The following is a 260,215-nucleotide window of genomic DNA, read 5'->3' as shown; positions in this document are numbered from 1 at the left end:
ACAAACCACTAATTCAGATTTGCATATTGATATCATCAATAGAATAGACAGAGAATAAGATTTTTCTAATGGTGGAACAAACAAGAATATTGCATGATATTATATATATATATATATATATATATATATATATATATATATATATATATATATATATATATATATATATATATGAATCAAAGCGATTTACGTTGTTAATACTTATCCTTGTTATGAATTGCCAAACATTACAACAAGTTCATTGCATGAGCTTTTATCTAGGTTTTCATTTGTTATTGTGTACATTTAGAAATCTCCATTAACTGGAATAAAAAACCCTATTTAAATATGTTATTTAATTAAGCGAAGCTGCCTGTTCTGTGAGGTCTGTGTTGCTGCAAGGGAAATGAGGCGCAGGTGGGTCTCTGATCTGACGTCAGTGGGCAGCTTTTAAGCGACTCCCAGCCATTGTGCTTCTCCCCTCCAGGCTAACATGCTGCATGTGTCCCACCATTAACCTTTATCAAAGACGGGCTCTGTGATCTCTCTCAAGGGCACACTGTTTCCGAGGCATAGTTTGAGCAGACGCATGCAATAACAGCCATTGCATACCAAGGCAAATTGATTCTTAGTGACTCCTGTGTTTGTCGAATTCTGTATGTTTGCCCCCTTGCAGTGCTGCATTTCTTTCATTCATGTTTATTGAATCAATCTTCCTTTATGAAGCATTGCTATAAACTGTCGCTTTGTGGATATTCCGGGGGGGGGGCTACAGTACATGTTGAAATTATATTATAAGCCTTGTAAAATGTGTCATGGTTTGAATTAACATTTAAAGAGCCTTTAAAATGCATTGTGTGTGTGTGTGTGTGTTTTAGCAGAAGGATTGCCCTTGATTAGCTGCTGTAATGAACTGTGAGCCGTACAACAGCAGGCAAACATCCTCAGATCTGTCTTTCCCTCGCTTCCCAGTTCTGCAAGGTCAAGGGGCTGAAAAAGAAAAAAGATTAGCACTCCCCCAGTGCAAAGACTATGCAGCCCATTGTAGCGCTTGCAAACAGCTGGAATCATATGCTGTGCTCATTGCAGCATAATTGCTTAACTGTGTTTAAACTGTGAATAGTAGCATTATCCAGTATTTCAAACAGAGATCACTTTTATATAATGATGCCCCCCCCCGCCCAATCACACAGTAGATTTCTACACAACAGAGTTCTACACGATAGAGTTCTACACAACAGAGTTCTACACGATAGAGTTCTACACAACAGAGTTCTACACAGCAGAGTTCTACACAATAGAGTTCTACACAGCAGAGTTCTACACAGTACAGTTCTACACAACAGAGTTCTACACACAGCAGAGTTCTACACACAATAGAGTTCAGAGTTCTACACAGTACAGTTCTACACAACAGAGTTCTACACAATAGAGTTCTACACAGCAGAGTTCTACACAGCAGAGTTCTACACAATAGAGTTCTACACAATAGAGTTCTACACAGCAGAGTTCTACACAGTACAGTTCTACACAGCAGAGTTCTACACAATAGAGTTCTACACAACAGAGTTCTACACAATAGAGTTCTACACAGCAGAGTTCCACACAGCAGAGTTCTACACAATAGAGTTCTACACAGCAGAGTTCTACACAGTACAGTTCTACACAACAGAGTTCTACACAACAGAGTTCTACACAGCAGAGTTCTACACAACAGAGTTCTACACAATAGTGTTCTACACAGTAGAGTTCTCTATGTGTGTGGCTTCCCTATGGACACTTTGGGTTTGACATTTTTAGATACCCTAATGTCATTATTTAAACAGCTGACTATTTAAGTATCCACTTGCCAGGTTTGTGAATTTTCAATCCATTCATTTACACAGTAAAATAATCATGTTTAACATACTGGGAAGCTATATTAATTATTCTATCTATAATGTAATAACAATCGATTTTATTTCATGTTGTGTGATAAACCAATTTGGTAACACCTTACATTCACGATACTGTAATTACACTGTAATTACATAGGTAGTTACACAGTAATCACATTGTAAAATACGCAACCATGTGTAGATACTGTGTGATTTCAAAATGTATGTGTAATTACTGTGCCATTGCAACACTCCAATAGTCATGCTTGGTCTATAATTAAAGAACAATGCTGACAGTGAACTTTGTGAAAAGGCTGTGCATGAACTTGGGGGAGATAATAAAGGATTGATCCCGAGCTGTCTCGCTGGCCACTGCTCATGATCATCCAAGATCCAATTCTCACAGTTTAAAACTTGCCAGAGAAGCTGGAGCTCACATTAGGGTTGTGGATCAGAATCCTGATGTGATGGCTCAGCAGTGTGTGCTGGATGGGCCTGGTGTTCACCTGCACTGTTTCTGTCACTGGGGAGATAGCAACACTAGCCCAAGCCAATAGGACTGCTAGTCATGGTAAACACTCAGCTGTCACTCAGTGCATGGTGTGGGAATAAAGAAGACGTCACATATTAATGTGTTGTTTAAAAACATAATGAAAGGGCTGACAGACTAAAGAAAAGGATTAAACACCTCAAGCTACACAGTAAAAGGCAGCCTTCTATAGAACACAAAGCCTGTCATCTCTGACACATTGCATAAACTCCCAGTGGGTTGCTGGAATCACACTGGCTGCGGAGGCTTGACTGAGGCTGCAGTTTCATCTCTGACTGAAGAAAGGCTTCTGTAGAAGAACAGGGAGACAGCATGCATCTTTTGATTACCCCTGTGTCGATGAATGAAAGGAGGTGGAGTTCATGGTGGGAAATGACGTTATGAAGAATCTACAACCAGGCAATCTTGCCATGTTGTGGTATCAGTGTGTGTTCATCACACCTGCTGCTGGGTCAAGAAATGTCCTCTCAAATTAGCATGAGGTAACGCTTTACATTAAGGGCCAATAACTACCATGAATTGACGTTGTACATTACACTGTCAATACAGCAGCCAGCAATCTCAACTGTATAATGAAGCATGTTGCTGCACTGTAAGTACACAATGGCATTTGCAATGTTATTACAACATGAATACAGTGTAGTTAGAAACACTTACTAGAAATAGCTATTAGTTATCATTAGAGTCACTGATACAGTAAGAAGTGGAATGCCATCAAGTTCATGTTTATGGTTGTTCTTGTGTGCAAGTCCATATTCTGGCATTCTAGGCAGAGCCCTGGTAATTAAACCATTGTTCTGAGGGATAGAAAAGCACAAATCATCTTTAATCTTTTGCAGCTGTTCTACATGAGATTCAGCTCCCCAGGGCAAAGCTAAGAGATCTGTGCAGGATTCATACACTGCTGTTCTATAACATAGTCATGCGTGACCCCTGGGTTACCTCTTGCTCATTTTCTTTACCACCTAGTGCAGCAATGATATCCTGCTCAGCCCATGTATCCATGTAAGATCATACTGGGATTTCTAATCAAATCAATAACCCTCAGACCTTGAGTATGTTAGATTGTAGTCATCAGGTTCTAGGACTCGGCTAAATTCCAAATGAATACCCCAAAGTCCATTTAAATGAATGAAGTGACTGAGGAGAGGTTCCTTTATATCAACATTGTACGTAGTTTCTTTCCCCTGTCCTGTGTCACTCTACTCAGAAGCATGCTTGAATACATGCTTTTGTATTTGTCGAGTGCAAATCTCATTGATTCCCTTATTCAAAAAAGCCATCAAGCAAAGTGACAGCAGTACGTTAGCAGTTCCTGCGAGTGTTTGGTCTAATAACTGGAAATGAAGCCCTCTAACAAGCTCTGTGTTTGTACGACATGACACTGAGAAAATTCAGCTCATAATAGCTTGAATCCATCAGGCAATTAGCTAACAAGAGTCATTTTCTCTGGCAAGTAAGCGGCACAAATTGCAGAAACAAAGAGGAGAGGTTCTGATAACGTGCCAGATTTTAATGCTTGATTGCTATGTGCTGGATTGCAGGGGGAGCATCTTCCTTTGAATTGAGTGAAGTATCCTTAGGCCAAGTGTAAATATATTATATATTATTTGTATTTTTTTTTTCAGAACTCCATTTAGTCCAACTCCCTCTGGCACAGAAATGTCAAAGATTTTCCAGAAAATTGAGGGGTCAAAATGGAACATAAACTATGTGCCCAGAACACTTGCCCAATGTGCCAACACCCCCCCCCCGCCCCCCATATCTGAAGACAGACACTAAGAGAAAAGGTCCACAGGTCCGTATTGCTGAAATGTGGAACATTTCTACACATGGACACACGATTAACAAAGTTGTTAAATATGGAATTTGAAGGATCTGGATTCTAATGTCTGTGACAGCCTTGTGCCAAAGAGTGAGAGACATTCTGAAGACATCGTTACTGTGCTGCGTTGAATTCGACAGAGCGAGAGCCCTGCTGAAGACATCGTTTCTGTGCAGCGTTCAATTCGACAGAGCGAGAGCCCTGCTGAAGACATCGTTTCTGTGCTGCGTTCAATTCGACAGAGCGAGAGCCCTGCTGAAGACATCGTTTCTGTGCTGCGTTCAATTCGACAGAGCGAGAGCCCTGCTGAAGACATCGTTTCTGTGCTGCGTTCAATTCGACAGAGCGAGAGCCCTGCTGAAGACATCGTTTCTGTGCTGCGTTCAATTCGACAGAGCGAGAGCCCTGCTGAAGACATCGTTTCTGTGCTGCGTTCAATTCGACAGAGCGAGAGCCCTGCTGAAGACATCGTTTCTGTGCTGCGTTCAATTCGACAGAGCGAGAGCCCTGCTGAAGACATCGTTTCTGTGCTGCGTTCAATTCGACAGAGCGAGAGCCCTGCTGAAGACATCGTTTCTGTGCTGCGTTCAATTCGACAGAGCGAGAGCCCTGCTGAAGACATCGTTTCTGTGCTGCGTTCAATTCGACAGAGCGAGAGCCCTGCTGAAGACATCGTTTCTGTGCTGCGTTCAATTCGACAGAGCGAGAGCCCTGCTGAAGACATCGTTTCTGTGCTGCGTTCAATTCGACAGAGCGAGAGCCCTGCTGAAGACATCGTTTCTGTGCTGCGTTCAATTCGACAGAGCGAGAGCCCTGCTGAAGACATCGTTTCTGTGCTGCGTTCAATTCGACAGAGCGAGAGCCCTGCTGAAGACATCGTTTCTGTGCTGCGTTCAATTCGACAGAGCGAGAGCCCTGCTGAAGACATCGTTTCTGTGCTGCGTTCAATTCGACAGAGCGAGAGCCCTGCTGAAGACATCGTTTCTGTGCTGCGTTCAATTCGACAGAGCGAGAGCCCTGCTGAAGACATCGTTTCTGTGCTGCGTTCAATTCGACAGAGCGAGAGCCCTGCTGAAGACATCGTTTCTGTGCTGCGTTCAATTCGACAGAGCGAGAGCCCTGCTGAAGACATCGTTTCTGTGCTGCGTTCAATTCGACAGAGCGAGAGCCCTGCTGAAGACATCGTTTCTGTGCTGCGTTCAATTCGACAGAGCGAGAGCCCTGCTGAAGACATCGTTTCTGTGCTGCGTTCAATTCGACAGAGCGAGAGCCCTGCTGAAGACATCGTTTCTGTGCTGCGTTCAATTCGACAGAGCGAGAGCCCTGCTGAAGACATCGTTTCTGTGCTGCGTTCAATTCGACAGAGCGAGAGCCCTGCTGAAGACATCGTTTCTGTGCTGCGTTCAATTCGACAGAGCGAGAGCCCTGCTGAAGACATCGTTTCTGTGCTGCGTTCAATTCGACAGAGCGAGAGCCCTGCTGAAGACATCGTTTCTGTGCTGCGTTCAATTCGACAGAGCGAGAGCCCTGCTGAAGACATCGTTTCTGTGCTGCGTTCAATTCGACAGAGCGAGAGCCCTGCTGAAGACATCGTTTCTGTGCTGCGTTCAATTCGACAGAGCGAGAGCCCTGCTGAAGACATCGTTTCTGTGCTGCGTTCAATTCGACAGAGCGAGAGCCCTGCTGAAGACATCGTTTCTGTGCTGCGTTCAATTCGACAGAGCGAGAGCCCTGCTGAAGACATCGTTTCTGTGCTGCGTTCAATTCGACAGAGCGAGAGCCCTGCTGAAGACATCGTTTCTGTGCTGCGTTCAATTCGACAGAGCGAGAGCCCTGCTGAAGACATCGTTTCTGTGCTGCGTTCAATTCGACAGAGCGAGAGCCCTGCTGAAGACATCGTTTCTGTGCTGCGTTCAATTCGACAGAGCGAGAGCCCTGCTGAAGACATCGTTTCTGTGCTGCGTTCAATTCGACAGAGCGAGAGCCCTGCTGAAGACATCGTTTCTGTGCTGCGTTCAATTTGACAGAGCGAGAGCCCTGCTGAAGACATAGTTTCTGTGCTGCGTTCAATTCGACAGAGCGAGAGCCCTGCTGAAGACATCGTTTCTGTGCAGCGTTCAATTCGACAGAGCGAGAGCCCTGCTGAAGACATCGTTTCTGTGCAGCGTTCAATTCGACAGAGCGAGGGCCCTGCTGAAGACATCGTTTCTGTGCAGCGTTCAATTCGACAGAGCGAGAGCCCTGCTGAAGACATCGTTTCTGTGCAGCGTTCAATTCGACAGAGCGAGAGCCCTGCTGAAGACATCGTTTCTGTGCTGCGTTCAATTCGACAGAGCGAGATTATACAGACAGAAAATAAGATTGGTTTGTAATGGTGCATGTCGGTTCAGGTGGCATTATAATGGGCAAGTTCTCAGGAGGGAGTACCATGCATTACACCTCAACCTCCGTGCCACACTGACACATTTCACCTATTTGATTCCTATGTGTGATAATTCAGCTTGCTGTCTGTCATTGACTTCCACTTCCCATGTGTTTCACACATGCCTGTATTAGCATAATAGAAAAGGCACACACATTTCTGTTTAGCTTGCAATGCTATTTGCATAACAAGAGTGACTGGTGTTGAAAGGCACTATTCAGTAAGGGCTGGCTGCTCCTACTGGTGCAGTTTGCTATTCATCAAAGCATTGAGACCGTGATAAGACAGTGAAGAGTTTATGCCCAGTTAAGACTAACTGATTTTACAGGCTCCTAACTTTGCATCTTTAATCTGATGTACATTCTTTTTTTCTTAGTCTAAAGGCAGTCACTGCTTGCTTTAACACTAATGAAAAGTGCTTTTTTTCTATTACAACTACTACAAAGAAGAAGAAGCAGAAGAAGAAGAAGAAGAAGAAGAAGAAGAAGAAGAAGAAGAAGAAGGAGAAGAAGAAGAAGAAGAAGAAGAAGATATCATACAATAATAATAAGATACACATTCGGCTGAGAGTTGTTAGCTCATAGGATGGCAGTAGAAAGAATCTGATCTTTTGGAATTTGTGATGTTTAATAAAAGACAGCTTACATCAATACAGGCTGCTTGCAGACATTTTTCATGCAGATGAATAATACTGAAATGACACATGGGCAGCTGCTTACAATAGAACACTTCTTTCTTTGAAAATAGAGCTCTGCTTTGCTGGTTTTTTGTGTTGCATCTCATATGAATGTTTTTTTTTTTCTATTCAGCACCACTTGCCTCAAGAGCTCATTACAGCTAAATTGAAGAGGCCCTTTAATATGTCAAGATGTTCTTGCAAGGAGATTTGCGCTATTCCCTGCCTGAGTAGTAATGGAGAGGCTAGCGGCAGAAGTACACATCCATTGTTAAAGCTGATCTTCTATAAACCAAACAGACATTTAGTATGCAGCCTGCTAAGACATGTCACCTCATTTACTTCTGCCTTGGCTGTGCTGGCAGAAGATTGTTACTTTTTTTCTGTCATCAGCTCTGTTGTGGGTAACTCCCTGTGCCAGCTTGCTCTTCATTCAACACTATGCAGTTTCCTCTGTTTTTACTGTGCAATCACTGCATCTGTGATTTACAACGTGTGTCTGTACCTTCAATAGCTTTCATTATGCTTCACTGCACTGTGCAAGGCTTTTACGTTGGTATACCACAGCAAACCTTAATAAGGGCTGGGCTGTGCATATTGCATATTGTTAGCTTGGGCTCATACAGAGGATCTGGACCATATGTGCACCATCTAACACTGCCTGCTGACATGCCTGCTTTCTTATACTTCCAAAAAAAGTGGGCACATCCATATAGAAATAAATATATATTTGTATAGTTGTTTTTGTGGTAGGTAAGTTTGTTCAAGTGCACTGAGAAGCCCTTCTGATTACCCCTACTAGAAAATCAATAATGCAAGTTGAAGATGTATTGATCTTCTGGTATCTCTATGGAATTACATGACATCTCCTGGTAAGAAGAAAACGTGTTGTTACTGTAGCGTTTATCGGAGGAACAGTCCCAAACGGAATAAATAAAAGCCATTACCGCACTTCCACAGCGGAGCAGTGCTGTGGAAAATGCAGGAAACCTTTCTTTCTCTCTAGACTAAGAAGACATTTCATCTGCTTTTGTGGTGTCTACACCCAAAAAAAAAGCCCTATCGTCAACCTTCCCATGGCAGAAAAGCAGGCTTCATATTGTCTATATGGGATCCGTTTCCTTCCCCCCAGAATAATTACACACTTACACAAGCGAATGTATGTTTCCCATGCTACATTACCAGTAAATATCACCTTATAGACTTGACCTGTCGTTATTTACACATTTCACTGGTTTTGCTTAGTAATGCTAATAAAAGTTATGTTATAAACAATCAATAATGCATCTATAAAGGGTGTTATAATCATGTGACTGGTATTGATAATACTTATAGGCTAAAGCAAGACATTGTTACAAGAACATGTAACTAATGTCTGTTTACAAAACCTTAGAGTAGCTTAAACCTTTGAGTTAATAATGATCAATGCCTTCTAAACAAAACAGACCTATAAACTGAATCATAACTAATTTAAATAGCCCCATCGACCCATTCCAACAAGAATTATTCCTCATATATCTGCAATAAAACTTCCATTAGTTTTCAGACCACTTTGGGTACTAACAGCTACCCAAAATACACTCAAATTTACAACCTGCTCGTACAATTAATGACAGCTGGCAGCTCTCCTGCTTCCTCTGTGTGAAGAGAAGCAGAGCACCCCCCCCCCCCCCCCCCCCCGGGAGCCAACAAAAACAATGCCAAAAGCAACTGGTTTGTTTCATTTAAGATAACGTCACTCTAGACTGCAGGTTTCTGTCACAACCACAAGCTAGCGCACAGCTTTAAAACAAAGAATCTAATAACTGCTACAGTATATCAGCGTGATCTGGAAAACCTGCATTATACAGTTTATTACATTTCCCTCAAGCTTATTTTGTACACTCTGCATATACTAATACAATAATTGGACTGAAATAGGGTAATGGCATTGTTTAATGGATTTCTAAATATAAAGCACCCATCTTTCCAACTGACCTAAACACAGGGCTTTCCTGCAAGCAGCTTGAATAACGCAGGACTCATGATTCATGCTGTAATGTATGTGCTGTTTCATTAGTATTAGTCACAGAGAGCAGCCACAGCTCCAGTCTCTTCCCTGTAGAGACCGGACAATTATAATGACTACCGGTGCTCCTTTAGGCCCTTTATGGCCAATCAGTCAATGGTTAACTCAACAACAACAATAATAATAATAATAATAATAATAATAATAATAATAATAATAATAATAATAATAATAATTGTCAATGTTTTGGTTTGCATAGAGCTAATCTAATCAAAACCTAAATGAGATGACCTTGCAGTTTCTAAGCATAAAATAGTTTACTTGACAAATCAGCATTCCCAGCACAGTTTGCTACTTGCCTGTGTTTTCATACCCAAGAGCTATTACTGGAGTTAGTACCATAAAAACCCTGTCAAAGGCTGCTTCCTCACAAGATGAACAGCAGTCCTGCTCTGCTGATCCTTACATTTCTCACAGGGATGATAAAGAATAGACAATATATTGCTTTAAATCAGATATCTTTGGCCGGCAAACATACCCTGCCTTGCATTCTGATGCTCGGGGTCTTATTCAGAAAGCATTTGGTAACAGATGAACACACTTACTGTACAGATGTTGTCTTTGCTTGAGATAACTTATGTCTCTAAAGGATGTGAACCTTGGTGCAATCTTTAATTGCATCATTTTGAAACAGTCATGCATCACAGCATCATTTTTACAACCCAGCATGTTACTTTAATTGTCTACATTGCTGACACCAAGCGCACACAAGATGCCTCAAAGGGAATCTTAAAGGGAATCTGAATTGACCAAAGATCAGCCTAGTTTCTAGGTGGTATTGAGATTACATTGCAGGCAGGCATACTGTGTACAGGCTGTCAGAGCGGTTCAGGGCCCACCAGTGTATAGTTGACCCAGCACAGAATGCTGTATGGAAAAGCAGAGCAGCACTGAGTAGATGGGATAAGTCCTACACTATTACTGTATACTATAGCTGACCTGACAAGCTACTGTGATCCTGCACTGTATTACTGCACCTTAATAAACCTTTTAACACGTTTTATAGATTGAGGAAAGCAAAGTATTGCATTTCAATCTAATACGAGTCCCCACGGGCAGATTAAAGAACTGCATCATTACAAACACACCTTTGAAAGAGAGATAGCTCTCTCTGCGGCTGCTAAACATTTCAAAGACGGCTTTGTTTAAATATGACTGTGCGCTTCCCTCAGCCTGCGCTTGTGGGTTATTATCAGCATTAATCTCTGAACTCATGTATACAGTGACGCAGCCATACCTGTCTCTCTATAATCTGCTTATGTGCAATTCACGGCATTAAAAAAAACCGATCCCGTTAAAAAGCTATTGGAAGTAAATACAGTGTGCTTGCATAGTAGATAGCACATGGGAGAGAGACACAACTGCCTTTCTGTAAAATTGATACAGGACCTGTGTTCATTATGACATCACTGATTTCATCGCATTCTTTGTTATAAAGAAAAACTCAAAAACTATTCAGAATGCTATTGTCAAATCACATACAGCATGCTCTCTTCTGCCATATTTCTGGAGTATTAAAAAATATGCAGAATTATTCCCGTATATTTTAAGGATCTGTTGTAAAACTTGCAACATATTCTTTTAAATAAAGAAATGCAGCAGTTAAGGAGGACCAATACATTCAAACTAAATCCATTTGTCCAACAGCATTCTGCACTAGCGAGTTGAATTACCGGAAGAAATGCCTGAGGTGGTGTCCAACATTCATAGTTTCTAATCTAGTAGTATAGATTGACACTAGCTGGGCTTTACTAAGTGGCTTCACTGTGTGATACAAATGTATTTTAAACCAGAGACATTTAAATCAGCTGATATCCAGTGCATGCGCAGCTGATAAAGGTCACAGTACTGCAGCACAGTCTCCTGGATGAATACGCACTGCAAGAATCTGTTTTGCATGAACTTTTATCAGCTCCCGAAATGAAAGCGCAGTTTCACAGCTGGATGCTAAGCTTTGTGCCTTTTTAACCAGACAAGTTACAGTGTTAATATTGCAGAGATATCATGGAAATATCTATCAAGCCTGCAGCTTTTCTTTGTACTCTTCTGGGACTCTTAGTGGCATGTTTCACTTGCTAAGACACTGTGCTTGTAGCTAATAAAATAATTCCAGAAATCGTATCAATTTAACACTTAGTTACACGGGTCTCAGATGTGCAGTTTTAAAAGAAACACATGGTCTAGCACTCATGAACTTGAATTCTAAAACAGGATACTCTCCGTTCCTAAGCCTTATTCTTGGATTATCTTAGGGTTATCTTTTGGAAATATTTGATACTTTCGTTTGCAATAGGCAGATATTTCAAAGACACAATGCTACAGATGGAGAAGTTGCTGCTCCACCCAGTGTTGTATCAGAATATGTATTGCTGTATTTTGAAAATGTGCACATCCTGAGTTAACATAAAGCAAACTGTTCTCGGCACAATGAAAGGTAACCCAGTAATGGGGTCAATCCATCTGAAGAGAGATAAGAAAGCATTGGTTTGAGCTTGTTATTGAGTCAAAGGGACAGACATGTGATCCACGGCCCTGTGCTGCCTTTATAAATGATCACACTAACGACTATTTCTCTGGAACAAAAAAAGTACATCCGTCTGGCCCACAATGACAGGTGCAATGCACTTCTTTCCATGCATTTTTAATGTTGTCTGGGGCACAGGATGCATTAACGCTCTACTTTCCTGCCCCAGGATTTGCTGCATCCTGACAACAGAAGGTTATCTGGAACCAATGTCAACTTAGTCACAGCAACCAAAACTTTCTCCTTTCTGTATTAGAGACAACCTTCTTAATGAAGTATCCCTCAGACCAGCACCGGCACATGGGCAGGGTCTCTGCAAAACCATCAGAACTAACACCAGCAGCAATCTCACCACAATTTGAATGTGATCAAATATGCAGTAAGGGTGAGCAAGTTTTGAATTCACCCTTAGTGACATGCATTCTCTGCCCAGAATCAAATGACTAGCAACATCGATATCATCACTTTATAAGGCAGGAAAGAAAGCAATTTCTTGCTGCTTGAACAGATATAATCACCGCTTTCTCCAAGTTTTGAACAAAAAGACAATACCAACGTCAAAGCTCCAGGCTAATGCCAGCAATCTTTTAACATTCAACAACAGATGTCTGTACAAGAACATAACATATTTTGACACCATAGTGACTGAATTGCAGCAGAAGCGGAAGCAGGTTTGAACCTAATTAAACACAAATGAATGATTCTATATGCCAGGGATTCCTATACCTGTTTATTAACTCATGATGGATTTTAAACAGCTGGGATGAATTCTTTGGATTCCTTCCTAAGGGACAGTAGAATAATACCTGCTTGATATATATATATATATATATGTATGTATGTATGTATGTATATATCTCCAGGCTAGGTCTGCTCTGCAGAGCAGAATGTGCAGCTCTACCATTATTCTTCACATTGAAAACCTTCCCAAGTCAGGCTGAATAAAGATAACACAGAAAATGTATCTCCCAAAGTCAATTACTGTAGACAATTGAGAGGACCCCAGTGTCTCTAATGATGTATTACTGAAAGAAGCATATTCAATCAGTTCTGATTCCTGCACAGTCCCATCACTTGACTAACTGCGAAGGGACCTCAGCTAATTGCAATGCACTAAGATATGAGGAGATGTCAGTATATCTTTATTCTGTTTCAGCTCTTCTTTCTTCTACGATGAAAAGGAGGTTTAACAAAACACATTTGCAGAAGAAACCTCCAGCTCAGGGCGACTGCCTTGTTATTATCGAGGGGCTCCGAACCTGAGCCAACATTTCTGCCGAACTTCATCAGATATACTGCAGATGGTGAAATTGCTTCCAGATTGCCAGGGCTGCTGTTATTTCAAGCCTGTAATAGGGTTGGAATCAGCTTTGGGAATGTGAGATGTGGGGCTCCATCTTAGGTAAACAAACAGATCCAAATCTGGGATCTCTTTGAATAACTGTGCTAGAGTAATCCTAACCGCAGATATTCATAACATCTATTAAATCCCAGCTGAATAATTCAGGCTAACACAAACCACTTCACAAAGCAAATGGAAAAATAACTGAACTTGCATCTTCAGGCTGCCATGCCCATAGTTTTATATTTTGTTTATTTTAATTTTTTAAACTAGTTGAACTCTCTACTGCTAAGATAGAAAGATATTCAAAAATACCATGTGAAAATCGAACATTTCTACTAGTGAAACTATGTGTGGGACTGTGTTCCTTGATTATGTGTTGTCTAGTGTTTTGAATTTATTTTACTACCTGTGGGAAAAATCCTGAAATTTTGATATTCACAGAAAACTAATGCAAATTACCAGCCACTTATTTATTAAACCGAACCTCTTCAGAGTGGTTAGGGGAAGCTTGTCCATAATAAAGAGGTCTGTCCCCTTTCAGAGAGCTGCTCATTCCATACAAAGAGGTTTGAGAGGACCGTGGTGAAGCCTGTGTGCTCGTTGACTTATATTTGGCTCAGGACCCAGCCTCTAAAGGTGAGGCCTGAGCATCGCGTAGTCTGAAGAGTGGCAGGGTTGAAAAGGTGGACGAGGGGGGCTGCATTTAAACGCAGTAAAGGAAGGAATGCCTGGAAACTTCTAGATCCCCTCAGTCACTCTGTGCAAACTTAACCACGTTAAGTTTCCTGTCTGTGTATCTATTTTATAATGTATATATATATATATATATATATATATATATATATATATATATATATATATATATATATATATATGTGTGTGTTTTTTTTTCCCCCCAGAGTTTTTTCAGGGCAACTTTTCAAGCTACATAGAGTTTACACAAACTGTTTTAAAATTTCTAAAAATGTAATAAAAAATTGTGACGAAGGGGATTATAGAGGTTGTGTTTTGCAGGGGTTTTTTAAATTTCATGAACGCCTGGAAATTCTGTGATATGTTAAACCTTGTTTCATGTGCATTGTATTTTTGTTTCGCTCTGTTTTTCGTGTGCATTTTCTTAAGTGTAGGGAAATGATATACGGTAATGACTAAAGCAACGATGCATTATATAAGTTTAAGAGACAGCAGCTCTGATACACGTTTCTCTGTTTTAATGACTGTTGTTCGTATTTTCAGGGATATTTTGAGATGAATCGAATAAATACAAATCAATCAAATGCTTATCAAATGGAAAGCACTGTGAAAACTGGAAAAGTTGAGTAAGGAGGCTTAAGACCTCATTTATTTTTCCACAGAAACGATTGCAGCTGTGACATTTGACACACTGCAGGCTGCAGTGCCAGTCAGAGATTTGCACAAGCAAAATATAAAGCTTGTGTGCTGCATGTCCAAATATATAAAAAAATGACTTAGCCCTTCAGCTAACTATAAAGCGCCTGTTCATTTTCACTCAAGGGAGCATGGTAAACAAAACCATATCACTGGGTGCAGAGCATGTCAATCATTAGAGGAAGCAGCTGTTCTTGAAAGGAAAGACAGGTGCTGAAGGCGTGACGTGGAGACAATTTCACTCTCCAGTAAGGGCAAGTATAACAGACTACCTGAAAGTAAGTCATGCAAAGTGATAGCTCTCTTTAATCTACAGCATATCATGTTTTAAAATGAAAATGAAAACTGCATGCGGGCCCTGCATGGAAGAGCGCAGCAGCAGTGAGATATGAAATGATTTCTTTAACTACAACCATTTTCATGACATTGAATTCAAATGTTAAAGTCCTCTGTCATTCGCTTGTTTTCTTCTAGTGTTTTGACAGACTATAGATCCTTTAACTAGAGGATTGCGTTTGGTGCTCAAATTCCAGCGCTGGTCTGCAAGAGATTGCCCATGCATGTAAACCAGCAGCTCTCCACAGTGTAACGCCGAGATGGGCAATGCAGTGACGTCACTGAAACTGCTGATCCGTGGTGTTATACACGTGACAGGTAAAAGAAAACTCCAGCTTCACAGTTATTGCAAGAGGAATGAAAATGGTGCGAAAAGTTTTATGGGGATCAAAAACTCGGTTATTACGCACGTACTTTATATATGCAATTTGAAAATAAAGAAAACACAATATATTGCAGAACGACGGTATGAAAGTACAGTATGTTCATATCTATGTATAAGACATGTTGACTACTAAAGAAAGCCCGAACTAGATCAATCGCCTCTCATTAACTTCGATATCAACTAACAGTGCTGCGACAAATCTGATTGCATCTTTTTCAATTTTCAGTCAAGCATATTCATACGAAATGGCAGTGATTATTCAAGGATGAACACTGTGTTGGATAATTGTAGACACGATGTATCTTTAGCTGTTGACACGCACAGTACCATGTTTCCAAACGATGGGTCAGTCACCCAACCATTGCTCATAATAATGCTGCGGTATCAAAACTATGCAATATACATTTTATTACCACTGCAGTTGAATACACATATGTGCATGTGGTGACCAGTGCGCCTGAACACAAGTGTTTTCGTTAAAAAGCAGGACATAAATGCATGACTAGGGTACAGCATTCCAGGTTCTTTCCCAGCACTGCCCCCCCCGATAATGGTAATATAAAGATGAGCGAGTCTCTTTGACAGCGGATCAATCGACTTTCTCAGAAATAAACTACACGAGCGTGGTGTAAGGCAGCTCGAACGGGTTTCATTTCAATATTTATAAAACACCCCTCCAGACGCCAGCGACACCTGTCTAATCAGCGCATCGCGTGTAACACTTTCTCTGCAAGTCCAAAGTTTGCAGTTTTTTAAGAAGTCTGCAATCAAGCTCACTTCCTCTTTGCAGAGGTGGCGGAAGTACGTCAGTTACATCAGCACTGAGGGGTTTGCTGAGCCGAGTCGCCAGGTTCAGCATATAGGAGACAGTGAAGAGAGCGGATTTTAATCACCTCTGTCTCTTTAAGAAAATTCATGAAACCTTTAGAATTAAAGGCAAAGGAGACAATCTACCGATAATACGAGCAGACTGACAACCACGGACCGATTGAGAGGATGGATTTATAAAACTTCCAGGCCGGGAATAAGCGCTTGTTTCAGGGGAGAGAGAGAGCATTGATGGGGTTTAATAGTAATCGAGTGGATTTAAATAAATGCATAACATGAAACGTGAGTAATATGCAAAAGACTCGGGAGATTCCAGCGTGTGTGTGAGTGTGGTTTTTTTTTTTTAATTATTTTTTATTTTTTTGGTTTGAAATTGACTGTGCAACTTGGAGCGGTTAGAAATGATTAACAGCTGAAACTTGCAGATCATGTAAAGAATTGGACGTTGACGGAACATCAATCTTGAATCTCTGTAAAACAAATCGAATCCGCACGGATAATTTCTGTTTTCAATGGATCGGGATCTGTACTGAAAAATAAGGCGCAGCAATGTGATTTTCTTTTTTTTTTTTTTTTTTTTTTCTTTTTTTTTTTTTTTTTTTTTTTACGTTCTCCGTAACATGCATCTGTTTTAATTGTGTGTTTTGCCATTGCACGAAGTTGCAAAGCGAGTGATATTTTGTTTCAATTTGGCACCTGCCAGGTGGCAGAAAGCATCTCTGGTTTTATTTGGGTTCCAGGAGTATTTGGATCGCCGAAGCGTCTGCTTTGGTGGATTATTTGGAATTTTGTTTGCTTAATATTTTCGGGAGGTTCGGATTCAAGGTCATTCTGTGGAATTCTGCGTGTTTGTGTTTTTTTTCTTTCGTGGAATTTGCGAGGGGTTATTTTCTTCGAAGGGTAAACCAACCACGATTTTACCAATCGTCTTATTTTTTAGTAAATCCATTTATAAATGGATGGTAAAATGAAGCAGAGCCGGAGATCCAGGTCACAAAGGGACCAGGTAAGGAGAAGGGAGTCTGCCAGCACGGATGCCCGCAATCAGAGTCCTTCCTCCGGCTCTGACAGGGACAAGAGTCCCGGCAGGGAACACGCTTCACAAAATGGGAAAAAAACTCAAAACGTGTCTGCCTCTGTCCGTGCCCCCCGGCCCCCGAGGAGAAAGAGAAGGGAATCCGGCTCTCAAGAAGAGGTTATTATTGATGGGTTTGCCATATCCAGCTTTATCACGCTGGATTTCTTGGAGGTAAGAGATTAGAATTAAATTGTGTTCACTCTAAAAACACGGTGGTTTAAACAGTAGATTTAGGTGAGACACAGAAAAAAAAGTTTTTGTTTTGTTTTAGACCTAGTATTGTTGTTGACATTTGTATTTTAAAATATATAAATACAATACAAGCAAGTAAATATACTGTAGTACATACTGCCTGTGTATTGTGATGTAGAGGTGGACATATTTATCCAAGCTCATTTTAAACAAAGAAACATGCACAATGTGTTGATTGTGATCTTGGTTTGGTTGTATAACCAAACCATGTGACCTTTTCAGGCGTGACAATAAGATTCCTGTTGCTTAGCAGTTACACCCATTCCAGGTTTTGAGAAGAATGTGATCAGCCTGAGTGTATAGGTAGCTCACGTGGTAAAACCAGGAGTTGATCAAACTGCTATGCAGTTGGTGGTAGTATAATCCACTCTTTATTTGACTGGGTAACTGCGTTTGTTTAGTGAGCCTGACGGTTTGCATTGGGTTAGGGTTAGGGGTCTGTTTAAAGGCATGCTGGAATGACCAGGTGAATGACTGATGTGGATTCTGCAGTCAGGTGTAAAAGATGAAGCTCTCCAGCAGTCTTGTCATTCCTTCGTGCTGGGTGACATTTTGTCAGTTTCATTCTGGCGGTTGTCTTCAGATGGACTGGCAAAGTTTCTGAGGAGAAACTGTGGTAAATATTGTGTTACCTGCCTTGAGAGTGACAAGCTCCAATTCTTCTTGTTAAGAACGTCACGTAGGAAGCTTGAGTCTGCTCTGTAGACTCGAGTCAATTCCACCTCCTGAGAAACCTTTATTAGTACCAAAAACTCTATCTGTGTATTTATCTATCGAGTTTTATTTTATTTCATCAAACATTTAAGCTAGGTTCACGTCTGTCTTCTGCCACCTGGGAAAGGGTGTGCTGTTTCTCTCCGCCCGTCACTTTGTTTGCCCTGGGGGTTGGGGGGGGGGCAGAGGTGGTTTTGTTGTTTTCTCCATGTTGTGGTATTTCCTTCATGTTATTTCTCAGAGGTGTAGCTCCTAATGTTTTGTTAGCAACAGAAATGACAAACAGTCGTTTCTGAAAGCCTGTCATCAATTTGTCGCAACCCCTCTGGTTATGAGAGGAAGCTGTCAAGCCCTCGATAATTACTGGAAGATCCCATTAACTGTTTCGCCGCACACTTGCAGGTACTTCAGTAGCATGACACAATGTTAAAATAGCTGCATTTTATAACGCTGACATTTTGGCTTGTCTTGGTGCCTGTTTGTGCATGTCCATTTACATATGTATGGAAATAGACAAAGCAAACTGTACTTTGTAAGAGAACCTGGGTCTCATTTGACTGGAAAATTACTGACAACGGCCACCCAACAAGAATGTCTTTCCCAAACACCCGAAAACATTCAGCTTGATACTGTGCATATAGTTACACAGTAGCACTCTTCTGTCTAACATGTCAACTTCGCTATAGAGGTGCTGTTGTGTATTCAGCAAAAAATAAAGGGAAAAAAAACCCTGTAATTTTCTTAAGTACAGATCATAAGTGTGCCTTGGCTACAGTAGTATAAGCTTTTTAATGAAACACCTTTTCCATAGCTCTACTATGAAACATTGACACTTGTTTGAAAGCTATCCGTTCACTATGAGGTCTTTCTTGGAAAGCATAAACCTGCTTCTACGCTCTATAGTAATGTAAAAGGGTCCCGTTAGAATAAAGCAAATTTCATGACAGCAGATCGATCAATATAATGTAAAGGCTGGTGATAACCAGCCTGTCATCGATTTACAATATGAATGTGCAATTAATGGAAAGGATAAAAGACCCTCCATATGTGTGGTTATTCCCACCCCTTGACCTCTAGCATGAGAACACACTTGCATGTGTAGAGGCAAAGCAGTGCAAAGTGTCTTTCACACTGGGAGCACGATGACTACAGAGAAACCGATTAAGCAGAACTGTATGTTCCCTCAAAGCTTTCGAGTGTTCAGTTCTTTTATATCAGCTGAGTAATATGGCTGGGAGAATCCCTGCTGCCACTGTAGCTGTTCCTGTTTTCTGGGATTGGCGACACCTCCTTTTGGGTGCGGATCATTTTCTGTGTTGGGAATTGTTTGGTGATCTGGGAAGGGCCGTGCTCAAATTGGAATATGACGACTAAGAACACCTCCTGGCTCAATGTCAGCCCTGTACAGAAACCATGATTTGCATTCATTTAAATGAGGCTTGTTTATTTAAACGTTTCTCCGCTGAAACGGTTGTGATGGATGAGCTTCAAATCCAAGGTTGCCTGCCTTGTCTCCCAAAGCTGAGCACAGCACTCGAGTGTGTGTGCATTAGCAAGGGCTGCTCCCGTGCTCGGACTTTAACATCCAGTCCTTCAAAGTCACACTGTCTGGTACAGTGATCACAATCCCGTCAAATATAGAAGGATGCCTGGACATCCTCTTTTTATTCATGTTTTTTTAAAAGCACTGTTTATTAAGCATCAGCATTCATTTGCACAATTCAGCAGGTTCATTGAAACAGATTTCTGTGTTCAGTTGCATAATTCAGAAGACACTTTGTCTCCACGCCCCCACTTGTTTTCAGATATGCAGCCTTCTTTTTCTTTGCACTGCAGATTGAGTTTAAAATATCACCTATACAGAGAAACCTTGTCTTCCTGGCTGAAAGGAAAGCTACAGTGTAATTGCATATCAATTATATAACTGTGCAACAATACTATTAGCCTGTATTTACATAATCACTCACTAATAGCCCTTGTGTTGAAGAGTTAAAGGAGTATTTTCATTGGTGCATTAGCAATGGTCAATGTGCCTGTCTTGTATCATCGCAGGTCATTAATCTAAACTTTCAGCAGAAGGCATAGCTACTGCCTACATTACTTTAATAGTTCTCAAGCAATCAGTCGCTTCATCAGTTAGGTATGGTTGGTAAGGATTTTATTATAGCGTGTGTATGTGGGTGAGTCAGTGTGAACAAATCTCTCATTCAGGGGCAGCAAGTAGGAACAGGAGGTAACTTGCTACCTTGCTTTAGGAAGGAATCTACTCCGCTATCAGTCATCTATTTGGACAGGTGAGCCAACGCAGTTGTTGGTCTCAACACTGAAGAGAACATAATCTCTTGAACATGAAGCATCTCAGGTATACCACAAGTGCTTGGGAAAGGTGTGTCTTTATTTCTGGTCTAAATGTCCTCATTTTAGTTCAGTTTAGCACCAGCAAACCCAACACTCAGGACTTCTTTATTTTGCAAGTCTTGTGATTGATTAATAAATATATAAGCTGTAAAACATGAACTGCTTGCTGGCAAGAAACAATTATGACTAATTGTGTTTTTGTAAAAAATTTGCAAAATGTTCATGTCGCAAAACTTGTGTAATTACTCCGTTCAGTTTACATGCAGTATATAGTTTACAGGCATTAACATTTGTTTCTTTAAATATGTCCATAGTGAGACATCCTCAAAATGAAGTGATATTTCCTGTTTTAACTCCTGTATATGTTAACCCACAAAATGCAACACATGACGCCCTACACAGAGCCCCCGGTCCAGATGATTCTCGTGTTCAACGTGCAGGGAAGGCAGACGGTGCATTGCTGGCTCAGCAGGGACTGTCTCATGCTGGCCTCTGTGCTGAGCGGAAGCAGGGAAGATCACCTGCTCACACTCCATCTATCAGCTGTACAGAACACAGATGTGCTTCTTTAACCCAGGTTACAGCTGCTGTTCTTATACCGAGAACCCGACTGAGGCACAGGGTGCACCGCACGCAGCCAGACAAGCAAAACACCAGCGACAGCTCCCTTTTTCTAATGGCAGAGTGCAAGCTGCTTAGTCAGGTTTCCTGCACTTAGTCACGCTTTGGGTTCTCATTAACTTGCTGTTTTAAGATTCGCTGGGCTGCTCACCAGCCTCACTCGGAGCCTCTCTATTATCCTGACTGCTCACTTCTCATCAGGCCTGATTGCTGTGTATTGCTTAGCTCAGAGGTGCTCAGAAGTTTGCTTTGGCAGCAGAATGCATCAGTAAGGTAAAAAGCTTCATGCTTTCACAGCGCATCGAGTACTGGCCCCAATTCACAGCACTTTAAAGGACTGCTAAGGAGTGTGTGTTATTTTAATGTTTTTAGTCGTTCTGTGTGGTTAGGTAGTGCTTTGAAAAATGATTAAAAAAAAAAAAAAGAGTTGGAAAGGGTTTAATTTACACCAAACAATTGAACTAATCAAAACATTGCTTTTAAAAATACAGTCATCTTGTAAATAAGTCCCGCTGATTCTGCACTGAACCTAGATGGGGAGGGGTGATCTGTTTCTGTTCCAGCGTAGTGTAATGAATGATTCCAGCATCTTATCAAATTCTGTGCTTCTGGGGGAGTTTATATGAAGGATGGTCGGGTGTGAGGTTGAATTGTATTGCATACAATACTGGCTATACAGCCTCCATTCTTTGCTATACATTAAGAAGGCCTTTTCATACAGTACTTCAATATTGCGATCAACTGGGCGCAACCAGCTAGAATCGAGAGAATCAGCTGTGGTTACCACTGTCCGTGGATCACCCTCTAGAGATATTTGAACCGTCCTCCGTGATCGTATGGCGATGTCTGAACCAGCCTGTACATGTATGTGTTGGTCACTGTAGAGTTCTACTGGATTGTTCTTGTCACTGTAGAGTTCTGTTGGACTTTGTGCTGGTCACTGTAGAGTTCTATTGGATTGTTCTTGTCACTGTATAGTTCTGTTGGACTTTGTGTTGGTCACTGTAGAGTTCTATTGGATTGTTCTTGTCACTGTATAGTTCTGTTGGACTTTGTGTTGGTCACTGTAGAGTTCTATTGGATTGTTCTTGTCACTGTAGAGTTATGTTGGACTTTGTGCTGGTCACTGTAGAGTTCTATTGGATTGTTCTTGTCACTGTAGAGTTCTGTTGGACTTTGTGCTGGTCACTGTAGAGTTCTACTGGATTGTTTTTGTCACTGTAGAGTTCTGTTGGACTTTGTGCTGGTCACTGTAGAGTTCTATTGGATTGTTCTTGTCACTGTAGAGTCCTATTGGATTGTTCTTGTCACTGTAGAGTTCTATTGGATTGTTCTTGTCACTGTAGAGTTCTGTTGGACTTTGTGCTGGTCACTGTAGAGTTCTACTGGATTGTTCTTGTCACTGTAGAGTTCTGTTGGACTTTGTGCTGGTCACTGTAGAGTTCTATTGGATTGTTCTTGTCACTGTAGAGTCCTATTGGATTGTTCTTGTCACTGTAGAGTTCTATTGGACTTCACTGCCCTCATGAAGTAACAAGTGGAGAGATTGTTTTTAACCCCTCCAAGTTATTTAGAAGTCAGCCAGACCTTGATGAAACCTTGGAGTGTGTAGAAGAACAACACAGCAAGTGATACACCGACAGCAGGAGTCCATAACTAGTGAGGGCAAGTGCAAGTCAGAATTTCACTGCGGGTATCTTGAAATGTATGGATAAATTAGGTGCAGTTCAATTTGAGGTTTATTTTTAGTGTTATTCATACTGTTTGGCATTGTTACTTCGCGCAGAAGATGATTGGCATACCAATTATTGGCATTCCTTTTCTTGGTAAGTGAAACGTTCAAATGAATAATGATCACCAGCGTGAATAGTCTGTTATTTAAAGAGTTACTTATAAAGTGATTGTCAAGAGTCAGAAAATACGATGGTGGTTGATTTATTTATCACTTGCCATCAGCAGTATGCATTTGGGTCTCGTGCTGTAATGTAGATTTAGAAGGCAGTAGGGTCATGTGTAAAATGTTATCAATAACAAAAGTGGTGTTTTATAAAAATATATATAGCTGGAGGGAGGGAGAACCAAGATTCCTCCATCTCTTCAAACCTCTTAAGCCAAAAAGGAAAAAATAAAAAAATAATGTATGTGTGTGTGTGTGTGTGTGTGTGTGTGTGTGTGTGTGTATATATATGTAAATGTGTGTGTGTGTGTGTGTGTGTGTGTGTGTGTGTGTGATATATATATATATATATATATATTTTTTTTTTTTTTTTTTTTTTGGCTTAAGAGGTTTAAAGAGATGGAGGAATCTTGGTTCTCCCTCCCTCCAGCTATATATATTTTTTTTTTCTTTTTGGCTTAAGAGGTTTAAAGAGATGGAGGAATCTTGGTTCTCCCTCCCTCCAGCTATATATATTTTTTTTTTCTTTTTGGCTTAAGAGGTTTAAAGAGATGGAGGAATCTTGGTTCTCCCTCCCTCCAGCTAAAACTAGCATTCTGGAATGTAAATAAGTTGGTAAACAGTCGTCTTGTAAAAAATAAAATACAAAAAAATACAATAAGAATGGCTGAAGCTATGTAGGAGAGAAATGACTGAGATCAGCAGATTGTGACTTCCAGCTCTTTTTAGCAATGTAAGTGACAGAGTGCCATGTGCCCCAGGATCCAGTAACATGACGTTGACAATGTCACACATCTACTGTGCGTGCCTATTGAGGGAAAGCATAATCTTACACACAGTCCCTTGGCTTCTCAAAGCTCAGAGCTCCTGCAGTCCCCAGGCTCCTCCAGGCAGATGTAAATGAAGCGGACGAAGGCAAGCTGCAGGAGGGATATGAAAGTGACCCAACGCACAGAGCAAATAGCCATTGTTTCTGTCATTTTATCACTGGCTTCCTCAGTGTCGCAGCGTAATCTTTAGTACCAGGTCTCTCCATATGCAGGGAAGGGAACTACAGGAGTAGAGTAATCGTATTCATTTACCTACAGTCGATAGAATGATCAGATTATACTGAATCTGTTTAGGTTGGTTTTCACCAAGGCATCCTGGTGGCCCGTGTGGTGTGGTGGGAATGGTCCTGGTAGTCTCAGCCCATCAGCACAGCACATTTACTGCAGCATGTTGGTCCACTGCTGAGCACGCAGTGGCTGCATTTTGTAATCCACTGTACCTGTAAAGTGCTTTTTATTAGTTAAGTGCTTGGGAAACTGTTTATAGCCTACATTTAATGGTTTAGCAGGATTATGACAAAAACATGACAAGAATAATAAAGTAACTGCATGTACAAAGCCGTCCCCTCTGAAATATTGTACAGCAGCAGGAACCTCCTCCCCCACAAGCAGTAGGGGTTTCCTGCAAAGTGTGTTTTTATTTATTTATTTATTTTTGTTCTGCCCTGTCCTGTGGTTTTTCTGATAATGCAGCACTTTGCTCTCAACAGCCTGGCTGACTCGCGTATTCTGCAAAAATTAAAGAGTTCCTAGAACACATACTGCTACTAAGAAATTGTAGGAAGCATTCCTGCTTATGCTTGGCAATGATTACTGATCAATGATTACCCAGGGGTTGGCATGATTACTGATGGAAAGTGTTGTTTTCTGATAAGAAAGCAGAAGGTAACCTTGTCTTTATGCAGCTAAGCTGTTTCCAAGCAGCAGCTGAATGGTGAAGGTGTTTGGCTCATGATAGTCTTCACAGTGGGCAATGCCTGTCCACTTTCATGTATTCTACTTTCCTTCAGAGAAGCAGCTTGTGATTTCTGAGCACGTTTCCTGGTGTTGTGCAGCTGAAACGTTCTCGCCTTTGATTGCTTTTGTTCTGCTTGATTCCCAAGGAAGTAGACTCCAGTCTCCCCTGACTTGCTCTGAAGGCTTGTTAGTCCACTTCCCTGCCATGGAAGATGAAAAGGAGACACTTCCACTTTCTGCCAAGACCAGGGAAGACCTCATTAGTTAGTAAAGGCAGCTTCATTAAAGGCTTCCTAGAAGCATACATCAAATCTTTTTAAATCAATTGTATCTGTTTTTCAGAAAATGTTGGGGGGGGTATTTATTATTATTATTATTTCTGTTGCTTGTGTATTAATGCACCAAGCCCACTTTCTGCCTAATCGAAGTGGCTGTTGGCACCCAGATTGCGGAGCAGTGATTTCTTTAACTGGGAATGTTATGCCCCGTTTAAAAAGGTGCCCTGTAATTTCATCATGTTTTATTTATAAGCTAAGCCATTGGTCCAAGCAAGAGGACTGAGCCTCACAATCTGTCTCTGTCAAACAGCTTCCCTCTGCTTGTGATACTGTAGGTACCAGCATGGGTTTTTGTCTGTAAAATGAAGTGCATTGATAACGTCCAGCAAGCCAGCACACATACCTGCATGGTCGGGTATCTTAAGGAATGTTTCTAGAAGCTGTGGTTGTGTTGAACAGCGTATTGTATCATCTCCCAGATAACATGAGAGACTGTATCTGTACAGTAGCTAGATCTGGCATCCGGAGCCTGCAGCTAGATCAGGCACCCGGAGCCCGCAGCTAGATCAGGCACCCGGAGCCCGCAGCTAGATCCGGCACCCGGAGCCCGCAGCTAGATCCGGCACCCGGAGCCCGCAGCTAGATCCGGCACCCGGAGCCCGCAGCTAGATCCGGCACCCGGAGCCCGCAGCTAGATCCGGCACCCGGAGCCCGCAGCTAGATCCGGCAGCCTGATTTGTCTCTGCTTGATGTTCAGGATGAGCTAGCGGCACCTTCACTGGAGCTCCAGAGGTTTTTCTAGAATACATGAAACCACCTGACTCATTGCTCCTTGGTTTGGTAAACAGAGCCAGGGATTCCTGCCAGAGAGAGAGAGAGAGAGAGAGAGAGAGTGAGCTAATGCATGTTTGGGCTCTGATGGCAGAATGGAGTTCATTGTTCATGGGAGAATGCACAGTGGGTTTTCTGTGTTATGCTTCAGCATATAAGTTGAGAGATGTTTGAGAGGGAGTGGGAGGGGAGTAAGCTATACATTTAAGTGTCAAAATTACCTGTGACGTTGAAAATTGGCACCGTGTGGGTACATTTCATTGTTTTGAGGTTGTCAGTAATAATAATAATAAACACCTTTTCCAATACAGATGCTGTCTTTTATACAATCACTTTAGCCCGGGACCCCCTGTTTTGGCTCCTCCATTGCCACAATTAGATTGCCTTGCTGCTTTGGAAACCGTGGCTGTAGACCCCATGTTATCTGCTGTAGCACATGCCACTGTGCATGTTTATGCCAGGCCACAGGCACGTGGGTGCCAACAAAACAAACCTGCAATCACCACCATGACGTTAAGAGGGCTGCTGTGTGTTCATCCATTACAGCAGCTCTGTATGTGTACCAGCACGGACTTGTGTTCCGTGTGAGAGTAAGGGCTCGGTTAAAACAGGATATATTGACACTTCTGATATTTGTTGATAGAAATCTGTGTTTTACTAGGGTTGAAATAGTACCCTATGAATGATCCTAAAACACAACCCTGGAGATATCCCAGTATACATCCCACATTAAATAAAATACTCACTTTGGTGTTTTTTGCTGACTTGGCTTTGCATTCAGTCACCCCCCCCTAAGCTTGTGGCAATCAAAAAGCAATAACAAATTCCACACTTCATAATTCAGGGGTAAGCATGTACTGAACGGAACAGCACATCGACTGTTCCACCAGTGGCTAGCCTAGTGCTGTCAGCCTAAAATTCAATTCAAAATGATTCTGAAGTTTAATTTAAAATATGTATTTTTTGTTTTGCTTTGCACTTGTAACAGCGTAGCCCCCCCCCGCTTTGAAATTGAGAGCACTGCTCGAGTCTGATTGCTCCCACCAGGGTAACAGACGACCAGTAAACTGGGTTAATCAGCTGGCAATCGTGCTGCACACCGATTGCAGGGCCTGTTAGGCAGCAGTATCAGTTCTTGAAAGGAGCTGAATCTCAGGAGCACAGGGATGATGAGCTAGGCAGTCATTTCAGACAGGGGATTGCCTCCAGCAGGTACGCTGCCTCTCTGACTAAAGATTAAAGAGTGTGCATTTGTTATTTTCTGAATAACTACAAATTAAGAGAAGCTGGCAAAGCCTGCAAACATGACTGGAAGAATTACTGTTAAAATACTGAACTGTGCTGGTAACATAAAGCAGGGGTTGGGAATCTTCACGCACGCAATGGGTACGGTTGCTGGAAAACTTGGAAGTCTGACGTGTTAATCGTCACTGTTCTAACAGGTAGAGCAGGTCTCAAAACAACAGAAGGGCCCTTTCTCAGTCTGACTGTGTTTTCTGTTCTGAAGAGACACAGATACAGCATGTCAGGGGCAGTGCATTGGGTTGGGTCGCATTTAAGCAGAAAGGAAACAAGTAGGATCATTGTTTGTTTTTCCCAGCCTTGTGAGTCAGGTTTTCCAAGGAGCTGGAGGACTTCCCTGGTAAACCAGTTGGTTTTTGTGGCACACCTGACTCCACCGTTTCAAACATGGAGTTGGAACATTCCGTGCATTGCCAGTAATGGGCTCTATTCACACATCTTTCACTCCTGAGTTATTCTAGTAGTGTTTCTTCAAAGTCTGTTTCATGATGAAAATCAGGTTTGATATTCCTGAAACTCTTCTGGACAATTGATGGTTTCATTAACAATAGTAAAGAACAGTTTCATGAATAACAAACATCATTTTATACATAAGAGACTTAGGAAAAAAAAAAAACACATGAATTAAACAACTGAGTTAAAGCTTTTTAAATGGATCCCAATGATTCAAATCTTCCAACCACTTTAGCGGTTTTCTTAAAATTGACCTAATTGATAGTCTTTTTGCATGTTATAACAAGCATGTCCATTGCTACAGTTTATTTCATTCTGCATCAAATAAGAATCAACGAATCCCTGTTTTCAATAGATATACAAAAAGTCACACTTCATAACGCACTTTTTTTTTTTTTTAAAGGAATTACTAGCAAGATGTTAAGTTGCACTAAGTTTTCTTTAGCACCAGGAACACAAATATACATCACACCCTGGTGTATAAGTTATATAGGAGTGTGTGTGATGCTTGTGTTGGCATTTAGATAAGTTATTGCTTTTCCTGGCTCTGCATTGACATTGGAAAGCTGGCAAGCACAATGAAAGCTGCTCCGTTGATGCGAAGCCAGTTCAACACTGTGCTGGAGTGAGACATCCACGCAGCAGGCAGGGTTAGGGAGAGAATAAGTGTTGGGTTACAGCTTAGAGCTTTAGCACCAGCCTGCTCATGAGCTCTTTCTGCAGGCCAGCATCAGCATAGCTATCCTTCCTAGGATTGCTTTCCTGCTGGGTAGCACTATGAACAGAATGCAAGGGTACAACCTTTCTGACAGCAAACCCTGCTGGAACGGACTCCTGCTTCGGGATTCGCTGGTATAGTTAGCAGCAGTATACCCTTGCTGTGGACCCTAAGAGCTTTTTAGTATGGATCAACAGTTAATATGTACTATGGTATAGAGCTGAATGGAACATGTTTGAATGTTCTTTAATGAGTGCTCTTTCATTTAGAGTGAGCTGATACCCCTGCAAATGACCTGGTAAAAGAGTGCTGTTCTGTACTGTAGAATGGGTGTTACTTACTTCAGACCTCGTTTTATGTTTTTAGTTTTCTTTATAAATACTGTAAAGATTCTGTTAGCATATATATATATATATATATATATATATATATATATATATATATATATATATATATATAATATATATATATGAATACCAAATCGAACGTCACACAAACTGTACCAGTGCATTCCCCTCCTATCAATTGAGTGCTTGACTATACGTTATGCTAATACGAACATGGTCACACTTGGCTTTGCGTGACAGGATCGTAAGAGATACACACCTGGTATGAAAAGACTATAATATTGGTTTCATATCTTGTAGCACTCGAGTGAAGAGGTTGAGTAACACTCTGTCATAGTGAACAATTGCAGCGATGCATTACTGCAAACCTGTGTAGCTCAGTGATTTCTGCTGCAAGGACAGGCTGCAGGAATATGGCTGGATGTTGAGATGAGATGAGTTTTTGATTTAGATCCAGCTGTCATAATGCAGAACAAGCTTCTCTGACAGGTCAGGATATTAACTCAAAAAAACAGTTTGCTTTTATTCAACATCACCTTCCCAATAAACCCTTTGATTTCTAATACAATTATTGATCTTGGACTGAAACTGGGCTACAGGAGCTGAACTAACCCTGGTTTAAATTAGTGTTTTATTGCTAGGTTTTTTTGTTTTTTGTTTTTTTTTGTTCTCATTCTGGTAGGACTATTTTTTTGTCATTGTTTTAGCCAGTGCCCCTTCAGAACTGGAAATGAGAGAAAACTAGCAATCTTCAAAATGCAGGCATCATCAATTCCAAGGAAAGCAGAACGTTTATTGTGCAAACGACTGTACTTCAGAGGAATAGCCCTCCGTACACATGGGGACAATACAAAGAATATGGTACTGTCGTGTGCATCGTGTGGTAATTAAACTGCATGTGTCTTTTTTACCCAAATCATCTGCAGTCATTCAGGTGGAAAATGAGTAGATGTTTTTGAGTAGATTGTGTTTCCAAGACCTCCGGGGGTGGCTGCGCTCCCACAATTTATAGTTTTCTTACACGACCGCAGTAGCGTGAAATTCTGCTGCTGAATCATTACGAAACAAACCATTCTGTTTGCCTTCACTTTGCTGAAACAGAACAGACATTTTAATACTTCAGGTGATGCGACTGTCTCTTTCTTTGGGTGCTGCGCAAACAGATGACTGGTATTGTGTTACAGTATTGAACTGGTTTGTGAGGAAGACGCACGGAGGGGAGAGAACATTACATTGGTGATAAACAATGTTTCAAGATCTGTTCATTTACCTTTTATTAGTATATCTGGTCCCTCTAGTAATATGATAAATAAAAAAAACCCACAGGAACCAGATGATTTACAACAAAATAAAGTGTTGTTGCTAGTTCTAATAAGAGATGGGAAAATGGATTTTAAAATCTCACTCCTTTAATGCCGCTGAAGGGCACTCCTCATGTTTCTTTGTATCATCTTTGAGAGAGAGCCATGTTGAAAGTGCAGTTCTAGTGTAGGTATTCAAGCGGTGTGTTTTTTCAGATGAAGTATTCTGCCTAGGGCCACAGCCCTGGAGTGTGCAGCAGTTACTGGCACTGGCCCCATGACTTGCTGTGTAGCATTTTCCAGCAAGGTTCAGATCGCATGTGCTGTGTGCCTTCAAGTTTTAATAGGGAGTCTCGTGCTCTTTACTTCAGGGTGTTTGCGTGTCTGTCTAAAACGCTGGCTTTGAATATGCTTGCTCTTTCTGAACCACTCGTCCAATTGTGTTGAAATGTGCTTGGGTCATTTTGTTTAGTGAGTTTATTGATGGCATCACAATGTAACTTATTTAACAGCTTGTCAGGTCCAGACAGGGTTGATTTGCCTGTCCACTGAATTCCTGCCCATCCCAATTTACTGTGCTTCAAATGCTGGGGACCTGTTTTGACAGGCAAATAAAGCATGCCTGTGTCTGTGTAACATTCATACACCAAAGCAGAGCAAAGCTCTGCCTTTTTAAATTGGCAGGGATGTGGTTAACTTCCCCTGCCTGCCTGGGTTTATTATGTTCTGGTGGCTGGGGTTGATTAGTTGATTACCACTAAATGCTAGTTTAGTCGCGGGTCGTGGGACTATAGTTCGCTAGCATCTGCTTCTTATTTGAGAGGAGGGAGCTGAGGAAGCAGGTTGGTGTTTTTTGTTTGGTTTGTGATTTTTCAATTTTCTAAATCCAGTGAAGGCATTGCCCAGCCTGGAAACTTTATTTTTTGTGAGTTTTGTTTTTTTTCTTTATTTGTGTTTGAGTATCTGTTATTTTTGGCCTTGTGCACTTTATTTTTGTTTATTTATAATAAAAGTTTTTTTTTTTTTTGAACTGCAGTCTGTCTCTGCAGTCTATCTTTTTCCACTTGTCAGCCTGCCACATTTGGTGTCAGCAGAGGGATAGCGCCACCTAGAGGCTCAGAGCAGTATTTATTTATTTTTTTTTTTTTTTGAAAAAAAAAATGGGAAAAAAGAGCAGAAAGTGGAAAAGGCAGGAAAAGCAGCAGCAGCTGAAGAAATGTAAGCTGCTGCAGCCACCGCTGGAGGACCCGGCCAGCCTCTTCCCCTGGTGTTCCTGGTGTGGGAAGGAGGACCATCGTTGGCGGTCCTGCCCAGATGTGCCACCGGCAAACTGGTGTGGCCGGTGTGAGGATGGTGGCCACAACTGGGCAGGATGCCCCTACAACCAGGCCCAGGAAGAGGTGCCGTGTTCACCCCGGGCATCAGGGGCCACCCCACTACCTCCAGCACCACCACCTTCACCACCGTCCCAGGAGATCTGGGACTGGTTGATGCACCCTGAGGCAGACCTCGTCCACGATCTCCCCATAGTTTTCAACACGCTGTGGCGTCGAGATGGGGGAGAGGTGGGAACAGTGGGAGGAACAACACCACCCACCGTCCTTCCCAGAGGTTGCCCTCATGGTGGTTAATTACCTGGCGGTAGACATGGGAGATCCACCGGTCACTCCAATAAAGAGGGGTGAGCCGCCTTCCCGGGAGCCAGAGAGGGGCGAGGAGCTGCCGCCTTCCCGAGATCCAGAGAGGGCGGAGGAGCCGCCGTCGCTCCCGTGGGCAAGAGAGGGGCGAGGAGCCTCCATCGGTCCCAGAGCCAGAAAGGGGCGAGGAGATGCCGTCTGCTAACAGAGCCAGAGAGGGGTGAGGAGCGGCCGGTCGTCCCCAGAGCCAGAGAGGGAAGGGGGGAAGAGGAGTGGCTGCTGTCGTTCCGCCCCCAGAGAGCTCAGGACGGGGCAGGGAGGGAGATGCGGTCACTACCAGAGCCAGAGGAGGGAGACAAGGAGCTGCAGGAGTCCGGCTCCAGACCGAGAAGAGAGGGAGGGAGAGAGCTGCCGTCGTTGAGGCCAGGAAGGGTGAGGGCTTGTGGATGCTGCCGTCGTAGAGAGGGGTGAGGAGATGCCGTCGCTCCCAGAGCCAGAGAGGGGTGAGGAGCTGCCGTCGCTCCCAGAGCCAGAGAGGGGTGAGGATCTGCCGTCGCTCACCAGAGCCAGAGAGGGAGGAGGATCCACCGTCGCTCCCAGAGCCAGAGAGGGGGATGATCTGCTGTCGCTCCCAGAGAGAGAGGGGGAGGGGGATCTGCTGTCGCTTCCCGAGTCAGAGAGGGGGGAGGATCTGCTGTCGTTCCCAGAGCGAGAGGGGGGTGAGGATATGCCGTCGCTCCCAGTGCCAGAGAGGGGGTGAGGGTTCCAAGAGCCAAGAGAGGGGGCTGAGGAGCCTCCACTAATCCCAGCCGCCGTTCCCGGGTGCCAGAGAGGGGTGAGGATCTGCCGTCGCTCCCAGAGCCAGAGAGGGAGGAGGAGCTGCCGTCGCTCCCAGAGCCAGAGAGGGGGGAGGATCTGCCGTCGCTCCCAGAGCCAGAGAGGGAGGAGGATCTGCTGTCTCGCCCAGAGCCAGAGAGGGAGGAGGAACTGCCGGGGCCCCCATAGGTCCAGAGTCCTCCTACTCTTGTCGCTCCCGGCGCCAGAGAGGGAGGAGGATCTGTTGTCGCGCCCAGAGAGAGAGAGGGAGGAAGATCTGCTGTGGCTCCCAGAAAGCGAGAGGAGGGAGGGAGGATGCCGTCGCTCCCAGGGCCAGAGAACAAGAGTCAGGAGGGGAGGCGGAGAAGCAGGGAGAGTAGAGGGAATCTCCGTCGCTCCCAGAGCCAGAGAGGCAGAAGGGAGGAGGAGCTGGAGTTGTCGTCCCAAACGAAGACAAGAGAGGGGAGAGGGAGGAGGGAGGGCGGAGGATTTTGCTGTTCAGGATCCGCTGTCGCTCCCAGAGCCAGCGAGGGAGGGGGAGGAGGATCTGCCGCCGCTCGCAGCTAATTCGCCACCAGGAGCCAGAGGGGGGCAGGAGGAGGCGTGGGATCTAGCTTCATGCCTCACAGAGCCACGAGGAGGGAGGCGGAGAAGGAGGATTGGTGTCGCTCCCAGAGCCAGAGAGGGAGGAGGAGGATTCTGCCGTCGCTCCCAGAGCCAGAGAGGGAGGAGGATCTGCTGGTGCTCCCAGACCCAGAGAGGGAGGGGAATTTCTGCCGTCGATCCCAGAGACTCAGCCAACGAGAGGGAGCAGGGCGCCGCCGAGCCTCAGCACAAGAGGGAGAGGGCCGCCGCCGCGCCTCCGCCACAGAGGGAGCGGGAAGTCGCGCCGCCTCCGACACAGAGGGGCCGGGCCGACAGTCTTTTTTTACGCCACAGAGGGAAGTTGGGACGCGCATCCGGCCACAGATGGCGAGCCCTGCTTGACTTTCCATCACTCTGCTCCGCCACCAGAGGGACGCCGGCCGCCCGCTCCGCCACCAGAGGGAGCCGGGCCGCTGTTTCCGCCTCCGCCACCAGAGGGAGCCTGGCCACCGCAGTCGCCGCCTCCGCCACCAGATGGAGCCGGGCCGCCGCCTCCGCCTCCAGAGGGAGCGGGCCCGCCGCCGCCGCACACGCAACAAAGAGGGAGCCGGGACACCGCCGTCGCCGCCTCCGCTACTAGAAGGAGTCAGGCCGCCGTCGCCGCCTCCGCCACAAGAGGGAGCCGGGTCGCCGTCCCAGCCTCTGCCACCAGAGGGAGACAAGCCGCCGTCCCAGCCTCTGCCACCAGAGGTCGGCCGGGCCGGCAGGGCGGCGGGGAGGCGGTGGTCTCCCTCGGCACCGGGCGGCGGCGGTGCGGTGAGCACAGGCGGTGTTTACCGCGGCCCGGCGGCGGCGGCCCCCCGGAGGGGGGCGGTGGCTACCTCGCCCGGCGGCCAGCAGGCGGAGGCTAGGGGAGGCGGTCGTTCCACGGCCAGGCGGGGAGGCGGTGGTCTCCCTCGGCCATGGGCGGAGCAGCGGCGGAAGGCGGTGGCCACCTCGGGCCAGGCGGCAACCCGGCCTCCGCCACCAGAGGGAGCCGGCCGCACCGGAGCCGGTGGTCCTGACCACCCTCGGCCGGGCGGCAGCCACAAGGAATTTCATTGGCATCTTGGAGCCGGGCCGCCGTCGTCGCTCTCAGAGCCCCAGAGGGAGCCGGTCCGCCGTCGCCATGCTACCTTGGACATTTGGGGCCCCCTCAACCAAAGAAGGCTTCGGGGGTCTCCGACATCAACCCCGGCCACCACCACCCACCATAACAGCCCACCCAAGAGACATAATTGGACGTCTTGGCCGATGAGAGGCGGCTGTCCGTTTAATGGGGGCGAGGGGGGAGGTTGTGTGGCCGGTGTACGTTGTACATGGGGGGAGGTGTTTGGCAGAGCAAAGCTCTGCCCTTTTTACATTGGTAAGGATGGTGTTAATTTCCCTTACCTGCATGGGTTTTTTATGTTCGGGTGGCTGGGTTTGATTAGTTGGTCAGGTTGATTAACAATCAATCAGCGCCCCGCCGCCTGACATGAAAGGAGGCCTCTGCTTTTCATTTGGGTGAGAAGGAGCTGAGGAAGCATGTTGGTGTTTGTTTTTGTGGTTTTTTTAATTTTCTAAATACAGTGAAGGCATCGCCCAGCCTGGAAAACTTTATTTTTGTGAGTTTTGTTTTTGCTTTATTTGTGTTTGAGTATCTGTTATTTTTCCCTTGTGCACTTTATTTTTGTGTTTATTTATAATAACAATAGTTATTTGTTTGAACTGCAGTCTGTCTCTGGCCCTCTATCCACTCACCAGCCTGCCACACACCATTACAATCAGTTCAGTCTCTCTCTTAATCGTTTAGCGTTAATGGGATCCTAATGTGTTTTATTTAATGATACCCAATTGAAAACTATCAGTAACCTGAAACAAATTACAACCTTGCATGAACTTGATGATTCTTTTAATGTTGTCATTTTGTATCTTGTCAACCTGATTGTTAAGAAAAACAGCTGAATACGGCTTTATTTAAGATTTGTATTTGAATTCTCGCTGCGCATTTACTCTGTTCCAAGACCCAAGCTAAAGCCTGTGGTTTTTTTTTGTTAGTTTTTTTGTTTTTTTTAAGCCATGCAAATAAAAAGCTTTCAAAAGGCTTCCCTGATAACTTGTGTCAACATGGACTAATCGGGTTGTTTATATTGCATTCGAGGACATTGTACCCAACTTTATTCACCAAGCCGCATTCTGTTCATTGGCTGCTCCTTCTTCTGCTCATTCTTGACTTATGTAGCCTCTCTCTCTCTCTCTCTTCTCTCTCTCCTCTCTCTCCTCCTCTCTCTCTCTCTCCCTCCTCTCTCTCTCTCTCTCTCTCTCCCCTCTCTCTCTCTCTCCAGTCCAGAGAGAGAGGCGGAGAGTTTAGCCTCTCCTCATCCTCTCTCCTCTCTCCTCTCCGCTCTCTTCCTCTCTCTCTCCTCCTATCTCTAGGGGGGAGAGCGAGGAGAGAGGGACGGGGGGTTCTCTCCTCTCTCCTCTCTCCTCTCTCTCTCTTCTCTCTCTCTCTCTCTCTCTCTCTATCTCTCTCTCTCTCTCTCTCTCTCTCTCTCTCTCCTCTCTCTCTCTCTCTCTCTCTCTCTCTCTCTCTCTCTCTCTTGACTCCCATAAATGTGTTACAGTGCAGTTTGCTTGGTCAGCATTCTGCCCCAGGGCTCTGGCACAAACAGGAACTTGTTGTTGGTAAGAGACAGGCTTAGCTGAGGAGGAGCTGCCAGCGGCTATGAGGCAGTGCAAAAACAAATAAACAAAGCTGAAGAGGCAGCAGTAAAGCTGTGTCATGCACTGTGTGTTTCGAAGCACAAAAGAATCCTGTATCAACCTGATTGTACAGCTTATATTTCTACATTAGTAACAATTTACACATACCATTTGTAATTGTATTCAAGTAATTCACATCCCACGAGAGAGAATGAGACTAGTTGGTGGGGAGTGATCCTGGGGGTCCTGACATTTCACAGTTGAGTTTAGCACACATCTGAAGGAAAATACACCACTTCCTCCACCTGAGTGAATTCGGAGGACGAATAGAAACAACGTGACCTGTTGAGCCAGTGGAGTGGTAGAGAATGACCTGGATACTCCTCCACGCACACCGGCATGGTGCACAGTGCAACCTACACTAGCCAGCAGATCGTCTTCCTCCCTCATACGCAGTGGACTCTGCCCAGCTTAAAAAGGATTGTGAATTATTGAAAGGTTTCAGTGTGATTGCTGCCAGTGTACAGTAACTATGAGTGTGCCTCATCCTTGCAGTACCTTCAGTAAAACCAGGTGATCGCACCTCTTTGAAGAGCCAGCACAGATCCTGTGTTCCTTTTCTTTATCATCTGTCCCTCCCTCAGAGATTAGGAGGTAAAGCTATAAAGCGCTAATCAAGCAGACGCCTATAATACATTGTTGGTGTTTCTTCCGGTTTATGATGCGCACAGATTTGTCCCATTTGAAAGTTAGATACAGTGACATGTGAAGCTACTGTACTTGCTCTTTTAAAATAGCAAAAATAATGACCGTACTTGAGTCTGCAGTGTGCAGTCGTTTTCTCCCCTGGTATTGTCATGTTTACCAACAAGCATTAAGGGTGTTAACCAGACATCTGAAAAGTGCATTTCAAGTTCAGCCCTGCCTGGGTCGTGCACAGAATAACTTCCAGCAACATTCAAAGACTGAACCCCTGATCTCCCTCGCTGTGGAGTGATGTTAGACTCCATTATACCCCGCTGAGTAGAACCACATGTCTAGCTGGAAGAAGCCTGCTTCTCACAATGTCATGTGTTTAACTAATCACCCTGCTAACACTCGCCCATTGTCTGAAAACATTTCATGTGTTTAACTGATCACCCTGCTAGCTAACGCTTGCAATTCTACTGTTTTGCATTGCGCTCCCAGGGGTAGACTTTGTATTGTTCCCTTCAAGAAAAATATAACTTCCAGCTTCTAGTCTGGGAACATATTGGAACTGTCATGGAAATGCATTTTGCACCATGTCTGATGCGCCAAAGCTACTGTATAAATGTGCATCTTTCAACGGTACGGCAGTTATGAGAAGGTCGTGTCTCTCGCATTACTCTCCCCCTCACAGGATGCCTAGTTGATCTTTTAGAATATACAGCCTCTGTGTGTTCTCTAAATGTCTGCAGATTGCTCCGTTCTTTTCTCAAACACAGCTGTTATGGCTGCAGTACATATAGAGTGCAGAATTAGCACATACATTACTGCTAGATAGATACCAGCTATTAACATAATGTTTCTGACTCCTCAGAGGTGTGCCAGTATTGGAATAAAAAAGATGAATGTTGCCTCTGCAAAGAATAGTGTTTGGAAGCTTATGACGTTTGCTTTGAGGGGGGTATAAAAGCACTGTGGTGAATAACCTGTCAACAATGCCCCTCTTGAGAAAGTGACTTAAGATGTGGTACAAGCTCCAGTTTTATGTTTAAAAAGAGAGCAGGATTCATGAACTGTAACAAGCGATTTAGTCCTAGAAATGACATGGCGCTCTCCAGCTTCCAGCCTGACTGTTTTGAGTGACAGCTGAAATGAATGGATCAAGGAAGGGTCAAACTTTAACTGCAAATATGCTTTAGCTCTGAAACTGTTTCCATGCAAACCTTGTACATCTGACAAGGTGTTATGATTGCACTTTGCGCGACGTTGCTTGTTAAAATGCCTGGTGTTTCAGAGAAGGGCAGAGTTATAATGGGTAACGTGGAGTCATAGAGCCACTGTAAGTGGTAAGAGGAGGTGCTGACACATGCCAAACCAGGCTGATCGCACCACTGTTTTTAGCTGCAGCAAGTCAGGTTTTAAATAAGGTTACTCGGTATATTGGCACTACATGCAATATGTCCCAGGTTCAAATACAAACTGCAACAAAGGGAGTAAAGTGATGGATCGGGGCATATGTGCTAAACAGAGGTAAGCAGAGGCTGTTAAACGTGCAGATCTATCCCTGTACCCTTTGAGAGCACTGCTGCTGAACAGCATGGGCTGGAAACACTCGGGAATTTCCATGTGGCAATCACAATGAAGAGGAAGTAACCCAAGGGCACAGGAGATTGTGAAGCGCAGAGGAATGCAGTCTATAGTAAGAGCTGCTAAAGGATAGGACTGTGTAAATATGCAGACTTTGTCTTCTGGGAAATGTGCATGTTAGACATTCAGTTTAGCATCGGGCTTTTAAATCCATTTTCTTACTTCTTATTAGATTTATTAACATTTTTCTAGCCTCCGCTGAGAATCTTTTGGTTTGCTTGTTTTAAAAGAAAGTCAGATCATGAAAGCATTTTATTTGCTGCTGCTGCTACTGTACATGCCACTGAAACATCAGCTTTGCATGCATGAAAGATCTGCCCAGGACATGCATGGCAGAGATGCCTTTTTTATTTTTCAGTGTGTTTTCTAGTTCCCAACACTGAATGCAATGATAGGAACCTGTAACATGTTGTGTGCCTTTGGGATGAGCATTGTTAGTACACAGCTACCCCCTGACAAATTACTCCTTCAGGAGGAAAATAAATCGGTTGCAAATCAGATTTTACCGGGTCATCCACCATCTCCTTCGCATCCTTCTTCTAGGAGAAGAGAGGGCAGGAGCGATTCCCTTAGCCTGCCCGTGCCTGGAAAATCAGCGTGAAATCAACTGCCACTAATCTTCCCACAGCTTCCCGAACCTTCAAGACCAAGCTCCCACTGCTGTGCTAATTTCATCCTCCCCTGTGCTGAAACGGGTTTAATCAAATAAGCAGCTGAGGTTTAAGGTGGAGCCGGCACACTCTGTGTTTCTGCGTTGCCACGTGACAGCAGAGATAAGCGCACAAGCTTGTGTGTGTGGCGTTGTTGTCTAGCTGTGTAATTCCATAGCATAGCAAACGTAATGTCTCAGATCTGGAGATGGATGTCTTTCTATTGAGTTACCAGCTGAAGCGCTCACAGAGTCATGCCGCACCAAATTTATTTAGTCCCAGACCGTATATCAGCTGGGAAGAGAAGCGTCAAACATCACTTTCAATTTCGGTGACTGATTGTGTCCTAAATCATATTTAATGTCAAGAGGTGACATTTCTGACTTCACTGCCTTTTAATTTTTGCCTGATGCCCAGTCAGGAGTACATCTAAACTATCTTAAGTGTTAACTTTGAGGAGCTGTAATTCAAGGCGTCAGGGCAGCTCTTGTTTTGAGTATTGTGGTTCATTGCTGAACAGGAAGGGCTTGTCCGAATCGGATTTCTTTATGACACTGTATGGCGTGACGTGGCCCTCCTTGTTTCTTCTCATTCGTTTTTCACCATTTCCCTCACCCTCCCTTCCTCTACTGTATATCAGTGTTTCTCGTTCTTTCATTTTCTCCCCTCCTCCTCCTGTAGGATTTTCTCTGCATCATTAAACATCTTCATATCGTTCCCTTTTGTTCCAAAGCACTTTTATCTTGTACAGTTACAAAAGTTATTGTCAAATCAATCTGACAGCCGTGCTTTTATCCTAATGGCTGCTGAACACAGAAAGCCTGATCGTTTCTTCTCTTCTAACAGTAAGATCAAAGGGAGAGATTTGCTCTGTATGTCAGAAATTTCAGAAATAAGGATCTTCGGGTATCAGTACAATGGGAAAGCTTGTGCATGATTAACCCTAAAAGTAACCCAAACACCCACGTATATCAGTGAGTATTTTACAATGAATGCTTGGTTATTTATTTTACAGTTGTTATATGAGCAAACTTGTGGGTGTTGTAGCTTTATCTGGAACTTACAAGAAGCACACAGTTATATGTATTTGCTACATATATGTTTTTATATGAATATATTTTCCTGCACATTCCGAATAGGAGACATTCCTTCAGACAGTGGAAGGTACCAGCTAATGTAGAATTTGAAGTAACAGAATTCCACCACAGTGTCTGTAACCTGCTTTATAAACACATGGAGAAATCTCAGCAGGTGCCAATGAATTCTGTGTGCTGTTCGTTGTCATGCCGCTGTGTTCGGTGTCTTTTGCAGTTCAGGAGTAAGGGTATTGAAACCCCTTGTAAAACGGGCATATGCGCTGCTGCAGGTCTGGTACTGTGGATCCTCACTGGCTAACTGTACTCAAGTGTTGACAGTCATCAGTGTCTGCAACAGACAGCATTAGCAAACACGCTTCAGAAAAAGGTGCAAATGTGCAGCCGAACGGCTGATGAAATAAGGAGAAGCTTTTTTGTTTCTGCCTTCAGTGCTAGTTTCAGGCAGCTCTGGAGGGCTGTCTTATGTTCCGATCTCACCCTTTGTGGTAAACCACATTTTCACAGTTAATCTTGGGGCTTTAAGTGTGTTTCTGAAGTGCCAGCACTGCTTGTGTTTAAGTCAATGCAAAACGGGATATCACAGAAAAGGGGGAACCTTAAGTATGGACTTATGGGGTTGGTTGGGAAGGCATCAGTCCTGTAAGCAGTGGAGCCATGTTCCAGAGGGCCATTAGTATGCAAATAGCACCACATCTGACATTTCACAGAGCGTTCCTCTCATAATTAATAGGCAGTGTGCTCTAGTTATTTGAGCTACATGCTTACTAATTGTGCTACACCCTAGCTCTTCTGGTGTTGCTTTCCACCCAACTATAAAACTAGGAACTGAATATGCAGAACTTTCTAATGCAGTGCTTGGTATTTGGTAGTTAAAATTTGTGATGCGTGGCTTTCCTCAATTTTAGTTGTGTTTAAATCGTGCTGTAACTTCTAGATTTTTCTCAGTTGCAGAATCAAGCTATTCAGCTTGGGCCTCACTGGCACTAGACAAAATCACAGGTTACCCCTCCACTGCTGATGTGAACTTGTCTTTGGGTGCAGCTTCTGCTTTGCAGCCTGACCATCATATTTTGCTCCATGAGACAGTTTTTAGTTCTGATCAAATGCAAATTGATTAGGTTAAATGTAGAAGATCTCACGTCTCCGAATTTTAAACAACTTTATTCAGAGGGTAAAAAAAAAAAACAGTTTCCATTTTTGTAAGACAAGTCTGCTGGCCGATGGCCATGATGAGCTGGTGTCTGTGTCCCCTACCAAAAAAAACTGTTGCCCTGGTTCGAGCCCAAGCTTTAATATGAATAATGGGGGATTCAGTTCTGATGCAGGATCTTCTGAGACGGGTGGGAATCGGGTGCAGCTGTGAGGCTGAATGCTAACGGCCACACCTGGCTTTGGTTGCTGAATCTCTAGCTTCACTGAATGCAGAAACCTATTGCAAAGTGTTGCAATCATCTTAATTTACAGTCTAGATTGATTTTAAACCAGAACAATTCTGATATAGAGACAGAACAGATTAGTAGATCATGTTTAGTCCCAACAGACATGTAAAAGGGGGCATCCAATGATGTGTTAAGTAAACATGAGAACTGAAATATACTAATATTGATATTACTTTAGTTTAAGGATCTTTTATAATCAGTAATGTATCTGTAAAGGTTCCTATACAATGTGTTATACAGGTATTATTAACAGGCTACAGCATATCAGTAAAGTGTTAGAATAACATGTAACTTAGAGATCTATTAAAAACTATCAGTACTTTCTAACATGACACCAAAGTGTTGTGTCATTAAAATACAACGTTTGCAATAAACACTTATCCCGTGTTAATAATGACCAAAACCTACCCCAGCATCTGACAGCTACACTGAAGTGTGAAGCAGATATGATCAATCAAGAATAGTCAGAAGCAGGTTAGTGTGAAAATGAATGGCTTAGCCTGTTCATTGACAGTGTATAATGAATGTCCTGAAGTATGTTTGCATATGAGCTTGATGTCTGAGATTACTTTGATTAAGTGGTCTAATGTGTTGCTTTGATTAATCTGTGTAGCTGTTATCGTGATATCAATATAGTTAGTGTGCGTGAATAATGAAGTTAATAGGATGAGTGAAGGATTCAGGACTGTGTAAAGCTGGAGGCTCATTATCTCAAACATGATATCGGGAGGAAGCAATAAGCTTACAACAACACATGTAAAAAAACACTTCAACCCAAATCCCTTTGTGGCTGTAATAATCTTGATATGCAGAGCACTGCACTCCCTTTTACAGTTTGTAGCCAGTCCAGTTCCATTCCCTTAAGAAATACAAAGGCCATTTCACCTGAGGTCACAAACTGTATTTCAGTGGGATTTCAATATGCAGCCAAGCTCTGTCAATATCGCTTCAAAACTGTTGATGACAAAAAGTTGTCTTTATTAGGGGTTCATCATTTTGGAGGTGGGATTATGCATTTTTAAACAGCTAACAAAATGATTTCTGCTTTTAAAGATAGTTATTGTAGCAAAGCAAAGACTGTGGAATTTCTGGCCTCAGAAGCAACAGTTGTGTTCTGTTGTGGTAGAGCTTGCTACTTTCAAATGCATTCCTAATTGCTTGAATAGGATGAGAGCCCATTAAGATCGTCATGTAATTTTCAAGGGAGCCGTAGAAGACAGCAGTCGGACACAATCAAACCTTTCGGGCCCTTTTTCTGCAGCATGTGTGCATTTAAAAACAACCAGCTGACAATCTGTGCTGCATTCTTATTCCACAGAATGTCTTCATTGTAGTTTAAGCTTGTAATTAGTCCTTCAGTTTTACTGTAAAAAAGATGTAGCAATTATCAGCCTAGTGTTTTGTTTAATAGGCGGTGGAGAGCATGCTGTGTTGATGTACTGAACACATCTGATGGTCAAAGCAGGTTATATACATATTGAAATGAATGAAGTGGACAGTCCAGTGTTACTAGAAGACAGCAGCAGTGCATGACTGTTTCTTAATAACAATGCCAGACACTGGTGTCCATTTAAAGTTGGATAAAATATCTGCTTTGGTTCAAGTAAATCCTTTCGATCTAAGCAGTCAAGGTCAGGGGTTACAATGAAAGCATTTATAAATGCGTTGCTGCATGTGCTGTTGATAACGGTTTATTCTTCTTCTTCTTGTTCAGTGACAGTGAGATGGTAGAGGTGGCCGTTCAGACACAGTATCCTAGGTGTACCTCAGGACATGCAGAACTCCACATGGTCCTTTCCACCCAGGAACAATCTAGTTCAATAAGGAAATTATTGCATTCAGCTTAGCAGTGAAAAAAGACTAGACTGTTTGTTTGTTTTTTGACAGCTGACCGACAGTATGTGATTACCTTGAAAAGCATAGGTAGTAGTTTCTTGTAAAAGCTGCCAGGAGTTTGTTGCAGTGTGTGTTTATCTGATAGTACTCTATCTTACTGGCTGACAGAATAGCTGCAACTAAATCTCATCCTATTGATCTGCAGATAGTAAAACAAAAGAAAGGACATGAAAACCAAACTCAAAACCCAGCTACACCTCCCCCCTTTTCTTAAGCGCAGAGTATTGTTGGTCAATGCCCATAGACTCCGGAAGGAGGTGGAGAGATGTGTGGGGGGTCTCAGACTTGCATTCAGCTGGCATTCATGCTCACTTACTGATTTAGCAGCTGTCTGCAATGCATAGCATACAGCTGGAGGACAGTGTATCGACTGCTGCTAAAAACACATGTTTTATAGAAGGCATTGAAATATTGTTGTATTTTATTTCCAACAGAACATAAATAATTCATTTCCTTGAGATCCCTGTTGTTATCAAAACCTTTTATTTTAGTTAGAAAGAAAACAAGAATTCCAGAATTTCCAGATGTTCAGAGTCTGTAAAACTGCAATCCTTTTTGAATTGATATTGTGTGCAGGACATCGTGCAGAATGCACTTTCCTTGTACAAGGTTCTGTATTTTAATTTATCTTGTCCAGTTCACCCTCTGATCTGGACTTGCATGGGTTATCTATTTTCAGTTCTTTAGAATACACATTTTAGATTATAATTTCTAACTGTAATTAGCAGCATACTGTAGCTTTATCCCATGCACATTCCTGGTGTAGCTGAACTGAAGCCAGTAAATCTATGGTGGTGAAAGACATCATGAGAACACCTTCCTACACTAAAGAAAAACACACCTAGACAGATACAATACAGTACTTAGCATATCGTATAGATGTGATTAGGCATGTCTGTGTGCCTGAATAACTGGAACAGTGAGGCTGAAAGCGCAGGGATGACTGGTATAATATTGTGTTCATTGCTATGGGGCATGAGTGCCAAACGCCTGTGTTTTAGTCTAACCCTGCAGAAAGACATTCACGTGCTGTGAGGGAGCTCAGATACAGCAGTATTCAGATGTTCTTTTCCGTTTGGCTTTAAATATTTTAAAACTGACTTTCAGATCCGCATTTAGCGACTCAATGTCACAGACCTTGCTAATTGAGGTCCTTTGCAGAAATTTTTAAATGGTGTAAGCATACAAGTCTATACATAGAAGTCATACAAATCTGTACATAGAGATCATACAAGTCTATACATACAAGTGATAACACTGAATTCCGTACTGTGTTCATGCTCGAGGTGCTCGAGCCCTGCTCTGCACCGCACAGCAGATTGGATGAGATCCCTCAAATGAAGTTTATTTACTGTGTAGGAATTACAAAACAGAAGTAACTTACTATTGTTTTTTCGCATGCTCATTTATTTGGAGACAAATGTATCTTTTTTTTTTTTTATATATATTTAAAAATACGTACTTTATGAGGGTGTTCAACTTTAAGAAAATGGTGTAGCTGTCAGCTTTCTGCCTGCCTGCCTGCCTCTCCTAATCGCCTCCTAATCACATATTTCACATTCCTCAGATTGCTGAAATACTTGGAATCGTTTCCTCTTCCTAGCTCAGCCAGTTTCTTCCTCTTCACTATTTTGAACGTTGATCCATTCATATTTAATCCGGGACCTCTTCTACCGCTCAAGATGCAAGCAAAGGGGTGAATCCTCTGATAGCACACCAGCTGCACTGAGCAGGGGGAGTGCTGATTGCAGCTACACTGTGGATGACCCAGTCGCAGTCCATGTTGACACACCCAGTGGGTTACAGTTCCTTGAATTCCTTGATCGGATCATTATCAGCCCTGTTTAAAGCTACTTCTCCCAGGTTAATGTGATTTTAATGACAGGTGCTGAGCCATGGGTGCTCAGTAGCAAACGAAACCACTCCTCAGAACCTGGCAATCCCAGTCCCTCAGTTGATTCCAGACCCTCACAATTCTCTGTGTAAAAAAGTGTCTCCTATTTTCTGTTCTGAATGCCCCTTTTTCTAAACTCCATTTGTGACCCCTGGTCCTTGTTTCTTTTTTCAGGCTGAAAAAGTCCCTTGGGTCGACACTGTCAATACCTTTTAGAATTTTGAATGCTTGAATTAGGTCGCCACGTAGTCTTCTTTGTTCAAGACTGAACAGATTCAATTCTTTTAGCCTGTCTGCATATGACATGCCTTTTAAGCCCGGAATAATTCTGGTCGCTCTTCTTTGCACTCTTTCTAGAGCAGCAATATCTTTTTTATAGCGAGGTGACCAGAACTGCACACAATATTCAAGATGAGGTCTTACAAGTGCATTGTACAGTTTTAACATTACTTCCCTTGATTTAAATTCAACACTTTTCACAATGTATCCGAGCATCTTGTTAGCCTTTTTTATAGCTTCCCCACATTGCCTAGATGAAGACATTTCTGAGTCAACAAAAACTCCTAGGTCTTTTTCATAGATTCCTTCTCCAATTTCAATATCTCCCATATGATATTTATAATGTACATTTTTATTTCCTGCGTGCAGTACCTTACACTTTTCTCTATTAAATGTCATTTGCCATGTGTCTGCCCAGTTCTGAATCTTGTTTAGATCATTTTGAATGACCTTTGCTGCTGCAACAGTGTTTGCCACTCCTCCTACTTTTGTGTCGTCTGCAAATTTAACAAGTTTGCTTACTATACCAGAATCTGACATGCTGTTGTATTTTCAATAAAGTGTGAATGAGTGTGCTGTTGTATTTTCAATAAAGACGCTTTCTTTGTCACGGAATGATTTTCTCTTAGTTTATAAATATTTCATTCTTTTAGAAGTGACAGAGCAGACTTTGCCAGGAGATTGCATCCCGTTTAGCCCCCAAAAGGACACAAGGCTCGGGTCTTTCTACATGTTTCGTGGAATGGATAACAGAAGGCTGCAGAGAATCCCTAATTGGCATCCCTTTCAACCCTACCCAGAGGAAAGTCTTTAGGGAGAGGTTAGCTCAGTGAGAAGAGTGCTACTTGTGCTACCTCACTGTGCAACCGACGGGAGCATGCAATCACAGCCGTGCGATCTCTACAGCAGCCTGTGGTGCTCTGGCAGCACCTTTCTAATCTCTGTTGGATAAACATATCATTTCAAAAGGAAATTCAAGAAGCCATGGTTAACATAACAGGGCATTATTCATCAGTATCAGACAATGTAGTAAACAGCCCTTCCCGATTGCAGTGTTTGCTAATCAAGTAATTCACCCTTTGCAAAAAGTGCAGTCAGTAACTCTGCTGTCAAAGCATGCCACTGTATCCAGTGATGGGGGCCCAGGGGGGGTTGCAGATCATGTGTCACATTATTAATGTATCAAAATGCAAACACTCTAGATAGCAGAGACGTCACGAGCAGTGTTTCATCGCTGGGAAAACGGATCCATTGTTAAGGCTCTCTTAAAGGAAAGCATTGCCTTGAATCAGCTGTCTTTGATGACTGGAAACAATGTCCCATTCTTCACTGGCACAGAGCTAGAGATGAACCCGTTGTGAGGGAGGGGTAGTTCACTTTATCTGTGCTGTTTAAACTCTCCTCTACCACCTGAATGAGAGATTGCAAATACTGCACTGTATACAGCAATGTATTAAAACAATGTAGAGGATAAGGCCACAGTTTTCTCTGAAGTTTCTTCCAAAAATGCCTTTGTCTATATGGATTGTGCCGTTACAAGAGACGATGGAGCCCATCATCGTTAAACAAGGTCCTCACAGTCAAGTGCACGCGTGCCACTGCAAGAGACGATGGAGCCCGTTGTCGTCAAGCAAGGTCCTCACAGTCAAGTGCACGCATGCCATTGCAAGAGACGATGGAGCCCGTTGTCGTCAAGCAAGGTCCTCACAGTCAAGTGCACGCGTGCCACTGCAAGAGACGATGGAGCCCATCATCGTTAAACAAGGTCCTCACAGTCAAGTGCACGCGTGCCACTGCAAGAGACGATGGAGCCCGTCATCGTTAAACAAGGTCCTCACAGTCAAGTGCACGCGTGCCACTGCAAGAGACGATGGAGCCCGTCATCGTTAAACAAGGTCCTCACAGTCAAGTGCACGCGTGCCATTGCAAGAGACGATGGAGCCCGTCATCGTTAAACAAGGTCCTCACAGTCAAGTGCACACGTGCCATTGCAAGAGACGATGGAGCCCATCATCGTTAAACAAGGTCCTCACAGTCAAGTGCATGCGTGCCATTGCAAGAGACGATGGAGCCCGTCATCGTTAAACAAGGTCCTCACAGTCAAGTGCACGCGTGCCACTGCAAGAGACGATGGAGCCCATCGTCGTCAAGCAAGGTCCTCACAGTCAAGTGCACGCGTGCCATTACAAGAGACGATGGAGCCCGTCGTCGTCAAGCAAGGTCCTCACATTTTTGTTTAGTTGTCAGCATAAGCAAGTGGTCTGCAATTGGGAACCTCAACAACAATTGTACTGTGTTTAGTTTGAGAAGTATGCCTGTACAATGATATGAATTGATCAGCTGTTCATCTATTGCATCAGCAAGCTGTGATCAGATTATTTATTTATTTATTTATTTATTTATTTATTTATTTTTAACCATAGCTCCTGTGATTTGTTTTCTCTGGCCTACTTATAAGCTGAGATTGTATCTCCATGCACAGTGCAGCACCCAGAGAAATGTTTTCATTGGTGTCAAGGCAGGAGTGATATATATATATATATATATATATATATATATATATATATATATATATATATATATATATATATATATATTATATATATATATAATCATGCAGAAACTAGTGTCATACAATACAGGACAAACAGAAACATGGAGCTGCACTTTCTCCCTAATGCCTGACAAAGACTGCATTATTTATTTACACAATACAATCAGCCTGGGCATTTCCTAGGCTCCCCTTGAAACAGAGAAGCATGGTAAATATGCACAGTTGTTTTGCATTTAAACATACTTGTACAATGTTTGCAATATACATGCAACTTGCTTTACCACGGTTGACCTTTTTATAATCCTTTTGCGTGAGTTATCTGACTTGCCATGCATGCCCGTTTTCTTTATTACGATGTGTAACCCAGACTAACCTGTTTTCAAACTTGTTCCTGAGGACCAAAGCAGAGTGTAGCACAGGGCTACACCACCCACCGTAGAACATGAAATACAGTATGGGATTAATACACTGGATATTTTTAAATGGCGGCCAGCTATCGCTGCACTTTTCGATTTTTGTACTCAAACTGAAGGATCCAGCCATAGTAACTATAAACATTTTAAGACATTTCCTCAAATGACATTTGCTCAGAGACCAGAGAAATAGTTTTCAGGGTATATAAACAGCACTACAAAGCAGTGTTTCTAAAACCACTAGCTGCTGTTCCCCACAGTGTGCAAGGCCCTTTCATTTCCTTTTACACAATGGGCCTCATTCACAAGACGTTTAACTAGCGAGTTGCTTAGAGATTTCAATAGAATAGGGCTTGATGTTCATGAAACTGTTGTGGACTGCTGTGGGGTCCTGCAACAACAGTGCAGAGCAGTTTCATGAACGTGAATCTCGTTACGCAGACTCTGATAGACACGTTCTTTTAAAGCATCCTGCTTATTAACCAGTAGAGATTCTTGAGAGTCTCCTTCATTGAAATGAGCCCTCTTGTCCAGCAGAATTCCAGTGGTTTATGTATCCTGTGCAGTGTGTAAAGAGAGGTCTGGACTTGAAGAGAACCCACTGTCCATTGAGAGCTGTTTAAACTGTTCTGTTAAATGTGTTATGCTTTACTGGAACCACTTGTTAAAGTTTGAAGAAGATTATGTTTTAAATAGTTTATTTAAACCTTAAAAGCAGCTGCTGGGATTCATGAAATCTGTCAAGAGCGTTTCGCTGGCCAGGTTTTTTTTTTTTCTTCCTCTTCTTTATTTCCTGTTAGTACAGTACACACTAAATAGACTCGGTGAAACAGTACAGAGCCTGTTTCATGTTAATCGAACCTGAAAATGTGTAAGTACTTGAGCTTTTACAAGTGCTGTGTACTTCCTTTTTGGAAATGTACCTGCACCGCATTGAAGGCTGTTCTGCCAGCCCGATAATAATCAGCGGTGTGTGCATTTTGACTGGCAGGAGTGCTGTTGTGTTGGTATGTAAAACACACAAGTTACACGACCCTAGCACAGGTTATGGAATACCTTCCATCGGGTAAACAGCAAGTAAAATAACTTAGGAGGACAATGGATTGACAATAAGGGCACTTTAAATGGGCAGGTTTGTTTTTAAACCAGCTTAAGAAGTTCTTCCACTTTCATGAAGTCTCTGGAACAAGCGTGACCAGTTGAGAGCCAGCACAGTACCACCTGTGTTAGGGACTGAGCAGTGCTGGCTCTTACTGGAATCACCAGCACTGCTTGTTGTTCGGATCTGTTTTATTTGTGTGCTTTCTGCTTTCCCCTCCAGTTGTTTACTGTAATTCTGTCCTCAGGTGAATTTGGTGTTACATTCATGATACAGAGCTTAACCCTTAGATTCTGGAGTGGCTGAATGATTTCCCACACCTGTGTGCTTTAGTGATTTATTACACTTACACTTCAAGTTGGAGATAAAGAACAGCGGTTTCTTCCTCGTCAGCCTTTGTTTCAGCTCTGCCAGCCGTTCAATCTTGTGACACGACTAGGGGATGATCGGCCAAACTCCTGTCTCCAAATTGGAAGTGAAGTCTCAGATTAATCACGTTAAACTGCTGCCTGTGCTTTTAAGAAAAAAGGCATCATGACTTTATTAACCACACTACTGCCATTTGGAAGTGCACAATGTTCTGTGAGCGGTAAGTACTTTTTCATTGTAATGGTTCAACATTTAGAAATCTTTCAAAATGAAACTTTAGTCATTGCTGTATTAGATTTTATCAATAAATAATACTAAAACATTTGAAGGAGTGCTAACCAGTGCTTCAAAACCAAAGTCTACTCTATGAGTAACACTGTTACCAGACCTCTATGAGTAACACTGTTATCAGACCTCTATGAGTAACACTGTTACCAGACCTCTATGAGTAACACTGTTACCAGACCTCTATGAGTAACACTGTTACCAGTCCTCTATGAGTAACACTGTTACCAGTCCTCTATGAGTAACACTGTTACCAGTCCTCTATGAGTAACACTGTTACCAGTCCTCTATGAGTAACACTGTTACCAGTCCTCTATGAGTAACACTGTTACCAGTCCTCTATGAGTAACACTGTTACCAGTCCTCTATGAGTAACACTGTTACCAGTCCTCTATGAGTAACACTGTTACCAGTCCTCTATGAGTAACACTGTTACCAGTCCTCTATGAGTAACACTGTTACCAGTCCTCTATGAGTAACACTGTTACCAGTCCTCTATGAGTAACACTGTTACCAGTCCTCTATGAGTAACACTGTTACCAGTCCTCTATGAGTAACACTGTTACCAGTCCTCTATGAGTAACACTGTTACCAGTCCTCCTATGAGTAACACTGTTACCAGTCCTCTATGAGTAACACTGTTACCAGTCCTCTATGAGTAACACTGTTACCAGTCCTCTTGTGGTTGTGCAGCGGATCTTTTTGGTCGTTCAGGTCAACAACTGTATCCTCTGACCTGTGCTGTAGGTCACATGGTCTGATTGCATCAAGACCATTGGAGTGTGTTTGAACTACAGCACTGGTAGTGACCGAGTACCAGGAAGCAGGAGCATGTTTTCATCTATAGTGGTGTTGCATATCAAAAAGTATACAAAACAAGCAAAGAAATAAAAGAAAAGGCTGGGCAGGGATAGTGTCTCTAGTGCTGATAAAGGGTAAAAAAATGGGATTGAAAACATTGGTTAGCGTTACATTAACAGTCCTGGTGTGCTAGTTTAAAACATCAGTGCTAATGAAATCTGCAGCACAGTTGTCGTTTGCCCGTGCACTGTTGCCCTGCAGGTCTGTAGTGTTGTTTTTAAACATGGTTAGTCAGCCGAGCTCATGACTAAGTGATACATCATTTTTTTATTTATTTAGGAATTTTTGTATAGTGCCACCAGGCATCGGAGCTGCTGTACAAAACATTAAGATTTAAAAACTCTGGACCAATAATGCAATCAAAAAGAAAACATCATAGTAGAAATGAAACATACAAATACAATACATGTCACTGTTACACATGATTGTCCAGTCATGAGTCTGCTAGAGTTCTGTTTTAGCTTATTCAAGTGCTCTTTTAAATAGCCAGGCTTTGAGTTGCTTCCCGAATTTCAAGAGGCTAAAGGAGGCTCTAATTTCTACAGGCAACAAATTCCATGAAAAAGCTGCTCCAACCTCAATCACACGGCCTCCAAAATGAACTCTCGAAAATCCAGGAGATGAAACACGGAAAGAATCGTTTGAGAGCAGCAGCCTGATACTATTTCTGACATGAAGAACAGCTTTCAGATAGGGCTTTATACCATAAAGGCGAGATGCCGTATTTTGTATTCTCTGAAGTCTATTCAGCTGACAAGCTGGAAGGCCTGAATAATGAGAGTATGTCCCGTTTGGGTTCTTAAGAGTTTGCACAAGAGACTTTCCAACAGAAACGATTTTAATAACTTTTAGATTGCTTAAAAGACATGTGACCAATCTCATCCCCATATTAATTTGGGGATTAAAAGAAAGATTATTATCTATAATAAAACCCAGATTTCCAGCTTTATTTACTACAATTGGTGTGGTTCCATTTATGTATAGAGGGATAAAACTGTTACCCAGCTTCTTGAGAGTGGAGGTTGAACCCACCACTAAAACCTCAGTCTCAGTCAGTGTGTCATATAGCTTCTATTGTAGACCCACCAGCTACAGTGAAAGATCCTGCTCATGCATTCACAATTTGATAATTGTTTGATCCAGTATTTGCGTTTTTATTTTACAACCTAAATTCAAAACTTCAACAGAAAAGATCAGGTGGGTGTTCTGTGGACCCTTCTAAGGGATTTTTAATTATTTATTTATTTTTTTTAATTTTCAAGGACTGATTCTGTAATGGGACCACAAAGGACTGTAACACAGTAAGAAGCCTGTGTGCAGTACAGCGTACAAGAGTTTGGTGCAGTGTGGAAGCAGTAGTGACACTGTAAGGGGTAACACGGAGCAGTGGGTTGGAAATGGGCAGCATTGGTGATTGGTTTATTGACGAGTTCATGCATGATTTCTTCCATTAATATAATTGAACAGATTATAGCCACTTAGTTGTATTTCTAGCTTAGCTATTTTAAACACTGATGTTATTTGTCCCAGCTGACCTGCTTCAGCAACCTCCTGCTGATAGCTATTGTCTTGCATGATCCACATGCTTTACAGCCACATGACAGGGCCCAAAGACAGAGCTTTTAAACTGTCCTTACAAGTGAACATGAATCTCACAAGTGACCTTTTATGGTGCTTTCTAAACTTCCAATCAGAGCACTCAGGCATGGGATACCTTCCTATACACCTATAATGTATATCAACCCACCCATCTGGCACTCGGAGGCCTCCACCCTCCCAAGTAGACGCAAGCAAAATGTATGAGGTTCAAACATAGGTGCTGTACACTCACCAGCACTGTACAGGAGCCTGGAAGCATCCTGTGCATGTGCACAAACACTGTACAGGAGCCTGGAAGCATCCTGTGCATGTGCACAAACACTGTACAGGAGCCTGGAAGCATCCTGTGCATGTGCACAAACACTGTACAGGAGCCTGGAAGCATCCTGTGTCTGTGAAGCTTTTGCTGTCACTGTGACTCATTCACAGATCAGCTTGTGAAATGATTGTGTTCATCCACTCCCTCGAAGGATCTTTTATGAACACTGGTGTCTTTCTACTGTGACTGCATTAACTCAGTGATACTGCATTGTGACTGCATTAACTCAGTGATACTGCATTAACTCAGTGTTACTGCATTGTGACTGCATTAACTCAGTGGTACTGGGACTATGCTGACTCTTAAGGAGGTTGTCAAACAAGATCTCACTGGAAGGCGGTTACAGTTAAATGTGCATGAAGAGGAAACCGATGACTCTGCTTTCTGTCTCGTTCCTTCTAACTCCACACATGCAAGCAGTTTTGTAACTCACAAGGATGACGGAGACCCTTGAAATTTACAGGCTCTCCTGAATTTCTGAAGTGTTAACCGTGTAACTTCATCTCTGTTTTTTGCACAGTCAACTGTGCCAGCCAATTAAGGTATTAGGTGACAAATGATGCGGGTTAATTTGAACAATCCCCCCAGCTCCATTAAAATGTGCTTCCCGCTGACCCTCTGCGTAGCGCTGACCCTCTGCGTTTCTGAGCACTCTTTCATTAGCCTGGTTAATGAGTTGAGAAGTGCTGGAAGAGGAGTCCAGGCAGATCAGTAGGGAATGGCAGGCCCTGCTTTCCTCGCGTGAGCTGAGAGCACGCTGGAATTTCTCCTCATTACAGTCCCCTCAGGAGTGTTGGGGTCTTTTGAATTAGTTTAATCAGAAATGTCCAAGGTAGGTGAATGTATTGCTAGATAAAGACTAGAGGGCTAGATTCACAAATCATTTACTAGGCTGTTGCATGAGCACCACGTGGGGAAAACTAACTGGCACAGATTTAACAAGAAATAACAAATGTGTGCACAGGATCCCTTGAATTAACATGCACTAAATATTTGCTTCAGCACATTCTTTCAACATGACCAGTCTGTTTTTCCGCTTTGGAATTTAATTTGGCTAAGACTAAGAGTCAGCATGAGTTACTGTAAGATTTAAAACCAGCGCACACGCTTACAGTCTTTTGCACTAGACGAATCTAATAAGAAATGAAATATTTGCATCGACATATTTAGAGATTCTTATCCAAACTGAATCCTCTGATGGCTGAGAGTGTGTCAGGGTCGATGGGCATATAAAGGACAGGAATCGGAGTGATCTCAATACGCAGTTGAAGGTCACAACTTCAGTTCACAGCAAATGTCAAAGTAATGTCAGCAGCATTGGAAGAGGAGGGACCCTCAAAGGACAGCTGGCTTTCTGTTCTTTAAAGTGCAGAATGGGGAATTGAACCTGACATTTCATTCGGTTTGATTTTGAGTTGCTTTGTCTCTATGAATCCTTTTAAATGTTTTACATTTTTATATGTGTACAGAACGTTTTTTGATGGAAGCCCTTCAGCTGTGTACAAAGAAAAGTAAACACCTTGCAGTTAACTTTTTGTACAGCCTCCCCATTTCATTGAGGGGGTGCTGCACAATGTAGAGGAAGGCAGTTGGATCGCACAGGGTTGTTTACTGGATAAGAAAGCACTGGTGAGAATACGGTCTTTCTTCTGTACATTTTTTACTCTGCATACTGTTACGCAGAAGGGGAGGCCAATATAAAATGCAGCGTCATCCTTCCCCTCGGGCAAAGACAAAGGCGCCCATTAGCATCTGACTGGAAAATTGATTCTTGTTCCAGCCCGGGCATAATAAAACCCCTTTAATGTTTAAGCATGTTTTAAAACAGGGAATGGATCCTCTTAAAGGGAGTTCTAAAGCTCTATTAACAAGGCTGAGGGGAACACTATCTCGAGATATGAGGGAAGAGTTTGAATACTTCCAAGAGCAAACAGAGATGCTATTAAATCTTTATACTTTCACAGGGCACAATGATTACACTAGCGATTAGCCTAATGACTGCTTTACTCTTGGCAGAAGGAGACCACCCTTAAATAGCCACCAAAGGATTCCCTTTTCCAAAGTAATGTCTTACAAACGGCAGAATCACATTGCTGTTGTGTTCTGCTACACACTGCAGTGTTCGCCTGTGTTAAGGACTCTCTTTATAGCACCTATACAGTTATAAGGCGGTATGACCCTGGCTCCCATTTGCTCCAAAATGGGACCAGTAGCGCAGCCTCTTACCTATGAGTCCCGGCAGCATCATTATAACAAGGTATCCTGCGTGTGTGTGTGTGTGTGTGTGTGTGTGTACATGGATACGTTCTTCCATCTGGGTACTGAAGGAATATGTGTAAAAAAAAATAAAAAATAGTGCTTTTAGTGTGATGTGATGGAGCACAGGCAATCTCCTTCAGGGCCATGTACAGTAATCCAGTGGGAATCTGCACCATTTCATTCCAGACGTTATACCAGGTACTTCACCAGAGGGCAGGAGCTGTTTGTCGTTGACAGGAAGGCCTGCCCAACTGATGGCAGAAAGGCCTAGGATTTGAAACCAGATCCCAACCCGCTCTTTAAGAGCGAGACACATCGGCTTTGTTCTTCTACTTCTTAACATCCCTTAAGGGTTTATCACTGTCCAGTTGAAAAGTTGTCTGGGGGGGTGTTGGCAGGTTTACCGTGTCTAAAGGCTTATCCCATCAGCCAGTTGCACACTTAATAGGTCTTTTTCAGTGGCTGCCATAAGGCAATGCTTCTTTGGCTGGTACTGAGAGCACTGGATGGCTTCCAGGAGAGCGAGGGTTGACTATTGTGAGGAGGTTACCACACATCTGCTCTGTGGGACAACTGTTGTTGGCAAGCAGCTGCCTCCTCAAACTTTGAGAGAGGGGAGGAGAGGGAGGGTGTCTTAATGGTCCTGTGTGAGGTCCGGTGGTGGAGTGTGCAGTCTGGGACACCAGGCCTTGATTCACAGTCAGTGCTGCTGCTGATCTGTTTCTTGTCTTGATGTCAGATGTTTCTCCTCTATAAATCTTACCCAGGCAAACCCCTTTTCATTCCAAAGTGCCCTCCTCTCGGTCTGTGCTTGGAACTACCAGCTTCCAAACAGCAAGCTGTAATTCCAATTCCTGGATTTATTTTCCTCTTGCTGTTTCTGGTTTTTTTTTTTTTTATATTTATTTATACCTTACCACAATCCCATTCTTTTCCTGGTAGAAATCTACTGCACGTGCTGAGTGCCTTCCACCGCTATCACTGCAAACTGTGTAGTGATATCATTCTCGGGCTATCTGTTTCAACTCTGTACTTTCAGCCTAAAGCGTATCTCCGATAAAACCTGCTTTCACGTGCAGTATTGTGACACTGCTTTAAACATTACATTTCTGATCCAGTTTTATTGATCTTTAAAATGCCTTTTGAATGTGATAAGGTTCTTGTGAAAAGTTTAAGAATGTATCAGCAAGTGCCTTAATATGTGTGTTTAGGTGCACCGCAGGCCAAAACTGACATGGAATGAAGTCAAACAAAAACAATGTTTCCAGTCGTCCTTCATGAAAGTTATCTGCGTTTATCAAAAACAGTGTTTCCAGTCGTTCTTCGTGAAAGTGATCTGCGTTTATCAAAAACAGTGTTTCCAGTCGTTCTTCATGAAAGTGATCTGCGTTTATCAAAAACAGTGTTTCCAGTCGTCCTTCATGAAAGTGATCTGCGTTTATCAAAAACAGTGTTTCCAGTCGTCCTTCATGAAAGTGATCTGCGTTTATCAAAAACAGTGTTTCCAGTCATCCTTCATGAAAGTGATCTGCGTTTATCAAAAACAGTGTTTCCAGTCATCCTTCATGAAAGTGATCTGCGTTTATCAAAAACAGTGTTCAGGGGAAAAAAAGAAATAGACTGAGACCATCTAAAATTAGTTTTGAACATCACGTTGCCGGCTTGATGGAACGCACACTGGAGCAGTCTTGTGAGGCCCTGAGATGAATGACTCCTGCCCTTCTTTGGAAGTATTTGCTGGACCACCTCGTCTCTGCTGACCATCCATGGGAACAGATGCTCCGCAGCAGCGGGAGATGGATTTGTCTGCATGCCCAGTTCGCCTGCAACATGCGCACATTCCAACCACTGTCATTCGCTGTGATGTTGTTTTTTTCTTTCCTCCCACACCTCCACCGTGGGTTGGAGTGGTCTGACACATGATGCGTCATTGGCAGAGAGAGAGAGAGAGAGAGAGAGAGAGAGAGAGAGAGAGAGAGAGAGAGAGAGAGAGAGAGAGAGAGGAGAGAGAGAGAGAGAGAGAGAGAGAGAGAGAGAGAGAGAGAGAGAGAGAGAGAGAGAGAGAGAGAGAGAGAGAGAGAGAGATCTGGACAAGCACTCTGACTGTCCATAGTGGGCATTTAACCTCAGTAACGTCCATCTGGCTCCAGTGCTAACCTCTGCTCCAGACAGAGTCTGGATTACCACGTGTAGTACTGTAGCTCTCTTTAGGGGATGATCTCTTAGAGCAGACTTGGTGAGCACAGCCACTCTTTCTGCTACACATTGGAATGAAAGCCAATAAATGAAAGAAAGAAAAACAGTTGTCACCAGTGAATAGACTGTGTAAAACCACAGCATGAGCGCACAGCAATCTTTCAGCTTACGTCCTTTGCTTAGCAACTGTGATCGAAAGCCTTTGTTAGCAGAAGGTCTGTTTTTTGTCTCTTTATTCAATCCAGACACTCCACAGCCTTGGGTCTCCAGCAGGTGGCTTAAAAATGTCTGTCTCAATGCCTGCGTTCGCTGTCCAATTAATACTGGCTGCTCTGAGCACAAAGGAGCTCTATTGCTGCAGCAGGCTGAAGAGTCCATTCAACACAATTATCTTGCCGTTCTAGCCTGCAAGCAGGAGCGCTTGAAACGGAACGGGTGAGAGTCTTGCTGGGAGTCCCATGCTTCTCCGTCTAGTTTTTTGTAGTGGGATATTTGCAGCACGTGTGATTGCAGTCTGTGACGGGCACAGGGTGTTGACAGCTGTCTAAGGGTGCTTGGGATACTGGCTGTTGAGTAGCTTCTGTGTTTCTTTACAAGTGTCGACCTCGCGTTATCTACTTTTTCTCTCCTTACAGAATAATAGTTTTTCCCTGTTAGAACTGTGATCTTACAGTAATTACTCGGATTCAGGGAATGTGACCTACAGAACCAGAGTGAAAAAACAACCAGCTTGGATTTGATTGGAGGAAGCTGTATTTCTAGCTTCAGATTGTAATGTTATAGTTTTATAATGGTGACAATCCATCTTTTTACTGAGCCCTCTTGCTGTACAACAAAATGAGTTATTTACACCTGGTTCAGTGTTTACAAATCATGCTAAAAAGCACCTTCTATGGCTGCAACATCGCATTTCATTTTGAATTTACAGACTTTTCTTGATGGAAACTAATCTGGAAGGTTACTAGACGTCCTCTTCTTTTGAACAACGCTGATTTTTAGTCCTGTGCGAATCCTGCTTATCACTGCTATTGCTTATTGTAAATTCTAGCCTGTCTGCTCCTTCTGATTCTGTGAGAGCATGTTGCTCTCATCTCATTAACTGTGCCATGATACGATTGGGAGCTGTAACCTACATCTCTAATCCTTTCACTCTTAGAACCCACTGCAGCAAAAACAGAAAAATGTACCAGAAGTAACGGCTTTTTGCATTTGCAATAAAGCAAGAAATAGACAGCAGTGCCAGACTTTGCAATCAGCTCTCTTGTATTTACTGCTTTCTTCTTTATTTAGTACTTAATGAGAATCCTTTTGTTAAGGACTTTCCTGTTTTTTCTTTTAAACAAATAATATGTTTTTTGCCTGCCAGACCAATGCAGCAAGCGGATTCTCAACAGCAGATCATATTGACCCGCTGCAATTTCAAACAAATTTGAATTGATGAGAATTTTATTTCTCTTTGCATAGATTTTCCTCTTTTATAATTCTTTTGGATAACTCTTCTCCTTGGGACCTGCACTCTCAAGCTAATGGAAGTAACCCAATGCCTGCGTGCAGATCATCCTGCTCAAGTTCTTTCACTATGCACCTCGAACATGCCTGCCTCCCACGCTGCTCGTTACATTTCCGATTGCTGGTGCTAGATCATGGATGAGAGTAACCGCATGTCTGGCAGGTCCAGGAACCGTTTGGATGACATTGGAATTTGACAGCCTGTCTTGATTCATACATGGAGATGCTGCCTGTGTTGTATTTCCATCTTTTGACTTGACTCTTTCGTCCACATTAGAAGCAATGGGGAGTCAAATGGACCTTAAACATAACAGGAGTTACTGTCTCCTGGTGAGGCATTCCGTATGGGTGCATGGCAGCCAAATGTCCTAGAACCAAAAGATTGGAAGTCTTCAGCAAACCAGGCTGAGGGAACATTCTTAAAATCCATATCCAGCAGCAATTCCAAGGAAAAGGTTTCCCGACTTCCCGCTGCCTGGGAGTTTGTCAGAAAGTCATGGGTGTTGGAATGCATTTCCAGGCACCCCGCAATCATTAAGCTGAGATTTTGGCCTCATTTTTCCTTTCTTTTTGTTCTGAAAATGAATACCGTATGATTTTTTGTTTTATAATTGTTATGTGTTAAGAGACTTGACTGGATATTTTTGAAATTGTGTATCTATTGCGTGTGATGTGGTTACTGTGTTACAGTACACTTTGTAGCACATTATCACGATTCTGATAGAACAGGGGGCTTGCTTTGTTACTTACTTGATAATGGCTTAATGATGTCATCCTTTGCTTAAGTTGATATAACTGCACTGTTATTACACAAGTTATTCAGTGTAATCTATTACAGAGCAATTACAAAATGCTTCTCCATTTGAACACAAGCCGTGTAAATAATCAGCTTTTCCCATTCTCTTTATCTGTTAAGCTTCATGCTGTTTGGCTTCCTGTGAAAAATCTACATTAAATGGCTAATGTGCATCTTGGGAGTAATAAAATCCTGCAATTCTATTCTAACATTATATTTGGTTTTGGAGGAGTTACAGAGTGTGCTCTTGGTTTTATGAATATGAAGGGACTCTGCCTTGCTAATTGATATTTACAAGTGCAAGTAAAGACAGTGCTGTAATGCCAGAAGGCTGTATTATCATGTGACATCCCCCTGAGACTGTGTGCTTGTTTATATCATCCTGATGTGCTGTTCCGATATATTCACTTCCTCTGGGTGAAGCAGGCTGCTGCATGAATGCTGAGTTTTCAACAGCGCTGTTCTTGGGAGTGGGACTCGCTCCTGATGATTACTGAGTGTCTTCTGACCTTCCTGAGTGACCTTGCCCCGAGCACAGTGCCACTGCATGACCCACCAGGGGAGGTTTGGTGTTTCGTGTAGCAAAGTTGCCTCAATCTATGTGGCCCAGTTTCCTGGAACCAGGTTGCAAGCCACTGCTCCTGAAAACATGTCTTTGTGTTCCATCAGCTTTAGGCTCCCCATACAGAGATGTTTCAGCTGGGAAGTTCTACACACGGGTCATGGTGGCACTACACTGTTTTTTTTTATTTTATTTTTTTTATTGACCAATTTGGTGGTGATCTTGGAAGTGAAAGGAAATCCATTTGTTTTTGTTCTTTATACATGGTGGAGATAATGTGTGCATTACTAAAAATCAATAAAGTAACATATTGGACTGGCAGGGTTTCCATCGAGGGTAGAGGAAAGTGAGTGTTGAATCAAGGATCTATGATTAAAAAGCCTTCCTGAATCTCTTATACTCTGAACCAAAAAAGTCTAAAACAGAGTTTTATCAGTAGTTTTCTGATCTTAACCTTTATCTAAGAGGTTAGGCTTATTCTTGAAAGGTGTAATTATCGATCGGCGGTGACATTTGTAGCATCATTCCTCCTGGGTTTCTGAGCCTGACACGAAGATAACGGACTCTCTGCAGAAGCAGCAGAGCCTTTGATGTGAATGAGTGCAGGTCGGCAGACCTGAAGTATTAGTTCAGAGAGCCAATTAAATTCTGTGTTTCTTAGGGTTGGAAAATAGGACCTCTGAATGATGAAGTGGCCAAATGCCAAAGCCTTCGTAGGATGTAATGGGTAGTGCCTCTTTTAAGTGACGTGCTGGGCCTGTTTAAGAGCAGATTAATCAGCGCTCAGCTGCACACAGTTATATGTAAGATACCAGTGAGGGCTTCCAAGCTCCAGATAAAACAAACTGTATGTCTAACACACTGGCCCTAGGGTAAGACATTTACTATGAGGTTAGTTAATATGCTCATTTTAATCATTTGTAAGATTAGTTCCAGGGTCATGCATGCATGCATACATATCTTTAATATGATGTTAATGGGGCTACAAATCCATTTAAAAATGCCTTCCACAAAATTGGCTTCACCAAGACTGAACTGTACTACAGTTCAGAATGAGGGAGCAATGGGGCTCCTGAAAATTAAAAGAGAACATCAGCTGTCTGTCTTGAAGGCAATAACTAAGATATTAAAAATAGAATTCCTCAAGGCAGCTCCACGCAGTCTGACACAAACAGCGTAGACTATAACGTCGTTTTCCAACTGCGGTGTGTATGAGGGAAAGGGGAAGAGCGAGAGAATGAGAGAGAGAGAGAAAGGGGAGAAAAGCTAGAGAGAGGGAGAGAATACTGTGACAGACACTGACATCCAGATCTGCTGAACGACAGGCTGAACCTGATTACAGCTTCAACAGGCACAGGGTGTATTTACAGACAGGGTTGCTTTAACTGCAGACGCACAGTTCCGGGATTGATTGTGGAATTCCGTTTCAGGCAGACACTGCAGAGCACTGCTATTCATTTCCACTGGCTTGGCAAAACTTAGTGTTTGATTACAGGAGATACAGGGCTATAAAACACATTTAGACGCTATCTGGAGTTGTACCGCAACAGTGAATAAAATATCTTGGAGAGAACAGTTCAGTCTTTCATAGAGGAGTCGATCTCGCTGTAGTTTGATGCACAGCCCCCGACTGTTGGATGGGGGCCAGATATTGTAAAGTACTTCTGAATGTCTGAATGCTGAACACCATGGTGGAGAACAATGAAGCTCTGTGCTTCCTGGATAGAGTCTGTATACCACTGAAAATACTATACAACATGTACATTATTATAACTGACAACAACTGGTGTGTGCTGGTAGACAAAGCAACACTCTCCAAACCACTTGGCTAACTTGCTGAGCAAAGATGCCTGTTGTTATTGCCGTTGTTTTAGCATGTGTTTGAACAATGTACAGTAGCTCTCGACAGACTCGAAGGCTCATCAGACGAGGGATTCAGTGCTCTGTGTGCGTGTTGTGTCAGGACACAGGGGGGCGGGGGGGGGACTGCAGTGGCTATTAAGTGGAAAAGCAAGCAGCCAGAAACGGCTGACAGAGGCTCTGTAAAGCGTCAAGCTTGCACTTTCCCAGGAGAGGGTGAGCGAGGGAGCGAGGTGCAACAGCAAGTTTAGATCAGGTTTCAGATACAGGTTTCTCCGTTTCCTTTTGTGCGAGAGTTACATTCTGAAGCTTGACGGTGACTGAACGGAAACATTTTGTGTTTCACGGCCTGCTTTGTTTCATTCTGCTTCACCTGGAGAACCCAGAAACACAAAGCTAACTTGGCATCATGAAAGGGGAAGCCTGACTGCGCTGTGGTCCTCGTGATTTGGCTGATGTACATCGAAGAGGCCTGTACGCCTGTTGGTGACTGAGTCCCTCAGGGTTGCACTATCTGTGCTGTGTGGGGGGACTCCATTCATTTGAAAAGATATCAGAGTGCGTGTGGCTGTGAACCTGGGACAGAAGTCTGTTAGTCCCCCTTGTTTCTGTGTGAATTCTGTCTGATTAAACCTGATCTCTAGAGCTGAAACCACAGATCCACACAGTTCCTGTGTGTTTTTGTAATGCAAATGTGTGACGTGTTACATTTGACCGCACTAACCATGCAGTTTCTTCTGTTTCCTCTTAATACAAGCGCAATTGTATTTGTTCATTCCATTGTCTCCCTTTAGAAAATGTGACCTGAAGTGTGCTACCAGTGTGGTCTTTGTTTTTAGAATCTGTTTTTGACTTGAGTCTGTAAAACAGCATTATTACTTCAAGCTTCTGAAGAGCTGTCAGTGTCATTTGCAGAAACCAAAGTGGCAATAATATAACACACTCTAGTGGAAAAGATTTTACAGTGTTGTTGGGTAGCCTTGTGATTCCAACATCCAGCAGACTGGTTCTGTCTTGCACTCGAAGCTTGCTTTTTGGGTGGCCCTTGTATGTGTTTTGCAATGCAATAAAAAAAAGAAATGCATTAAAGATTCTGGAATGAATTTGCATTACAATTTCACAAAATGCTGGTCCCTGAATCACAACCTAATAGCCGAATGCAAAGAGCAGTGTGACATTTGCGTAGCAGATGCTCAGTGTTGTAGAGAGACCTCCCAGCCATAGTACAGAAACCTTGATTTGGAAACTCCACCAGGATAACAGAATGCCATGTTCACTGTAGAATCTGCAGGAGTTCTTCACAATTCCAGTGGCCAGGGTTACTGTAGAATCTCCAGGAGTTCTTTACAATTCCAGTTGTCCAGGGTTTGCAACTGAACTGAACATCATTAAAAGTGAATGGAAGCTTTGGCATGAGCTTGTGATCCCCCCCCTCCTGTTTGACAGCCAATCTTTAAAACCTCTCAAACTGCCTGCTGCTGTTTGTCTTCTTTCATGGTCCCTTTCATCTTTTGTTTATGAAGCCAAGTCTCTCTTTTTAGATCCAGATCGGTTGGACCAGGGGGCTGTGGGCACATGGCTTGCCGTTTCAGATTTCCTGGGTACTTGTCACAGCCATTAAAGAGATGGAGAGTGTGCTTTGTTGTTGTGCTGTGCTGCTTCATTGTCACTGTGCTCCTTTAGTGTTTCCCCAGAGTCTCGACTGCCCAGATGGTGTCGAGCTGGGATCTCTTCCAAACCTCACACGCTCGATAACAAATCAAGAAGTAACCGTTAACTTAGATTAGCTAGCAAGCCCCTGAGCGGGGGTGAAAATCCTGCCTTGGAAACATCACTATAGTTTAGCTAACTACAGTAGTCATTTTGTTGTTTTGTTTGTTGTTTTGTTTTGTTTTTAGAAGATATATTCTTAGAAACCTTCAAAAGCATCTGGAGACTCAGGTTTTAATGAGGGCGCAGCAGCACATTTTAAAACTTGATTGTGAAAAAAAGTGAAAACCAGGTGGTCTGCTGAAGAGACGCCTGTTAGACATTTAGAACAGCAAGGAGGGTGTCAGTGTGAGGAATACAGTGACAGTGAGTGAGGAACCTTCCTTGAAATATGACACAATCAAACTTGGATGTAGAAAGGTAGTCTGGGTGTGATTTAAGAGATCATTTAAGAAACACAGAGGGTGTGTACTTACAAAGCATTTTCAAAACTGATTGGCTAGTAGTCAGTATGGAACCAGCAAATCAGATGCTAGTTAAGACTTAAGCAGAAGAAGAAGAACAAGCCCACTGAGTCTTTGGCAGAAATACTGTAACTAGCAAGGCAGGGTTTACGGTGCAGTTCCCTTGATAAACTTAAATAATATTAACTATGCATGTTACAAAAATGTAATAATGTAATCTATTGTTCGGTATTTATCTTGATGTATATAATGAGGAGTGGAATCGATTGAACAATCGATTTACTGTTTAATCGTAGCAACACTAAATGGTTAATGCAAGGTTAATGCAAGGGCCAGTATTAACAAAACCATGCGCAAGCTGCAGATTTGGGCGAATATTACTCATGATAATTTACATACAAATAAGGCTACTTGACATCTGCCGGTCAAGGGAGCAGAGCTTTTATGAAATATTAATACCGTGGTATTACACGCCGCTCCAAGCAGCTCTTTTGAGCATCTCGCAAACTTTGACAGATCTGAAGAAAGATGAAATGCAAGCTGTAGACATGGAGAGAACGCGTTTCAGCTTTCACAGAGATTCTGTGACAGAGCCCTCACCACGGAGAGATGAATTTGAGGTGCATTCAAACTGAGGGAAATGAGTGGCTGTTTCATTCAGGCTGCTGTAAACCGCTGTCACTGCAAGGATGGGTTGAAAGCAGGATTTATAAAGATTTAGAGCAACATGATAATAAAAAAGACAATAAAGACAACTTAAGAAACAGTTTAAGACTACTTAGAAGCCCCTAAAACAAGAGGATGAGTCATGCAAGAGGAAAGCCCGCTGGGTTGGTTCCCTTCCCAGCACTTCAACAACCCCTAATAATAAAGTCTATTCAGAGACTCCCGCAAGTACTGTAAATGAAAACAAATCACAGACAAACAGGGCGCCTGAAATCTCTTAAATAATTACTGCAGACAGAAAGAAAGATGAGACTGCCTGCAAATGGGCTACACTGTCTTACTGTCTTGCAATTCAGAGCCTGGGTGCAGTGCAAATGCAATTGAGGATCAGTTGGGAGCTTGCTAAAAAACTGGCCATCTTTAGTCCATAAATCTTTGTCCTGGTACTGTTTTTAGAATGGCTCCTTTTTTAGCCTACAGCAGTGCGATTGTCCCTTTAGTGACAGGCTGTTTCAGTTTGAGAGACGGTGCTTGTTATCTGTTGCGAGGAATGTGTGCTTTATGTGCCATATGCATGGGGTAGTGTTTTTTTTCCCACCTCCCTTCAGAATAGCAAATGTATTTTACAGTGTAGTCTGGAATGGTAACAAAGTGCTCCCTGCTGTTACCATGGCAATGAACATAAGTTAGACCAGATGAAACATTTCAGCTGCTATAGCCTGTACCTGCAGACTCAAAATTCTCTTTCTTGAATGGGCTAAATATAACTATTGAAATATCTTACTGTACAGCCATTGAATTTGTGTAGACAAAATGAGGTTGAGATTACAGTCTGGGAACGCTAGCTGGAAGGTACGCTCCTAATGTGCCTGCTGGGGCCTGTGGCCCTTGTATGATTTGTGAAGATAATGCCATGTGTTGATAAGGCATGGTTGCTAACAAGCAGAGGGAGGAGGGTGTGTAACTGACACTCCTGCCTGTTCGTCAGGGTTATGCATATTAACATTGTCATGGTAACGTGACCTACGAACCCTCCCAGGGAGCCGGCACCCTTGTTGGTAGTTTTCTTGTCGTTGGAGGTTCATTTATCTTCTATTGGTCTCATTCAGTTTTGTGAAGAAGTGCTTAAAAGGGTTTGCAGAGAGGGATTAAATTGAGTAACAAAACAGGTCATGGTGGAGGTTTTCCTTCTCCAGGGAGAAATGCTACAATTTCTTGTTCTCTACTGCATGCTTGTCTTTTGAAGAGTTAGACAATTCTTACAGTATTGGCCTTTAATGAAATGTGTTTAAAACCATATGATGAAACAGGTGCTTGAACTAGAGTATTTGTTACAAGCATTAAACATCAACCAGATGGGTAAAATCACTGTCCAGCATTTACAGCAGCCGAACAAAGCTGAACACGATCATAGATTCGAAAGTGATCATTAAGTTAACTATGATATAAAACCACCAGCTTTCAAGATCTCAGAAAGCATGTAAAATTGAACGTGTGATGCGAGTAAACGAAGTTCTGCTCGGTGGTTAATTCCTTTGTGTGTTTTGTTTTTCATTAATAAAAGAAGGACCTCGCTCTCAAGGCCCAGGAGCGGCTGGCTGGGAAGAAGCGGAGGGGGCTGGAGAACGGGGTGACTGCGGAGCCAGCGCAGAACGGACACCTCGACGGATACAGGAGCTCGGAGAGAGAGCAGGACCGGGGCAAGAAGAAAGTGCCGCTGAAGAAATCCAAGCAGGTAGGTCACCCCTCTGTTTATCTGTGTATGCAAGTGAGTGAGATACGGTTTGATATTCATCTTTATACCAGTCTGGATATTGGAACTCCCAATGGCTTTCTCTAGTGTGAGGGGTGTGTCATGACACATTGCTGCGGTGGATACCGTAGGCCCCCCCCCCCCATGGACGAGACAGGCTCATGGAAAATTAACTGTAAACGAAACCTGTCAGATGGTTTTCTACAGCAGTTAAAACTCTTACTTGGGAACTCTTACATGTCTCTTGTTTTATCATCTTCCTACAGCACTGCATGTGTACAGAGAATAGAGGAAGACAAGGAATAAACCATCGTCGCTACCACAGTGCATGTGTACAGAGAACAGAGGAGGACAGTTAAAAAACAAATGTTTATCTTTTGCATTTTTTTTATTCAGTAGAAACGTTTTACGTTTTTTGATGAGATGAGACGACGCATTGCTGTTTTTTGTAAATAGGAACAGTTTATATGTCCCCAGAACTTTGTTGAAGTGATGTAGTGTGTTCCAACACTTATTTGTTTGGGACTCGAGCACTGCTCAGGACCCTGATGCATCTCAATTCAGATGATTCGGGGCTTGTGTCTGCTGTAGCACATCTCTGTGCAGCAGACTGTGTGTGGAAACCACACAGGAAGTGAGCGACAAACAAGAAAAGATAAGCCGCTTTTATTTTTGTTGGCCTATCAGTGTGGGAATTTTTATGTTCCACTTTCACGTTGTCCATTAAAGCAGTTTAAGGAAGTCTTTAAACGTAATGATTCTAGCAAGAGCACCCTTTTCACTGATTTCCTATTTTCTTCGCAATGGAATTCTGTTGGTTCTTTGCTTGCTTTATTTCTAATGTCGAGATTTACAGATTTTGACATCAATTACTGTCCAGTGTTGCTTCCTTCTATTTATTCGCTTTGTGTGCTGTAGGTCCCATCTTTTATATAAAAAAAACAAACAAGCAAAAGTATTCAATATAAATGTTCCAGTGAATGGGGATCTCAAGTATCTGGCAGCTGCAATTGGATTTCTTGTTTAGTTCTCTCGCGGTAGCTGATGAAATGGAGATGGTTTAATTCAGTTGATGTAAGCATTAACTTACAGGCTGGGCTTCCCTATGCCAGGTTCTCTTCCCCCTGCAATGCTTTTACGGGAAAGATGAGACCATGAGAAGGAACACCAGTGCCTCTGCAGCAGCGTGAGAGAGAGAGGTTGCAGGATAACTGTGTCATTGTTAGAGCTCCAGCTGCACTGTGCCTCCAATCAGAGCTCTACAGCACTGTCAACCTGAACCCTAATGAGCTGCAATGCACAGCTATCTTTTCCTTTTGTTCTCCCCCCCCCCCCTTTAAAACAAGACCCGTCCAGCTTCATTATTCTGGGTCTTACTGACATGACAGGGGCCCTGTCTGAATCAGATGCCAGCAGAGGTGATGACAGTTGAAAAGGGCCATTCTTCACCATTCCTCATTGCACAGCTCAAGCTGCAAGGATCTGTGGCTGTTGATGTGTAGCAGCCCTAGTGTGGACTCATTGACTGTAGCCAATTACAGCTCTAGAGAAGGAGACACTTCTGCAGGCTTGCTGTAGTCAGGCTATTTTTGGAAGTATCCTGGGTGCAGCGTTCAGTCACTAAACTCAGATCTTTTTGTCACAACAATGGCTAGTGTAGATTTGTGATAACCTGTATGATGTATGAGTCCCGTGATGTGTACTGGAAGGTGGAGGAGCGGGACAGCTATCCCTGTGCTAAGATTCATTCCTGCTTGCTGAAGTGTGCTACCAAAGCCATTCCGGAATGCTTCATTCAAACACATTCTCCTGGTCTCAGCTGAGCCCCTCATAGCAACAGGAGGAATGTGTTTTTCAAATGTGGAAACTCCAGGAATTCCTGGAATGTATAATTATACAGCGTTAGCAAGAGACATCCCTTGTGTGTGTCCATTAGCATCGTTGCACGGACGTGAATAAAATGTAGTTTTTTCCACTCACCCTGCAAAACCAAGGTCTCCTGGGACCCCCTGTTTATACAGCAGCGTCGTGTAGAACATTGCAGGGATTGATGCTGCATGGCTGGAAATGTTTTAAGGGGCTGAGCGGGGAGGGAAATCAGATTAGATCATGCTAGCTGTGTTGGTGGACCTGAGTTCTGTCATGGAGCTGTTATAAAATACAAAGGTACTGATAAACCCAAGCTTAGGTTTATACTGTATCAGCAGGGAAAACATTTGCACCTGACAGAAGGGCCACCCTGACTCGGATGAGATCTACCAGTTACTGTGCAGCATCCATAAGTGTTTCATTTACAGGGTCTGCTTTCATGATCTTGTCAGCCGGGATCTCCAGTAAATACTGCGGCTCTTTAACTGTATTCATCCTGCTGGTGTATCTCCCTAGAGGCGCTTTATTGCTCTCCTGTATTCGCGTGACTAAATGTAATAATAATACAGTGGGAATAGATGCAGTGTAAAGCAGGGTTGTGAGATTTATGCTGCTTGTTAAGCTCCCAGGTGTTTTCTGATGTTTCATTGCTGACGGTCACTTCTGAGAGCTAATAAAAAGTGCTGGTTAATTGTGGACAGCTGAACAGTGCTCTCCACGGACACATCTATCTGCCTCCTGCATTCACCCTGGCTGGCTTAATACGCTTGCCCCTCCTTCAATTGCACAAGCCCCTCGAGATGAACTGTGTTGCATTGACTTGCAGTGTGTTGTATTGCATGCAAACCTCAGCGCACAGACACGAGAGATGTAATGCTTCCATTCATCCGAGTCCCCGAGCCTTGTCCTCAGGGGCCTCTCTGGGCACATTAAGGCAATGCTTATTTCACCATTACTGTGCCGCAGAAGGCAGCTCTCTTGGGCTCTACAGCAATATTCGCAGAACGGTTTCCTTCTCTTTTCAGCACAGTGTAAGCCCTGAGGGTGTGGGTAACCCAGGCTGGTCTTCACATATTATGAGAAAGTACCAATGAATAATTACAGTGCGTGTCAGGAGCAGTTCAGAGACAAGGCACTTAACATCTATCCACATGCACGCATTATAGAGATAGCTTTTTCATTTTCTAACCTTGTCATAGGGAACGCTTCATGAAAATGAACATTGAGTTCGAGAGGTGATGGGTTTTGTTTAATTCACTAAGCAGGTCATTCGGGGCTTCAGTCAGAGCAGCGGGACTGTGTCTGGAGACAGAGCGACTAATTGAGATTTCAATAACTGATTCAGTATTGACCTAGACACACACAACTGGATTAAAGTGACATTATGACAGAGGAAAGTCGCACAGCACATACTGGGACAATTAGCTGAACTGCCACGGATGTTCTCTGTTTCAGGTAAAAGTTCCAGCTGACAGAGGTAATTCACTTACTGTGGATAAAAGATGCTTCTGATACGATTACGAAGCAAAGATTGTAGAACCAAATCCAATCGCGCCTTTAAAAAGCTGCCTGTTTTCAGCTTTGAGGGAGATTCAGGGTTTTATTGTCTGCTTGATGTCTTCTCTACAGAACTACAACTACCACCATTCCCTTCAGGCTTAAGATTATCTGCTAATCACCTTTTATATGAATCTAAAAGCAGGTATCAAAGGTAAAGCAGGGAAGTGTTTGAGGTTGCATAACTAATCCACAAATAGCAATTCAACAGAAACATGATGCAGTACAAGCCGGTGATCTTTGGCTTGTGTGTAATGCCTGGTGACAGAGTGGATTGCAGATTGAACTGGCTCCAGTCCCAGTTTGATATCTCAACAAAGACGAGACTGAGTTTCACTGACTGGTTTTATGGTTCTGATAGAAACATGGCTGTAAGCGCGTAGTCTGGCCCAAGCTTCACTTTCTGGAGGTGGCTTTCAAAGACCTGACATAAACACTTTGGCCAGGGCCTGTTTCTGTTTCCATAGCTGGAAGGGATGGGCAAACATTGCTGACACCTTAAGCTTTGAAGTGGCAGGAAGAGTAGCAGAGGCTGGGGTGTCTGTTAAAACAGTAGTGTGGCTTGGACTCATTTCAAACCTTCCTGTTTTATCTCTGTGTCTCTGTCAGGTTCTGCTTGTATAAGTAAACGGCACACAAACACAATGCTCTACAGGCTAAATAGGCGGCCAATTCCATGAAATATTTTGGCTGCCTGCAGTCTAGGGCTAGATGTCTATGTTGTGTGTTGCAAATGGCAAACAATAAAACATAGCTAACCTCACAGGCTTCTGTTGTAGTCCAGGCTGGTAAAGTAGTTTGCATAAATTGAGTTTTGACTTGATGAAATGATTGAAAGCTGGAGTCCTTTCATTTACTCAACTCTTTTGATCCTCTCTTGTTGTCCTTGTGTGGGGTGAATGTAGCGGACACCCCTGTATATATTTATGTCTCCAGGTCAAAATTTTCTATTAATCAAATGTAAGTGAAACTCCTATGTTGTGGGTCTGTATCTAAGGGCAGGGATTTATCTTGGGAACTGTCTGCACTGCTTTTTTTCCCCAATACTGTCACTAGTCTAGCTGCTTTATTGAGAGATATTCCTAGGCATATGAAAAAAAGCTTGGATAGCGGGAGTCCCAGTGAGGCGGTGGAGGTACTGAAGCAGACATGAGTGGAACAGGAGCCTGGAATGACTACCTGAGCTCTTTTGTGCTTGGCCTGTCTATTTTGACAGCCCCCCAACAATGAGTAAACAGTTAGGCATTCTTTCACACCCCAGATGAAAGGCCCATACACACACACACACACACACACACACACACACACACACACACACACACACACACACGCACATGCACACACACACACACACACACACACACACACACACACACACTTACATAAACAGACAGACAGGCACACACGCTGTGTAATCTTTGAAAATCAGAATCCAAGGATTGCTGCTACTTGCTGCTCTGCTAAGTTTGCAGCAATATTGATAACATGAATGAACCCTGGTGATGCAGTGTATCGGAATACTCCAAACCTTCAAGTCTATTCGAAGTCAGTCAAAAGCACGCTAAAATTCAAATCCAGCACTTTGTTGTATTTCTCGGGCGGACAGCTTTAGCAGAGCCACATTTGACACTACCTAGGTAATTGTTTAAAATATGACATTAAAAAAATAACAAGGTCTGATCTTATCAGACTACCTCACTGCTGCTTCTGCTGTTCAGAAATTCTGTGGTATGAGAGTGCCCCCTGCTGCATGAATGTGTCAGTGCACTGGAAAGGGGGGGGGGGGGGGGGGTCATGCAGGCCCTGCAGGCCCTGCAATGGTGTGAATGCATCACAAATTAACTCTTTGTTTCTGCTCACTGTCCACAGGGTGTCACTGTTTCATTGAACAGAGGAAGCACAGGTTGCAAGATTCAGAAATAGATGCTACAAAACAGTGATTTTCTTTTCCTTAATGACAACAGATGCGTAGAAGACATGCTCTGATTTCCTGATTTATGGATTGTGTAACACACAGATAGTGCATTGAGGATTGTGTAACACACAGATAGTGCATTGAGGATTGTGTAACACACAGAGCATTGAGGTGACAGGATTTCAGAAAAGGAACTGGTCAGGGAAGTGCAGAGATTTGGTTTGAAGGTGCGCCCCGCCTTTTTGTTATAACAGTCTTGAGGAAACTCTAGCAAGGTCAATGCAGAGCAACAGGAATTTTTTTAATTAATTTTTTACTACATAATCAAAGTCCAGTGTAAACTTATGTATAGAACTTTGTTTCTTCTCAGATTTGTATGTGATGAAGAGACATATGCAGGTACGAAGCAAGCAGTAAAAAGTGGACAGACAATGTGATGTTCTGTATATTGGCTTATGTATATTCAGTGTCAATGAAATGTTTAGCTGACCAAATGCTTGACTAATATAATGCAATGTGTTTGTTTGTTTGTTTTTTGCATATATGACAGTAAGTAAATAAACATCCCAAGAAACTTTTTTGCTTCTATAGGCTTTTCGCAATGGATTTACAAGTCACTCATCAAGTTGAAAAACTACTGTGGGCCTTTTTTTTTAATTAATACCTCTTTTGTACAGAAGTGTAAGGATGGAAGACATACCCGGCAGAACATTGCATTTCTTACATCCTAGGAGAAGTGTGTCCACTTTCCTAGCACATGCATTAGTCTGACAGACTTCCCTGTCTGTATAAAATACCAGCCTTATGGCTCTGTATCAGTGTGAGCCCTGCAGGGCTGTGTGCTGATGATAATTATTCATGAAGGGTTTGGAGTGTGGGGAGCGGAGGGAAGGAGCGCTGCTTAACTGACAAGTGCCAGATTGAATGAGTGTAACTCCAGCCCCATCGCTGTGACTCCTGTCCAGTCAAACAACTCTCCCAAGCCGCTAGGCCCTGGGTAAGAGTGCTGTGGTCTGGGGAGCAGGTTTGAGATACATGTGTGCATGTGTGTCTGTAAAGAGAACACAGTGGCTTTGGAGAGCGCAAAGGTTTTGGACAAACAGTAGATTCTGCCAGCGCTCTGCCTGTCTGGATCCTGCAGTGAGCGCGATAAGGCCGAGCTGTTTTTCTGTTCATATCCAGGTGGTGGAAGAGGTAGGGATGTGTAGGGTTCTGTATCTGCTCAGTTCAGAGCTTGGTAGTAATTTGTAGTTCACTGAGGTTATAAGTTCTTATTGGTGATTTTCATTTTCAAAAAAATCCCTGGCCTGGTGTGGCCTGGTCGTAATCAAGGGAAGGTGTGTTGGAATTGAAAGGTTTGACTGGCTGGGAAGTGACTCAGAGAGAATACCCAGCTATTGTGTTTCTGCTGTGCTTTGCTGAGCAGAATATAATTCATAAGGCTTTTTCATTTATTTAAATGGATTAATTGACGTCAGCCGCTGACTAACCAGTGTTTTATTATGCGCTTGCAGGCAGTACCTAAAAATATGTCTAAATACAAAGACAGCAAATCCATTATTGTGCTTAATTGTTATTGTGCTACGCTGGGCCTTTGGAATAATTTATGACCTAGCCAGTGGCTGGAAAAGAGGGACCTTGGAATGGAATTTACTGAGGGAGCCCTTTCATTGCCACCACTAGTTTAGCTTTCAGGGTTGTATTGTTATTAACCCTTTAACATCCAACTGTTCAACACTAACTGGTCTGAATAACTGATGATATTTAATATTTTGGGGAGGGGGAGCCAACAGATTGGTCTGGTCATACAGGGATGGAAATAAGACTCCCAGTGCATAGCAGTTTGATTCATTCCTGGAGTTCAATAAGACACACCTGAGCTTATTGATCATGGTGTGGTTTGTTTCCCCTTGTGTCTCATGCTAAAGCTGGTGCTCGAATCACATACAGTCACCACACCGTTTCCTTACCTACAAAATCAAAAGAACCGCTTTTCCCCTTCCTTTAAATAATATCTTTAAAATGCGAATGCTTTGGTTCTTTTCTCAGCTTGATTTAATGAATTGCATTCCTTGCTGATGGCGTTTTGCTCAATGTCAGCTCAAGCTGTACCATTTAAAGGCTGCTGCTGCTGCTGAAGTGAAAGCAATTGAGTCGAATGCTTTGTACTGAAAGATGACTTTCCCGGCAGCTACAGTCACCTGGAGACCTGCATAAAACAGGCTGAGAAGTGCGTCTGCATTTCATTGCTGGAGATTTTGAAATGCAGCCCCATGAGGTCCTATGTTTCCACCGGCGTTTATTTCAAGAAGTGCCAATAACACATAAAACCCATTGAGAGCCAACTCAATTTTGAATGCCCATCAACTCTCGCAGTCCTTTCCAGACTGAAATGGGTTCAACTTCTAGAAAAAGATTTAATGCGTTCCCCCAGTATAAAATACCCATTCGCAAGTTCCAGACGGCAGACCCCTCTGTGCTAGCTGGATTTAATAAAGCTCATGCACCACTGGGCTCGGGTGGATAAGGAGCTTTAAGAGTGGCCGAGCAGATCTCTCAGGATGCAGATTCGTTTTGTTACGGGTCAGCTGGGTCTACTCCACAGACGCCACAGCAGGGCTTTCCTCCTCCTCGAAGCTGTTGGTGAGGCTTGAAATATCCGTGGTGTTTACACTGCGCTGTAATGCTGTTATTCCGGTCAGCGGCTGGCCTCTTGTTCACACACAAGACAAGTTTCTGGAGAAGCCTTAAATACCCGACTATCAGAGACATGGGAGGTGAAGAGAGCCAAGAGGAGAAAAGGCCGAATGTAGCGTGACCTGCTCATAGCCAATCACAAGTGGAATACACACCCAGTCTCACAGATGAAAAAGCAGGCCTTATTCACAAATGTGTTGCGTGTGTCGTATGTATGATTAGCGGTGAGAGATCTCAGTGGAAGCTCACCACATCGTAGTCATTTCGCTTGCCCGATTCAGCCCCCAGAGTGTAAGCTGCTTGGATCTGATATCAGCTGCAACTGTTAACACAAGGTTTTCTCCTTATCTTTATGCTTATCTTTATGGCTGTATCTGTAAACTGAACCTATGTACGGTAGTTAGTGGTCATAAAGTCTGTTTAATTGTCCTTTTGCTGTCAATCTATCAGTTTTGCATCAAAACCTTCCAAAGACGCCATTTGCAAAAAAAAAAAAAAAAAAATGAAAATTACATTTCCGTGCCTGGTGTACAGACGGAAGGCAGCTAAAAACAAAGAAATCCAGCTTCTCCCATGTGCTAGTTCTAGCTCTAACAAGGAGATTGTATCTGCTGCTTCCAGTAGAGAGAATTGGGTAGGAAATAGTGTCAAATGAAACGCTGGCTTTTCTGAGACACAGGGGGATGACTCCACTCCCTGTACAAATTACAACGACCTGACTTCCCTGGCAGACTCTCGCAGTGACTGATTAATGATAATTGGAGCACAGTCAAAAGCAGAGAAGTGTCACTAAATAGATTTAGTTCAGTTAATTGTAGAGTTCTCGGGGCGCCAGAGAAACACTTAGTTGCTGTCTGACAATGCAGCTTTAATTGGGCTCCTTGAATGAACAGAATTAGCCTGATTGCTAGGAGATGAGACAAAGGTTAGCTGTCAGAGCTAAGAGCAACTGTTAGGTCAACCCTCCTTTTAATTTGCTTACATGCAAGAAGAACTAGCGCTTGCTAGAGTTTTCATTCCATTCTTTCATTCTAAAGGGATTTTCAGGGGAGCGTTGGTGGGCTGGAACAGTCCTAATGAAGTGTGAACTGTAGTGGCAGCTGTCTCTTCTTACTGTGTGTATACACTTTTTAAAGCATGGCAAAATCACGCTGTAAAGCACTTACTGTACGTTAGCATACACATGAGAAAAGCATGGCAAACTACATTCAAACTACAGCACAGCTCTCTTTCTTACATCGAATACAGGACAGGGTTACACTGCTGAACTTAGAAAGAAGACATGTTTCAGAGCTCTTTTTGAGATCACAGGGGTTGCATTTAACTTGAAACAAAAGATATGTCATTCGGATGAACACCATGTCTCTGGTTTAATATTGATTTTAACAGCAGAGTTGGGTTCACAGCATGAACTCTGCCCCCGTTCCATACAGTGTGCATCAGACACTTATTAAAGAGCTCTCTCCAGACAGCTGGAAATGATTTAAAGTGACGAGAGACTGTTCCGCGCGCTTGGCTGGGGCAGCAGGCCCGTCGAGTGAGCGGTCCTACATGTTTCATGCTTTTTAAACCCATGTTGTTTTGTGTGTTTGGTTGCCTGGATCCTGCATGGCTGCGCTCCAGGTCAGCAAAGGGCTGGAATCAAGGAAGGGACTCTTCGAGTTTTATCAGTATAGGAGATCATTGTTCACAGCTGCTAGCAGATTCTTTTTAAAGACAAAAAAACTGCTAAACTATTGCTTATGCAAAGAGGAGTTGTTTTATTATTATTATTATTATTATTATTATTATTATGCATACGAGCATGATGGGATTCCTAACTCTTAAAGCACGGCACCCAGGAATTGAACTTTCCAATTGTGTTTGGCAGGGCTCGTTTAAAAGAAGTGTGCTTTCAGACAGAGGCACGCAGCCCCTCTTGAGTGGTGAAGTGAAACCACATTCCAGTGGCTTAGTACAACAATAGCCTTTCTCAGCCAGAAGGATAAGCCACCGTGGAGCCAATCCATCAATGCTCCTTCTGTTTCAGGCGGCTGTTTTAAAATGACAATATGATGCATTGAAGACACACTTCTGATCAATTAGATGAATTGATTGCTGTGTGATTATGCTTACGTTAATTGTACGTGCAAATAGAATGAGAGCGTTTGCTGTTTGTTTAATTTCACCCCTCCATCACTGAGCCGTGCCGCTTGCCGTCTCTGCGATTCCTCGCACTGCCCCAGGCACACTGAGAGAGGGGTGAGGGATGGATATCCTGTCTGGAGAACATGCACAGGTTGTGCCAGGGCATTCTTGCTCCCGGTATAGTTTGATTTGTACCTGGCTGTGATTTGTGAAAACACCTTTTCATTTCTATTACAGTGCTCCACCTGCATCACCCGTTTCTAACGTTGTCCCTTTAAAAGCACTCTAGCTATTGAACATCAGCAAGTTATTGCCGTATTCTGTACATTCTGTATTCAAACATGATAAAAGCAGTCACGTTGTTGTTGAAGTCTGGTAATTGTGACTTCATCTCCCGTGTGTTTAATTTAAAGGAGAGCCTATGCTCTGTGCCTAGACTGCGTGCTTATGTTCTGTAAACCCCAGAGGAAAGTACAAAGAAAGGTTGCCTTATTGTTTGTTCCTGTTGCTGAACAAACTTCAGGGCAGTCCCCTTCCTTTAATCAGCTGTGTGTAAAATGACAGGCTGGAGTCAGTGGTAACGCTTTAATGTAGGTTAATATTACACTGCTGATAAGAGGCAGGCCCCTTGTTTGTCTGTGGTTTGGGAGGTGCTTTTGGCTGTCAATTAAAAACTAGTCTAGTCTATATATTATATACTGGTTAATCGTCAAATGCTTTTTTTTATATAAAAAAAAAAAAAAAACACTAAGAATGTATAAACTCCAAGTATTTAAGGGATTAGGTGCCAAACACAATAAGCACAATGAGAGAAACAAAAAAAACCAAACATTTCTGTGAAATCTGACTTCCTCTGAAACAAGACTGCTCTGGGCTTTTTAAATAGGCCCCCTAGGGAGCGTACAGATGTTGAAAACAGCTGTGCAGAGCTGGACAGTGGATTTCTGTTTCTGCTGCATGCTTCAAGATTGCTTAATAAACACAGACCCTCAGGGTTTGAAATTGGTCATCAGGAAAGTGGCAAAGACCTGAAAATGCAACAGCAGATACATGGCATTAGTGATCTATCAGACCCTCACAACGCCTCACTTAGCTCATTGAAGAATACCCCTGAATGAAAAGCCAAGTGTTTCAGCTGTATTTAAAAGCAGCTCTGAAGTGTGGTGTTTTCTGGGAGATATAAGAATGTGTCGCTTGACTACTTCTGAAGGATTGGAGAGATGTTTAAGAAGCAGCCTTCACATGGCTGGGGGGGGGGGGGTTTCACAACATTATCAAGAGACCAATTTGATGTACAACAACCAAAAAAGCAAACCTCAAACTGCAGACAGAAATTCACCAGCTCTCCGCAGTATGCTGACAAAGATGTAAAGATGGCAATCCCTGAGGGTTTCAAATCAATGCCTCGTCCCCTGATTAGCGTCACTGCATTCTTCAGTTTGAGTGTTCAGTTTGAATCTGTTTAAAATTAAAACCTATCCAGAGGCTGGTTTGACAGGGTAAGAGGAGAAGTGGTCTCCTGTAATGCAGTGTGATGTAGAAGGGGTTCAGGCCTGTTCCATTGAGAGCATACCAGCCTCAGACCAGTTTAACTTTTGTTCTGCTGGGCTTTTCCATTGACGATGTTTAACAGTGCCAAAGCCTTGCTTTTTAAATGTTCATATATATTTTACAAAAATAGTTACACTTGACAAGTTCTTGCTGGTTTTGTATTTACTTCAGATGCCAGCCTGTTCCAGATACTGGCGAGATGAGACCTCTGCTGGTGAGATGAGATCTTAAGATACATTGTATATAACTACGTGTTCAAAATGAATCTGATCCCAATGCAAAGTGGTCAAGACTAGCTGGTTCACATCCTGGCTGTGCTGCCAGCTTACAGAAGTGATGACACAATTGTATATGAAGAAACTGTAAATATGAATGCAAAGAAAATGTTTGTGTATTAGGATGTACTGTACTGTGGAATTAAACAGGGACTTTGTATAAGCAGTCAGCTGTCCATAGCAGCCACAACTGTCCAATCACTCTGCTGACTCAGGTTTTAATGCTGTTATCCTCGCAGGGTAAACATACTGCGTGTCGATAGCAGTCTAAAGGTCAAGAACCGGACCTTGTCGCTCTGCTACTGTAGTTGTGTGGCCCCCTTCTAAATTAGTTTAACCAATAGTAGAGCACAGGGCAGGTGGTGAACTCTGATTAATTGCAGTTGCCCTTTTACTTGAGACTGAGCTGCTGTGTTGTCGTGAACTCATGGACGCCTTCCAAACCTCCCGGAGAGATGAACTTGTTTATTTATGTGACTGGCCATCTAATTGCCGATGCAGTGATAGGAAATATTGCTCACTTAGCAGGATTACCGGGCGCCGCAATGCTCTGGAGTCTCCTCGACGACTGCTCAGAAATGTTTCGTGCTGGGCCGCACGTCTCGGGGTGACCAGCACTCCTCCCCAGTCTATTCGTTACTTGTGTTTGAGGCACTTTTAAAAATGCTGCTTTCTTTCATCCCGACAGCAGAGAGGAGAAGCCGTTTCATTTCATTAAAACATGCCCCCCGCTCACCTCCATGTGCTTGACAGTAACACGGGACGTCCCAAGGACCTTATCCATGTAGTTGCTAATAGTTATTGCAACTACCTCTTTGAGACACATTACTAAAAGGATCAGGTGCCAGCAATCTTAACAACTAAAACCCTTACTACAGTCTGCTCTGAGCTGAGCAAAGATATTACAGGAGTTATGCACCCCTTTTAATAGAGCTCAGCTGAGACTGCAGGTCTTCCCTTGGGTTGCTTTATTGCAGCAGAATCCAGGTAATTACGGACTGGTTTACAATGGGCCTGGTTGCTGGTACCAGATCTTTTTAGTAACACGTATTAACAGCAGGTAAGTGAAGAACGTGCCCTTGTGCCCGTTCTCCAGCTTTCTGTTTAACTGCTAAAGCAGTGGCCCTTATCAGCTGCAGCTCAAGTGATTGTTTGGTTTCGATAAGTCGTCAGGCACGATAAAGCTCTGATAATAACTCTGCACTGATTGTAGGGGTGCTGAACCCACAGTGTGTTGCTGCTCGCTGTAAGTTGCAGACAGCTAGTTTTGAGCAGTGAGCTTTTCAAAGGAGTGCGTTTGCAGCTCTCCTCGCCCTGCGTTCTGTGTCTCTTGTTCTCGTGTTTGTCTTTCGCCCTGGTGACGGCTGTTCTGCCGAGCTGGAAGTTTCCTCTGAGGGCTCGTGGGTTTAATCCATTATCGGTTCACCAGCACTTTCTTTTTCTTCTCAAGATGAAGACAAGGTGGTGTTGAGCAGGAGCAGGGCAGCGGCAATTAAGGTACTTTACAAGAAGGACAGGGATTTTAAACACTGAGTGAATTCATTCATTAGTGGATCAGAAATGTTAAAGTAGGATTTTTGTCTTTTAATTGAAGTGTCCATTGATTTAGCAAAGGACAGCATTCTAACCATTTGAGACGAAACATGTCACAGGGTTACCTTAGTTCTGTACCTCGGCACAGACTGTACCCTTAAAGTTGCATGCACTAAACCTGTATAGACACTGGTATTAATCACTTTTATTACAAGAATGGGACTTTATAGATAAAGCCCAGTTTTACTAATTTTCGCTGATACACACCTTTAAGAGGTAGACCTTTGGAAGGTGGACCAATTGTCCAACAAATGAAATGATTAGCCAAAGTCTTTCATCACAATGCGTGAAAGTGTTATGGAAAACTCCTGGGTTGCCTAATACAGGCTTTAATACAATGTACTTCAATGCACTTCATTTCCCTGAGGTCTAGATCTCACATCTGACAGCTGCACTACATAACTGTACAATACAAGTCTTTAAAATGAAGGACAATTCACCTAATTCAGGAACACTGACCTGATACCTTTACTGCATAGGAAGAAACGTCTGCTGCATTACATTAGCTGCCTGCCTGTCCCCTTCTCATCTGTCTATCAGCTTCCAGCTCTCCTCTCTCTCTCGCGCTCTCTGTCTCTGTCTCACGCTCTCTCTCTCTCTGCTAGGAGTACCTGTACTGTTGTTTTATTTCATGGATATAACCTTCCATCCTGTGCCGAGCTGAATGTCAAACACTGTGTTTGCAAGGCTTTCAGAGCTTGGCTTGAGTTTAACCTCTATCAATCTGAGACTGAAATGAGAAAGCACCTGGTCGCCTTAGGACTCTGGTAACAACATCAGGTCACGAGGAATGATGAAGTGGCCTGGCCTCCCTATGTAACACATTGATGCACTGCTATTGCCCAACGCATTGCTGTATGAAACTGTTCTGTTTCCAGTTCTTTAGCTGCAGAGATGTGAAAACATTGAAATTCCCTTTTAAGATGAATAGCGCAATTACAGTGTTCTTCCACCTCAGTAAAAAAAAATCCTTAAATAGAAGTCATTTATACCACAACATTCACATTGCTTTTGTACAACTGTCTAACCAGAGCTTCTAAAGACACACTCCTTGTTCTTGAAAACTAGAATCTACTACCATAGCCATAAATGGCTGCAATGGCAGGTGATGTTTCCAGTGGAGATCTCAAGTAAACTGTGTGTCACAATATCTACTTTAACATGTCAGAGAACCCAAACCAACCCATCGCTGCTTACAGTTTCTCTCCAGAGACACGGGTGGAGGCTGGTGGTATTGTGTGGTAAATATTGAAACGATCACAGAGTGTTCTTGTAGGGTAGATGTGGTTACTGGTGTGCTCTCAAACAGTGCTGTACAACGTTGTGTTGTTTGGGATGATTTATCAAAAGGGAAATCTCTCCGTTTTCGTTTCCTGAGCCCCGCACCTGGCGCCGGTACTTCAGTTAAGCTCTCCCTCACACAGCAGCAATATCTTTCCTGCAAGAAACGTATTGAGTTTGACCACTGCTGTAGGTTTTCACTCCAAGCTGAAAACAATGTCTTTGCAGAGATGTTTATTTCAGGAGACAGGTATTTAAATAAGCGATGAATCATTTGTTATATTCCCAGACATTTCATCCTAGCCGCAAGCAGGGAGAGGGAAGCTGTGTATCTGGGGCATTGACCTTGAAAACGCTGCAGCTCGCATGTTCTGTTCAGATTCCAATAATATAGCCAAGCAGTTACTGGCCTTGGAGCAATCCTTGAATCTTCATGGCTGTGAAAAGTAAGAAACAGGAATGGATTATGCAAGCCTGCATCGCTGCTTGTAAGCTCAGTACAGTATTAATGATTATAGTAATACTGCGTTGTGTTAAATTAGTATCCATTTCATAATCGGAGATACAGTTGCAGTGTGTTCTTTGTAAGTGATCAATCACTGCTATAAAGGAGGTCTCAAAGAAAGGTCTTTCACAGTATGAACAGTTCTGCAGTTACGAAGCTGGACAAACTGCACTGGGAACAAACACTAGTAGTTCCTTGTGGGTTTTGGCACCACACCTAAGTCACATATGGCTCTGTTTTTCTTAGACTGGGACTGTATTTCCATATAATTAGAACCTGGTAAATTGTAGCCTGTAGACCAGAAGGCTGACTCGTGGTTGTTCAGAAACATGCATTAGTACAGCATAGAACTGCATCGGAAGTCCTGGAGAAGCAGTCATAGATCTTGTTTTAAAAGTGCAAAGAAGACCAGTGAGAAAAGACGCTGAAGGTGTTGGTGACAGAGAGACACAAAGAGCAGCACACATCTTTGCAGCCGCTTCCTCAAACATTTACAGAGCTTTGCCGTTTCGTGTTTAATAATGCATGACTCTGAAAAGTCAAAGATCCTGTCGGCGTTATTGAATGCAGAATGGGTGTTTTGTTCAGAATAACTTGGAGCGTGCAGTGAAATTCTGAACAGAGATGGGTGATATGTGTTATAGCAGCTATCTCACAACTAGAAGACTTCCCAGGAAACATGCTCTCTAATATGTGAAGAGCTAGCTGCCAGCAGAAGTTCAAATAAACAGGACTCTCAGGTACTCTTAGCTGCAACTTCTTAGCACGGTGTTCTGAACTCAGATGTACTGCCAGCAGCAGTCTTCCACAGTCAGTGATTCAACAATAAAGATTTGGCTGATTTACTGGCCTGTTTCCTAAGCCAGATTCTTCAACCGCTTGACCAGAATCAACCCTTCTGGGTTATGTACAGAACTAACTGAGAGATACTGTATTTCAGCTTTGGAAAATACAAACAGGTAGTGGTGTCTGAATCGGCAGATCTGAGGTACCTTAAATAGACAGAGGAGCTTGCTCACTGCCTGGCTTATTGTGTGTGTTTGTTGCCTGTCAGATACCACACATCTGCTTCTTATAACACTAGTAGCTCACTAGCAAATCCAAGTCCGGTGGGTTATACTGTCTTCACACTCTGTAGCAGTTGTTAGATTTGTTAACTTCATACACTGTATGTAAAAATGCAGTGTTAGAATGGCTTGGGACCGAGTACAGAGGCGGAAGCCACAACAGGAAGCCAGCTATGCTGTTGTAAATTCAACGGGAAGTCGCTGTGGTGAATGTGTGAAGAGAAAAAACCAATAATAAGGGCGTGTCATAACTGCCCAGGCTTCACATCAAGCTGGTGAGATGATCAGATTCTGAAAAAGAAAGCAACTACTGTGTGAAGTGGCAGCTATGAAACCAGCAGGTGAAACTGGCCCCAGGTCTTTGTTAAAGCTTTAGTTTTGCACAGTATATTAAAATCAGGAACCAAGTCACCCGCTAGGTATGTGTGCTCAGAGCATTCCGACAGCGACATCATTTGGAACGTTGTGTTTTATTTTTACAATATAATAATAGCAAAGCTTATTTGATTTTGTTACAGAGCGCTGAGCAGGAAAATGGCACAGCCAGACAGGCACTGTTAAACCCACCAGTGCCATGGCTCTGGAATTGATTCGCAATGCCTTTGATCCCTGTCCATTCGACTGCCTTGAACTGTTTGAATAAAGAGGAGCCGGGCATACGTGGCAGCAGATTTGCCTGGGGCAACTGTAACAGTTAAGTTAATCTTCCAGCCCCGTAGACATCGTAATTGGTATTCTTCTTTCAAAATTCATGTTTTCATCTTAGTTTCTTGTGCTGCATTCAGGGCACTTCAGTATTAAGATTGCTTCATCTCCATCCTTTCTTGTGCAGTCAAGTGTCCTTCAAAACTCATTTTCAATTCATTCATTCCAACTTTTAACTTGACTTTCTAACTTGGCCTCAAAAGCTCACTAAAAACCGTCCAATAGGACTTCACTCTTAACTAACACACTGTAAAAATCGCAAAACAAAATACTGCACAAAAACTCCTTTGTATAAAGAAGGAATGACCCTGATAGACTGCAGGTGTCACAGCGACAGTCACTTGTCTGTAATGTATGAGGGTAGAAACGTTTATTCCTGAAGTGTTTTACCTGAGAGGTATTTCAGTAGTTTATGAAGTTGAACTGAAATGGAACTGTGTGAGCTGAAAAAAAACCAAATTCCATCGCTGCGGTAGCTATAGAGACGGCATAAAAGAGCGAAGTAAAAGCAAAAATGTCTAGACGATTTCAGATATCAGAGAATGAAGGACACCGATAGAGAATCAACATAACATGAAAACTTGCTTCAAGGTCCTTTTCTCTGAAGTTAACTGTGTATATTAGCGATGATTTGTTTTAAAGTGTGGCAGATTTTCTTGTATCACTTTGTGTGACATCCTGGTAAATGTTTTAAACTCAGAAGTTTAAAACTCATCCCAGTAACCCTGACAGAGGTGTCAGAGTCATGTCTAACTGTACTAAACCTGACCATCCCTGTAACCCTGACAGAGGTCTCAGAGTCATGTCCAACTACTAAACCTGACCATCCCTGTAACCCTGACAGAGGTCTCAGAGTCATGTCCAACTGTACTAAACCTGACCATCCCTGTAACCCTGACAGAGGTCTCAGAGTCATGTCTAACTGTACTAAACCTGACCATCCCTGTAACCCTGACAGAGGTCTCAGAGTCGTGTCCAACTGTACTAAACCTGACCATCCCTGTAACCCTGACAGAGGTCTCAGAGTCATGTCCAACTGTACTAAACCTGACCATCCCTGTAACCCTGACAGAGGTCTCAGAGTCATGTCCAACTGTACTAAACCTGACCATCCCAGTAACCCTGACAGAGGTCTCAGAGTCATGTCTAACTGTACTAAACCTGACCATCCCTGTAACCCTGACAGAGGTCTCAGAGTCATGTCCAACTGTACTAAACCTGACCATCCCTGTAACCCTGACAGAGGTCTCAGAGTCATGTCTAACTGTACTAAACCTGACCATCCCTGTAACCCTGACAGAGGTCTCAGAGTCATGTCTAACTGTACTAAACCTGACCATCCCTGTAACCCTGACAGAGGTCTCAGAGTCATGTCTAACTGTACTGAAACCTGACCATCCCTGTAACCCTGACAGAGGTCTCAGAGTCATGTCTAACTGTACTAAACCTGACCATCCCTGTAACCCTGACAGAGGTCTCAGAGTCATGTCCAACTGTACTAAACCTGACCATCCCTGTAACCCTGACAGAGGTCTCAGAGTCATGTCCAACTGTACTAAACCTGACCATCCCTGTAACCCTGACAGAGGTTTCAGAGTCATGTCCAACTGTACTAAACCTGACCATCCCTGTAACCCTGACAGAGGTCTCAGAGTCATGTCTAACTGTATCAGGTACAGCAGAGTGTGATTCTCGTGCTTTGGGATTCCTGGCTGTTATTAGATGTCAAGATACAGCACCGCTTCTCCCAATGCTACTGGCAGAAGACATGGTAGTCCCAGGATGTGGATGCGTAGCCAAAGACAGTTGGCTCTGTGTAATTTCTGTCTGTTTTAAACTCTGCTGTCTACTTTAACATGTTTAGTTCTGCTATGCTTTGTATCCTGCAGTTCTTTACTGCCATCCAGTGGGGGAGTCAGTGCTTCACTGTGCCGAACAAAGGCAGCACGAAACGGCTGAGACTCCAAAGCAGTGATAACAAGAGAGCTGTGTTAGGCAGCAGATGTTCAGAGGGTGAGACATTACACTTGGAATCAAACTGTGCCACTTATTTGTATGAGAGGGCAGCAACAGAAGTGTGATGGGTAAAATACTACTACTATGACTACTACTACTACTAATAATAATAATGGCGGGTAGAAATACAGCGGGGAAGGGGTGTGCTCTCTTAATGAAAGTCTGATGCCTTTTATTTCATGTTTTGCTTTGTTTCTCAAATGAGGGATTGCATAGTAATCACAAAAGTGGTTGGTGAGATGCAGTAGAAATCTCTGTGCAACGCTGGTCTACTGAGGCTGTTTTTCTTAGTTTAATTAGAATTATAAAATCTATTTGCTAATTTTTTAAAACACAGGTGAAACAAATATGGAACAATTGTTTTGAGATATTTGGGTGTCTGTGCGCTAAGAATACCCCTGGTTAGAACTGTGTTGCTACTCTAGCCGGTATAAAAATGCATTATATTTCTCCTCTTTACCCAAGTGTTTGAGAACCACTTCTGTAGAAAAGCGACAGACTGGCTCATTAGCAGCACTGTCCTGGGTTAATGTGTTGGCCTTGGCTACAGCAGGCAGGGGGCTTTAAAACCCAGCGCATGTTAGAATGCAAAGTTAAGCTTGCTAGCTCCCTGTTATCCCTATCACCCTGTCCCACTGTTTCAAGTTCAGAGTTTAGCCATTTCCAAACCAGACAGTCCTGTTATGGGTTTAAAAACCATCAGCCAGATGAATGTGCCAGTCCTCTCAGTATTACTGTTCTTATTGTGTCATCAGTTTGAGATGTCACTGTGGATCATGTTGCCTGAATGAACTTTGAAGTTGAAAAATATCATGTTTTTGTGTCATTTGTTTAATCAGGTTATCTTTATCTATTATTAGGACTTGGATAAGATCTGATAACTTTGTAGGTTTGAAATGTGTGAAATATGTGAAAATCCTAAGGGGATCACAGACTTTGTCTCGGCACTGTGTGTGCTGCAGGTAGCGGGCAGGTTTCATGACAGCCTGCCTGCAGCATGCAGTGCTGTCTGGGTCTTCTTTAATAATGCAGGGGCTGCTCTCAGTCACTGCAGGTGGATTGACTGTGTCATTCTGTCAGGATTTAGAAGCCTATTCAAACAAGGTATACAGCATACAAACAGCAAGGCTTGACAGGGATTCAGCAGTGGAAAGAAATTAAATGAGTTTCTTTTTCCCCTGAGTGTCCAAAACCTGAGGACACATTCCAGAACTGGTTAAATCTATAGCGACTATTGGTACAAACCAGTGACGTAAGCAAGCTTAAACTATTTATATATATATTATTATATACATGTTACATATGAAAGTATCATACAAGCTGGAATTCAGCAAACAGTTGTTTGGGTTTTTTGCGTTGTTTTTGTATTTTGCTGTCCAAGGGCTAGAATCTCAAAGCTATTTTACTCCAAATCATCATTAGTACAATTTTCTTTTTCACAAAGGAAAAAATGCACATCATAAACCAAACCAGAAATAAACAACCCAGGCATTTGAGTTTGAATATGTAGGCATGCAAGTAGTAATTGCTGATTTTTTTTCCTTTCAAAAGACGATTTGCTCCAGACCCAGGTTTGTAATTGGCTGTGGAGAGAAACCCTATCTCATGTAGTGGTAGCACTGTTTACAGCAGGCATCTGTGACGGAGGCATCCTGGCCTTCATGAGAAATCTATTGGAAATGCAAAGCTTGATGCACAACATCTAGGGACAGACCCCAAAGGGGACCAGAGCCTCTGATAGAAATATTGAAGACAGCGTGAGAAGTCAACCCGTAGAGGTAGAGCCTTGGGCCACACTTGACCATCTATCATTTAGTCCTATGTTGACATTTATTGCACTGGGACATTTGGAGTAATAGCAGAAACAGGAGCACTAACTTTCTAGAATTGTCTTCCTTCCCTTATTTCCTTGCCAGGATCCACCAAAAGGTAACAATTAACACAATAGCAATACCATCTGTAAAGAATCCATCCATTTTCTGTAATTCAGAATGTTTTGTTATTTTATTCTATTTTTTTCTCTGACATAAAGAAAGATTCTGCACCTTCCGGAATGGAAGGTCAAACGTTCATATCCCACAGACTTGCAAGGACGGCTGTAGCTGTTCCAGTAACTCCTTGGACTGTGCGAGGCATCTGCCTGCATAAACGGGGTGTCCCACTGCAATCAGGACTTTTGAAAGTATGATTAATGCATGAAGTTGTTAATCTGTACACAAAGTGATGCTGGAGATTTTGATGTTTGCCGATACCATAATGCCATTTGATTTGTGTTCTGGATGCTTACCACATTGTTTAGATTGTTAATCCTGGTAGCTCATGGTCAACATCGTGCACAATCTAGGTTTAAGTCTGTTTTTTCAGATAAATATGACAGCGCCTGTGAAGACATGCAGAGGTGAAATGTGCTCTTGTGCCTCCCTGAGAATTGGCATTCGTTGTTGGGATGAGATAACGTCCCAACAACGTCTGATGTTTGAAGGAACAGTCTTCAGACATCAGAGGAGTTGTCTTGGCAGCAGCGATTCATTTCCCGATCAGCATCTGTCTTCTATTAAAATATGAAATCCCTCGCTGTCTCAAACTGACAGCATCCCTGTTCCTGCCTTTCTCTGTCCAGATAGGACCCACTCTTTTTCCCTCTCAAGTGAGCCCAGATGAGCTGTAATTCATGTTAAATTGCCACAACACATTTTTGCTTTCGTGGGCCGTTCCTAAAATAGATCTGCTCTTTATAACCGTCGGTTGTTTAATGAGAAGCAGCAGGGCCATTGTTACCTGCTGTATTTGGGGGGGGTTGCAGTTTGCAGTGTTCTGCATATTTATTACTTTGCTGCACCATAAGTGCACTTACTCATATCTGGCATTTTATGTCATCAACAGGAATGCAAATGTTACAGAAGTCCATTATCCTCCTCTTGATCCATACATATGTTGAAATAACCATGTCTATTTTAGGTCTTCTCGTTTAGCTGTACTCTTCTGTCCTGTGCAATACTGGTATGTATGGATTATGCAAAACAGACATATATATATATATATATATATATATATATATATATATATATATATATATATATATATATATATATATATATAATGTACAAATATGTATACCACACGATGTGATCTACCGTCAGGCACCAGTCTTCGTCTGCATATATACGTTTAGGCGCGTTTTAGACTTAGTGTCAACGTTAGTCTTATGCTGTCTGTCGTCCGAAGTGCTTGATGCACGTGAAGTTCGTGCACGCACCTGTACACGTGCACGTTATATAACACACACAGTGTGTGTGTGTGTGTATATATATATATATATATAATGCAAAAATACAGCGTGCACACTGTGCATCACAGACGTACGAATTAAAAGACTCACGTGGTTCTTTTTACCTCCATCCCTTCATCGGCTCTGTTTTATTTTCACAGTTGCCGGGTGTGAATGGAGCTTTTTTGCATTGCTGGCGACCTGCTCCCCCACCCAGTAATTGATGTGAAATGGAAGAGCTGTTTCCTGACTTTGGGAAATGGAATTGAAATATCATTCTCATTTAATTATCAGCGAACACACCTCTGCACCCTATTCATGTTAGTGTCAGTGTGGTTTTGAACACTTTTTTTAAAATTTCGTTTAGAAAATATTTGTTTAATGAGCGAGTGTGGCAGTAGCATGGTGAGCAACAGGCAGCTCCTTGCAGGAGGAATGCAACACCTTTCCCTGGCAGGTAATCATGCAGAGAATGTGCTAACGAGCTGCATTCTGAGACCGTGAAGCTGAAACAATATGGGATTCGTCTTCCTCGTCGAAGTCTCAGTGTATTTTGTGGGACCCAATCCACTACAGTGGGATGTACAGTAATGTAATTCCTTAGAAGATGAAGTCTTTGAGGTCCGGCGGTCTTGCACACTACTCTATAGTGTATGCTTCTAAGATGCTTTTTCGTTTTCAGTCTTGGCAAGTAAACAATATTCTTTTATTAAGTGTACTCTTAGTGGATGGAAAATCCTAACGAGATTACATTTACACACATATTGTACACTAAAAATAATCAAAATGAAATGAAATAAAAGCTTGTCGGGCGTATGCTTCCAACAGGGGCCAAGGCGCATTTCCCTATGTTTAGATTTCAATTTGACAAACTATTACTTTTGTTTGAGGGGTTAAAAAAATAAATAAATAAATAAATAATTCCCCAAAAATATCAGCTGCTTCCAGATTTGCAGATGAGCTGTCATGCAAAATCCTGTGAAGTGGGTGAAGTGTGGCGTGCATTGCACCCTCTTCTACACTCTGTGACACTGCAGAGCCTCGGCCAGGCTGCTGGATTACTGGGATCCATGCGCTGTGTGTGACAGGTGAGGTGCCCTTAAGGGAAAACAGAGGATTGGAAGCCCCTGAGGCTTGCTTTTCTGGGAAGGAAGAGTTCATGTTTCATAGACAGGTGCTTTGGAGTGAGCATATGTGAAGGAAGGGGCTGTGATTTCCAGTACCTGGCAGGAGGGGGATGTAGGGAATCCCTCAGGATTGATGTGCTGGACTAGGGGACTCCAGGGATTAGCGATTTAACAAAGTAAACCCTGCTGGGATTTGAACTGTGGGGTAGCTAATGCAAGCTGTGAGGCTGTTCATCCCTGTGTTCCATATATTATTGATACAATGTGGTCAGGCTAGAACAAGAGAACCGTAGTTAACACCTTGCACTGGATCTCTAATTGCACTGTACCTGCACACGTGCTTACAAGGCAATGTGTAAATACAGTCCAATTACAGAGGGCTTTAGTAGCTGCTTACATGTTATTATTTGGTTGTTTTTAGACTCTACCAAGTAAAGTGAAAGAGCTGCCAGCGTAGCAGGCTGTGTTGTGAGATTCACTGCCATTATGAATCCTGTCCCCTGTCGGTGAGATGGGATGAGGTTAAAAGCTCTAACACTGTGAGTGCAGAGCCCGGCTCTTTTGCATTGTGGTTAAGACGCTTGCACGGGGTCGCTGGTTCGCACCCAGTCTCCGCCCTGTTACACCAGTAAGGATTGTAACTGTTTTTATTATGATGTCAACATTGGCACTTGAAATCAGCGATGCGCTTTGAGTTTGCTTTGGATTTCATGCATTTGTTGCACTCTCTTCTCGCAAGCAGAAATGATTGGACCTCCGTAGATTGTATTTCTAAGCTAGGAGGGTTTAACTGCAATGAAAAAACAAAACAAATTAGTACCTTGATAGTAACAGCGCCAAAGGCTGATTGTAATTGCTGTTTTTGAGCCTGTTATTATCCCCGTTCAATTGCCTTATTGTTTGTACAGAGTCTGCTTGTGATTCATGTTTATCAGGTTTTCCAGAATATTAAATATTAGAAAGATGTAGATGACCTGATGTATCCAGTTTCAGCTGTTCCTATTTCACTGTGAGCTTTATGGATACTATATTCACAGTAAAACCTGGAATAGGTCAAACGGCTGTGTAGTGGGACTCTCTTTATTTCCAGCTTTGTATCTGCAACCTAACAGATGGTATGTTGGGATGCTTTGCAATACATCAGAAAAATCATCTGGTGTGCAGATCCTACATTTGAGTTTTGAGGAAGTAGGACACATAGCATGGCCTGTCTATTAATCAACCAACCCCCTGTAGAATTTGAAAGCGTTACAGAACATTGGGTCACATTTAAGCTTTTGCTCTAGAAATCTCTCCTCCCCATCTCGGTGTCATCTGTCTACAGTAGGTATGTAATGTAGTGTCCTTGGGCTAAATTTAAATCCATGTGTTTGAAGAGCCCCCAGGCTTTTGCTCCACGGCAAAGAGATGGAGTCTGCAAAAGAGTCCCTCTCCACAGTTCCCTCCTCAGCCTGGGAACAGCTGCAGCTTCTAAGCCTGTGGAAAACGAAGGCAGATGAATCAATTTGGCCTGTAGCCCTACAATGCATTGTGGAATTCTCCAGCCTGCACAGGGGATAATGAGCCAGTAGATTGAGATGGTGTGGTGTGGCTCTGAGGTGGCAGGCTGCTGTGCCTCAGCGACTCCCAGCAGAAGCAGCCCGTCTGTCTGGGTTAATGGGGGTTAGGGTCCCTTGCACAGGACACTTTTTAGAAGCAATTAGAGGAAGGATTTGTATCTTTTCGGCCCACCCTTTAAAAAAAAAATATGCTCGGAACTCTGCCACATGTGACAAATGGCAAAGTGTTTCACAAGAATGAGGACTGACGTAGCGATGATTTGAAAACATAACCGTGGAATAGAACTGTGCTGCCCGGGAGTGATAGGGAAGCAGGGAGTAAACAGAGCGAGTGCAGCTTGATTGTCTGGGGTCGGGATGAAAGGCACTCCTAGGTGTCTTGTGTGATTGAGAAAGGGAGCAAAGTGACCCATTCCGCCACCACCTCGTGCTCTGCTGGCCATGTAGTTAGAACAAGTCAGTGGCATGCATTGTCAGCTTAGGAAGAATGGAAGTCAGCTGGCATGGCAGATTCTGATTGATCGTGCTCATCTTGTCAGCTGTGTTCTTGTACTGTAAGCAGCAGAGTTTAAAAAGACACACGCTCAGGCCGGCATATATAAAAGAAGTGAAACTGCACATTTAAAAATTGCACCCTGCCACCAGGTGGTGCTATATGCCAAGCAAAAAACTAATAAAATGAACCTCAGTTACAGCATCTTGCCAGTAGGTATTCAGCAGTGCTGTTTAAGATAAAGGTCAATAAAAACACCTTAATGGGGATTTCAGTCCTAGTATTCCGATTTACTGCATATGAGTTTCCGTCCTGTTTCTGTCAAAGTGCGCCCCCAGTGTCGTCGGCTGTGGATAGCAGCATGTTAAAGCATCCCCAGTTGTAAGCAAGCAGCGATCGTTATTAAACTGGGTGGTCAATCATACTCTGGCATCTCATCAATAGTCTGTTTAATGTATAACATTAGGACACTTGGTTTTGCAAGTAATGATTTTGAAGCTTTTATAGTAAAGGACACACCACCGTGAAGTATCTGTTGGAGTGCAGACACTAATACAAACTATATAGCGGCATAAATGTTTTTTTGTTTTTTGTTTTTTTTTGCTGATGATCTTGTGAGTGACAGTAGCCCCCAGTCCGTTCTGATTAGGATCAGCTGCATATCTCATGTTTTAATATGTTTCACCGCTGCTTCAGTGCATTGCTTATCGCAGGCCCAGCTGTAATTGAACACTCACTTATTTATCCAATCTGCAAGCTCCTGCTTGGGGTTCGTTACAGTAATTAAGAAAATAAAACTGCGTCCATTTGGCTGCACGCTCGCTAGCAGAAGGGCAGGCAGGCACCCCTGCTCTCCGGAGCCAGGTGGCAGCGAACAAGATCTGTCAAATCAGTTGATGACCCTTTTAATTCACAGCAGCTAGAGGCCGCAGCGGAGGCTGTAGTGCATAATTGATATTTACTGCAAAAGGTTAATTGCAGCAGCAGTCAGCCTAATTTACAGTCTTGATCAGGGCCTGGCTGGAACAGCGTAGCAGAGCGGAATTAATCTGCGCTCGTCCTTTTCAAGATGGATCGCACCCTTCGGCTGTTCTGCTGGCTTCACTTGAAATATAAATTCATCGGCTTGCAATACCATAAGATTTATATGTCTGACTGTAATTCAGATATTCTCTCATTTACAATTAGCAGCGAGTCGATATCATGCATACTATATTACAGAGAAATAAACCTGGTATCCCATCAAATGATCTGTGAAGGAGCTGAGAGAGACACTTCTCTGTGTATTAGAATGGACCTTCTCATTTTTCAGACTTCTTTTTTGCATTGGTTTCCTGTGCATGGTATCTTTTTGATGCTGTCGTTTATAAAATCTGTTCTTGTAACAAAGACCAACACAGTCCTCTATGCCACTGAATACATTTCAAGCTGTTTGCTCAAATGTTCAGATGTTGATCCCAGTTCTGATATTTGATGATATATTTATTTAACCTTGCGACCAGCACTGATGGACTCAATACAATCATTTACTTTAAGACCTGCGTGTGATATTAGAGTGAATCATGTTAACCCTCCGTAATCCAGTGTCTGTACTTCAGTCTGAATCAGATTTGTTTTAAATGTAATGACATAGGGCTTGACAGTCAGGAAACGGTCTTGAGAGATTGTCAGCTTCTTAAACAACAGTCTTGGAAAGTTTAATGGAATCCAGATAGCCCTGAATCCTTCAGAAGAGTCTTTAAATAGCTATACAGTTAAAGCTGTGTGAATAGGGCTCTCTGTGTTTCGTGATTAATTGCATAATAATTACTAGGCTAAAATAAAACATTACCCTTGAGCAGTTTCTCCAGTTTTGCATTTAGTCTCATTTCCAACTTGCAGGTAGGTCCTGTATTTCCCAGGGTATTTCTCTGTGTTTAATCTGGAACGAGGGACCTTGGGTTCAGTTTTCTACAGACTGTACCACACAATGTATACAGGGCAGTTTCAAAAGGTATTAACAGAAGAGCAATGATTTACAAAGTCGGTTTGTAGTTAGGCAGACACACGGTGACAGATGTGTAAAGTGGTTCATTTAAACTACAGGACTGCAAGGTCTTCATGAAATCATTGCAACCCGATCATGTATTGGGGAAGCCAGGCCTCCGTTTCATTGCTCGCAGTGTGGATTAAGTGACATGGTTTAGTACCAGCATTGACAGGAAATGGCAAATATGAGATAAAGAACTCACTCCCAACCTCCCAAACTCTTCATCATTAAACCTTCAAGGTGTTAACATTCAAGGTTGAAGAAGTCATGATCGCAAAATAATGAAGATGATGGTTATTATGCTACAGTTACAGAATCCGCTCATCCTATTGCCATACGGCAGCTGCCTTGTACTGATCTTACAGATCTCCCACTCTAAAGCTATGAGCTCTGAGTGACCAATGTGTTCCTTGTCATTCTCCCCACAGATGAAGGGATGCTTGACCCAGACCAGCAAGAACACCGAGGAAGACCCTCTGCAGGAGCTCACAGGACCCCATCTGAGTGAGGTGAGACTACACCCCACTGCACAGACGGCCTGTATCTGAGACTACACCCCACCCCCATGCTGCACTCCACAGACAGCCTGTAGTGCTGCTCTGGGAATATATTTTCCTACCACTGGGTACTGAAGTCCTGCTGTTCTGCAGAGACTAGGGACAGCAGTATCAGGTTTCACTGATCTACAGTAATGGCTTGGAAAAGAATACTTGCTGTCATTGAGTTAGCCATCAACTAGGTTCAAGTACTGAGGAAGGCACTGGCTGAAATCTGTGTCTACTTGACTAGTTTTCCAATAAACCAACAGCAGCATAGCTGTGACATCCAGTGGAAAGCAGTATCTTAAGTCCACTCTTTCCCATCCATTTTATTGCACAGACCTCATTATATGTAAGTCATTCCTCTTCAGGTTTGCTTAGTTGCTATAGGAATATTTGCTATTTGACCTTTGCTTTGAGAGCGAATGTAAAGCTTAATGTAAGAAATTCTGTGTAAAAGTAGCAGCTTAATTACAATACTCAGACACCAGGCAAGGAGTAAAAGGAGAATTGATTCAACCACAATTTTGTATTTTTTTTTTTTTTTTTTTTGCACACTAGTATACTGGAATGACTGGAACTAGACTTCTAAGAATATAATAAACGTGATGGAGAAGAGTCAACAACAAAAATAAATTAAACTATACCTAAAGAAAAGGCTTTTAAATAGTAAGACCAGTGTGGCCCTGGTTTTACGGTACCCCACAGCATCAGAGAGCTTGAACTCTGTGCGAGTATTTCAAGTGTGTAGTGAAGCGTTCTGGTCACCCTACACCCCAGCCAGGTGGAGTCCTGACCCCCAAGACCCTGTTAATGAGTGCTTAATGACCACTGCTGTTAGCCACCCCCTTCCCATATGCTAACCAGCAAGATAGCTTCTGTAACAGTGGCATCAAAAAAAAAATTTTGATATGCTGGTACAGGCAAAACAGACAATTTAGCAATTTATGCAAAATCCCAAGTGACTAGTTTAGCTTAAATGAATGTAAAATATGCTTCATAACTAAAGCTGTCACCAAGCCCCCTCAGTCTTACTGAATTCAATCAGACACCTAATTTAGCTGTAGAATGCAACATAAAAAAGTAATCTCTGATTCTTTAGGGGGGGAAATAATAAAATAAAATTAAACAGAGGCATCTAATGATCATATGGTATGTGTTGTCTGCGCCTGTCTTTCTGTAAACTGTCTCTTTATTTTTCCCATGTTGTTTGTCAGTGGATTTGTTTAAAAGCTTCAAGGTTGTTTTTTATGAAAAAGCCAGAAAAGAGAGAGAGAAATAATATGAAAGCAGGTTCTGGCAGATAAAAAGGTAGATGCTGCTTGACAGCTCTGACAGGGAAATGCGACGGCGAGAAATAAAAAGCCCATGTTGAAATCGCACGCTGTAAATGCTGAAGCTGTAAACGCTGAAACACCACGTCCCTCTAATCTCCTGCCAGATGAATAGAGTAGAAAGAAAAGACGGAAACCGATCACCATGATCTCTACCTCTTCCAGTCTTACTGGGGTTGTTTTTATCCTGCTCCACAGCGCCCTCTGCTTGGGGTGGTGGTACTGTGCAGGACAGCAGAAGTCAGTCCTTAAAGAGGGCTCACTCTCCAAGGCTTCCTTTGGTTCTTCTTCATGTACAGTAAGGCTGTGATGTAGCGCTGTTGTTTCACAGTCAGTTTAAATGGCGCTCTAAACTTGGTTCATGCTTTTATTACCAGTTTGGTTAGGTGTTCATACAGCACTTGTATATTTTTAGCGCCATTTCCACCAAGGATTCTCGGGAGGCTGGTGTAATCTTCCCACAGAAAGCATGGTGCTGAGAGGGGGGTGGGTAATACCTCTTTTGTATTAATATTCTGGTGATCTGGATATAATGACCTTGTTCTTCACACTTTTCACCTCTATGGCAGGATTGGCTCATCAATCTCCAGATTGTCTTCCCCTTCTGCAGAGATCAAGCAGCTCTTCTCACATATTGAAAGCGGTTAATAAAACTGGGTCATTTCCCAACCCAAACACGGGTTTCTGCTTCAACGTATGTATTGCCTTAAAAAAAACAGTCGCTTATATGATTCTGCTCAACGAGGATTATGTTCCAGAACACAGGCTGTGGATCTGAGCACAGCATCCTTACACTCTAGAAACAACGCTGGAGTGGAGCTAGGTGTGTTCCGGAACCGCGAGAGCTAGCTGTGTTCCGGAACCGCGAGAGCTAGCTGTGTTCCGGAACCGCGAGAGCTAGCTGTGTTCCGGAACCACGAGAGCTAGCTGTGTTCCGGAACCACGAGAGCTAGCTGTGTTCCGGAACCGCGAGAGCTAGCTGTGTTCCGGAACTGTGAGATGTTGGGCTGCTCGACTGAAATGAACTGGAAGGATAGTGGAGTCTCTTTGATCTTGAATATGTACGGTGGGTGAGAAAGAGGACTCCTGAGGGGAGTTCGTGGTTTCAGTTTAAAGGTCAGGGTTACTTATTTTTATTTTTCCCATAACGATGGTCAGCGGTCTGTTTTTTTTTTTTGTCAGTAAAATGGGAAACGACAGAGCTGAACTGTGAAAGAAAAGCCTGCCTTTGTTTATGCTGCTCGTTAAGCTCCTTCGTTATTTACTTTACCAGGTAATTCAGCCAACAATTCAGCTGTGCTCTAGAGTAAATCCACAAAGGGATTAGGAAACTTTAAAAGGATTTATTTAGTGCAAGTGTGTGTGTGTGTTTGGTGGGAGTGAGCAGCTGTATCTCTGTCACACACACACACACACACACACACACACATTCAGTCGCTCATGCATTCCTGCTTTCCTACACTATAATGGAACCCTATTTTGGCGTACTGTTTCTGCTTGGGTGGCTCCCGATTGGCCCTTTTAACCCAGCGTCTCAGTTGCAGTAGCCTGGCCCTTAAGGAATCACAAATGCTGCTCCCACCTTTTCAGCGCCGCATTAGGAAGCTAGAGGTGGGTGTGTGGAAGAGCATCAGGGGGTGGAGAAGCAGCTTTTCTGTTCTGTTATTCTGTTTAGTTAACCCTAAAAAGCAGTCTGGATCACCCCCCTTCTCCCCCGCCCCCTTTTTTCTTCTTTGGGACGGGTCCCTAAATCCTTTTGAAGTCCCAAGCGCTGTACAAATCTATAGAGAATCACATATAATAGCTTTTAAGAAAAAGTGTTTAGCTGTTTCGTGACCCCTCGGCTTACGGACCGCTGACGTTCTTAATGGATTTTTTTTCCTTCTCTCCTGCACTAAATTGAATGGATTGCCCCTCATTATCATTTAAATAAGTCTCTCTTTCTTGTACAAATGCTTCGAATTTTGAATGTGCTCGCAAAGCTCAGCTAATTTCAAACTCAACCCTCTGTCCTCCTCTTCTTATCCCGGGGGGGGGGCTCAGAAGGCTGTTTACTCACTGGTTCCTCCTCTTTGTCTTTTTCTGTGCTAAGTGAAGATGAGGGAAAATAGACTGCGCTTCGTCTCTTGAGTCAAGCGGAACGGGCGTCCTAGTTAACTCAGGCCACCTCCCTAATTGTCGTAGAGGGAGCAGCGTTGAAGACACTTGTATTCAGGGCGCTGGCAAAGGCTAAATGGATTGCCTGAGGGGGGTGTGTGGGGGGGGGGGGGGGGGGGGGTGTTGTTATATGGAAAGAGAGAAGGGGTGGGTTGCTTGTTGGCAGTGCTAAAATTGGCCTAGCTGAAATATATACCTCCTGGGAACACAGTGGAAATTGGAAATCGAAATTGGAAATAAAGAGGAGACTGTATAGCGATTAGAGATTTGTATTCTGGGTGGGGACTGAATAACTAAAGTGCTGCACAGCCTCAGAGGTCCTCCCTTTCAAAGCAAGGACCCTTTCAGAGTTCACCAGGAAAGAGCCCTTTGTGCTCTAGTGGTCTTGTTCTGAGTGGAAGTGTTTGGCTGCTGTATTTCGTTCAGGCCTCTCTATGTGCAGTACAGTGAGGTTCTGCCAGGCTGTTCTGTACGCTGTAGGTCACGTGACACGGTGTAAATGTCTGGGATATTTTTCAGATGTAAAATTGACAGAAACAAAAGGTTTTCTTCATGTAGGATTCTATAATGCAATTCGGCACGGCTTCATTATACAGTCTAGTAATTACACACTAGTTACACTAGTTATTACTATTGTACTGACATTTAAGTGCTGTATAATTCCACGGTACTAGATGTGTATGCACTCTTTGTAATGGTTGACCTAGTCAAATTTCCCTAGAGTGAGTTTGAGTTTGAGCAGTCTAACCACAGACATGAATCTTTGAGATGGAAAAACATACCTGTATAAGTTTAGCAGAGATTGTGTTAGCATGTCAGTCGGGTTCTAAGTCTAGTCTGTGTCTACCACTACAACACCTAACTAAGTAACTGGTATGATTCATATAATAGTGATTCAGAAATTCTGTCAGCTCGCTAATAATCTGTTTGAATACTTCATATAGTATAAAGTGAGCGTACTAACACAGAGCAGTCGTTCAGCAGCATGTCTCAGTATTGTGGCATTGTGTAAATTCATCAAACCCAGAGTAACTGCACTCTATCTCAGTTTCACTGGCTATAGCTGAAGATCCTCAAAGGGGTGCTACTGACAGAATGTGTTTCCAATTGACAGACAGACTCAGGCAGGTGTGGGCAACTCCGGTCCTGGAGGGCAGTTCTGCACCAGGTTTTACAGGATTCGCTGAGATAAATGATGTGCTTTAGGGTCTGGATACATTGAAACAAGTAAGAGCTGTGGTGGAAGAGCCAGAGTTGCCCACACATGCGTTCTGGCATTGGCTTCTGGACTGAGTGCCTGTACCCTGTGGTGTTCCGCTCACGGTGGTCACTGCTCTCTTCTCTTTCTTTTCTTTCTGTACAGAGTTCCACTCACTGCTTTTCAGGACACGGCTACTCGGTAAGTGTCATTTCCATCACATTTCTGCAACGGAGTTTGAAAGACAGCCAGCGGTCCCTAACGCAGAACACTGCCCAGACTGTTACTGTACCTGTGTGCCAGTTTGTGTCTCGATTGCAACGGTCTGGTTTCATGGGAATGGGATCTTTCACTGCTGTAGGAATCTCATTGTGGACGATTGCTGACCAGGTTGCATTTCAGACCCCTGATTTCTAAAGGGCGGTGTCTTTACAAGTCAGGGCCAATGGCATTTTGTTCATATGAAACGCTGTGACTTTGCGGCTGTACAGCTGGCATTGCATATCAACTGTACATTTCTGTCAAGAAATCTCAGGACACTTTTTGTTTTTCTTTTTTAACTCAGCTTCGCTGTTTTAAGGATCATTTTAAGAATATGTTCTTGTTAGTTATCTACAGTTCGATCTCTGGTGTCTTGTGAGAAAAAAACAACAGGGACCAGGAAAGATCTCACTGGACTGCCAGTCAGAGATAGACAAATCTCATTGAAGTCCTTTGAAGGAATGGAAGGCAGGTCCTTGCCAGGGAATATTCCAGCTTGATGCACGAATGAAAGAAATAAAATCTGGAGCAGGCTTGTCCATGAGGTGGTACAGATTGAACTGCATTGCTTCAGGGACTGAATAAGACACCTGCTGGGGCTTCACATGAGGAGGCCAGCAGTATAAGCATAACAAAACCTGACAAGCAATCACCTCTGAGGTCCCTCTGGTATCACTGCACAGGCAGGAAAGAGAGCGTGTCATCATGTGTTAACGACTGACTGAATCAGAACTGAGAGAGAGTAAGATAGGCAGGGGCACAGAGAGATAGAGATACAGATCGAGATATAGATAGCGCTTAAACAGGAAGTTGCCGGTTCTCAAACGGCTGTTTTTTTTTTTTATCTGCGTGCGATTTCTGCGGTTCAGTCCTCTCTAGCTTGCGGACAGATTCTGGTTTTGCATTCTGAGATGAGCTTGTTCCATTTCGCATCAGCCTGCTCTGCTGCCATGTGCTTTGGGCTCAGTGGTTTACCTCGAGGCCTGGGGCGGGCTGTTCAGAGGTGTGCAGGAAGGGGACGAGGGAGCAGACGCGTGAAGCGGCACTGACAGGACTAACTAGGTTATTTGATGGTCACCTCACAGCTTGATAATAATCCCCAGCACTGTTTCTGACAAGACTTCAAACGAAGGCAGCCCTTATCTCCACCACTTGTGGAGATTAAATGGCATTTCAGAGCTTTTCAGAGGTGTTAACCTCTAACACAACTGCATGGTTGAAAGAGTGCTGTCAGGTGTTCTTGCCATGTATTCCTCTGCTGTCTGTAAGGGCTGTTAAAGGACTACACGAGGCTTTGAAAATTGTTTTAATGTTTTTAGGAAAGCTCGTGTTTGTCTGTGTTGGATATATCAGTTCTGTCGGTATTCTCTGTGGAATCTCATCAGTGTACCATAAAAAAGCAATCCACCGGATTTCTTACAGCTACAGTGCAGCTAAAACCACTAGGGAAATATAATCTGCTGTTTCGAATCCAGCTGGTTTATTGTAACTCAAAGAGCTAGGAAGCTGTGTTGTTCAGTCCAGTACTTCAGTAATGAAAAAATGATTTTTTAAATTATTTATTTACTATCAGGTTTATCGGTTGGTACTACTTGAAACAGCAATCTGTCAGTTTTAGTGTTTATGGGAAAATACTTTGTCAAGCAAGTCTTTCAACCTGTTTTACATATTTCCTTCTGGCACTTTATGGAAATAAGTATCTTACAAAATATGGGAAGCATGTAGAACTTATAGTAAAGCAAGTATACGTTTAGTGGTACCAATATAAAGCAGTTGAAGTGTGTGCATGCTTGGGAACCAGCTAAGTGAATGAACAATACAAAATTAAAATAAACGATAGTTCAACAACCAGTCTCCTTACTAGAAAGAATTGATGCACATGAAGGCAGGCTTGGCACCCTTACAACAATTATAATTCAGCAGCTTATTAAATATAGCGGTTTACCATTGCTAATGAAATGGTGTTTCACAACATTCTCTATAGTCATTAATTCTACACCACTGGGACACTGCTTACCAGCTTCTGACTATTGACAATACAATTCATTACCCTGGCTTACCGTTCACGGCTCAGTGGACCCCATTAAAAAGGGTTTGAAATGGGGCTCTAATGCCTTTTAAAAGGGACCTCAACCAGTGCCAAGGCCACTGCCTGGTTCCTTGTGATTCTCCAGGCTTTGAGATCCGTTCTGAGTTATAACAGAGCTCTTATGTGTCACTGAGTTATAACAGAGCTCTCCTGTGTCAATGAGTTGCAGGGCATTGGCCAAGCTTCACCACTGCTGCTCGGATACCCCTGCAGGATGCCCTCATTCATACAGCTGCTGGAAGGATAATTCCTCTTTAGAGTAACTCTCACAGCATGAGGGGCATTTGCCACTGATGAGACTCTTAATATCTAAATATGCATTTTGGATTAAAACCATCTCGATTTTAAAATCATATGTATTAAACGCCGGGCAGATTTTGTATCTTTTGAATAGACACTATACTTCAACCGTTGTATGACCTGTATTAATATTTGGCCACTCTCAGACGTTCTCATTTGCCTGGCATTCATGCTACAGTTTGGCACGCTCTCTAAATAAAACAGAAAGAAATACATGCAAATGAGGCTCGGTGTGAATTTCAAGCCTCAACAGTCAGTCTCATGGAATCAAATGGAGAGGAACCCCTGAAATTAGGCTGCACTCCTTCTGTGCTCCTTTCAGTAATAGACATTAAAAAGACTGCATTAGAAGAGAATAGTCTCTGCAATGCAATCTCAGTGAAGCCTGCTGTCTTTAAACACCTGTGTATTTATAAATATCCTCAGTACATTGATTTCCTGCTGCCCATTTTTAAAAGAGGGGGCAGTGGCTGCAAATCTGTGGAAATCAAAAGTAGTGATGACATAAACTACAAAAGTGGTTTGCTGCTATATTTCGATTAGAAAATACGCTTTTGAGAAATGACATATACATATAATCCTCTACATAACCCACTACTTTCACATTACATCATCAGCTATTCCTGGAATTGTCTATTCCGATGGAATTCCACCTGCTTTAACTTTGTGTGTTATTACTGCAGGTGGGCCTTGACATGGGGCTCAACAGTGAAACGCCCACATTACTCAGCTGCCCTGTCAGCACCTCGGGCAGTGCACTGCTCCTTTACAGAGATGAAGAGATTGTGTACGGTGCTCTTAACTGAAGTTGAGGCTTTACAGAGCACACTTCCGTACCCCACCCTTTTTACTTTAGCTTTGTTCAGTGTTTTTAAGATTGTCAAGTTCAAGTGATTATTTCTCTTTGAGGTCCTGTCTTTATAACCGGTTCCTCCTGTTGACTTTGATAGGGATAGATTCAGTGGAAAATGTACAGTTTTATTTGTCCCTGTTTTAAGGCACTGTTTATTCAAACTGCCAGATGCAGAGGGACACCCCCTGAACACACAACAACTGCATTTAGCACAGGTGTCATAAGCTTATGACATTCAGTGAGCCCTTAGTCTCTTGAAGGATTGATTCAGTGTCATACACTATCCATGTGTTACATACAGTATGTATTGGTTTTCAAATGGGTCTGTGCAGCCAGGTGACAGTATCTGTTTTGTATGTATCAGTAGATTCGCTGCTTGCACTCTGGGTGCCATTGCAAACCTCATCTCTGCTCAATTCTCTTCCTTCTCAAATTGTCCTGTAGTGCCTTCTCACTCACCCTCTACCACCTTCCCCAGCTCAGTTTACCTCCAGGGCTAATCTGTTTTTGTTCCACAATGTGCTGTGTAGGCTTGCAGGTGTCCACACACCATTGGCCCATCCACACAGTGCAAATTAGTAAAAGAAAACAATAGCCCAGCATGACACAGTTAAAGCACTGGCATTGCCACAGGGGCCTTTTGTGTCAGAAGCACACCACGAGGCCTGTCCGGGTTGAAAAACCTGTTTGTTTATCCCTGTGTGCGGGCCTGCTTCAGAGCAGAGGCCTGCTGCTTGCCTCATGCTGGGGACCCAGGCTGTTGCCGATAGCAACAGCTAAAAATTACTGTTAACCACAGCAGGGCCCAGACACATCAATCATGTGGCACAGATAAAGGCTTGGGGCTTTTGGGACCTATTGAATGGCTGTTTTAAAATGATTTCCAGTGACTGCACACCCTATGGTTCAGACCAAAATAATTCAGTCAAGGAAACAGTGTTTTCACTGGAAACCCTTTGATTTTTTTTTTGTTTTAAAAGGGGATGCATCTAAATCTATTACACAAAAGAGAATCCATTTAAAAGGGCGACATGGTGCATTAGAGAGGCTTGGCTTATATAAAATAAAACGTCCCAGTCTTGCAGAGTTCATTCCTAAATGCCGTTACTTTTTATATTGCAGATTTAAGTTTGATGCAATTGGGTACAGCATGGCAGGACAACATTGTTGTGAACCAATGCACACTTCTCTTGGTATCATGGTAGTGTTTCAGTATCAACACCCACAGTGTCTCTCATAGTTGGTATGTGGTCTGCAGTGGTTAAGCTTCAGAGTTAAACAGTGGCATTTCAATGGCGCCCCAGTGCTTCTTGTTGTTTTGTAACGATTCTATAAGGGAAGGCAGTTCAGAAATGGACTCGTGGCTTTTTCTCTTCCGCTCTCCCATCCTGAAGAGATGCTTTGAGTTTGGGAAATACAGAAGTCACCTGAGGGTTTATGGAAATATGCTGAAACAGAAATCCATCCTTAACATTGGATTTTACTAGCAAGCAGTGTTTTTTTTGTATATTTGCCTATGTATTTTTAATGGGGTTCCTCTTGCTTTTCATTGTAAATCATCAACATACATTTGACTATTGGCTGATTCAATCTAAATTGCCACAACGTCATGCAAATTCCTTCTGATAAAATACTTTGTTTCCTTGCCTCATTTGCATGTGCAAGGCAAATCGCTATTTATACGCTAAAGGGGCAGGTGAAGCCAATGTGAACGACAGAGGAGACCTTTAACCCTTTACTTGTTTTGTTTGTGCAAAAGTGTTTACTGCCCAGGATCTTTCTGCCGCGAGCCCCCTTTGCTGTACCATAATAGAGCCTCAAAGTCACGAACCGATCTCCTGTGTGTGTGACTTGGCTTTGGTCTGTCTGCATACTTTTCATGGGTCAACTCTACTGCACTGTCAGAACAGTAAGCCCACACGTCCATTAATGCTGTACTCAGTGGCTTTCTGCTTTGTTTTACAGTATGTACCACCCTTGATGTGCAGAAGCTTTGCCGAGTTAAACGTGTGTGTGTGTTTTGTGAGGCGCTTCCACATTTGAACTGTGTATTCATTTCGATGTGTGTTTTTGGTTCATCGTTGCTCTTCTCATGACTAAATGTACACACAGCTACAGGTAGATTGCCTGAGGCAGTACACAGGCCCCTCCTTCCTTAGACAAGAGGCCTTCAGACCACGCTAAAGCCTCAGAGGACCCACTGCAGTATAAACAATGGGTGAAATTCAGCAGAGCCTAAGGCTATGAACATATTACACAGGCACAGTAGGCACTACACTGTTTCTTGTGTAGCCTCTATGAATTAATTACATGTTAACCATTGGAAGTATGGCCTGTTCTCGGCATGAAAAAAAGCATTGTGTCAAATATTTGAATCAATAGAGTGTTTACCACAAATGCAGTATCCATCGCAAACCTGTGGCAGCTTAGTGATACCAAAACATCTGTTGTTTTGAAGTATGGGTTGGAAAAGGGGAGGGATGTATTGGTTTAAAAAAATAAATAAATAAATAAAAAAGCTGTTTGCTATCGCACCTCAAATGAGTCGTTTCTCTCTCTCTATTTTTACCAACGTTAGATGAGCTGTCTGCTTTAACCCTTACTATAATGTAGGCAATGAAATACAGGCTGAAAAAAAAAAAAAGGGATCCGTTATGTTAGTCCAATGGGCAGTATTTCGAAAGATACTTGAATGTGATTACAGGGTTAGTCAGTGTGGTATTAACAAGATCAAAGCACAGTTCAGACAGGGCATTTTGTTTTTTCAGTGACTCTTTGGGACATTTATTTGATAGAAATCCCAATGAACATGCAGTGTGTGTTTATAACAACATTAATATGAATTACATTCAATTAAATCTCGAGTACAGACACATCCGGGTAAATTCAGTTGATCTGTTCTAAACAGTACCATGCTCTGAACATCGCCACTGAGAACCAGAGCTGTGAAAAGCAGACATCTAACAGTGAACACAAGTCTCTGCAGAGTCTGTAAAAGCATTTCAAAAGTTAGTGACTCACAGAACAGAGGTGTTTGCACAGATCTGTCAGCCTTTAAACCATTCATCAGACCCCCTTGTGTTAAATCATTACTTGCTCGTTCCTTTGTGCTACGGCCCCCGTTATTTCCCTGACTGTTTTCATAGACAGCCAGTGGGATTAATGTGTTTAGCAGTACAGCTTTTAAAATAGAGAACTAAGTAGGTCAGGCTGTATATATTGTGAGGACTCACAAAACATCTCCCTGCAACACCTTGGAGCCCTGCTTCCAGGCCTGGCTCTTTAACCACTCATGTGTTCTGTTTTCAGGGATGATAAATATGAAGTAACCTCAGCCCACCCAAACCCCATCTGTCTATCTTTAAGTACTGCAGGTAGGCAGGCAGATTACAGAGCAAGCTTTATAATGACCCTGCCAGGTGATACTGTTCTATTTACAATGGCAGTAAGTGTTAATGACAGCATTGCTCCTTCCCCGGGGGGCCCTCTCTCTGAAAGACACTGCAGAAGAGCAGCCAGGTGGAACCGAATATCTTTATTAAGCTGCTTTAGGTAGAGTTTTTGCTAAGCGTCTGTATTGAGCTGCGGTTTTTATATGCTAGCTCTTAAGCCACAGTGCACCGTGTTGCAGGATCCTGCTGTGGTTAGTAAGTTAGGCTATTAAAGGTGTTGAGAAGGTTCAGCCTATTTCCCGTTATACAGGAGCACGTATGAAGAAACCACATGGGGCTGGCACCAATTTCACAGGGTTCAAGGTGAAGGCGCAATGCAGTGTGTGTTTTCTGTTTTTGTTTTTTTCATTTACAAGCGATAGTTGATGGTTTTAATAAAATGTGCTTTTAAAAATGTGCATCCTATTAATTGTGTGCTTGTACAGAGTCATTTTCACGCTGTTATTTTGAACCCGAGGAATTGTTGCTGTTTGAATAAAGAGCTGTTCTTTTTATTATGCTTGTTTTTTGGTCTCTTGGATGAGTTTAAGAAATGTTATGCTCTTTGTACCTGTTGGTTTTAGAGGGGTGTTGGTCCCACAGTAAAAGCTCAGGGAGGTTGTACACTTAATGCAGCTCTCCCCAGATGTATCTGCAGTATGCAAGAAGAGATCTGTGACTTCGGGGGGCATTTCACACAGAACCTTCGAAGGAAGGGTTAGTCTTCGAGAGCACAAAGGACTTTTCTTTGCCGATTAGAGCCGCCAGCCCCGTGTTGTTCCTGTTTTTTTTTATTTGACATTGGAATGTGTTGGCTTTCTTTTTTGTAGTTTGATAAAACATGTTTGTCAGGAGTGCTCGGTAGGGACACCTGTTGATAACACAGCCACCTGTTTAAGAACTTCATCTTTCTCACAATTCAGAGGCAGACTTTTCCCTAAGCCGCTCATCTGTTCTGTCTGAGCAGTCTTCTAAAACACCTTCTCAGACACGCTAGAGAAACTTAATGTCTAGCTCTGAATTAAAGTAATGACTTTGTGTCTTTTTTAGAGGACTCTATTTAAACTCAAACACAGATCTCAGGTGATGCTCAAATTGAACCAGTACATTATTAGACAAATGCATAGTTAGTTAAGTTTTAAAAGGAATCCAAACTGCAAGATCCGATTTTTGTATCTCGCTGTATTCTCTTTTGATTGGTCTATAAAGCAGCGGTTATGCACCCACTCTCTCTGGTCACATGCTCTCTACTCACACGTTGTGACAGAGGCCTCATGGTGGTGGAATTAGCGGATTTAGTGAAGTGGGTTTACTGCACTCTGCCACGCTCACTCCAGACTCCAAACCGAAGCAGTGAGGGTGAGCAACCCTAGTGATAATGAGGCATGTGGTGCATCATCCTGGAAACTCCTCCTCAAGGTCTGTGCTCCTCCAGGAGACCCCCTGAACTGCATTTCGCTCCCTTGAGATAGAAGGATTTACAGAGCCGTGCTGTATAAAAACAGTCGCAGAGGAATTGGCAAGGCTTATCCTTGGGAATCCCTTCGGCGAAGTTCTGAGCTCCATATAATAGCTGGATTTGCAGAGTATATCCAATGAGATGCATGCCCCAAATCTTGGATCCATTGTCGCGGCAGGCTTGGCTAAAGCATTCCACCTAAGCTGCAGGCTGCCTAGAGAGAGCCGATGTGCTCCCTATTCCCCAGTGGTGGTAGAAGTGGGATCCCAGACCAGGCACAGACTTAATCATAGCTGCCAGGTGGAACCTGGATTAGATTTCACGAAAAAGCGAATGTGTTTAGTTTCATTTCCATTGCGAGTTTCTCCATTTTAGTGTAACACCTCTGGGCCCTGAGTGCATTACATGGCGGTTCTTGAATAATCGATTCTAACTGCTGGCAAATGCTGGGGAGACATGAAATTAGCAAGCAAGGCAATTTGGCACAGTGATTATTGGCTCCTTTGAGGCGGTTCCTGATGATTTAAGAATGCCAACATTTAAGCAAGTCAGATCTCATTACTCTTCAAGGTTAATTCGAGCTGCTTCAGAGAGAAGTAGCATGTGGATGAGAAATCTTTTTTTTTTTTTTTTCTACCACCTTTAATATCTACCCTGTCAAGTTCTCATGTTAATTTCCCTCTCCGCAAGAGGATCTCGGACCGGGTCATTTCGCATCTCAGGTTTTTAGTGTGAAAGGAGACTGGACACCAAGCTGTGGCACTAGAGTTTTAAAGCTGAAGTTTTCACAATCATGTTCCATTTGGTGTTCTGTATTGTAATTACAGTACCAAACAGAATGCTACCATCAAAGCACCCCATGCTATATTGCTGTGCTGTTTAGTGATTTTTAATTATTTTTTTTTGTATTTGTGAACACATGGAATTATTTCACTGTCGGGGAAGCAGTAATAGAGAGTAAAGTTAGTTTTGCAGTACTGAACCATATTCATATATTTCTAATGAGCTCTTTTTGTATCATTGGTCTGTTGAAAGAAGTTCTAGTTAATGTGGTTGCCTCTGTTAATGTTGATCTGCTCCACAGAGCAGCATTTAGAGATAGCAAATCATCTGCAGCCTAGACACTCAATCATAAAATTCAAGCAAGACTTCAGCCTGGTGTCGTTGAAAGCTACAGCTATGGCCAAATGCTTTGCATCGCCTACAAGTTTAGGATTGAGACATAATTAAAAACAAAACAGACATAGATGAGCAGAATTTAGATATGTTATTAACATCATGTACTCAAAGAAACTACAAAATTATATTACAAAAATCTACTGGAAGCCATAATAGCAGTACAGTATTTCATGTTAATTATTTGAAGTTTTTAAATGTCAGTTTTTTGTTAAAGTATATGGAAAACTACAAAGCGATGTGTAATTCAATATGTTAATGTAACATTTTTCAGCAGGTTTCATTCGACTTTATGAAGCAAGATTAGTTCATTCTATAGGGTGGTACAAATCTTTTGGCCACAACTGTACGCTGCCTTCCAGACGAAGAAGTTGATTTAGTTCTACTAAGTAATAAGGTTTGAGGAAGCTGGATTGATTCAATACAGTTAGTGGAAATGTCCCTTTTGCTTGTTAGTGACTTGGCATTATGTAGCATGCTTAATTATAAGGGCTTGTGTTGGTTTCCCACTGTGCCATTTATTGCGTGTATGTTTAGATTGTGGCATGACTTCATTAAACATGACCTATTCTGAGAGAAAACTCGCTTGTCCTGTGCCCAGTCCTGAGTTTGCAAGTCTTCATCTGATTAGTTATTTGATGCAGGAAAAGATCCAGATAACTACAGAGGGGTTAAGGAGGGGCCTCACGCCAGACAGCTTAACATGTCCATTCACTAGCAGTGAGGTTTCTCAATACAGGTCACACCGATGTGTTCACCCACTGCAGAAAAAGCCAGGGACAGCAGCATCTCTTTAAGATCACACCTCTGAAACACATGAGCATGAAGTCAGTTCCACTTTCCTCAGCTAATTTGATTTATTCACAGCTCTGGCGCTGCTGCACGCTTCGCTGTGGTAAAGTGCCTGTGACATTACTGATGGATCAGGGATTCTTGCAGAGCAACTTGTGCTAATTTATTTAGATGGAAGCTGTTCTGATGTCTGTTTCAGGGATCAAGGAAACATGCCCTGAAGCTCAAACCTTAGCTTACTGTATCCAGCGCTGCTGGCTCCTAGGTTCAAATGCAAAACCACTGTGCCAGCATCGCCCCATAGAATTCATTTTGCTTCATCGAACGAAACCTGCTGAATAATGTTGCGTTGAAAAATGTGACATTCTAACATGAAATACTGTACTATTAACTTTTGCAATATAATTGTGCAGTTTCTTTGATTGCATGATGTCGAATAAAATATTTAAATTATGTTCATATAGGTTTTTTTTTTAAATTATGTTTCAGTCCTAAAATTCTAGTTGATGCAAAACCTTTGGCCATATCTGTGGTAGGAGTAGCCCTAGTAGCCATTTAGAAGTTATTTTTTGTTCACTTATGGTTATTCCAGTCGGTCATTTCAAGTTGGGTAAAACTGATTAAAAGAAAAATAAATAAAAATATATATTTGACCTTTTAAGATGGTAGGTGACAGCTTTTAAAAGTTTTCTCGTTGCAGTAGGTGACGTTCTGGCCATCAAACTACGGAAAATGTTTTTGTGTTGTAGTACCCACATGCATTGGATAAAGTTCCATTGCGCGTTACAAGATAAAAGACTGCAGCTTTGTGAAGTTTCTCACTTTTGCAAAGCCTCCTCCTTGACACGAGAGCGTATTCAGATAAACCAAACCAGTCCACCACTTCCCTTTTGAAATGTCACATCTCGTAGTGCTTTACCGACAGCAGGGCCTGATGAAACCAAGTCAGGTAAATAACAAGTGAAGAGAAACCAAAGACGATACCCACCCCACTGTCACTGATGAACAGCTCTGTCTGAGAGAGAAAGCAAAGAAGATACCCACCCTACTGTCACTGATGAACAGCTCTGTCTGAGAGAGAAAGCAAAGAAGATACCCACCCTACTGTCACTGACGAACAGCTCTGTCTGAGAGAGAAAGCAAAGAAGATACCCACCCTACTGTCACTGACAAACAGCTCTGTCTGAGAGAGAAAGCAAAGAAGACACCCACCCTACTGTCACTGACAAACAGCTCTGTCTGAGAGAGAAAGCAAAGAAGATACCCACCCTACTGTCACTGACAAACAGCTCTGTCTCAGAGACTGTGACGGAATCACTTTTTAAATACGAACTCCAGTGTAAGAAGGTGGTTAACAGTGTGACCTAAAGATATGAGAGGGAGGAGTGAATTCAGACCATTATCTATGAAAAAAGCCCTGTTAATCGTAGCATGTTGCGAAAAGCGTTTGAACTCTCCGTGACCTTCTATCAAATGAGTGCTTGATTGGTTTTATTTGCACTTACATAGCCACTGCTGCAGTTAAGAAGATAAGTGATGCTTATTTACATTTTGCAAGGTCTTTGGCAGCTCCACCATGCCATGCCTGACAAGGGTGAGTCAGTCAACGTACTCTCTGGAGGTGAAAGACGAGTTGAGAGACACGTATGTACAGTTAGAGCAATCACTATCTGTCTGGAATCTCCTCTCCAGAGGAAGTAGTGAGTATGCTGGGATTGAATCAACACGAATAGCTCAGGTCCCGCAGAAATAAAAGCATAACTGTGCTTAAGATATGACTAGTTGTAATTGTATTGGGGGTATAGCAGTTAGCGATTAGTGCCTGTGAAGGCTGTTCCGTGTGTTAGTTGACCGTGACTGGACGTCATGACCGTGACGCGTCATGAGCCAAAGGCAAGGCTCTAACTAAAATACCTTGAATATTTGCTCTTGTACTGTAATTCTTGATATGTATTTTTTGTATAGAACTGTAAGTCGCCCTGGGTAAGGGCGCCTGTTAAGAAATAAATTTATTATTATTATTATTATTATTATTATTATTATTATTAACTAAAGTCAAGTTCAACTAACACACAGTGGAGCTTTCCTTTACGGGACACTGTCGGTATAAGAGAATTATTTTTCTGGTCATTCTCTTTAAAAAACACACTTTGAAACCTACATTTACCTTGAACTTGTAACGATTCCTCAGATACCCTTCCGCTGAGAACATGTTTTAGGAAAATAGTCCCAAAAATGTTCATAAAGGATAACACACATAATTAGAGAAATAATATTATTAAAAAGATAAATAAGTACATTTTACTCGTCAGAGCTGCTTTATTTTATCTGAACAGTGCCAGATATCGGAATGGAGCAATATTACTGAACTGTGCGTATCTCTCTTTGTTGTTGTGTCTGCACTCCAGTCGAGCTGACAGGCTGTGATTGGCTGTTGCAGGTACAACATTGGTTGCTTTCCTCAATACAAAGTATTGATTGGTTGGTTCTGGTGGATAATAAAATCAATTTTAACCAATTGTGTCTTTGTTTAGTGTTTACTGTCCAGTAGATGTGAACTACGCTTAAAAATGCAGCAAGTCAAAAAGAAAAAGCCAGTTCTTTTACAGACTGATTTTAAATTTGATTCACAGGTGATGTCGTGACATTCCTGCAGGCATCTACTGTAGATTAATGCCTGCTGTAGCTGGAAGCTGATTGGCTGATGATACTGAATCTTTCTAATATTTATCAGGGCAATCTTGTTATTTAAGTGTAGTCTCTTACTGTAAACTGCATTGCTTTTGTAGCGACCTGCGTTCCTGTGGAATGGAGATTACAATCTAACCACATGCTCGAGTGCAGGTACGCTTCCTGTTCACAGTTAGACATTGCACCGTGCAAGAGAAGATTCCTGGAACTCTGTATCACCATGTGTCTTTATGACTCTGCTCCTGCTTCATCGTGGGGCTGCAGAACTTAGCAACGTGCTCTTCTGTTGCAGTGCTGTGGCAATACAATGGCAATGCAATGATCCTGTAGGCAATGGAAGAGGATACTACAGTGCTATGAAGGTGAATGGTGCCACAGTGGCGGTATTTTCCTATCTTGCTCGTAATGATGTGGGCCACTGTGCAATAATGGATGCTGTAGAGGTTTGCTAATAGTTCTGCTAGGGATTACCAGTCATCCACTGCTATTGTAATGGTATCCCAATAGCGTTTCTTAAATGTTTTTTTTTTTTTTGGTAAAGGTTCACCCGTGAGTGTCATTTATTCCAGATGAATCTCTCCGATTTTACTGGGGTTTCATTTTCAACTCTGTAAAACTTTGTCAGGGTGCATTTGAGCCAGCACTGATTTAATGAAAACATTCTATATGTTTAAGCAAAGCTAGCATTGAGACCCATCACTTTCTTTTAAAGAACCTGATTTATGGTATGAAACCTAAGTCCCTTGTATTTGCAACATGTACCGACTGCTGCAGCGTCTTCTAACTCGCCCGATGAACAGGTGGCCTCACAAGTCAAGAGCGCTGCAACATATCAGTCAAATGAGGTTGAGGAGGTGAGGAATTCAGAAGCGTTAACTAGTGTGGTTTTCTTTACCCAGTCATGTTCAGGAATTAAGCCTTGAGGGTAACGCTAGGCCTTTCACAGGGTGCAAAAGTTGTAATTAGACAAATTAGCTCAGCAGACACTCAGTGTTGTACCCTTGATGGCTGCGTGTAGCTTTAGTTGATAATTAGCACAGAGTTACAAAACCACACATTGTTCCTCAGGCTGTACATCCAAAACCTGACAACTAGCAATGAATAATTAGGGATCATGTTTCTGCCAGGCAGGCAGAAAGAAGAAGAAGAAGAAATGATACTCCCTACGACAGTTGCATTTCCACTGAATACCTCTAGGGTTGTTTCAGAGTGCGTCGAGGTGCTGTATTCTGATCCATGGCAGTGGCCATAAAACTACAAGCTAGTTCCAAAAGCTGATGTATTTCCATCTAAGGAAGAGGATTGAATTAGTGAAACCCAGATTTGAGTTGATTAGGTACCTGCTGATTGGCTCTGTGATGCCATTCAATGTGTCTGTAGCACTTTTATTGTAAGATACACTTACAACAACCAGAACAGAATCTGTGCACTGTATTCATTCCAACCTGGTGTAGAACTAACGTGTGTCATTTGCAAGAACCGTTTTTTCTTGTTTAATGCTTTTTAATAATTAAGCATTGTATCTGAAGTGCATTCTATTGTAGGTTCCAATTAATGTCTACAACCTCTTTTTCCCATCTGCCACTGAGGTTGAATACAAATGTATTTAAAGTAGGTCCCGCAGTTTCCTTTAGCAGCAGAGCCAGATCAACAAGGTTTGAACCCAAACCGTGCGACTTACAATACAGTACAGTACGGACTAGGAGAATTCGCTCCAACCCTGTCTCGCTGACGGATGAAGATACTGTCAATGGGTTTTCCATTCTGAATTGCCATGAGAGAGGGTAAAAATACAGAGGTATTCCTAAACAGCTTCCCAGTGAATTCAAACAGTGTGGCCTCTTTTTTGTTGTTCTTCTTGCATGCTCATAGACAAAGCCGCCCTGGAACTGGTCAAACTCAATGTCCTTGACCTAGCTTCCAGCTCGCACCATGAGGACACTATTATTCAAGGTAGCTTATTTTAGTGTACACCTCTGTGGATTTGATACCTCTTAAGAGGGTTACTTTCATGACTCGAGCTGCCATGCCAGTGTTTTCTCATTCCAGGTAGTGTATATTGACTGATACAGCGTGTTTCACTTTAGATCTGAGCTATTGTTGCACAGCTTCCTGTGAACCCGCAATGGCATTGTTTGATTTATAAAGCTCTCTTTGTGTCCTTACATGATTCATGGTGCAGGTGGGAATGTGGTGTAATATACAACATACTGCCTGGCAGTCTGGCACTGCTGGTGTTCTCTAGTTCCACAGCAGGCTGTGACAGTGCATTTATGTCTACAGTACACTCTGAGTCTTACTAAATTCAGGATCAACAGCCTACATTTTGTGAGAGTGGAGGAATTAAATTGTGCTTAATTTGCTGTCTGTAGGCAGATTGGGAGGGGAGGACTGCAGTTACCCTGCTGCTACTGGTCATTCTGGGTTTCCCTTCCATTGCCTTTGCTGCGTTCATTGCTTCATTGCATCTCTCATTCTTGAAGGCAGCTAATGTCCGTGGCATTTGTGGAATAATTTGGTTTTAGCTGTGTTAATAACTGCAGTCAGCCTAAGAAAAGGTGCACAAAATCTCCCTTCGTTTGGCTCCATTGTTGACCAAATGAAATCGAGGGCTCTCTCTCTCTCTCTCTCTCTCTCTCTCTCTCTCTCTCTCTCTCTCTCATTGTATCTCTCCCTCTCTCTTTCTCTCCCTCCCTCTTTTCTCTCTCTTTCTCTCTTTCTCTCTCTCTTTGTTTCATTGCTCATTTCCTAAAAGACCTTACTGGGAGAGGAGGCTCATTCCCCATGGAAGCAATCAACTGGAATATAAGGCCTTTAAAATTACTTAGGAGGTAATTTCGTTAATATTTTTTTTCATCGCTTGTGTAAATGAAAATGCGTCCCTGTTGACACATTCGGAGCGTGCAGCATTTTATTAACGAGAAGTGGAAAGTGGTAATGAAGTGTGAACACGCTGCTTCCTTCAATTTAGAGCAGAGGTATCACTGATTTTCATGGTTTCAGATTTCTACTCTGCTTAATGTGATATTATTACTTCATCCAGCCGTAGCCCAAAATTAACTTAGGCATGCGATTTTCCTCATCAAGGCAAGGATTTTTCCATCTTTAAAAGGGAGAGGTTTATTTTCTTATTATCTGTACCTCCCCAAAGGAGACCTCGTTTTCTCTCAACCTTAAACTCTAGCTGGCCCAGAACTAACTATGGGCATCCTTTATAATTCAGACCGGGCTTTATTTTATTTATTTATTTGTTGCATTTGTGTAGCTCTTTTATACAAAAGGGTCGCAAAGCACTTTACAGTACATAGCTGAAAAAAGGTGTCAATGCAAGCCTCATTTGGTTGTTCATTCTTACCCACTGCAACAATATCTTTGGACTATTTTTTCTGTTACTCATTTAAATAACCCACGCAGGCAAGTTTTGTCTTTGTATGTCTTATAGAGCCTTATCTTGAGGCGGTGCACGCTAAAAAGATTACCAATTGGGCAAGTACCACTTTACTGTGCAGCGTTATATGTGAAGTGAGAAAATGTACACCTACTAATGAGAAATCCTGCTGTTATCTTTATACACACACACACACCCACACCCACACCTTCTATCTCTAATGCTGGGCTCCTACAATTAGACGCTGGAGACTAATCCACACCAGAGCTGTTTGGGGCACGCACTCGCAAAAGGGATAATCACTGTATTTAGGAACCATGTTTAACTACAGAGTAAAGCGATGCATCACAAGCCAGTCCTTCCCTCCTGAGCTGTTATCACAAGACAAACACAAAGGGATCCCCGGGAAGGCTGTTTGCAGACAGGAATGAGCGCCGCTGATGCACACATTAATCCCGACGCCTCTGGCTCCTGCAGTGGGGAAGCATGCGGAAATTATAGGTTCTGTTGGTAGCTGATGCCTGCGGGCCTCTCCGCACTCTGTCCATTGAGCCATTGTGTTTTCTATAAACACCCATTACAGAGACAGAGAGAGAGAGGGAATTAGTCACAAATTGATAGCTCTTTTGATGTAACGTGGAGAAATGACAAATCCTCTCATTGACTGAGTAACGGGTCATTTTCAAGAATAAATATCCAAAGCACCCTCAATCTTTAAGGGGTTATGTTTGCTTTTATGCAAAGGGAGGGTGGGGTGGGGTGCTGTCAGTGTCAGCAGAAGTAAGATGAAAACTGGACAAGTTAATCAAACATCCACAGGTTTTGAAATGCAAAGTGTAACTGCTGCTTTATGATAAAACCCTTTTAACATTCAAAGTAAGTAAGTTGGCATTGCAGTACAGGTAGGCAGGTCCCCTTTGCATATGTCTGAGAGCCTGTGTTTCTAAGATATGGAAGTCCTATTGAATCGAATGAACATTTCTCCAGATGGCTCTTGCATAACGTTTTCTGCTCCTTTTCTTTTCCCCACATTATATTTCAGTGCAAGTGTTGCTGAATTACCATATCACTGCCAAGACCCCCTGCTGGGTGACAAGCATTTGGTATCGTTTCATTCCGTGTTTTTTTTTTTTTTTTTTTTCTGATTTTGTGGCACACAGCTGAAGGCCAAGCTGAAGTTTTAGGATCATACTTTCCTGCTTTTCAGAAGATGAATAAAGTCCTTTTTCAGTCTGGCCTTTTTAATTTTGTATAGTGGGGTGTGATGAAAAGCAGCTCTCTATGCTAACAAGTGTAAAGTGTCATTAAATGACCTGTATCAGTATTTCCGTGTTAGCCTCATGTGAGCAGCTCATTTTCTATCCCCCTTGTATACAGGAAATGTTTAATGCAAGTGTGACTGTATATGGCCGCTCTGAGTGTTCTGCACACGTACTTACACACATCCTCTGCTTCCACACAATCGCCCTCTTGTAGCGCTTCCAGTTTTGTTCAGTGAAGACACAGTGTGGCACGCAGCCTCTCTGTGAACAATGGCATTGTGTGATAGAGGTAGACGGAGATGCTGGCATTCATTTCAAATCATTCATGGCAGTGCAGCCAACAGTAGGCAGCGATTTTTCTTTTGAATTCCCAGGCTGTAGAAAATGGTTATAGCAACAGCTGTGAATTTATTAGCATGCGTGGCGTTCTGCCGTTATATGTTGTTGTTTATCGCAAAACATCACTTTTTGACACAATAGTTTTGTTGCAAGTGCCCAATGCATATTGCTTAACACCACACATGCAACCCCCCCCCCCCCCCCCCCCCCCATGTACACACCCACACCCTGTTCTTACACAAGGCTTTGCAGCTTGGATATTGATAAAGTCGGACTGTCTTCCCATTTAGATTTCTCTCATGTCCAGCCATCGTACACCTCTCCGGGAATACCAAACTGTGTTTGTTTTTGTTAATGATTTCTCCACTTAGTGTCACCTTGAAAGTATAACAGTCATTTCTATTTGTTTTATGTTGTCAGACCTGGCTTGAGAAGGAGTGATGAGTTTCTCGGTGTATGAAGCTCTGGTTTGAGCCAGAACAGTGACATTACCGTTCATGTACATTTGCACTGCCTTCAGAATGCCTCGAACGACCGTAACACTCCATAGTGTTGGCTGTGTTAGCTTGAATGTGTGCCTGACTCTACTCCCTGCAGGAGAATAAATATAACATAGTTTTGTAGTTCATTTTGATCTATATCGCCTACAGCAGTGAATCGAATACTGCTGTGTTAATTTACTAGACTAGCAATGCTAGTGTCCAGACTGCCTGCTGGGCTCCATATAATCACTGCCTCTGAAAAGATTGCATTAGAATACTCCATCCTACAGTAAGTACTGGAACATAATACTGTCCAAGTGTTTTACCCAAACCCTATATCTATTCTGAACCTTAACCCAAATCCTAGCCCTATGCAACAGATAGGGTAGATGTTTCTGGGACATTTAGGAAGCCCTGTTTGGCAATTCACAAACCTCATATTTTCAGCATCCACATGTTTTCTGGAGTTGGTCCACCTGTTCTAAGACTCAGGCATTGGTGTGCTTGCAAGTTCTAAATGCCCTCTCCCAGATTCCTTCCTCGAAGTTTGGGAAAGCGGCCGCTCTCCAATGCAAAACCTGGTCAAATGGAAATAATGGTTGGATTCTTAACTAAAAAGGAAATCATTTTATATCACAAAGCTAAATTATCCGCCTTCCAAATAGTTAGAGAAGGGGGCTAAATTCAGGGCCAGTTTCCTGCTCGGAAATACTAATTTGAAGTTTAATGAAGACAAGACCCCTGGCTGGATGCCAAGGCGTCTATCTTGCTCCTGACTTGATAAAAACACTTTGGGCTGTCTCACCTCAGGACGTGATTTGTCACAGCACAACATCGCTGTAACAGAAAAAGGAAGCTGCTGATTCTCCTGTGATCGTGGGGGTGAGGGCTGCCAAATTGTTTTGTTTGTAGTTGTAACTGTGACAATGTGCTGTGAACAGTTACTGGATTGTAGCACTGCATGCTGTGACCTGTAATTCTATTCACAGTCCAGTATTTGGAAAGGAGATTCGGACAAACAAGACTTCTCTCTGACTAAAGTGTCTTTTTCGATGCGTATTTTTAAGCGGTGAGACTTCTCTTGTAACCCTCAGTGTCATAATGTACATGGAGGTAAGCACCTCAGTCTCTTGTATGTGTGTTACTCCCAGCAGCTCGTTATACACCAGAATGCATTGTGTGCTGAAAGTGACCGTACTCCTTTCACACTCCTGCCTACGCCTACCCCAAAGCCGGCAGCTATGTTAACCCCCTGGTTTTTTGGGGTTTTTTTTTTTAGTCCAGTCTTTTTTTTAGTTGGGGCATTGAACCCTACAATCATCATCGTCATCTTCTCGCTGCCTCAACTCTTTATCAATCCTGCTTTGATTAGTCATAACAAAATTACAGCATTTCTGGAAAAGCAAAATATCCCTGAGCTATCTACACAATCTCTTCCTTCCATCTATAAAGAGCCCCCCCTCCCACCCCAGTTCTACTGCAGTGAAGCAGCTGGCCATCTGTTTGTAGTACATTCATTATGGTGCCAGAGTAATTAAGAGCTTTCTCCTAAATGATAGCTTTGCTTTGCTTTCAGATGTTCCTTAACAAGGCAGCCTACAAAGGTGTTAGTGTACCGCATTCATCATTGTCATCTGGGGCAAATTACCATGCTATAAATCACACCAGTGACCTGCTCAGACCTCTGCTGCAGGGAACCGTGGAATATTCTGTGAGATATTGTAGCTACAAAGTGCCGCCATTTACAGAGCTCGCCGAGGCTTTTGAGAGAGTCATTTTTAAGGGTTAAATGGTGAGGGTTTTGGGTCTTTGTTTTTTTTTTTTATAACTGGTTCTCAGACCAAGAGGAAATGCCCCCCCCTCTCCGATAAGCAGATTGTTACGTGAGTTCAGGTTTCTGGAAAGTCGCTGTTGCAAATCTAGAAACCCTCGGTATTTGATCGAAGAACTAAGAATGCATGTTGTTCTATTTTTCATGTCGTAACTTGAAAGTGGAGTAATTCACGTTTGTTTCAAAGGGATCTTTGTTTTTAACATGGATAAACAGAGGTTGTGATTAAGAAAATGTCTTGTAGTACAACTTCAAGAGGCTGTCACAAAAACAATGCTTACCTGAGGTATGTGCAAGAGTAGAGCTGAACCAAGCCTCCATCTTAACAAGGTCATGCAATTCGATCTTTAATATAGCACCCACTTCTCCGTGTACGATTCCGTTTTGCAATATTAATGCTTGTTTATGGTGTGTCCCAGCCCTTTTGAGATGATTGGAAGATTTGAAGTCTCTTCTGGGTAGGGAAGTGTTGGAAGTGAATCACCACTGAGCTCCAAACCTCCCTCTCTAATACAGTCCAGATTTTATGAGCCAGGTTTCCAACGTTATTTATTTCGCTTCTTGTACTGTTTAATGGCTGCTGTAATTTTACAGCAGCGATATAAGAGGATTAGCTCAGAACTCTTTCATCTGCAGGCATCACACCGCAGACATTTCAGCTTTGACTTTTAACTTGCTTCTCGTCAGATTATCCTTCCAATAGATGGAGTTCCAATCTGCCAGTGTGTCCGTTATTGTTTTTGTTGTTGTTGTTTTTTTTTTTTTTATTATTATTATTTCTCACTTTATTTCTCGGCTGTTATACTGAGTGTCAGTGTCAGCCTTCAGGAGTTGAATCACTGTGGATTGCTTATGATACAAGGCTCAGAAGGACCAAGCAGAAACTCAGTCAGATCAATAAGAATCCGGATGAAATCAATCAAGTCAATGATTATAAAAACGTCAAAACCTTGATACACCATAATAACAGGTAAGACTCCCACTGCATAGTACTTTAAGCCATCCCAGGCTTTACCTTGAGCCTAATTAGTTGTGCCTAAGCCTGTGGCCTCCAGGATGTGTCAGATTAGGCTCAGGTGTGGCATTGTTAATTGCTCAAGAGGATCTAGGTAAACTAGTCAGTCTGAGCTGTAACTCAGCAGGCAGTTCACACTTTCACAGCATGTCAAAGGCATGTGGGCCTTCAGGTCATGCTTTAGTGCCACAGTGGTCACAACTGGCCAATTGTAGCCTAGTAACTGTTCCATTGGAACAGAAGGACAAGGTGTCATGTTCCACAGTATTTGTGAATGGTATCAATAATGCCTTACAAGCCCTTGGTGGAAATATCATCTCTGTACATGCTAACAACACATTTTAAAAAATCTGTCCCACACAGCAAAAAAAGGTCAGCTTTGATGATAACGCAGAACTTGCAAGAAGAGGTAATCATGCTGTAAAGAGAATTGCATTGGGAGACCATGAAATAGGGGAAATCCGCATTCTGTTTTTTTAAATGACAGAGGTGATTAACAGTAAAGAGGTACAAAGTCACTCTGGAAGCTATGGACAAGAAATCATGTTAATAAACAGTGAAGCAGTCATAACATTTAAGACTTTTGTGACAGCCTTTGCTGCTTATAGCCTTCATTATAGCCTTCATTATAGTGTGTATCTGTAGTTTTTTCATCTCTGTCTCTACTATATTATATATATATTATATATATGATATATATATATATATATATATATATATATATATAAGTGGGCAGGTGTGCGTGAGAATGGGAAATAATCTTGTCTTGAAAATGCAGCCCCTCATTGCATGGCACACCTCTGATGTAGTCGCTCTTTCTCCCTGTAACTCCATCATGCTTTTTTTAAAAAATGTTTTACCAATGGTCCTGTCTGTAGACTTCAGAAGGACTTTGCAGTCTGGTTGCATGGTGTTTATATACATGTTCAGTTTTGTCTTCTAAACAAACCGCATGCATGCCCTCTGCAGTTCTGTATGCAGCATGCATTAGTTTTTACCTGGCACACTGCTAGAATAAATTATATACGAAAAGATCGAGTTCAAGGGAATATAAGCATACTTTAGATCGGTTAAAACGGGAAAAGAAGCCGCTTCTGTCATGCGGAATCACTGTTGTAAGTTTTGGAAAAGTGACCCCGTTAAGTCTGTTTGACCTCTGGGTTTGGGAAAGGAAAATGGTCCTTGGGTCATTACATTGGCACACAGCCTCTGTGTTAAACCCACACACTCGCTCTATAACTAATCACTAGACATCGACTCCAGACTCTGGAAAACAAATGGGTATTTTTTGTGTGAAAAAGGAGTCCATCACTCATGAGATAGCTACAGTAAAAAGAAACTTTATACAGTGTGTACTGTACAATTGTGTTCATCAGTGTCTGTGTTATAAAGAACCCAGACATACTAAATAACTGTTCAAGAGGAGAAATACAACTTCTCAACATGACCCAAGAGAAGAGTGCATGGCATCACTATCGACTGTGTGGAACGCAGTGCTTTCATTTGAACATTTATAATCAGCAAATGGTGTCTTTCAGTCTGCTTGTCAATCCAGCACAGACTTCAGAAAGATAACCTGCAATCCTGTAAGGAAAGCACAGTATGTGACTGCATTGTAATTAAAATCAAATGAATTGTGTGTCACAGAACTGGAATTTCTGTTACAGCCAAAAGTCTATGATCTTGCTCTGTGCTTTAATGGTGGCTTCTTGCAGTATGTGGTTCTGTGAAGCTCAGTGACATTAAAGAAGGAAAGAAGAGAGGAGGGGGAAGCTTTCAAACAGGGCCTAGCTGTTTTGTGTGTTCTTCAAAGGGGTTAGACTACAGAATGGGCATTCTGCTTTTAAAAGCCCTCTTACAGTCTCTGTTGTGGCTCCAGATGTTTTGTGTAGCTATTTATTCAGCTTGTAAACAGGCCGCCAAAATCGTTCCACATAATGCTGGAGAGGAGAGCTACAATTACATTGTTGTGGGGGCTTACAAAGGAATGCTGCATACTTAATGTGGTTGTGTGCTGGGGGACCCTTTATCTACTCCGATAGGGAGGTTTCCATATTGAAATGCAAATCCTAACATTTTGTAATTCATTAGGGGGGCAAAACACTGACAACAAAACCTCTGATGAATGATTGAATGATTGAATGAATGGATGAATGAATGTGAAGTTGGCCTCTCCACAGTGCATTATTTATCTTCTCATTCCAGGGAGATCAGTGTCTAAACGACCGTTTCAGTCAAATCATTAGATGTCTTCTTTTCAGGACTAATGGATGGGTGGTTGGTTTCCTGCTCATTCCAGTGGAGTTCTCTAAGCCAAGGCATTGCTAGATAAGTCGTGTCACCTATTGTCCTGCCTCGACAACCTGATGACAATCTTTTCCCTTTTAAGTAGCACCCAGCAGGACTCGCGGTGAGACCCCTGCTCTGATTACTTAAACTGGTAGCATTTATTATTATTGGTGTTGTCCAGTAGTTTAGTTTTGCAATACACAACTATATTAAAAATGATGATATATTAAAAGATGACGCTTTGTCGTGCCAATTTGCATGGTGGTTTTGTGATCAGGATGACTGTCCACAGACGACAAAAACAAGAACATAATCCACAGGAATGGGATTACAACCCACAAGTCAAAGCCAATGGATAACAGAACCTCTGACTGGACCGGAATTATCAGTCCATAGTCATAGTTTTTAAAAGCTTACCACTGACTCATTTTTATTGGCTAGGACCAGATCATCAGCAAAATGAAAAATGAAATAAAAGGGGAAAAAAAGTCTACCCGTGTGTGATTTGTTTTCTAAACCGCTCACACAAGGGCGAGTTCAAACAATAAAAAGGTTTGAAATTGAATCAGGTCATTGAGTAACGTGCATTTTGAAAGCGCCTAAACGCTCAGCCTTCTGTTGGCATTGATATTCATTGAAACGTTTAGTGGGTCCCGGTCTCACCACATTGTGTGTTTAGTTTTCACAGAAGTAAAAGGGCTTTTAATTGACTTGGATTTGATGGTACAGTGACTATGAAAAGAGGAAGCGAAGAGAATACCAAACCATGGCAAAACAATTGTGTTGATGTCAGGGATTTATTGAGGATTTGAAAAAGTGCAGTGGAAACGTGTCCATGTACACTACTTCTACTGTGCTTCTATATAAACAAATCAAAAGATAGCGACCTGCAGCAGGTGGCTGTAGTTGTAGATGTTGGCCCAGGAGTATGTGTCTAGTAGTACGGTGCTTCTGCAGAAAAGGCCAGTGAGTGAAGATGTTCTCTCCCTTGTGGTCAGCCACTTAACTGACATGCTGAAAAATACAGCCTGTCCGCTCTGTATGCAGGTGTTAGCTGGCAGTTCTTTCATTTATAAATGCAGTTACACAATGCAACTCTGCTGACCTCAGCTTAAATCATTGAGTTAATTAGAAGCAAGAAACCATACGGGACAAGAGAGGAATATTGTACAGCCTTTGAAATATCTGTGCCTGTGGGTTCAGTAACCTTCATCGCTTTCATTCTGCAATTCGTATTTTCTGTGTTTAGCCCAGAACCTTGTCAATTAATTCTTAATGGTCTCCTCTGTGCTTTTTGCTGTCAAGGTCTTGTATTTTGGTGCACTTTGTAAAAAGAGTTCAAATCCAATAATGTAACACTGAGAAACAGGTCTGACATGCCTGTTCAATGAAATAGCCTAGCCTCGACACTATTAATTCTTCCGCAAGATTGCTAAATGATAAAACAGTTCAGTGTTTTCATTATCCACAGCATTGCTGGTTTAGTGCAGTGATATAATTCTTAGTTTGTTATCATGATTTTCCTGTGGTTATACTATGCATTTACCATAGTTTGCCGTGGTTTGCCACATTTTTTATGTGTTTTGCCATACCTCTCTGTGCTATACCATGCTTTTCTCTGTGCTATACCATGCTTTCACTATGCTTTACCATGCTTTCACTATTGCTTATAAGGGTCGTCTCTCTAAGAAGGCCTGTTACTGCTAGGTTGAAATGATTGTGTCATCATCTTACTTCAAAAAGGCCACTGGCTGTCTGTTACTGTCCGTAAAATATTGTAGTTGCCAGAAGATGCTAAAGCTTTTCACCAGTGGAGTCCTGCTTCTCTTCTAGCGGATTTTCCAGATGTTTTGGTCGTGACACAGGGTCAATTGACAGGGTCCACAAAGAAAGAGCCAATCCCAGTTTTAACTGCAGAACAGTAACAGGGGATAACAAATCTGTTTCAATGGGGGAGGGAGTTATTGCAGAGCTATTACACGTTCCAAACAGACATCTCTGTGTGGTGTGCATTATACCCAGTGCTATAGGTACTAACAGGGATCTGCATGTTACAAATCATTTTAATTGCTTTCAATTACTGTATCTCTACTAATGTTGTCCCCTTTTGATGAGGAAAATCCAGTGCTTAATAAATATGTATGTTACTAATTACACTGTGTGCATTATTAATTGAGATATCATTTCTCTGAAAGTGGATCTAATTAGGAAAGGAAATTAGTTCCTATCATATCCGTCGTTCTAATTGCTTTTTAAAAGTGTCTCAAGTTTTGTGTCCTAATTTGCTATTAACACAGAGCCCATGGGCAATCTAGCAAACGAACAAACTCAATACCCAGGTAGCTGTGAGTGTGCTGTGGTCATTCAGATCTGACCAGTCTAGCAAACGAACAAACTCAATACCCAGGTAGCTGTGAGTGTGCTGTGGTCATTCAGATCTGACCAGTCTAGCAAACGAACAAACTCAATACCCAGGTAGCTGTGAGTGTGCTGTGGTCATTCAGATCTGACCAGTCTAGCAAACGAACAAACACAATACCCAGGTAGCTGTGAGTGTGCTGTGGTCATTCAGATCTGACCAGTCTAGCAAATGAACAAACACAATACCCAGGTAGCTGTGAGTGTGCTGTGGTCATTCAGATCTGACCAGTCTAGCAAATGAACAAACTTAATACCCAGGTAGCTGTGAGTGTGCTGTGGTCATTCAGATCTGATGCCTTGCTGGTGACAGCAACTTTGGAAGGTTTTGTTTGAATGTTGCCAAGGAAACACCGCAGGAAAAAAGTAGAGGATGAATTGGAGAATACACCCGCTATTTTTGGCCTGTGTTAATTGCGCGCCCTTCAGCAGGGTGTATACAGTGGCTTGCGAAAGTATTGACGCCCCCCCCCCTTGGCATTTTTCCTATTTTGTTGCCTTACAACCTGGAATTAAAATGGATTTTTATTTGGATTTCATGTAATGGACTTACACAAAATAGTCCAAATTGGTGAAGTGAAATTAAAAAAATAACTTGTTTTAAAAAAATTCTAAAAAATAAATAACGGAAAAGTGGTGCGTGCATATGTATTCACCCCCTTTGCTATTAAGCCTCTAAATAAGATCTGGTGCAACCAATTACCTTCAGAAATCGCATAATTAGTTAAATAAAGTCCACCTGTGTGCAATCTAAGTGTCACATGATCTGTTACTTGATCTCAGTATATATACATCTGTTCTGAAAGGCCCCAGAGTCTGCAACACCACTAAGCAAGGGGAACCACCAAGCAAGCGGCACCATGAAGACCAAGGAGCTCTCCAAACAGGTCAGGGACAAAGTTGTGGAGAAGTACAGATCAGGGTTGGGTTATAAAAAAATATCTGAAACTTTGAACATCCCACGGAGCACCATTAAAGCCATTATTAAAAAATGGAAAGAATATGGCACCACAACAAACCTGGCAAGAGAGGGCCGCCCACCAAAACTCACGGACCAGGCAAGGAGGGCATTAATCAGAGAGGCAACAAAGAGACCAAAGATAACCCTGAAGGAGCTGCAGAGCTCCACAGTGGAGATTGGAGTATCTGTCCATAGGACCACTTTAAGCCGTACACTCCACAGAGCTGGGCTTTACGGAAGAGTGGCCAGAAAAAAGCCATTGCTTAAAGAAAAAAATAAGCAGACACGTTTGGTGTTCGCCAAAAGGCATGTGGGAGACTCCCCAAACATATGGAAGAAGGTACTCTGGTCAGATGAGTCTAAAATTGAGCTTTTTGGCCATCAAGGAGAACGCTATGTCTGGCACAAACCCAACACCTCTCATCACCCCGAGAACACCATCCCCACAGTGAAGCATGGTGGTGGCAGCATCATGCTGTGGGGATGTTTTTCATTGGCAGGGACTGGGAAACTGGTCAGAATTGAAGGAATGATGGATGGCGCTAAATACAGGGAAATTCTTGAGGGAAACCTGTTTCAGTCTTCCAGAGATTTGAGACTGGGACGGAGGTTCACCTTCCAGCAGGACAATGACCCTAAGCATACTGCTAAAGCAACACTCGAGTGGTTTAAGGGGAAACATTTAAATGTTTTGAAATGGCCTAGTCAAAGCCCAGACCTCAATCCAATTGAGAATCTGTGATATGACTTAAAGATTGCTGTACACCAGTGGAACCCATCCAACTTAAAGGAGCTGGAGCAGTTTTGCCTTGAAGAATGGGCAAAAATCCCAGTGGCTAGATGTGGCAAGCTTATAGATACATACCCCAAGAGACTTGCAGCTGTAATTGCTTCAAAAGGTGGCTCTACAAAGTATTGACTTTGGGGGGGTGAATACTTATGCACACTCAAGTTTTCTGTTTTTTTGTCTTATTTCTTGTTTGTTTCACAATAAAAAATATTTTGCATCTTCAAAGTGGTAGATATGTTGTGTAAATCAAATGATACAAACCCCCAAAAAATCAATTTTAATTCCAGGTTGTAAGGCAACAAAATAGGAAAAATGCCAAGGGGTCAATACTTTCGCAAGCCACTGTACATGTGCTTACAATTAAAGGTTCCAATATTAATATGAGATTATTAGAGTTTTCATACTGTGTCCTTCAATGTCTGACAGTTTGATTGTAGAGCCCCAAACTGCAGAGCAGGGTAATAACACAGTCCTGTTCCAGCTTTCTGGAAACTAATCCTTCACCCCTCCCTCTTGGAATCTCACTGAACGGGTTCCATTCTACCGCAACAGGCTTTGAAAACCCACCTGTGTGTTCTCCACCATTGTTGTTAGGCTACAACTGTGGAGCTGTTTGTTTAATAGGTCCTGCACACTCCAGCAGGATCATAAAAGAAAAATCCGGCACATAGGCTATTAGGCTACACATGCTTAATTGCTTGTTAATTGGGTAATTAGTGCTGTGCTTTTGTGTTTTTTTTCTTCTCCCCTTTTCTTTGAAGCGCTCATAAAACTGAATTATCTGAATAAACAGAAACTCCCATGCACACCGGGGCAGGTTTCATTATGGTGTGTTGTCAGATTCAGCTCTGATTCCAATCAGGTTTCAGCAAATAATCTCTGGTCCCTCATTATTTGCTGCTGTTCACATCCTGTTTAGAAGGGCTTGTGTGGGATGCATCGTACTGGCAGATTTGAGATCGTTCCAGTCTTTTGTTTTTTGCTTGAGCTTCTCATCTTTATCGAGAAGATCTTTGATTTGGATAACGCGATGACAGCTACATGAGCAGTGACCGTGGTCACACGCTGCAATAACCCTGTGCGTGTCGGTTCAGCAGGATCTCCAGAAATACTACAGCAGGATTACAGAACTTGATAACCACGCTTATTACTGAAGGTGAAATGAGTTTGGATGTCTTCTAGTGAATTTAGTGTGCAGTACAACACTTTGATTTCTGTCATGCAATGTGGTGCAACACCAAGAGAAAAGTAGCACCAGTCCATTCAGTGCAGGAGATGCAAACATTGATCCCTGTTCTGTTGCTGGGAATTGTCCCGCACGACTCTCCACCCTTACTAAAAGCCGGTAGTATTTCATCCCAAATCCATTGAATACCATAACTGAAGACACGCCTTCAGATCTACTGAAGAACTTCAAATAAAATCTAAATCAGGTGCGTGTTGGATCAATGGTACATCCCCAGAATTACTGGTAAGCAAGCCTAGCTCGTCAGAATAATGAGCAGGAGGGAAGGAGGGAACGAAATCAAATAAACATGATCGGTAACACTGTGAAATGCAATGAGGATCTCAATGTTTACAAGTAAAGAATTTATTGAAAGAGTTCCAGCAAGGCTCTTTTTTGAATTGGCATTGAAACGTGGGATGTCGGCAGATGGTAGTCAGATACAGATACAGCAAGCCAGGATACAGAACCGGAACCCATATCTACTGTAACCTATGAGTTCGACTGGCTTGGTGCTGGCTGTTAGAAATGGTACTGGCCATTCCTAATATCCAGCTGGGATTTAGGACTTGGCATGGCCAGATATTTATCATAAGTAAAAGCTAAGTAGTTCTTGGCATTACAAGTCCGCATGGTGTGGTTTACAGAGACCTAGGAGTGATTGTGGTGCGTTTGATGTGTCGTCTTCTTGGTGTGACGACTTCTTGGTGTGTTTTCTTCTTGGTATGTCTTCTTCTTGATGTGTCTTCTTGATCGGGTGAAGTCTTGTGGACGTGTTCCAAGGGGCCTGGTCCAGTTGAGTTTGTAGAAGCAGTTGTTGCTCGGAATCCTCTACCTGCCAATTGAAGTCTGGAAGAGGAGGGGGTGTGAAATGCAGTCTGATTTGAGCATTTTGCACTGGCATCCGATTCAGTGAAGCGAAGTCAAATGAAAGACAGCCTTTGTTCACTCCACCAGCTCCACACATACTCGAAAATGAAACCCAACCAGGTTCAATTAACTGAACACACAACTTGGTCGTGCAATTATGCTACTTCTAGCAAGTACCCGTGATTTCTACTGCACCTGTTATGTTTGAGCCAAACGCATATTCTGCCCCAGGGATCCACTAAGCGATTTATATTGTAAAAACAGGCAGTGGCTGGAAACTCCAGAGCAATAAACACGCCATTACAAGACGAAACAAAAACTAAAGCAAAACACGTGAGCAATTAACAATAGAAATTATTACAGGAAAATAAAAACCGCGCAGCATGGGGTAGAAACAGCTTTGTCTTCATGACACAAATTGTGCAATTATGCAGTCTAACAACCAGCAGTGTTCTTAAATGACTAGATCTTTATCTCCTGTATAAATAGCTGCGCTTGATTGTGAGGTAGTGTACTGATATCATGGGACCTCTCGGCACTAATGTTCACAATTTTACAGCCTTGAAATACAGCAGTGTCACAAAGCTGCAATGAATTGCTATCACATTAACGCAGCTGCCATTTGTAACGTATAAAAACAGAAAATGCACATTCTTTTAGTAATTGGCTTTTATTGATGGCAGTAATGGATTTAGCAAGTATTTGAAATCGAGTCTATCCCAATGCATTTTCTTTTTAAAATACTGTACATACACAGTTGAAATTCCTCCTTGTCTTCAACATCAGATCAGAATAAGTGGGAGGGGGGAGGCGTGACAAAGGTGGCATATTTGAAACCACAGAAACAAATTATTAATTGATGGGTTTGCCTTATAAAGACAGGCAGTGGACTTCAGATGCTTCAAAAACGACAAACAACACACCACTTGTGAAGGAGATTAGTAGAAGGAGATGTAAAGAGTGGTCTGCGTTGTGTAGTTTGCACTACGGCTCCATGTTGCTCATTATGTAAGTAGCGATGCTTTAGTGTTAGCTGCTTTATCTTGGCTATTTCTCTGTCTGGCTTCAAAAAAGTGAACACAAGCCACATGCAGTCAGCAAGGCTGGAAAGAACTTGATTGTCGAGACGGCCATGGATTGTGAAGCCCTGCCGGCTTTGTATTCTCCGACCTGTCTCTCTGTTTGATCAGGGTAAGAACATTACCACGTCTGTTTGATCAGTTCCAATTTACATGACATGGGTGGGAGATTGAGATATGAAGTGACCTTTACAGTATGACTGCAGATATTAAAACAATCTTACTCCTATTACCATGAGAACCTTAAGCTCAATAAATGACAGTTTTCTCTGCCCTCTGCCTTCTGCCCTCTGCCCTCTGCCCTCTTATTTGAGCAGAATTGCTTAATTGGTATGTGTTCTACATAACTGTGTGAATATTAGAGACACAAATGAAGGTTAGAACCTCAGTGCTTGTAATCGACTGAAAGAAATTGATTTGTGCTCAGCGGTACAACCGGGAGAAGACTTTACGGTTCTCTAAAGAAACGAAGGATTCTAATCTTGTTTTAAAAAAGAAAAAGAATAAAAACATTCATTGACATCCAGAGAGTTTGGAGAACTGAACGGTGACACGCACTCGACACACAGAGAAGCTGAATTAGGGAGGCATTTCAGCAGGTTGATGGTCTTATTATATACTTTAAATGAACCTCCTTCAAAGATTTTCAACAACCACTGGAAACTCCAGTTTAGAGCACAGCTATATATAAAGTTGCCTGTTCTAACAAGCGCTGCTTTTTGGATTTTGATTCTGGGCCAATTGTTAACTGTATCAACTTCAAGAGCTTCAGCATCGAGGTTGCATCTGGCAGCCAACATGCACACCAAGGGTAATCTGACAACTAGATTCAGCAGATAATATGTTCTGTCATACGGCACACAAACAGCTCCTTGTGTGGCTGATTGAGAGAATCGGGTTTAAGGTAAATAAGTAGGATCCCTTTTTTAGTGTGTTACCTATTATCTGTTAATAAGCATGATAAATAATGATCTGTGTAGAAAGAGCAGTGCAGAATGACAGAGATCGCACATAATAATAATAATAATAATAATAATAATAATAATAATAATAATACAATAGGAAGTTAACAGTTAACGATTAAACAATCAGTGATATCAGAGATCCCTTTAACATTCACATTCAATAAACAATGTCTCTTAGTCTATTTCTTCTCGTCGTTGGTCTCTCTATAGATCTCTTAAGGCATAACTAGCTTCATGCGAATCACACCCCCTTTTTCCCTGGCCAGTGTTGATAAGCTGACAGAAACACTTTGTTTTAGCAGCTGCAGACTAAACAAGCAGGTGGTAATTTGAAATCAGGTACCGAGAATTTAGAAAAATGACACCATGCTGCTGTTGATTATCGGAGCCCAAGCGAAAGGCGTCTGCTCTGGTGTGTGGTGTGATTGCTAATTACCACAGAGGGTACAGAGTCACTGCCGCGCTGCCAGACCCTGCCTGCAGCACCATGATAATGTCGTCCAACCTGGATCGAACACATTAAAACAGGTGCCACCCACAGGCTTTCCCTGCAGAGTTTTCTATCAGTGGCTTAAATGATAAGAAGCGTCACTATGCATAGTTGCCAGCCTTATTGAAATGAAAATGCGGGAGTCAAAGAGGCATTGGCAGGTCATTCTGCTCATTCTCTCTGAATATCTGCTGTATGTAATCACTGAAAGTTACGTGTAGGACCAGCAGATAGGTATATCTTATATCTGTATATCTTAGATATCTGTATCTTATATGGTAGCATCATAATCTTTTATAAAACATTAAAAACGTAATGCTGATGTGTGAAAGATTTTGAGATACAAGGTTTATATGATGTGGAGAGGATGAGAATGAAACTAATCTGCAGATACACACTGATTAATAAAGAGAATGCGGTTTTCACACTGAGATGGTAGATCCTGTAAATGGTAGATGATGAATATGAAAGACTGACAGCAAGAGATAGTTACATTGATATGCATCAATACAAATGCTGTATATGGACGTGTTTTGATAAGGCAGGAAGATACAAAGAGATGCACTGAGGAAACAAAACGTAGCTTTGCATACATTAACAGACTTAATAATCATGTAAAAGGTTTCCTTGATTTGTTTCGATAATGCCCTAACCTCATTACAGCAAACTAACACATTGGGACATATAAAGAATGTCGAATACCCATTCCACACACCCCTGAGCACATTCCCCTGTAAAACCTGTATTGCTAAATACACTGAAAAATGCTTACCTCTTGCCAGCCTGTAATCATAAAACACTACTGAAGTATTGCTTCCTCTGGGAGGTATTAGGTAAATGTTAACACTGAAATATGTGCTTTGAAAAAGGGTGTTATTTTTAGTATTAATGATTCATTGTTGAGTTTTGAGTAATGTGGCCCTTATCTCTAACCCTTATCTAACCCAATTAACATTAACCATATTACTATGTACAAGGATGTAAAACCTATACTGTTCACTGATAAGAAATGCTTCTGTCTCTTCCCGTCAGCAGCAGCGTCACCCCAGCTCTGTGAATGATCTTTAAAGCAGCACATTTATTTACAATGTTGATAAAGGCCACCTCTCCTGAGCACACATTGTACCCTGTTTCAAAGGGGCCAAGCAAGTTACTGAACTGGGTAACTGTGCAAGGTGCAGTGGAGGAATCTCCTCCCTGTCACACAGCACAGCTAGTGTGCTCTGAGTAACTGAACTGGGTAACTGTGCAAGGTGCAGTGGAGGAATCGCCTCCCTCTCACACAGCACAGCTAGTGTACTCTGAGTAACTGAACTGGGTAACTGTGCAAGGAGCAGTGGAGGAATCGCCTCCCTCTCACACAGCACAGCTAGTGTACTCTGAGTAACTGAACTGGGTAACTGTGCAAGGTGCAGTGGAGGAATCTCCTCCCTCTGACACAGCACAGCTAGTGTACTCTGAGTAACTGAACTGGGTAACTGTGCAAGGTGCAGTGGAGGAATCTCCTCCCTCTCACACAGCACAGCTAGTGTACTCTGAGTAACTGAACTGGGTAACTGTGCAAGGTGCAGTGGAGGAATCTCCTCCCTGTCACACAGCACAGCTAGTGTGCTCTGAGTAACTGAACTGGGTAACTGTGCAAGGTGCAGTGGAGGAATCTCCTCCCTGTCACACAGCACAGCTAGTGTACTCTGAGTAACTGAACTGGGTAACTGTGCAAGGTGCAGTGGAGGAATCTCCTCCCTCTCACACAGCACAGCTAGTGTACTCTGAGTAACTGAACTGGGTAACTGTGCAAGGTGCAGTGGAGGAATCTCCTCCCTGTCACACAGCACAGCTAGTGTGCTCTGAGTAACTGAACTGGGTAACTGTGCAAGGTGCAGTGGAGGAATCTCCTCCCTGTCACACAGCACAGCTAGTGTACTCTGAGTAACTGAACTGGGTAACTGTGCAAGGTGCAGTGGAGGAATCTCCTCCCTCTCACACAGCACAGCTAGTGTACTCTGAGTAACTGAACTGGGTAACTGTGCAAGGTGCAGTGGAGGAATCTCCTCCCTGTCACACAGCACAGCTAGTGTACTCTGAGTAACTGAACTGGGTAACTGTGCAAGGTGCAGTGGAGGAATCTCCTCCCTGTCACACAGCACAGCTAGTGTACTCTGAGTAACTGAACTGGGTAACTGTGCAAGGTGCAGTGGAGGAATCTCCTCCCTGTCACACAGCACAGCTAGTGTACTCTGAGTAACTGAACTGGGTAACTGTGCAAGGTGCAGTGGAGGAATCTCCTCCCTGTCACACAGCACAGCTAGTGTGCTCTGAGTAACTGAACTGGGTAACTGTGCAAGGTGCAGTGGAGGAATCTCCTCCCTCTCACACAGCACAGCTAGTGTACTCTGAGTAACTGAACTGGGTAACTGTGCAAGGTGCAGTGGAGGAATCTCCTCCCTGTCACACAGCACAGCTAGTGTGCTCTGAGTAACTGAACTGGGTAACTGTGCAAGGTGCAGTGGAGGAATCTCCTCCCTCTCACACAGCACAGCTAGTGTACTCTGAGTAACTGAACTGGGTAACTGTGCAAGGTGCAGTGGAGGAATCGCCTCCCTCTCACACAGCACAGCTAGTGTGCTCTGAGTAACTGAACTGGGTAACTGTGCAAGGTGCAGTGGAGGAATCTCCTCCCTCTCACACAGCACAGCTAGTGTACTCTGATACTTCTTAATAGTTGTATAACTCTGCCAGTAAAAGGGAGGATTAGGGATGACCAGTATTATGATAAGGAAAGAATACCAGTTAATCTGGTAATTTCAAACACGGTACTAAAAACAGTGGGTTTTTTTTTTTTTTTTTTTTTTTTTTTTTTTACCTAAGCTATGCAAATTTTTTGGCAGGTTCTCCAGACCTGGCACCTCGGTGGAGGAGCCCGCCCTGAATGCAGACCTGCCCCATTCCGCTCGCTTTCTTATTCTTGGCTCCCACTCCAGTTTATAAAGGGTGTGTGGGAGGGATGGCCAGCTGAATCCCACGAGGCTTGGAGAAGCTGGTACAACCTTCGAGAAAGAGATCTTTTATACCAAAACACAATCTGCACTATTTCTTTATTTGTTTGAGAAAAGGAAAGGTTTTTAAAGGTAGTCATATTTTCCACGTCAGTTTGATGTAAAGGAGGAAAGAAACCTTTGCATGTTCCAAATGAATACATCGTGTGTAGGGTGTCTCATGCAGAAGAGCTGTACCTCAGAGAGCGAGAGAGAGAAGCTGTAATGCAAAGCTGCTGTCTTATACAAACAGTAGCAAACTGGCCAGCGAGTATTTTGGGTGTTTTTTGTTGCGTGTCAGTCAGAGATATTCCAGACAGGACTCTTGTTGGATGAGGGATCTATTTTGGACGGCTGGGGTCCTGGTTAACTGCCATAAACTTTAAACTATAGAGCTGAGGGACCTGCTTATCTTGTGACACGCGGTGTAATGTTGTGGATTTGAAAGCAATGAAGATAAGAGTTCGTCAGTGGAGGGGATGAGCGGTCACTCAACTGCAGGCTTTAAAAAAGCGCACATTGATCACCTACTTGAGGCTTTTTGAAAGCTGGTTGTGAACTCTGTCAGCATAATGCGTGAATTCATTAAAAACATACAGTGTGTGTGTCTGTAAAAGTCAAGGCAGCTAAGTTAAGAGAAAACGTTTTTTTTTTTAATTCACCGAAGGGAGTATTGAACAGGGAATACAGAAAGCCATCTCTATTTTCAATTCGGCTCTTTAATGATATAGTACAGTACTTGCCATGGTGCCCTCGGGAGGCGTAGCATTTTGTGTGCTGCTTCTACAGTCTGAGCATGATATAAATGATCTGTGTTATTACAGGATTTACGGTCATTTTGCTGCAGAAGTGGTGTTACACAAAAGAGCTTTATAAGAGAAAGCGGTGAAACCCAGGCATTTGACAGTGAAGGGAAAAATGACTTGAGTATTACCGTTAGGGGCTAATGCTTCCATGCATTCACTTGGCACCCGAGATCATCAGTCAAACTCACTGAACCTCCGCGCTCACACTGCCATCACAGAGGTGACAAAAATATCAATCTTCTCTGTTTCTCACCATTGTTTCTGTAAGAGCCATATACAAAAACAAAGGGTAGTGAAAAGTCATGGGCCACAATCGCAATCTAAACGCAGTTACAGAGTTCAAATAGAGTTTCTTGGTAGGGTGGTGTCCTGAAGATTTATCCAAGACGTGCAGTAGGAGCTGAAAGAGGTTTTTATTTTTTTTTTAAATCTCTCTTTTCATTTGGGCTGGGGAAGCTGAAGATGCTGACGAGCTGAAGGCTCTGTCATCTCATAAATTTTCATGCCTCTCGTTTTAAAAGGCGGCGCGCAATAAAACCCTCTCGTTATCTCGTCGCCACGGAATGCTGTAATTAAGATTCACATTGTAGCTGATCTGCCTGGTTTCCTTACCCTGTTGAATTGCCTCTCTTTGTGTGTGTGTGCACGCAGGTGTGTGTGTGTGGTTTTTTTTTTTTTTTTCAGACAGGCCGGGGGTCAATTAGCTTCACTTTGCAATTTTCTCGTATTGTCGACGGGCCCCTGTTGATACTGGGTGTTGCAGCAAACTCCTGAGTGTCACAGTGGAGCTGGCAAATTGGGGCCCGCTGCAAGTGTGATATCACTCACATAGGACTGGGTGTCTTCCAGCATGTATTTATGGTGGTAATGGTTGGGAGAAGATGGGTTCACGCAGTTCACAATAACAGTAATTTAAAATTCCTTGCTGGTAGAAGGTTGGAAAGCTTTTATTAAAAGTTTCCTGGCTGTGCTGATATTCTGTAATAACTGGAATTCTGCTGACAGTAAACTATTCAGCTCTTTCTTCTCTTGCATAAAAAACTGTTTAAAACTGCAGAATACAAAAGCGCTTGCATAACGTTGAACATCCACCACAAACGCTTATAAAGCATGTATTAATTTCAGAGCCAAGGCAAACACAGTACCTTACTGGGAAAACGCTGAATTCCATTACCCCAAGATTTTGTTAATTACATAATATATATTAAACATGATCCCACAATCGTACCCCTAACAATCATTAAAAAAAAATGTGCGCCAGCGTCCCAGGTTTGCCCAGTGAGACGGTTTATCTGTTCTGAGGAATCTTGCTGTTGATAGATTGTATTAAAACTACTCTTCTGTGGGGGTGAGAATTTCTTGCGGTAGCAGTTTCTAAGAAATGAGATAGGTGTAAAAAAAAAGGTGTTTTTTAAAACAGAGTTTGAGTGAGTTTCACATCCTCGGCCAGGCTCATACCTTGCCTGTGGAAATCAGGGTAGCACACGGGTGTGAGAAATAGAAGAAAAGAGAATCTGACAAGGGGCTAACCCCGAGTGGGTGCGAATCCGCACCAGACTTTCCCTTTGCTACTGCTGCACCAGTGTACGAGGTAGCTGTCTGAACTGACTCACTGCCGCTCTCTCAACCTCACTGGAGCTCTTCATCCCCGCCCTCTGCCTTGTTCCATTTGCAGCCAGTTGTCTTTTACACTTTCACGAGGGCTGTCAGCATTTTAACCGATAAGTAGCTTCACATGGACTGAAATAAGAAATCAAGTGTGTTCACTTTGGGTGAAATTAAACACTGTACAACAAGCTCTGATAAATAAGGACCAAGGAGTGTTTTTTTTTTTTTTTTTTTTTTAGATAAAGCAGCATTTGCTGTTGATGGCTAAGGCCATGTTGTATTGGTTAATATTGGTCTTCTTTAGAATGTATTAAGCTGCACTGTAAGAGCTACAGTATGATAAGCACTTTTAACACCGTCCTTTAAACACTAATTGTGTTTCATGCATTTTTAGCCTCAGTATCTACTGCCCCACATTCTGTATGGAGAGACCCTTATTTCTTCTCTCTATATAAATCCTTGAACACAAACACAAGCAGGCATCATGCAGCTTTCCTCCTGATTCTAGTGGCTTGCCTATGCCTCATATAGAGGAAAGTATTTGGCAAGGAAGGTCTTTTTCTGGGCCACAGCTTATACTAACTAGTGCATGCTGCTAGGGGCTGAAGGGTTACTGCTGTTGTGGTAGCTCGTATAATAGATTCAGTTCCACTCAGAACCGGTCTGCCTTTAAAAGGAGTTTGCTGATTTAACTCCGTCTTTAGACTTATTTGATTCATATTTTAGTTTATTTTGTTATGCAGCAAATGCAAAATAACAACCAAGAGCGGAGTGTCCTTAGTAGTCAGTCCTCATAAAAAATTTTTCCAGTCGGTCCTTTTATCTTCTCAATCGTCAAACACTTATCAGAAACAGTGGACCTCTTCTTTAATATCATGCTGTTCAAATGATAAGGTTTGTGTGCTAGCATTTCCCTATGGGTGGACACAGTCTCCATTTCAAATCCTTTCCTGTGTCCTGTCTGTGGGTAAGCACAGTACTCCCGCCTCACCTTTCACTGGCACTGCATGCAATGAATTTTCAATTTAAAAACAAGGATTTCCTTGAACAGAGTGGAAGCTTAGTAGCCTAAGTACAGCTTCAGAGTGCTGGACCCCAGGGGTCGCAGGGACAATTTCCATCTTCATCATTTTAGAAAACTTTAACTGATTATGAAACAGTAAGGTCTGCAGGTCAGTGTTTGGTTTCTATCAAAAGTACCTGTGGGAATTCTTCACATCTGGGGCGAGATTTCGTTCTGTTTTGTTCTCTTGAGTCTTTTACCCCAAGTCTTTTGAGAAATTAAAAGTTGTTTTCTAAAGCATATTTCAATTCTGTTTTGCAAAGGGCCTTGAAGCAATCACGAAAGGTGTGCTAGAGACTACATTTGCAGCTTGTGGTCAAAACTTATGTATAAAAAAACTCTGATAATAATAACTGTAGCCCTTTGAATTAGAAGCACTTTTTCTGTTTAAAAAAGAAAAAAAAAAAGAAAAAAACTAAACCAGTGCTGCTTATCGTGTTCCTCACATCACACCAAAAGCTGCCTGTGTGGGTTGCTATGTAGAGAGTTTTCAGCAATTGCAGTTATGTGCTTTATATGTTCACTGTCAGATTGCGTTACTTTGTGTTGGTTGCCTGCAGTGTCAGAGCTATTGATACGGACGGACTGTTTAATCCTCAATAATTCAAAGTCAGGTTAATGAGATCCGTTCAAGCTGGTCCCTACAGAGCCTTCCTACTGCGGGTTGACTGTAATGTAGTTTTCAAATCAATTACATTTTTATCTGATAGAAATGTCATTTTATTTGATTAAATTCTCTGAGCACCAGAGTTTGTGTAGTTGGCAGAGCGGCTATTTAATCAAATTAGATTACTTATCGAAGTGGCATCAAAAAATGCTGTACTTTAAAATACATACATATATATAAAAAAGGAATGGGCATAAGTTTGTTTTATTCTGTTCCTTCTGGAATGTTAAAAACTCTCCCATTTGTTAATGCATTTATTCCTGTAAGAATAAGACTCTTATTTTGAAATGAGGCCTCTATATAAAAATATGAGAGTGCAGATGGAAGCTGGCAATGATTCATCTTTTGGCAGAGAAAGCAGATTTCTACAGTATGATCAGATTAGTCATCGAGTATTGAGTGCCTCGCCAATGAAGGCACTACCGCACAGAGTGCAGGGTGAGTGATACAGAATAGCAGCTTGTAGGTTCAAACCCTGCTCATGCAGAGCTGGGGATCCACAGGGACTACTGCATTGGGTATTGTACTCTGAACTGGGGAGGAAAATCGTATGGGATTAGTTCATCTCGCCGTGCTTCACTGACCCCTACAGGTCAGCACTCAGCAAGGTGAAGACTCCCCAGGCTGGGCTCCTGCCTCCAGGGTTCAGTAGCTTGGTAAGAGTGGTGTAGTTTTGCAATGAGCACTTGTGCAGAAACAGTGGTTGCCAGTTGTTCTTCAATACTGATTGCTTAGTGGTTTGTAGAGGCAATGTTCAGATTTGGAATTTCAAAATTGGGTTGAAAACGGTGCTGATATTGAGCAAAAATGAATCCGTAGCAATCGTCTTTCGCTGTGATATGGGGGAGACACAAAACTTAATAAGCCAGACACAGTTCCTGTTTGAAGCAGCAGGGATAGTAGCATCAATGTAAATTATGTAGCAGAGACAGCAGAATATCAGGATTCATTTTCCGATTGTTTGTACTGTGATAACACTTGGCATGTCCTTGTATAGGCTCTACTACAACAAAACCCCAAGTAATAAATTGAGTGTCTGAAAAATTACCCTCACAGAACATGCATTCATATATTCATAGGTTATTTCTCTCAATACAAAGTTTCAACACACAGCAGTACCTCCACGTAAATATACAAGAGTGCGCTAATGTATTGCTGAGTCCCTCCTCGCTCCCTCTAAGGAACGAATGCAGTGAAATAAAGATGAATGGGCAGGTCCCGCTCCCAGAGATAGATAGACTGATGCTGTGTCTGTTTTCAAACATCAGTAGTTAAATTGTAATGAATGGTGACGGTTGTCAGTGGCAGCAGAGGATACAGTCGCTGTGTAAGAGAGGAAGTAGTAGCAGGTCGTTTTCCTCCAGAGCAGCCACTTCCCTGGCTAAGGCTCTACTTTTGGAAGCAGCTTTGCTTCCTCCTCCCATGCAGCTTGTGTTGCTACTAGGAAAGCCCACTGTTACAATTTCCTTTTCATTTCATGGCTGCTGGTAATGGATGTTTTACTGCCGTCATTAAGGCATGTACCCCACAAGTTTCATTTCACGAACTGCACCATTACAAGACATTAAAGTCCCACATTGCAGGACACAGTGCAACACTGTATAATTTGATTAGCGTTATTAATCAACTGAAATCCCCCTCCTCCTTCCCTCTCCTCCTTCAGTGAAGCTGGCAATGCCAGGACTCTCCTTCTAAAAACAATGATTTACAGCATGCTTTTCTTCTTCTTCTTAGAAAAACATAAATCACTTGAGATGAAAGTTCCATAATTGCACTTGCTGGGAGGGGTTTTGAGTGAAATTGCACTATGAATTTTTTAAAGGGAATTTTTACTAGCTGCTCAGTGGAGTTGGAATCCGAGAGAAAGGTAAGACTTCCAGGATTTATGGGTAGGATGCTTCATTACTGAAGTAATTTCCCTGCAAATGATTGTGCTGAGCCCAGAGGGGAGTTGCGAACAGAGATGCTGGAATACTTAACCACGGTCATCTTTCTTAGTTTTTAATCCCTAAAATAGTCACACGTTCTTATGCTAGGGAGGGACTCTGCTAAGCCTTTTCACGCACAAAAAAAAGGCAGAAACAATTGATTTCCTTCACATGACAGTCCTGATTATTAAAATAGCTGCACACATTCTTTATTTGGATCTTATTCTTTCTACTTTACTGGCTTGCCTGGGTCTGTTTATTCTGAAATCTAGCAGAGTGGCAAGGTGCACCTCTGGGTGGAGTGATGCACCTCTGGGTGGAATGGTGCACCTCTGGGTGGAATGGTGCATCTCTGGGTGGAATGGCGCAACATGTCATTTTTTTATGTTAAACAATAATTAACTAAATGATGGTCCAGATTCATTTATTGCTTTGCACGATCTCCAATGCGTTATTAATTTCCCCACCAAAATGGATGAATTTCTTATTTTTTTGTAAACTGTGGCAAATGCATAGAACAACCCATGTGAAAGCTGCATGTGATGAATGTGATGGTTGACAGTCACTGTCGAACCGAGGCTGCGTTTTCTGATTTGATGCCGGTTTGGTGAGGTCAGACAAGAAGATACATATACAAGCCTTTCTGTTGAAGAGGAATGTACATGCAGACACATGAGGAAAAGAGAGACTTTGCAGTGCTACTCAGCAGGGACCAAGAAGAGAGAGGAGTGAGGGTCTCCTGCCATGCATTCCTGCAGAGAGAGAGCGAGAGAGAGAGAGAGCAAGAGAGAGAGATACAAAGGACTTGTCAACACTAATGAAGAGAGACAAAATCCCACTTCTGTCTTGTCAGGCCTTCACTCTCAGAGCAGATTAGAAAGCAACTTGTCAGCCATTTAACATTCATTTAACAATAAGTGGCCTTGAGATTTCTCTCCGCAGACATGCGAGTTAAAGAATACCAGTGGAATTGCCTTTTTTCCCTTATTCAGCCATTCTAACATTCCTTCAACTCTTCTCTTCTTCTTCTTCTTCCTCTTCCATTTAAGTTAAAGAATATTTGTACAGAAGAAGAGAAGAAGAGAAGAAAAGTATAGAAGAAACTTCTTCTTCTTCTTCTTCTTCTTCTTCTTCTTCTCACCTTGAATGCTTATCCATTCTAATTGGGCATCTCTCCAAGGTTAGACTAATAAAGGTGCCATGTCTCATGTCTAGCTCTTCTGTTCAGTGTTACAGCTGGGTAAACTAAAGCACAGTGTATTATTGCCAGCATCAAGACTCCGAACAGTCTCCCACTCCCCAGCTTCAACGACAGAGGCGCAGTTAGCTTTCTTTAAATACACAATCCCCAGGTTTGGGTTAATCAAGTGGGCCTTTGTTAAATGAATGCAATGCACTCAAATGTTTTGCACTTTTTTTGTTTGTATTTGTGTTTGGAACGAAGCCAGTTCAGCAGGGCAATCGTTTATCTTTTTATTTATTTATTTATTTCTGCTGGGTATTTTAGTGGAGGATTTTGGACGGATTTCAAGTCTCTTTTTTATTTTTTTTTGTTTTAACATCTGCTGATCGTTGGCCTCTGTAACTCTAAGTGGGCCCACACAAGTGAGAATCAGCCCCAGGGCTTTAAGAAGTTGGACAGACCACTGCTATACATACATTCCAAGAGTTTGTTTTCTGATGTCTGGAAACAGCTCTTAAAACTAGGCGTGTTCCTAAGAGTTTAGGAGTGTCAGGATAATGGGATACTTGTTCCTAAAACACCACCAAAGGGGAGAGCAGTTTAAGGTTGTGTTACCCCATGGTTAAGTCAGGCCAGCGGTGCTGTGGGGGAGGCTGGAGCTGCAGATCATGTTAGACAGTCCTCCACACACAGAGTTTAAGAGGAAAACTGTTAGTTCAGTTCAAATTAGTACTGGCTGAAAAAGAAGTCTGGCAGCATTCATGAGCTTTCTGGGGTTTCTAAAACGCATCTAAACAGACGTGGTATCTGATAGCTCAATTCCCAGCTGGGAGAGACAGCACAAAAAGGGTTATGAAAATGCCTTTCAGAGACTTCAAAATCAGTGTTTATTGGTCACAAGGGTAACAAAAACAAACAAAGTAAAAAACCCCATAAATGTTTAAATCAGTTCCGATAAAAAACCTTTACATCATTTTAAAAAATGCTAAATATTTGGCATGTACAGGACTGTATATATTTGTATACTAGGGAATCATAGTTACAAAACCCTTTCTGAGAATGCATCAAGCTGCTTGTGGGATCGGCGTTATAAAAATGGATGGGGGAATGCTTTCTGAAGAACCCGCGCTCCGGGAGATTTCTCACCCCTTTGCTGGCCTGGGCTTGTTTAATTGGGTATTGCAGATGAGTCTGCATTGAAATCTGCAGCCAGAGCTCCCCTCATGAGGAGAAAAGAGTCAGACGCCCAGATGAGAGGTTTGGTTTTGAAGGGTCATGTCAAGGGAGGCGTTCTTGGTTCTTACTGGAAGAAAAGGGAGAACACACACACACACAAAAACAACTTTGTTCTTACTTGTGTGTGTCGCCAGAGCATGACAAATTTGAGAGCTGGAATGAATGAGGGTCTTGACAGGACCCTCTGAAAAGAGTCCCGATGGTTCCTGAATGAGGGTGGGCCGTCTAGGGTGGCAGTGACCTTGAAAATTACCCAGGAAGCACTTTGTGATGGTCTCCTCGGCAACCGGGTGGGTTAACATGGCAACGGTGCTTGTCTGTCAGTCATGCTTGTACAGCCTCGTAAACTAGCTAAAGTTAAATGTAATGAAGACAAGCCTGGGTTGAAACCAAGGTCCTTCAGTGATATAAAACATAAACACATTGAATGGATAGCCATGCGGAAGAAATAACCAGAAAGGCAATATTCATATATTCAAAACGTAGATGCATTTCCACTCAAATGTCGTAAAATCTGTTAAATTGTTTTACAAAAAAAAAACTGCTGTGCTCCTGCTTTGTAGTGCATAATAAAAAACCGAGTTGTGCATTGCACTGTGATTTATTATAGCAGTGATGTTGCTGTGTATTGTTTGTTTGTTTTTTTTATTATATTTGAAGGGACGGGGGATGCAATGGCAGGTGTTTAAGCCTGAGGTTACAAAGGGGTAATACAGCATGAGTAATAAGGAGCGAAAGGATCACGCTGCCTTGGATGTTTGGAATTAGGAATCCTTATGAGGAACAGTTTGGAAATAAAGAAACCTGTTATGCAAACGTGCTGAAACATGTGGCTTGTTTCATGATGGACTCAGATAGATGGCGTAGAGATTGAAATTGGTTAGCTGTAAAAGAGACCATGGTTAGTTGAGACATGCATTTCCCACTCTGTAACTGGGAAGTCAGGAACCATAGTGTCCACTTGACTTTTACGATTGGCAAACGTCCTAGACTACTACTGATCAACCTACATGCAGTCATGTGTGCTGGTAACCGGTATGGGACAACGAGGTCTGCAAAGGACATGTGAAAGGCTTTCACTGATGCTCATGATAAGCAAAACCCGTACACTGGATAAGAAATATACAAATAGGGTTAAAAGGGTGGCTTGAAGATAACATCCAGGAGGCATCATCATACGAACTATCGGAAGTAGAGAAGCTTATAATAAAAAAGCATTTTAATAAAGCCATGCCAGATGTTCAAGTAATGTGGTTATAAGCATTGTTAAGCTGCTTGAGGCTTTGCTTATAAATGGTACATTCTACTGGCTGGATACAGAAAAGGGTAATAATGACAGATTTGATTCCCTTTAAGATACAATACGAGGTATAGATTTTATTTCCAGATAGCATTGAACAACTTGTGTAATTACCGTTGCACAAAGTAATCTGATATTTAATAAGTGATAATATATACATGGCAATTAGGTTACCATCCAGCCAGCCAGCAGAAACACAGAATAACTGCAGTTTGCTCTGAACTTTCATCGCTCTCGGTTCTATTAGAAACAATGGTAAAACCCCACATTGTTATCCCACTGCAAAGCATTGGCCTCTACCACCAATCTGCGCATTGTTATCCCACTGCAAAGCATTGGCCTCTACCACCAATCTGCACATTGTTATCCCACTGCAAAGCATTGGCCTCTACCACCAATCTGCACATTGTTATCCCACTGCAAAGCATTGGCCTCTACCACCAATCTGCACATTGTTATCCCACTGCAAAGCATTGGCCTCTACCACCAATATGCACATTGTTATCCCACTGCAAAGCATTGGCCTCTACCACCAATCTGCAGATCATTTGACAGCTGTTCTCTGCATGCCTTTCCCTCGAGCAGGTGAGTAAAAGATTGCAATTCGCAGATTAAGTGGTGGAGAAACGGGGCGCTCTCTGGTGTTGCGGCACAATGAAAGCAAAACCTATAAAAATTAAACAGGGTTCAAAACACAGCTCATAAAAAACTCAGTATTATAACAGCATTAATTGATGCTGCTGAGTGCCATATGTGGCTCCATATGGAAAAGCTACCCCGGAGGCCTTCGGTAACAGCCTGCAGTAGTGCACGACTTGGCACATTTACAAACAAGGGGCGTCCTATTAATATGAAGACAGCATAAGAGCGACTCTGCACCTCTTAATGCTGGCTTGCATGCTGCTGTATCTGGCGTGGAATAATGATGGACCGTCAAGAGTGTGGAAGATTTACCTTTATTTAAAGATAAACACATGCAGCAATAATTATAGTTAAAAAAAAAAAACAAGATTCATCCCCAAGCAGTGCTAAATACCAGACCCTCCCACCCGTGTTCCTCTGTCTCTCCTCCCCTGTGTCTCCCACCAGTGCTCCTCTGTCTCTTCTCCCCTGTGCCTCCCACCCGTGTTCCTCTGTCTCTCCTCCCCTGTGCCTCCCACCCGTGCTCCTCTGTCTCTCCTCCCCTGTGCCTCCCGCCCGTGCTCCTCTGTCTCTCCTCCCCTGTGCCTCCCACCCGTGCTCCTCTGTCTCTCCTCCCCTGTGCCTCCCACCCGTGTTCCTCTGTCTCTCCTCCCATGATCTGACAGTTTTAACTTGAACCTCTGCTTTTCACCCAGTCTTCAGAGTGAAACGGAATATTTCATAGAGAGATGTGAAGAGCTGTGTTTCACGGTGAGATGCATTAAGGTATCGGGATGCACATTAGTCTGTGTTGCCACTTGTGCGGCAGTAATGTTTTGCTTTTTAATGAAAGAAAGTACGACTTGGTTATCTGTCATACAAAGAGGTCGTCAGGATCAAAAGTTTACCGCTGAAAAAGTCCTGCAAATTGCAAAGCAAACTTTGAGTGCATGGTGGAGCAAACGCCAGCATTAAATAAATAGTGTCAAATGCATAAAAAGAGGAAAGTGTAAAATGACTGCACAGATGAACCATGGCAAACGTATCTCTCTGATATCAATTGTATTGACTTCTGTGGCTCCCACCGCCAGTCCTGCTGTGGGGACAGGACAATGTTAAGAGCCAGCAGTCGTTTGCCTTCTGGGGATGTTTGGAATCACATTTCAGTGGTTGTGTTTGTTTTAATTTTGTTTTTAAGTGACTGTGATCTGAAGTGGTGTAGCTCAGTTGCAGGTCGAACACTGGCAGTGTTTACTGTTTGTCTTCCTGATGCTTTCACTGAATTATGCACAGCCCTGGGCTGTCACTGTGAACCCTCCCTCCTGCATCCTGCTGAAATTTCCCTTCAGAAAGATCACAAATGGCTGGATGCTTGTGAAAGGTGCTGCAGTGGCAGAACCGGCAAGGCCACAGAGCAGGTAGAGCTATGGGAGCTTCCCAGCCAACTGCCCTGCCCTGGAAGGGCCACCCTCTGTGGGGGTGAGAGGGCAGATCAGTCTCCTTGCCTAGCTGGTACTTTGCCCTTCTGACAGACTGTCTTCGAAGGAGCGTATTTGTGTCAGTTGTGATGTGAACACCTGCGCCCTGTGAGCTGAGAGAGAACTCGCTTCATACAGTTCCACAAATGCTATTGGAATTGCACATGAATTAACACATGGTTAATGACAGAGTTCTGTAATTATCAAATAGTAAATATCAGTTATGATGCATTCAACACCTGTGCATATTTAACACCCTAATAAGCATTGTTAATGATGCTGTTAGGAAAGGGGTTTAGTATGAATACGTGTTTTCTGTGTCATTCATTCTTGTTTACTTCATATTGATTTCATTATAATTACTAAGCAGTTGCATTGTTGTTAATGTAATTCCTCCTCAGTTTCTGTCACATCTGCTAGAATTAACATCTGCATTCTCGATAACTATGTGCGCTACATCTGTCTTATTCGAAGGTCTTTATTTCTTGTTCCCCATCCATAACATTGGTTCTCTCGCCTAATTTCCTTCCCTCCATTTCTCATTGCATCTATCTGTCGTCTTATTTTTCTCTTTCATTTTTTTGGAGATTTTTTAATCAGTCTTTTTTTTTTTTTTTTTGCAGTATATTGATCATTTGTGTCTTCTAAAGCCTCTGCCTTAGAAGAACAGAAAATACATGAGAACAGTTGAAAAGAGTATTTCCCCTCAAGTCAGGCACTCCAGGGATTCTTTAGAAGAATTTTCCTGTGGTTGTTTTCGTTTCTTCTCCCTGGTCATCGTGTTGTACAAGTGATACAGTCAAATACAAAATCAAGACCAGGTGTTTTTCCTTCCCCCTGCTGAGAATAATATAACATCCAGTATGTCTGAGAATAGATGGCTGGTATTTCTAAAATAAGAAAAGCTTCTTTGTTTTTTCGACTGACCAAGCGCTTCAGTATTTTGGCGATTTTCAGTATTGTCACCTTTACATGTTTTGTGTGTAAGACGTTTGTGTTAGAAAGGCTGTATGTTTCTAAACCACCATAAAACTAACAAAGACCAGCCAGTAAGAGAAATGCAGGCGCGACAGCAGTCAGGAACGAAGGAGCCTGCTCTGTACCACAGGATGCTCATCAGCAATTCTATTGCCTGCAAACGACATCTTTTGATCGCTTAAGAACCCCACCCCCCAAACCCTCCACCTCTGATTGCCGTCCCTCAGCACGGCTTCCCCTTAGGGCCAAATAACAAGCCGACTGTGAGACGCATCGTTGCCCCTCGGAATTACTTTGACGGCCCGCGGCACTACTCTCTTTCCCAGGCCTGATGTGCCATGGCTGTTTTATTTTTCTTCTTTTTTTTCTTCCCTTTAAACCTCTGTCCTCACTCTGCAGCAGGCAGACTGTTACATGGCAAACTACATCTGTAGCCCTCATCATCAAACCCTCCCCCGAAGAGAGAAGAGGAGAGAAGCTGTACAGAGCAATGCCCTCGGGCTCAATCTGCTCCTCGCTGAGCTACAGCCGCTCGGCTCATTCCATCAAACTGTCAGGCAGCCAGCGGAGCTGAGAAAGCCGACTCTCGGGTGGCCCTGGGGCAAGTGCAAGTCAACATTCTATTTCCTTCCTTCCTTGGCTAATTTCTCCTGCACCAGAGTGAAATTTCTCTATGTACTGCCTGGAGCTTGCAGTAGCAGCAGCGCGCCAGTGAGGCAAAGGCAGAGGGGCCAGAGGGACCTTATAAAGGACGCAGTGCTGAAATTGCCACAATAAATCAGTGGCCCTCTGACACTTGGCAGTAGCTTTTTCTTCTGTGCGCTTCCCTTATAAGCCTTTTTGGCAGAAGCTTCACTTCACTCATGAATAAATAGTCCCGTCCCTTCCCCCCCCTCCACACCAGTCCCGTTAGATATGAGCCCATGCCAGAGCGCATGAAGCAAGCAGCCCCCTCCCTCCGCTGTAAAACGAGGGCCTGAAGAGCCAATGCAGCTGAAGAGTTTGTCATTTGGAAGGAGTCTTTCTCGGTTTCTTTGTTTCTTACTGGTAGAGCCGTCTGGCATTAACACTGGGGGCAGGGGCTTGATTTGGACTGAAACAAGGAGCCTCAGCCTTATTTTTAAGAGTAATGCATGATCTGGATGGACAGGACCACACCTCATGTTTAAGAGTAATGCATGATCTGGATGGACAGGACCACACCTCATGTTTAAGAGTAATGCATGATCTGGATGGACAGGACCACACCTCATGTTTAAGAGTAATGCATGATCTGGATGGACAGGACCACACCTCATGTTTAAGAGTAATGCATGATCTGGATGGACAGGACCACACCTCATGTTTAAGAGTAATGCATGATCTGGATGGACAGGACCACACCTCATGTTTAAGAGTAATGCATGATCTGGATGGACAGGACCACACCTCATGTTTAAGAGTAATGCATGATCTGGATGGACAGGACCACATTTCTATGGAGATTACAGTATATACAATACTAGTTTCTATGGCACACGTATTTCATAAAACGTTGTTTTGAGAAGCTCAGACACTACTGGTAGACACAGTGAAACATGAATAATTTAACTATGAGAACACCGATTTTGTTCCTGGAGCGGTTTTTATTTTTTGTACATTGCAGTTGGTGGGATTGAGTTGCTGCAGAGGGAATTCACATTCCAGGTACAGTAGAGATGCCGGTTCTTGTGGCAGATCCATTGCTTGTATTTCAATACATCATTACACAGTACAAGCCATGCTGTATTTCCCTTCATCACTAGACAGAGTCCGCAGGGTATTGCTGTGTTGGGAGGATCATGCAAGGAGTCTCCATAATGCAGCATGGCTGTCCCCAGTTCACCCAGAGCCATGTGTATGAATATCATCAAGAGCCCCACTGTGGCCTCATTCCTGTCAGCCTGCCTCACAAACAACACAGCTCTCCATTTCTAAAAACATCCCCCCAGGCCTGGATTGCGTTTGTGTTTCCCCGTTTAATAAAATGTACTCCTTCTCATACTTCCTGCCTAGTCTTTCTTGGCAGACGAGGAGGAAGCTTCTTTCCTTGTGTAATTTCCTGGGAATAAGCATGCTTTCTCGCCAGCTACAACTGATAGAGACTCTGTCTCTCTTCCAGCCCTCTCTCTTCTCCGTGCTGCTTTGACAGCCTCTGCGTTTAAACTTGTTCTCCCGGCGTCCTCTTAGGCGACCCCTGCTCCCCAGTAATTCAGACGTAAAGACCCTGAACAAAGAAACCACAAGTTCCTTGTGATATAATAAAGTTTCTTCAGAGGGGTACAAACCCACCATTTGTTGTTAATTTCTGTTTTTTACTCCCGCGTGACCAGGGCTTGCATTCAACCCGAACTGCACTGAGTTGCTCGGGGGGGGGGGGGGTCATTTTTCTGCCAGATGTTCATTTGCTTCTATATTTGAAGTCTCCACTTATCCAAAGGTCATTATTTCATCATGTTTGACTGTGAAGGCAACCCTGTCATGTTTTTACACTGATGCTTCAGCCAGATGATATTTCAACAGGGTCACAGAAACATGAGAGAGGAAAAAAAAGCCATACTGTAATCCATTGTTTCACCATGTTATCCTGAGCGCTAAGAGGATCTTACTTGCAGGCAATGCATTCACTTGAGGCAGCTAAAACTAGTGATTAAACAGTAAAAGGATGGCTGATTATGGCGCCTGCAATGTGTGCAGGTGATCTCTGCATACTTTTTAGGCTTTTTACAGAGCACCTTATCAAATACTGCTGTGATGATTTTTTTTTGGTTTGTAACAAAGTATTATTCTGCAAGCTTTTGAACGCCAGCTAAATGCTGTGCTTTGCAGGGAGACCCCCCCCATTTGCAGACAGGGTAATAGCTATGCCAGCATGCGGTCCACTGCCAGCCATGTGCTCCAATGGGTTAAAAGTTGAATTGCCTAAGTCTCTTGCCCTTACTTTCAAAATCTGCCTAGAATGGAAGGAAGCAATTTAACAAGAAAAGCCCAGCAATTAGGGTTTGTTTAGCAAATGTTGCTCCGAGAATTATAAGCCAGTTGGCAAAATAACATTTTGACTAATCCCACAGAACCCTTCCTCTTCCAAACAGCCCCTCCCTCCCCGATGTGAACCTTTGTTCACACCAGCACAAAGGACTGTTTACAGTGTATTCACTTCCAGGGGTGTTAATGGACTCAAATGGAAAGTCCAGGTAATGGTGGCTTTTGTCTGTTCAAACAACTTTTTCTTTCTTTTTCCCTTTTTGAAAAGAAAGGCAGTGGGGGAGGTGGAGGCTTGAGTACTATTCTTCCCTTCTGCGCTGACATTCCTTTGGACACACACACACATACATATACATACACACACACACACACATAGACACACACACACACACTCAGACACAAACATAGACACACATGCATACAGACACCCACACACAGACGGACACACTGATAGACTGACAAGCAGACAGACACATGCGCACAGACACACACATATCCAGACACAGACACTGCAGAGAGGAAGAGTCTCTTGACTGAAACACCCTGCATTGACGGGGGCTCTTTCTGTCCTTCACTCCACTTTTGAATGTAAGAATAAAAAGGATAAGATGAAAAAAGCAAACCCTTTTCTGAAGAGGCCTGGCGCAAGAGTCCTTATGCTGGTTCCTCTCGTTGCTTGATTACGCGTCGGGACCCACCGCACGCACACAAAGGGCTGCCTTTTCTCTTTTGACCCCGTTTCTCCTTTTGTGCTTTGGATTAAAAAGGAGTTAAACAAAATAAAGAGGGGCACTTAACAATGTTGCCACAGAAACGTAACTGACACATTGAGGCCCGTTTTTCAGGCCTTTCTCATTGGTGCTTTCAGCTGAATTGGCATCGCTGCAGTTGCTTCATTGTGGCGGCCCGGTTTCTTTTCCTGTTTCTTTTTCTTTCTCAAATCGAATAAAGCTTCCATTATTGTTAAAGTTTATTTGGTAAGCTGTGTTTTTTAAAGGAGGCAGTGTGACAGAGCTCAGGACAGGGGTAGCTACTCTGTGGTCCTGCAGACAATCCATTCACCCTCCCTTTCAATCACAATCACAACCGAAAACCTGAAAACATTCCATTCTCCGTTTTAATACAGCATTGCAACAATTACCCAGTAAAAATAAAACATACTAATTAAAGATTTAAAAAAAAAATCTGGCTGATTTATTTTGTTGTAAGCATTAACGGCATGTATTAACTGTAGCAGACTTTTATGATACCCCCCCCCCCCCCCCCCCAAAAATATATATATATATATATATATATATATATTTTGAATTGCTATGCTTTTGCAAGCAATGCTGTCTCAGAGGACTGCAGCATTGTGAGGGTAAAGAATGTGCTTTGGTTCTTGGTGTATGCTGAGTATCTTAGCCAGGGAAAATATATATCGATCTGTACAAAGTATTAATGAGGTGATACATTCTGCCTGCATCCTTTAGCTGTGCTTCAGAGGATCTGGTTCTGCTTTTTTGTGTAATGAAGCTAGACCGGCAGGGATGGGCAGATGTCTATCATCACCTCTGGGTTTATTTGGCTTTACCTTTTAATAGAAACATTGCAAAAAGAACAGTAGAGCAGTTGTATTTAGCACGGACTAGCAAAAAAAATAATGATTTGAAACACAAGCAAACAGCCTTACTTAAAGGGAAAGAGATTTGGTAAGTGTACTGAATTGTGCTAAATTCATGTGAAGTAAACCTTGCAGATACACCCAACCCTCCACTATGACTGTACACAAAAATGTCCCTCCCTGTGCAAGATGGATTCGTGTAAGAGAGGCTGGATCTTTTCTCTTTTTCACTTCCTGCTTCGTTTGAAAGCTGTTGATGAAACATAATTGCGTCAAGGTAAACAGTAAGGTGACTCACTGACTAATGTGGATGTTCTTCTCCTTGCAGTGTGACAGCGAAAGCGATGTCGATGACAAGGTAAGAGATTTTTCTGGTTTGTTTTTTAGCCTATAGAATGAACTGGTTTTTCTTCATAAACTTGATTGAAACCTGCCAAATAATGTTAATTTAATGTATTAAATTACATACTGCTTGTGACATTTCGAAATCTAACATGAAATACTGTACTACTATTATGGCTTCTGGTAGACTTTTGCGACATAATCTAGTAGTTTCTTTGATTACATGATGTTAAATAAATAAAATAACTAAATTAAGTTCATATATATATTTTTTATGCCTCAATCCTAACTTGTTAGATGATGCAAAACATTTGGCCACAGCTGTCCATATAAATGAGTACATTAAAGATCCAATGAGGCTCTTTCAATGAAGTGTACAGGAGATACCCATGGGAACCTGTCTTTATTCCAATCAAGGAAAAACACCAGCCTGGCTAAATCCCTGTTAGGCTACAGTAGTTATCAAATGAACTGACTTTGTGTGCAGTTCTATTGCACATTTTTAATTGGAATACATCCTACATTTTCCAGTATTGTTTCTGGACCTGGTATTAATCAAAAAACATTATCAGTTAATGTCATGGCTGATTTACACAATCGCGCTGGATTTGAAAGCGTACAGAATAAACGTTCTCCCTGCGTTTTAGTATCATGGCACACTGGTTAACTAGTTATGTGTGATGTGCAAACTTGTGAGTTTGACTGTAGGTAGCCTGCAGTGTAACACCTGTTCAATTGAGATATGAGTTTCTTATCTCATCTGCAAATAGCCTACTCACTTTCTTTAGAAATTAATGAAGCCTAACCCATAAATATTCCTCTGATAGCAGCTACATTTGCATTTACTCCAAGCACATTTATTGGTCCAGTATTCCCTGTCATAAAACAAGTGGGATGAGCCTCAGATTTGTGATTGCATCTCTTTGATGGAAATCACTGTACTTTTCTCTTTTCACTTGTAATTTAATGCAGAAGTAAATCCTAGCTCAGTCAACACACTTAACCAGTTTATCAGGTCGTCCATTTATTGTTTCTCCATTTCTACAGTGAAGCCTGACAGCAGCGTCACTTTGGGGAGAGGGATTATTGGCGGTCTGTGAAGGCTTTAAATATCGGTTACATCATGTGTTCATTATTTGGTCCGAATTTCTGGTGCATTGAATTTGTTTGAAGCTAATTGCTGGTTATTTTTAGCTGAGACGCTCCACCTGATTTAATCACCTCCACTATTGCATTGTGAGGATAGTCACGGGTGTGGCTGAAACATCTGCCCTTATTTGCACTTTGCACTTTTAACTGCACTTGCAGCATAATAAAGGGAGTAGATAGACAATCTTACAGGCTAGGGTGTCTCCACACAGGAATAAGAAGACCTATAGTGATGCGTCATGTCTGCAGAAGACGCCTTTACAAACCAATGGGTAATTAATATAGCACGTGGCTGTGGTCAGTTGCCCAAAGACAGAATCGCAATGTTTGTACCCATTCCCATGGTTAGTGTAAGATGCAGCTTCACTGGCTGTCACGCATTTAAACCATGCAAACAGCAGCTGATCCTTCAGCACCCAGCTGTAATATTTCCTGACACTCGATTTCTTATGTTGGTGTATTTCATCCCTTTCATGCAGCTGTCACTGATACAGCTTACAAAACAGCTTAATCTCCACATAGACTTATTGATGAGAGCGGAGGCATACTGGAAAGCTGCTCAAGTCTTTATTAAATATTCCTGGGGTACACTGTAAGCTGCAGGGAGCACAGTATTATTACTATTATTATTACAAGCTAATCATTTCCCAGACACTTTGCTTCATTTATTTGAGCTTTCACCTGCAGATTATTGTTATTATTTGAAGGTGTGTTCATAATGCATGCCTGTTTCTCCAGTTCACAAGGGATTTGTAATGGAAATGTAAGAGATGCCAAGATTAACTGCACTCTGCATAATTAAAGGACTTTTTTTCTGTAGTAAGAGAGACTCAGAGAAGAGATATATATATATGTGTGTGTGTATTTTCTTACTGTATTGATTCATAAACAGCACACCAAAGCCACATAAAAAAGCTAATTATCAATTTCTTTTCCTAGTGATTGTTGAGTAGATTTCCCCTGGATGCTGCTGCTTGATGGTTTTGAGTTCTAGTACAGTGCTGTGGTTCTAGTGCAGGAGTGGGTGACCCTATCCCTTCTACTCCTGCTCTTTGTTCCTACGGATCTTAAATGGGCCTTCAGGATGGTTCCAGTGCAGACATGTATCCCTTCAGTCATGGGCTTCCTCTGTGTGTTAAGTTCCAGTCAATCCTCAAGAGCACTGCACTCTTTTAACAGACTCTCCTCAAACACAGCCAAGCAGAGCAGCAGCAATTCTAGCAATCTGACCCTTTTATTAAAAAAAAAAAAAAAAAAAAAAGTGAAATTATTATGAAATAAGCACCGTCTGGAAGATAAAAAAAAATCTGTATGCAGACAAGTAGGCAGATCAGATATCAGCTTTGACTGGACTATGATGTAGTCAGCCAAGTGTATCTGAAGCAGTTTGAAGGCAGCTTGCCATCATTTAGAACAGTGACGGATCTGCCATTTCTTTGACTGCAGTGCGGAGATGGTCATTGCCTTTGGGTTAAAATGACTGGCAAAGCCTGTTCTATCTGTCTCCTGCCTTTTCATTCTCGGAGTTTCTGCTCTGCATCTGCTCTCCTGTGCAGGAGCAGATTGTTCCACTGTGCTAGTGTTCAAAGCTGGAGTGTCTGAATGCAGTACAAATGCACTGTGAGACTCTTGTGTTGATTTCCTGGAGCAGTGCTGGGGGTTTCAATCAGGACATCACAGTGAAATGGAGATGTCCATGCTCCTCCACTGCACTGGCTGACTCTGTCAAGGACTCAGGCTTTCTCACTTGCTCAATTACTTGCCTGTCTCTGCTTTTTTCTTTGCCTCTAATAACCATGCAGATAAACCCCTTGGTGTCTTGACTGGTGTTGAATGGCAAGGCATGGTGGAGTTTTCTTATTGACCGTACCTTATAGAGTGCCAGGTAGTCCAGCCATTCCCCTGTCTTCATCCTCCCACCGAAGGAAAGAATTAATAGCCAACTAAATCCCTGCCGGTCCTCCCCTGGCAGTTTATTGCAGAGTTTAACGCAGCCCTCATCTTTGATAGCAAACAGCCCACCCACCAGTGCTTTGACAGGCCTAATGGTTTTTATAGAAGAAAAAAATAGATGGCCTTAATGTTTCGACACAAGCGATCATCTGTCCTCATCTCTTTAATGAAATTAGATTAAGTGCACCTGGGAAATCGCTGAGGAGGCAGAATGCCTCGTCGCTTTCTTTCATTTAAAACCAATTTGCGGAGAATATTCTCTTAAGCTGGGATGCTGAGCGAAATGAAAAAAAAAATCTGATCGGACTGCCGCTGACGAGTTTAATTCCAGTCCCTACAGGCGGTGTAAAACTCGAACTGACAAACGCGCTGCTGATTTTAATATGCAGATGTCATTTTGTTCTCTGCTGGAAGGCACAAGCTTCATCACTTGAAGTTGTGATTTTCGTTATTTTTAGAGGCGGGCAGGTCTGTGAGTGGCTTTATAATTTATTATAATGCTTTCAGTGTGTTGCCTCCTTTTACAATCCTGATAGTCATTGGGTTTTTTTAAGACACGACTACTGTAATGTATACCACACTCACAGATAGCATCACAGCCCAAGCCCAGTCATTTCATAGAATGTCGTATATCAAACGATCCGACAAGCCAAAAGCAGAAAGACCACAAAACATTATATAATATCTATAGATCTATATAAATTAGATCTAAATATAGCAATACACTATAACCCAACTGATATATATGTACAAATGATGATAACCAAGACAATCTGGGTGGTAAAGATATGACACACACACACACACACACACACACACACACACACACTGTATGGCATTTTATAGGATATGTTTGTCATAGATGAATAACTACTGTATAGGATGCTAGTTTAATTTACTGCATAGATGCAGCATGCAATGACCAAGTTTTTGCATGCCGGTTAACCTTCACGTACATAGTTCAATGAACATATCTGGACATAGATGTTGCTATAAAATGTCATGTTCGTGTATCATTTCCCCTATGGGCGGTAAATAAAATGGAGTGTGTCTCTTGAAACAAAGGTCAGATCTGTGCACTATAGGCTGCTCTTTCATGAGGAACACCAGAAAGTAATTTAAGATGGTTTTGCTCAAGTTCTGTTGAAGGTTGTATTTCACGAAGATCAGGGTTCATTTTCTCTTAAATGTTCGTATTTACTTGATGTGATCAATGCAATAGGTCCCCATGAGTCTAGGATAGGGGGAGGCATTGCACCCTGGAGTAAACCGCTGTGCTCAATGCAATAGATCCCCATGAGTCTAGGATAGGGGGAGGCATTGCACCCTGGAGTAAACCGCTGTGCTCAATGCAATAGATCCCCATGAGTCTAGGATAGGGGGAGGCATTGCACCCTGGAGTAAACCGCTGTGCTCAATGCAATAGGTCTCCATGAGTCTAGGATAGGGGGAGGCATTGCACCCTGGAGTAAACCGCTGTGCTCAATGCAATAGGTCTCCATGAGTCTAGGATAGGGGGAGGCATTGCACCCTGGAGTAAACCGCTGTGCTCAATGCAATAGGTCCCCATGAGTCTAGGATAGGGGGAGGCATTGCACCCTGGAGTAAACCGCTGTGCTCAATGCAATAGGTCCCCATGAGTCTAGGATAGGGGGAGGCATTGCACCCTGGAGTAAACCGCTGTGCTCAATGCAATAGGTCACCATGAGTCTAGGATAGGGGGAGGCATTGCACCCTGGAGTAAACCGCTGTGCTCAATGCAATAGGTCCCCATGAGTCTAGGATAGGGGGAGGCATTGCACCCTGGAGTAAACCGCTGTGCTCAATGCAATAGGTCCCCATGAGTCTAGGATAGGGGGAGGCATTGCACCCTGGAGTAAACCGCTGTGCTCAATGCAATAGGTCCCCATGAGTCTAGGATAGGGGGAGGCATTGCACCCTGGAGTAAACCGCTGTGCTCAATGCAATAGGTCTCCATGAGTCTAGGATAGGGGGAGGCATTGCACCCTGGAGTAAACCGCTGTGCTCAATGCAATAGGTCACCATGAGTCTAGGATAGGGGGAGGCATTGCACCCTGGAGTAAACCGCTGTGCTCAATGCAATAGGTCTCCATGAGTCTAGGATAGGGGGAGGCATTGCACCCTGGAGTAAGCCGCTGTGCTCAATGCAATAGGTCTCCATGAGTCTAGGATAGGGGGAGGCATTGCACCCTGGAGTAAACCGCTGTGCTCAATGCAATAGGTCACCATGAGTCTAGGATAGGGGGAGGCATTGCACCCTGGAGTAAACCGCTGTGCTCAATGCAATAGGTCTCCATGAGTCTAGGATAGGGGGAGGCATTGCACCCTGGAGTAAACCGCTGTGCTCAATGCAATAGGTCCCCATGAGTCTAGGATAGGGGGAGGCATTGCACCCTGGAGTAAACCGCTGTGCTCAATGCAATAGGTCCCCATGAGTCTAGGATAGGGGGAGGCATTGCACCCTGGAGTAAACCGCTGTGCTCAATGCAATAGGTCTCCATGAGTCTAGGATGGGGGGAGGCATTGCACCCTGGAGTAAACCGCTGTGCTCAATGCAATAGGTCCCCATGAGTCTAGGATAGGGGGAGGCATTGCACCCTGGAGTAAACCGCTGTGCTCAATGCAATAGGTCTCCATGAGTCTAGGATAGGGGGAGGCATTGCACCCTGGAGTAAACCGCTGTGCTCAATGCAATAGGTCACCATGAGTCTAGGATAGGGGGAGGCATTGCACCCTGGAGTAAACCGCTGTGCTCAATGCAATAGGTCCCCATGAGTCTAGGATAGGGGGAGGCATTGCACCCTGGAGTAAACCGCTGTGCTCAATGCAATAGGTCTCCATGAGTCTAGGATAGGGGGAGGCATTGCACCCTGGAGTAAACCGCTGTGCTCAATGCAATAGGTCTCCATGAGTCTAGGATAGGGGGAGGCATTGCACCCTGGAGTAAACCGCTGTGCTCAATGCAATAGGTCTCCATGAGTCTAGGATAGGGGGAGGCATTGCACCCTGGAGTAAACCGCTGTGCTCAATGCAATAGGTCTCCATGAGTCTAGGATAGGGGGAGGCATTGCACCCTGGAGTAAACCGCTGTGCTCAATGCAATAGGTCTCCATGAGTCTAGGATAGGGGGAGGCATTGCACCCTGGAGTAAGCCGCTGTGCTCAATGCAATAGGTCTCCATGAGTCTAGGATAGGGGGAGGCATTGCACCCTGGAGTAAACCGCTGTGCTCAATGCAATAGGTCTCCATGAGTCTAGGATAGGGGGAGGCATTGCACCCTGGAGTAAACCGCTGTGCTCAATGCAATAGGTCTCCATGAGTCTAGGATAGGGGGAGGCATTGCACCCTGGAGTAAACCGCTGTGCTCAATGCAATAGGTCTCCATGAGTCTAGGATAGGGGGAGGCATTGCACCCTGGAGTAAACCGCTGTGCTCAATGCAATAGGTCTCCATGAGTCTAGGATAGGGGGAGGCATTGCACCCTGGAGTAAACCGCTGTGCTCAATGCAATAGGTCTCCATGAGTCTAGGATAGGGGGAGGCATTGCACCCTGGAGTAAACCGCTGTGCTCAATGCAATAGGTCTCCATGAGTCTAGGATAGGGGGAGGCATTGCACCCTGGAGTAAACCGCTGTGCTCAATGCAATAGGTCTCCATGAGTCTAGGATAGGGGGAGGCATTGCACCCTGGAGCAAACCGCTGTGCTCAATGCAATAGGTCTCCATGAGTCTAGGATGGGGGGAGGCATTGCACCCTGGAGTAAACCGCTGTGCTCAATGCAATAGGTCCCCATGAGTCTAGGATAGGGGGAGGCATTGCACCCTGGAGTAAACCGCTGTGCTCAATGCAATAGGTCCCCATGAGTCTAGGATGGGGGGAGGCATTGCACCCTGGAGTAAACCGCTGTGCTCAATGCAATAGGTCTCCATGAGTCTAGGATAGGGGGAGGCATTGCACCCTGGAGTAAACCGCTGTGCTCAATGCAATAGGTCTCCATGAGTCTAGGATAGGGGGAGGGAATCTTGGCACTGCCAATCCGATCCATTGCAGGAATTTGTTCCAACCAGGTCCTCGTTGCAGGTCAATTAAATAATGAAGGAACAAAGTTCTGTGATGGAATGGGCTGGAAGTGCCCAGTTGCCTAGCCCTGGTCTGGGGTGTAGCAGCTGCCAGCTGTGCGCCTGTGCCCTTTGGCTTCCATGAATTACTTTGCATTTCTCCTTCCCCTCAAGAGAAACATCTCAACTCATCAGACCTTGTTTTTACCATCATAGTTTGTTGATAGTGAATGTCTAAAGTCTTGAGCTGGCTTGTGCTGGGTCACAGAGTACCTGTATAACTGTGTTTCCATTACCCAGACTTGCACTGGAAACCGTTCCCAGTGATCTGCCTTCCATTGTCCTCAGTCCCCTTATTTAGTCAGCTCTCACAAAGGGAAACTGCAGTAGCTGGGGCTAGGGATCAAATGTCTTAATCTTCTGAGCCATCAGTGTTTGGGTTTAATTCTGCTTTTGAGTTTCTAATTGAGTTCAGGTCTCCATCTGAGAGCAGGTGGAAGTGGCTACTTCTAATAATTCAGAATGCATCTGAGCACAGCATCACTAGCCAGTTCAGTTGTAACTAGACTCTTATCTGGGATTACAGACGTTTACAGTTTCCATTGCTCAGCCATAGCTGCAGCCCAAAGATTGCCTGTGTGTTATTGACATAACTAACCACTGCGGAGAAGACAAGAACTGTATAACTCTGCTATTGATGTACATTGATTTCAGGAAAGGCTTTCACTTCTAAAGAGGCCGGGTCCTAATCTTAGCATTAGGTCCAGGACTGCAGTGGATTCTGAGCGTTGATGGTGTAAATCCTTTTCCATCTGGATTGGTTTATAGGGTTTCTTCTTAATGTACTCCTTTTGGCATTCTGCTCTCAACTGCCCTGTCAAACCAGTGGCCAGTGGAGGTCGCTGAATCGGTCTGCAAGTGCTGGCTTTGAGTTGGAATGCTTGAATTTCATGTTTTCATTTTATTTTTCAGTTGACTGGGTTGTAATTAGGCTCAGAATGTGCCCAGCGCACAGTTCAAAATACAAGGGTGAGGCACTGGCCCTGGAATATGGTGTGTTGTCATTATTTTAGGTTCCCTGGATAAATAGTGGTTAGCTTTGTGCCTGTTAATTAGTTTAAGATTGGGCAGCCCAAATGCAGTGTCAGCAAGGCTGTTTGATTTGCCCATTCCACTGCAATTGTAGCTTGTATATTTTTATTAAGGTTAGTGTTTGAATAACGACCAACCACTATAAACATTTTTCCACATCAGTAATAAAAGTAAAATTAAGTCCATATTGCTTGCAGATGTCTTCTATAAAAATAATAGTTTTTTTTGCTAGATTTTAATGTTTCTGATCCTGCACAAACATAATGCTTAAGTGCCTTTTATTCAATAAACATTGCCGGCCTCTAATTACTTGCACATTTGCAAGGCTGTAAATAAAACCCAGTTCCAGCACTGGAGCTGTCGACTTGGACGCTCTTTCACTCACAACTGTGAATAGCTAAGAAGAAGAAGAAGATCTCTTTTAGAGATGGGAGCTGCGTTTGAAACAGATTCTGCACGGATGCGTTTTGTCCAGGTTGTTGAGCATGGTGTTACAAATAGCACCTTCCATAATTAGCAACATCAGGATTCTGTTTTTGTCTACTAGTTGCCTGGTTTCACATTGTGTTCATATGATCTTTTAGTTTCTCCATGTGGTACTATAGTTCCTCAGGACTCAGATGACAAATGCTGGCAGTGTGAATTTAGTCCTAAATGGCAGGGGCCCATGGATAAGATAGTAGGTAGACGTGCTTTGTGGTTTTCTTTCCAGTGCCGTTTGGGAGTGTGGTGATTCCTGCTTGGGATAGTTTTTTTTTTTTTTTTTTCATTTCACCCCTGTGTTTCAGACTGAATCAGCTTTTCATCTTGTAGCCTGGACTCCTCAGACGAGGATAAACATCAAACCTCAAGTCAAGCAGCTTGAGCCGTTTTGCTTCCAAAGGAAGTTTCCGTGGGTTTGTATGATGTGGGGAACGTTGTGGGCAGGGAGAGGAACGATCCAGCCAGTATGAGAATGGCCAATTAAGCCGCCCAGCTGCCTTCAATTGGTTTAAAATGCAGCACGCGATTTCTTCACGCAAACCTAGCCGCTTTGATCTTCTTTAGAAAAGGTGCAAAGCTTCTAAGATTGCAGGAAAAAAATCATTGCTGTATCAAAGAGGCTTATATAAAACTTTATAGGGTTTTAGAGGGGGTCTGAAGCTTTAAATACCCCTGGAACTAACAATGATCCTTTGCCTTAAAACTCTGTCGATGTAGCAGAACAGGTTTTGTATGGCTTTCTGCTAAGCATCCTTTTCCTTATAGAGATATGCCTTTAATATACCAGTATAATACCAGTGTATTACCATCAATAGACAGACTATACAAAACCATGAGCAGACCACAGCATTTATTTGTCTGTGTTTGCAGCATTGTGACACCATTGGTATCAATGCAAAAACGTTACTTTGGTACAGATTCTGTCAACACCATTGCTCCCATTACATTGTGCATTGCCATTTAAATTGATTTAACTCTTGTCCTGTCATTTTCACACATCTCTTCTGCTATATTCAGCTTATTGCTGATGTAAAACAACCTCCATGTTGTTTAAGCTTTGGATACTGAATGCAACATTTCAACCCACACATTAAAAATTATTATTATTATTATTATTATTATTATTATTATGCCCCGATAACACCCAGAAACCATAGTGACTCCCCACCAGATCAACAGCGTCTTGAGGCTACTGCATTGTATTTATTATTGTATGAATTTATTACTATGGTACAGTTTCATATCCCTTCTCCTTATTGATCCGTATTGGATGAAGGAGCATTTTTATGCAAGGGACCTTGTGTCTCCAATAGGATTAATAAAGCAACTCTATTAATCCGCGATGTATTAGGGATAATATCACTCCGGGCCGCTGCGGAATAAAAAGTCCAGATTGATATCCAGAAACTGGCAACAGCACTTGCCAGAGTGCCTTCCAAAGTTGCGGGCATCGCTGGGGACTCGGGTTTGTTGAAGTGGAATTAAGCAAAATGATCTGTCAGCACCCCCGCGACAGTTTAATGCGAGCTGCGATTAAATTGATGTGCCTTCATTAGCAGAAACCTGCAATACTGAGGGATCCCGCAGAGTTACAACAGGGAGTATTCAGTGGTAGCGGCTATTGCCTTTGAAAAGAGGTAACACATGGCTCAGACAGAAGGTATAAGAGGCTGGTGCTGATGCCAGGGAGGCTGCCAGATAAGGAGCTGTGTGCATATGTGTGTGAGGGCATTAAAACTCATCCTCGACATTTTATGTTGTGACCCTAATCTTTAATTCTCTTTATTGGACCCATGGCAGTATTCTTTATCCAGCGTGCAGGTGGGAGCATATGGCTTCAGAGGACTGGAAAAAAACTGAACACCAGGGACAGGGCAGTGTCTGTTCTCATTGAGGGCCTGAATTTCAAAACTCTCGTCCCGAATACCTTGCAAAATGAGTTACCCTCGTCCCGAATACCTTGCAGAGTGAGTTACCCTCGTCCCGAATACCTTGCAGAGTGAGTTACCCTCGTCCCGAATACCTTGCAGAGTGAGTTACCCTCGTCCCGAATACCTTGCAGAGTGAGTTACCCTCGTCCCGAATACCTTGCAGAGTGAGTTACCCTCGTCCCGAATACCTTGCAGAGTGAGTTACCCTCGTCCCGAATACCTTGCAGAGTGAGTTACCCTCGTCCCGAATACCTTGCAGAGTGAGTTACCCTCGTCCCGAATACCTTGCAGAGTGAGTTACCCTCGTCCTGAATACCTTGCAGAATGAGAAAATATATATATATATAAACTCTTATCCTAAAACTGTGATAACAGCTGATCCTTTTGGTTCAATATGCCAGAGCTAAGCTGCCATAATACACTAAATGTGACATCTCTAATTTCTTTAAATCACTGGATTGTGTTTCATGCAGCTGTTACTCATTTATTAAATTATTACATTAAAACACATGGGGGCCCTTACCTAGAAACAAGAGCAAAAGCTAAGGCATGGCACCATTCAATTGACAACAGGATTGTACATTACAGTGCAAAAAGACATTTAACCAGTAACTTCGTGAAAAACAGGGCAATGCAACAGGCTGGACATCTATGCACAGGTACGGGCTAAAGTCCAAAATGTTTCTTCATATAAAAATATGTCTAGCTTTAATAATACAACTGTGGAATGTTAAAATTCTCCCAAGCCTTTGTTTTTCAGTAGCACAATACATACTAAAAATACAACAGCAATATGAAAATGAATACATCACAATAAAGTATTTTTCATGAATGTACAGTACATTACATGCCAGTTTAAACCCAGTACAAGAAGTGCGTACTTGTGAGTAATATTAGATGTGCAAGTGCTAGAAGGCATTATACGAGGCGATTCTGACCTCACAGTAGAAGTGTGGATTCAGATGACGAAAGCAGATTGGCCGTTGCTGGACCAACACGATGATCCTGATAGAATCCGGCTAGCCCAAGGGGCGGCAACTGTTTTTTTTTGTCTGCTGTCAACTAGAGAGCGCTTTGATCGGAGGAGTATCAGAGAATTCGTTCCACATCTGTACAGAGAAAATGAGCCGAAACAACTGCCAAGAGCCGTTTTAATGATGGCTGGATTATAAAATCTGAAAAGAACCCGTCCAGATGGCAGTCACTGCTGCGGCTGCGGTTGTTTTTTTTAACTGCTTTTTTATTGGAAAAATATGGGGTGAAAAATTGCGTGGGGCTTATTAGACATCCCGCTGAGATGCTGTTCAGCTGGCCGAACTGTTCCACGTGGCCCTCAGCCAGTCAGGCATCCATCTGTTTTTTACCAGCCCCTCGCATCTCCAGCTCCCCACAATTTATTATTATATTATTTTTTTTTACGTGATAGGACTGAAGCTGCGTGATGAAAAAGAACAAAGTATTTGAATCCTTATCAGTCAAGAACCAGTGTTTGGATCTTTAATGGTACAATTCCCGAGTGGTTTCATTAGCCCTTTGCCCGGCTTGATGCAAAGATAGCCGCCCTGATTAATCCGATTCTGTCGGCTGTCTGTGTTAATGTTGCTGAAGGGCCAGGGCTGTATGCAGCAGCACAATCGCTGGCTATTGGGGTCTGGCTATTACTGGCAAATCAGCAGCCATCTAGAGAACAATTGGCATTCAGGGGACTTGCAGCTACTTCAGCAGCTGGGGATGGCAACAACTAATCAAAGCTTCTGCAGTATGTGTATTTGAATTTCCTTTGCGCCATTCACAAACATGGACAAAGGCACTACACAAGTAGACAGCTAAAACATTGTCTGGTTGATACAGTGTGTTTCAGTCTCAATCAGAAATCCTGGCAGTCAGTCGTTACCCGAATAAGCTAGACTAAATAATGATGTTTTTAGCCTTCCAATTCAATTCTGTGCTCACACACCCTTGAGTTGTGTTCAGCTTAAAACCGATATTGGTGCAGCCAGTATGTTTAAGAGATGCTACTGTGCACTCAGCATGGTCACCCCAGCCCTGAAATACCTCTGCATTAAAAAAATTCCTCCCAAAAAGTTATTTTTTTCATGCTATCTGTTTTTATATTCTGTGCAACGTGACTCGGGGACATCAGATGCCTGGTCTTTTAAATCAAAGCTGAAAGACAAGTTCATTAAAACTTGTGCATTAATGCATGTGCAGCTAAACGTTCGTTAAAGTGGACAGTGATGAATCAGTCGTTGCTGCAGCTCCCTTAGCCTTTTCTGCTGTCCCAATCCCACTTTCTTTTTAATTCCCTCTCCCAAATGTGAGGGCACTGCATCACATGGTAGCATTTATTTTATTTTTTGCTGTTAGAGTGCAGTCTGCCCCCTAGGAGGCCCCCTGCATCTGTTTGCTGCCTGCTTGCCAGGAGATCTGTTCGATTATGACGGGAATTCTCTGAGGTCCCTTCCTCTGAGAGGAGAAAAAGGACCGCTGCCGACAGCCTAATGGACTAATTTGTAACCACGAGTGGGAGAAACGAGTTGATGGGTGTCTTATAATTTGACAGAGACTGGCAGCCCAGAGAGACAGTATGTGATGACTAAACCACCAGGTTTTTTTTTTTGGTTTTTTTTTTCACATCACTCAGAGCTCAAAAATCTAAACTCAAAACTCAAAGCAGCGTCAGAAATCCATTGCCACCTGCTTGGCATGACCGTAAGGGATGGACTGAGAACAAAAGGAGACTCTGGGGACTGTTAAAAATGAATCGGGGAAGCAAGAGGAGAGACTTTGCATCCTCTCCATGAGTTATTCATGACGGCTTGAGAGGCAGAAAAATACTTCACAGTGCTTTTAATGTAACATCTGATGACTTTTAAAAACCTGCAAAGAAAGTGCTATTGTAAAGAAGGGATGAACATTAAGAGCGCAGTCCCGAGAGAGATCCCTGCCCCATACATCATGTTCTGCACAAGTGATCTGAGTCGAGGGCATAGCAGAACACTGTGAACACCAGATACCTACAGTTATTTGCATAGGTGTGCCTCTTGTCCTACATACTCTGACATGGATTTCATTTATTCGCTCATGTTGGTAGTTTTGCAATACAAAAACTACGTTTTGAATTTATAATTTATGATTTTCAGCTTGTATCTGTTACAGCTGCCTTGAGCTGAGATCAAATCTGTTTAATCTGTCATCTCGGCTAGACTCTAAACCAGACCTCCAGGGTAAAGGCTAGTGAATGAATTAACTGCTCCAACAAGCCCCCTCTCCTATGAAAGAAAGCAGGAAAGAACATATGGAGCAGTAACTCATTTCAGCACTGCTGATGTGAAGACCTCATCAAATGCCTGGCGTGCTCTAAACTGGAAGACTGCATGCAATTTGTGTGCAGCTGAAGTTGCTGTGGGGCTCCTGAGAGGATGGAACACTGGCCTGAAGCCTTGTCTTGAAATTCCCCAGGCATCTTTGATTTCTCCAATCCAGGCTTGATCACGAATAACACAAGTGTTGTGGTGACTGTGGTATTGACCACAGGAGCATTTCACAGCATAACTCAATTGGCCATAAAAGCAGCCACTGGGGCTGTGAAAGCCCTGATTTACCCTCTCTCCTTGGGTCTCTTCAATATGCAAGTACAGTTTCCCATATGATGTTGTTGTTGTTGTTTGTTAGTGCAATGCACAGCAGAAGGTTGTTAGTTTTTAGCCCATGATGCATATATCAGATTTGCAGGTGCTTCCTGTAAACTTGCTTCAGTGTTAAAGATGTGAAATCCCTTACTGTTGCAGGAACAGGTATGAAGTCAAGGAGGGGGTCTTATTTCCATCTGTGTGGTAAGCTCTGGTTCACACATAGTGACGGCAGGACTAACAGCTACCACAGTGGGAGGAAGTGAACTAGGCAGTCTGGTGCACACACACTCACACACAGAGCTGATATACAGAGGATATTACAACATGTCAGTATATTGAATTGCAGTCTGGTGCACACACACACACACACACACACACACACACACACAGGCTCTCGACTATATGTCTCCTATAATGTTGTACAGTCATATAACTTAACGTCAGACCACGTGGTGTCACACACACACACACACACACACACACACACACACACACACACACACACACTCGACTATATGTTCCTATAATGTTGTACAGTCATATAAACTTAACGTCAGACACATGTGTGTGTGGTGAACGTACACACACACACACACACACACACAGACAGAGGATATTACACACACACAAACACACACAGAGCCACACAAACACACACAACCACACACACACACACTATACAGTCTTATAATGTTGTACAGTCAGTATGCAACATTAACGTCAGACTTTAACTGGTGCACACACACACACACACACACACACACACACACACACAGAACTGATATACAGAGGATCTTACAACATGTCAGTATATTGAATTGCAGTCGTCTGCATGCGCGCGCACACATACACACACACACACACACACACACAGAGCTGATATACAGAGGATATTACAGTATGTTTGAATTGTATGTGATTGCAGGATACCGGAGCTGTGGAGAAGCTAGCTCCAAACACCTTGTTCACCCACCTTTTCAGTCCTTGTTCCCTCCTACCTTAATCAAGTTCAGCAGTATGAGCCCTGAAAGGTTTTTTCTGTGAGGCTTAATTGTAAGTTACAGGTACACAAGGTGCATGCTTTCATGTCTGATTAAAGTCAGGTGTGTTTTATTAACGAGAACTGCTCCCGCTACTATGCAAGGGGAGTCGTAAATTATACCCTGATTAACTCTGCCCATCTGTCCTGTCACCAGTCTGCAGATATATGGAGGGCTTCCATTCCCAGGTTTGAAAGCCTGCCTCAAATCGTTCCCCTGAGCTGAATCAAGTTGTTAACTGTAATAGAAAAGGGGAGCTGGTCTACTGCATTGCCAGTTGTTTAACAGAAAGAGTCATGATTGGAGCTCTGATCACCAAGTTAATAAAGGGCAACACATTGCATTGCAGGTTCATTTACATTAATCGGTCTTCCTGATTCTGTCTGCATGGCATCTCCGGAGCATCTGTTAGGGAACGTGTTGCCTCTCCATGTGTCGTAACTCGCCTCAGTCCAGGCATTGGAATTTTAAATGCACAGTCATCGTTCCAGTAAACGTGACTCTGCAGTGAATTCCACGCCCTTGTTTTTTACATCAGTGGTATTGGCTTGGCATAAGCAATATGTTATGCTTTTCAGCAGCTTATGAAGGGCATAGCTACTGGCAGTGTTTTAGTGTTGGCATTATGGGTTTTTACCACTTAACGAATTCCACCAGCATTCTTGGTTATTCCATTTCTGTGAAGAGTTTGATACTGGAAGGATCTTTTGATGATGGCCATGCCTGTAGGAGACTTATCACCGTTTCTGTTTTTCTTTTGTGGAAAGCTGCAAAATGACAAATTAGGAATTCATGACAACATTGCTGATTAATACACATTCTGGAAATGGTTTATTTTTTATTTAAAAAGTGGGTTTTATTGCAGTTATTTATTGACAAAAGCACTGTCACAGATGCCCGAGGTTAATAGCATGACCGTTACTGCAGAGCCATAAATATCCTGACGGGCGTTCCTGGGAAGGTGGTGAACTGATTTCTTAGCGGTAACGCAGACAATAAAAACAGTGTTTCCACCTTTAACACCTGAACATGGTGGATTGTGTGGGGGACTGTTGAGTCTAGCCTGGCTACAGAGGAGCATGCCTTTGGGTGGGGGTACCAAAGCAACACTTAACACAGCCCAGCACCTCTATTAATCAGGATGTGGTGATTTTTATATAGAAGAACATGCACCTCCAGTAAGTCTTTACATGTACACCCATCCAGAGAGCCATGGTCACTCACTCATTTATGATAGTGCTAGCTCTGACTGTATATTTGGAGGTTTAGCCCAAACCCTAAAACGAGTGTAACACAGTAAAGTACACAGGACGATGGGTTTAGGTTTGTATTCCTAGGGGCTCCCTTCACATCGCACTGCAGCACAGATTGAGGTCTAGCAGGGCAAAAGCCTCCCCCTGAGCTCCCACGTTCTGCAGCGCCAGTGGTTCCTTGGAGATTTCCCATCCTAACACTGACCTGCCCAACCCTTCCCTGTTTAGCATCAAAGATCAGAAGCAGAATCCAAGTTGGCTGGGCTACAGGTCAGACATAAACAGTTGCTTATCTAGCAGAGAGGACCTCTGGGGGCTTGAGAGCGTAATCTCAGCTGAAACGCCTGCTTGTTTTGTAACCTTGATGGCAAGTTAGCTGACATGTAGGCAGTGCAGTGGCCTGGAGCCCTGGTTCAATCCACAGGTGAGATGCATGTATAATAGATTTAAAATTCCCATTGATAAGATTGAGCCACGCGGTGGAACAGTGTAGAGCTTTTTGCTTTTGCTTTACAGCATGTTGTGGCTGTTCCTAGGGGTCCCTAGAGGGTAGGGGGTGGGGAGCTGTGGGAGGAGGAGGGTTGGCTTTAACAAGCTCTAGATTGCTACTGACAGGCAGATACTTTAACACTTAAAGTCGAAGGTTTGATTTAATCGCAGGCCTGTCATTTGCTATTTGTCTGCCTTGCTCCACTGGGCCGTCCACTGATCAACTGCCTGCTCCCTGGAGGGCCTTTTTCCCTCTGAATGTCTAAATCCTCAGTACAAATTGCAGGGCTGCTGGTTCTCTTGGGAGGGGAGGGGAGGGGAGGGGAAGCAGGAGAATGTACAGACAGCAGGGAGGGGGAGGAGAGCAGACCTGCCTGAGGGGCACTAAAGATCATTAATAGCTCTGTCAACGAGCTCGCCAGTTGGTTAGCTTCTCATAAATAAGAGATGAATCCCCCTCTAGTTCATTAATAATGCCTGCTGTAGCTATTTTGTTGCATTGTACCTTAAAAGAAAAGAGAGCGGCCTTGTGTTTGCCGGTAATGTGATAAGACAGGGCTCCAAACTAGCAATGAATGTCTGATACCAAGGCACAGACTCGATTACACAGAGAACACAGGAAAAAGAAAAAGAGGAGGCTAGGGGCGAGTTATTTAAAAACCGACTTTACCTTTGACGTGGGGCACATTTGTGCAGGCACTGATTTACAGTGTTAGTGTTCTGTTAACTTTAGGGGCTCTGGTTTCAGCCCGCTCTCCTGGGACATAGTAGAGGGGAGGAGCGGTTTTGTGTTGAGATAGTCAAGGACAATAAAGGGATGAAGGGAAACGTGTGCAGCTTAGAGTGGGGTCATCGAGCAGGTAGAGGCAATGCCTTTTAATTAGGTTGAAGGACATGATTATTTTATAAAGGCCGGAGTGTTCTGTTCTCCTGATAGAGGCAGAGATACTCTTCATTAACCTTCCTTTTCTGTCTTTGTTGTGTTCAAGGCTCGAGCTGGGAGGCCTCTGATAAAAGGACCAGCCAGCCTTTAAAAGATGCAGTTTTTTGGTTTCCCAGTACATTTCCCCATTCTGTGTGCTGCATAGCTTTGCTGGTTAGGCTGATTCAACACAAAATGGATTTGAATTTGAATAGTGCACGGTGGTCCCGGTACGGTGCCTTGCTAATGCAGTGGTTTGCAATCTGTACCTCATACCATCATAGCTGCCATTGCCAATGCGTGAACAGGTACACACCCCCCTCACACTGCAGACCTCCTGGCAGTCAACAGCACGCCCCTCAGGGCCCCCCAGGGATGGCGTTTCTGCATTTCCAGTTCCGGCCCTGACTTTGTGATTACCTCTGCTGCTAAAACCAGACAAATGCCGGTCAAAGCTGCCTGCTACGGGACTTGCAAATTACAGGAAGAGGGCTCCGTAGATGTGTTGAAATGTCTCAGATCAAAGCCCTTTCCCTCGGCCCAACCTTTAAAGGCCAACGTCGCTGCAAACAATTTATGATCTTTCTCGAAAGAAACCAGATCATCTTTACTGATTTGCAGCCGTTTCTTTATTGGCCTGCCAAAAGTTCTGATTTGTAATCCCTGCTTGGAGGAAGAACTCCTCCACACACATGCATGCACACACACACATGCACGCACGCACACACACACACACACATATAGTTTTTACTTTTTGTATTCTTTTTTTTTTACTTGACCTAATATTGACTGCGCTCAGAGAGCCCACAGATGTTCCTTTTTAAGACTGGGATATGATTTCCATTGTAATAAGCAGCTTTCATATGAATCTCAATTAAGCAACCCAATTCCAAGATAAACAGGGGTATTTTTTTTAGAAGGGCTCCTACAGATGAAGCCTATATATTCAATGAAAATAAAAAGGAATGGCGTGATGAAATCTGATCTGTTTATGAAGTGATATGAATCAGTGTTTGATCAGGGATGTAACTCTATTGAAAGAGCACTCCAGGCCTCCAGACCTGTGCACTGGTGGTGTCCGCCTCCCAGAACCATCTCAGCATGGCTGGTGTGCACACAAGCTCATTGCCACACAGAATTGGTCTATTGATATTCATGGAGCGAGAGACAGCAGGGCGAGTGGTTCTTAATTGGTTGTTTGTATTGATTAGCAATTTGCTGTCTGTGGACTTAAGCTTTTGTGACAATGCTTAATTTGCATGCATGTATGAAACGTCTTTCTGTTTGTTTTCTTCCTCTGCAAGTCATGGGAAATTGATAGAGAAGAGACAGCTTTTATCTCATTGTTGTTATTCATATGTGTACTGTCTAGCCTAGTGTGTGGAAATGTACAGAGTAGAAGGGAGTGAGCGACCTCAAGTTGCATTTTCATTTTTTTGATTTACTGCATTAAATGTGTTTGGACAGCCACTACATGCAAACACTTAACCTTGTCATCCATACTGAAGAGAGGTTACTATACACTAAGGCCCTTTACTCCCGTGGATCTACATTCTGAATTGATAACAAGCTACTGATTCAAACTGGGCTGGCTCATTTCACTTGGATGTAAGAAAACGACATAGAAGCGCTGATATAGCAGCGAAGCAATTAAACAAATAGACAAACGAGCAGAAAGCACGGCAAGTCATACAGAAAGCCACGGCTACAGCAATGGAGAAAAGCAGAAAGCACGGCAAGTCATACAGCAAGCCACGGCTACAGCAATGGAGAAAAGCAGAAAGCACGGCAAGTCATACAGCAAGCCACGGCTACAGCAATGGAGAAAAGCAGAAAGCATGGCAAGTCATACAGCAAGCCACGGCTACAGCAATGGAGAAAAGCAGAAAGCACGGCAAGTCATACAGCAAGCCACGGCTACAGCAGTGGAGAAAAGCAGAAAGCACAGCACGGTATGTGTGGGGGACCAGTTCTTTTTTCCCCCTGCCAGTGGCTAGAACAGAATGTTGACCAGGTTTGTGGTTGTAATGCTGCCAGTCCCTCCTAATGATGACAGATCAGATTAACAGTAATTTAATAAGGTGGGAGATGCACCTATTTCTAGCTCTGGAATTTGACCTGTGGGTGAAATGGCTTTGGTTGTCACTAGTTACCCTGGTCACCTTAATCTATTGCTTTTTTTAGTCACTACATTTTTTAAAAGTTATTTTTAAAGAACATCTGCACAATAGGAACAATCTGCAAGACGAGGGGAAACTTGCACACTTGACTTGTGATTTAGCGGTAGGTTTCTGATCTGGGAGTGATTTCCAACACGCTGGCTATAAACCGAGGATATATATATCCTTTCCTGCCTTCCAGTTCAGTCAAAGACCATCCTGAAATTCAGCTGGGATGGTGCTTGTCAATGAATTGTTTGTGTTCCTAAAAGATATACAGTAAATCAAGCAGAAGTACAGGAATTGGGTTCTCTCGAGCCTTGTAAACTACTAGTAAAATCAATCTCATGTGGAAATGCACATGGCAACAGTATTTCCTGTTCCAATTTACTCACTTCTTTGTTCTCTCCTCTCTACAAACCCTGTTCTTATTTTCTTTCTCATTTGGTTGTTTATTCAGTGTTTGACTCTGTCTTTGCTTGGCCGGGAGGTTGAGAGGATCTATTTAGTTTTAATTGTGTGTCAGCATTTATGTATGCAGCTCAAGGATGACATCTTCCATTACATAGCAGTTTGATCCATTCTAAGTTTACTATGACCTTAATTAGCTGCTGTGTACACAGTAGGTAACAAGCACTGGTATGGCTCAGTAAAATCTGAAATAAGTAAATTGCTGTGCAATTGAGGGTCCACCCTGGTAATTAAGCCAAGAGCCAACTTAAAACAAAACCCAAGTGTGGTCAGAGTCATGTACCAGCTGCCCCATCCCAAATACACACGCACACGCACACACACAAGTGCAGCAAAGTGGCTCATACTGTAAACCAAGCTTTCCCGTTTTACTGCCAATAAAAAAGCTGAGATGAATGACATTCCCACTGCTGCCTGGTTCCTGAGGAAGCAGTTCCGAGAGCCGCAGGTTGTGATCAACTTCCAGCTGTCAAGGAAACTCCGAGAGGCCCTCAACGGGGGGATGTTTATAATTCAGTTTGCTGACTGGTGTTGTCAACAGAGATTTGAACTTCCTGTTTGGCGGGAGGGTGGTCAGCGACGGCTTCGGGTGAAATGAAAGGAAGTCTGAAATTGGTACCATAACATTGCCAGACACAACTTGTTTGAAAGAAACGGTCAGAGATTTATTAATAGCCTGATGGCTTAAAAGAAAAGAGCTCTAGTGGTTTCCTTATGTGACCCCCAGGGTAAAGGGCTGACAGAGCCTTTCCAGGCTGGTTAGACTCCTGCTCAAATTGAGGAGCCAGCCTTGTTGGGGGCTTTCACACTTGATTGGTTCAGATCCCAGATGTCAGGCCTTCCGTGTAGCTCAGTGAGCGAGTCCTGCACAACAGAAGGGTTACTGTTACTGTGGATCTTTATATACCACATTAAGGTTTAAAACATTGCATGTTTTTAGCATATATATCTGATTCTGTCACAGAGAGAAAGTTAAAACAGTGTTAATGGGGGTTGGAATACACATCATAAATGCTGGAATAAAAGCTAATATCACCAACGCCAAAAAAGAGGAAATGCTTGTGATGTGTTTTTTTTTTTATTATTAATTTAATGTCCTCACAATGCCTCCACTATCTGTGCTGCCCAGCATAGTTAAAAACAATCTGAAAGGCCGTAACTGATAGGAGTCCCATGACGAACATCAGATTTCATAACAATGTGAAGGATATGTCTGATGAACTCTGAAATTCCAGGAATTCAGTATTCCTTGTGCACGAACTGGAAAAGCTGTGTTCGTGACTCATTTAAGATGCAGAGGATACAGCTTACATAGAGCTTCTGTATACTATCTGGAGGGGTCAGAGAAAATGAAACCTCTGATCAATCTGTTAGGAGCAGCAGCAGCAGCTCTGCTTTCTCCATTGAGTCAGAGCGCTCTGAAAAGTCAAGGACAGTCAGGGCACAACAGTCCAATTCGGTGAGCAGACCTCAGATGGCCGGCGTTAGACTAGGATTCCTTGCATCAACTCAGGCAGAAGATCCAGAGGAAGTCTGGTTGTAAACTGAGTGGTCACAAATCTTGCTGTTAAAATCTGCAGCTGTTCTGACGGTTTTAAAGAAAATGTAAGGTTTCTTTTTAAAGCCGTCCGAAGAGGAGTAAGATGAGTAACCTGAATGAGAAAGGGAGACGGTATGAGACCAGCGACCCGAGACTCTGCTGGTGATCAGCAGCGCTTTGGCTTTACCTCCCTCCTGCTGTGTCAGCGATGGCTGGGACAGGCCTGTTGAGCTGAAGCCTAGTCTCTCAGGGTCTGCCAGCCCTCATGAGGGAAATGGGGGGGGGGTGAACCGGGGGCCCACAGCCAGAGAGAGCGGGAGCAGTGATGAGAAGAGGCTTTTCTGGCATCATCGCCGACCTCCCTGGCTGAACTGCCTAATCCATATTAGCTGCGCGAAGACACTGCAGATTAACAGATGTGTTAAACTGAATTAAAACCTCTTGTTCTGCAAATCAGGCCAGACAAGTTCAGCAGTTCACTAATACAGCAGAGCAGAGATGAGAAACCCCTGGGAGGATGTACCGTGGGTGAAGTGCAGCAAACAAGCATAGGTTTTACCATGTGTAAGCATTGGAAACGGCAGGCATGGTCAATGTATAGTGTCACGCTGAGATAAATCCCCAGCCTGCAATGCAATACAGAACTCTGCACTGATTTGCCTCTTCTTTGTTTTTTTTTTGGTGAATGAAATGCTGCGAATCAATAAAATGATCATACTCAGCGTTTTCAGCAATCTGAGATAATGAATATGAACAGTGCACTAAGGAATCTGGAAGTTGTAGTTCAATAAAGCACAAACTGCACATTATTGGAACCCAATATATTGCTATATGTATTTTATTTAAGGAACATTTCTTAGTATTACAGAGCAGAAAGTCAGTGAGCTGCGGCTATGACTGCTGATGAAAAGAAAGCAGCAAACAAAGAAAGAAGCTCACTGCCCCTTTAAATCTGTCAAAGCATCTGCTGCATCAATCCTGGCAAATCCTTTGACATGTAGCCCTGAAGAGCAGACTCATGCCATCCATGAATACTCTGGGATTAGCATATCTGACACTGAGCCCCTGCTGTGCTGTGAGGGTCCTTGTGCCCATACCCAACCCTGCAGCATGAAATCCAGAAACGTGGCGTCCGAGACGCGCACGCACGCACGCACGCACGCACGCACGCACGCACGCACGCACACACACACACGGTCGCACAGTCTCTCGCACACGCACATCCCAAGTGAATACGCTCCATTCCCAGCACTGCCCCTATCTTGGAGACATCAATACAGCTTTCTGTAATGATGAGAAATGCAGTTATAATACCAGTTGTTAAACCTCAGGCTGCACATCCAGTGTGCTTGTGAGACCCTGCATGGGTCTCTGAATGGATTAGGTATATGCACTGGTAACCCTGTATTTAATCTCAGTCTAGCCTCTGCTGCAGCAGGCTGTATTCTTCTTGGTAACAAATACTCTGTTATCTTCAGTTTCATGGGTTTAACTGTTAAGACTCCTGTTCTTATATATATATATATATAAAATCACCCCTTTTTCTCACCTTCCCACTTTATATTACTTTGTTTTTTCTAGTGGTAATGTTGGTTCACTTGGTGCCCATCTTTCACGGTTTGCAGTATGGACGAGGATTATAATCCTTGAAGTTGTGTCTGTCTGTGTCTTCACAAAGGGATTGTGGTAGGGAACACTGTAAGAACTCCCGTTTTCCCTCGGATTGATCTTGTACCTCCTGTAAGAGTCAGAGAGAACCTCCTATGTCACTGATGGCTTGGTCTACCCTTACATTGAAGACAAATATAAATGACTCCAGGCTTGCCTTTTTCATTTCTGAATCATCCACCTTTTACACAGCTTGTATTGATAGCTGTTGCAGTGCTTAAGGGTGCAGAATGCAAGCAATGTTCATTTGGGCTCTTTGTACCAATGACATCTTCATAGATCTCATCTCGGTTGGGAAAGAAGTCATGCATTACAAAGCAGGGCTGCATTTGCCATGATATTTGCATGTGATTGGCCCATAACCTTGACCTTCTCATTGGAACGACCGGCATTTCCCAGGAAAGCAGCCCGACCTGCCCCACTGTACGCTGTGTTTCAGTTAAAGGGGTTATTATCGGGGATCCTCTCTGGTGTAAGTAGCTGCTGTTGTGGTTTATTTTCGTAGAGAAATGTTTCATGTCACCTGGGAGACTGGGATCCCTGCAACAGTCCTCTCCTGTTCGCTTTTCCTCCTCAAACGCAAGCATTAAATGAACAACTGTAACTTGATAGATTGCAGGCTGTTGTGGCAGACAGTCTGCCTCTATCTGTCCCATAGCTGTCGACGGGAAGCCAACTGCTTCTCGCCTCTCGTTTTTTCAGTGAAATTTGGTGGTTCTGTTTGTGAATAACAAAGTTAGAAAAATATGCTGATATGGGAGGATAAAGCTGTGCTGCAGTATCTGTGGAAGCACCTGGCTGATCCCTGCAATAATAAAGCCATTGCTGATATGCTTGGGAGCAGAGCTCATTCAGAGATTACCTTTGATGGACATAGCAGTCCGTCTTCATTATTAAAATCTGTCGGGCAGCATCAAGCGGCCGCCTTGCTTCGTCTTATCTTGCTGCCACATGCACCATGCTATGTTCGCTTTAATGCAAGCGACATTTGCACACAAAGAATGCACTGTAATGCATTGATGTACTGTACGTTTTTATCTTGACATCAGTTAACCTGAAACAGTGCGATCAGCGTGCATTCAGAATATTGCTTGACATTTCTACAGGTACAGTCGACTGATTTTCTAATTGAATTTTGGAGTGGTAATAGCTGGCACTCGATAGTTGATGCACTGAGAACACTTTATTAAGCAATGTGTAGACTTGTCACAGGTGCCTCAAATACAAGTGCAAACATACACATTTTCTAAGCCTTGCATACTGTGCTTTGTTTCTTGATTTGCATACTAAAGGCTTTTGCAGAATTTAAAAATAGTTTAATATTTTCTTAAAAGCCTACAGTGAAAAAATAGATCTACAGGTATTTCCTGTTGTTGGTATTTCAGCGCTGCATTCCTGTATACAGACCTAGGACAGATAACTGAACTCAAAAGCAGACTCCAGCTGTCTGTCTAATGTATAGGCAAACCCTTAAGCAGCTCAGCACTCTCACATGCCCAGCTTGGGTGTTGGTAGACTCGGTGTCCATCAGACCAAACCCCAGCAGGGTGTCAGCATGTTCTGCTCTGGATCGCATGTGGGTATAAACTAGCTGCTTGATCCTCCTTGATTAACTGGAATTAGAAATGATTAAGAGGAATTGTGTTTGGGTATATAGTTATGCTGCCTACAAGCAATAGCCTATATCACTGCTTGGATAATCCACTGCTACTGTTAAAGAAGGCTTAAGAATTATGGGTTGTAATTGCATAGGGATGAACTATTCCAGGCACTGTCATTCAATTTACTGATGACGAGGCCTCAACTTCAGAATAAGAACCCCTGCATACATTCTAGAATGTTTCAAAATAAGAACCCCTGCATACATTCTAGAATGTTTCAAAATAAGAACCCCTGCATACATTCTAGAATGTTGCATAGTAAGAGCCATTGGAATTGTTCAGCAAATTGAAGTCTTGGGTGGAATGTGTGTTGTTGTTGGTTTTTTTTTCTCTCTCTCTCTCTCTCTCTCTCTCTCTCTCTCTCTCTCTCTCTTTCTCTCTCTTGCACTCTCTCTCTTTCTTAACCTTTATTTTACCAGATAAAAAGATTGAGAACAAATTCTCATTTACAACGACGGTCTGATCAAGAGGCAAAAACCACAGCAGCACAAAGCAAACAAATACAAGATAGAAAAAAATAAAAATACACGAATAACACAGTAACAGATACACGCACACATGCATCAGACAATAGTGAATTCAGATTCCGAAAACAAAACCCCTGTGCTTTTGATTTGAAATTCATTCCAGTCATAAGCAGCCACAAACTGAAATGAACCGCGCCCAAAAACAGTGGACACTCTGGGAAAAACCGATCTAATAAACGAATCTGATCTTAGTACTGGTGTAAAGGCATGACCCATGTTAGAAGTTCTCTATCTGGACTAAAAGACTCTCTTGTTAGGCTTCTTTTGTAATGCTGAGACAGTCTCTTGGGTTTTTCACAAACTTTTCCCATCGCTGTTCTGCACTGACAGTAACTGGAAGGATAGTAAAAAAATAATCGTAATCCTGGTCATTCTAATGAAGAAAAAGAAACGAGTTTTGTTTAGAGAGAGGTTATTTCCCGTGGTCTTTGAGAGAATGAAAGATCGCAGTGTCCTCGCAGATTCCATCAGCGCTTCATTCGTAACCTTTCGGCACCCTGATAAAGACCTCAGTGCTTCCAAAGAGGAGACTTTGTCTTCCCCTTTAGTGGATTCAAAGGCAGTCTCTTATCAGCCCTGGCTGCTTCATGTCCCTATCGATCTGCGGTGCTGTAAGATGCAAATTGCTATGCCTGCCTCGGGATGTTTTATCATCAATAGAGAGTAATTATCCTCGGTTACAGACAGTATTGGATTGTTAAGCCTCAGGGTAGCACGCAGGCTACATCCTTCACAAGCAGCTCACCTTGGGGATGTGTGTGAATCTGGCAGATCTTTTGGAGCAGAGAGCAAGAGACGGGACTTGAAGATTGGGCCGTGCTTTTAATTATGATTTTTTTTTTTGGCGCGACGCAGGGGGTGGGTGAAATCTGGAGTGTGCCGTTCTGGGTACAGCACTGTTCATCCACTCATCTCTTTGACTCTACTGACGCGTCTGTTCTTCTCTGTCTCCATCCATCTGACCGCCGCCTCCTGTGTCTATGTTTATCCATCTATCCGTCTGTCTGTCTGTCTCTCCACTTGTCTAATTGCCGCTGTGACTGTGGCTATATCCATCAATTGGTAGTTGCAACAAAAGAGATGGAGCCAGCAGATTGTGGGTTTATAATTCCATGCTGTAGTTGAAATTCACATCACACTAGCTCTTTCTCCAGAGCTGTTTGTGTTTTTGAAAGGTAAATGGCAGGGTCTGAAGTCAACCTTACATCCAGCATCAGCATAGTGCGCAGTGACCCAGGAGTGCGCTGGAGAGCCGGGCAGGAGAGAGGGCTCGTGGGTTGCTGTCTCACCTTTGCACAGTCACACCTCCCATTGTCAAGAGATGTCCTGTATTTCCAGGGTGATTGGCAGTGTGAGTGTAACAGGGCAGAGACTGGATGTGAACTGGAGACCCTCGCACACTGTAAGCAAGCATCCGCACCACAGTGCAGAAGAGCCGGGCTTGTCTACATTCGTGGTTTTAGAGCTTTTAACCTCATCTTATCTCACCCACAGGGGACAGAATCCATAACCACAGTGTGTCATACAGCGCTGCCTGTTACACAAGCTCCCACACAGCTAGCATTGCTGGATGCATTAACTGACTAGACTAACACCAGCAATGCAGTTAGTTTAGTCTGTTTTAGGTCTCGATAATGAAGCTCACCATACAGTAGGGCAGGGCTTGACAAAAAGGGCTTTTCCAGTTCAGTTCCAGTCTCTGTTATTACATTTAATTGAAACAGTGAAATCTCCATCCAGGTCCAAGTAGTTCATTGCTTAATTCTGCCTATTAAAATTAGAGGGGAGCATCTCATCCTTGCAGCACTAGGGCATTTGTCCTCGTACCAAAGAAAAAGGATAATAATAATAATAATGCAGTATTCCTTCCACTCCATTGTCGGTGGAAGGCAGTCTGTTGTTGCATTACTTCTGGTGCAAGGCTACTAAATCTTGTTTTTCATATGACTATAAATCCAAGGTAGCGCCCTCTGGCAGATCTGCTGAACACATCAAAGCACCATGGGGGGTATAACTCATTTTAACTGCCGCCTTTAGACAAGGGGAGATGGGTCATGCAGGGCGAGCGAGCTCTGTAACTGCGTCTCTCTCCGCTCTTGCATTGTTGCTTTTTTGTTGGTATGTCGGTGGCGTAGATGATGGAAAAGTGTGTTGTTTGAACAGCGCTGGTTCCAGGACCCCGTTGCAAAGGTGCATGTCTGCAAGACCCAACTGGTTATAGTCCTGGTTAAATGCTTTTAAATAAAAGGAAAAAAAAAAGAGGAAATGAGCTGGCATGAAAACCAGCTGCATCTTGCATGCAGAACATGTCCAATAATTGATACAAGCTACAGAGCTTGTGTTAGATTGCAGCTCAATTGCTGTTTAAGGAGACAGTAACTGCAGTGGAGTATTAAATTAAACATTGATATCTGTTACAGATGGAAATCTGGAACCGCTAGATAATTGACTTGGTCCAGCCACAGCTGTGTATGTTTGGAGCATTTTACAGTACCGAAGAATCCACCTGCATTTCATCAACCACAATTCAGGGTGATCCGCTAGTTCTGTAAAAGGCTGTAAAGTCCAGCTGTGGTTTTCTACAGCAGAGGCGAATGGGCATCTCATTTCGTCAGTTTGACCTCAGCCACCGCATGCATGGGCGTTTTTGTGACTGTCAGGTTAAAGGGTATGGTACATTTAAATGCGTTTTTTCTGATCGGATACACGGAATACACTCGGATACATGGAATCTCATTCATAGTGGCACCGTGTGCCATAACTGTGCCAGAGTTCACAGACGCGTGGAGTGCGTCGTTGGTGATGCATGGTAGCTGCAGGCAAGCTTGATTTTTATTAGGGTTAACAATAGGGTGTCACACCTTTCAGATCACATTTCTGTAATCCACAGCTTCGCTATCAAAAGAAACAAAAATTATTTTGCTGAAAGTGCCTTTGAAAAGAAATATCTCTCTGTTTTCAGGCAACGTGTGATGTCAGGCCGTAAGTACACTGGGCTCTCAAGCTAGTTAAAAAAAAAAAAAAAAAAAAAAACAGGGATTAAAAAGAAAGGATAAGTGGATCTTTCATCTGAACGCGTGTCAGCCCTTAAAATGTTAGATATAAATGTGCTGTGTGGGTTTAAAAAGGGAGAGAGTCTGCACTGTACTGTAGATGCTGATTTACTCCAGACCAGCTCCTGATATTGGTTGGATTTCACTTCACAAAACAAATGATTGCCTTCTATTATAAGAACACTCAAGAAGCTAAAGGCAGAGCCAGGAACGGGAGAGTGGCATGTTGGAGGTAGCAGTTTGTACATTTCAGATATTTCATTTGAGGGCCACTCTTGTTCTGCTACCGCTATAGAGGGCTTACCTGAGATTAAGTGTACTCCATTTCTGGTTGAATAGCGTTAGCACTCTGCAGCTGAATGCGGTAGGCATCACAGGGAAGCATTTTGTATTAATAGGGGAGCTGCAGAAGCCTATGTGCGGTTCCTTTTAAGAATGCATGCACGTACACCAGTGCTGAAAGTTGCTATTGGTCAGGGTTATATGGCATCGTGTCTTTAAAACCCCTGGAATGTATAATGCAAATCTTCAGCCCCCAGATTAGATAGATAGTGTAGAAATAAAGTCTAGTCAAACCTGAACTAAAGACTCCCAGTGTTAGCACTATAGGTTTAAGTCCCCTGCAGTTCCCTGCTAGGGAATGGTTGCGTTGTCACTGACGTGCATTACGTCACAGCTGTGGAGGCCCTCTGTGGCTGGTTGAGCTCCACAGTCTGGCTCTCTGCATTCAGAGCTGACGGCTGGACGCTCTGTAGTATATTTGTTGACAGAGGCAAGTCCAGTTAGCAAACGTATGTGTAAGTGTTTCAGTACAATCCCCAGAGCTGCTCTGTCACTAGCGTGTGTGTGTGTGTGTGTGTACCAGCTGCCTTTCTTTTTACTCAGTGCCTCGTGTTTTTAAAAGGATGTCTGTAGATTTGAGGATGACCTATAATTACAGTCAGCTGGCTCCTAATTACAAGCCCTGCATTCCAGACACAAAAAAGATTAAACGCTCTTATTGACATTGCATGGTTGGACCACAAAGTATATACACAGCATGGCTGCCAGTTGAGCAATGCATGTCTTTATTTATTCTTCTATCTATCTATCTATCTATCTATCTATCTATCTATCTATCTGTCTGTCTGTCTGTCTGTCTGTCTTATCTAAATGAGTTAAAAGGATATTATTGACTTGATGTTTAGTTGTGTAAGACAGACAGTAAATTACAACACAAATAAACTTTCAATCAGGAGTCAGTCTAGTGCTCACCTTGTTAAGACTTTAAATGTAAGAGCTGGCATGTTGAGATTAGAAGCCTTATTGATCGGAGCAATCCTGTATACAGTACTGTGCAGGATACTGTGGTAAAAAGCATGGAAAGGGTTAGTAAAGCTAAACAAAAATGGAATAGCACTGAGGTTTCTTGAAATCATAAGACTTGGAGTGGTTGAATGGTGTATTATGTTTGGAAAGATATGTAATTTTGTGTATACAGGGGGGGGGGACGACTGTCGCAATATCTTAATATTTTTCATTTACAGAATGCGTTGTACTGTACCATGCTTATTCTGACAGTTATCTCTCTCGCTCTCTCTCTCGCTCTCTCTCTATATATATATATATATATATATATATATATATATATATATATATATATATATATATATATATATATATATATATATATATATATATATAAAAAAGCAAAAGCCTAACGTGTATCTAACATGATGTCCCGCTCGACAATGACATGACAATGGAGACTCGGCTCATGTTTTCGTGTATGATTGCTCTGGTCTAGCCTGTGCTGGTTCTGCACACCCAGGCTGCCTCCTCGCACACGGAGCTCAGTCTCTGCACACCACATCCGAAGTGCGTTTCGGGCAGCGCTGTGTGTTTATACCGTGCAATTTTAAACGCGATTCCAGGCACCATGGAGAACAACACCTGAATATAAAGCGTAAACAGCAGAACGCACACTGGTATCAGGAATCTATACAGGATTTAGTTTTTTTTTTCTTATTTATGTGCATTTGAAATCCATCGTTAATGACTTGTCATCGCCGTTTTCTTATGGCGTGGACCCCTGTAGTCTGCGAGTGTACCGGAGCTGGTGTACTACACTAGTTTATTTTCTTTCTTTTTCTTTGCAAAAGAGGCAAATTGTGCATTTCCTAAAACCCATAACCGCTAAGAGAAGGAACGACGCTCGCTCTTTGCAATTGCAAAACAAGAGAGCTACAGAGGAAAGTAAGTCCCGTTTATAGCCCGGGGTTTGACGCTTGGCGAGGATCAGTCGCAGGAAAGGGGAAGAACGTTTTGTGAAATATTTCTTTTCAAAAGCAGGTTTTGTGTTCTCTGTCGATGTTTATAGCGGAATAAACACAATCGTAGAAGAAATGTGGCACATTGACGTTTGCATCTGAATTCTGGATTGAAGGGTTGGATTTGTAAAGCAGTTTTCTGGGGGTATTCTGTTGAGGTTGGTGAATGGTGCCTTTTTACGGATACCTGCTCCGGGATCTGGGTAAGAAAAAAAAAACATCGTTTTGTCTTTTATTGTTGTTTTATTTTTTTATTACCCAGCCTGCTTCGTTTTCTGTTTGTAGGAGTTTAACTGCAGACTCCAGGTTTGAAGAATTGGGTTCTTGTTCACTTCCAGTACTGCTCTGAAACTACCCAAGTGCGTGTTTGTTTTTTATGGGCTTTGTGGAAAAGCTGTGTTTAATTTGTGGGAAAACAGGGAATGTGTTTATGTGGTCAGATTTTAAATGAATCGGTGCATTTTATTTCGCTTTGCATTCTTGCAACGTTAGAGTGTATCATCAAAGGAGGACACAGCAAACCTAACTTTGAAATATTACCAGCATTTTATTAATTTATTATTAGTTATTATTATTATTATTATTATTATTATTATTATTATTATTATTATTATTATTATTATTATTATTATTATTATTATTTATATTATATACATGCGCAGATTTGTCTCCAAAAAGTCAGATTCCACGTTTTCAGATTATATTGTTCTATTCAGATTATATATATTTTCAGATTATGTTCTATTCAGATTATATATATTTTCAGATTATATTGTTCATTTTGTGAGAAACGGTTTGCGTGTTTTTATGAGGAGTAGTTTACAGCGCATTATCGATACGTAGCTTTACAGTGCTGGCGTGCATTGCACTACAATGTCGGACACGATGGTGCTATTCCATGCAGGCACCGTTTCATACCCTGTATTATTATTATTATTAATAATAATAATAATAATAATAATAATAATAATAATAATCTCTCGCTATTTTTAATTAGGCTAAACCGCCGGTGGTGCTGTTTGTTTAGTTTTTGTGTTGAAAGCACATGAGTTATCGCTTGCCTCTGTGTGAGCTCAAGGTTAGAGTCTATTTTAACCTTTAATAGGCTGTTTGTATTTGGTTAGACTATGCGCTTATTATATGCAGAATGACAAATAATGTTGGGAACGATAGGTTATGTTCTTGCAACAGTTAATAGAAATCAGATATTTTCAACAGCGCAACAGTCCGCCTGGTCTGTCTGTGGACCAGGTGTGTGTGTTTAAATTATATATATATATATATATATATATATATATATATATATATATATATATATATATATATATATATATATATAAATAGTATATTGCAGATCGCGTTTACCCATTTCGGTTCAGTTTAATTTGTGTTTTCAGCGTTAAAATAATTATTTAAAAAAAGACTCATCCGCGGCAGTTTTATTGCAGCTGAAAGATTACGCGTTCATTTGAATCCCTCCGCGGTGTGCAGTCAGTTCCGTGCATGTTTGGTTCACCCCGAGCTATTCAGGTGTCGTTTCCCGGTGTGGGTGAAAGTACAAGCGATTTGCGAGTGGATTGCATTGGACACCCAGCGGCGTGTTTTGTGGAGTTGGACTGCATTTCATTTGGCATGATTGTTACAGTTGCGAGTAGTCTGCTTTGTAAATTGACATTCCGAAAGTTCTCTACCGAAAACAACTGTAGCGAAAGCATAGATAAATAGAACACGTAAACACTTCCCGTCTAAAAGTGACACAACGGAATTAGTGGAGTGAAGAATACACCCGTCAGATATGAGAGTAGAAGTCACAGTAAGCACCCGTGGTTTATTTGCTGCCTTTATCAGCTTTCAACACATTTCTTACCCAGTAGTTTTAACACAGGTGCTCTTGTTTTGTGCAAAGTACCTGGATTTTAGTTGCATAGCAGTTTCACCCATTCATTCAAGGTCTTTCTTGCCAGCTTGATCAGCCGCAGTGTGTAGGTAACAAGGTGAGGTGACTCCTCATTAAACTCCTAGTAAAATCAGGAATGGATCAAACTGCTGTGCAATGGGAGTCTCATTTCCAGCGGTGCAGTTTGGATGAAGCACCGTTGCAGCGATGTGTCTGGTTACACGTGCACTTCATCGGGTGATCCAGCAGCACTGGAGAGATGACATCAGCATGTCATTTTGCCATTTAAAGATTAAAAGGAGCTTCCAAAAATCATTTTCAGATTCCTAGGTGGCCGCTGTGCAAGCCATAGCTGTCACGCGCTCCAAATACTCTGTCTGGGTTTTCCATTTGACTTCAGAACAGCAAAGGGATTCAGGTGTTGATTCCCCCCCCCCAAAACCAAATACTGTATACTGGAAGCTGTGGTTTTAACATTCCTGGATTCCTGTGAATAGATGTTTATTTGTGCTGTATTTGTAGCATGCCAGCACGCAGAATTTTAAAACACATAGCTGATGAGTTGTTTTATTTTTTGGCACACTTCTATTACTCATATTTTCTTTAGGGGAATTGCCTCTGCTTTAGAGGTTAGAAATGCAGGCTGATTTCAGGTACAAAAATCCAAAGACTATGGTTCAGGGTCCTTTTCATGTCTGCTGTCACAAGAAGAGGTGTTTCCTTTTCCATGTCTTGTTGCAGCCGAGTCGTCAGCAGCCTTCACTCTCCGTTAGCCAGGCGAAGCGTGGAGGATGCCCCCGAGGCCGTGTGTATACCAGAGCCAGTTCTGAGTCCACCGCAGGTAGCAGAGCCAAGAAATACAGAAAATGGATGATTAGGAAGGGAGGGGGAAGAGGGGGGGGGGGGGGGGTGAAAGGAAGAAAGGAGCCGGAGGGTGGCGACACCACAGGCCTTAAAGTGATGGCTGTGAAGTAGAAAGATTGCTTGACCCGAGAGACCAGTCACCTCAAAGTGTGTCTGGAAAGGAGGACTACTGAATACAGTCGATGGAGCTGCTTTGGCTGATCCCATGCAGTACTGCTCTCCCGATACACTGTTTGTTGGATCCGAATGTCATTTCTTATGCACCCCAGTGTGCATCCCTTTTGCTAGACATGTTTCATGGGTAGCCAGGTGAATATTTGTTGTCTTAGAACAGCTATTGAGACCACGACTCAGCCTGTTCTGCAATGCTGCGTGGGTTGCATGTTTGTGTTTGTTTTGTTTTTGTGTTGTACTTTGTTTGTTTGGGCTGACAAACCTCGCAGTGTGCCGTTAACTTACAAAACATTCAGCTTCGATGACTATTAAAAACAAGACTGTGGCCGAGGTGAAAGCTACAAACTGTGGGATGTCCACAGGAGCGACTGCTGCAGAATAGACCATTCATAAAACCAACCCTAAAGCATTCTGTATCAGTACTAATACACACACTGAGGGATGGAGATAGACTCCTATTGCATAGCAGATTCACCCATTCCATTTTACTAAAAGCTTGATTAGACACAGTGTGTATACAAGCTCGAGTGTGTCTTATTAACCTCAGTAAAACCAGGAATGGATCAAACTGCTGCGCAGTGAGATTCTTCTTATCATCCCTGCTACCAGTATATGACCATAACATAAAGTATTGCATCTGGGTAAATGGTCCACTCTGTACTCTTGAACTGCTTCCATGTTCTGTGTCTTATTTAATAAGCCTTGCCAATTCCTCCTCAGGTTTAATGAACGTGTGTGTTGAAGAACATTTGTTGTATAGAGATACTGCACTGGGTGCAATTTACTGAGCTAATAAAAAAATAAGTTGTCTTTCAATAATGCTATTAGTCATTTGGGGTGTTGCTGAGATTTGAATCATATTCCTCCCCCACATTCTGAATAAATGGGTTAATCCTTCATTCTCACAGCTGACTGGGGTCAGTATTGTACTGTATCAGCATGAAGTGTCTCACTAATCCCTTGTATTTCAATCTACTGTATCACCCCCCGACTGGAGACCCCGTTTACAACTGCCTGGTTTCCACCGACAGCACAGCCAGTTTGCTTGCAGTAGTTTTAGCTGTCGGGCTCTCTTACCCCCTCTGCTTGCCTCTGCTACACCTTTTAAAAAAACAAAACTCTCTCTCTCTCGCATAAATATTTCAGATGTCACACTCTTTTATCCTTTCTGGTTCTCTGCCAATTAGTCAGCTTCTCATTTGCAACACACACACACACACACACACACAGCGAGGAGCCCTTTGATTCCTCTGAAAGCAGGCGAGTGACCTCGTTCCTGTTGTTTTTAATGTTTTAAGGAGCAGCCGAGACTCTTGAGCAAATTGCTCCTTTGTGTGGTTGGCTCGGGTCGGCTTGTTATCGCCGCGGCCCGGTGCTCCTCTTTTTTTTTTTTTTTTCTCTTTGATCCTGGAGTGCCGCTTTCCTGATAAAGTTGAGACGTCTTTTGTTACTTCTGGAGTAGGAATTAAATGCTCTCTCCACATTGCGGTGGCTGCAGTGCCCAGGCTGCCATTAGCCAGATGTGCCTTTCAGCGCTAATGACTGAGAGCGTCGGCTTCAATGAAGGGCCCAAAGCTCTTTCCCTCACTGCTAGAAGTGTGTGTTTGTGTTTTAGTTGCTTGACACAAAAGAGGTAAGATGAGTGAAGAACACTGGGTTCTGTAAAAAATAAAAAATAATAATAATAATAATAATCATAATAAATCTTAATAATAAAAACTAATCATAGTAATTTACAAGGGTGTTTTTATGGTCACGCAGCTTATGTCGTCGGATGGAGTTTCACATGCAGTTTGTGCTCATCCAGCTGAGAATGGAACCATTTCATTTGATGGGATTGAAAGAAACGGGTTGTTTCGGTTTGACTGAGAGTAGTGATAATAAATCAAGGACAGGCCGACCAGGAGTACAGTAGTAAGCTTGGAAGTATTTTGTAAAACAGTCTGTGAGAATATTTCTGTTAAAAGCCTGGATGTTTTGCTGGGGTCGCTGCGAGAGGTCCTGGGCGATCGTTCAGCTGCAGGTTCGATGAGAGGACACAAACACAGATTAGTTTCAGGGAATTCGACCGAAGACTTTTATTCTAGCTCATGAGTGATACGTAACTGTTTCCATGTGTAGCAGTATCAGTCCTATACACACAGTGGTGTTAGACATACATCTCTACATCGATAACGAAAGGAAAATCGGAGCCACACAAAACACGTCCTCTATCTGCACCCCACACTCGCTCTCTCATTAGAATCACACACGAGACACTGTCCTTTCTTAAAGGCACAGTCTCTTCAACTTAAATCCTTCCCATCTTCTTCTGAGCTTCTCGTCCTGCCAAGGGTAGATACAGATGCCTGCATGAGAGGCAGAAAAAACAGACACAACATACGGCGTTCTTATTGAAAAGAAAAGCCTGTTCGTTAGCGAGGCCCCGAAGAGCTGCTGCTCATCTTAGGGTAACTAACACCACCACAGATTGCAGAACAGCTGTGCAATTTAGCGCCATGGCAACGCTGCAGAGCCCAGAAACACTTCTGAGAAAGCTGGAATGCAAAACTTTTTTCACATGCCCGCGTTTGCGCAAAACCTTCCCAAGTCCGTTAAGATGCAGTGTGGCTCTCTTAGCTACACAGGCAAAGCGAATAATATTATCAGTAGATATCAGGCAGCTTGTTTTGCCTCTCTGTAAAGTGGCAAAAAAATAAAATTAAAATAAACACACATCTTAGCAAATGTATATCGCCAATAAAATATTTGAATCTGCTATTACTGTACTGATAGGAGGATACCTGTACAAGTGATTTGCGCACTCTCTCTCTCTGTCTCTTCCCCTTAAGCACTTGTTATAAATGCAGGGTTTCTGAAACTCACCCCTGGCTGTGGGAATTTGCAGGACAGCCTGCTGAGCCATTATATCACTGGTTTAAAGAACTGCTTCTTACTAGTCTAACCCCTAGTGAAACCAGCATCCCGTTAGTGTTTATTCTGCCTCACAATGTGTAAAGAGCCGTCTTCCTTTTTTGTGTGTGTTTTATTTTTCTTGCTGTGTGTGGGGTGCGCCACTCATCTGCATTCCTGCATTAAACATGACTGGTTTATTATCTCCCCACCCCACCCAGCTGACTGAAAGGAATAATTGGGTCCCTGGGATGGATTTACTAGAAGCTGTAGTTGTGTGGTCCCAGGGGAGCCTTCACTGGAGCAGCCAGGACCGGAAATGTAAAGCTGTTAGAGCTGGCTTGTAATGTTGCAGGGACTGTTTATATGCTGATGTCTTTTACAGATGCGTAACGGGTCTTGGTAAGGCACAGGATTTATCGCCACATTCGAGAGCTGGTGTTTTCTCTAATGAGTTAAAGGAGCAAGTCACTTAAAACAGTTTTGATTTGGTATCTTCCCCATGCACATTTATACCCTGCATTGTAATATTTTGTTTATATAATGGTTTAGTTTGGCTTCTGTGACTACCGTATCAGGTGAAGAAAACAGACTGAATCGTGTCCTTTTTAAAATATACAGCTTTCTAACACGAGGAGGCTAGCCAAAGGATAAACTGTAGTGGAGAGCAGGAGAGCTCTGGAAATGAGCCAGTTGAATTTACAGGGCTCGGAGCACGTCTGCTACAGACTGCTATTCATGTGAGCTGAATAGTGAGTGTAAGCAGGTGTAACAGAATTGAGAAATGAGAGAAGATGAGAAGCATGGTACTGATCGACTCCCTGCATGTGTGGCCTCTGAGTGAGAGTGCTTCCATTTCAAGCCCGCTCCGCTCCGATCCAGTCCCCAGCCCCGCCAGGCACAGCGAAGTGGAAACCAGCGCAAGCAGACTGGGCTCATCGTTTGTTTATCTATAGCATCTCTAGCTAGACTGGGCCGCAGGGTGAGAATGGCTCATGAGGGATGGGAGTTATAATTGGGATGGGCATGCACTTGGCTCCAGGGCGCACACTAATAGCAGTTTTCTCGCTGATCGCGCTGTCGGTCACAGCCAGGCAGGCGCCTGTGCCCTTTCGTTATCCACAGAGACGCACATTAGCGAGCGCAGTTGTCACTTTTATTTACTGAGGGTTTCATTGTGGCCTTTCTGCTCTACAGGTTTTCTACTGCTTGTATTTCATATGGCAGTTGACTCTCTTGTGTGCTCAATGAAAATTGCAGTTAGCTTTGGGATGTAAAAGCTTTTCATTAGTGTCCTTACTGTATGTTCTCATCCTTTCTGTGACTGGTGTGTGTCTTCTGGGGTTTCATGTTTAATACTGATAGTTATGTGTATGTGATGAAGTAAGGGTCCTCTGTACGGGTGCTGTTGTTTGATTTAACCCAGCCTCCTCCTCGCCAGTATCAGCGTATTGTTGAAGTTAGTCTTTAGGGTGGGTCATTTTAAGCTTTCTTGAAGTCACATTTGGGTCATCCTTACTCTGCTCCCTGTGCCACTTCAACACATGCGGGGGGTGAGTCTGCTTTGTGTGCATAAAAATACCCCGTGGCGATCTCATTTGAGAGGCACCAGACAAGCAGAATATCCCATTAAGAAGGCTCCTCATTGCACTGCAACATGTAAAACGTTGAATTGTTTTGTCCGTGCGCTGTTACCACGATGAGTTTCTGGGGCCCAAGTGGTTGGTTAAAAAGCGCTTGCAAGCATGTGCCTGCCTGCTTCATTGTATATGGATGTGCTGGTCCTTGGAGGAGCACACTGGCAGCGCTACCCAGCTGTCAATCACAGCCTCTAATTACAAGGCAGAGCCGTGCAGGGGGTTAAAGAGGCATGCTGGGGACCCAGCGTCCGCACCTGATCTTACACTGTCAAAAATACAGGGAGGGGTGTGAAAAGCACTTGAGCGTTTTAAACTTTACTCCCAGGAGTGACAACCCCTGCCCTCCCCTCCAATGGGCGCACACACAAACACATATAGCCTGCCTGTCCAACACGCACACAGCCCGCCCCTCCAACACACACACGCACGCTCCCGTCCCTTGCCTCCCGACACCACCTAATTATCCGTGGCAGCTCGCAGCGCCTTTGGAAACAGGACGAGGCTGGGAGGCTACTGCTCTGCACAGCCCCCCTCCCCCCACTGCGCCCAGCACCACTTTTCACACTTGATTTAGTCCTTTACTCTCTTAACGCTTTTAAGCAGTGGCGAAAGGGACAGGAGACTTTAGCCTTTATCAATTTAGCAAACTACCGGTCTAAATTGAGAGGCAATACTGATGAAAGTGCTCCAACAATTCAAGTTAAATGTCTTCGGTATATCAACAATGCAAAGTATGTATTTTGTGAAATCGTATTATGTTGTGCATTCAGAGAAGGAATAAACCTGCAGCCAGAAAATGCGAGGGTGGAAGATCTAGAGCCGCTTCTGCTCCGCGGCAAGAAAGAGTCACAACTTCTCTACCACATCAATCCTATTGACTTTTATAGATTAGCTAGACCTTCAGTTGTTATTCTTGTACAGCATACAGCAAGTATGTTGAAAGTCTGTGGGATGTCAAAAGCATTCAAACGGAAAGTCAATGAAAGGAAAAGGGACAGAAATGGAGAGGTTTTTCTTTTAATGAGGGAGGAAGGATTTGTTTAAATATTAATTAGACACACAGAAACTGGAAAGGGGCTGAAGCGGCCTGTTTAAAAGATTAGATTTCCACTTTCACAAGGCACTTTAAAGCTTTACAAGCTGTGTTATGTATTTATTTCTTTATTTTTATTGACGAGAAACGGCACTTTGTTTAAGTGATAGCGTTTTAAATCAATTAACTACTTAATCTCGCCCTTGCAATATGAAACAGATCAATACGTGTAAAGCCTTAATAATGCACATGTCCTGCATCCGGGCTGCAGCGAGTGCCACAGTCACTTTAGTTTCACCTGGGAACTGTCCCCTTCTCCGATCTGTGCTGTACACAGTGGGACTTCATGAGGGAAAGGGTAGAAGTACAGCTAATGGAGTACATTCTCGGTACGGCTCTTGCCCTGTTAACACAAAGGGTGCAAATGTTTCCAAAATCCATATTGCAGATTACTGCAGTAATTGTGTGTAACACTGCAGTTAGATTGAAAGAAGTGATCTGATTGGCTGGAGTGAGGTGTCAGACTGAAAGCACAGAGGTGTGAGCAGAGCGTTTGTGAATAGAAACGTCAGATTCAAAGTTGTGAATGCCACACTTACAAGGGAAGTGAGCACACGCACATTTCAAAGGAGATTAAAAACACACAAAGCAAAAAAGAATGTTTCAGGGTCCCGTAAACAGTCCCATGTATTTAGTATTTATTTGAAGCTCTCGCAATCTTTTATTTGTTTCAGGTTTAAGCAGTATTGAACTGTTTAGGCATGAGTAAGATTCCCAGCTAACTTTATTTATTTATATAGCTATTACTATGAAGACAGGAAAAGTCTTCATTCTTCTCTCCTGAGCCCTGTGGAAAGACCTGTTACTAAGCTGTCATTTTTATATTTAACACACGTTTATTTTTGTGAATTCCGCCACAAGATTTGTATTCTGTCTGAAGCAGCATCTTTAATCAACTGACTGCTCAACTATGATTCACTTTCCACAAACTGGTGACCTGAGCTGTGTGTTTATACACTTCAGCAGTGATGCACATTCCACCCTGCTGCTCCCTGTTTAACCCTGGGGGGGGAATAAAGACCTCGCTAAAGCAACACACAGTTCCAAATAAATCTACAGGAATGAGTGTCAGGCTTCACGACCGGTGCGTTCTCTCGATGCGTTTCCCTCGTGAACTGGTTTTAACTTTCACAAGGGGCTGGACGCTGGTAACAGACTGATACTTCCCTTGTTAGTGTTCAGCTAATCCTTTTCTCAGGCTTGGGCTGCTTCCCAGCACGTACAAACAGCTGAGTTTGCGAGGCATTTTAAAGACCCCCCCCCACCAAGCATTGAGCGTTACTGGCGGGGGAAGGGAGTGGGGTTACCTGTAACTCTAGAGGCCGGGTGATCTTTTTAAAAGTAAATTCCACTTAATGTGCCATATCCCTTTTCCAAATGGACTGCATGCTTGCTCGTCTGGTTAGACTTTCCATTATCACACTGCCGTCCATCATGCGACCTGTCGGATTAGCCCCTCGGGAACCCTGTCTATTTTAAAGTGAACACAATTCCAGAGTCTGGACTGCATGACCTGTGTGTACTGTGACACCGCCGTTAACTTTTAAATCCCCACATGGTAGCCCCAGCAAGCAACTAGGTAGGCAGTCAACTTTGCTGGTACAGGCCATGTGAAAGAAAGCCCGCTTTGCGTTCAGTACGTTGCTATACGATGTAGTTTTGCAGAAGCTGTCTCAGATCTCAAGTATGGTCATTGTGGTCTCTGGATTTGGCTTTTGTGTTAAGTTTTGCGTTTGGGGTTTTGGGAATGACTACAGATGGTCGGTTGTCAAGAAGATGACAGAGTTGTTTGTAGCCGACCTGGATTTAGCAATTGCTGAACAGCCTGAATAAAACATCACCCTGTCCAGGCTCGGAGTGACAAGAATCTTGCGTTGCGTTTCTGAAGTTCCTGACAGGGAGGTGTTGGCTGTCGCACCTTTTTAATGTGGTCCTCGACGATGACCTGCTAGCACAAAATTAAAATATACCAGATAAACATGCTGCTTCTTACAAAAGAGGCTGCAAACACCCCATCCCATGTGCTTTCCACAGCTCAGATTGCTGAAGAACCACTGCGATACCTGCGTTTTAATTAAAGGTAGATGTAAACCCAAACTGACCCTGTCATGATGAATGAGATGGTGGGCTGTGTGTGATGTGATGAAGACATGATGGATGTTTCTGTTTTGAAGGGGAAATGGAATGAGATGTGGTGGTGCGTGCTTGATACCAACAATCTAGAGCCACATAGCTGGTGGGATGACAGTGTAGCGCATCAAGTGTTCTATCGCAATTAAAACCTTCCTTGCCACACGTTTATACTGATGTAATAGGACACATTTTATATAGGGTTTGCTCTTGTTGCTGACAAGGAAAGAACACAAACAGCTATGAGTTGTCCCGTCCCCCCGTGTCTGCAGATGCCAAGGTGGAACCAGGCCTGAGAGAATTCTGTCCGTTGCCATGGAGAGCTGCAAGGATACAGGGTCATGGGGGAAATGACCCCAGCACTGGATGAGAGAACAGGCGCACATGTGAAGGGGAGAGGTTGAGGGGAGCCTCCTGTTAAAATACTAACAGTGTGAGGCTCATGTACAGCAGTCACTGCCTTGTACTGAACTAGCGCTTAATGCATGGTTTGATCTCTATCTTAGTTTCTGCGGGAGGTACTGAGCTCAGATCTCAATCTGCTTTGCAAGTAGTACAGGGCAGGCCTGATGTCACGGAACGATTAATCACTTATCTCCATTTCACATTGCATTTGTCGAACTGCAGGAAAAAAATCAGACGAGCAAACCTATCGAGTCCAAGTGATTTTTACATCAAGCTTGTATCTAGCAGACATTTGTTTTTCTTCCTAAATAAAGGATGTCTATATAGAAAGCAGATTTGAAGGCTAGCAACAGAATTAAAGACTTCTTGCATTAAAAATAAAGGAATCAAGAAGTTTAAAACCTTGTAAACGGTGCCTAATAAAATCTGAAATTGGGAATTTAGAGAGAAGGATTTCTAAGTCTGTGTTGCATTTACTGGAGGTTGTGGAGTGTTTTGGAAAGTGCTATGTTTGACTTGTATGTTGATTAGCCAATCTATATGTTTTTAATCTCCATATAAGTTAGCTAGGCAACCTCTCCCCTCCCCCACTTCCCTTCAACTAGGCCAGACACGTTTGGGCATCAGTTTGATCTGTCCTCCACCTCCCCCTCATGTTTCCCCAGAGGAAGCCCGATCAATCTCCTCCGCCGTTCCTCTCCAATATTTTGTGCCCATTTTCCTCATTTCTCCTTATCGCATTATTCCTGCTGTCCCCCTGCACAGGCTCTGCCCCTAGAGGCTCCTTGGCGTTGATTTGTGAACCTTGCTGTCTGTCAGCGCTGCAGTAATGCGATGTGTGTCTCTCTCCCCTGTTCCTCCTGATTAATCAGGCCTCTGCACTGCCCTGATAGGGTGTTAATTTGTATACTAAACTGACAGGCCTGCATGACGAGCCCCAGCAGCTGCTCAGCGGCTAGCTGAGAGAGAGGCATTCAACACCAACTGGAAGCTGGGGTCATATTTTCACTGCACATGAACAGCAATTCTCAAGATGTAAATTGATTTAACCCTCACTGTGCCCCAGTGAGCACTGCTAGCGAGCTGTGAGAATGTCTGAATGGAGCCGTTACTCTTTTCTTTTAACAGTTCTTCGGACTGGAATAGCGCTTGATAAGTGGGAAGGTGGTCTCCTCAAGAGTGTCATTAACATGCAGGAGGCTGAGCAGAGTCACTGAATAAAGTATATATAGTACAGCATGCTGCAGCACTTGTATCCCTGCATGTGCAAGTGCAGCTGTAAGCTGGGTAGCATCCCAGTCCATATGGACAAAGGGAGCAGCACATTCTAAAATACAATATGTTTTCAATTGCTAAAAAAAATACCATGCTTGGATACAGTACATGTCAAATGCAGTCATGCTGAAAACAAGTAAGCGTAATCGTTTCCAACGGCAGAGTATTCCATGCCTGCTTTGAAGTGTACCTCTATGCACAATCTTCATTTGCCAGTCTTTGTTTGGAACGTTTTGTGCTCAATCAGAGTGCGATGCAGCAGAACCTGCTGTAGGTCAAACCATTTACAAAGGCTCTGTGGCACCTATTGTGTAAACATGCAGCGGAAGGTAAAGGAGGTATTTTTTTGGAAACAGTTAATAAAAGGGAAGTTAAAGCAGAGCCGTATGGAAATGGAAAAGGGTTAGCAGCCTCTCAATGAAGGGAACTGGGAATTGCAGAAAGATAAAATAGATGTAGATTAGATGGAAAACAATGGTGCAGTGAAATGTGAACGTACTGCATTTAAACACAGGAGCAGACTGTGGCTCAGCCCCTAATGTTTGGCACTTTGACATGATTGTTACATAAACGTCAGTAAAAATATGAGCTTGTGGTCTTGGACGATATCCCAGTTGTTAATAAAAAATGGGTGGGGGGCTGACAGTGATAAAACGCTGGCCAACTATCCACACAAGCGCAGGGGAGACAGCATCGTATGCCAGCGGAACTGAGAGCCCCGCTCTCCAGCCTCCCACTGCCAGCTCACTCCCGACAGGCTCTTACAGTGATAAACACCACCACCTGGCAGGGCCATTGCGTCACGCTGCGGCCGCTTTCGCTCCCTCTCGCCCGCTGCTGCCAGCGCTGACAGCCAGGCGACACGTCGCAGGAGGTGCGGAGTGCGGGTGTGAGTGGTATTCTCAGAAAACAGAATAAACTGGAATCAGTCTGGCACCCAACGATCTGACTGCAATGTTTGCTTTAAGTGCTGAAGTGCAATGGAGTCGCTGAGTATTTCAAACCTGCTGAGTTTACGTGGGTCCAGGGTTTTGCTTCTTTATGATGCAGCTGCTGCTGGACCCGCTGCCTTTGTTCCAATGCTGATTTAAGGTCTTGTATGCACCCCTAATGCCCTCCGTCCAGCTATCTGTCTGCTAAAAGGGTGCTCTCGGTGCTGGGTGAAAGTAATCTTATATTGCAGGTGGTCTACAACAGGTTTGACTTTTAAGAAAGGTACTCGCCTATAACAGGTGATCTTTTCTATAAATCTAAAGCTGCTGCTCTTTAAAATGTAGCCCTAGCAATGTACTGGCAATCCCATCTTTACTCCTCCTAAACGCTGGTTACAGTCTACTCTACCTCATGCTTTGCTTGGTGCGTGGCATGAAGGCATGACCCACATACTAACAACAATCCTAAACAAGCAGCATTGAGGTGCCATGGTAAATTGCTGCTGTTTTTATTTTGTTTCGGTAGTCCTTTTAAAATTAAAAGAACCAAAGATCACTGCTAGGACTGATCCCCGACGATCTGGCAATACGGGATCGTCATTGGGTCTTTCAGGATCGTTTATGAGTGAGATTAACCGCTGACCTGCACGGCCTTTATGAAATGACATCATTCACTGATCAATGTCTTTAATAACATCCTGTCAGAAGGTCATCAATGTAATGATTAGTCCTGCACTGTAATGTGGAAGCTAGTACAGCCGTACAGAGCTAAAGGCACACTGGTCAGATGAAGATGCCAGTATTCCAAGCAGTGCTGTTCCTTCAGATCCCGGAATGATACTGGTGTCACGTCATCGAAGAACGTGGCTCAGGGATGGAAATAAGACTCATATTGCATAGCAGTTTCACCCATTCCAGGTTTTGCTACGAGCTTGATCAGCCCCAGTGTACAGGTAACAAGCTCAGGTGTGTCTGTTAAAATCACGGTAAAAATAGTAATGGAAAAAACTGGTGTGCAACGGGAGTCTTATTTTCATCCCTGAAGTGCCTGGTACAGTTTATTTCTGAAATAAAGCAAGAAAAAAAAAACCCAGTGTTAACTATCTTGCCCAAAAAGTTTGTTATAAAGAATGATCTGAATACTCTTTTGAATACATAGAAAGGACTTTTTTTTCTGAGCCCAGTAACTGTGGACTGTAATTCGGATTTACAAGGAGGTTAAATAAACCAAATGGAATTATTTAGACCTTTTGTGTTGCTCTTCCTGGAGCAGTTGCACTGTGTTTGTGGGACAGTACTCCCCACCTCCCACTCCCGCCCCCATCTGCATCAGCGTGGGGCTCTCTCAGCTGCTGTGGGCCAGCTTAGCTCGGCCCTGTGACCTCAGTGTAGATTTTTTTCAGCCTCTTTCCTCAGGGAGCCCTTGTGAGGCTCAGAGGAAGCTGAATCATAAAGCATGGCTAATGAATGGAATAGGGAAGGAAAGCTGAGGACTGTTGATGGTTCTCCAGAGGGTAGGCCAGGCCCAAAGCCTCAGGCTCCAATAGCAGACGTTCTCAGAGGTCAGGCTTCCTGCGTCCCACTTGGAGCGCCTCGGCTTCCAGCAATGTGGCTTGAATTTCCTTCGTTTTGAGATAATTATTACATTTCCCTGCTTCCTCTGGAGAAGCTGCCCTCTTTGGTCTTTATTTATTTTTATTTTTTTGGCAGTAAAGCTGTGCTTTCACATGGAAGGGGCAGAGGATTGTTATGCAAGATCACTACACAATGGAGCCACAGCAGGAAAAATAAAATAAAATAAACCACCCTCTAAAAAATAAAAAACAGACTGATCTCTCGGAGCAATGTTATTTTATCATGGCCAAATCTGTACGTTGCTATATCTTTTATTAGCACCAGCAGTATATTCAGAAGATGTTATTGTACACATACTGAGTGTAGGAGGTGAAAATACTCTTCAGTTTTAACCCTTTTTTTGTTGCTTTTTTGAATTTCAAATTAGTTTTTCAGCACTTGATTTATGTATTTATTTTATAATTATCAGGTGTTGGTTTTCAATCATGATAATTGTCAATAATTAGCAACGAATGGGTTTCATATGAAATATGTTAATTGCCCAAAATACTTTTGCCCAAGTGTGAAATTAATGTTCGCATTTTATATTTCATTTTATGCATGTTATGTAATACTTTGTTGATTTACTATGAAGCTGAATCTGTAGTTTAATTTATGTCTTTCAATGGAACATTTAGCAATTATAGAAATCACTTTCTTTGTGGTTTTTCTCATTTAACTGCCCGAATATTGTCTGGGCGCGTGCGTGTGTGCAAAAGGGTCAAAAGGATTTCATAGGGAAACTGGAACGAATGCCAGGGTTCCTGTCCAATAGTTGAATGTTTCCTTTGAGTTTCACACTTGCGGAAAAGAAAACTGCTTCCAACATAATAGATGTGCGAGAGCTGAAGGCTATGTTTGACATGCTGTGTGTTTTCATTTAATTTTTCTTTCTGTACAAAATGTATGTTATTCTAGCAGACTGGAGCTGGGAGGAAACCCACTGCTATGACGTATGTTCAGGTTTCCAGAGCTGGGTTGCTGTAAGGGCCTGCAGGTTTCCTGAGCGGGTGGCAGTAGGACTAGCAGTTGAAGCAGAGGGTGTGCATTGTGTTGTGTAGACCTTGAGTTTAATACCAGAACAGCAACACCAAAGATAATGGCATTTAAGTTAATTTCCTCGATTAAGTGGATCTTAAAGTTCTTATGTGGGCTTTGAGCAATCTGCCAGCGCATCTGGCTAGTCGTGTTGCCGTGTCGAGGGCCTGTTGTCAACTGAGGAGGAGGAGGAGGAGGCATTTCAATCCCTCATGGTTTTGTGGACAAAAAAAATTATTGTGATATTATAATCCACTAGTTTGTTATAGTTCTCTGCTTTTAATATTTTAATTAGAATAGATTTTTTTATTAACTTTTTGAAAGACTTTATTTAACAGTTAAATATAATACACGAAAACAGTATTTTAAAAATTGGGTGTAATCATGAAAACATAGTTCTGATCCACCCAAAGTGAAAGGAAGTTTATTGATAAAACACTGTCGACACACTTCAGTAAATAAATGTGACATTACAGGCGCTCCTTCACTTCACCATACTTAACAGCACACAATACACTGTGGAATGTAAAGGCCACAGCGCTGTACTTGTATTCATTTGAAGTAGCATGTGCCTGTGCTTGCAGGGACCTTCACATTGTTATACAGAAAGGCAGTGCGAGGTGATCAGTGTTGTAACACCTGTACTGAGACAGCACTCCAGTTGAGAGGCAGTCCGGTGACATGTTACTGAGTGTCATCTTTTTAAGGCTCCCTTTCCTTTCACTTTGACATCTCTGTTGATGTTGCTTGCCTACCTGCCTAGTCTGTTCAGTGGCTGTTGGTGGCACAACATTGCCCCCTACTGCCGGCTATGTTTTGAGTACCACACATGCCTGGAGTTAAGCGAGAGCTGGGGAGTGTTGTAAAGCAAAGGGTCGTGCTGCAGCGAAATTTGTACATTTCTAGAGGCTAAAAATAAAACAAAACCGGGTGAATGGAGACTAGCTTGCATTGTGTAAGGGTCTCTCTCCAGGAGTAGCCAGTGGCATGGGATGTAGGGAAGCAGACACATATGTGGCAGGTTGTTTAGTCCTGCCTGCACACAGTGAGGAGAAAGCGTTTTACACATCATGATTGTAAATGGGTGAAAAAAAAAGCTGCTTTCTTTCTTTCTAATTGTCAAAAGACAATGCAGGAAGGGGTGACGCTTTTGTAAAGCCAGTATGACTTCAAGCTGTGATGCTGCAGCTAAACTCTAAAACAGCTAGTGGCGTCAGTGAATGTGTTTGTAGACGTACAGCTGTGTCTACTAACTATTAACAAATCACTGCTCTGTATACATGATGTCTCCATTTCATTCTGTTAAACTGGGGTTTGAAGGGAAATTCAGAATCAAATCTTGTTAAAGGTTTCCTTTCTTCTTTCTTCCAGGCGTCTGATGTAGGATCAGAGAAGCTCTTCTCCCCCACACTAAGTAAAGGTAGGCATGGCATTTCATATTTATGTTTCCATGTATTATTTATATCCAGCTTCTGTATAGGAGTAGTTTCTCCGAAGATTAAACGTGTGTGCTTTTTGCTAAGCACCTTCAGTTACAATCATCTGTGGGTGCTTCACTAACCGAGAGAAACACTACAGTTCTAGCTGAACTCAAGCCTGATTCAAAATAAATGTCTTGTACCTAGTCATTAGGGTTAGACTTAGGGTTGTGTAAATTGAGAGGTAGTTATATTGTGAGCAGCTTTCCTCGCTGTATAGGAATGTGTTTGTGTTAGGGTTGTGTAAATTGATAGGTAGGTCTATTGTGAGCAGCTTTCCTTGTATAGGAATGTGTTTGTGTTAGGGTTGTGTAAATTGATAGGTAGGTCTATTGTGAGCAGCTTTCCTTGTATAGGAATGTGTTTGTGTTAGGGTTGTGTAAATTGATAGGTAGGTCTATTGTGAGCAGCTTTCCTTGTATAGGAATGTGTCTCTGATAACCAGAAAGCTGTGGCTGAATGTTGCACCTCTGCTGTGCTTCACTGTGAGGAGGTTGTCTTTGCTTGTGTGTGCCCCTGTCCCCCGGTGAAGGCATGCTGCATGCATGCACATCGCTGCAGGCCTGAGGAATGAATCCCACTCAGAATAAAGGACACTGCGAAGCCTATCTCTCTGAAGTGGGACCCCGTTCCACAAGGAAGGAGCAGAGAGTGTTTGTCCCAGCTGGGGAGGATAGCAACCAATAACTCTTGTGTTGCGTCAGTCCCCTTCTGAGCAGTCTGAGTTAGTCTCAGAAGAGTGAGACTGGTGTTTGAATCCAGTGAAGGCTTTAACATGGTTACTCCCTGTCTGGGGTCCCATTCTTTATAAAGAGGTCAAATCTCATCTGGTGAACCGCAACAAAGTATGAGCAAGCAATCAGTGCCGGTGGGAAAACAGGCTGCTTCTCCCTTTTCTTCAAACCCAGCCAGAGATGTGGTTACATACATCCCAAGTCACTGTAGACCGTTTTATTGTCATGTTAATACAGCAATTGGCTTGTTCCTGCATATAGCTCTATTAAAAGACTTTGTTTTCAGAACTGCAAACCACCAGGGATTTATATGCAGACTGTGTTTATAGTGCTGCCACAGCTATACAATGGCAATGTTGTTACCGTCATTTAGATCAAATCCAGGAAAGGAAGGCGCTGTGGCTCGCCGTCTCGTACTATTCATGCAGGTGCTCCCTATGAAGAGTGAGTGCGAGGCTCACCTGGATCTGTCCTGGTGGACACATGGGTTCCAAGCAGCACCCCTAATTGCTGTGTAATGTCATCTCGGTTCCTGATTTAAGAAGGCAGTGTCTGTGGTCCTGAAATACTTTAGTATGGAACTTCCCTTTGTCTGAACTCAGTCCTGTCAATGGATGGAGACGCTCCTTGTGAATCAGGCTGGTGGATAATACTCCTGTGTGCATTCTGCTCTGCTGGTCATCCTGCTGGTCCCTGTGCCAGATTACAGGAGAAAGCGCTTTTCCGGGGCGCTGTGGTTTTCCTCTTGTGCCTCAGTTTTATTCTTCATGTTTCTTTTTTTTTCTTCTTCTTCCTCTGAATCTGGGTAGCAGGAATGCAGACAACCCTGTGTGTCTGTGTGTGTGCGTGCATGCGTGCGTGCGTCCGTCCGTCCCCCAGTCCCATTACCAGGCTCTGTAGCTTTCTTCTAAAGACCCTTTCTAATTTTCACCCACGTTCCAGGTTGGCGGTACGGGTAGGTTTTGTTAAGTTGTGCAGCAGTTAGAGCAGTGAGGGTTTCATGCACTCTGCGAATCGTTTCAGTTGACAGTGGAGGATGGTCTCCATTGATGTGTGTTGGTAGGTGTTAAAGTATAGCTGAGTTTTTAACAGCCACCGTCCTGTTCAGAGGTCCTGTTTTTTGCGCTCATTTCTGCAGGAGTTGAGTTGGGGTTAAATACTGAAATGAGACCCTGGTTAGTTTGGATACATTTCTTTACTAAGATGTTTTTAGTTTTTCTTTTATTGTGGAAGCTGTGCCAGCTTGGTCTGTGACTCAGTTTGCCTTGCCCACCATGCCAAAGTGAAAAGGCCGTTTTATGTAACCTGTCACTGAGGCTAACCTGAGGCTGCCTTCTCCTCCTGGGACAGGGAAGAGAAAGATTGCAGAAACTCATTTTGAAGTGGATTTGTGCCCTTGTAATCCGGATTTAATTCTGACCCGTTGTGCTCATTTTAAACAGCGCATTACAGCGCACGCCGCAAGCTGCAGGCGAAACGGGGAGCTTAGCGGCTTTAAGAGGCTTAGCAGCAGATGGCATTTTAAGCCAGACTTAATAAATTGTTTCCATTAAACTTACTGGCCCACACATACTGGATTAAGCAGGGGGAACAAAGAAAATTGGGAGAGGAAAAAAAAAAACAAGCTAACAACCTTGAACAGAAATATTACATTTAACTCAGTCTGGTTTTCCAAACTTGATCTATTTGTCATGTGTGTCTCCAACTGTAAAGGCAAAAGTATAAAGTGATTTGAATATTTACTTTTGAATACTTCGCCAACCACCCGAGCCAGCATCAGACTCTTGGGGGTCCCCGGGCCAAGCCTAAGACCTGGCCCCCCGCCCCCTCCCTCCTCCCTCGTTCACCCTCCTCCTGCCCACACTGGATGACTTCCACTGCTACTTTTCTTGGAAAAGGTCGTTCACATCAGAAATAAACAAATCATTTTAAAAATTCAGAATGCAAACTGAAAGATCAGTAGACCTGATTATTGTTATGTTATAAAATTATACTGTTTCATATGACTGTCGTAATTTAAAAGAGGGTCATGAACTAGACTACGCCACTTTTTAAGGTGACACATGCGCTACTATTTTGAATGTTTGCATTAAATGTATATGTTTCCTTACTTTGTAGATATGATATAACTTCACCTGGGGCCCCAGGTAATTGTCCTGGTTGCTATAGCCCTTAAAACCATCTCTGCCAACCATTACATATCTACAGTATACACACACAGGCAAAGTCTGCTTTTCATAGCAAATAAATCCACAGTGTGTGTGCTGAGATTAATGTCTGACAGTCATGCACGCTGTAATTGTGGTCTCTGAGCTGCTATTATTGTGCTGAGTCAGGCAGAGGGCTGATCCGTTCTCTTATAGAGCTTATGCTAACAATCTGTGATCCACTGCTTGCATTGAATTGCATTGCTTTCTTTTGTGATGGGTTTGTTTTTCCGACTGCAGCTTCTTGAGCACTCTGTCTGCTGTCCCTTCACTGCACTGCAATCTACGCTCTCTCTGCTGTCCCTTCACTGCACTGCAATCTACGCTGTCCCTTCACTGCACTGCAATCTATGCTGTCTCTGCTGTCCCTTCACTGCACTGCAATCTACGCTCTCTCTGCTGTCCCTTCACTGCACTGCAGTCTACGCTCTCTCTGCTGTCCCTTCACTGCACTGCAGTCTACGCTCTCTCTGCTGTCCCTTCACTGCACTGCAATCTATGCTCTCTCTGCTGTCCCTTCACTGCACTGCAATCTACGCTCTCTCTGCTGTCCCTTCACTGCACTGCAATCTACGCTCTCTCTGCTGTCCCTTCACTGCACTGCAATCTACGCTGTCCCTTCACTGCACTGCAATCTACGCTGTCCCTTCACTGCACTGCAATCTACGCTGTCTCTGCTGTCCCTTCACTGCACTGCAGTCTACGCTCTATCTGCTGTCCCTTCACTGCACTGCAGTCTACGCTCTCTCTGCTGTCCCTTCACTGCACTGCAGTCTACGCTCTCTCTGCTGTCCCTTCACTGCACTGCAGTCTACGCTCTCTCTGCTGTCCCTTCACTGCACTGCAGTCTACGCTCTCTCTGCTGTCCCTTCACTGCACTGCAGTCTACGCTCTCTCTGCTGTCCCTTCACTGCACTGCAGTCTACGCTGTCCCTTCACTGCACTGCAATCTACACTCTCTCTGCTGTCCCTTCACTGCACTGCAATCTACGCTCTCTCTGCTGTCCCTTCACTGCACTGCAATCTACGCTCTCTCTGCTGTCCCTTCACTGCACTGCAATCTACGCTGTCCCCTCACTGCAATGCAATCTACGCTGTCCCTTCACTGCACTGCAGTCTACGCTCTCTCTGCTGTCCCTTCACTGCACTGCAGTCTACGCTCTATCTGCTGTCCCTTCACTGCACTGCAGTCTACGCTCTCTCTGCTGTCCCTTCACTGCACTGCAGTCTACGCTCTCTCTGCTGTCCCTTCACTGCACTGCAGTCTACGCTCTCTCTGCTGTCCCTTCACTGCACTGCAGTCTACGCTCTCTCTGCTGTCCCTTCACTGCACTGCAGTCTTCGCTCTCTCTGCTGTCCCTTCACTGCACTGCAGTCTACGCTCTCTCTGCGGTCCCTTCACTGCACTGCAGTCTACGCTTTGTCTGCTGTCCCTTCACTGCACTGCAATCTACGCTTTGTCTGCTGTCCTTATTTATTTTAGGCTAGCGGTTCAGGTTGTCGTTTTGTTCATGGCTCTCCTGTAGCCAGACGGTTGTTGTGATGCATGCTTTTACCTGTGTCTGAGAGTTTGACCCCTGAACAACTTAGTAGGATTTGCAGCACTTGACACAGTTCTAGCAATGGAGCATTGTAGAGAAGTCTGGGTGTGAGTGTAATATAGTGCCAGGTGCACAGTGTGCGGTGTGGGTCATTCTGCAAGCTCGAAGCTCTGCTTGCTTATAACTGAAGAATAAGCTGTAATGTTATATGACTGCTATACGTAGTATTTTATTATTTTTGCTGTTTGTATTAATAATACAGTTTTAAAGTGCCTCCCTTTCCTGTCTGCAATATTGCAAGAGGTACAGTAAAACACTTGTTTAATTATTGAGCCATTACTAACAGAGATTGCTTTTTGTATTTAAGGCAGGAGACAGGCTGCAGGGAGGGAAGAAAGCAATTACAGACCTCCCAGAATGCACCTCCGAGGCTCAAACACAGTCTCTCTTGCTCGGCCGGCGAATTCCACAAACTAGGAGCATTTCAATTTCCCGACGAAATTTTATATCATTTTAAATGACCTTCCGTTCAGGTGTCCCAATCTCTTTTGCTGTGCAGCCATCCTCCTGTACTGTCCCTGTGTTGGAAAGGGACCGTGGCTGGGAATTGCATGCCTTACACAGGGAGTGCAGCCATAGACTTTCAACATGCACTTTCTGCCAGCAAGGTATCAAGAAGCCCACGGACTGCATGCAGTACACTGTCACTGAAGCTCTTTAAGCTTGTGCAAGCCAGGCAATTCGTTTTATATGTTAATTAAGATGGTCCAGTGTTTAATTGGAAAGCGGTAATTACTTTAGTACTAACAGAAAAAAAAACAACCCACGACAAATGGATTGGAATTTATTCCATTTATAGAAATAGATTATGCCCTCTACAGTGGAAAAATTCATGTAGCTTGAAAAGGAGCTGAATACGACAGACGGCTTTTGCCCTTGCTGTTCTAATGCTGCGTTTTCATCTCCTAAAGCACCTTGCACTGACGACATCTAGTTATAATTAGCAAGGCAATTAGGAAGATAGTTATACGGGTAGAAGCAGAGTAGGTTACAATGTTAATGGACTCGCTAAAGCCTAAGATCCTTTCAGAGCCAATGCAGGGATGATGTGACGAGGCCAGGGCATGCTGTGGCTGCATTAAACTTAGTCCATTTCCCTCCAGGGTTCCGTTCTCAAGGGTTTATTGAGTTTGAACCCATTCACTTTGCTATTCTCAAACCGCTAAGCACCCCATGAATAGAAATGAAGACATTTAAAAACCCTCACTTTTAAATTTCTTTTTTTTCTATAAGGCATCTTCAACGCTTTTGCCTTGCCAGTGAATCACATACACCTGGCTGATACTCTGATGCAGGGCCCCTTAAACCGTGGCCGGCTTGCACCTCCTGCGGCCCCATGTCAGGTTTCAGGTCTGCAAATATAGCCCTTTAAAATGTGAGAGAAGCACTGCTCTAATGCAGCATCCCATAACTAGTTTATTTTAAAATGAACAGATGCAATTGGAACCCCTGCGCCCCGCGCCCAGAGGTGACGCCCTGCGCCCCGCGCCCAGAGGTGACGCCCTGTGCCCTGAACAGAGCACATGCCCATTCCTTCGCTCTATAAAACAAGCAGTCAAAGCACTCAATTCATTGGAGGTGTGCTTTTCTTTCTCACACCAGTTGGCAGCTATAGATGTTGACAAAGCTTCAGTTGACAGTCACTTTATTTCAGCCATTACCAAGAAATGATGCTGTTAGCCAGCCTCTTAAACCTGGCCTTGAGGCAGGCTCCCGAGACTCCCTGTGCAAGCAGCAGTCTGACAGGTAGTCAATACGGCGCTCTGGCTCCCCAGCGGAGACTACCTATGAGCAGAGCAATAGGACACCTCCCAAAGCACAGAGCTTCACCGGCCCAGGCTGCAAACACAAAGTGTTTCTGACGGGTCGGCCCAGAGGGGGTTGTAAAAGACCTCCGGTCATCTTGCATTTCATTCACAGCAGTGAGGACCAGGGCGTGTGCACAGCAGGTTTATTGATCCGCTATAGATCGTGTGCTCTCTGTGCCTGGGCCCGAGTCGTCCTGGTGTGAAGGGAAGCAATTTACTGGAAGTCACATGTCGCCACTTACCGAGCGGTGGTGCCGTTCTTGTCAGAATTGCATTTCGGCTGGGCTGCAGAAGGGAAATGACATTCAGTACACCGGCTGTGTAGCTGATTAGCGGATAGCGTGCCTCTGCACATCCCCGGATCGATTTCACTTCTGAACGGTAATAGCTTAATCTCCTGGCTAATCTCTGCTCTGAATAATGCGATTGCTGATAACGGATTTCTGTTCTGGGTTTGTTTGTTTAAAGGAATCATCAAAATCTATTCTGTTTAATGTTGCCGTGCAAAACCCTGACATCCTTTTAAGGTTTTCAAAGGCTGCTCATTCTAGTTGGTTTTGACAAATTTGGGTGCTTTTAGAAATGTGGTTCCCTCACTGTTGTGTGGCTTCTGAACTATTTTCACTGCTCCTCTATAAAGGCCTACAGTCCATCTTGAATGTTTCTTAAGCTAAGGAACCTCACTCTTGTTCAGGTATTTCACAGGCAGGTGTTGCATTGCTCGCAGGCAGCGGTGGTGGTATGTGTTCTTGTTCCGCTCGCATGCAGCAGCGTATTTTAAACACTACTCAACATGAAGAAAGCAGGCCAGTCACAACCCCTTGTTAAATAATTACAGTCATCTGTTACCAAAGTGTTTGCCAGCTCCCCCACCGTCGCCCTCCTCCCCCCTCCCCCCCCCCCCCAACAAAATTTTTTATGGATCCTGACCAGGAGGGAAGCAGGGCGCCACCTCTCTTTTTGGGGCGGTTCCCTCGAGACGGTCCTCCTAAAGAGCTATTGTACGACACAAGCCTGCTCTCTCCGTGAACCTCTGTGTGCCTCGCCTGCTCGGTCTGGCCCCGCGGCATCTTGTAAATATTCTCAGACTGTAGACGTTTGCAGCCAAAGGGGCTAAAAAAATAAATTTAAAAAAAATGTGCTAAATTCCAGAAAGTAAGAGCTTTGAAGCAGTTGAAGGTGAACGTTTATCCCTCTGCCCTGACTGCTAGGACTGAGGCATCCGTCATTGTCGGGACTCTGTCCCACTCAACCATTCCCTGCGAATGTGCTCCGTGAATAACAACAAACCCACATGTATGCGGCCGCTGGCTTTCTGGACAGTAACAGTAAGTGGTGTTTTTTTTTGTTCTTCTCCTGAAATGGTGCCGGCAGTTGTTTAATGAGGCTGAAAAGGCTGACAAAGGAAAGGTATTCATCTGGGCTACGTCTTCCCCTTCAAGTTGAGAGAAGTTGCAGTGTCTTAACTGTGGCTATTGAACCTTCCTTCATGTGACGTGTGCCAGCTTTCAAAATGCTTCATACTGTGCCGTACTCAAAAATAATGAATGAACAGTGCAACTCCTGTATGACAAGCTAACCCTTTCTGTAATGCATGAGGTGAAGTGCAGTCCAACAGGAAGGGGTTTGAAAACCCAGCACTTTCGAGGTCTTGCTGTGCAGACTTTACTTCATATTCTACATCCCTTATAACTGGATAAAACCAAAGAATGAGAAGGACTGGCATTTCCTTTGGAGGAGCCAGCTTCTGCCTTCAAAAATAAGGCGGCCGTTCAGACCACCAAAGGAGCGCTGTTTTATTTGGCAACTTTAGAATCACAAAAGCTACAAGGTCAACTTGAAGGATTGAGACAAGGCATGCTACAGAGGGATAAACCAGGATCTCAATGCTTTCAAATTGGGTCGACCATCAAAGCAAACAGGAAAATCACTGGAGGGCTTCAAGAGCCAGAGCAGTTTTTCACTGATCTCCTGATTTGAACACGTGCACTGGCTACAAGAAGAGGGGTAGTCTGCTTGTGGAGCAAAAAAATAAAATAAACTAACATGGTAAGAGCTTCTCTGTGTCTATAGCAACATGCTTGCATTGTGACCCATTGATTTGAGGTTTTTATTTATCATTTCAAACTCGGGGTGATTCGCACTAAAGTCGATTGAGTTCGGTATCATGTTTCTTCACAGATCTATGTATGGCTCATTGTGGCTGGCTTAAATTGAATCCATAGAAGCTCCCAGTTTATAATGGTGTATTCAAGGTTTTGACCAAAAGCTGGAAAAGCCTGCCGTTGGTACAGCAGCACACTTTACCATAAATGTGCCGTGACTGGTTAGAGTAATTTAACCCCCCCACCGATCTGCATTGTGGAATATATAAAAGCTGCATCTCCCTGTTGTGATGAGTGTGTGATAGCAGGAGATTGGTTGTCAGGTATCTCTTCTGGTTTTGTCCAAGATTCTGTACAGGAGCAAAACGCTTTTAAAGAGTCTTCCTTTAATGCTGGAGCAGAGGTGAGTCTCTCCTTCATTTCCAGACGATGGCCCTATCATACAGTCCTGTAAATAATTTGGTTTATTCTCCCTTTAATCAGTGCTGGGACAGATCACAAACTGGAGGTCCCGAGGGATTGCTTCAGCTTTTGTTCTTGATCTCACTTGATCTCTCTCACTGCTCAGAAAGCATGTTTTAAAGGAGCGCAGACCTGTCTGGTACATCAGTATGTTCATTTGTGTATTTCAGATGCTCAGCAGAGATGTCGTTTGGCATTACAGCTATTTTACACGCATGCGATTTACAGTCTATTCCTAATGTGTCTGTGTGCTTTCAGACTGAGAAAGCAGAGGCTGCTATATAAATACTGGAGGGAATTGGGGTATTGTTTCAAACACTCAGCCAGCTCAGGAAGAGTTCAAAGAAAAGAGTTTTAATCTGATTAAAGAGTTTTTGCTTTTTTAACGATAAAAAACTAAGCCGTTTGGTTTAAGAGGCTTTCTATTCTTTCTTTCTTTTTTTTTTTTTTCAAAGCAAGGCAATTTCAGGTCTTGCGGTCAGCAATGATTGTTTGATATACAATAAATCGAAGGCTTGCCCCTGAGAGCCTTGGAGCACATATTAGCCGCAGCCTGGTACATTAGACTACAAAGAATACAATACCGCTCTGTTGGACTTGCAGCAGGTGCATTTAAAGGGAAAGCACTTGGATATTAGATTTAGTAGCGACGGGCCATCTGTGTCTCCCTGTAAATTGTTTACAAAAACTTGAACAAGCTCCCCTCATCCTGCGCTCACACACACAGAGACACACTTGACGACACTCGGCTCTCTGCAGAGGTCAATAACTGAATCTATTCAACCGTCCATGAAATGAAGGGAGGAGGGAGGAGGGAGGAGGGGGGATACATTGTCTTCATGTTGTCAGCAGCAGCTTCAAGCACGTTTTGTGGCTTTATTGAAAGCAATGCAGAATGAGACCTGGCGTTCCCGAGGTAATTCATTGAAAATGAATTCATTTTGGTGCCTGTGCCGTTTTATGAACACCTTCCGACTAGTGGAGGAAAATACTTGGCTGTCTTGATTGGCAGTTTTCGGGTGTGTTAGATAATAGAGCCACAAACAGACTGATGTTTTATTATTATTATTATTTATCCAAAGCAACTTAGAGACTAGGGGGTGAACTCTGCATCAACAACAGCGTCAGTCACTTGCAACAGGACCTCGGACTTGCATCTAAACTTGAGTTGACTCATCCAAACCAGTCGCTCCCATTTATTTCCATTCCTATCCTGGCTTTAAATCTTTTGATTCAGACCTATGTTGGCATTAATAGTGTGAAGTAGTTAGTGTGCAGGCTTCTTGAATGTGCACACACGCTTGACGTGGTGTTTCCCGTCGTTGACAGGAGCCTGCATTGTTTATTATTTTATCACACTCTTCTGTAAGCTTGTTGTTAAGGTCGCCGCACCCTACGAACAGCCGTTTTCCTCTGCTTGTTTTGACACAATCCCTGAGGTTTCCCAGCTCTGGCCTTGTTTACTCCGTGTCACCAGGCTGCCTTGCTGAGTTACCCCCTCAGTCCATGCTGCCAGCAGGGGGAGGGGGGCTTGTCGGGAGGGATGGAAACGAGATGTAGCAGGCCTCTGTGGCAGGAGGCAGCCGTCAGCAGCCCCGCGGGTTATGAGATGAAGCTGTCTTGATACATTTTCACGGCTTGGCCACACACCTTTCTCCTCTTGCGCTTTTCTTTCCTCCTCCTTTTGTCATGCTTGATAACTCACAGCAGCCTCGCTGCCAGACAAAGGGAATAGCAGAAGGATAGGAATCAGTGCAAATGCACCTTTCGTATGTCCCTGTAGGGCATTTTTGTATTCTTTGGCACTTCAACACAGAACAGTTTGTTTGTCATATTGCAGCTCGTTGAATCCCTTGATAATTTAGCCGTTCTACTGTATCTCGCACTTTGCTGTCGTGTATTTGAATGTTGTCTAGCATGGGCAGTCAAAAAGTCCAGAACCACAATATGTTGTTTGAGTGGCTGCAGGCTTAACCCACCCCCCCCCCCCCCCCCCCCCCCCCCCCCCTCACATTCTACAGAATGTATAATCTCTCTAGGTATAAATGGTATTCTAGCTCTGGGAGCGCCTAATAATAATAATAATAATATTGTAAGCTGTGCAATTAAACAATACTTCTAGTATTGGTTGTATTTGAGTTGTTGGCACCATGCAGCCTAAATCTGTGATGTTTCTAACAGTTATCTTGTCTGCTCAATACCTGACGATGCGCGGTGTGTTTCTGGCTGTTGGTGCCACACCAGGGTGCAGACTCCAAGCTCTGAGGCATTGAGAAGCCTGCGTTTTATGTTCTAATTGGAGCAGTTAATACATTTCCTCTTGATTTGCAGTGAAGAATCAATAGCAGCTTCCCTTCCCCTGCGTCTCGGCTGTGATGTCCTTCTCCTCGTGCACTGAGCTTATTTTAAACAGCGGGGGCTGCTTTCTGTCAAATGTCTGTACTTGCTGCCCTGCCTCTCTCTCTAATACTACCGTGCTATAGTATTTACATTTCTACCTGTTTAATATATTACGTGAGATCTTTATCATCACAGTATTCTTTTTCAGCTACTGAAGTTTTTCTGTAGATCTGTTTTTCCGTGTGTTTGTGTCCATACATGTATTGCAGCTGCTGTATTCAGTGTGTTGCAGGTTTGGTGGTTATAAGCATGATTGTTGCAGGCGCGCGCGTGTGTGTGTGTGTGTGCGCGCGCTGCAGCCACGTCTCACATTCTCAAGTTAACTAAGCGAAGCAGCAGAGTTTATTGAAAGTGGCGTGTGTTGTCTCCAGTCTTTGAGCTAATTGTTGAGCTGCGTCCTCTCCAGTAATCAATAGAGACAGCTGCTGCCATGGTGTTCAGGCTCTTGCTAGTCCGATGGAGGAGCTGGTTATGCTAATGAATGGAATGACAAGGCTGCTATACGGTACAGGCTGCTGAAAAGCAGGCGTGGTCTGCGGAAATCTCTAAGGGTTAACAGATCTGCCGGGCGCAGCCCCGGACTTGCAGCGTGAATTGCATAAGTAACCTTCACTCCTGGAAAAGTAACAATAGGAGGGGAGGCTCTGAAAATCCACCTGCCACTGTGAAGCATTGTGCCCAGACAGGTTATAAGCTCCTCGATTCACGGTTTGTGAAGAGGGAACAATACGAACGTGCCACACTTGGGACAAACCGCCTGAAAGCTGCCGAACATAGCCATGACTGCTACAGCACATTCCACATGTCTAAAGGACCAGCCTGTGCCAAGAGAGCCCTCATGATGCCTGCACCACTCCCCCTGTGTGTGTATGGGGGGGGGGAGCGTGTGCCTATAATTCTTTGACAAAGAGGTGGTTAAAGTTTGCATAAAGGACAATTGTATTGCAAATTACAAAAATCTCCAGCGTCAGACTGCAATGCAGGAGGCCCTTTGGGGGAATTAAAAAAAAAATCTAATCTGACAGTAAATTTGCTGAGCGAAACTCCACTGCACAGCGGCTCAGTAAACTGTCATGACGCTTTACTCTCTGTGGCTTTCTTTTGGTGCGATTTCAGGTTTGGAAATTACTGAACGTTTGATCATTTTGCAAGAAGTCTCTTTGGTTTTAAAAATACTTTACATCTTGCACTTAAGGAGCAGTGGTTCCGAGGTGCAGACGATGCATTCGTTCAGTTTTACTTCTGTGTCAATTGCTGCTCGTAGGGCAACAGAAAAGAATCGAGTATCTTTGCCTCCCAGAAGCTTTCTGCCTGTCTGGTTTCCCATCATCCCTTGTTCCAGGACAGGCCCTGCTCTCCAGCTGCTGAGGGGTGACCCTGTGCTATAAATCAGGTCCGAGCTGAATAATATTAAACACTAGAGCTTCATGAAGGAGCGATTGGAGTGCTGAGGAGTCATCACAGGTCACCACTAGAACATCAGTCAGCCTTAAAAGTGTGTCACGGCCCCCAACTGCAGATCGCTTCCCTGTGATCTTCACCTGCCATCTCCAGAAACCTTACCTTACCGTCTTGCCATACAGTGCATTCAGACTGCAGTCTCCCTGTCAGCAGCTGGCTCGTGCATGAGCCCTGACTCGGAGTTTCATTATGATTTATCCTTTTGCTTCAGTCGCTCTCATAATTCCTCAGTCTTTTAAAGGATGACCTTGAAGCTACAGTATCTCTCAGACGTGTTAATTTTTACAGCAAGTGTTTCTCTACAGATGAGCCATCTGTGCACTCTGTCAGAAAACAGACCTGGTAGCAATTTAGGTTATAGGGTATACATAACAATGTAGTTACATGCTAATAACATGGTTTGCTCTTATTAGGACTGAGGTAATTGTATTTTGTGTCTTGCTCTTAATTGTACTGTAATTCTTGATATTTTTTTTTTCTATACAATTGATAATAATAACAGTAATAATAACTAGATAACTACCTGTGATTCATGCTGGTACATGGTAACAGCTGGTATATGTGCTGCTACCATGGAATTACGCCAGCTTTTTGTTCAGATGATCATTCCTGTGTAATTACACTGTACCATGTAGGAGCAGGAACTAATATCAGTTACCTAGTTTAAATGCACAATTATTAAAACTAAATACGTTTTAATAATGGAAACGTACTTGCCTCCCAGCAACCCCAGCCTCATCCCCACTGGACAGATATTTTAATGAGGGAGGATTGTGACAAGAGACACTAAGCTTAGCTAGCATGGCTCCTCAACCCCATTAAATCCTATTAAAATCATCATCAGACTAGCCTGCACCTCATGGTATCGTGCCAGTTTCCTTACCTCCTGAGGACAGCGGTCTAATGAGTGCTGGAGTGTATCCCCCCTTCAGCAGAATCACTTCACCCTCTGCTGTGAACAGCAGGATGATACGGGTTTCATTCTGTGACATGCAGGACAATCAGCTCCTCTGGAATCAGTGCAAGAATACGCTGCTGAAAGACTTAAAGGGCTCTTCAGCAAACCTGGGAGCCTGCCCTTCGTATTGTTTTAATTGTGTTTATTGAGAGAAGTACATTGCTTCTGTACACATAACTAGCTACAAACAAATCTTCTTTTAAGTAGTGTTGTTCTTTTAAGCAGCACTGTACACCAGTTCCTACAAACGAAAGCATGAGTGCAAATAACTGGAGCAGGATCGCTTACTTCACCCCGTAATTACATGGAGCAAATAGCACTGTTTTCTTCTGGCTCTGAGGCATGATTTTTTGGCTGATTTCATGTCCACTGCTGGCACACAAACCAAAAGAAAACAAAAAAACGAATGTGTGCAAAAGCTTTGATTCACCAGCGAGAATATCGAGTGTTGGCTTTTGGCTTGAGCAGGCTGTTTGACTGGGATGGAATTAGACACACACTTATATAATGTAACGCTGAGGAAGGTCCCTGAGTTATTTATTACACAACCCAACCTTATTTTACTGGGAAAGTTACAAAAAGGATCTTGCTTGTTCAAGCCCCCCTGCCCTGCTCATGTTAACATACACAGCCCTTAAAGGCTGAAATGTGCCTGTGTTGTGTAGCACATGCCCGGAAGACTGGCTTCTAGGGAAACCTCACTGCCAAGCATGACTTAGACGAGAGCTTTCTCTCTTCCATTAGAATTAGTCCATTTTGGAAACCCTACAAGTCACACACACATTTGAATAGGCCAGTATTCCCTTACCCTGATTCTGCAGGGTCGATGGGGATTTCAAGCTCTTCTTGTAAGTATTATCTGTAGCTTGTTACCTTTTTTTTTTTTTTTTTTTTATATTTTGAATCCCAGGAAGATTTAAGCTGTGAATAACAAGCCTTGTTGCAAATTGAGAGTTTTGTGGTTTGGAGGGAGTCTGTGCGTCTTTGGAGATTGTTAATTGGGGCTCAGTTCAGCAGCCTGGAACCCTGGCTGTGTTAAGTGTGCAGATTAGAGCCGTGCCTTTCTCTCCGTTCTGAAGGCTCTGAGCTATTACCAGACTGGCAAGTCCAGCCAATTGCACGGCTTCCAGAAGGAGTGTGCTGATTACTCAAAATCAGTATTGCTTCTAATTCAAACGGATAATCTGTTTGGCAATAGTAAGGACCAGTGTGAGCCTTTGTAAGTCTATTCCAGGAACAGGAATGTTAAGAATGTGGGATTTTGTCAATGAGATGCTCCATCCTTGTTCAAGAGATCGGAGACGTACAGATTGGATTCAAGAAATGAGTCCATTACCATTAAGGTATTAATGCCTTTTGTTTTATTTTTACTGCCAGTGCACAAGTAACACACCTGGGATCAATGTAATAGCACTTGCTGGTACAAGAGTCCTTTCTAACTGATATTCAGTGGCAGTGCAGCGGCATAACAATGGGAATGCAATGTTTTCTTTGCTCATGGACAGTTGAAGCTCAAGGGGAGAGAATGGTATGCTGTGTAGATACATATGAAATAGTGCCCACAGTGGTAGCGTTTTCATATGTTGTACTGCACACAGTTCATTCCAGTGCCATTTTACAGTGGACAAAAAACAATAAGTCTTATTTTGCATATTTTACCATGAGTGCTGGGTTTGATTCACTGGTTTAACTGATTCTTATTAGCTGCGTGGTTTCTGATTTCCCCCCTCCACAAAAAAATTGAGTGAAAATCAGTGCATTCAAGGGAAGATTTACTAAATCACTGCATGTGCATTGATGACTTCTTAGAGAAGCTTGCAGGAGAAAAATCTGGTTTCATGCTCCTCGGCGCTCGGAACCAATGACAAGATGGGGGGGGGGGGGGGGGGGGGGGGGGGGGGGGGCAGGTAAAGGGACGTATAGGAGGGCATGATCTCTCTTCACAGCACAATTGAAACATAATTATTTCATGCCAGATTGTGTGCTCTGCAAAGCCTGAATAGAAAAGGCATTTAACTTTTAATTAGGTATGATTTATTAAAACTGACTGGATCGCCCCGAGAAATTGGATCAGCTGATTACAGTCAAACATGAAATGACTTGATTAAACAGTTAATGAAATCATGCAAAAAACGAAAGGCAAAGCTGATGCTTTGATTCTGAATTCTCTTTTTCAGGGCAAGGGTGGGTGTGGGGTTGCTTGAGCCAATGGTTTGGGGTAAAGTGCTCAGGACTGGATACTACAGAGGAGCTCCCAGCTAGCCCAGCTTCTCTAAACACAGCTCAGCCCTGAGCTCCATGGCTTTGATTCTTTATGAAGCGGGATGCAGCCCTGAGCTCCATGGCTTTGATTCTGTATGAAGCGGGATGCAGCCCTGAGCTCCATGGCTTTGATTCTGTATGAAGCGGGTTGTAGCCCTGAGCTCCATGGCTTTGATTCTGTATGAAGCGGGTTGTAGCTCTGAGCTCCATGGCGTTGATTCTGTATGAAGCGGGATGCAGCTCTGAGCTCCATGGCTTTGATTCTGTATGAAGCGGGATGCAGCTCTGAGCTCCATGGCTTTGATTCTTTATGAAGCGGGATGCAGCCCTGAGCTCCATGGCTTTGATTCTTTATGAAGCGGGTTGTAGCCCTGAGCTCCATGGCTTTGATTCTGTATGAAGCGGGTTGTAGCCCTGAGCTCCATGGCTTTGATTCTTTATGAAGCGGGATGCAGCCCTGAGCTCCATGGCTTTGATTCTGTATGAAGCGGGTTGTAGCCCTGAGCTCCATGGCTTTGATTCTGTATGAAGCGGGTTGTAGCCCTGAGCTCCATGGCTTTGATTCTGTATGAAGCGGGTTGTAGCCCTGAGCTCCATGGCTTTGATTCTGTATGAAGCGGGTTGTAGCCCTGAGCTCCATGGCTTTGATTCTGTATGAAGCGGGTTGTAGCCCTGAGCTCCATGGCGTTGATTCTGTATGAAGCGGGTTGTAGCTCTGAGCTCCATGGCTTTGATTCTTTATGAAGCGGGATGCAGCCCTGAGCTCCATGGCTTTGATTCTGTATGAAGCGGGATGCAGCTCTGAGCTCCATGGCTTTGATTCTGTATGAAGCGGGATGCAGCCCTGAGCTCCATGGCTTTGATTCTGTATGAAGCGGGATGCAGCTCTGAGCTCCATGGCTTTGATTCTGTATGAAGCGGGATGCAGCTCTGAGCTCCATGGCTTTGATTCTGTATGAAGCGGGATGCAGCTCTGAGCTCCATGGCTTTGATTCTGTATGAAGCGGGTTGTAGCCCTGAGCTCCATGGCTTTGATTCTTTATGAAGCGGGTTGTAGCCCTGAGCTCCATGGCTTTGATTCTTTATGAAGCGGGTTGTAGCTCTGAGCTCCATGGCTTTAATTCTTTATGAAGCGGGATGCAGCCCTGAGCTCCATGGCTTTGATTCTGTATGAAGCGGGATGCAGCCCTGAGCTCCATGGCTTTGATTCTTTATGAAGCGGGTTGTAGCCCTGAGCTCCATGGCTTTGATTCTTTATGAAGCGGGTTGTAGCTCTGAGCTCCATGGCTTTGATTCTTTATGAAGCGGGATGCAGCCCTGAGCTCCATGGCTTTGATTCTGTATGAAGCGGGATGCAGCCCTGAGCTCCATGGCTTTAATTCTTTATGAAGCGGGTTGTAGCTCTGAGCTCCATGGCTTTGATTCTGTATGAAGCGGGATGCAGCTCTGAGCTCCATGGCTTTGATTCTGTATGAAGCGGGATGCATTGGTACCCAGTCCAGCAGGATCAGATGTTCTCATTTGAAATTGCTTTTGCCGTGAGATTCTGTACCAAACGATGCTTCAGGGGAAATTACATCACAAGAGGTCAGCCATGGGGGGCCTCTTGTACTGTGCAGAATTGGAGAGATCCTGTAGAACAGTGTGTTAAGGTGGTACGTTTATATCACTCTGTATCAGTGTAGGCTGTTTACTGGACCCCACAACAGAGGTAGTTTAATGTGACCCCATGGCCCTGGATGGTGTCCTTGAGCTCCAGCAGCTTGCCATACGGAGAGCTCATCTCCTGCAATATATTTCCCTATTCTGGGATTTACGAAGCACTTGTCATCTTGCAAACATATTGATTTTTTTTCCTTTTTTTCCTTCCATTTACAGGTCTGAACTCGAATGAAAATCTTGAATCGAAGACATCAAGCTCGACCAAAGTCTCTGGGCTCCAGCGTAGCCAGGAGCAGAGCACCGAGGTTCCCTTTGTGCCTCCTGCACCCAGCCCAATCCTTGCCTCCCCTCCCGCTGCATCCCCACTGCCTCCTGCCGCCACTGCTGCTGCCACCAGCACTGCGGCTCCCCAGCCCAGCACCAGAGTCCGCAGCCCGCCTCCGCCCGTGAAGAAGGCAGCAGCTGTCCGACTGCCAACCCCAGCCCCACTGCCCGCCCAATCACAACCTCAGACAGAGCTCCGAGCACCGCCCCCTCAGGTCCACGCCCCGCCCATATTCAACCACCAAGTGCATCACCAGCTGCAACATTACAACAGTCTTAACAATATCAGGTGAGAGCGATAGCAGTTTTTTTTTTTTTTTTTTTTTTTTTCCCCTCTTGAAAATCTATCGGTTTCTGTGGAATTTGGTGGTCAGGATATCCTGATCCGAAAAATAAACTGGAGAGAGAGCTAATACTGTGAAAGACTCAACTGGAAAGTTTGTGATTAGTCATTTCCTTTTTTTTAGAATGTTTTGTAGCAGTAAAAAATATACCCTGAAGTAGAACAGCCAAAGAGAATGATCTGGGTTAGTCAGAGCATGTACTTCCAGGCCTGATCTGGAACAGAGGTCCAGCGCTGCCACAGCTCATTTAAATGAGCCACCTGAGACTCGTCAATAGAAATCACGAGAGGGGCGTTTTCCGTTCCTAGAAAATATGCATCTCCTGCCCTGTCCTGCTTTCTTAGGAGTAAAATATTTAACCTTTATCAGCATCTTCCAGTGGCTTGGATTAGCTCAGTGGCAGCTTTTTGGTGCCCTGCATTCCACCGTTGTCTGATCCACGTGCTGCTGGCACCCAGACACCCGGCCCGTCTGAGGCAGTCTGTGAAAGAGGCCTGTGGCAGGCCAGAAGCCCTGCTGCTGTAAACAGTGTGTGTGTGGGAATGTTAGGTTGGCAGGGATGGGGTTAATCTGTCCCTGCCAGCAATCACAGGTGTGGCCATTCCCCAATTAGGCAACTGACCGTAACCTTTTATTTTGGCCCTTGTTCCCTATTTATTTGTTGTTTTGTTTAATAAATGTGTACTGTAGCACTTAAACTGCAGATTCATTGTCTCCTGAGTCTCTTTCCTGCCAACTAACATCTGGGCCCACAGCGCTATCCTGTCTGGACTCCGCAGGACCCGTGACATCCCACTTCTCACACCAACTGTGACAGGATAGCGCTGTGGGCCCAGATGTTAGTTGGCAGGAAAGAGACAAGGAAGCTGCAGTTTAAGCACTAGAGTGTACTTTTATTAAATAAATAAACAGGCATGAGAGCCAAATTTCAAAAGAATTCTCGTCATGTTGCAGCAGCAGCACACGAGTCAGACCTGTTTTAAAGACCATGCCAGCGGCCATCGTGATAAACAGATTCGGCTGTGTTTGCAAACTGTTTTAAATTTTGTCCAGGACTTTCTTGTAAAAGAGACAAAATGGAAAGGTCCCAGTAACTGAGCTTTGTATCCAGGGATCCTGACAGAGGGAAACCACTAACATTGTTTCTTTGTTTTTTCTTCTTCAGCAGAAGCAGCAGCGCGAGCAGTGCGGCCAGCGCCAGCCTCCCGAAACAGCACCTCCCCCCCTCCCCCCACTTCATTGGCCACCCCTCGTCCAACCCCTCGCTGCCGCTGTCCATTGCCAGCCTCGCTACCTCGCACTATTCGCTGCGACCACCGCCACACCACCATCCGGCCATGTTCGCAACCCCAGCTACACTGCCACCACCTCCAACCTTACCAACAAACAGTCTCGTGGTCCCAGGGCACCCCTCGGGGGCCGGCTTTCCAGGTAGGCGCCGCCTCTTTCGCCCATCTGGGCTTGTGCTCTAGACTAGGTGTGTGAGCAGCAAGGCAGTCTGGGAATTGTAGTTCAGAGCCAGTTGTTGTCTCTGATGCTGTAGCTGCATTTATTTACTGCAGGTCATTGCCCTTATTTCAAAGCAGCAAATCAAATGTGCAAGCAGAAGGTATTATTTCAAAATGCCTTCTGCTTGCACAGTAGTAACATGTTACTAGTAAGGGAAGGAGGAATCTGCATGTATTTCATGCTCCTGCCAAGTAGTTTACTGGCTGCAGTTTCCATACGCATGTTGCCCTCAGAACTCGCTGATTTAAGTAGCAGTCTGGTAATGCTCCTTTGTTGCATTGCCCTGAGTCCAGTGTAAGCTGGTATTTACACACTGCCTTACAAGTTGCTTACTGTGTGCCAGTCTTTGCAGCTCATGTCTGTCCATCATCGCTATAATTACACAGGTAAAAATTTTGTGTCTGTTTATCCACACCACGTAAAAAGACAGATGTGTAAATGCTGTTTAGCAGATCGATAATGACATGTTCTCCCAGCTACAGGCTTAGTGCCATACAAGTATATTGTACTGACTTGCAAGTACAGTATAAAAGCCTTGCATTGGATTTAGTGACCTGTAATAAAACCCATTTTTTTACCATGATTTCTTAACAATGATGTCACGATGGCTGCAGAGATGCACATGATAAGTTTATTTATATAACTTTCTGGAGGGCCAGGGGAGTTGGAATTGCTACAGGTCAGTGATAGTTTAATGAATAAATTTGAATCGGGACAACCTAGAAGTGCAGTACTCCATGACTCAGTATGGTAAGATGTGCATTGAATTGACTAGTGTAAGAAGTTATAGCCACTGTACTATAGGCAGTATTAATATTAAGGCTGTGTTTGTGTGTGTGTGTGTGTGTTTCAATCCACACACACACACAGTTAGAATACAGTATACTGTATACCTTGGGTTCTTTACCTATTTATACAGTTCAGCCATACTGGTAAAACATCTTCCATATGATCTGACTGGTATTTATTTACAAATGTACATTGACCCCTTTGCTACATTGCAATATTATTTTGACAGTATGAAAAGACAGTTGCTAGTGTGTTCAATATGTCATGATATGTGCTATTAACAGAATAGCATATATCATGATATGTACTTGATTTCAGGGAGATGTCAGTGTGATTGTATATTTCTCAATAATCAGGGCGTCATTTAAGTCTCCAATTGCGTGGAGGTTTCAGCCATTCCAGGTTTTACTGTGACTCATCATGGCCTGTTAAAAAGATGCATGATTGTGTCTAATTAACTAAACTCACTCTAAAAGCAGGAATGGCTCAACTGCTAAGCAATGGAAAAAAGAGTAAGTGGCAGGGTTCCCAAGAATACAGCGTTGCACGTCCCCCCGTGCTGCTACAACTGTTTCAATAGCGTGCCTGACATTCTTCTTTTCATTGTTAACATCCTGACAACTCTTTACACTTCTGACTGAGAACTGACAGAGTTTAAAGTTCTAAGTGTAAACAATTGTCAGGATGTTAACAATGAAAAGAAAAATGTCAGGCACGCTATTGAAACAGTTGTAGCAACACGTGGGGACGTGCAACGCTGTATTTTTGGGAACCCTGCCACTTACTCTTTTAAATGATGCAATGATCCCTGAAACATGCCCCCTCTCCCTTTCCCAAGCTAAAGCTGCCCTGTTGTTTAAGAGAACAGAAATGTCTTCAGCTGAGGGAAAGGACAGGCATGGGCATCAGACAGATTCAAGTATGTAGAAACATTGGGGATAAGTCAATGTTTTCTGCTGAGATGACTCTTGGTGTTCTCTCTTGTCTTTAGATACCAGCCTGTTGATATCATTCAACCAGCCAATCATGTATTGCCAGCCTCATTCGGGGATTCTGATTGGTACTTTGTCTCAGGCAACTCTCTTACCACCACCAATGAGTCCTCACGCAGAAAACCCTCACAGCATGAGCTGGAGAAACAGACAATGTCAGGTGAATATTTTTTTTCTACTTTGTCTCTGTTGTGAAAACTGACTGGCCCCTATGGTTTTTTTTTTCGTGTGTCAGAAAAAAAACCCCCCCCCCCCCCCCCCCCCCCCCCCCCCCCCCCCCCCCCCCCCCCCCCTTTTTTTCGAAAGAACGCGTTGCGTTTTCTTTCTTGCAGAGCATGGCCTGCTGCGGCAAGAGCTGAACAACCGCTTCCTGGTTCAGAGTTCAGAGCGGAGCGGCGCAGCAACCTCCCTGTCTCTCCTGAGAGCCGAGTTTCACCAACACCAGCACACGCACCAGCACCAACACACTCACCGACACACCTTCACGCCCATTCCCGCCAGCATTGCTCCGCCCACTGCGCCGCCCGTGCTGCCTCCCCCCCCCCGAAATGTGAGGATAAGTAGCGTGCCTGCCCCCCCACCCCCAGGACCTCCCACAGCCTCCTTTCACTTCATATACCCGCTGGATAACTTACCCCCCTGTTGGGGGTGTTTCCAGCTTGAGGGCACAATCAGTATGTTGCTGATGCCCACAAGTATGGTACTTTCACGTTTTCAGAGTATTTAATATCTTACCAGTTTATTATGTTCTCTTTGATTGTCTGTTATGTCTGCTTTTTTTTTTTATTGTGTTTATCATTCATACTAACTATTCCAGATTAAAAAAAAACTTTTCAATCCCTTTTCTGAAGTGAGTTTAAGGTTAAAAAAAATGTATTATAATAATTTTTCCCAGTGTGGCAACTAAAAATGATACCTAAACAGAATCTGAGAGAGTGGAGATTGTAGCTGTAAGATCCCTCCAGCTAGGCTACCGACCACATGCTTTTAGAGAGCAGTTCAGTACCTCAGTGTGTGGCTTGGATTCTTATTCTAGATTCCCACTGTAAAGAGGCGTGCTGATACTCTGTAAGTCCATTCATTTAACATGTTGATTTCAAAACAAGGGAAGCTTTCCTTCCCTCACCTTTACAACTGCGTCCCAATCGATGGCGATTCACGTCGGAGTGTTACAAAGTTACGAGTGGAAGGGAATTTCCCTCTCATCCGGGGCGCTGGAGTTTCTACTGTCGTTCGGAGGCTGTGAACTGACAGTGATTTTCAAGTACAGTGAAAATCCATTCTTGATTTGAAATAAGATGCGCTGGGAGGACCAGCAGCCCTGTTTCTACTGATGAGGTTTTTTGTAACGTGTGTTTGTCACTGATCAAAAGCCCAGCTTTTTATTTTGATTGTAAAAGTCTAAATCTGTTTGGTGTTTCACAATAGTAGCATATGCAGGATTCCCAACCCTTGTTAGAGCATGGCTGCCTTTAATCTGGGAGCAGTATGAGTTCAGGCTGGAAGTGATTATTCAGCAAAATAATGTTGAACCCTGTTTACATACAAGATAAAACTGTAGCCCCAAGTGTACAGATGTGTTGGCTCATGCCTTCATCTGTGCAAACAGAAAATGGATATGCTGTTCATTGCTGTAGCATATTTTGACTTGTGAACAATTTATTGAGTTGATGTTTAAAATATCTTCGTGGTTAATAAGAAAAGTGACAACGTGCCAAAGTGTTACAGCTCTTATTTGTCTTTTTGCCACTGGAACCTTAAAATGCTCATAACCTGCTGATCATATCTGTGTTAATATGCTGATCCAATGTGTGTGTTTTCCTATGTTGATCATGAAAGAGCGATGTTGGCGCAGCCCAGCTGTGCTCGTGTTTATAATTTGTTATTTCTCCTCAGCGACAGCCTTTAGCTAATAGCTATAATTAATGAAATTATGAATCCTCTGTATTTGTTTACAGTTATAAACCCCCGAGCAGATGCTTTGCTGAATGGCAGCACATGGAGATTTTTTCTTTTGTGTGTGTAAAGGAATATCCTTAATTGTTTAAAGATGAAATGTGGTGCTTTAATTATCCAAAGCTGTTTACAATAAACCCCAGACAGAGCTTGTAAATTACAAAGCCTTCTTTTTACAGACAGCAGTAAAGCGATGTGCAACTCTTGTCTAAACTGTAATATAAAACAAGCACTGACGTTATGGAGGATATATCAGCTAATGAGCACAGGAGGTGTTTGAGCACAAAGCACAGCCTGTGTTTGATTAGGTGTGATTATCGGGGACACACAGAGACACACACGCGTGCTGTCGTTCGTATGTGAAGCATGTGTCCTATGGAAAAGTTGCTGAAAGTCCAGTGAGAAAGGGACGATCATAATTGACGTGTGTATTTCTATAGATCCATGGTTTATTCATTGTAATCTACAGAATACCACATTTAGAATCTGCCAGGTCTGCACTGGAAGTAGTTTCCACTTCATCTGCACTTACAGGCTGGTGTTCTAGATATGCTGCTCTATATCCCGTTTTTGTGTTTATGATTTTAAGTGATTTATATACTGTGCATTCTTCCTAAAGTGCGTAGGGCTGGAGTTCCATGCATTGTCAGATTCTTAACATGTTGGAGTCTTCTCAGAGTCTCATTGTCTGTTTCAGTGCAGGGCTGCCTCCTCTCATATCAGAGAAGTTATTGATGAGGCAAATGTTGTTGGAAGCATTGATCTGTTTTAAATTGGTGACCATTTGCCATCCATAACTGCTGCCACTGAGTTTTGTGATGATTATTGCAGCATTGAGATGCACAGCAAGACCTGTTTAAAACCAATTATGAACCAAACAGCGCTTGATTCCCCAGCGACTGGTTCAGAGAAATGTAGAAGGCTGTTTCCTAAAGCTATCAGAAATATTGTCATCCATTATAGATTAATTTCAATGAGGTAAAAATACATTATAGGTACATGTTAGAAGCCCATTTGGGTGCTGAACATGGCACAGCATTTTCTTCAAAGAAAAGATCTGTCAGAATTTTTGGGATGAATAAAAATGAAATTGAAGGGAAGTGCTTGCTTTGGCTAGAGCTGCCTGGATTTCCTCGAGGGTAAACCATGTTATTAACTCAGTTCTTCTCTAGAGCCGCCTGGATTTCCTCAAGGGTAAACCATGTTATTAACTCAGTTCTTCTCTAGAGCTGCCTGGATTTCCTCAAGGGTAAACCATGTTATCAACTCAGTTCTTCTCTAGAGCTGCCTGGATTTCCTCAAGGGTAAACCATGTTATCAACTCAGTTCTTCTCTAGAGCTGCCTGGATTTCCTCAAGGGTAAACCATGTTATCAACTCAGTTCTTCTCTAGAGCTGCCTGGATTTCCTCAAGGGTAAACCATGTTTCTTCTCTATCAACTCAGTTCTTCTCTAGAGCTGCCTGGATTTCCTCAAGGGTAAACCATGTTATCAACTCAGTTCTTCTCTAGAGCTGCCTGGATTTCCTCAAGGGTAAACCATGTTATCAACTCAGTTCTTCTCTAGAGCTGCCTGGATTTCCTCAAGGGTAAACCATGTTATCAACTCACGGTTCTTGCCAGGTTCTTTCCATTTTAATCTATCAAACCATCGATGTGATCTTAAATAGAAATATTGACTCTGACAGTGTGATGGGCGAAGCTAAAGGTTAACTAGACACACAGCGGCTCTCCACAGGGTGATCCACAGGACCTCCTGGCCTCTTTGGGGGTTTTCAATTCCAATGTATTGAACCGCAGGCTGTCTGAATGCTTTATCTGGATTATTGCTTTTACATAACCTTTCTGTACTGGAGCATCTCAAAGAGATTGCACAGTCAGAGCAGGCCTGGTGTTTCCCTGTAGTACTTGTACCTGAAATGTACAATGTAAAATCTTGCTTTGCTGATGTTAATGGTCAGTTCAAATTGTGGTGCTAATGGTTTCTTTAATGTGTGCAATGCTAATGCAAGTTTACTGTTCAACATCTGTATGAAGTGATTGATTCTTTCATTTTAATAATACTTTTCATTGCAGAAGTCACCTTGTTGATGCAGAGGAAGCCTGGTGGCTAGAATTCAGAATCCACTTGCTTGCTGTGAATATGTTTGTTCACTAAAAATGATCCTCAGCCATCCAGAAACTAGTAGAAGTGAAAGTTAGAGGTGTCAGTTCTGAAGAACATCATCAGTGGTGATTTTTCTTGTTTTCTCTTTCAGTTCGATAAGTACGCTCCCAAACTAGACAACCCATTCTTGCGGCACTCGAGTGTAAGTGACCCCTGTGTCTGTGTGTTAACTGCTTGCGATTGTGTGTTAACTGTGCAATTGTGTGTTAACTGTGTGCGATTGTGTATTAATTGTGTGCAATGGTGTGTTAACTGTGTGCGATTGTGTTGGATGCACTTTGCTTGAAGCTAGAACTTCCAGTGCTGCCATTAGAGGAGGGTCTGGGTTGGGTTGACTCTCGTGCTGGAATAGGAGGGAAACTTGAATTAAAAAAATATATGCTGGTGATTGTGGTGTGGATCCTAGTGATTGTGTTGTGGGTGCTGTTGATTGGCTGAGAGCTGTGGGTGTGTTCCCTGATCTAATGGCTTCCTCTGCTCTTGTTCTCTGTAGTTCTACCCATCGTACCCGCAAACCATGACCGGAATGCCTCCCCTGCTCCCCCATACAGGTCCTTTCAGCTCTCCCCATGGAGCCTTCCAGCCTTCCAAGGTAAGCATTGCAGTCTGCACAGCGCGCTGTAAACACACCGAGCATGTTCCTAACAGCACAGTTCTTATTTAGAGGGACAGGAGGCTTTTATAATGTCCTGTAAGCAGGTAACCAGGCAACAGACACAGTATCAATTCAGGAAGGATGATTTAAATCGAACTGGTAAACCGCCGCACATCCAGCAGCTTGGATTGATTCTGACAGCAAAACCGCTGTGTAAAAACCCAAGCCGTGGTTTGTTGGCTGCTTATTGGTTGGTTGTAGTTTTCTGCTAATTGCAGATTTTAAAAATGTAAGGTTTTTATGCTGTGGATTTTCCTCCATCTAGTGTGGTAGAAAATGCAATCTGTTTGTTGCTCTAGAAATATAGTGCTTGCTGTGATTTCTTGCATTTGAGTCAGGCTTTGGCATGCTGTGTACCAATTCCTCGAAGAACATCTGACAGATAAAAAGGCCCCAGTGTCATATTGAACCTGCAGCACTTGCAGTATGAGGAGGAGGATGCCTGTTAGCATTACCGCTGCTGAAGAGGATAGAATTACAAAGGGTTTCTGTTTAAAAGCAGGCTAATTGTATTGCAGCCAAAAATAAACCTGGTGTATAAATTGTTTTTGAAATACTGCACAGTGTCCACCGGGCAGATTAATGCCAAGCTAGCCTTGCCTTAATCTGATAGACAGTGTGCTTGAGATAAGGAGACATGCTATTGAACTGCAGCAAACAAACCCTGGCAGGCTCCCTCCAAGTGATCCTGACCCTGTGTAAGCCAGGAATCAAACCTGGTCTAAATCCATTGCAATAAATCCAAACTTAGAGAGAGACGAGGAGCTCTATTTGTAATAACTAAATCTATTTCTTCGTCGTTCTATTTGGTGGACTGCTTATAGCTGTGTAGTCTGGTCATGTGTTGCGATATGCAGCTGTATTACAGTAATATGTATAATTGAATACAGTCACGATTCACCAGTGCACAGTGAATCACTGCACTCCTGTAAGTGGACAGACTTCTCCTCATAGCTCTCCTTTCTTTCCGGCAGGCCTCGAACCCTCTGGATGTAGCGGGTCGACCGGGCAGCGTGCCCCACACACTCCTGCAGAAGGACCCGAGGGTGAGCCGCTGGCAGGAAACCCCTGCTTCCACTTTGCTTTGAATAAGCTGGCAGAGCAATCGCACTTGTTTTTCCAACTCTGCATGTGTGATATTTGAGGCTATATAGAGATTGGTGACTTGAAGAGAAACTTGAACCAACCACTTAGCAGTTTTTACAGCTTATGTAGGGTTAGTGTTTCCAAAACCCTCAATGACGGTTTGATTTCTTTCTTCCGGACAGGTATCGGATCCCTACAGAACACCTGTCAGAGTAAGCAGTTTTTGTTTTCGTACGTTTTCTTTTTCTCCTCTTTTTGGATTTTTTTTTCTTCTACTCGCTTACACTCTGCTTGCTTCTCTTGCAGAAACCTGGTAAATGGTGCGCTGTTCACGTGCAAATCGCCTGGCAAATCTATCACCACCAGCAGAAAATGAAGGTAACGACCTTTGTGCTCATGTTCTAAATGAAGGGGAGGGTGTCGGCATGCATTTTAACCCTAATGAGTCCATGCTAACATTAGCCCGGGCGCTGCTTCCAAGATCTCCTCTCGCTGCACAGCAGGCAGGCAGTAGCTGCAGCTCGTGGTGTCGCTTACAGCTGCTTTCCCACATTAAGATTGCTGGCGTCGGCTGTATTTGGGGGCTCTCGTCTGATCATGTTTCGTTTCTCTTCTCCATGTGAACAGCAGATGCAGGTGGAGCCTCACAAACTGGACATGAATGGGAAGCTGGACCTGTTCAGCCGGCCCCCAGCCCCGGGCGTCTTCCCAGGATTCCCCTACCCCCACGACCTGGCCAGACCCCTCTTCTCCTCCACAGGTGAGGAAGCCTTTCAAGCAGCCTGAGAACGCCTGGCCTGCAGGCTCTCATGTGGAAGTGCAGCGTGTTACCAGCGGGTCTCTCTCGGGAATGTGGATACTGCAGCGGCAGGGAGCCGCAGTGTAGAGCAGGGTTCTGCTTTCTTCCAGCGATCCGTTCAAGCAGGTTTTACACATGAAGCTGGTAGAGAAGTCGATTTGTGCAAAGTCTCTTAAGTGCACCAGTTGCTGTTCAGCCTGTCATTCGGTTCCTGGAGCTCAAACACAGGCGCTGGGGTCGGAGGTTAGTGAGAGAGATCAAAGGGGGACATTGCTTTGCAAACCAGTACGCTTCCCAAGAAGATCAATCCCTTTTCTTGTTCCATTTTTGGAAAGCAGTATAGAATTGGAGAGCCCTCATTACGAATTTGACCTCTGGCACTTCAAAGCCCCGCTCCTCCATTGACAAGCAGCCCTGACAGCCTCTCGATAACCCATTCCCAGGGAGCTCAGATCTGCTGACTCTCTTCATTAGTAGCTGTGCCTTCCTGACCCAGCTGTCCTGATGAAGTATGGAGGGCTGTCTGCCAGGTGCTGTGTCTGTTAGCAGCCTGCTCTCACCGGAGGAGCCCCATTATCAGCCTGGAGCTGCACAAGCGTTAGTCAGCCGTCTCCTTCCAAAACGACTCTCATCTGTTGCCTTCCAGTCTCAGAGCTCGCACATGACAGACTCCATCAATCCTGCAGCTCTCTGCCTAGTCCTTATGCTAGACGCACACTGTCCTTTTCTGTCCTATTCTCTGCTGTAGCCAGTAACCAGCCTTTAATATACATTACTGTGGAACTTAGTGTACCATTTTTGTGGTGGTGGCATTTGTATTATTATTAATGTATTGGAAAGTCCTGAGCCACAAACCCACCTTTATGCAATGCAGTTTCTTTTTTGTTTGTTTTTTTTACCTGGGATTTGATTATTAAAGACCCTTTCATTCTCGTAAGCTGATCTGATTGGCACAGAAAAAAAAAGACCAGATTTTAAAAGCTGGTAAGACCATAGCAAAGCTGATGAAGGCATATACTGTTTACAGCTGGTTTGAATGAAGGAACATGAGTACTGTGATACTGATGCACCTGCGTTTGTATGGAAAATAAAGGATTGCACCTTGCTGGTCTTAGTTGCGTTCATGTTCGAGTAAATTGTGGTTCCTCTGCATCCTAGTTATACGCAGCACCTTTTCTTAAACCCGATTGCAATAAAAAAAGCAGGCTTGTCCTACAAAAAAAAACATAATCATAAAGAAGTCGTGTAGAGTGGATAGCATTGGTTTGCAAATCACATTCACATCGGTCCTTCCCAGCAATGTCAGAGGCTCATCCTCCTTGTGAGTTACCGGGGCTCCCTGGCACTCCCAGGTGGCTAGTTAGCAGTGTTGATGGATCATTGCCTTCAGTCCGTTCTGGCCCCTTCTCCTTTTCCACTGACTAAGAAAAACTGCCATTGCTGTTTTTGTAGGACCGGGTCACATGGCGGCTTCTCCTTATGGACACGCCCCCCACCACAGCAGCTTCCTGCCTACCGGCCACCTGGCAGGTAAGTGTAAGTAACACCAGTGTTTTGTTTTATTTCTAATTCTTCTCTTTCCAAATCGGTTCTGTGCTTGCATTGTTAGTATTCCATGCGCTAAGGAGAAGGCTCCATTCCCATGTGCTTAGCTGCCTTTGTTGAAGGGCCTTATTGCTATTATATGGATCGTTAATTTCCCAAATCTGAAATCCTACAGGGGAAGTGTAAAGGCAATGGGGAATAAATAGGCAATGCAATTCAGAAGTAACTTTTATTGCATCTAAATCTGAAGGAAAGGGTTTCCTGTGAGCGTGTTCAATTGCATTTCAATTTTCTATTGCAAAACCAACTCTGTTCAGCATTGGATTATGTTACACATTCTCCCCAGCCCCTGTGCAGTATGATTACGATCTGCATTCGAGTAATAAGAAATCAACCAGCTCAAGTTCACTCCCCCTGTTTGTGTCAGCAGCTGCCACTTGAACTGGCGATTTGATTGTGGTTTCAGGTGAACACTCATCTTATTAAAATAACCAAGGTAAATCATCCTTAGGATGAAAGAGTTAGCTTGGATGTTTTTTGTTTTTTTTGTGCAGTGTCTTTATTTCTCAAAACAAAACCAAACAAAAACCCTGTCCAGTGAAGATCGGAGCAGAGACCAACCCTAATCCTTGCTGGTCTCTTTCACACAGACCTTAATCCTTGCTGGTCTCTTTCACACAGACCCTAATCCTTGCTGGTCTCTTTCACACAGACCCTAATCCTTGCTGGTCTCTTTCACATAGACCCTAATCCTTGCTTGTCTCTTTCACACAGACCCAACCATAACCCTTGCTGGTCTCTTTCAGATCCTTTCAGTCGCTCCAGTAGCTTTGGCAGCCTTGGCAGCCTCGGAACCAGTGCCTTCGGAGGATTAGGCAACCCCTCGATTGGTAAGCGGCTTCTTGTGTCCTGCGGCAAAATACAGCAGAGCTCCACAGTGCGAAGGAGGGTAGATAGAGGCAGTTCGTTTGCACCCTCGCCATCCCGTCTCTCCTTTGTGTGTGTTTTGTTTCACTTTTATTCTTGAAGTCCTTGTTCTGAGAAATCGACTTGTATTCAGTGCTTCTCTTTGCTTGTTTCAGCTCCCAGCTCTGTTTTTGGACACAAAGAAGGCCACGGCCTACCTGGCTTCAGCAGCCCCCACCATGACACGTGGAACCGCCTCCACCGGGCCCCGCCCTCCTTCCCCACCCCACCACAGTGGCCAAAGGCAGCCGACGTGGAACGCAGCTCTTCGGTGACCAATCACGACCGGGAAAGAGACCGGGAGAGGGAGAGGGAGCCAGAGAAACGGGACTCCTCCATCGGCAGAGAGGAGAGAGATAAAGACAGGTCAGTATACATGACTGGCGCTGGCATGCACAGAAGGGAGTCCCCTCTTTATCAATACAACGGAAGGCACTTCTCACGAACGTTCGTTATTTTCATAATGTTGAGTTTATCAGTGTTCAAATACGGGCAACTGCAGCTGCCAGGTTCTAAACGATTTAGCCTTATTCCAAATGCAACTTGTGTTAATAAACTGTGAAATGCAGGGTAATTCATGTCAACACTGCGTCAATTGAAAAATGATCTCGCTATTCATCTTGGTTAAAGGTTTGTGAAAATGTACCCTACCTAAAGCTAAGGTAAATAACCTACTATTAGTATACAGGGTTAAATACTGTACCAAGCTCAACCCTGCAAGATATAAAGTTACTAATCTTTCAAACTTTTAATACACGCCTTGTTTAGACAACCTTGTCGACACTTTGATTAACAAGCAAAGACTGTTCAAATAAGACCAGACTCATGTGTGTTCAATTAGGCTAAATTAAAAGAGGATTAAAGAGATTTAGTGACTAGAAAACAAGATTAAGAGACAAAGATATTTCCTGCTGTGGGTGACAGATACCCATGATGTTGTTTTATTGCTATTTTAATCACCTGGAAAGCAATTGGTATGCTTTTGAATTGCCCATTAAATATTTGTGTTGTTCACAGCAATTGGCTTTTTAAAAACCTCTGACATTTAATAGCACTGTCACTGCTCCCTGGGGATGAACATGGTAGACAACAGCAGGTGTCTGTACAGCGGGTTACACAGTCAGTTCTGGTCTTATTGAACAGGTGTTCTCCAGCAGCAGGTGGTCTGTTACAAAGGTGTGTTCTGCATATCTAAACCACTTTGTTTGTGGACACAGGGATTCCCTGGATAAGAACCGCCACTCCAACAGGTCATCCCCGGCATCTGTCCCGGGCAGCTACCAGATCAGCAGCCTTATCCGTAGCAACAGCCAGACTTCCAGCGACTCCAGCAGGCAGCACAGCGGCAGCACCGAGCGCAACCGGGAGCCAGAGAGGGAGCTCCTGGAGCGGCAGAGGGAGTCGGCGCTCACGGGAGACATCAAGGTGAAGGAGAGCCGCTCGCCGGGCAAGGAGATGCCCATCCAGGAGATGACCAAGCTGGCCCACCAGCCGTCCTCCCCCTACGGCAAGCCCATCCTGACAGACACGGGGCTCAAGCTGAAGGACGGGGAGAGGAAAGCGGGGGAGCTGCCCTCGGCAGAGCTGCTCCACAAGGGGAAGAATGACGTGAAGATCAAAGAGGAGCGTAAGGAGGACCAGGAGGTGATGGTGGTGAGCATGGAGCTGCCCCCCTCCCAGCCACCTGGGGGCGCCCCCACCCCAGCAGCACCCCCCTCGACGGCCTGGGCCCTCACCATCAGCCCCCACGCTGCACGGAGATGCCCTCCCCTTCATCTCTCCACGGGGTTCCCCTGCCCCACTCCATGCCCCTCTCTATGAGCGGGGTGCACCAGGTCAACAGCCTCGGTGCCCTTGACCGTGCGCGGATGGCCCCCTTCATGGGAATCAACCCCCTGGTTCCCGGGAGAGATCGCTTGCCCCCTCCGGGCTTCACCTGGGACCCCCTCCGCGATCCCCTGAGAGAGGCGTACCGCAACCTGGACCTGCAGAGGCGGATGGACTTCCAGCTGCGGGCGGAGCAGAGCCACCGCTTCCCTGCAATGTTTGAGCCCGAGCGAGGCTACAGGGACCGGGAGCCCCACGAGTACTCCCACCACGAGCACCTGCTGGAGGCACGGGCGCGGGAGCACGAGAGGCTCCGACAGGCCGAGGAGAGGGAGCGGATGCACCTGCGCGAGGAGCTGGACCGGGCGCGGCTGCACCAGCTTCACCAGTCCCCCATTGAGGGCCACCTGCCCCACATGCCACCCTTCATGTCCCCCCTGGGTGGGATGCATTACCACAGACTGAGCCCCTCGGCCGCCCACAACGGGATGCTAAACAGGACCCCACCCACTGCCGCCTTGAGCGCCCCTCCGCCTTTAGTGTCCGCGGGCATCCCCAGACCTGCCTCCCCCAGAAGGACTACACCCCTCACTGCTTCCGAGCCCAGGGACTACTCCCCCTCACGCAAACCCAAAGAAGTGGAAGCTCGATAGCTTCAACCCGACACGCGCACACGTACAAAACTGACCTTTACAAATAGAAATGCACTGCTTTTTGAAAAAAAAAAAAAGAGAGAGAAAAAAACAGAACTGTACATTTATAAAACCGAAGAAGCACACGACTTGCTTTGTTTGATAGGAGGGGGTTATAAAAAAATACAGTAAGAATTTTCTGTACCAATTTTTAAATTTGAGATTAATATATTAATCAGATTGGATATTTGTCATGTGCGAGGTGAGATTCTGAAATGAGTTTGGATGTTGCTTTTTCTCTTCCCTTGTAACGAAGTTGTTTTTATGGATTTGTATATATGTTATTTTTTATTAGATTAAGTTCATTAGTTGGAAGATCTCCAGTCTCCTTGTTTGTATTGTTTATCACCGGAGACTCTGAAATGGTGAGCTACAGGTCCACATTTATATTTTACCGTATTCGTTATCTGGAAAATACTCAGCAATCACAATGTACAAAGTTACATTACAGGATTTTGTTTTGCCTTAAAGATTATGAGATCTTTTGTTTGGTTTCTGTATAAAAATATTGTAAAGAATATTCTGTTGATATTCTTTGGGGGGGGGGGGAATTGAATAAGCTTTTTAAATGTTTCTAAAAAAAAAAAAAAAAAAAAAAAAACAGAACCCCTTCTTACCATATTGTGATTACCATGGTTACAGACGGCCATCGTGTTGGAAACTCAGTGACAGAGAAGCCCCCCCACCCGTGTGTTTCAATCTTCGATCTATGCAAAGAGCTGTTGGGGACGGGCCCAGGTGCAGCAGCGGGCAGAATGGAAGGCACTGGAGAGATACAAAGACTGGCAGAAACATGGGTTCATGGGATTTATTTTTTTGTTATTAAAAAAAAGACCAGACTACAAATATATAAAATGAACACCCTTGTAGCCCCAGAGTGTGAGGCACGGTGGGGGGGGAGAAGACACTGTTTGATCGGGCGGCAATGGACTCTTTCTGTCGACCTTGTGCTGTTGTGCGGTGTTTTTCTTAGACTCTTGTATACAAAACAAGTAGAGTTTTAGGCGTGCGAAAAAAAAAAAAATGAAATAAAAGTTGGGATCTCATATCTATGGTAAAGTGAAGTCCATGAACACATGTTTTGGTGTGAAGTACCTTTGGTGTGGTTTTATTCAGTTTTGTGGGGGTGATTCATACAGAAATCACAAACACGGTGAAGCATGCAGCCTGTATACACCAGGCTTGGTTATAAAGTGTGTGTAAATACGTTCGGCCCAGAAGCTCTTGAAACTGTGGTCAGGCTTTCCTTTTCAGGAAGTGTTTTTGAAGATGTTAACGATTATTAACGTGGAGTTAATAAGAGTTGTTTCCAGTAGCGTTTCAGACAACGTGTTACGAGTGTACATTTTCATGTCGGGTAATAAAAGTAAATGCAAGATTTCTTACGTCTTAGTTACATGTTCTTCTAACCCTGTATTGCAATAACCTGCTGTTATTGATAATGGTGCAATGTTTATAACACCCTTTATAACACATCGGGTGACGCATTCGAACTGGTGGAGAACAGGTCAAGGTATCCACGTAGCACATGCATAATACAGGATTGGGTTACCATGGAAACAGAACGTGTACATTAAAAAAATCAATGAATACAGGAGTTAAGGAGTTTATATTTGCAGTGTATCATTGTAGACTTGCTAAGAATTTATATATTTAAAAAAAAAAAAAATTCTTCTCACTTGCTCCTTTTATTTTTATTTTTTTATAGCTGTTTTCTTGTTGGATCCATGGCCGGTAAAACACAGCTCTGCCATTGATTTTGGACAGGCGCACTTTGTGAGTTTGTGTTGCCTGTGGGTGTTCTTGGCTCTGAGGCTGGCAGCCTGTGGACTGGCGGTCTGGGCTCATTAACACAAGCGATGCTTCACTGCCTGGGTATTGGGTGAAAGAAGACAGGCTCTTCTGTTCTCCACCACACTCTAATCTGTTTCTTTACTGAGCGAGGCACACACTCCACACCGGTGGCTGCTGCGTGGCTTTGCAGTGCACCGATTCACCCCCAGCGGCCATTCACTTTGCAACCTCAGACAGGTGAGCAGGGATCAAGAGACCACCTTCATAATACAATGATTCCAGATCTCGTTTGCAAAAAAAAAAAAAAAAACAGACCGATGCGGTCAAGAATAACGACTGGTGATCGAAGCATTCTGAATTTATTGGCGCTGGTATTGAGAATCAATGCAGCCCTTTCGCACACTGAAGGGTCTTCATTAGAGAGCGCCAGGCAGGCAGGCAGTCTCCTGGAACATTAAAGGAAACGTGCATGAGAACAGGGGTCTAGTTAACCAGTATCAGAAACATGCATATCAGTCAGGAAGGGCCGTACCATGTGAGCAGTCTGTAATTAGGGTTGAAAAACAAACCGGAAATTCTTATAACACCGTCAAATGGGTGTAGCACCTTCATCATCTGGAGAGACCAGTCTGCAGAGACGACCACCGCTGGAACTACTCCAGAGCTAACAACATGATTCCTCTAAACCTAGAAACATACAAGAACTCAAACTCCCAAAAGCAACTCCTGCATTCTCCACTGTACAACAGAAGTGATATCTGTGAAGTCATGGCAATTCATATTACTGTGGGTAAGATTTACTGGAATAACTTCATGATGTACTTTAATTCCTTCAGTGAAATTGTAGGTACAAATCTGCTGCTTAACTGCTCTTGTGCATGGTAATAGACAGGACGTCATTCAGTCCCTGTTCTCTTGGGGATATAGAATGCTTTACAGAATTTCATGCAGCTGTGCTGCATAATTAAGCTGAGCTCCAGTGCATTACGGCGTGTGTTTTGCACGGTTTGGCTCGGTGGTGCATGCACGAAGTTGCCAACTGCACCAGTATGATAACTGCCACACTTTGCAAGTGCCGTGACCAGCCAGAGCGACCCTAATTGCACGAGTCACCCAGTAGCACTGGCAGGTTTAAACAGAACTTTTGCTGCCTGTGAAGTGTGCTGTGTGGGAAGCTGCTGCAGCCATTTAAAGAGCCAATGCACACATGGACCAGATTAGACTCCTCCAGGAAGAGTGAGGCAGACATGCAAAGGAATCAGAATCTACAGCACCCTACCCACTACCAGTGCATGGCCTATTGTAAAATACAACCCAGTGTGCAAACACACTGCTCCAAGCATTGAGGGAATCTGCAGAGGTGTGTGTACTAAGCATGTTAAACCTCAAAAGCCATGTATGCTGTATTTAATGAATGCCTAACTCCCTATAGTCACTTCAATGCACAGAGTATCAGGTGAGATGGTGAAATGTAAATATCCAGCGTTGGTGTTTGCTGGGGAACAGCGACCTCTTGTCCAGCCTTTGTACACAAATCCAGCCCTGGCCTTTGATTCTGCGCGCTGGAAGGCACGTGCTTGTTATACACAGCTCTCAATAGCCCTGAATCGGTTGAAGCAGCATACTTTCAGACTTGTGTTTAAGCTGATTATCTGGTGTGTTTCTGGCACCCTTTTCAGAACCTACCTTTCTGTTGTCGGGGTGATGTAACCTGGTTAACAAAGACTTCAGCTGAGTCCTAGTCAATTTCAGAGTGTCTTTAAGACCATTGTTAAACATCTGTCTATAAGGTAAGACTGGCTTTTGTTTTGTCAATTTAGCAAGCTTGTCTGCTTGGAATAGGTCCTAGACTGTCACAGCTGTTAACAGACTGCGGTTATTAGCGCTGTGTGTTGCAGTACGTTTCCTGAGACAAGTCTTTTGTTCAGCTGTTCTTAACATTCAGGCCTGGGCTTTGATCCATGTTGCTTTATTCCTATACTTATTTTTTTAAGCCAATGAATTCCAACATTTTCTGCAACTAAGCTAGCGTATAGTTTTAACAGTGACAAAAAAATTGGAAAACATTGACTGGGCCCCTTGTCCGTGTACTTGCTAGATTACTCCTAAGCGCTGGATTAACACTTTAAGCAAACATTAGCGCAGGTTTGGCGCATGACACAGTAGGGAGCGCCACTAAAGAGCTCTAACAGGATCCTCCTTGTCAACTTGAAAAATGAGGAACAGCATGACAAAAAGCCTGTACTGTAAGACAGGAAGAATCTGCAGAAAGTTTCACACAGAGACTTTTGGAAGAGGAGGTATTGCTGTTTAAACATTGAACACAACAGGACACATGCTGGGCCCTGTGAACATTCTTCATTTCAGGTTTTTAGAGGATGTTAATGATTTCTGAAAACCCCCAACCCTCCTCTGAAGAAACTGAGAAATGTTTGTTTATCCCAACAACTTTTAAACAGCATTGCTTTAAATATTTCCAGTGTTGTGTCAAGTTTAGTGAACATTGTTTCCTCATCAGTCCCAAAATCCAATGGGTCAGATTTTCTATTGTGCAGATTGTACAAGTCATGCCCTCTCTATGGAGTGGGCAGTTGTCCAAAGTGGAAGAGTATAGGGCTGTTTGAACCTGAAGAGTATAATGTGTAGCATACACAATGGTTGTGTGCCCTTACAGTACAGTATTTAGTTATATAAACAAGGCTGTAGTAAGTGTGAGAAGTACCTGGAGGGTTTCACACACCCTGAAGAATGACAGAGTCATAGCTTGCTGCTTCATTCCATCGTTCCCTTTTTCTTTTTTCCCCCCAGAGTTCTGGAAACATTTGAAATGGCTGTTTTCTCGGCTCTCTAACAAATGACTTCCCATTTGGAATGGTTTTGGAATGGGCCCGTTAAGAGGCCGGTCTTCACTGTACTTGTACCGTATGAACTGTGCTGTTGGAGCTGGATTTGAACCCAGGCTCTGAACATGCCTGTCTTTTGCTTCCCCCTTCTCCAGTAGTGCTGCTACAACCCACATTTAAAACGACTGTGCGTTCATCAACTCTGTCTACAATTATAAAGGTGCAGATGTTATATTTGTAACACTGTGAAGCTAATAAATTTTTTGTCTTCTTCAATACAGTAGCCTTAAATATGTATATTTTGCTGTGTTGTAAAATACCTTAACAAATGCACCAACATACACAGTTTATTTATTTATTTGTTTTTCTATTTCCTGCCCAGACTGGAACTAGCGTGGCTGTGGTTCAGTAGCTGACACCTCTGGTCTCTATTCAGCAGAACAGAAGTACACCTTCAGCAGAACAGAAGTAAATGTTTACAATGCTGAAGTGTGCTTTGAGATTGAATGAAAATCACCTTCCTGATCTTTCATGTGTAAAAACCAAAAGCATTAAACTGAAAAATACAAACAAAAACCAAAAAACCACATCACCCGCTAAAATAATCTTCCATCTTTCATTCTGAGCTCGTTTTTCAGAGTTTAGTGAAACCGCGCACTTGCACGCTGACAGCGTTATGTACACAAGCTGTAAAATGGAATAACGTTTATGCAGCTTGTTATGGCTGGCTGAGGCCCCTGCTCACAGGAGCTGGTTTCTGGAGATTTTCCATCGCAAGGCTTCTTCTTGTGTGAGTGAGATGAGGGGGGGCTGAGGGGCTGTTCAAAGCATACCTGGCATGCCTCGTACAGCTTAGCTCATCCATCATGCACAGTTAGCTGTTAAGACATTAATCAACATGCCGCAGTATTACAAGAGAACGAGTGAACATGTGCCAGCTGGTAACCACGACGCTTGTAGGCATGAAGGTTTATTAAATATAAAATAGACTGCAAGCTGATTTCTTCTGACTCCTGATGGTTAGCGGACTCTCACTTGATCTTGCTCATCTAATTGAAGTTCTTCAGCTTGTTTGGCTTGGCAATGTGGGAGTGGGAGGGGCTATTAAAGAGCTGCACACTGGACAATACTGATCCAGTGCAGTTACTGGACCTGCGCACTGGACAATACTGATCCAGTGCAGTTACTGGACCTGCGCACTGGACAATACTGATCCAGTGCAGGACAATACTACTGGACCTGCGCACTGGACAATACTGATCCAGTACAGGTACTGGACCTGCGCACTGGACAATACTGATCCAGTGCAGTTACTGGACCTGCGCACTGGACAATACTGATCCAGTGCAGTTACTGGACCTGCGCACTGGACAATACTGATCCAGTGCAGTTACTGGACCTGCGCACTGGACAATACTGATCCAGTGCAGTTACTGGACCTGCGCACTGGACAATACTGATCCAGTGCAGTTACTGGACCTGCACACTGGACAATACTGATCCAGTACAGGTACTGGACCTGCGCACTGGACAATACTGATCCAGTGCAGTTACTGGACCTGCGCACTGGACAATACTGATCCAGTGCAGTTACTGGACCTGCGCACTGGACAATGCTGACTAAATCAGCAACAAATGTGCAATATATTTTTTTTCTGTATTTCCACCCCATTGAAAACCCACCTGTAATAGCAATGTAGAGTTAACACAAAGAGGTCAAAGTTGGGATGTCTCTAGATGTATAGTCAGTGCAGTTACTGCTGGTGAAATTACAGGACAGCTTGGAATAACGTGCCGCATCAGCAGTATGCTGCTCCCCACGGAGATCTTTGTTAAGAAGCAAAGCCTCCCCAGGCACATGGTCAGGCTGCCCTAGATTACCCTGTCGTTTCACATTTACATTCAGCATGACCCTGAACCCTGCTGACCTCCCTGTCTCAGTGCACTGCCGCTGACCATTAATCTGTGTGGTTTATTAATCATGCATCCTGACCTTTGAAACAAGGGACTCAAGAGGAGGCTCATCAGCCTAGACATCTTGCATCAGCGTGCTCGGCGGGTTTTATTGGGAGTGCTTTTATGATTGGTCTGGAAGACTAAGAGGAGACAGTTCATAGAGAAGGACATGCTGTACTGCACACATTGCCTGGGTGCTGAAAGACAGGGGCGGAGCACCCTTCTATTATGGGATGGTTTTCACAGAGTCTGAATGCATAGCCACGTATAAAGCACAGGCAAGCAAGGTAGATCGGTGACATGCGCGGTAAAGCATTGCTAAAAACCAAGGGTAAATACATGGTGTAAGCAAGGGGGTAATCATGATAAACTGCACCTTTGCTAAAGGTCCCTCCCGGGTGGGTGACGAAGTTCTGTAATATGAAGACCTGTCTGGATGCTGCACACGTGGAGCCTGGCAAAGTAGACTATGGAAGAACGATGGAGTGCTATCACAGCAGCTCCTTACTGTGGTATGAGAGAGACAAGGCTTTATTCACAGAAGGCAGAGACATGAGCAGGAAGTCCACAGGAGGAGAATGGCATCCACAAGTGTAAATACATTCACTGTAACTAGAAGAGAGTGTGAGGTAATAGAGATGAACTGATACAGGGTTGAGCTGAGGAGGCATGAGTCCAATTATCACATATTCTGCTGCCAGAAAAGGAAACAACTGACTGACCTAGACAGCTCAGGGCTCCTTTCCAGGCACCTGGGGATTGAAACTAGGAGTCTTTTGGATTTTGATTCAATACACCAGAGAGGGCTGAGTCAGCGCCTATGGCTTTGCACTATTGACCCACTAAAGATTAAAGACAAACGCTTTTGTAAAGAAAGTCTTCAAACAAAGTGTGAGGCACTGCTTCGTGAACGTGTCCCTTTTGAAGATAATGGTCTCTTCTGCAGGTTTATCCTCCTCCTGTTTGCATGTAGATCACGGTAATGCTCAGAACAAGCTGCTCTTTGTATTAATCTGCCTGAATCAATGGTTCTCCGGATCCTTCCCTGAAACAGCCAGGGCTATGAGCAGGTGTGCACTTTCGAAAGGGTCTGAAATGAAGTTGTCGCGGTTGTCATTCAATTATGGAAGCGTTTTGCCTTTCTGTGCGGCACAAGGTGAAGAAACGATAGCAGCTGTGCATAAGCACGACTCCACATGAAGAGCGATTACTGCCTCCTCTGGAGAGTTCAGGAGGCAGGCCTTGTGATTTGGTTCTGCTCTTAGTGTTCATGATCTTTTTGTGTGCGCGCGTCTTCTGATAGCATTGCTGTTAGTTTTCAACCCTGGGGAGTGGGGTGCTATTTTATAATGAACACAGGTAGTTGCTTCACCAGGTTTGTGGCCATAAGAAGCCGATGTTTGATTGGATGTTGGCTAAGCAGTGCAAATAATAGGACTGGCACGTATGCAACACTTTGGCAGCAACGTTCCTGTCTTTAAAACCTGCCTGATAAAAATGAAAGTATATCCAGCAGCTTTGTGGCTTGTTACTCCAAGACTTATGAAAATCTCTACTTTGACTTCAGTATAAGGATTCTCCGGGCGTGCTTTAGAGAGTTTACCTTGCAGTCCACCCTCAAATTGGGCAGGCTCTGCAGAAGACTCCAAGGCAGCAGCTAATCTTCTGTCTGTTCTGGAGTTACCAGCACATGATAGCAACCCCTAGCACTCCCTGTTCATTAATGTCCAGGCCTGGGAGCTGCTGCTCCGCTTGCAACAGGACTCCCAGAGTTTAATCAACCCAGCTCTCTGAAAACAGCGAGGGAGCCAAATGCTTTCCTTATCAGTTTCAGGTTCCTGTGCAGATATGCAGCCATGCAGGCTATCATTCTTCATTCAGTTTCATTGAATCTACAAGCAACGGAGACACTAGCCAGGACTGCTGCTCCTGCCAGGGGCTTCACTTTAGTGGTGTGGCCAGGGTATTTCAGGGAGGAGGATATCAACAGCTTGTGCAAGACCCCCTGCCAGACTTGGTCTAACCTGTAGAATATCTAGTAGGTTGGTTTGGAGTATTAGAGAATAGCAATTGTAGAACTATAGGCGACAAAAGCCAGTAGCCAGTTAGTAAGGGTAAAATGGGTTTGGTGGCTTAGGCTGTCCAGAGATACATGATTTGAGAGGAATAGAGTTTTATGGTCCTTGGACCAGTTTTAAATTACAGTGTACCAACAGCCAAAGTGAAGGAAATAAATCAATTTTACAGCAAAGGCAGAGTATTGGGAAAATGTCATCCACATGAGTGGCTTTGAAGAAATATAACTGTAAATGCAGTGCGTGTAAATGCAGTGGGCACAGCAGCCCCCGTGTCTCCCAGGTATTTGTCTCTAGCTGCGGTTGTTACACCAGGAGGACTGCGCATGCTGCACTGCACCTGAATGTATTGGTAGGATCAGTGGCACTGGAACCAATTTTAAAGTGGGGGTGCTAAAGCCATTGAACAAAACTGTGACTCCTGTATATGACAGAAGCCACGCCAAGCCAAGGGGGTGCTACCTCACCCCCAGCACCCCAGGTTCCAGCGCCCCTGGATAGGATGTTCCTAATAGTGGAAGCACATGATCTCCATCTTAGTTGGACAATATCGTGCACCCCACTGCTTTGAGAGATCAGTCCAACCGATTCCCGTGTTCCCTTTAATTTCTTCATTAACTTCATTCAGTGGAAGTGCGTCCTCATCCCCTGGTTATCTTCACAGCCCAGCCTTCGCTCTGGCCTCCTGCTGGGGGTCGACGCCAAGCTATTTAACACATGGAAACAACAAGCCGCTCAGCCCAGCACAGCCTCGGTCAACTCGTTCTGCGGCGCTGGGAATGGCTCTTATCGTTCAGCGCCTTGTTTATTAGGGTGGCGAGCAGATGCTCAGAATCTCCAAGCTAATGCTTTACTATCGGTTAGCAAAGAGAGGAAAGAGAGATTACTGAGAAAAAAAAAACATGAAGTTTAAGTCTTTTTCTGGAGACAAATGGCGGTGGAAACGAAGGCCCGCCCGCAGGAAAATGGATTTCAGACAGAGACTTGTGCCAGATGAACACAGCCTTGCAGCGCACCTGACTAGAGTTCCTCTCTTTTGATGAGCAATAAATTCAAATGCCAATTAAAAAAATTATAATTTATTAGATCCCTGTAGTTATCATCTTAAAACTGTGCAAACGAGCTTCCCTACAAAGAGGGGAGAGGGAATACTGAGCAACGAAAGCGAAGCAGCAATTCAAAAGGGATTAGCAGGCAGGCTGTATTAGCCCGGCAGGTAAAACCACTGAAGCAAAGACGAATGAGGTGTCTGGGATAATTACCATTCACCTGGGACACTTTCTAGATAAAGCACACCCCTCAACGCTGGAGTCCTCTTGGGTTTTTTTTTTTTACCTGATCATTTCTGTCAGGAAGTCTTTTGTTCACAACCAAATTGGCTCCATCCGTTTGAACTCCGATTCCAAACGTAATTACAATGCGTCTCCGAGAATCTAATGAAATGGAACGCTTTGTGTTGCTGCGGTACGTGTCTAATTGTAATTCCTGTAATCTCTGCATCCAGTTAATTGGTTAATACGGGCATTTTCATAACGGCACGTGGCTTGCATCGTCAACACCTTTTAAAATGAAAACTGCTGTTCTTTTTCTTTTGTGTTGGATTTTCAGAGGGGGCTCCGCTGCTGGGGAGCGCGTCCGGGGCCAGACTTGTGCATTCTGATCTGCGATGCTCCTTGATGAACAAGCAAATTCAGAAAGAACCAAGTCAGGACGGCATGTTAACGAGAGTGTGTTTTACATGTGATGAACACCCAAAACAAGCAACTCTAAAGCATTGCATTACACTTAAACCGAGCCCCGTCCGCAGCGCTGTTCTGTGCTCTGTCACACAGTCCAGCAATGATTTCTCAAAGGACACCTGCTCCCCCTTGTGGACAGTGCGATGAAGTGCTGAAGACATCGCCTCCTCGGGCTATTTCTCTGCTGCTATAGATCAGTTAACCTTGTGATGAAATGCTAATATATAATGAATGTTGTGTTAATTAGACATGGCCTTTCACAATCAAACTACGAGGAGAACCAGCAGCAATTGAGCAAGCTTGAGAGAAAGCGGAAAGAACCCTTATCTGAGCGCTGAGGGTGTCTCAGTGGCTGCGTTAGTATTCAATCCGCGCTTTTATTTTGTAAATGTATTTATGTATGCATTAACTGTTTATGAAACAGGTAACATCATCGTGTTATTGACAAAACAAGTCCTCGCTGTAAAGCTATAACAAGGCCGTCAGGTAGAAATGGAGCACGAACCCTCGCTCCCAGTAAGTTAATTGTGACCTGAATTGCTTATTCAAATATGTTTCATGCGTTGAAGGCGAGTCGGCTTTCTGTTCAGGACTAACTGCCGAGGTTGTTTGCTGCTAATTACGTCACACGTCTTTTAAATAAATGTAAAGCGCTGTGTCTTTACAGATAGGTAGGCTGTGTCTGAGTGGGGCTCGGTTGTGCCCGTGTTCCTACCTCGCTTGTTGGAGGATGTGTGCTGTTTATTACTCCCAGTCGCTGTCGGGGTGCTCTCTGTATCCTCACGATCACTATCTGAGCTTTCCTTCTACAGTAGAACTGACCTTCTGACTGCTGGGCTGTGGCACAAACCATGCAGCTTGTCTTATGAATGATGGGTGGGTAACAGGTCTTAAACCCCCCCCCCCCCCCCCCCCAAAAAAAAACACATAGCGCTTCTTTAATGGAGATTCTAAACGATTCCTTAATGCAATGCTAATCTCTGCAATCACCTTGTTTACTTTGCAGTACATTATTAATAATTAAAGTAGGGACTGATGAGAGCAGGAAGCTCTTACTGTTAATGGATTAATTTGTCATTGCTAACTGTCTCCCTAAAGAAAAATAACGCATGTTCTCAGAGCCAGGGAGGCTCACTGAGGGAAGAGACATGCCATTCAAGTAAACCATGGATCTTAGTGATTTGCAAACACCCGCTGTGTGTAGCACACACTTTTGTACAAATCTGGTGTGTTGCGCCCATGACAGACAGGTGATTCTATGATTGTTGGATTCTATGCGCCATTCTGAAAGAGTCTTGCAGTTGATATGCCGCCTCGGTAACCCTGAGGAATTGCAGGTGATACTGGCTGGGCAGTGGCGTTATTATTGTCTTTCATTGTAAAGCGGCCTAGGATGATCTTCATGAAGCAAACTGGATTGCATTGCGTAGTCATAGTCACATATCCCTGCACAGCAAATACGTGCACTGATTGCTTGCAGGGTTCAAACCCCTATCAACCTGGCCTTTCTTTGTCATGAAGGGTTAGATTAATGGGAATATCATCTAAACCAGTGATCCGAAGCGGATCCTCTCAGCGGTGCAGGCTGCCGGTAACCTTCAACACTGATCTGCGTCGATAAGAGAGGGGAGAAGCGGGTGCGAGCCTGCAGGGGGAGTCTCAGATTGTCATGAAAAATAGATTAAACCCGGGGCTTTGGCTGGGAGTGAAGCGTTTGCAGAAATAACACAATAGCTTTTTAATAGCTTGGGTGCAAACGTTGATTTGCAGACAGGAAAAAAAAATCCTAAAAACTAAAATACATCCAATCGTATTTAAATCGCTATACGATATTACAGTTCAATTCAACTGACAGCAGAGAGGCAGCATTGGCAGAGAACTACAGATCAGACAATTATACTTAATACTTAACAAGAAACGTCGAAAGGGAACATAAATATATATATATATATTTTTTATTACCCCTAAGATATGTTTTTAAACAGGCGCATACGCTGCACACCCACAACTTCTATGCAAATTTAGTGTTGCGTTACTCAATTTGATTCGTTAACTGTGTGCGCCAATCAGGAATCAGGTGCTTACTGAAGCTTGTCTTATCCAATCAGATTGTTTAAGACAAACGTAGCAGTTCCACCTCTTCGCCACAGGGCGGCAGCACCTGTAGAGCACTGCAGTTCCGCGGCTCTACAGCCCTTCTTTCAGGCCGGCTTTGGGTTCATTTGTTGTTTTGTTTTCGTTGCTTATTTCGAAACAGCCTGTTTTAAAATGTTTCCAGTAGTAAAATAATATTTCGCAAAGAAACATGAAAATAGAATTAAATTAGAACTAGATAGAATTAAAAAAAAAATGATATGGAAATCTGTATTACCAAATTTGTCTTAATCATAAAATAGGATTTTAAAACAGGCGCGCACACAGGACAGCCTATGCAAATTAGCATCGGGATTCTCAGTTTGATTCGCTAATTGTGTAAGCCAATCAGGAGGCGGTAATTACATTGCAGTTCTTCTTAATCGCCACCGGGTGGCAGCATTGTGTGTTTACACTATTCATGTATTTATCAGTATACCGCTTATTAATGGGGAAGCGGTTTTAAAAGTACAACCTTGTGTTATTATTATTATTATTATTATTATTATTATTATTATTATTATTATTATTTAGTATAGCCTGCAGGGTTTCAGTATTTGCACCTCATGGAAACCCTAGTTGTGGTGGCCAGTCTGCTCCAGACAGTTCATGTCTCTTGACCCCACCGTTCAGCACAGCTTCCACACACTCAGTCCATTTGTGTTCTGACTGGTTTCATCTGTGTTTTTTTTTTATTATTTTATTTTGTGTATCTGTAAACAGTTCTTATAATTATCTCTATCGACGCCCGCCCTTGTCACATGACCAATGCCCTCCCCAAACATGGCTTCCCCCTCCCGGATCAGCTTCATTCCCCCACAGCACTGACTCCTCCCCTCGTCCCCGATCAGCTGACTGGTGCAAATCCCTTTGGTTTCCAGGAAGTGCCGCGACCTGCTGTAGACGGCTAGTGAAGGAAGGAGTTTAACAAAACAAAACGCGGACAGGCGAGTCTGTAGCGAGAGAGAGCTTTGTGAGGAGCACTCTAGTAGAGAAGTGAAACGTGTGTCCAGTTATCGGCTATTTCGGACTGATTTTGCTCACATTAAATTGAGCAAAGGGGCCCGAGACGCGACTGAAAAAAAAAAAAAAATACACAGAAACGAAATCGAAACTTAGTGTTAAGTACACGCGTGAACCGTGAAATAACATCACAGTGCTTCTGCACGTAGGCTGAGCCCGTGTGTCGTGCAGCGCTGGCGGGGACAGCGGAAGAAGCATCGTGTAGCATCACATTCGGAGTTGTGTGAATATATTATAAATTAGAAATATCGTTTAGGAGCCGGATCAGCGTGCAAGTGCTCGTCTGTAACTCGTACTGTTTGTTTCAATACACAGGGTGCTGAATCTGCAGATCTGTGGTGGAAAAAAGAAAACGATATTGTTTATTAAGGACCGTACACTGTATATGTGTGATCGGTTTCCAGGAACTGTTGTTAATTGTGAAAGCCTCTGGATAAAATGAAAAACCGGGAGAGCGGTGTGGCGTGGGGGAAGCTGACCCGGGTAGGCTCTGAGACACAGTCTGAAATCCTGCTCGTCAGCAAGCACTGCACTATCGGGAGAAGAAAGGGTAAGCGCGTCTTTCAGCGTTATTACGCGTGTGTGTGTGTGTGTGTGTGTGTGTGTGTGTGTGTGTGTATGTATGTATGTATTTGTGTATTTATTATGCTGTGTAACTCTGTGTTAGTCTTGGTGAAGTTATTATGCTGTGTAACTCCGTGTTAGTCTTGGTGTAGTTATTATGCTGTGTAACTCTGTGTTAGTCTTGGTGAAGTTATTATGCTGTGTAACTCTGTGTTAGTCTTGGTGAAGTTATTATGCTGTGTAACTCCATGTTAGAGTCTTGGTGAAGTTATTATGCTGTGTAACTCTGTGTTAGTCTTGGTGAAGTTATTATGCTGTGTAACTCTGTGTTAGTCTTGGTGAAGTTATTATGCTGTGTAACTCTGTGTTAGTCTTGGTGAAGTTATTATGCTGTGTAACTCTGTGTTAGTCTTGGTGAAGTTATTATGCTGTGTAACTCTGTGTTAGTCTTGGTGAAGTTATTATGCTGTGTAACTCTGTGTTAGTCTTGGTGAAGTTATTATGCTGTGTAACTCTGTGTTAGAGTCTTGGTGAAGTTATTATGCTGTGTAACGCTGTGTTAGTCTTGGTGAAGTTATTATGCTGTGTAACTCTGTGTTAGTCTTGGTGAAGTTATTATGCTGTGTAACTCTGTGTTAGTCTTGGTGAAGTTATTATGCTGTGTAACTCTGTGTTAGTCTTGGTGAAGTTATTATGCTGTGTAACTCTGTGTTAGTCTTGGTGAAGTTATTATGCTGTGTAACTCTGTGTTAGTCTTGGTGAAGTTATTATGCTGTGTAACTCTGTGTTAGTCTTGGTGAAGTTATTATGCTGTGTAACTCTGTGTTAGTCTTGGTGAAGTTATTATGCTGTGTAACTCTGTGTTAGTCTTGGTGAAGTTATTATGCTGTGTAACTCTGTGTTAGTCTTGGTGAAGTTATTATGCTGTGTAACTCTGTGTTAGTCTTGGTGAAGTTATTATGCTGTGTAACTCTGTGTTAGTCTTGGTGAAGTTATTATGCTGTGTAACTCTGTGTTAGTCTTGGTGAAGTTATTATGCTGTGTAACTCTGTGTTAGAGTCTTGGTAAAGTTATTTATTATGCTGTGTAACTCCATGTTAGAGTCTTGGTGAAGTTATTATGCTGTGTAACTCTGTGTTAGTCTTGGTGAAGTTATTATGCTGTGTAACTCTGTGTTAGTCTTGGTGAAGTTATTATGCTGTGTAACTCTGTGTTAGTCTTGGTGAAGTTATTATGCTGTGTAACTCTGTGTTAGTCTTGGTGAAGTTATTATGCTGTGTAACTCTGTGTTAGTCTTGGTGAAGTTATTATGCTGTGTAACTCTGTGTTAGTCTTGGTGAAGTTATTATGCTGTGTAACTCTGTGTTAGTCTTGGTGAAGTTATTATGCTGTGTAACTCTGTGTTAGTCTTGGTGAAGTTATTATGCTGTGTAACTCTGTGTTAGTCTTGGTGAAGTTATTATGCTGTGTAACTCTGTGTTAGTCTTGGTGAAGTTATTATGCTGTGTAACTCTGTGTTAGTCTTGGTGAAGTTATTATGCTGTGTAACTCTGTGTTAGTCTTGGTGAAGTTATTATGCTGTGTAACTCTGTGTTAGTCTTGGTGAAGTTATTATGCTGTGTAACTCTGTGTTAGTCTTGGTGAAGTTATTATGCTGTGTAACTCTGTGTTAGTCTTGGTGAAGTTATTATGCTGTGTAACTCTGTGTTAGTCTTGGTGAAGTTATTATGCTGTGTAACTCTGTGTTAGTCTTGGTGAAGTTATTATGCTGTGTAACTCTGTGTTAGTCTTGGTGAAGTTATTATGCTGTGTAACTCTGTGTTAGTCTTGGTGAAGTTATTATGCTGTGTAACTCTGTGTTAGTCTTGGTGAAGTTATTTATGCTGTGTAACTCTGTGTTAGTCTTGGTGAAGTTATTATGCTGTGTAACTCTGTGTTAGTCTTGGTGAAGTTATTATGCTGTGTAACTCTGTGTTAGTCTTGGTGAAGTTATTATGCTGTGTAACTCTGTGTTAGTCTTGGTGAAGTTATTATGCTGTGTAACTCTGTGTTAGTCTTGGTGAAGTTATTATGCTGTGTAACTCTGTGTTAGTCTTGGTGAAGTTATTATGCTGTGTAACTCTGTGTTAGTCTTGGTGAAGTTATTATGCTGTGTAACTCTGTGTTAGTCTTGGTGAAGTTATTATGCTGTGTAACTCTGTGTTAGTCTTGGTGAAGTTATTATGCTGTGTAACTCTGTGTTAGTCTTGGTGAAGTTATTATGCTGTGTAACTCTGTGTTAGTCTTGGTGAAGTTATTTATGCTGTGTAACTCTGTGTTAGTCTTGGTGAAGTTATTATGCTGTGTAACTCTGTGTTAGTCTTGGTGAAGTTATTATGCTGTGTAACTCTGTGTTAGTCTTGGTGAAGTTATTATGCTGTGTAACTCTGTGTTAGTCTTGGTGAAGTTATTATGCTGTGTAACTCTGTGTTAGTCTTGGTGAAGTTATTATGCTGTGTAACTCTGTGTTAGTCTTGGTGAAGTTATTATGCTGTGTAACTCTGTGTTAGTCTTGGTGAAGTTATTATGCTGTGTAACTCTGTGTTAGTCTTGGTGAAGTTATTATGCTGTGTAACGCTGTGTTAGTCTTGGTGAAGTTATTATGCTGTGTAACGCCGTGTTAGTCTTGGTGAAGTTATTATGCTGTGTAACTCTGTGTTAGTCTTGGTGAAGTTATTATGCTGTGTAACTCTGTGTTAGTCTTGGTGAAGTTATTATGCTGTGTAACTCTGTGTTAGTCTTGGTGAAGTTATTATGCTGTGTAACTCTGTGTTAGAGTCTTGGTGAAGTTATTATGCTGTGTAACTCTGTGTTAGTCTTGGTGAAGTTATTATGCTGTGTAACTCTGTGTTAGAGTCTTGGTGAAGTTATTATGCTGTGTAACTCCATGTTAGAGTCTTGGTGAAGTTATTATGCTGTGTAACTCTGTGTTAGTCTTGGTGAAGTTATTATGCTGTGTAACTCTGTGTTAGTCTTGGTGAAGTTATTATGCTGTGTAACTCTGTGTTAGTCTTGGTGAAGTTATTATGCTGTGTAACTCTGTGTTAGTCTTGGTGAAGTTATTATGCTGTGTAACGTCGTGTTAGAGTCTTGGTGAAGTTGGCTATTGTTTCTCATTCGAGTTCCACACAGACCCATTGAAAGTTAACATACTGTAGTTTGTTTCTAGCATCTAATGCAGGAGCCTGTTTTATTGTATCTTAAGATATCATGTATCCTGCAAGCACTTGAAGCACTATAGCTCTGGCCAGAAATGTAGCATCACCCCTAAAGAATGAACTCATTTTGCTTCATAAAGTCGAATGAAACCGAGTAAAAAGAAATTCGACTTTGTTTATACCAAACACTTGTCTCAAGGAATACTTGAAGGGAAGAGGAAAGGGAAACATTGCTTTTTATTACAGTTCTGTTATTTCAGACTCCAGTTGATCCCTTGTTAAGGGTGAATCAGGATTCAGTGTACTGCACAAGAGCACTACATTGTAAAGCAGAGCACTGACAGGGCTTCAGGCATTGCAGCCTAACCAGCAAAGACATGTTCGAATTGGGAGACCCAATACGAGGGACATTTCAGAGGCTGTTGCTTCATTGCTTTGTGAAGTCTCTATTTGGTCTGATCAGTTTGTAATTAGATTTCAATCAAGGAATATAAGACTAGGTGAATCAAGCAAGTGTAGATCTAACAAATCCCTGTGTGTGTGTGTGTGTGTGTGTATATATATATATATATATATATATATATATATATATATATATATATATATATATATATATATATATATATATATATGCATGCATATGCAAGCAGTTGGCTGTACAATGTAACCCTGTAGTAGGCATGAGACTATAGGTATTGTAAAAACAGCTAAATGAATTAATAAAATGTTTCGTAATTGAGCTATATAGTTCATTTGGGCTCATTTTACATGACACCAGCTTAGAAATTAATAATACCAATCACTCCATAAAGCACTTTGTAGATCACTTCATAAATCTCACATTTTCCTTTTATAATGGACACGCCTGCAATATTGTGGTAAATGTGTTTTTTTTTTTTTTTTTTTTTTAATAAACTCCATTAATCAGAATAATTTAGAGGATGCCTAAACAGTGCATGGACTTAGAAAACGTGAGATTGGGATTTCATTCTGGGAGTTTTAAGACAAGAACAGCGTTTATATTTAAGTGATGAACAATGACACAACATACTTGATTATATCTGTTTAAACTTAGGAAAACTGCTCCCTTTGAGGCGTTTCACGTGTATTATGTGAGTAGGAAATTTCAACCCCAAAGTGCACGAATACTGTGAGCTAGGCAGTATGTAATTGTGGTTGCCCTTGCTGAAGGATAATGTAATGAGGCAGCACAGCGTGTCTAACAGAGTTATTTAAAATCACTGCTAATACCTGCTAATCTAAGTTTAATTGAACAGTGTGTTCAATTGGATGCAGCCATTTCATCCCCAGCACGTGTCGATGTCTCCTGATAAACTCTCCTTCCACAGCCCTCTGATTCAGCGCTGGGATTTTCATTCTCAGCACTTGGGAACTGAATGGTTTTAGGCATATGAAGCAGGTGTGCAGAAAGCGACTGTGTGTCCTTCACTGCCAGCTGGTGACTGAGTAGAAACTGGCATGTTGTTTGTAGTGGCAATTGAACCCTTTCTCAAAGAGGATTTCATTCGGTACATTTTCAGCAGGACGCAGCACACCAATGAATAGCTAGTCGTACATCTTGGGAAACTGATTCATTTCTTTCTTTTTATTTTGCAGGCTGTGATCTTTCTTTTCCTGCAAACAAAATGGTCTCCAGTGATCACTGTAAAATTGTTCAAGATGAAAACTCCGGGGAGGTGTGGCTGGAAGACATGAGGTAAGCTTAAAGAAAGCAGCTCTGTCAAGCCATCAGATTATGTATCTAGGCTAAGCCTTGTGACGCATGCATTCACTGTCTGCATTAAAAATGTTTTTTAAATATATGTTTTTAAATATTCTGTGGGAGGGATCTTTGTAGCCACAGAAGTAGAAGTGCAGTTTTGTTATTCGACACTATCAGTTGCCTGGTTCTAAATGTGCTGTGAAGAAAGGGCTCTCGAGTGACAGGGACTGCCAGCAGCCTCTTAGACGCACAATATGAAGCTGCGTTTTCGGGTTACAGCACACTTGCTGTACTCGCGAATCCCTGAAGAACTGCATTCCAGTGTAAATGAGTTGTATTGGCATCAAAACACATGTAGCTGGAGTGGAACCGTGCCAGGCAGCCTAATTGTCAGTAAACTAACTTGCTTGTGGGTAATGAAGCTGCTGGTGATTCACGCTAATGAAAGAGCCCAGTGTTTTCCAACCAGCTGAACAGCCAGGATAGGAGACTGCTACAGGCTCCCTTTCTGTTCTTCTCCCAGTGCATGCTGCTGATGAGTCATTGTGTGCTGTTTTATTAACCAGTCCTGAAAGGAGACAGAAGGGAAATCTGCAGAAGGCAGGGGGTGTTTCCTGTGTGAAAATAAGCGTTGTTTATATTCATTGCTAATTAACCTGGAGGAATTGAATTGGAATTGAGTGGAAACTTGACTCTGAAGTGCTGGCTAATTCTCTGGGATTATCAGCATTTCCACTAATTTAACACATCAGGAGAACTGTAGTCTGGTTGTAATAGGTCCCTGGGTACATTCTGAATATTGTTTTAATGGTGCATTACAAGGATGAGTAATATTCATACCTGCAGAAGTACCATACGATAGTTTAAAAAGCTAATATGCAATAGTGACTCCGATGGGAGTAAAGCATTAAATGCTGTTTAAGTTAGTGCACCGTGTTAATGGTGAGAGAGACTGATTTGTTAAAGAAAATGCATTCATTTGATTTGTTGTTTTTCTGCTACACAGTAAAAGTGGAACAACAAGTATTTCATTTTCATGTTTTTTATTTAGCACCAATGGGACAGTGATTAATAAGTCAAAGATGGTGAAGAAACAGACGTGCCGGCTGCAGAATGGAGATGTTATCTATGTTGTGTACAGGAAAAACGAACCAGAACAAAGTAAGCAATCCTTTTATGAGTGTATAATCCTAATAATAGTGGGATTGGTTTACAGATCTCTTCAAACCTTGTTAGAACTGGACAAGCATTATTATTATTATTATTATTATTATTATTATTATTATTATTATTCTGTCTGATGTGCTGTAAATTGTTGTCTGGAATTGTTTTGACAGTACATGTCTGCAGCAGATTGCATCCTCTATTGCTAATAGCATTGGTGTTTTGTTTACATCCTCATCACTGGCTCTCTCTTTTTGCAGATGTTGCTTATATCTATCATTCTATAACTGCAGAACAGGCGCATGTGCAAGAACTCAAAGGTAATTAATGGCACTGTGCAGATCATGAATCTCTATTGATCTCTGTCTTGTGGTGTTGCACATGTCCCCTGGATCTCATTGCTTTGCTGTCATGTTTGGAACGCAGGTGAGCCGTGTAGTGAACCCTTGATAAGCTCAGGTATGGATCCCAGTGTGGAGGAAACGCCGGGCATCGACGCCCAGTCCCCCAAAGCCATTCAGCTGCCTCCCCATGAGGAGCCACAGCCATCCACTTCCACGTCTGAGCTCTACAGCACCTCCAGCGCCGCTCACCCACCCCCTTCCACATCAGGTAGGAGTTCATAGAGCAGGGGCTTTCAGTGGGCTTGGGAGCCTCTATAATACCACTGCTAAACCTTTCTTCTGTTATGTAGAAGGTACACTCTGATGTGGGCTATCTGAGGATGATTTACCATACAGAAACGTGTTTGTAATGCGATCCATTATAGTGGTCACACTATAAGCAGGAGGCCCTTCTAAACAGATACACATTTGATTATAAATTCACTTAAGCTGAAATATTTTTTCACTTTCCCACTACGAAACAGGTAACCTAATGCAAAGCATAGGAAAGCATATACATGCACACATTTATCCCGTTTAAGTCAAGCTTAAATGAGAAAACCAGATGACACTCTAAACAGAGACGATGGAGATGTGGGAGTTGGGTGCTCAGAGGAGAATGAAGCCTGTGCCGCATTTCCATATCTGCCAGGATGGTTCTGTTTTTGCAGTTGAGGTTTTGGAGAGTAAGGAAACCAAATTGAATTAATGATGTGTTTTAAATGTAGCCTCTGGAAAGACCTCTGCTGCCGACCCGTTCCCTTCTTCACAAGGACCTTGCCGCGCTTCAGACACTGTGGATTCCTCTGTAGAGCCTCCAGAGACTGAAGCAGCAGCCGCAGCTCAGCCTGACAGCGCTGCCATACAAGCAGAGGAGGAGGACCTGCAGCCAGACCGGAAGAGAAGAAAGACAGGCAAGTGCAGCACCCTGGAGCACAGTGTTAATATAGTCACCTGCCTAGATCCAAGCAAAGTACCCTGCGAGGTCAGCAGCCTACAGACGATTCCTGATACTCTGGACACTCCTAGAGGTATAGGAGCTGGAGGTGCAAGACGTGACTGAATGAAATACTTGCCGTCAACCCCAAAGCAAAATAACAGACGCTGTCAGTAGCACCTAGCTCCTGGGGGACAAAAGCAGCAAACATCACAGTCTACTCAATCAAGTGTGCTACAAAATGTGTTGCTGGTGATGGGAATGCAAAGCTGCTGATCTGATTGGGTGGGGAGGAGTCAACTGCTCTTTCAGGTTTTCAGTATTGTCCTGTCCTTTGTAAATAGTGTCTATTTTTAAAATATTGTCCTTCTTTCCTTCCTTCCCAATAAATACTGATGTACATTTTGGCTCACTTGGGATAGGATGCAGTGAAGAGGAAAGCTCTCAGAAGGTCACTCCTAAAGATGCTTTCATGGAAAAGGGGAAAGCAGGGGAACCAAAAACTGATAAAATGGAGGAGTCTCTCACCTGTATCATTTGTCAGGATCTGTTGCACGACTGTGTAAGGTAAGGGCAGTGACACGAGGGCAGGGTTTGGGTTTCAGTGTAAGATCTTGCAGTGTCAGGAACTGTTGTTAATATATCCTTCCCAAGCAAAAAGTGGATCATATGCCAAGTATCAATATATTGTAATATTGATGCTTTTAAATGAATGTTATATCAGCCCTTGGTGTCTGTATTTGGGTGGTCATTCCAGAGTACCCCTGGATCTTGTGTGCTTGGCTGCTATGCTAAGTGATCAAGTCTTCAGTTTGACAGGCTGCTATGCTAAGTGATCAAGTCTTCAGTTTGACAGGTTGGAAAGTGCATTTCTTCATGGAAAGTGATGTGTGTATTTTTCAGTGGGTTGTGCTGCACTGCAGAGGTCCTGCTAATCTACCCACAGTGTTTAAGCTGTGTGTTTGTAATTGTGTGTGCTCTTGGGTTTGCAGTCTCCAGCCCTGCATGCACACGTTCTGCGCTGCCTGCTACTCCGACTGGATGGAGCGCTCCTCTTTCTGCCCCACCTGCCGCTGCCCTGTGGAGCGCATCCACAAAAACCACATACTGAACAACCTGGTGGAGGCTTACCTGCAGCAGCACCCAGGTAAAGGAATCAGGAGCGCTCTTAACAGTGTGTTTATCAAGCAGTCAATCGAGCTTTATTTTATATAGCGCCTTTCATAATGGAGCACCATCACAAAAAGCTTTGCAAGATGCAGTAACAACAAGAAAATCCATAATACTTCAAATACAGAAAAATGCATAATACATGATATACAGTAAAAAAACAATGCATAATACATTAAATACAGTGGAAAGTGCAGATTACATGATAGTAGCATAATACACGAAATAGTCTGCTATCTGACTGTTTAGAATAGAAGAGGGGCAGGAGACTCTGGCTCACTGTTCAAAATCAATGTGGTAAATTACAGAGAAGTGCCGAAGTGAGGAAGACCTGCAGAGCATGGACAAGCGGAATAGAATTACTCAGGACATGCTGCAGCCAAAGGTAGAGCGCTGGTTTTCAGATGAAGAGGGCAGTTCGGACTATCTGATGGAGCTTTCCGATGTGGACAGCGAGTCCTCTGATATCAGGTGAGCTTGTCTAGGGTGCTGCTGCTTTCACTCGACTAGAAGCACATTTTTGAAACTTTTGAATTCTGTTTATTTATTTATTTTTACCAGATATGGAAACTTAATTTCTAAATTCCAGCTACAGTAATCCTGAAGTGTTAAATGTCCTGTGCTAACATAGATGGACAGATGGTCAGTCTGTGTGTGTGTGTGTGTGTGTGTGTGTGTGTGTGTGTGTATGTGTATATATATATATATATATATATATATATATATATATATATATATATATATATATATATATATATATATATATATGGCAAATTGATTGTAGCTGCAGTGGAGTTCAGGGATTGCATTGGGTGTCTGCAGTGTTATCTAATGCATTCCTGTTCTTGTTCTTCAGTCAACCCTTTGTGGTGTGCAGGCAGTGTCCTGGATTCAGGAAGGACCCCAGTCTGTGCCCAGCTGTCTCTGGACAGCAGGCTGAACAGGGAGAGTTTAAACAAGCAGGGGAAGCACCATCCACATCCACTGACACTCCCACAGGTACAGCAGTACACTCCAGCAGTTTCCAACCTGAACCCTTAAACACCTGGCCGATTCATAATGCTGGAGCACCGCTTTCATTTCTCCATTGCAAATCATTTCAACAAGGTGGGACATGTTTCCCAAGGTGTCTGCTCCGAGGTGCAACTTCCACACAGTCTTGTTAAAGGAACATGTTTCATTAAGGTTGTAACAGAAAGAGGTGCAATTCGTGTGTCATGTAAGTGAACAGTGCTGTCTGATAAGATTGCATAACAGTTCAGATTAAACGCAATATAATAATAAAAATAAATATAATCTTAAAATATGCATCTCTGATCAGATCATGTAAATCTTCCCCCCCCCCCCCCCCTCTCTGCCTCAATTGCAGTTGCCCAGGAATATACCTGTCCTCCTCACGGAAGCCATGTGATCTGCACCTGCTGCTTTCAGCCCATGCCTGACCGTAGAGCAGAGGTGGCGAGCCTGCAGCCTGCTCTTCAGCAGTGTGAGTGCTTTGCCTGACATGGAAATCACACAGGCGAATACTGTTGGGCACATGCACTCCATCTGGCATGCACACTGCTGGGAATAACATGGTTTAAATGATCTGCAGTGCATATGTTTTTATTTAATTTTCTTGGTGTGCTAATGTGGTCTCAATCTGTGTGCGTGTGTGGGTGTGTTTCAAGATCTTCTCATGGTTTCTGTATCTGCAGGTACCGTGTGTCAGCGGCCCTTCTGCCACGTGTACTGGGGGTGCACTCGGATCGGGTGTCTTGGCTGTCTGGCTCGGTTCTGCGGTACGTCTCGCCCCAGTCTGCCTTCTCCTCTTTAATTAGGAGTTTGTTGTTGAGTTTGTTTTCCAGGTCTTGTTTGAGAGCACTGGCTGTTCCCAGTGTCCCTCTGTTCCTGATCCTCTGAATTGTATAGCTGTCCTGCCACTTGGCTTTATTGCAGTTATTATTATTTAGAGAAAAGTGAAGCCTTGTGTAATTTTTTTTTTTTTTTGTCCTCCTCTTCGCAGACCTCAACCTCACTGATAAATGCTTAGATGGTGTTCTCAACAACAACAACTATGAGTCAGATATTCTCAAGGTATTGGATTTATCTGTATTTTTGTATGTTTCATCATGCTTTTCCTCTCCTTCTCCCTCTGCTCTTGCAGAATTACCTGGTCTACAGAAACTTCGTCATGCTTTTCCTGTCCTTCTCGCTCTGTTCTTGCAGAATTACCTGGTCTACAGAAACTTCGTCATGCATTTCCTGTCCTTCTCCCTCTGTTCTTGCAGAATTACCTGGTCTACAGAAACTTCGTCATGCATTTCCTGTCCTTCTCCCTCTGTTCTTGCAGAATTACCTGGTCTGCAGAAACTTCGTCATGCTTTTCCTGTCCTTCTCCCTCTGTTCTTGCAGAATTACCTGGTCTACAGAAACTTCGTCATG

General features: G+C 43.3%; 2 protein-coding genes across 4 annotated transcripts in view; both read left to right on the top strand.

Annotated features, from left to right (window-relative positions):
* The first annotated feature begins 16,839 nt into the window (after positions 1–16,839).
* Positions 16,840–235,113, top strand: LOC121297016 (autism susceptibility gene 2 protein-like). The gene is given in 20 exon segments (XM_041223027.1): positions 16,840–17,453; positions 66,578–66,748; positions 94,829–94,909; positions 99,794–99,829; positions 152,922–152,951; positions 201,675–201,723; positions 219,658–220,054; positions 221,275–221,540; positions 223,732–223,949; positions 227,612–227,662; positions 228,014–228,112; positions 229,150–229,221; positions 229,444–229,473; positions 229,568–229,639; positions 229,889–230,021; positions 231,513–231,596; positions 232,412–232,495; positions 232,688–232,937; positions 233,789–234,305; positions 234,308–235,113. Coding segments are annotated over 20 exon segments (3,678 nt in total). The 5' UTR covers positions 16,840–17,159; the 3' UTR covers positions 235,052–235,113.
* A 13,386-nt stretch (positions 235,114–248,499) lies between these two features.
* LOC121296963 (E3 ubiquitin-protein ligase CHFR-like) overlaps positions 248,500–260,215 on the top strand; it is a 16,988-nt gene continuing 5,272 nt past the window's right edge. Inside the window, exons 1-13 of one of the 3 annotated variants that reach the window (XM_041222936.1) lie at positions 248,500–249,203; positions 254,032–254,131; positions 255,189–255,298; positions 255,562–255,621; positions 255,728–255,913; positions 256,413–256,598; positions 257,044–257,188; positions 257,614–257,768; positions 258,100–258,262; positions 258,648–258,790; positions 259,161–259,277; positions 259,489–259,572; positions 259,797–259,867. In XM_041222936.1, the coding sequence (XP_041078870.1) occupies positions 249,092–249,203; positions 254,032–254,131; positions 255,189–255,298; positions 255,562–255,621; positions 255,728–255,913; positions 256,413–256,598; positions 257,044–257,188; positions 257,614–257,768; positions 258,100–258,262; positions 258,648–258,790; positions 259,161–259,277; positions 259,489–259,572; positions 259,797–259,867 (1,632 nt within the window). In that variant the 5' untranslated portion in view covers positions 248,500–249,091. Of the gene's footprint in view, positions 249,204–253,130; positions 253,293–253,770; positions 253,835–254,031; positions 254,132–255,188; positions 255,299–255,561; positions 255,622–255,727; positions 255,914–256,412; positions 256,599–257,043; positions 257,189–257,613; positions 257,769–258,099; positions 258,263–258,647; positions 258,791–259,160; positions 259,278–259,488; positions 259,573–259,796; positions 259,868–260,215 lie in introns of those variants that run through there. The other 2 variants (XM_041222937.1, XM_041222938.1) reach the window with 2 other exon arrangements.

The sequence above is a fragment of the Polyodon spathula genome, chromosome 22, assembly GCF_017654505.1.
Source record: "Polyodon spathula isolate WHYD16114869_AA chromosome 22, ASM1765450v1, whole genome shotgun sequence".
Lineage (NCBI taxonomy): Eukaryota > Metazoa > Chordata > Actinopteri > Acipenseriformes > Polyodontidae > Polyodon > Polyodon spathula.
Note: the sequence above shows the minus strand (reverse complement) of the source record. Positions and strands in the feature narration are given on the sequence as shown.